The sequence below is a fragment of the Pinus tabuliformis genome, chromosome Q, assembly GCF_031772625.1.
Source record: "Pinus tabuliformis cultivar Carrire ecotype Pingquan chromosome Q, CPIR1, whole genome shotgun sequence".
Taxonomy (NCBI): Eukaryota; Viridiplantae; Streptophyta; class Pinopsida; order Pinales; family Pinaceae; genus Pinus; species Pinus tabuliformis.
In genome coordinates, this window is record NC_142296.1 from 349221981 (window position 1) to 349510338 (window position 288358).

Below are 288358 nucleotides of genomic sequence, written 5' to 3' on the forward strand. Positions count from 1 at the left end.
CAAATTATCCTTAGGTTGATTCAATAAATTTTACTATTTATCATTGATTAAGTTTCATTGTTGGGCTCACCACGAATGTCACTTGAATATCCTAAAATGCAAATCTAGCATGAGAAAATGAAAATATTTCTCTTTCAATGAAAGTCTAGCTAAGGAAGGGAAGAAACAATCAGTATGTAGCACAGAACATGCATAAAACAAGATGCAAGATGCAATTTCCTTTTTCAATGCAACTTTTCCTATATCAATGCACATACAAACCCCTAAATTCCAATGCAATTTTTTTTAATTTCAACACACTTAATTTTAGAAATGAAGAAAACTAATATGTGAATGTTTAATCATTGATTCAAATGCACTTTTCAGAATGAAGACTGAAACAACAATTCTTCCAAGGGACTAATGAGAAAACAAAATTAGTTTTCAAGCAACCAAATGATAAGAATAAAGAAAAATTAAAACCAATTCTTACCAAAGGCATTCAAACACAAATTCAAACCAAATGGAGGATTTAGAGAGACTACAAGACACACAAGGCTTAGGGAAGGTTAGCTGGAAGTAGGCTGATCAAAGAGAGACTCTGAAACAAGGGTAAATTTTGTGCAAAACAGGGGCCAAACATGGTGCAAAAGTGGCACTAGTGCTTCGCAATGTAGGTATAGAGTGGGCCTAGGTGAGTTGCAATGCTCTGTCCAAGGAAATGGGGGGTGCGTTTGTCCAGGAATAAAGGCTTTTGGCACAAAAATTGCAAAAGAGACTCAATAAAATGTTTTCCTAGGTCTATTCTTGGTTGGGTAAAGCAACAAAGGTATATCAAGGAGGTAATCAAACACAAAGGACAAAGGAACCACCAAGGGAATACGCAGATCTCCAGTATGGTCACCAAATTGTTATACATGATTTATGATTGCAGACAAAAGTATCTCCCCTAGGTTTGGTGGCTAACCTAGAACAACAGAGAGAAGCCTACCTGGAATTCGTCGTGGGTTTCACTTCTTTCTTAGCTTGAATGCTCCAATTTCAGCTCCAATTTCCAAAATTAGAACCTGCACAATTAGATAACACAAGCCAATAAATTATGAGATCTATGTAGTATCATCGATATACTCTATTCAATAGATCAACATGGTATTGAAATATATGAAATAACAACATCACATATAGGAAAACAGAGAATTCATTGCATTAATATAAATAGAAGGAGTTTACAACTATAAATAGGTGTTCATCTTGTAGAAGAGCTCCTCGAAGGCTGCCTTGTCCTTTCCTTGTCACAATGTGCACCTCCAATCACCATAAATGTATGAAATGAAACCTCTAACCACAACAACGTAAGGGTAATATCATTCTCCAAAAGCTAACCCCTTGCAGATGGAAGGTTGTAAATATATAGAGGAGTGGGGTAAGTTGGGAGTTCTTATCCAATTACCAATCTAAGGTTTTAGATCGACCTTTGATGTGATGATGGGGATCAAAGGATAAGGGATGGAAACTCAAAAGTAGGGTAGGATAGGATCCAGATGTTTTATCTGAGGTAAATGGTTGTAGCAAATTCTAGAAGCTTCTGGAATAGGAGGCTTCTGAAAATTCTCTCTTTTTCCTGAATTTCTAGAACCAACACAGGTGCAAATGGGAGCAACCTATAGGTGATCAATGTAGGCCACAGTGGAGTAATTTGGTTTTCAACACTGGAATAGATGATGTAGTTCAAGGTAGAAACTCTGGGAAATGAAAGGTACATGCTTAGGGCTTTGTGCAATGATGATGACAAGGGGAAATAAGATGTTGATTGATCCCATTAGGGGGAATATTGGTTGGATGGGACAAAATGGCCTATAACAGTAACCCTACGAGATGAAGTGCCAAAACTATGGGCCCCGTTGGAGTAATGGGGTAATTTCGTACATCAATTTTTTGGGGTCGTACTTTTGGCATACGATCTCCATTTGACACACACGATACCTCGTTAGAAATATCTATCCAAAAAAATGTCATTTATGACCTCAAAATGACTTTGGAAGTTCATGACCCAAAAAAATTGCCAAAAATAGTAAACTATGGTATAATCAAGGAAACTGAAAAATTGAAAGAAACAATGGTGGGGGTCCAAGTGGAATAGGTAGGTCGCCACCAATATCCACATGGATCAATCCTCCCCCCTTAACAAGAAATGGTCCCCATTGTGTTGATATGGGGAAACTTCTCCTGAACTTGGTCCCTGGTAAGCCATTTTCCTTGGTGCAAGAGTTGGCTAGCCTTGATAACCCGATATAGTTGGATCTTCTATTGGCGAGTGTTCTTGATATTTGTGTCCATGACACTATTAGTTGTGGCCAATTCGATGTGACTTGGGTTGAGCTCTCTTGGTATCAATTGCTCAACATTGTCTGATGTATCTAGGAATGGGGGAAAGTATGGCCGTAACCGGTCCACATTGAATATTGGGTGCAGGCCAAGGAATGGTGGAATGCTGATCTTGAAAGAATTTTCCCCTATAGCCTTAGTGATGGTTTAAGGACCATATCATATTGGGCGAAGCTTGCAGTAGCCCCAACGAGGCGCTCCTTCTTCAATTGTAACCAAACTTTGTCTCCCACATGAAAATTATGTGGCACTCGATGTTGGTCACGACATTGTTTATACTTAGCATTTTCTCTGTCTAATATGTCATGGACCTGTTGGAGGATGTCATGAATGCACTCAATGAAGCTTTTAGCTATGTCAGCTTCGGACTAGACATGAGGTGAATCTTCTTGAGTAGCTGCAAGTGGTATGGTATCATCAATGGGACATAATGGCTAGAATCCTAGTCCAACCTGAAAGGGGTTGTGGCCAGTTAAGGTTTGGAGAGATCTATTGTAGCCGTGCTAGACATAGGGGAGGATTTTATCCCATGTGCATGGATTCTTTGAGTTTTACATGCACATGATATGCATGATCATCCTGTTGACGACCTCTGTCTGGCCATTAGTTTGAGCTTGGTATCTAATGGTGACAAGAGGCTTGACCATCATGCACTTAGGAACCTACCATCCCGATCTGAGATAACGGATTGTGGGATCCCAAAGTGTACCCACACTCATTCAAAGAAGAGTTTGGAAGTAGCTTCTACTATGATACTCTTCTTGTAGGCCACCAGAATGGCCATCTTAGAGAATTTGTCGATGACCACAAAAACATAGTCATTTCCATGCTTGGTAGAAGAAAGGCCCAACATGTAATCCATGGAGATGGATTCTCAGGGCCGACTAGGAGTAGGAAAAAGAGTATACAAGCCTTGCTTCTTGATTGCAGTTTTGGTAATGGCATAAGCAGTGCAGGATATGATGTACTTCCCAACATCCTATCAAAGGTTTGGCCAATAAAAATGCTTTTGCAGCATTGCCACTGTCTTTTTTATCCCAAATATCCAACAACTCGATGGTGGCATGCCTCCTAAATCATCCTAGCATGCTCGCTTGAAGGAAGACAAAGGTGTCCGAAGTTGCATAATAGTGTGTCCTAGAGGTGAAAGTATAGAACTTGCTTACCTTGCGGGATCATATGATATGTGGTGCCAAATTGCGGATCACTCATGTAAACATGTGGCCATTCCAAAGTCTTGTTTCCATAAGAGTCGAGAACAGTGGTTAGCATCATGACTAGTGGTCAGTGGAGGCAGTCTACAACATTATTGGTGCTTCCCTTCTTGTACTTAATGTTCAAATGGAACTGTTGTAGGTATGTGGACCATTTCTAATGGCAATAGTTTTGAAACTTTCCTTGTGTTTGTATGAACTGCAGGGGTCAGTGGTCTATGTGGATGACTTTTTCCTTCCTTAGAATTTAATGCTTTCATTTTATATTTCATATTTATGCAATTGTAATCTTGTTTCAAATGGTTTTCTGGATGCATCGCATAATTTTAGTTAGATAATCAACATTTTGAACCCCAACTATGGTTCATCTTCAGGATAATATGAAATGAGAAAAACTGATCAAACCAAGGTATAATATAAATAGGAATGATAAGGTGGAAAAATGTCTGACACTATATATAAAATGTGTGTTATATTAAATTATCAATGATCATATGATTATGTGTATTAATATGGATTAACTATTATCAAAAAATCATATAATTATGTGTATTAATATAGATTGAATATTTTATTGATATAAGTATTGATATCTATTGGTAAATAATATTGTTTATGAACGTGTTTAAAAATATGGTAAGTTTATATTTAAATACTAATAAAAAACATAATTAATGTATGTGTTAAGTTAATAATAATGAGAGTTTTTTGAATTATAAAGAATAGTATTAAATAATAAGTCAGGGTGAGGCTTTTTTAATTATTGGGAGAATTAGGATGAGGGGGTTGGGTAGATAATGTTTTAGATCTCAATGTAGGAATCTTATTTTTACTAACACTCCATCCTTCATCCCTATTGAGGTTTTTGGAATGTTTACTAATTTCTATGGCCTCTCTAATTTTTCTATGGAAGTAGTGATCAATTTTGGCAAGGATGCTAGTTTTTTCGATACAAATTTGATGTTTGGTTTGATTGGAGTGTTTTGCAAGAGCATAGTTTTTTGAATGATTATTTTTAATGTCAGAAGAATGTTCTTGGATTCTAGTTTTGATAGATCAACCATTTTCTCCAATGTAAGGAGTCCCACAAGAAAATGGAATTAAATAAACACCTTTTAGACATTTAGGGTCAATGGGATCTTTAGCAAATTCGAGACAAATTTGGATGGTATTTAAAGGTTTGAAGGTGGTTAGGAAATTGTTTCTCTTTAGCATGTGGGCAATCTTGCCCACATACTAAAGAGAAACAATATCCTAACCACCTTAAAATCTTTAAATACCATTCAAATTTATCTCAAGTATGTTAAAGATCCCATTGACCCTAAATGTCAGAAAGGCATTTATTTAATTCCATGTTCTTGTGGGGTTCCTTATGTTGAAGAATTTGGTTGATCTACCAAAACTAGAATCCAAGAAAATTCTTTCGACATTAAAAATAATTGTTCAAAAAACTTTGCTCTTGCTAAACACTCCAATAAAACCAAACATCAAATTTGTATCGAAAAAACTAGCATGCTTACCAAAATTGACCACTTCTTCCACACAAAATTTAGAGAGGCCATAGAAATTAGTAAACATACAAAAACCTCAATAGGGATAAATATGGAGTATTAGTAAAAAATGGATTCCTACATTGACATCTAAAACATTATCTGCCCAACCCACTCACCTTAATTCTCCCAATAATTAAAAAAACCTCACCCTGACTTATTATTTAATACTATACTTTATAATTCAAAAACTCTCATTATTCTTAAGTTAACAATCATACATTAATTAATTTTTTATTAATATTTAACTAATAAGTTACCATATTTTTAAACACATCCATAACCATTATTATTTACCAATAAATATCAATATTTTTATCAATAAAATATTCAATCGATATTAAACACATAATTATATGATTTTTTGATAATATTTAATCCATATTAATACACATAATCATATGATCTTTGATAATTTAATATAACACACATTTTATATATTAATAAAATTCTCTTTTTAGGGTTTTTAGTGTCAGCCATTTTTCCACCTTATCATTCCTATTTATATTCTACCTTGGTTTGATCATTTTTCCACATTTCATATTATCCTGAAGATGAACCACAGTTGGGGGTTTGAAATGTCGATTATCTAACTAAAATTATGCGATGCATCTGGAAAACCATTTGAAACAATGCTTTCATTGTTGACATGCCTACACAATGGAATACATCTCTTTGTCATAGGTGGGATACTAATGGACTGTGTTTGAAAGTGTCTCAATGTGATATGCCACTGGATGCCCCTACTGAGTAAGAACTACACCAATAGCATAGTCAGAGGCATTTGTTTCAATCTCAAATGGTTACTGTAGGTATGGTAATGTGAGCACTGGTGCAGAGCAAAGGCAATGCTTCAACTTGAAAAATGCCTTATGTTGGGATTCATACCAAAAGAAATTTTCTTTCGCTCCACCCTTGGTAACTTGACTCAAAGGCTAAGTGATATGAGAGAACCCCAACACAAAACTATAGTAGAAATTGGCAAGACCCATAAAGATGCGGAGATCTGTTAGAGTGGTTGGGGCTGGCCAATCCTGAATAACTTGTATCTTGTCTAGGTCCACATGCACACCTCACTCATCAATGATGTACCCTAGATATTGAACTTAAGTCATACCAAAAGTGCATTTCTCCAAATTGGCACACAATTTTTGTTGTCGTAGGGTTTGGAAGACTTGTCAAATATGGTGGAGGTGCTCTTCCCAACTTCGGCTGAATATCAGGATGTCATCCAAATACATTACCACAAATGAGTTGGTGAAGGGCTGAAATATGTCGTCCATCAACCTCATGAAGGTTGCAGTGGAATTCGTCAACTCGAAAGGCATGACCAACCATTCAAAAAGGCCATCCTTGGATTTGAAGGAAATCTTCCACACATCGGAGGGTTCGATTGGTACCTAGTCATAACCATAATTCAATTCATTCTTGCTAAAATATTTGTCCCCTTTGAGCCGGTCGAGAAGGTGATCAATCTGTGGGATTAGATACCTATTCTAGACAATGATCTTATTCAGTGCCCGATAGTCAATACAGAGTCTCCAGGTCCCGCCTTCTTCTATAGCAACACAATTTGGCTCCCACAGGGTGATGAACATGGCTCAATGTGCCCTTTCTGCAACAACTCATGAATCTACCTCTTGATTTCATTGTTCACTAGAACATAGGGTCAATAGATTGGCCCATTGTGTAGCGGCCCGCTCGGGGTCAGATCGATGGAGCATTTGACTCAACAATGTATGGGTACCCCTGTGGGTGAGGTAAAGATGTACCTGTACTCCTCCACGACCTTTTCCATCTACTACCATTGTGTGAAGGATCCCTGCCTAGAGGCTGTGGATGTGGCCACAATATTCTTCTTTCCCTGAGGGTGAATCATATGGAATAAAAATTTCTCGGTCTAGGAAATGATCTTATTGCATTTCTTCACAGAGATAAAAGAGATGGCAGTGGGCAGTGATAACTTTGGTATATTGTATAACTTATTGCCAAAATAAATAATAACAGTGCGAGGCCTAGCCTCATAGAAAACATGACGCTTCCACAATTATGGTTGGCCTAATAATACATCACAAACTTCAAGAGGAGAAACATCACACAATACCTATCTATGAAGGGCTTAATGCTGTAGGGAATGCGGCATTGTTGGTTGATGCGAAGATCTCATCCTTGGTGAATCCACCCAATGGTGTATGGATGTGGGTGTGGTGTGGTCGATAAGGCCAACCTCTTCAATACCTCTACTAATATGTTTTTTTGGCTTCCACTGTCAACAATGAACTACAACGGAGAACCCTTCACCCACATATGTGAGTGGAAGAGCCGCTCCCCCTCCTGTGGATATTCAGGCTCAATCTTCAGGACCTTAGTAGTGGAAATGGTGACATTAGGTTCTGCATGAATAATCTGCTTACCTTTGTCATTCCCCTTGTCAGGTTTTGAATCATATTCAGAACATGCATTTGACTATGAAGCCTTGAACTCGGCCACCAATTACTGATTGGCTCGACACTCACTTGTGTTGTGTTTGGGGCTCTTACAGAACTCACACCACTTTCCTATTTCCTTCTTTATCTTTGTGGTGTTGTTATTTGCTTGTGGCTTCGACAAGTTTTTCTTGGTCACCCCGCCTTGGATTTGTCCTTTGTTCTGTAGTTTGGGGGCACCTTTCCCTTGCTTCAGATTCACAGATCCAAAGTCTTGTTTCTTCTGTTTAAATTTCTGATCGATCTTGACAACATATTAGTAGGTGGTGCCAAGCGAGGAGATGTCTAGGAACTCCATTTCATCTTGGATGAATTTGTGTAGACAAATTTAGTACTTGAGTACTAGATGCCGCTCAAAATCCTTAATACCCAGCTTCTTGCGAAGGGTGTGAAAAGTATTTCTTAACTTAGGCACGTATTGGTCTCTTCCTTGCCGCAACATGGTCCACTTTATGTACATATCTTCATAGCTACCGAAAGGGTAATACTGCTTGATGACGAAATATTTCCAAGTGGGTGTGGCTAAAAATAGTGAGGGTTCCCTCTCGTCCTTGTTCCACCAGATTAAAACATCTACCTATGATGTCTACATCTATCTGGCATTCAAATATGGGAATGTCAAAGTTTAACTGTACCTTGAAGGGAGTTGTGCCTCTAGTATGGTTTCCATATGAATATGTGTTGCCCGTGAGCATTAGCTGAAGGATCTAGGCAAAGTTGTCCAACATCATGTTCCTCTATCGCTCGAGGGCTTCTTCAAGCAATATTTTGAAGGGATCTCCGGCTCCCTCATCTTTATTTTGTTCCTCCATGGGAGGTCGTTGGGGTTTGTGAGGCTGGTCTTTCAAAGGTTCAACCAGTTCAAACCCTAACTCATTATACCTTGACCTCAATGGGAACATGAAAATAAAAATATAGAAAGAGCATATCACTTTGATACCATTGTTCCAAACTTATGTAGGAATGAAAAAAAATACAAATATAAACATAAACACAAAGATGAAACAAAAATAAAATTTCATTTCATTAATATCTCTACATCAATACTATTCCTATTCCAAAACCTGAAGCGTCACATTCAATTACAAAGGGCTTTGAAAAGTTTGTAGTTTCTAATACAGGTGCATTGGACATAATTTCATTTAAATCTTCAAAACCCTTTTCTGCCTTATCATCCCATTGAAATGAGTTCTTCTTTAGAAGGTTTGTTAAGGGTGTGGTTAAATGAGCATGGTTTCAAATAAACATTCGATAGTATCCAATGAACCCTAAAAATCCTCTCAATTTGGTGATGTTAGTAGGTTTGGGCCATTCTTTTATAGCCTTGATCTTATTAGGATCTACTTTTACTCCTTCCTTGGATATTATATGTATGAGGTACTCTACTTCTTCCTTTCCAAAGGTGCATTTGGACATCTTTGCATGAAAACGATGTTCTTCTAATATAGTGAGATTTGCTCCAGATGTTGTCGATGCTCCTTCTATTTTTTTCTATAGATTAGAATATCATCAAGGAACACTAACACAAAATTCCTTAAATATGGGTGAAATACCTCATTCATGGTACCAAGGAAGGTTGTTGGAGCATTAGTTAATCCAATGGACATTACCTTAAATTCATAATGACCTTCATGTGTTCGAAAGGCAATCTTCACTATGTCCTCTAGCCTTATTCTGATTTGGTAGTATCCGGATCTCAAGTCCAATTTTGAAAAATATTGGGCTCCATGAAGTTCATCTAACATTTCATCTATAAAGGGAATCAGAAACTTGTTCTTAATTTTTATCTTGTTTAGCCCTTGATAATCTATGCATAGTCTAAATGATCCATCCTTCTTTCAAGCTAGAACCACCTGAGCAACGTAAGGGCTTCTACTTTTTTTGATGATACTACACTTTAAAGGATTGTGGATTAATATTTCATTTTAAATTTTTTGATGATGTGGATACCTATATGGCGTGATGTTGACAAGGTTTGACCCTGATTTGACTTCGATTATGTGCTCAATTTCTCTTTAAGGAGGCATCATCATTAGAGGCTCTTGGAACACCTTTTTGTGTTTTTGAATCAATTCCTAAACTTTAGGTGGTTCTTCACTATTTAAATTCAAAGCCAACATTTTCATTTGATGACACTGCACTATATACACTCGTGCTACTTTTTGAATCAACTTCATCATCTGGTAGAATGATACAATTTTATTTTGACATGGTTGAAGACCATATAACTTATATTTATTCCCCTCCCATATAAAATTTATAAATTGTTTTTGATGGTTGGTGGAGTAAGTGCCTAGGGTTTGTAGCCATTTGATACCTAGGACCAAATCCACTCCTCCTAGTGGTATAGTGTAGAACGAAGATTCTAGATTGTAGTTCTGAATTTTCAATTTGAGCTTATGGCATTTCCCTACTTTTTCGATTTTCTTTCCATCTGTTATCATTACCTTCATATTAGGCATTGCATACGTGAATATGTTAAGCCTTTTTTCCATGTTTGAGTCCAAAAAATTGTGAGTGCTCCTTGTATCTATCAAAACCATTACATTTTTCTTTTTGATATTTCCTTTTAACTTTAAGGTTTGGGGCTGGGATATCCTTGTGATAGCTGATGATGATACTTGCATAATATTTTTCTTGTTTAATTATGGGGAAATTGTGGAGAATATTTAACATCTTCTATGTATTAATCTTCACTATTTGAATCATTAGCAGGTTCACATGTATACATGTAGTCAACCTCTTTTCCTTTAACACATTTATGTCCAGAATCCCATTTTTTGCCACAACATTTGCACTTACCCTCTTTCACTCTTTGCACTTACAAATTAATTTTTCCTCTCTCACGTAGATATGGTGGAACATGCTTTTTATTCTCCATGTTATAAGTTTGGGGAAACCTTTGTCTCAAATATACTCTTTCAAATTTTTGCAGTTGTATTCTTTCAAGCTTATTTTATACAACTTTTTCTTTTTTTCTTGCTTCTTCTATAGAGGTGATGTCATGAATCTTAAGCTTGTCATGGAGATATGGTTTAAGTTTAATGATGTATGATTGAATAAGGCATGTTTCTGATAACACACGTACTCGTGTAGCTAGAGTTCCCATTCTCTATTATATTCATCCACATATCCTTTTTGTTGTATCCTAGTGAGTGTCATGAAGAACTCTTCTTCTTTGAAACCTTGGAACCTATTAAAGAAGTAATTTCTAAATTTACTCCAACTAATAGCATGTGTCATTTTATTCCACCACATATACCCAATTATACGCTTCGCCTTCCAGTTTCATGGATGCATGCAAGATTCTTTCAATGTCATTGTTAATACTATAAATCCTGAAATATTCTTCTCCTTTATTGAACCATGCACCACTGCATTTTTTGTTATCATAAAATTTGGAAATATCAAGCCTTTCTCTTCACCGATGTGGAAATTAATGGAGCGAAGAAGGGGAATTGGGTCGAGATTTGCATATTTTGAAAATTTGTGTTACTATTTTGTGGATTAGGAATTGAAGATGTATGTGGATATTCATGGATACGAGGTGAGCATGATGAGATTGATGTATTTGAAGAGTCAGGGTGTTGAATTGATTCATTATACATGTGTTATTGATAAGTTGTAATATTCAACTTCTAATAGATAATGTTCAACACCACCATTGTTTTAGTATGATTTTGATCAACCTTATTTGAAAGGGTTGCATGTTCCTTTTTAAACTTGTCATAATTTTGCTGGAGCTGATTCTCTGTTCTCACCATTGTATCCTGGAGCTTCTTAATGTTTTTGCATTTTCCTTTGACCATATTCTCAAGTTGAATTAATTTTTTACTAAAGTCACTCATCGTCATTGATGCCATTGATCAAGTTTGTGGTGGTGTATATTTATCTAGCTTAACCTTCTTCCTTAACTTGAACCTATTTTTTTAAATTATATAATTATATTATATTATAATTATAATAATTATATAATCATATGATATGAAAGATATTATAAATTATGAAACTAAGCGACTGTGGGTGTGACATTCAGGGTGAGAAGAAAATGACAGGTTTGTTGATGAAGCAGTGGAGACCAAAAAACATGAGATGCTTGGTTGGCAGGTTGACTTGGTCAGATGGGTCTATTGAAGGGGAAGGTCAGGCCAACAGGATGGATCCAATGGGGAAGAACTGTTGACAGGTGTGAATATGCGGGTGATTCACAACACGAATGTGTCAGTTTGCTGCGAAATAAGAATCAAGAGTTGTTGTCAGCTTATGGGCACAGAGGTAATGTGGTGAAATATGAAATGACGAGATGCAAGGTACTGATAGGTATCAAGGGACACATGATAGAGCAGCGTTATGAGCACGGTAAACAACATACAATGAACAAGGACAAAGAATTGCTGATGAAGATATATGCTAGGGATTGTGATGGATGCAAAGGGATGAACCAATTGATTGATGAAGTACGCAACAAACACGAGGCTCTGATACCAAATGGAGTGAACAACTCTAAATGAGAATATATTTATGTAATTTTTTATTAGATGATAAACTAATTGATAATTATTATAGAGAGGGCCCTTGGATTGTATATGACCTTGGGTGCCTTTTCATGAAAGGGCATGATCTTATGATCGTGCCGTTTACCGAATTAAACTATAATTACAAATTACAATTTTTACATCACAAAAACTTATTGATAATATGTATAGTGACAAGAAACTCTTTTTCATTTACCATATAGTTTAATTCTATGGGGGTCAAGCTCTTATTGATGTAGTAAATGACATAAGGTCTCCATTATTTTACTCTTCCTAGTATAACTCCAACAACTTAGACAAGGTACAATCTTGTCCTTGCAAGATAGAAGCCTTAGACATACACGTTTTTAAACTTGTAAAAGCATTTTGATATTTAACAGTCGATATAAATTATGCATCCTTTACAAGTAATTCAGATAATGGAGATGAAAGCTTAGAAATTTTTTCAATGAAACATCAATAATAACCTGCATGTCCTGAGAATCTACTTACCTATTTTTGTGTTTTTGGAGGGGGATTTTCAATATTACCTCAACTTTCACTGAATAAAATCGTATCCCTATAGAAGAAATAAAATATCCAAGTATAACTCCTTCATTCATTAGCATATGGAATTTTCAGCGCTTAAGACAAGCCGAGCTTGCATAGATTGTTCTAATACTTTTCTAAGATTATGAAGAGCTCTATTGAAAATATCTCCATATGGTGTACCACCATCTATATAAATCTCTACACAATCATTATTAAAATATGATTCCTAGTATAAGTCACTAGAAAGTAGTAGGTGCATTACAAAGTCCAAAAGGAATGAATCGATATGCAAATATACCCCACAGGAAAGTAAAATTAGTATTTTCCTAGTCCTCAAGAGAAATTTAAATTTTATTTTATTCACTAAATCCATCAAGAACAAAAAAATTTCTTGCTTGATAGATTGTCGAGGACCAAGTTGATGAAAGGTAATGGGAAGTGGTCATTTTGGTGGCCTTATTTAACTCTCTATAGTCAACACACACTATCAATTTTCCATTCTTTTTGGGAAAAATGAATTAGGAGAAATGATTCGAATCAGATCCATAAATAACTGTCAAAGAACCATGACTATATCAGGTCGGGACAAACATCAACAAAATTCCAAAACAACGATAAAAAACACCCTGAACCAATGGCAATGGCATCCAACGTGGAATGATGAGGACCTCAGTCAAAGCGCATTGACCGAGGCCCATGGAGACTGTGTGGGAGGCCGAATTAGCCCCTGGGAGGCCTGGATCGGGAAACAGAGGTGGAATTTGATGCATGATTAGCGGTTAGTGCTAATCACGCATTGTTGGGTGAACAAGCTTCAAATGGAGTAGCCCTAAGCACTCGGTCGCGTGGGAAGCTGGAGAATTGTGGGACAAAAGGTGAAAGCGCTAAAGGACAAAGGCGGGACCTGCTCAGAAAAACCGGTAGTATTGATCGGGGTGCCCTCAAATTGTAAGCGATTTTGGATGGAAGCAGAGCGATCCCACTCAACGATCGACGCGTGGCAAGTGGAGGAGAGAGAAAATCGTTGTTGATCACGTGCTAACGGTTGAGCAAGTCAACTGCATGAAACGTGCGTATGGTGTTAGATCTAGAGGCCCCAGATATAATGGTTGAGATTGCGCTCGATGGACAAGCGGAATCGACGAGCGATTCAGTCACGTTTTAGAAGGATTTGAGGTTCGTTTGACTGCCACGGTGGAGGAAGACTCATTCCATGAATGTAATTGAAGAACTGAACTGACAAAGCAGGCTGGTGTGTTACAAGAGGACATGTGGCCACTCCCTGCGAGCTGATGAAGATGCCGAGCTAGGGAACTCCAAGCGCAGCTGCAGAAGGTGATTTGATGGAGGTGGAAGAGGAACTGAACAGACATGGGAACGGATGGCTTCAAAGCCATGAACAGAGACAGAATACATAGTCAGTCAGAGAGAATCTTGAGAGGAGGATGAGAGACAGAGAGACCAAAATCTCGAGAGGAGGACAGAACACAGAGAAGAAGTTAGTGAAGAAAAAGCATAAGTAGACAGAGGGTCGAGCTGACCAAAGGCAGCATCGAGCACCAGAGAGCTTGAGAGATTCAAGCCATCCTAGAGAGGATCTATCCAGACTGAGCACCACATTGGGCTCTCTCCATTATGGACCAAAAGGTCACAGAGCTGGTAGGTAAACAGAGTCTATGCACTCCAGTGGCTTGGGGAATCCGACAACCACCCTGTCAAGAAAATCTATTTCAGGTGACTCATATTGAGCTCTTGCATTGTAATTCTCTTCTTAAGACACAATAAAACAAGGCCACCATAGAAAGCTGGACCGGTGATGTAGCCCTGGAGAATAGGGTGAACTTATTAATTTCTTGTGTTCTTGTGTTGCTTACTATATTTCTCTGCCATCTTTCCATTTCAATTGTCTGTGTATTGGAAATCTGATCAATCCATTGCTTAAATAACATAGACACACACACCAGCACATGAGTCTGTAATACCTTTATTCAATAAATATTTAACTGAGGTCACTCATAGGGTGATTATCAGATCAAGTGGTATCAGAGCTTTAGGCTGTAAGGTTAGACAAGCTTGTGTTGGTTTAGCTGTTGAATGCTCACTAGATCAAAGCTCAAATTACGAGAAGGATATTTAGTGAAAACTAATCCTGAAATTGGGAGAGTCTATCCTCGGAAGACAATGTCAGAGGAAGGTTCTATGGGGCCAGACCCTCAATTCATAGAAAGTTTCCTAGCTATAAAGTCTATGGTAGAAGAAATGTATAGGGACTTTAGAAAGCATAAGGTTGAAGATTCATCAGGTTCTAAACAAGATAAAGAATAAGATGAGTCTCATTTCCATGACCACTCCAAAGGAAAAGGGAAAGAGGAAAGCTTCCTCACACCTCCTAATAGCCCTGTGCATAATAAGAAAGCATCTTTGATCAAGCTAGATGTTAAATTTGATTTTCCTATATATGATGGAGAGCTAAATGTTGAAAAGTTGGACAATTGGATTAGACAAATTGACATGTATTGCAGGGTACAGAACATAGAATTAGACAAGAGTAAGATTTAGCTGGCAAGATTACACCTAGGAGGCACTGTCTTGGTTTGGTGGGAAGGCAAAACCCAAGCTGATATGAAAAAACATGGTAAGACCATCTCTATCTGGAGTGAATTTGTTTCTGCAATCAAAAAGCAGTTCTATCCATTGGCCTACATGCAACAAGCCATGATGAGTTGGCAAACTCTTCGACAGTTGAAAGGGAAAAGTGTGCAAGGGTATACTCAAGAATTCATCAAGAAAGCATTGATGTTGGCTATCTCATTAGACTCACTAGAGACTCTTTTGAAGTACATTGGTGGTCTACATAGCTACATAAGGCATATCATCCTCATGTTTAATCCCACTAGCATAGATAACGTATTTGTACAAGCTACTCAACTAGAAGCTAGAGGAAAGAATGGAAATCCAAAAGTTGGGTGACCATCCCAACCCACTGTAAGCAAGAATAAGGAGAAAAGAAAGCAGAAGTGGAAAGAAAGGAAGGCTAACACTGCACAGAAAAGCAAAGCTTCATGCATTCACTGTAAACAGGATGGGCATGATTATGAGCATTGTTGGATTCTGCATCCAGAGCTGAGACCTAAGAAGTCCGAGGGCAAGAAGAAGAGGATTGGTGCAGCTATTTAGAAAGATTTGGGGTCAGACTCAGGAGATGAAACAACTATAGCAACCATAGGTATAAAAGGTTGTCTACTTTAGAGAATGCTGAAATCAAGAAGTAGGAGTAGGAGTTGCTAGAGAAGGGGTTCATCAAGACTAGCACATCACCATGTGGGTAACCAATCATTTTGGTGAGAAAGAAAGATGGCTCGTGGAGAATGTGCATTGATTACCGAGCACTGAATAAGATAACAATAAAAAATCATTATCCCCTTCCTCGCATAGATGATCTTTTAGATTAATTAAAGGAAGCTATTTATTTCACCAAGCTAGATTTGCACAGTGGATACCATCAGGTCAAGGTTTCAGAGCAAGATCCATGGAAGACTGCTTTCAAAACAAATCAAGGATTGTATGAATGGTTGGTTATGCCTTTTGGCTTGACCAATGCTCCTGCTACTTTCATGAGATTAATGAATGATGTACTCAGACCTTTTCTTGATGATTTTGTTATTTTGTACCTAGATGGCATTCTGATTTTTAGTAAAATGTGGGAAGAACATTTAAAGTGTGTTAAGAAGACATTAGATGTTTTGAAAAGAGAAAAACTTTATGTTAAACTCTCAAATGTGAATTTGTCAAAACATCTCTAAACTACTTGGGTCATATAGTAGGGGGAGGTGAATTGAAAATAAATCCCTCTAAAGTGGTAGTCATTGTAAACTGGCCTACACCCAAGTCTGCTACAGAAGTGAGAAGCTTCTTAGGAGCAAGACAATATTGGAGGAAGTTCATTTCTAAATTTTCCTCAATTGCAGCTCCCTTACATGCTTTAACAAGATTGAATAAGGTGCTTCAGTGGGGAGGCAAACATCAGAAAGCCTTCGATGCCTTGAAAGAAAATATTAGTACATCACTTGTACTAGCACTGCCAGATCTACAAAGAGCATTTGAGATCCAAATTGATGCCAGTGACTATGGCATGGGAGCAGTGTTGAAACAGCACGGTGAACCCATATGCTATCATTCTGAGATTTTTAATCCTGCAGTAGTTAACTATCCTACATATGATAAAGAATTGTATGCATTAGTTCAAAGTGTGAAAAACTGGAAACATTACTTAATGGGCAAAGAGACAATAATACATATTGATCATCAGCCACTTCAATATCTTCACTCCCAAACTAAGTTGCAGCAATCAAGACATTACAGATGGATGGGTTTTCTACAATAGTTTCATTTAGTCATCAGATATAAAAAGGGATACATAACAAGGTTGCAAACATGTTATCTAGACCCATTATAAATGAATCTACCATACTTAAGAATAATTCAGTGCTACATGAAAGCTACATTGAACAATATGCTCAGGATATGGACTTTAAAGATTTATATGCAACTTTGAGTCAAGGAAAAAGAGTAGAAGAATTTGACTATCATGTGAAGGACCGACTCTTATAACATTGTGAGAAACTCTGCATTCCACAAACTGAGAGGATAAAGATAATTAGGGAAGCACACACTTCTCTAATATCAGGTCACTTTGGGGTAAGTAAAACAGTTGCACAGCTGCAAACGTTCTGCTATTGGTTGAAAATGAATGAGAAAGTTTCTAGATATGTAAGAGGGTGTGCCATGTGTGCTAAAAGAAAGCCTAGCAATAGAAAACTAGGCTTGTACACTCCATTGCCAATTCCTTCTCACCCTTGCGAAAGTGTTTCCATGGATTTTGTTGGAGGACTGCCTAAATCTAGGAAAGGTCATCATTATCTATATGTTGTTGTGGATAGGTTCAGTAAATGTGTATTTTGATACCTTGTAATAAACATATTACAGCTGAATAGACTCCAAAACTATTCTTTGAACATGTATGGGTTCATTTTGGATTACCCACTTCCATTGTATCTGATTGAGACGCTCGATTTGTGGGGAAGTTTTGGTCCAGTCTGTGGGAACTGATGGACACCAAACTGAAGAAAAGCATAGCATTTCATCCACAAATAGATGGCCAGACAGAAGTAGTTAATAGGATAGTGATCCAGTTACTGAGAGGAAATTGCAGCAAACATCCTAAGCTTTGGGATGAACACTTGTGTTATGTGCAACATGCTTACAATAGATCAAAACATTCTTCTATATAGAGATCACCTTTTGAAACCTATTTTGGTTTCACACCAAGGTCTCCTTTGGATTTTTTCTTTGGTAAAGATACCATGGTTGATGGACACAACGATGTGGACAGGGCAACTAGGTTCATTGAACAGATCTAGGAGATCCACTAGGCAGTACAGGAACAACTGGAAAAGAGCCAAGCCAAATACAAGGCTATGCATGACAAGCATTGGATGGAGCATAGTTTTCAAGTTGGTGAACAAGTTTGGCTATATATCAGCAAGGACAGGATACAAGGTGAAGGTAAAAAGCTAAAGCCTATCAGGTATGGACCTTTTAGGATACTTGAGAATATTAGTGAAAATGATTTTCGCCTTGATTTACCAGCTTACATGCACATCTACTCAGTCGTAAATGCAGATTGATTGAGATTGTTTGAACCTTCAACGATTGAGGACCCTGAAGAGAAAAGTCAATAACCTTCTATTGATGACCTACTACCTGAATATCTTAATGAGTTGTAGGAAGACACAGTGTTGGATAGGAAGGTGAGGACAACGCGCAGGGAAGATGTTGAGTACCTCAGAGTTGGGCTGAAAGGTTCAAAGCCAAGTAGTGAAAAGTGGATTGAGATTAGAAAAGCTAGAAAACAATACCCTCACTTAGTCGATGCTTGAAAACAAACTTTTGGTGGTCCAAAAGCTTTTTCAGTGGGAAGGCCATGATCTGAATCAGATCCATAAAGAATTGTCAAAGAACCATGACAAACATCAACAAAATTCCAAAACAATAATAAAAAACACTCTGAACCAGTGGCAATTGCATCCAATGTGGAACGACGAGGACCTCGGTCAAAGCATGCTGACCGAGGCCCATGGAGACTGTGCAGGAGGCCAAATTAGCCCCTAGGAGGCCAAAATTGGGAAATAGAGGTGGAATTTGATGCGCAATTAGCGCTTAGCACTAATCACGCATTGCATAGTGAACAGGCTCGAAATGGAGTAGCCCCGAGCACTCGGTCGCGTGGGGAGCCAGAGAACCGCACGACAAAAGGCGAAAGTGCTAAAGGAAAAAGGCGGGACCCGCTCCGAAAAACCGGCAGTATTGATCGGGGCACTCTCAAACAGTAAGCGGTTTTGGACAGAAGCAGAGCAATCCCACTCAACGATTGACGCATGGAAAGTGGAGGAGAGAGAAAATCATTGTTGATCACACGCTAACAGTCGAGCAAGTCAACAATGCGAAATGTGCGTATGGTGTTGGATTTGGAGGCCCTAGATCTAATGGCTGAGATCGCGCCTGATGGAGAAGCGGAATCGATGAGGGATTTAGCTGCATTTTAGAAGGATTTGAGGTCCATTTGATTGCCACGGTGGAGGAAGACTCATTCCATGAATGTAACTGAAGAACTGAACCGATGAAGTAGGCTGGCGCATTACAGGAGGACATGTGGCCACTCCCTGTGAGCTGATGATGATGCCGAGCCAGGGAACTCCAAGCGCAACTGTAGAAGGTGATTAGACGGAGGTGGAAGAGGAACCGAATAGACATGGGAATAAATGGCTTCAAAGCCATGAATAGAGATAGAATACACAATCAGTAAGAGAGAATCCTGAGAGGAGGACAAGAGACAGAGAGACCAGAATCCCGAGAGAAGGACAGAACACAAAGAAGAAGATAGTGAAGCAAAGGCAGAAGCAGACAAAGGGCCGAGCTGACCAAAGGTAGTGTCAAGCACAAGAGAGCTTGAGAGATTCAAGCCATCCCAGAGAGGATCTCTCTGGACTGAGCACCACATTGGGCTCTCTCCGTTGTGGATTAGAAGGTCACAGAGTTGGTAGGCAAAGAGAGTCTATGCACTCCAATGGCTTGGGGAATCCAAGAACCACCCTGCCAAGCAAATCTCTTTTAGGTGATTCATATTGAGCTTTTGAATTGTAATTCTCTGCTTAAGACACAATAAAACAAGGCCACCACTGAAAGCTAGATCGGAGATGTAGCCCTAGAGAATAGGATGAACTCCTTATTAATTTCTTGTGTTCTTGTATTGTTTACTATATTTATCTGCTGTCTTTCCATTTCAATTGTTTGTGTATTGGCAATTTGATTGATTCGTTGCTTAAATAACATACACACACACAAACACCAGCACATGAGTCTGTAATACCTTTATTCAATAAATCTTTAACTGAGGTCACTCATAGGGTGATTATCAGATCAAGAAAACCACTGACTATTAGATATTGGATAGATGAAATTGTCATTTAAAAGTTTTTGGAGCTCTTCTTTGATGATGTCTTTCAGATTCGGGCTCATTCGACATTGCAGATGACGAATAAGATGGCAATTATACTTGATATAAATGTGATGGGTACACAAATAGGGATGAACTATTTTAATATTCATGTAATCCAGAGAAAAATCCTCTTATTGTTCATGCAACAACTGCGTCAATTGCTTTGATTCTGTAGGAGATAGATTTAAATTAATATTTAAGGTATTTCCGGGCTCACTTTCAACAAGAATGCTTCTATAATTTGGAGTAATTGGTATCTGTTCTGTAACAAGATCATCACTAGGATTGTCTTGACTAGGTTTAATCATTATAGTATTCATGAGTTAAAAGGATGGCTATGTAAGAGTGGAAGGGTACTAATAAAAATGTTCACAATATCATCATATGCTTTGCCCTTGAAGCAAAGAGCCTTACCAATTGTGAGAAGTGGCTATGCACCATCTTCTTCCTGCTCAAACACAATCCATAATGGAATTTCATAATAAATTCTTGGTTTGGTAAAGGGGATAAAGGATGAGATTATTCATGTTATTCCCATGTGATATCATCATAAATCCTAACCTACAATTGATAAATGCATTGATAGTGCCCAACTGGTGTCTACCTAGAATTAAGAGATGTCCTCCTAGGTTATTCTTGGGCCATAACACTAAAAATTCAATAAGGTATTCCGAAGAATCCATAGAAATGGTGACAACTTCTAGGATTCCTTCTAGTAAAATTTTAGATTGGTTAGTCAGTTCTAGCATGCTACGGGTTGGTATTAAATTGGTAAATTCAGGCAACTTAATGGTTTCTCTGGTCATCACATTTATTGCAGTGCCCAAATCAACCATTTGTATAGTGAGACTTCATGTCTAATACCAGCATTATGAGGCTCACAAAGTAATTCCACCTATCAATATACATTGTATGATCAAGTGCTAGATTCTAAAATGTTTAAGGGACTTATTTCATGCCCTAAACCATACCACTAAAACATACCATACATATTATGTATAAAGTCATTAAGGAGAAAAATTCTTAAAATAATTAAAAAATATTTCAAAGTGGAATTTTATTATCGAAATTTAGCTATATATTTACTAATATTATAAATTTAAACTTAAATATTATTAAGGAACCAAATCTTTTTACTCATATGTCACCATAATAATAATTTTTATTAATTTCATATGGATAATAATAATGAATCAACAAAAGTTTAAAAATGTATATGACATAGTTTTCACATAGTAACTTATAGAGACATGTCACTGTAACAATATAAAATATTGGCATCACATGAAAATGAGTCCAAAAGGGTTCACAAAGCATGTGAAGCTATATTAAGATATTTTATAGATCATAAGGTGGATATCAATTACAAAATAGAAAAAGTTAATGAGACGTGTGAAATTATTTTTTATCACTTATTAACCACAAGATAAAATAAATCACTAGGCCGGTTAATTAAAGGAGATTCCTAAATAGTGGTTGAAAACTACGACAAATCCAAAAAGATTGACATGACTAACAATAAACATTAAATAAATCACTAGGCTTGTTAATTAAAGGAGATTCCTAAATAGTGGTTGCAAACTATGACAAATCCAAAAAGATTGAGATGACTAACAATAAACATCAAATTGGTGATTGATTCAACCTATCTACTGTTTAAAAATATTAACCTAACATTCCTGTACATAATGATAATCCACATTCATTGATCAAGAAATAAATTTGTTGATGCTTTAGCAAACCAAGTAAATTTGGATTAAGGAACATCATTGCAAATATCAATCCTATCTAATTTTTTTTGTATCCCAAGAACTTGTAAAACATTGAGTGTACAAATCAATCCAATTTTTTTTTTCATCTTAAAAATATGTAAAATATTTGACTAATAAAGATTAAAAAAACATAATTAAACATACTATATTAAATAAACAATTATTCATATAAACAACTATTCATAGGTCATATTTGATATCTAATATTCTTTTTTGTTTTCCTAAGAAATTTATAATTTTTAAACTTATTCATAAATATAAATGGTTCCAAATACAATTACAAAGCAACAAGTTCAAAAGGAAAAACCACATTATTATTTTATAATTTTATAATTTTTTAATTAAAATATCTCAATTATATCTTTATTATTAATATAATTATAATTTTTCCATATTAATTATATAATTAAAGATAATGTTTTAATTACAAAGTAACATGTTAAAAAAAACCACATTATATTTATATAACTTTATTTTTTAATTAAAATATTTCAATTATATCTTTATTATTAATATATTTTCAAATTAATATTTTATTAATATAATTTTTTTTAATATCTATATATATATATTCAGTGAATGAAATTGGAAAACATTATAATACACACCAGTGCAGTGAAGGCTTTAGATGCATCCACTACACCCATCACCATATTAAGGTACGGTGTAGTAGCATAATATTTTATGAAATAAAATATTATAAAACTAATTTTGATTAAAATATCTAGAATTAAGTTAATTCCATTTTGAACTAATGTATATTGATTGAAATTTTAAATTTTTTAAATATATAGAAATATTAATTTTAAATTTTTTAAATACATAGAAATACTACAAATTTTTTTAATTGTATAATGTTTTTGTGGGGTAAAATTTTGAAAATTAATAAATTTAAATTTATTTTTCTTATTATTTTTTATATTTTTTATCAATTTATTTAATTTTGATTTTTTTATAATTTTTTAACGTTTGTAGAATTATTTTTTTAGTTAAAATTATTTTCTTATATTTTTTTAATCAATTTATTTAATTTTTAATTTTTATAATTATTTTAATGTTTGTAGAATGATTTTTTTAATTAAAAAAAGTTACAAGTCAATGATATATTTATGTGCTAAGTTTTGGTTTTATTTTATTACTTAAAGTGATTGGAAAATATAGTTAAAAAGCTAAATTAATATAACATGTCCTTAAAATGGAAAGTGAAATAACAAAAGATGCCTTTAAAATGGAAAGTGAATTAACATAACATGCCCTTAAAGTGGGATTTTAAAGGGACTGGGAGGATAGACATGTAAAATGAAATTGAAAAGAGCTTGTGTTATTTTTAGCGTCATAAAAGAAAGTATATAGTTGTAATCAAAGTAAAAGGTTATCATAAAACCGATGATATTATCTTCAATTGTTTTTGACAACTTTTACTTAGAAAGTGAAAATGTTTGAGGTTTTTAATCGTTAAAAAATAATATCACACTACAAAGTAATTGATCTAAATAGTCCAAAACAATAGCATAATGGGCTTTATGTGGCTAGTCAGTGCTTGTGTTGTGAAACTTATTGCCATCTCTTATACATGTATTGATAAGATCATGTGGGGCCTCTCTCCACTATAGGGTAGAAAGCAATAGTGCCAATGCTAATGAGATTTTCATCTAAAATAGCAATATTTTGGAGGCTATAGTTGTTTAATGCAAGGAAAGTCTATAGGGATAGGAACTCGCCATTGTTGAGAACTTGTTAACATGGATTTTAAATAAAGTGTTTGAGATTGAGGGGACTTGCAATGGGCATTGCCATGCCAACACAACACAGGAAGTAAGGATTATTAAAGTTTCTATATTCAAATTTTCTAAGGATAAAATGGTAATACACATTCTTCTGATATTCTTTTATCAACGGTCCATGCATATTAATGCCACTAGGTAGCTAATATTATTCATTTATTTTTCATGGTAAGTACTATACATATACAAGTGCCAATGTTACAACCATTTTGTAGGGATATGTCTAATGATAACATTGTTAACCATGCATAGATTAACTATAAAGAGAACTTATGGAATATAGATAAATTCCCTGGGACATGATAAGCCAAGAAAAGGGTAAGATGCCATAAATGACCTATAAAATTTGTAGGCATAATAATTAATCTCCCTATAGAGTTGTGTTGATGGTGCTGGAAACCACCAATATACAGGGGGTCTATATGATATGAAGTCCCAACTAAACCTCACACCGTTTGGAGTAAGAGTCATGTTGACAGTGTTAGAAATCTGTCAACCAAGGGGATCTCCCTGATATGAAGTCGCAATCAGACCTCACACCATTTGGTGTAGGAGTACCATGTAGTAAAAAGGCCCGGTTTCCAAATCCTTAAATATTTTCCTTGGCTCTAGCTATCAGCATAGGAGAGTGATGCAATGGTGTCTTCGAAAAGCAAGGGAGGTGTGCCTAGTGAGTGTGCAGTTGCAACTGTGTCAAGGTTCCTCTATTGCAAAGGGGGGAGAAAAGTCAGCCTCCAAGTGAGAGGCAATAGTACCACCCAGGAAGAGACACTAATGAACCAGAAGGCTCCATCTAACATCCAATGGGATAGTCCACAACAAATGTGACAATCGTTACAACCAACAAATAAGGAAATATATGACTAGTATCTTGAGGAATAGTCCACAAGGATGGGACAACAATAAAAACCATTACAACACATTCTCAATAAGATAAGCACTAAAATAGCCACAATAGTTCATATATCTTAGTACATGTGAAAGCAAACATGAAATACAAACATCCACAAAATAAGCTTACAAACATTCATAGTCCATGCATGAAGAACGTGCTGGCCTTAAAAGGCTTCTGTTATTAAGAAAAAGTTCCAAGACACATGTTTATATTGTACATCACTAGCCCCAATAGAGGGACATTGGAGCCACTCCTTGTTCCTCAAAGAACTAGCTAATCTCTCTAATTCCTTGCAGGAGGAGCCAAGGTGAAAAGTCCCTTCACTCATACAATAAGGGGGTATATATAACCAAGGGGTGATGCTTCCCCTTTGTGACTCTTTCACTACCCTCATGACTGTTCAACTTACATGACTCTCCATATTCATGTGTGTCCTTTGGACTTCCACTTTACAATACATTTGAATATAATATACATGGTCCACAATAGTGATGTGGCATATGACCACTCATGACATGACACTGTTGACATGGACTACTTGGTGATGTGGCAATAACAAGTCACTGTTGCTTCTGTGAATGATGTTTGCTTGAGAATACTCTTGTCTTCCACCTCCTCATGGCTTGGTGACAGGAATATTCAATGATCTCAAGTCTTGGGTTGTGGTCATGAGTTGGTGTCCTTTTTCCTTGATAGATCAACTTGCATGCTCAGCTACAAGAATGTCCTTTGCATGTCTTCCTCCTTCATCTCCTTCTTCATCATCCCGCCAGGTTCCTGTATCTGCAATTCACTCATGACGAGATGACATCAACCCAAAAACCTCCTAGCCTAAGATGGTGCATTATGGTCCAGGGACTGAGCCGGAACTGAGTTACAAGTTGGGAAGGGAGGCTCAATGATTGTGCATTACGCAGTCCCAATAGCCAGGGCTGAGGCTTGAGGTCTACAACTATGTAATTTGTAGTTCAGGCTGGGTTGAGAGGCTATCTTCTACATAGTTTTGGAGGTGAGTGAGTCTGGCTGAAGGAGGGGCAACTATGGAACATTTATGCGCAGTTATGGAGAGGAAGGCTAGCTGAATTCTATGCATTTTTGGGAGACAGTGGGTTGGGATGAGGGGAGGACCACTAAAGGAAACTTTTGTGTAGTTATGGAAATAGAGGGAGGTTGATCTCTGCACAATCTTGGGAAATAATGGGCCAGACTGAGGGAGTGACCACTATAAGAAGATTTTGCATAGTTTTGAGATTGAAGGGAGACTGCTCCCCTATAGGATTACATAGTTCGGGGACATAGGGAGGCAACTTGTTGCTTGTTCTTGTGCAATGCGCAGTTTGGAACAGGATGACTGAAGGGATTGTGCAATTCTATAAGGGAAGGCTGCGTCTTGGACTCAGGAATTGTGCAATGCCACAGTCCTGGGGTACAGTAACTATGCATTACACAGATCCAGGGGTCAAAGTCATAGCTTGCTGACTAGAACTGCGGAATGCTTAGTCCACGCAGGCTGGGTGAAACCAAGTTGAACGGTCGTGGAGCTTCTTCGGAAAAGGCTAAGTGTTGGACAAGTGAGACTAACAGGTGAAGTGATGAAGCTTCGATTATGTCCTAACAATTAGAATATGTGACAACTCAACAAAATTGATCACCCATGACACATGAACAACACTTTCACTTCTGTGTGACCGCTTCATGACCAGCTACGACAAGTCCGATAAACTATCCTTCATACTACACTAAGAGGTGGATTTCAAATTCATGAAAGATACCTACCCTCCAAAGGGTTGTGAATCAGATGGAGTTTTCATGCGGTCCTAATCTCTGATCTTCTATCATACCCCAGGGTTCCTTGGTCTTCTTATCTGATGATTATATTTTCCCCTCATCTCCTTAAGTGTCATCTAGCATGTCTTCCTTCTTTGTAACCTTCTTCATCATCTTACCATAGCATGGTAGAATTTTTGTATCTGCAATCCACTCATGACACGACGAAAACAGTATGATAAACCCTAATTCTAAGATGTTGGATGATAATCCATTGACTGAGTCGGAACTGGTAGTAGGTCAAGGGGGAAGGCTGAGTGACTAGGCTAGATTGAATGATAAGATTGCATAGTTCCCACTGAGGGAAAAAGTTGTGTTGTGCCGATTGAGGAAAAAATTTATGTAGTTCAAGAAGGCAGAGGAGGATGTGGGATGGGGCCATGGGAGGAAAAATTGTGCAGTTTTAGTAGGCAAAGGGGACTGAAGAACTGAAATTGTGCAATGTGTAGCTCAAGGAGGCTTGAAGGACAAAACTGCATAGTTTCTGGAGGCAGTGAGGTCTGGTTGAGGGAAAGGACACTGGGAGAAGTATCTGCACAGTTTTCAGTGCCAAGGGAGGCTGGGCTTCTATGCGTTACACAGTTCCAACATACAAGGGAAAATATTGATGGTTAAATATGCGAAGTGCATAGTTTAGGAAGGTTGGATGAAGCTAGGTTGCTAGGAATCCTTTGGAATTTGGATAAGTGTGGGATCAATGGAATTGATGTGAATAGTGATATAACTTGACTATGACCACACACTTGGACACTTGGTGACACAATGTAGATCATCGAGAACAAATGAAAACATATTTCCCTTAGTGGAACAATATTTGTGGAAACTTACAACAAGTTCAACATCGAAGATAAACTTTGTGATGATAATGACGACACTTGTGAAAATTTGGAAGTGGGTGTGAAATATGTCTATATGATGAGAAAAACTCATTTTTGCAAAGATTTCCCCTAGAAGAAAACCAAAACTCCCCTTTGCATGATAAGCGATAATTCTGATGCCCAAAGACGACACTTTCTATATAAAGTTAAAAGTGTCAACGACACTTGAGACCCAAGAATAAATATTGAAATCATCAACTAACCAATAAGTGACTAAGGAACAACATATCACAGTATCCAAATTAGGCTCCAAAAGATGAGTGTAGGCCAAAATTTTGGAGGGTGTTGCAGTCGCTACAACACTTGGTGACACATTGGTAGAATCCAACTTCTCTATTTTGGTTAATTCTTTCGTTTAGGGCCTTGGCTCTTCGGGGAGTATTGATTCATCGTGTAGATCACTTTGGCATTTTCCACTTACCCCATGACTAGACATGGTCCCCTCTATATCCTATCGGTCAAACACATCATAACATTCGTCACAATCACTATTTCGAGTTAGGAAGGGTAGTGTAGCTCGTGAGATTAATATTTTTAGAGTATAATTTTTCATCTCTAGTGTTGCTCTACTACTAGCAGGCATGGATAGTACCCCGACAGAGCCACGCAGAAACAAAAACATTGATTTGCTATGAGTGAGCTTGGAAGATAGCCCAACAGAGTTTCTTGCTTCACCTCTCTATGCAAGATTCCTTTCTCTTCTTTCACATTTATTTATTTATTTGAAGAGTATTGTGCATTGACACTTATTCATTTTGGCACGGAAGAGGGATCTTGACTTATTGAGACAAAAATAGGTTGCTCCTTCAGAGAATCATATAGATACATCTCATTTAGGTTTGCTTGTTTAGATTTTCCCCTTCTTCGTTTCTGCTAGTTTGATAAGCTTGAGAACATCAAAGGAAAAAAAACTGAGAATATGCATGAGGTTTCCAGACTAGACGTGGGTTCATGGTTGGACCAAAACTCTCCTTACAGATGGATCATATTTTCTTGAGGTTTAGGAAAATGTTGCAGTGTCACAAGACTCTTTAGACTTCAACCACATATTTACTAAGAAGCCAACATGGGTCCAAACACAACAATTTTTCACTTTAATGAAAACAAAAGGAGAAACTCAATAAGAAGGAAAACAAGACGAAATGAAAAACAACACACAACCAAAAGAGAAGAAATAAAATGGCTATAAAAGACATGATATAGAACTAGAATAAGAAAACCGAGACAGACTATAAGGAACGAGTGCAAGATGAGTGCAAGGAAGGGAAAACTAGGATGATGCTAATCCTACTCCTAACCTAACAGCAAGAAGGTTGGCATCATGTATAATGAAATTTCCAATGAAGCCACCATAGTTGTTCATGACCTACATTCACACAGATAGGAATAGTTAAAACATATATAAAGAAATGTGCGACATAAAATATAAGAACTTGAATAAATTGCACAAGAAAAGGAAGGTATTTCCTATGGGTAGAAAGATGTGTCATAACCACTAATTTCATCCAATTTGGATTGTTACCTTCCTGATGAATGTTGTCTTTCAACAAACCTTGGAGGCTTCTCACTGATGTGTCCCCATCTACAATGAACTCTTTAGCAAGTGCGAGGGAAGATTGAAACTTGTTGTTTGTGACAAAGCTTGCCAGGTAAGATTGTTCCAACCATTTAACGATTGGATTGCCCAATTTGTGACAACCCTCTTGAAATATTTGAAAAGATGAGTTTTCAATTAGAAGCATGGGATCATGATGGGAATCGTGTGAGGAAAAATAGATCTGATCATACTCAGTAGTCATGTAAAGACAACGAGGGCCCTCCATAACCATCAATGAAGGCTGAAGTGCCTTGCTTGCTTGAAAAAAATATGAATAGAGAGATGTTGAACAATGAATATCAAGGGGTGTGAAACAATTGTCATTAGATGTGCTGATGGAAAAATGACAAGCTGAATGATAGTCACCAAAGACATAAAGATGATTAGATGAGATGATTAAAGCATCATATTCCTGGTTTGTAATAAATGAAGAAAAATCAATTTGAACAGTTTCGTGAACATTTTGAATAATATAATCATGTTTTGTGCATGATGAATGTGACAATCCACTTCTTCATAACTGGTGATACACTGTGTTAGCATCATAATCATTGGGATAAGTGGGAAGGGATGTTAGTACAAGAAGCACATGATACCATTTAGGATGGAATGAACAGAAAGGAGATCGATTCACATAATAACTTGTGCATAAATTTGCACTTAAGAGAGCTTCAATCGCAATGAAGAACAATATTCACAATACGATATTCACAAGGAAGGCTAGGAGCTACTCATCATGAAATACATATGATAGATATGATTCCTTCGATCAAAGATGGTCTTTGGAATGATCAACTTCCACGAGAGGTACACATTCCAAACTCGAGTTTGTTGTAAGAGACTTGCATGAAGACGAATGAATTGAAAAGATTCTTGAGTCTAGTCAGAAGTGAAATCTTGAAAGTTTACAAGATTACATACAAAATACCAAACATCTTTGAGAAAGAGATTTACATTGAATGAAACTGTGCAAAAAGAAGGATTGTGTGAGAGAAACAAGATTGGACTTAGTTTGGGAGGCTTACCAGAGTCATGATATCCTGACATAACCATCAACAAAATTTGAAGTTCCTTGACTCCCTTGCAGGTCTCGGAATTTCCAAGGTATTTTAGAATCACAATTTGAAGCTTGAACGAGATCATGCATGGTTTGAGGATAGTTGTTGTTTCTGGTTTCAATACTTCTCACTAGATGAAAGCCATCTATTTCATAGGTTTCACTGGATTTTTCAACTTCAACAATCAGATTAATCAAATAGAAAGGATCTTCTGATAGCAAATTCAAAGATAAATGCATCAGGGAAATTTTGTGAGCAAGATGATTTGAAGAGTTGCCTTCATGCAAGAAAAGAGATGATGAGGGATGGTAAGGGTACTCTATGATTTGAATGTTTTCAATTTCATCATGGACAACCTCGCAGCCTTGTGTTAATCCAGGGAATAACTCATTGGATGAGGAAACCAAAGAGCATGGAGTATCTCTGTCGTAAGTAGATGCATTTCAAATGACAAGACACAAGGGATGGTGAGGTGAAGAGGAAGTTTCAATATGAACATATTCTTTGACTGAACCATATTCTAGATCTAAATTAAAATCTTCATGAGAAACTGCAAGATCATATAATATGCTTGGGAATTCGTCACGACATATGACAATAGAGTCATCATCATTGGAATGATCACTGCCCAAGGCTAGGGGTTGATTGAAAGAATTGATTGCATTTGATTCACTACCGAGATTGGCAGATTGACAACCATCCAAGAATGAATGCACAACATCTTGACATGAAGGATCTTGAAAAACATAAGAAATATTCAAAGTACCTTCACCTTCTTGCTCCTCTACCTGTGTAGAGTTTTTGCATTGTACCTTATCACAATTTGAATCAACAACGCGAAAATAAAGAGAGTGTGGAAGAATAGCTAGTGGAACATATTTCTCAAGAGAATCATGGTACGAAGAGTCATGGCATGTGGATGATAGAGGAGGATAGAAATGAAGATCATCTTGGAGACTAGAGTTGTGAATGTGTTGGCTTGAGGGGGCTTGGACCTAGGTGTTAGCTTGTGGGGACCTAACCTAGGTTCAGAGTGGATTAATCAAACAAATCTCTATACTACTGGCCCTTTTGGTAACAGTCCACAGAGCGCGAACTGAGGTGTCATCCAAAGTAGTATGGGAGGGTGCTAGAATGAGGTTTCTGCACCCTTAAGATGTCTGAGAGGTTCGATTGGTCCCACTATTTGTCCTTGCGTGCAGGTCACTTTGCGCACTTCCCTGTTCCTGACGCTATAATACACTGCCTTCGTGCAATACTAACGAGGGGCTGTGGAGCTTCCGAGCTGCTAAATCCATGCTCTACGCTATTACTCGAGATCTTACTTATCTTCCTATAACAGTTAATTACCTCCACGTACTTGGATGTCTTACGTTATAATTATTTATACCAAACATTCATATAAGTTCGTGCAGCAAATAAATAGTATACTTGCAAATTATAACCAATCACATATTAAAACAGAAAAATATGCACAAAAATATGGTAAACTTCTCTTTATTGATTCTTCCAATGGTTACAAACTTGACCTGCCTTGCGCATTCAGCTGCAGTGGTCTGTGCACCTAGCTGTGGACTACTAGGCCTTTGCCCACTCAGCTACAGAGCCTTCCCCTACTCTACGACCCAAAGACACACTTTACACTTTTACTCAATCACTTAAACTTCTCATGCTCTTATGCCTTTTTTTCCTTATTCTATACTTAGAGCCTCGCTCTATTTATACAATCCCATGGTCTGCGGACCATGGGTAGGTCTATCCAACTGACATTACATTACAAAAACTAGGGTGGACAACCCTGTGACTCTATTATGATTTCGTGCTTCGCGCCCACAATTCGCGGAGCTTTTACAAAAGGATTTGGTCAAAACTTGGGCTTTAAGCCCCAAAACATGCCTTGGGGGGATTCCATGCCCAAAAAGCCCCCAACAAAAACATCTTGACTCGCCCTCGAGTCACTTTGTCGGTGCGAAGATCTTTACGCAGAGTCCTTCCAACTCTGCTCGAACTGCTGCAAGGTTAGCATCGCACTGAGCTACTACCAGCTAGATCTGTTGCATGCATTGTTCTAAGGCCGTTGTGTTGGAAGTGCTTCTCTGCATTTCTGCCTATAGTCCTTGTATTTTTTACAATCTCGTGCCTTTTTCCAGATCCTTGGATCAAGAAAACTATGCTTTTGCTGGCTAATCAGATAGTCAGGCCATCCGTGTAGGGCTTTAATCGGCTGCCATTCACTTTGCCTGGGAAAGGCTCTCCATTTAGTTTGACTAGTTGTACTGCGCCTCCGTCTGTGACCTCCTTAACAACATATGGTCCCAGCCAATGCATTTTGAACTTTCCTGAGAATTTATCAAACTTACTGTCATACAGCAACACTAAATCATTTACCTTGAAGGTGCACAACTTAATATGGTGATCGTGCCAGGCCTTCTCACGCTGCTTTTGCACCTGCTGATGAAAGCCAGCCAGGAACTGTTCCTCCTCAAGTTCTTCCAACTACACGAGCCTTTCTTCCAGGGCTTCACGGTCCGTCATACTTGTGAGCACTACTATGTGCAGACTAGGTACAATATACTCCATTGGCATGACAACTTCCACGCCATAAACCAACCGAAAAGGTGTCTGTCCCATCAGTTTCTTGCACATTGTCCTATAAGCCCATAGTACTGCAGGTATGTGCAGGTCCCAATCACTCCGTTGGGCATTGCATACCTTGGTTAGTGCAGTCTCCAGTATTTATTTGAATGCTTCTATTGTTCCATTGGCTTGTGGGTGATATGGTGTGCTTTTCTGATGATACACCTGGAACTCTTCCTTTAGCGCACTGATGGTTTCATTCAAGAAATGTGTACTGCGATCACTCATTAAGATTTTTGGAGAGACAAATCAAGTCAACACATGTTCAAACAAAAACTTTGTAGCCGTGGCGACCATGTAGTCTTTGACCAGCTGCGCTTCCGCCTGATAAGTCAGGTACTCTGTCGCGATGATGATGTATTGCACACCCGTTTTTTCTTGAGGTTTGATAGGTCCTACAAAGTCAATTGCCCACTTTTCGAAAGGGATGTAGTGTCATTTGTGGATTCAAAGGCATCTCGTTCCTCCGTGATGGTTTACCCTTCTTTTGACATATATCACAACCTTATAGTGTGCTTTTGAATCTTGATGAAGGGTTGGCCACCACAACCCTGTGCGGAGAATATTTTGCACGGTCACTTGTCCTACATAGTGTCCTCCTATAGTGCCCCCATGGGCTTATGCGAGGATCTGACTTCGTTCAAATTTAGGTACTTACCTTCACAATATCTCATCATTGCCCATTTTGTATAGGTGCCCCATGATGATAGAAAAATAAGCCATGTGCACCTCCAGTTCCTTCTTCTGCTGGATGGAGTATTCCTTCGGCGCAGTTCCCATTGTCAGAAAGTGGATTATATCTTAAAAGTGTCCATCTGCTATACGCACAACAAAGAGCTATGCATCAGGTAATCCTTCCTCCAAACTAGTAGGTTCCTCTCCCATCTCAATACGTGACAAGTGATCCGGTCCTGCGTTCAGGCGTCCAAGCTTCACCATGACCTCAAAGTCATATTCTTGGAACAATAAGAGCCACTTGCATATGTGCCCACCCAACACAAGCTTATTGACCAAGTATTTTAGCGCAGAATGGTCTGTATACATCTTGAAATGTCCCCCTAGAAAATGGTGTCGATATTTTTGGAGTATGTACACCATAACCAACCCCTCACATTCGGTTGTGGAATAGTTATTTTGTACTTTAGACAACTTGCGACTCACGAACATGATAGGGTGATCCAAGCCCTCTCCACCCTCTTGTGTTAGTACTGCTCCCAGTGCTATACATGACGCGTCAACATGGACATGAAACTCCCCATTTTGGGAAGACCAGGATTGGGGCAAAGGCCAATTTCTCTTTTAATCCAAGCTCTTCATGCAATCATCATTCCAGTAGAATGTGACATCCTTTTTCAACAACTTCTCCATTGGCATGGTGATTTGGGCATAGCTTTTGATGAACTTCCTGTAGTACCCCGTATGTTGCAGGGTAGCGTGCAATTGTTTAACACTTCATGATGCTTCCAAATTTAGAATTAATACAATCTTCGCAGGGTCTACCATTAGTCCCTGTTTGCAGACCACATGTCCCAACAGGTTACCAAAGGGAATGAGGAACGTACACTTTTTGAGGTTCAATGCAATTTGGTGTGATTGGAAAGTATCCAGCATCAAGAGTAAACTCGCTACATGGTGCTTAACCAATCCAAATGCAGTCTAATCATCTAGATAAACATTCAGGAATTTTGGGATATATTCTTTGAATGCTACAACAGCTATGCGCGAAAAGATGGCAGGCACGTTCTTTAACCCAAACAGCATAATAGTGTATTGAAGGTAGCCCCACTCAGTCACGAAGGTAGTCTTGCTCTTGTCTTTTGGTGCGATTTTGATTTTGTGGTGCCTTAAGAACCCATCAGTAAAAGAACATGCTTCTTGCCCACCGAAATTTTCTAATACTTCATCTGTGAACGGAATCGGGAATGGGTCTTGCACATAGGCATCATTCAATTTCCTGAGGTCCACGAATATTCTTATCTCATCCTTTTGCTTCTTGTTCTACACTACCATAGGGATTACCCAGTCAGATTCTTCCACTAGCTCAATGATTCCAACTACGAGAATTTTGTCTAGTTCTACGTGGACCTTTTCCTTGTACTTCGGATTCAATTAGTAAGGCCTCTACTAAACTAGCTTTGTGTCGGGTTTTAGGGTGATCTTCATCATCCCTAAATCACCAATGATCCCCTTTAAGTCTGTGATCTTGGTCGGGAATAAGTCTTGGTACTCGCGGAGTAACTCAGTGACCTTATCCACCGTGGCGTCCTCCCGGTAGTCGCCGAGTGTTGCATACTTTGGTTCAACCTCCGTACCAATGTTTACTTGCTTGGTCTTTATCGATGAAATTATGTTAGGGTCTTCAATCAATGGACCTTGAACCTTGTGATAACCTTTAGTTTCTGGAATGTTAACTTTTCGTGGATCTTCATCGTCTTCTTCAATATTTACATTGTAACACTCTAGTGCGCAGCTCAGTTGGGTCACCCATTCAGGCTGAAGCACTTCCATTGGTTCCTAGGGTATTTTAAAGATAGCTGCCTTTACTGCTTGTAGTGCATCATCAACAGTATCCCACCAACGATCCTCAAACGTGAAGGTTAATAGGAATCCCTTGTGCAAGATATCCCATTCATTCATGCCATGGTAGAGCTTCGTCTCTATATACCAATTCATGGGTATAATATCTAGGGTATGACAGAATAGGTGCACCCACTCAGGTTGTGGCTCTTCCCCATAGACTTTTGTCCATTTTGCGAGGTGTGCATGTGGATCATCCTATCTATCATACTTGTCTTTTAACCACATCTTAGGCTTCCCAAACTACATACACATCATCCTTTTTCATTCGTGCCAGTCCTCAAAACTTCTTTGGTGTGTACCCCACCACCTTGTGGGTGTAATTCATAGTACCCATTTCAGAGCATCGAAGCATTGCTATTTCGGAACTTCTCCTTCAAATCTATTCAGGAAGTCATCCACCTCGCTTAACCCATCATACATAGGTATATCTCTTACCTTTGTTGTTACGTAGCACAGTGATCTCGTCATCATGTTATAGTCGAGTGTGGTTACCTCGTGTAACCGATTCTACCATCGTTCTACCTCCTCATTAGAATCTGATGTGCAGGAGCTTTCATGCTCCCATAAGATTCGGCCATCCGCGGTTGGATTTACCTAGTCTTGCTCCTACATGGTTATCTTGTAGATGCAGTCCATATTGTCATCACTATCGTAGCCACGCATTGGCTCCATGTAGCACGATCCTTCTGCAGGGTCTAAAGGTACCACTACGTGCAGATACTTTTTCTAAAAGATCATCTTGTGCTTCTTCATATTTATCACTATGTCAGTGGCCTAATATATTCCCAATAGTGCAGGGTAGGGATTGCCGACATCAACAATCTCTATCACTTTGAAATCTACTAATGCGCTTGCTCCTTTGATATCTACCATGATTCCCTACAATCTCCCAATAGGTAGGAACTTTTGTTTGTTTGCCATTCATAGCTGGATAGGAGACCATTGCATCGCAGGCCTGCCCATATGCTCCCATATCTACTTTGGCAGGACGTTTGCGTCCGATCCTAGATCCAGAATCACTTGGTCCATCTCATATTCCCCAATCTGCGTGGTCAATCTCATCTCCCTTCTTGTTCATGTCATGTGCTTCCCGAGCTTCCGTACTGTGCGCGGTTCTCCTGGTGCGGTCCTAGCACATTTAGTTATGAGTTCTTGTAGCCCTTTTATAGCGTTGTTTTCGTGCACCAACTTCATGCATGTCTCCAAGAATGTAGTGAGCATCGATGGGTCCATTTCTAGCTCCAGTTTGTCTTTACTTCCTGAAGTGGAGGCATCAGCGAAGCTCCTCTTAGCTTCCATGAAGGTGTCCTTAGCGCGCTCCAAATGGTTCCTTCGTTGGAGCCTTGCGAACCCAGGTACTTTCTTTAGGCTGCTTGCCTTTATCATCCCTTATCGTAATTCCATTTTGGAGCATGATATTTGCATTAGGGTCTTCCTTTCATGGCTCAGACCTCATCATTTGCAAGTTCTGAGTCAGGGGAGGTTGGAGTGCTCCTTTATCATGCAACCTCACTATCAGTGTGGGACAATCCTCCATCTCATGATCAAACAATGTACAATAAAAGCATGATGGTCTCATTGGATTCATACAATCATGAGCATAATGCCCTGGCCCTCTGGAATTGTAACATGTCAGTTGTCCGCAACCTCTTCCTGGCCCCCCTCCACCTCGGCCTTGTCCACACCCTTGAAATTCAGTGCACACCATTCCTGCGTTTTGATCGAGGGGTCGTGTTTTGGCCTGAACTTTGTAAGTAGGAGTTCAATCCATCATCAACTCATAAATTCTACAGGTGCACTCATCATGTCCCACTGACCTATAGAAATTACAGAACAACTGATGTGAATTCTATGTATACTTCTATAAAAGATGGAAGTTATCTATAACATGCTTTCCTCTTATCTGACAAATCACGTACCATAGTGCAGGCGCCGCACTCGGTCCTACTTGTGCCTTTGGTCTTAGTGGCCTTGGCCCTCCTCCTGTAAGGTAATTTGCGAACACTAGGTAGTGGTCCTTGTCATGCCCTTGGCCCTTGCATTTTCTGCACCACACCTCATTGCACATCTCTAAGCGGGTTGTCCTATCTTGTTTCAAACTCTGCATCTCAAGGCACAAGTTTTTCAACTACGCGTGAATCTGTTGAACTCCAAAGTTGGGATCTTGTATCAGGGTCTTGTGCAATCTCATCATGACCTCCAAGGCCTCGGCCTAAGTGATTAACCTTTGTTGCGACAGTATGTTCCATAGATGTGGCTTTAACGATGCTACAAACCATTTGCATTGTTGCTCATCTGTTAACGTCATGTTTGCTTCATGAATTGTGCACTTTAGTCTTTGATCCAACTCCCACGGGGTCTCACCTGGTAGCATTGTGATTTCCTTGAACCTAATGATCGACTGTGCCTTTGACTTTGGCCTGCTAAATTATTTGTTTAGCACATCTTGGATATCCACGATTCCTGCATTCGGATTTTCATTGGAATGCTTAATGTACCAGGTCAGTACATGATCCTGCAAAGCGTTGACCAACATTTCCTTCTTTATATTGTCATCCGTGACTCCCTGTGCTTTCCATACATCTTTTATCACGAACCAAAACTAGTTCGGATCTTCATTCCCTATTCCCTTGAACATTCATAGCTTTATCGCACTTTCCATACTACTTTGTGGTGGTGACGAAGGTGGTTAGGGTGAAGACGGGGGTGAAGATGGTGAAAATGGCAGTGGTGCGGGTGGGGGTGGTATGCATAGAATTCTCTGCCTTATAAGATTGATCGCACTTCTTGGTGAGACCATCACGATCTCTTCTTTGCCCCCTCGCGGAGGCGAAATCAAAGGGGCTAGTTTCTAGTTCTGTGCTACCTTCGTTTCTATAGATTCTCCCACTTTTTGTAGCCCCAAACATCAATTTATTCACATAACCCGTTTTCACATAGTAGCATTTTAATCCAAGTGTTCAAAGATTTAACGTACTTAACTTGCGGTACTTTGAGGATGCGTTGTTATGCTTCGCTATAACTGACTAAAGTATCTACCGTGAAATCAGTGATGAATCATCCTATGATTCAATCGAGCCAGTGATCGACAGTGAGCACGATCTTATCTTCCAATACTTCAAGTCTGCGCACCAATTCTAGAGTCCACACAATAGATCTGTCGAGTTTACACCTTCCTTGGCTATCTGCTAGCTTCACTATCCACTCGTATAACTTAGTGGGGAAGGATGCAAAGAAAATTTCGTGGATCTCTATATATAAGTAGCAGTCTAACCACTCTTCCTTTGATAGTTGCAGATTCATTTTTCCTGCACCGCCAATTTGTGAATCTTCCTATCCAACCAATCTTCAATTCCTTTCTTTGTTGGATTCTAGTGATATGACATCAAACATCTCTATGCAGATCCCGGTCCCGACAACGGAACCATTTTTTGGCTCGTGGGGGCCTGACCTAGGTTCAAAGTTAATAAGCCAAACAAATCCCTGTATTACTCGCCCTTTCAACAACATTTTGTGGAGCATGGATTGAGATCTCACTCAAAGTAGTATGGGAGGGTGCTAGAACTAGATTTCCGCACCCTTGAGATGTCTGAGAGGTTCGACTGGTCCCACTATTTGTCCCTACATGCAAGTCACTTCGTGCGCTTCCCTGTTCCTCACGCCCTGATACACTGCCTTCGGGAAACCCTAACTAGGGGTTGTGGAGCTTCCGCACTGCTAGAGCTGCACTCTGCGCTATTACTCAAGATCTTACTTATCTTCCTATACTAGTTAATTACCTCTGTGTACTTGGATGTCTTACGTTATAAATATTTATACCAAACATTCATATAAGTTCGCTTAGCAAATAAATAGTATACTTGCAAATTATACCCAATCATATATTAAAATAGGAAAAAATGCACACAAATATGGTAAAATTATCTTTATTGATTCTTCCAATGGTTATAGACTCGACCTGCCCTGTGCACTCAGCTGTAGGGGTCTGCGTACTCAACTGCAGACTACTAGGCCTCTGCGCACTTAGTTGCAGAGCCTTCCCCTACTCTATGACCCAAAGACACACTTTACACTTTTACTCAATCACTTAAACTTCTCATGCCCTTATGCCTTTTTTCCCTATTCTATACTTAGATCCTCATGCAGGCCATGGGTATGTCTATCCAACCGACATTACATTACAAAAACTAGGGCGGACAACCCTATGACTCTATTATGATTTTGCGCTCCACTCCCACAATTCGCAAAGCTTTTACAAAAGGATTTGGTCAAAACTTGGGCTTTAAGCCCCAAAAAATTCCTTGGGGGGATTCCATGCCAAAAGCTAGGTTCAGAGTTAGGTGTGCTAACCAACAAAACCATACACTATCGGCCCTTTCGGAAACAACCCACTTACCGTAGGCTACAGTCTCACCTAAGGTAGTATTCGGGGATGCTAGAACCAGGTTTCTACATCTAGAAGGCTATGTGATTTGGATTTAAGACATTTCTTCAATTTCAGGCCTGATCCGACCTTCACGAACCCTTATCCTTGAAATCCAAAACTTAAAGCGATTTTCAGTTAAATATAGTTATGAACTTCGCGTAAGCGTCTAGTCATGCATAAAATAACATATAATAGTAGATCCAAATCTTCGCAGAGAAACTAAGATAAAAATATAGATAATGGGCATTCAACTCAGCATAAATATATAAAACACATAAATATATAAATTGAAAACAAAATTGCTTCAAATACTATTTATTACTTCAGATCTTCAATATACAAACTTTCCAGATCTTGCGCACACAGCTACAAGGGACCACACACTCAATTGCAAACTTACCAAGGTCTCCGCTCACACAGCAGTAGAAGCATTCCCCTTCACTAAAAAATATAGAAAGATCTTACACTTACAAACTCAAAACATATCCAATCTGACTTACTTATCCTCTTAGACTTGGTAAGACACCCCTTTTATATACTTTCCCTATTACAATACCATATTACAATACCATGGTCTGCAAACCATGGGCGGAGCTCAAAACAATAAAAAATAAGGGACTTTGACCTTCCTAAAGCCCCTTTACTCCTAGTAACCTATGTTACTCCTGCTCCGCTCCTCAAAATGCGAAGACTTTACAATATGTTATCAAAACTTGACCCAGGTGACCCTGTCCCAATAGGCCCCCAACATAAAGATGTGACTTGTCCCCATGTCACTCTATTGGTTTATCCTTGACATGTGGTTTGAGGACGCTTAATTTGGACTTCAAGGCTTGAAGTTCTTCTATACTCTGCACGGTGGCCTACCAAACCTCTTCAATCAACTTCTCTGTAGTTGGCCCTGCGACTGCTAAAATCATCATCCTCTACGTTTGATGAAGGGATTTTAATTTGCTCTAGAAGTTATGTGATAGTTGGTTTGCTTTGTTGGCCCATGGCTATGTCCTTTCTAAAATGATAGAGGCCTTCTGATGCAGCTCATCAATATGAGTCTATATGAATTTTCCTTCTTGGAGTTAGGTGAACCTCTGCATAGGTGCTAAGGGTCGCTCTATCACCCTGATCTCATCAAATTGCAGTTGCTTTTCATGGATGTCAGCTTCACATTTTTGCACATGCAGGTCCTCTTGTAGTGATGCCCACATTTCCATCATACTTTCAAAAAATTGGCTGCAGTCATTAACTACAACGACAAGAATTTCCATATCAGCTTTGATAGCAGCCTTGCACTGCTCTCAGACTTTTGAATGGGTTGTAGGCTGCAATTCCATCTGAAGCTCAAAGATCTGCAATTGTAGCTCAAATCGCACCTTCCCCACCTCATCCTTATATTCTTTTACTGCAGTTTCCAACTTCTATAATTTTTCGGCTGAACTTGCCTTTGTTGGAATCTGGAGCTCTGGAAGCTCATTGCATACCTGCGTTATTGCTGCTTCCAACTGCTAGCTGCGCACAATGACCTCTTCTTGTTCCCTGAGTGCCTATTCATTTTCCTCGAACATTTGATGGTTTTTAGTCTTGACTTCAATAATAACTAGTAATGCATGTTGTTCCCATACCCTAAGCTCATCTGCTACTCCTTGATGAAACTCATGCAATTATAGAATGAGGAGTGCCACAAGGTTAAGGCTCAAGCTCTTCACATATAGTAGGTGTGCCCTGTCATTTGAAGTGTCAACATATAGTGATACCTTCTACAACTACCCTGTGTGGAGGTTTGTGGTAAGTTTTGTTGTTGAGACTATCACATTCACTTGCTTTAGGCTTGCTTGACCCACTCTTGCTTGTAGAACACTAGTCTATACTCGCAATTCCTTAAGGCCTTGTTGGACATTCATCAAGATGGATTGGTATTGCTCTTCGATGTGCCCACATATCTCTTCTGTTGCATATCAGATAGTATCCCCAATTTCTTCAAGATCCCCCTCCATGATGGCTAGTGGTGTTACGCTGGTGGACTTGTGTTGGGATGGGTTCCCTAGGGGTAGAATTGAATTAATTTAGTCATTCTTTGTAAAGAATATAAAGTCTCCACAAAATATGGATGTAGAGCACGTAGCTAGTCAAGAGTCATAAGGACCTTAGCCCCTTATTTGGGTGAGTGATAGGAGATTTTGAAGACTCGCCCATGAGCCGGGGGCCATGGTTTTGCATTAGAAAGATTATAAGTAGATGAGTCTTAGCGAATGATAAGAATGGATAGAGGAATGAAGGAATGATATTGTAAGGGTTTGATAGGTAGCAAGGTCTATTCCTGTCAGTAAGTAAAGGGAAGGCTCCGCAACTGAGTGTGCAGAGGCCTGGAAGAGTCCACAATTGAGTGTGTGGACCCCTGTAGCTAAGTGCACAAGGTAGTTGAAGTTTGTACTGGAAATATTCTGATTAATATAGACTTATTTTGGGTTGAAAATACTTGCATCTATCTGCTTAATTATTATGTCACTTTCACTGATGTTTCTGTAATTCAATGTTTTTTCTCCATGAGAATTAGGTTAATTGAACATGTTTATGGTTAACAAGATGATTGAATGATATTTGTGAAGATGTAAATCTGTTTTGGGTTTGTTTCGGATAAGGAAGATAGGTCTATGCGATGATATTTATAGATCTAAAAAGCCCTAGAAGACCTATTCATTTGCGTGAGAGTAGTAGAGATACCCTATTAGGGCCTGATTAACACAATTGGCTGATCCCGCAAAGAATTGAAGGTATTTGGGGCTTAATTAGGAGTTTAACTCTATCAGAAGGTTAGACCTACGTGGAAGCATTTCTAAGGCACTGAAAGACATCACACTAGTCTTTGGATGCACAAACTTGGTTCTTGCATCCCCCAATACTGCTTCGAGTGAGACTGCGACCTATGCTATGCAGGTTGCTACTGAAAGGGCCAGCAATGTAGGGTTTTGTTGGTTGGCGTATCTAACATCGAACCTAGTTTAGGATCCCCTAAGCCAATAGATTTCCCAATTTTTGTTTCTTCCATGCATCGCTAGCGCTCCTCTTCTATTGCTTATTGATAATGAACGGAGACTTGAAGTCCTCCGTGCCCACAAAAGGTTCCTCGCCGCCCTCTTCCTCCTCGACAGTTTTTGTGTCGACTGTTCACTCTGTCTTCAGCACAATGGGTTCCTCTAGGTCAATCATGACCTTCTTGGGATCCATTTTGGGATCCTTCTTGGGATATTTCTTCTTAGCTTGTGTTTCTGCAACGATTTTTCTTGTACCTACTACTGTCGTTGTCTCAGCCAGGGTGAGCCAATCGCTCGACCACTTGTTGATGATGGTCAAAATATGTTCTTATGCTACCAAATATGGAAGCACATGCCAATATTATATCAAATACTTCTTGGCATAGATATATACATTGTGAAAATTGGCCTTGAACTTCGTAACATCACGATACTAAGTAAATAGGGTAGGTCATAACTGCGACCATTGATTAATCACCATCTGCAACTCCATTTCAAACAAAAGCCAAATTTTTATTCTCTATGGACCTTGTAGGGTCTTTGGATGCCCACATCGAGGCATATCGAGAAATTTCACAGACATCTGGGTCCACCGTAGGGAAATTTGATTCCTCCAGTGCTCACCAAGCAATTAATGTAATCAGAAGCAGTAGACATGCATAATGGAAAAAATTTCCTTCCTCTCATGCTTCATGACAATCATTCATGAATTCCTGACATAGGTACCTTGCCTAGTTGAACTGGACCCCTTGGCTGCACTGCATAGCTAAGGAAACGACAAGGGATGACACTTCATCTTCGCAACACTTTCGCATAATATTCTCGGCCAAAATAGAGGAGACAAACTACACAACCTCATCATTGATAGAGCTAATAGCATAGCCCCGAGACTTCTTGATCAATCCAAAGTCACTCTTCATTTGATCTGCTAGCTTCTTCTCTTGGGACTTTCTTACAAAAGCATCATCCAGTTTTTCCCCCTGATAGGGTAGCATGGTAATTTGTTTGATCAGAATCTCATCAATAGGGATGGGTTCTCCTAGCCATATGCACCCATCATGGACCAATAGTAACAACTAGCACACACAAATAGTCTTGATGATACTATGCCCAAAATGTGAAACATACAAACATGTTCAACAAACCTGCTTGCTCAATCCCCAAACCCACTTCATAGGTTCAACTCTTGTGACACCTACTTCTTCATAATAGATGGATTTTAGGTATTGGCTGGGTTCAAACTGTGGATAGTTACTGCGATAATTCAAATCCCAATATTCCATCTTCAGTGATGGTACCCGGGCCAACAATTCACCCTCAATAGGTACGTCGTCAAGTAACAACGGAGTGAAAGCCTGATATTCAACAACATCTAGATTCTTTGTGACCTTGGATGTTGGCTTCCATGGTGGCATATATAGAGGCAACATGGAAATAGGTTCTACCTCTTCTACACTGATGTCTTTAAGGCCACCAGCCAACTCCTCTGCATCCAAGTCTTGCGGTTCCATTGGCTTCTTGTTCTTATCCATCTTACCCTTCTGTCTCTGCTCAGTTCAAACTTTCCATGCCGGTTGCCAAACCGGGGTATGCTGTGGCTTTTTCTGCTTCTTAGCTGCTACTGTTGAGGCAACAGGCTGTCGTCTAGGGGATCGCAGCACTATAGTATGGGAAGTCTATGTAGCAGTCATGATATATCCAAGGTCTCTCTAAAAGCATTCCCTTTCTGATTCTACCCAATTCCACTAAGACATCCAATAATTCTCGCGACTCACACTTAGGCGAAAAATCACAAGATAAGATCTCTGAAAGAAGAGTGTCTGAATGTGGAGTGGGGTGCCATATTTATATCCTCTTTTGAATTCAAAACACTCGAATCCCTATAGATTTCCCTCATTAATGTGTTTTTGGTGTCTCCTTTTAATGGAAAAAACGTTGTCAAATCAACTATAACTGCTTCAACGGTGACATTCTGGGTAGGCTGCGTGGGGCCCTTCCTTATGGCGTAAATACTTCATCACAAATTCCACCTATGCCATCTTCCTACATGTCACACAACCCTCCTTCTTCGATAGAATTTTTCCTTGGCAGAGTAGTTTATAGTCCTGTGCTCTCTTTCAACTCCTAGAAGCATTAAGATGTTCCTGTTGTCATGTAGTCATTGCACAAGGGTGAGATCATCCTTGTAAAGCTTCAAACTGCTCCCATTAATCTTGCAACGAAATACCCCCCCATTTAGCTTTGCGAGCTGAATTGTGCCACCATCTGAAATATCCTTAATCACATACAGTCCTAGCCAATGCATATGAAATTTCCCTGGAATTTTGGTAAACTTGTTGTTATACATCAAGTCCAAATCACCATTCTTGAAAGTATGCTACTTGATGTGAAAATCATGCCACTCCTTTTCTCTAGTTTTTTGCACCTGCTGGTGTGAGCCAGCCAAAAATCAGTCTTCCTCTAACGAAAGTAGCTGTGTTAGGTGTTCCTCCATTACATCGCGATCTACCATCTCAGTTACTGCTGCGATCCTGAGGTTGGGCACTATATACTCCATTTGTATCATTGATTCTTGTCCATAAACTAGTCGAAATGGTGTTTGCCCAGTCAATTTCTTATAGGTTGTCCTATATGCCCATAGAATTGCTGGTATGTGCACATCCCAATCATTCCTATTAACATTGCAGACCTTTGTGAGGGAATTCTCCAATATTTTTTTGAATGCTTCGATAGTTCCATTTGCCTGGGGATGATATAATGTACTCTTTTGATGGTACATCTAGAACTCTTATGTTAGAGCTTCAATTGTCTCATTCAAAAAGTGTGAACCTTGATCACTCATCAGAATTTTCAGGCACCCGAACCTTGATAGAATAAACTCAAATATAAACTTCGCAATAGTTTTCATGCTGCAATCCTTCACATAATGTGCCTCATCCTATCTGGTTAAGTACTCCGTCGTAGTGATAATATAAAATGCTCCTGTCTTCTTTCCTAGTGGCTGAATAGGTCCAACGAAGTCAATTGCCCATTTATAAAATGCTTGTAGCATGACTTGCAGATTTAATGGCATTTCATCCCTTCGTGATGGCCTCGTGGTCCTTTGAAACACATCACATGCACTGCAACATTCCTTAGAAACTTTATGTATTGTAGACCACCATAATCTTGCTCGTAAGATCTTTTGCGCAGTTGCCTTGTCTGCATAGTGTCCTCCAGTGACACCACCATGGGCTTTAGCTACAATAATGTGTCTTTCTTATTCAAGCACATATTGGCGTAGAACTTCATCTTTCCCCATATTGTATAATTGTCCTGTAATCATGGAAAAATCTGTAACCCGGAAAACTATTTCCTTCTTTTTCTATGTCATATAACCTTCAGGAGCTACGCCAATAGATAAAAATTGAATAATGTCTTCAAAATGCTCATCCGAAACTCTAACAACAAAGAGATATGCATCAGACAACCCTTCATCAATGTTAGTTGGCTCTTCTCCATTCTCGATCCGAGAGATGTGATTTGGTCTATCATTCAATCTCTCGGGCTTAAGTAGCACTTCAAAATCATACTCCTAGAAAAGGAGAAACCATATACAACTTCCCCCCGCAACATAGTCTTATTGACCAAGCACTTCAAAGCATAATGGTCCGTGTACATTTTAAAGTGTGCACCTAGAAGATAATGCCTGAATTTCTATAGTGCATAAATGATGGCTAATCCTTTGTGCTCTATGGTTGAATAGTTATTTTCTGCCTAGATAGTTTTCGACTGACAAAAGAAATCAGGTGATCAATATCTCCTACCCCTAGTGATCAATATGTTCAACCAGTTGTTTAGCCATGAATATCTCAAGTGGGAGATTCAACCTCTACTTCAGGGGACCATCCGTTCCCGCCCTATAGAGGTATTTCTACAAGGATTTTAGGAGTCCCAGGCTAGTGACATAGCACCACCAACCAACGAAGAGGAAGGAGTGCATATTTCTAGGCAACAAGGAAACACATAGAGGGAGATTGAGGCAAGCAGAGATCTAATTGCTTGTCTGGGAGTTGGGGAGATGAGGTAGCAGCATTAGACCAACATTCTTGTTGGGTTTTACAACCAGTTGAGCCAACATTCCAACAATTCGAACTGCTGGGCTAGGGGAGAGTGCAAAGGCCACACAATAGATTTTTGTGGTACTTGGGAGTAGCTGAGTTGGGAAAAGAGATCATCTAGGGAGTCAGGGATTAGATAGCACGGGTGAACTCAGCATTTTGGAGAATCTTTTAGGTGGATTTACAGGCAGTTTTCAGCAAGTCAAAATTGGTAGCTAGAGCCGAGGTGAGGCTCCAAAGGGATCGAAAATAAGAAGTCTAAACCAGCCAAAATCCTTTTTGGGTTTTTCTGGGTTTTTGGCAAGGATACCAACTATAAATTTTCATAATTTTCTGAGCATCAGAGGTGGGATTTTAAGCCGTATCTTTACAAGAGACAGTGTAGAATTACTCGGGATTGAATAATGCATTTGGGGGTCGATTTTGGGAAGTCCAAATCGGGCCAAACCATTTTTGGGCTTTGGCCAAGGAGTCCAAGGTTAAAAGCATATAAATTTCGGGGCAGTTTCAATGCACCTTCTAGCCATTCGAACTTCAGTAGAGCAACAGTTTCTGGGTAGTGCAGTGCAGATTGGTGCAAAATTTGGGAAACCTCCAGCTCAGCCATTTTCCTACCTGGTTTTGGTCCTGCTTGTCCTTTTAGACAAGCCCAGGTGCACCATTCAATCATCTATTATATTTAACTTGCAAAAATATAATAAAATGGCTTAGAAGTTCTCCATTTGCAGCTTTTATATGGGTGTTTATTGAATATTTCATTTTTGTAATTTGCTGCATGTATTATTTGCCTGTTATCACTTGTATTCCTATTAAGGATAATTACACACGTAGTTGCTTTACATTCCTAGGGGGATCCAAATTTATAATTACCACAATCTTAGCAGGGTCTACCATCAATCCCTGCTTACAATAAACATGTCCCAAAAGTATTCCATAAGGTACACAAAAATTGCATTTCTTCAAGTTCAAGGAGATCTGGTACTTTCTACATGTATCCAACATTAGGCGAAGACGAGAAACATGTTTCTTGAGTAGCCCAAACACTATCCATTCATCGAAGTAGACTTCCAAATATTTATGAATGAATTCCTTAAACGCTGCGAATACCACCCTTGAGAAGATTGCAGGAGCATTTTTTATTCCGAATGACATGACCGTATATTGGAAAGATCCCCATTCTATAACGAAGGTATTCTTGCTTCTATAACGGAGGTATTCTCCAACATTTTTGAGAAATTCATATGTAAACGGCGTAGGGAATGGATCATGTACACATGCATCATTTAAATTTTACAGATCTATGCAAATCCTGCTATCACCCTTCGTTTTCTTCTCGTGGAACACCATAGGATTGACCCATTCAAATTCTTCTACAGGCTCAATTATTCCTACAGCGAGCATCTTATCGAGTTCCTCTCTTACCTTTTCCTTGTATTTGGGGTTTAGCCGATATGGGCATTGTTTAACCAGCATTGCATTAGGTTTTAGATTGATCTTCATCATACCCAAATCTCCTACTACCCCTTTCAAATCAGAGAACTTACTTGGAAATAAATCTTGCTATTCATGTAATAATTCAATGACCTTATCCATCGTGTCTTCATCCTAATAGTCGCCAATGTTCACGAATTTTGGTTCTACTTCTGAGCCAATATTTACCTGTTTTGTGCACATCCGTTGCGATATATCAGGGATCTCCGCATTAGGTCTAGCAACTTCGCATTGTCCCTCTAACTCAGGGATATTAATATTCCGTGGATCCTCATCATCTTCTTGCATAGTAACATTGTAACATTCTAAATCATGTTGTAGCTAAGTACTCCAATCAGGCTCTATCTAAGTGATAGGCTCTATGGGTGCTTAGAAGATTGTTGCTTTAATCTCCTAAACTGCTTCATTAATGCATTCAAACCCATCTTCGAAACTAAATGTCAAAAAGAAAATTTCCTTCATTTCATCCCAATCAGCAGTCCCAAGGAAAAATACTTCTGAAATGGATTTGTTCCCATGCAATAACTATAAATTCTTGTCCGTTCTCACTTAGGCAGCATAGTTTGTAGGACCAATTGAATGGACTTCAATTGATGGTAGTAAGGGGAGACGTTCACTTGACTTTGAAGCGAAGAAACCACTTATATGATGGGAAGCAACCATGTCGCAACTCTGTCTCTAAATACCAATTCCTTGGGATAACATCCAATGTATGAATAAAGATATGCACCAACTCTGGTTGAGGTACCTCACCCCATGCCATAGTTCGTCGAGCCAGATGTTGATGTGGATCATCCTTCCCTATGTATTTTTCAGTGAGTCAGGTGTTTGCATAGCCAAATATTAATCACATCATTCTACGATACTCCCTCCAGTGAGAAATATTATCCTTGTGCATACCCCGCCATCTTGCAGGCATAGCTCTCAATACTAGATCTAAGGCCTGGAACCGATGTTCCTTTGGTACGTCCCTTTCAAAATGGTCAAGAAACATATTGACATAATCTAATCCATCATAATAGAGTAACTTACATACCTTAGTAGATATACATTGTAGAAAATTTGTAAGCCGCTTACATCGCAGCATAGAGACCTCGTGCAATCGATTCTGCTAGTTTTCTAGCTCTTCTTTTGAATCTGGCTAACAAGAACAGTCCTTCTCCTAGCTGATCCTTCCATCCGCAGTAGTATTGATCCAATATTCATCTTGTGCAGTTACCTTATATATGTGATTAATATCTTCATCTTCATACAAATCACGGTTTGGTTCTATGTATCGTGCACCTTCAACTCGATCCAATGGGACAATCACTTGAAGCTCATTTTTTTCAAATACCATGCTCCACTTCTTTAAATTAATGATTGCATTCATGTCAAAGGCCCAATCAATCCTGAGCAACATTGGGTATTGATAACTATCATCTACTATCTTATAAATTCAAAATCTTCCACTGCTCTTGCACCTTCAATATCTACAATTACCCCATGCATGTGACCCATTGGAATTATATTTTGCTGGTTCTTTATGCGTAGTTGAATTGGTGACCACAGTAACTTAGGCTTACCCTTATGTGCCCAAGTTTTCTTTGATAGTACGTTAACATCAGAGCCCAAGTCTAGGATTACCTAGTCCATTTCAAAATCTCCACTCTATGTTATAACCTGCATCTCCCTACCAGTTCTCTTCTTACTTTGGTTCACCTTATTTCCTGCGTGTTGTTCTGGTAACGATTTATCCTTGTTTAGTTATCTATCTGCTCCTGCAGTCCTTCTGTTTCCTTCTAGTCCTGTAATAACTTCATGTAGGTATGTAGAAACAATTTTAACACTGTGGGATCTGAATCTTGCATTGAAGTAACTTCTTAAGGTTTATCCTTTCGTGGGACTAACGACATATGATTCTAAGATGTAGAAGCACCTGGATCCATAAAAAAAATTCTTGCCTCCATGAAAGCCTCTTTTTCTCTATGTAGATCAAATCCAACATTCTTCTCACCAACTTTTCGAAACTATAGATCCGATTCTGGCTATTTTCCTTCGACCGTGTCTCCATGAGTGGCTATACCACTTCGCGTGACTATGTTGATACTGGGATCATCTTCGTGCATCTCATATATCATCATATGAATGTTCTACATCGATTGTTGGTTCTTCTTCTCCTGCATCTTCACTATTAACACCAGACAATCTTCTATAACATGATCAAATTGACAACAATACTGATAAGAAGGGTGCGTTGGATTCTAACAATCGCATCCAAAATGGTCTGGTTCTCCATAGTTGTAATAAATAATCTAGTCCCGACCTCTTCCAGCTCCTCCTCCTCATCCCCTTCTTCATCTTTGGAATCCTCTGCGAGCTATAGGTGAGCCTTGATCATTCTACGCATGGTTTTCATCTGGCATTCTATACAGTGGAGTCCTATCCATCATTAATTCATAGCTCCGACAATTCCTTTCATCGTGACCAACCGATTTACAAAAGTTACAAAAGAGTTTCTTTGGAGACTGTATAAACCTCTGCAATAGAGAGAAATTATCTGTCAAATGTTTTCATAACACTTGGAAAATGCTACACCAGGCACTTGTGCTGGTGCTTGATCTAGCAAATGATTATTGCTTTAGCAGGTTGGGACCTCCCACAGCTATATAATCCTAGAATACAGGGCACTGATATTTATGATGACCTTTGGCCTTGCACTTCGTGCAAAAAACTTCAGAATGGGTTTCCGATTTAACCTCCTTTTCCTTCTTCAAATCCTACAACTCCATAAGTAGGCTCTCTAACTACGATTGGATCTGTTGAACTCCTATATTCGTGTCTTGGATCGGTGAAGCTTATAGATTCATCATGATTTCCAACGTTTTGGCCTGAGACCCAATCTTTTGCTGAGATAATAGTAATCTTAAGTGAGGTAACAATGAAGCTATGTACCAGTCCCTATGTTGTTCATTCAAAATCTGAAGATTAGCTTGGCAGTAAGCATTTCAGTCACTGATCTATATCCCATGTAGATTCATGAACCCTCTACTTGATCACCATTATTTCGGTCACACATTAAGCTTGTGACTTAGTCTTCCTAAATTTTGCATTCAGTGCATCCTTTGTGTTAGCTAACGAAGCATCTAGATGAGTCGTGCTGTATCTGATGTACCACACAAGCAGTTTGTCTTATAGCGTTGTAACCAATTGTGCTTTATTCATGTCATCATCATTGATTTGCTGTGCTTTCCACACAACTTTTGCGACGAACTAGAGCTGATCGGGATCCTTTGTGTTGGAAATAATACTGAGAGGGGGGGTGAATCAGTATTATCAAGCAATTTACCAAATCTTCCTTATTTGATCTTTTGAATTATTCTTGCATATCAGTACCATAAATAATGAGCATGAATAAAGAAAATAGACAGTCACACCAAAGAACACAAGATGTAAGGTGGAAACCCAATGCGGGAGAAAACCACCTGCTGCAATATGTCTCTATCTTCTTTCAAGAAATTATTTTTACAATGATTTTGTACTGGTGCAGTCCTTTACCAGCACGTAGGCTGCAACCTGCAGAGAGCTACAACTCTCTCTCGTTTTCCAGTCTCTCCTGGAAGGGAGCTACAACCCCCTACTTCTTTTCATGAAGAATCAAATGATCAACAAGTATACAACAGATACAGTCCACTACAGATATCAGATCGGTAATTACAGAAATAACCCAGAACACCTTATGAACAGAAATATACAGTCAACAGATCATCTTAAGACAGGGACGCATATTTTCTTTCTGTGACCTGCGACTGGACGCAGTCTACCTTCCACTGTTCTGCGTGCCGACGCACTGTTCCTCTATGCTTTGCTGCAACCAGCGCACCCAGAAACACTATCGCGCCGCGTCTTTTTCTTCAGAGACGCACCCAATAACACAGTCGCGCCGCGTCCTTTGCCTCAGAGACGCACCGGAGCCTTTATTGTACTGCGTCCCGGCGCACTTTCCCTTTACTGAACTTGCGTCCCTTCAGATATAAAAGATATGAGGACTTCAGAACCAACCCAAACACTCAGATCCACAGATCTGATCATGCGCCATAGAGATCACAGTCCATTAGAAGATTCGCCTTCATAGATCTGGACTAGATCTCACCAAAAGATCTTCAACCAAGATGATGCTAAATCCAAATGAATTCCTCTGCTTTATATAGGCAAGCTTCTCCCCAAAACATGGAACAATACCACGAGCCGACACCATAGAAACACAAAACCGTCGGCTAGATACCACACAAGAAACCCCCACGTGCTTTTCTCTGCCTTGAAATGTGTACACTGGGCGGACGCACCTCCTGAACGGCTGGCCTGCGTCCCTGGACGCGGGTTCTGTATGGTATACCTGCGGGGACGCACTTGCTGAACATATTTCCTGCGTCCTTCTTGATTTATCACCTGAATGGGTTTGCCATCAAGGACAACACCTGAATCATAATGCCAACAATCTCCCCCTTTGGACTTGATGGCAACCACATAATCTTCAGATTCATTCTCCCCCTTTGACATCAAGGGCAAAGGGTATGCTCCCCCTATGCTCATGCATCTCCAGATCTGTAACCAGAAATCCATCATGAAGGAGATAGAGACATATTGCAGCTATTTCCAAGATCTCCTTCTCCATAATGCCAACAATGCATTATGTGCTCCCCCTGAGCCTATACCACCAATAGGAAGATGATCAACAGTAAGATGATGCATCAACAACCCCCAGCTTTTGCCTGAGGTATTCAAAAGTGTCCCTGGGCAACGGTTTGGTGAAAATATCAGCAACTTGTTCCTTAGAAGGAACATACTCCAACTTGACCTTCTGTTCAAGTACTTGTTCCCGGAGAAAATGGTACTTGATTGGTATGTGCTTGGTTTTTGAATGCATAACCGGATTCTTTGAGATGCTGATTGCACTTGTGTTGTCACATAAGATAGGAATAGGAGGTGTACAAGTGATGTGATAATCCTGCAAAGTCTGCATCATCCAAAGAAGTTGGGTGCAACAAGATGCAGCAGCAACATATTCCGCTTCAGCTGTAGACAAGGCAATTGAACTCTGTTTCTTGCTGAACCAAGATACCAGTCTGGAGCCCATAAAGAATGCACCGCCACTTGTGCTTTTCCTGTCATCCACGCTTCCGGCCCAATCTGCATCTGTGTAAGCATGAAGAGTGAGATCTGTATCTCTAGGATACCATAAGCCATAATTTTGAGTCCCTTGAAGATATTTGAAAATTCTCTTCACTGCTTGAAGATGAGTCTCCTTTGGATTTGCCTGAAATCTTCCAACTATTCCAACTACATGCATGATGTCTGGTCGGGTACCTGTCAAATATAGTAAACTTCCAATCATAGATCTGTAGGTTGGTTGATGTACTGCTGTAGATTCATCATTTGCACTGAGACTACATCCTGTGACCATGGGTGTACATACTGGTTTTGCATCTTCCATGCCATATTTCTTCAAAATCTGCTTGAGATACTTGGTTTGAGATAAAAAGATTCCTCCTTCCTTCTGTTGGATTTGCAAACCAAGGAAATATGTCAGTTCTCCTAGCAAGGACATTTCAAATTCTTTCTGCATGACTGAGGCAAAGCTTTGACTCATAGCCTCTTCATTGCTGCCAAAAATAATGTCATCTACATACACAACAAGTATTAGCAATTTGTCATTTTCAACTTTTATATACAGATTGCTATCTGCTGAACCTTTTAAGAAACCTTGTTGATGAAGATATTTGTCCAACCGGTAGTACCAAGCCCTTGGAGCTTGTTTGAGACCATAGAGAGCCTTTTTCAATCGGCATACAAGATTTGGATCATTTCCAAGAATGAACCCATCTGGCTGTTCAATGTACACTTCTTCTTCCAAGTCTCCATTCAAAAAGGCTGATTTCACATCCATTTGAAATACTTTGAAGTTCTGAAAACTTGAGAGAGCAAGGAACATTCGGATGGCCTCAAGTCTTGCAACAGGAGCAAAAATTTCTTCAAAGTCTATTCCTTCTTGCTGCGCATACCCTTTACAAACGAGTCTGGCTTTGTTTCTAATTACTTCTCCATTTTCATTCAATTTATTTTTGAAGACCCATTTTGTTCCAATAACATTCTTATCATTTGGTCTAGGAACCAGCTCCCAAGTGTTGTTCTTTTCGATTTTCTCAAGTTCTTCATCCATTGCTTTCACCCAACATTCATCTTTGCATGCCTCTTTCACATTTTGTGGTTCGGTGGAGGAAAGTAATGCCAAATAGCTTGAAGCTTCTGCAACTGTTCTTCTAGTTTGTATACCTGCTTCTTTTTGTCCCATGATCTGAGATTCTGGATGGTTCTTCTGAACATATCTGGATGGAGTCTTTTCTTCTATTCTTGTCCGTTCTTCTGCTTCTTCGTGAGATTCTTCTTGAGATTCTTCTTGAGGTTCTTCTTCTTCATCATTCTGTCTTTGAGGGTAGCTCTCATCTTCTTCGATGTCTTCACGATGTATTTGCCTAGGAATATATCCCTTTTCATCAACCACTACATCAATGCTGTCAACAATTCTGCCAAGTCTTTTATTGTAGCATTTGTATGCTTTGCTATGTGGAGAATAGCCAAGAAGAATGCCTTCATCTGCTCTAGGATCAAGTTTGCCAAGCTGCTCCTCAGTATTCTTGATATAGCATTTGCTCCCAAAGATTTTGAAGTGCTTTACCGAAGGAGTTTTACCACTCCAGAGCTCATGAGGGGTTTGAGTGCTGTTCACCCGGACATTTGTCTTGTTGAGAATAATAACCGCAGTATGTGCAGCCTCACCCCAGAAGGTTGCAGGGGTTCCTGATTCATCAAGCATAGCACGAGCCATTTGTTGGACTGTTCTGTTCATTCTTTCAACAACTCCATTTTGTTGAGGCGTTCTAGCTGTAGAGAATTCTCTCCTTATCCCATGTTCATCACACAAATCGAAAAATTCATTTGAAGTAAATTCCCCACCTCTGTCAGATCTGAGGCACTTAATTTTGTGACCTGATTCATTTTCAGCCAAGGCTTTGAAGGTTTTGAATTTTTCGAATGCTTCATCTTTGTGCTTCATAAGTCCTAACCAAACAAACCTGGAGAAATCGTCAATAAATAATATCAAGTATTCCTCTCCTCTAGGTGTTCTTTTCCTAAATGGCCCACATACATCTGTATGTACTAGCTCAAGAGGCATGCTAGCTGATCCTTCTTTCTCTGGAAAGTTAGTCCTGGTTTGTTTTCCAAACTGACATGATCTGCATATGGTGTTGTCAGGAATTTTGATATCTGGAAGATCGCGAACTGCCTGATATTTACATGCTTTCCTTATTTGTGAGAAGCTTAGATGTCCCAACCTTCGATGCCATAACCAGTGCTCTTCATCCTTGCTTAGATAGCATTGTTGTTGTCCTTCTTCAAATATGTACAGATTATTTGGAGTTCTTTTCCCTTTGAGAACTGTTTTACCTGTATCAAGATCACGAACAAGACATCCATTTGATCTGAATATAACCTCGGTTCTTTGATCACACATCTGGCTGACACTTAGAAGATTATGCTTCAATCCATCAACAAACAAAACATTTCCAGCCTTAACATCTTCTTTTAAAGGAGCAATACCTTTTCCTTTTATAGTTGCAGGAGTATCATTTCCAAAAGAGACTTTCTTTCCCTTTTCTAAATTAGAATAAGACTCAAGTTTTTCTTTATCACCTGTCATATGCTTCGAACATCCACTGTCAATGTACCATAGATTTTCTTGTCCTTCTGCATAAAATGCTATCCCACATCTTTCTGTTTGAGGTTCCTTTATTCTCCATGTTTTGGCGCCTGAGGCTTGTTCCTTTTTCTGCTCTTGTACCTTTCTTTCCGGAAACCTGCTTCTGCATTCAAAGTCTTTATGTCCAAAATTATTGCAAATAGAACATTCAACTTCATTTTCAAGAGCTGAAAAGTTGTTATAGTTCCTTTTTGTAATCCCTGTCATACTTCTTTGTTTTTGAGCTTCCCTAGTCATGATTGTTTTATACGCAACACATTGAGCTGCTTTGTGACCAAAGTTATGGCAAGAAAAGCATTGTCCATTGAAGAAGCTTCTGTGATTATTGGATCTACCAGCCAGCTGATTGTAATTTCGATTTTCATCTATTCTTGAACCAAATTGAGAAGATTTTACCTGTGGCTGGTTGTGGCTTTTGTTCACCCTTAAGCTGGATTGCCCCTGATAGTTTCTGTTTGACATTTGTCCCTGCTTTACCTAATGATCTTCCTTGTGTTCTTGCCCATTTCTTCTTGCTGCATCAAGATAACTTTTTGAAGTGGATGCTTGAGAAGTTTCTCCATTATAGCCCAAACCTGTCTTATTTAGTGGAGACCGCTGCACACTGATAATCTCATCCAAAGTTTCAGATCCTTTGACAAACTTGAGATTAATAGTTTTTGTTTTCTCAATTTCTTTTCTAAGACCAACAATTTCACCTTCTAATTTTTCAAGATGTTTTTCCTTTTCATCAATTTGGAATTGTAGAGTATCAATAATCATGTTCTTTTCTTCTATGCATCTCTTGAGTCTAGTAATTTCATCATAAAGGTTATCCACATCTACAGCATCCTCATAATCATCATCTTCAAATGCCATTAACAACCTATATTTATTACCTTGTTCATCTTCATCACTGTTTGATAAGCCATCACTATCTTCATGGGTGTAGTAGCTTTTCTTATTTGTGCTTTGTTTCTTATTCCATCTAACTGGTTCCTTTCCTTTATCCTTATAAGAGCATTTTGCAGCATAATGACCTACTCTTCCACAAGCAAAGCATTTGAATGGTAGCTTACCTCTGAACCTTCCAGAACCCCTTTGAAGATTTCTGACAAAATTTGATTCTTCTTCTTCTTCTTCTGGATCATGGCTTGCTTCATAGTAATCTTCTTTGCCTGATGCTTTAAAAGTAGCCTCCCTTCTGTCTGATGGTCCTCCCTTTCTCATTTCATAAGCAGTTAGAATTCCATGTAGCTGAGACATAGTGAGAACTTAGAGATTTTCCTTTTCTTCTATTGCAGATACTTTAGATTCAAACTTGGGGGATAATGATCTTAGAATCTTTTGAACTACTATAGTCTCTTTTATTTCTTCACCCAAATTTTTCATACAATTAAAAATCTCATCTACCCGAAGAAAATAATTAGCCACACTTTCATCATTATACATCTTGAGAGTCTCATATTGAATCCTGAGAGTTTGAAGTTTAGCTTCCTTTACCTGTTCATCTCCTTCATAGCTAGTGATCATTTTGTCCCATATCTCTTTTGCTGATTTGAAGTGCATGACCTTCATGAATTCTGTTTGGGATATACTTCCTAATAGGGTACTGACTGCTTTTGCATTTGTTTCATATGTCTTTTTCTCAGCTGGATCTGTAGGAGTAGCTGAAGGAAAAGCATAGCCTGTTTCTACAATGTTCCAAACTTCAGTACCAAGGGATTGAAGATATGCAGTAACTCTTACCTTCCAATAATTGAAGTTTGTCCCATCAAAAACTGGTGGCCTGATTGATGCTTCTCTCTCGTAGTTTCTCATGATGAACGATCTACCTTCAAGCGATCAAGCTTTTCTGAAGGACCTGCTCTGATACCAATTGTTGGAAATAATACTGAGAGGGGGGGTGAATCAGTATTATCAAGCAATTTACCAAATCTTCCTTATTTGATCTTTTGAATTATTCTTGCATATCAGTACCATAAATAATGAGCATGAATAAAGAAAATAGAAAGTCACACCAAAGAACACAAGATGTAAGGTGGAAACCCAATGCGGGAGAAAACCACCTGCTGCAATATGTCTCTATCTTCTTTCAAGAAATTATTTTTACAATGATTTTGTACTGGTGCAGTCCTTTACCAGCACGCAGGCTGCAACCTGCAGAGAGCTACAACTCTCTTTCGTTTTCCAGTCTCTCCTGGAAGGGAGCTACAACCCCCTACTTCTTTTCATGAAGAATCAAATGATCAACAAGTATACAACAGATACAGTCCACTACAGATATCAGATCAGTAATTACAGAAATAACCCAGAACACCTTATGAACAGAAATATACAGTCAACAGATCATCTTAAGACAGGGACGCATATTTTCTTTCTGTGACCTGCGACTGGACGCAGTCTACCTTCCATTGTTCTGCGTGCCGACGCACTGTTCCTCTATGCTTTGCTGCGACCGGCGCACCCAGAAACACTATCGCGCCGCGTCTTTTTCTTTAGAGACGCACCCAATAACACAGTCGCGCCGCGTCCTTTGCCTCAGAGACGCACCGGAGCCTTTACTGTACTGCGTCCCGGCGCACTTTCCCTTTACTGAACCTGCGTCCCTTCAGATATAAAAGATATGAGGACTTCAGAACCAACCCAAACACTCAGATCCACAGATCTGATCATGCGCCATAGAGATCACAGTCCATTAGAAGATTCACCTTCATAGATCTGGACTAGATCTCACCAAAAGATCTTCAACCAAGATGATGCTAAATCCAAATGAATTCCTCTGCTTTATATAGGCAAGCTTCTCCCCAAAACATGGAACAATACCACGAGCCGACACCATAGAAACACAAAACCGTCGGCTAGATACCACACAAGAAACCCCCACGTGCTTTTCTCTGCCTTGAAATGTGTGCACTGGGCGGACGCACCTCCTGAACGGCTGGCCTGCGTCCCTGGACGCGGGTTCTGTATGGTATACCTGCGGGGACGCACTTGCTGAACATATTTCCTGCGTCCTTCTTGATTTATCACCTGAATGGGTTTGCCATCAAGGACAACACCTGAATCATAATGCCAACACTTTGATCCCTGACCCCTGGACACAAGAATTTTCACTACATTCGCCAAACTGAATAGTGGAGTTGGAGGTGGGGTGGATGCCAGGGAAAATTTTAAGGATGGAAATTTATCTTAACGTTTAGAAACCCTGGTGAATCTCACTAGTTCATGATATGCCATTTATAAAATGTTTGGTGGCATTTTTATAAAAATATTTAAATTTATAATAATTTTATATAGTCTCTATATAAAATTTGAACAATTTTTAAGGTAAAATAATTTTAAACTATAAAATTTGGGCGAAACATTTTGTAGAAAAAATGGAAATTAATGAATCTCTTTTTTGGAAAAATCATGGAAAATCAGCCCACTTGCGAATATTAGCCCTTAAAATTTTCCCTAGTCAAGGCATAGGTGTATGAGCTAGAGGTGAAGGTGGAGGTGGAGTGGATGGATGGGGAATTCTTGAAGTACCCTGATCTACTGATTGTGTCGCACCTCTGGGAGTACTAGGGCGACTTCTTTCTTCTTCACTTTTAGACCCTCCCAATAAAGGACTATATTCACTTTCAATGAATTTGTCTAGATCTACTTTAAATCTCTTTCCACTTCTGTAGATCCATTTTGACCCCTCTTAAACATTAAGGTAAAGGCATAATCTCTTTTTCACACAAAAGCATTTTAATCTAGGTTTTTAGCGATTTTAGGTACTTACCTCTTGGACCTTTAAAGAATCAGAATTCACCTTTGCGATAAGACACATATGTATCTATTACAAATTCAGTGATGAAGCCATCCTAGATACTATCAATATAGTAATCAACAACCCTTGTAACCTTATAATTAGATCCTTCAACTTGTTTGACTAATTCTGGAGTCCACACAATAGGATGATTGTGCTTCCAAGTAGGTTCACTATCTGCTAATTTGGACAACCACTCGTGTAATTTGCAAGGGTATGTTTAAAGGAAAACTTCTTGTAATTCTATGTAGAGATACCTATGTAACCACTTTTCTTTTGACAAGTGAAAATTCCAATTCTCCTGAGCTAAAAACTTGTGCAACTTCTGATCTATCCACTTCTCTATTTATTTCTTAGTTGGTATCCACTTACGACCACATCACATATCCCTCAGATAGATCCCAGTCTAGACAACATAACCATTTTTTGGCTTGAGGGGGTTAGGACCAAGGTTATGAGTTAGCTCCGCTAACCAACAAAACCCTACACTACCAGCCCTTTTGGAAACAACCCACTTAGCCGAGGGTGCAGTCTCACCCGAGGTAGTATTGGGGGATGCTAGAACCAGGTTTTTGCATCCAGAAGGCTATGTGATATGGATTTAAGGTGTTTCTTTAGTTTTATGCCTAATCTGACCTTCACGAACCCTCATCCCTGAAATCCAAAACTTAAAGCAATTTTCAGTTAAACAGAGTTATCAACTTCGCGTAAGCGTCTAGTCATGCATAAAATAATGTATAATAGTAGATCCAGATCTTTGTGTAGCAATTAAGATAAAAATATAAATACATGGAATTCAGCTGAGCATAAATACAGAAAACACATAAATATATAATTTGGACACATAATTGCTTCAAGTACTCTTTATTACTTCATATCTTCAATATACAGACTTTCCAGATCCTGTACATAGAGATGTAGGGGCCCGTGCACTCAGTTGCGGACTTACCAAGGTCTCCGCGCACATAGTAGTAAGAGCCTTCCCCTTTGCTCAAAAATATAGAAAGATATTACACTTACAAACTCAAAACATATCCAATCTGAATAACTTATCCTCTTAGACTTGCTAAGACACTCGTTTTATATACTTTCCCTATTACAATACCATGGTCCACAAACCATGGGCGTAGCTCAAAAAAATAAAAGCTAAGGGTCCTTGACCTTTCTAAAGCCCCTTGGATCCTAGTGACTTGTGCTACTCATGCTCCACTACTCAAAATGTGGATACTTTACAATATCTTATCAAAAATTGACCCAGGGGAACCCATCCCAATAGAATGGTGACAACACCTTGCAAAATTGAGGAGTGAGTCTTCACCGTCGGCTTCATGAGACATTTTGAAATTTCCTCCATTGAATCTAAATAATGAAAGGTGGAAGAAGAATGAGAATATGGATTGGAGATTTGATTTGCATATTTCCCAGTTTTACAACCACTGCAAGGAGGCACCCACATCAGGACTAGAAAGGGAGGATGACAAAGAACAAAAGGGGCAGTAAGGGCTTCCTATGAAGTTTTAGGTATCTCATGATTCACAAGAGTTGGGGGAATAGGAGAATCAGGGGGTTCGGGTTCACCTTGTAATGAGATAAGAACCAAATGATCAAACTATTTTCACAAGAAATCCAAATTCATATGATTTTCATGAATCTCATAACAATTCTGAAGGAATCGATCAGAAAATCCTCAATTGATTCATTTGTCTTTATTCTTAAGATATTGATTCTTCCACAAACATTTTGGTAGTCATACTTATCGAAGGATTTATGATTCTCCTTGGAAAGCTGGTCGAATGAATGGATAGAAGCAATGGGTAATGTATGACACCATTAATTAAAACGACCTTCGAATGTGAGGGTGAGTAATCTAGCCATGACATCTTTGCAATATATTCCATTAGAAGGACAAAGACAGAAAACCTGAAACAAATGTTCATGAAAAGTTGATTCACCCTGACCATCGAACTTAAATTTAGATAGGTCATGAATACCTTCCTCAGGGATGGTACAATTAAGCTCTTTAGAAAAACATCATAGGATTATGATTTGGTGGAGATCCATTTTAAAGAAGAGTTTGAAACCAAACTCAATGGGCACAACCATTTGTCTGGCCCTCCTTCTAGCGCCATTTTGTTGATGATGATGGAAATCCATCAACATGGGGATCTCCCCAATATGAAGTCCCAATCATACCTCACACCATTTGGTGTAGGAGTCTCATTTAGTATAAAGGCTCGGTTGCCAAATCCTTAAAGATTTTCCTTGGATCTAGCTATCAACACATGAGAGTGATGAAATGGTGTCTTTGAAAAACAAGGGAGGTGTGCTTGGTGAGTGTGAAGTTGAAACTGTGTCAAGGTTCCTCTACTACAAAGGGGGGAGAAAAGTGAGCTTCTAATTAAGAGGTAATAATACCACCTAGGAAGAGACACACATGAACCAGAGGGCTCCATTTAGCATCCAACAAAACAGTACACAAAAGATGTGATGATCGTTACAACCACCAAACAAAGAAAAAAATGTCTAGTATCCTGCGGAATAATCCACAAGGATGGGACAACAATAACAACCATTACAACACATTCTCAATAAGATAAGCACTAAAATAACTGAAATAGTTCAACTATCTTAGTACATGTGAAAGAAAACATGAAATACAAACGTCCACATAATAGTCTTACAAACATTCATAGTCCATGCATGAAGAATGTGTTGGCCTTAAAAGGATTCTATTATTAAACAAAATTTCCAAGACACATGTTTACAATGTACATCACTAGCCCCAATAGTGGGACATTGGAGCCACTCCTTTCTCCTCAAATAACTAGTTGATCTCTCTAATGCCTTGCGGGAGGAGCCAAGGTGAAAAGTCCCTTTGCTCATACAATGAGGGGGTATATATAACCAAGGGTTGATGCTTCCCCTTTGTGACTCTTTGACTACCCTCATGACTGTTCAACTTCCTATGAATTTTCAACTTACATGAATCTCCATATTCATATGTGTCCTATGGAATTCCACTTTACAATACATTTGAATATAATATACATGGTCCACAATAATGATGTGGCATATGACCACTCATGACATGACACTGCTAACATGACTGCTTAGTGATGTGGTAATATTAAGTCATTGTTGCTGCTGTGAATAATGTTTGCTTGAGAATACTCTTATCTTCCACCTCCTCATGGATTGGTGATGGGAATCTTCAATGATCTCAAGTCTTGGGTTGTGGTTGTGAGTTGGTGTCATTTTTCCTTGATAGATCAACTTGCATGCTCAGCTACAAGAATCTCCTTTTCATGTCTTGCTGCTTCATCTCCTTCTTCATCATCCTGCGAGGTTCTTGTATCTGCAATTCACTCATGACGAGACGACATCAACTCAAAAGCCTCCTAGCCTAAGATGGTGAATTCTAGTCCAGGGACTAAGAAGGAACTGAGTTACAAGTTGGGAAGGGAGGCTCAGTGAATGTGCATTGCATAGTCCCAACAACTAGCGCTGAGGCTTGATACATGAAATTGCATAATGCGCAATTCAGGATGGGATAAGAGGCTGTCTTTTGTGCAATTTTGGAGATGAGTGAGTCCGGCTGAAGGACGGGCCACTCTGGAAGATTTTTGCATAGTTTTGGAGTGAAATATTGACTGAATTCTACACAATTTTGTTAAATATTGGGTCAGGATGAGGGGATGATGGCTAAAGGAAACTTCTGTGCAATTTTGGAAACGAAGGGAGGTTGACCTCTGCGTAATTCTGGGGAATAGTGGGCCAGACTAAGGGAGTGACCACTGTAAGAAGATTCTATGCAGTTTTGATATTGAAGGGAGGCTAGTCCCTTGAGGGATTACACAGCTCAGGGGCACATGGAGGCAACTTATTGCCATGCCTATGCAATGTGTAGTTTGGGATAGGTTTACTGAAAGGATTGTGTAATTTTGGAAGGGAGGGATGGGTCTTGGGCTTAGGAATTGTGCAATGCAGTAGTCTTGGGGGATAGTAAATGTGCATTACACAAATCCAAGGGTCAAAGTCATAGCCTGTTGATTGGAACTACATAATGCGCTGTCTAGGTAGGTTGGGTGAAACCAAGTTGAAGGGTTGGGGAGCTTCTCCAGAAAAGGCTAAGTAATGGACCAGTGATACTGACAAGTGATGTGATGATTTTTGGGAAAATCATCATAATTTTTTTAATTTCTTCAGTTTAAAAAGAATTCATGATTTTCATGCTCTTTTTAGCATCTCATCAATATAAACCATTTCATCACTATACTATAAAGTGTTAAAGTAACTTTCCTACCTTGCCCCATCAGATTTCTACAATTCTGATTCTCTTTTGCCTTGACCTAGTTCACTCTCTAACCTAATTCACTCATCCAGTGACTACCCCAATAAACATAAAATCAAAAAACAATCTGCACTTTATACCTAGCCTAAAACCCTCATCTATCCAACCCTCTTGGATGTGATCCTTTGGAGAGAGCCCTCTCTAGCTTGGTAGGACTAGCTACCAAGTCAAAAGGTTGGTCTATGGTTACCTCAGCTAGACTCTTCCTTGGCCTTGGAGATCTGGAGGAGTGATAACAGTAGCATCAGTTCAACTAATGGGTGCTTCATATATCCGTTGTGGAGGGAGAGAACCACATGAGGGGGCAATGGAACAAGTACATGTAGTTGCAGTAGGATAGGATGTGCTATGGGATCTTGAGGTAGGTTAGATCCTATTAGAGGTGGAGCACCACATGGAGTGATTGACACACAGGATTGATGTTATCATTATCAACCATATTCCAATGTGACTTCAATGACACACTATCAGGGTGCCTAGCCATATTGGTTGATTTTTGCACAAGATAGCTCATGCAGTGCCATTTTATCATGAACACCATTGATTTGTCTACTTAGATCTTTTCATGTAGTTTTTTATATGGGCGATGTAGCCATATGTGTCTCAGGGCACAAATTTTGTAAAACCAAATTTAATATATATCTATATCTATATCTATATCTATATATATATATATATATATATATATATATATATATATATATATATATATATATATATATATATATATATATATATATATATATATATATATATATATATATATATATATATATATATATATATATATATATATATAGACATACATACATACATATTTTCAGTGTTTCCTAGTTCCTATTGTGCTTTCAATATGATGTGATGTGAATTGAAAATTATTTACATTGGTTGCAAATGTCTATCTTAAATGTAATTAGCTAGAGAATCTGCTAATGTTTTGAGATATCTAGAAATATGTTCATATCGTATGAAATTGAAACATCTTTCCAGAAGATGTACTCTCAAAACCATGCAAAGGATGGTAGTATTTTTCACCGAATAAACATTAGCAAGTTGTAGTACTATGATAGGTGAGTCAAGCTTGATGACTATTCGGTGGATACCATGTAAAATAACATCAGATAGTAGCTCCACCATTGTGCTATACTCAACGATGTTGTTAGTAGCACGAACAGTGCAAATCCATTGCATACTCACTAGCTCGCCATTTGGAGCAAAGATAGCCCATGCTATGGAGGATAGGTTCCGAGTACTATGACTAGCACCATCGGTATAACCAATATATGGTTCGAGAGGAGTCGAAATCTAGAAACCAGACGTAAAAGGGATCAACAAAAACCTAAGGAAACTTTGAAAAGACACACTGAAAAAACACTCATCACACCTATAGACAGTATGTACATAGTGTAATACACATGGGATGAAGCATAGTATTTTTTGAGGTACAACCCATTCCGACGCTGTGCCAGTGGAACTCCATAAAAATCTCCAAACTCATAGGCCCCAACCACATGGGTTGGAACTTCCCTGAACCTAACTTATCGGCCTCTTGGTCATATAATAGAACCAAATCTCCTTCCGATAAAACACAAGGCTTGAAATTTTTATCATATTGCGCCTTGATGCATCTTTTATGGGATTCTTGACTAAAGTGGAATCATGTCAAGTCTCATCCAAACAAGTCAAATGTAAAAGAAACTCCTCTACGGAAGTGATAAGAAGAAGTTTGACAGCTAGTTTTAACAATGGAATTTCACATTCGATGGGGAGGATAGCTTTCAAACCATAGACCAACTAAAAGGGTGTGAATCTAGTAGCATTCCTAATCGAGGTTTGGTATGCCCACAAGGCAGTGTAAAGAAGCAAGTGGCAGTCTGATTTTTGGACTCCTACCATACATTGAAACATATTCTTAAGAACTTTGTTAATAGCCTCAAGCTGTCCATTAGCCCGAGGATAGTAGGGAGTGGAAATTTCATGTGAAAGTCCCAAATTAGTGGTTAGTTCAGTCATCATATGATTCTAGAAATGTTTGCTATGATATGTAACTATTGCTTCTGAAGCACGAAACTTACCACTAACATGATTAAATAAAAAGTATGTAGCTATTTCACTCTTGTTGTTAAATGTAGGCATTGCCTCGACCCACTTAATAAAGTAGTCACCAACGATAATGATACAACCATGCCCCCCGTCCGAGTGAGGGTTACATGTCATAAATTCGATGCCCCATTTCGCAAAGGGACCCATAGCTACAACGGGATGAATGGAGCGTGTAGTGCATGGACCTTCGCTCGTAGATATGGCACGCGTGACATTTCTGGATGGCGAGGATGTAGTCACAAAAGATAGTAGGCCAAACGCAACTAGCACGTAAGATCTTATGTGCGGTAGCCTAACCAGATAAATATCCACCACATTCCCCCAAGTGGAATTAATTGAGGAATTCCTTTGCATCCTCAACGGTGATTCACATCCAGACCACGACGGTAAAGGGTGTCACTGATAATAACATAATTTCGGGATTGGTATTGAGTACGTCGCTGCTTAGAGCGAGAGGTATTAGGTCAAAAACTCTGGGTTTGGATATAGATCAAAAAAATCTCCATACCATGAGTGAGATGATGATAATAGGAACAAGGAATCTTTAGGGATATAATCTCTAGATGTATATTCAAAAATAGGGGAAGGAGATCACACATTAGCTTGGTGAAAACTAAGGATTTCTTCAACTTAGATTTGATGAATTCATGGTCGAACTCGTAGAGAATAACAATACACTTAGAGTACTTTCCCCCAAACAATTAATGTGATAGTATATATGTCATAGGGTTGCAATCTGAAATGATCATATTTATCCTAAGAAATATGTAATGGAAAAACCTTTGCACAACTTGAACGATCGCCAAAGCTAACTGTTCTAAGTGAGTATATTTGATTTCAGTATTGTTAAGGTTACGACTTAGATAATAAATTGGATGTTTGGTCCCAATGTCATATTATTGGACTAATACCATTGTTATAGTAGAAATGGTAGCAGTGAGATACATGAAATAGTCATGCCAATAATCAGGGGGGTACAGAAGAGATGCCTGAACTAGTACATCTTTCAGGGCATCGAACACTTTCTAAGCAACGTCATCTGAATGGAAGGGAACCCCTTTTTTTAGTAAGTGAGTGAATCCGTTGGTCAATTCAGAGTAATTAGGAATGAACCTCCATAGGAAGTTATCTTTCCCTTCAATTCTTTGTATTTGAACAAGAGAAGAATGTGCATGCAAGTCAATGATTTCTTTCACTTTCAAGGGATCAATACGAATTCCTTGCTTTGAAATGAAAAAGCTGAGGATTCAATTAGAACTGACACAAAAAACACATTTGTATGAGTTAATTTGAATGTTATACATCAGAGGAAGATAGCTGTTAAATGCATCGGGTGATCATCCAAATATCTGGAATGAGCAGGGAGATCATCTAAATATGGTTTCACAATATGTTCAATATCATGAAAATTGTAATCCATAGCACGTTGAAATGTGGCCCCAACGTTCTTCAATCCGAATGGGAGATTTTGATAAGAAAAATTACCCCAGGGAAAAATAAATGTAGTATTAGGTTGGTCCGCCATGAGAATGTTAATTTAATTATAGCCCGAGAATCCATCCATGAATGAATAAATTTCGCAGCCAACGTAGTCATCAACAATCTAATCAATAAATGAGGTCAGATAGTTGTCCTTAGAACAACTATGATTCACATCCCGATAATCGATACATACTCAGATCATGCTCTCTTTCTTCATGACAGGGACAACATTTGATACCCAATCAATTAAAGGAATGGGGTATATGAAACCAACCCGTAAAATATTTTCAACTTCTGCCTTAACAGGGTATATGAAATCAACCCATAAAAGATTTTCAACTTTTGCCTTAATCTTGAAAGCCTTCTCAATGGGATGGACCAGATGAAGATGCTTCCAGATGGGTTTGGCATCAGGATATATTTTAATCTCGTGCACTATTATGTTTGGGTCAATACCTGAAATTTCTTCATAAGTCCAGGAAAAGATATCTCGAAACTCACAGAAAAGGGTTCTATAAATCTTGATCTCTGATGGAGAACAAGATGTTCCAATACATAGATTTTCAAAAATTCCTGGTTTAATCGAGATATTGAGAGGTATGGTCTCTTTGATATTTGAAAGGTTATTTTTAGAGTCGTTCTCATGAATAGAGACATAATTCATAAAGTGATTGACAAAATTAGGTAAATATACATCACTGAGATTATCCTCAATGCGATCTAGTAAGGAGGAATGGTGATGATGTTCATCCCATGACCCGTGATCTAGAATCATGATCTCTATGATGCTCTCATCAGTAGGGAATACTTGAGAGAAAGGATCAGAAGGCATGCCATAATCTAGTGATCGATTTACCTAATTAATATAAGAAAATGTATAAGATGCACAAGTCAAGTAGATGGCTTCATAATTATTCTCAATGGGGCTAAGTGATATTCAGTCGCTAAAAATTGGGATGTTAGTTTCATCCGAAACAATCCAAGGATCAGCCAAGATAATAGAGGATGATATCATGTTGATATAAGCAACCGAAGGTGAGATGTCAGGAAGGTTAGGAGGAGGGAGAGAAAAGGTTTCCATAAGCAATGAATCCTTCAACAATCAAACTCTGACATGTTGGTAGGAGTGTAGTGTTTCCCCTACAATAAGGACACTTCCAGTAACATGAGAATCATAGGTGAAAAAGGTGAGTCGATCTATGGCTACAATCCTGCCTTTATGAGAAAGGTAATCATATGGAAGTAAGTTCAAATGATAACAACCATGGCATAAATCCATGTACCTCCAAATAGAATATTATAATTGAGTGGTCCACTATAACTTCAACTTCTATGGAAACAACTTTTCCCTCGAGTTCTACCTAAAGGGAATTTTAAATCCCACAAGGTTTGTATGTTCTTCCATCGAAGGCTTTCAATGTGGTGATCGATTGACTCAGTTGAGGTGAACCAATCACCTTACAGCAAGACATGGACATAATGCAGGTCGAGGCTCACTCTTCCACAATAGAACGATGAATTTTCTTACCATAGACGGTGACCTATATTAGAAAAGCTAACTTGGTTGGAAGCCAAGGGGTATAATTTTCATGAGAGAAAACAACTAGGTTGGAATCCGATGGATCCACACATCTGATAGCTGATAACAAGGCCTTCTTTTGGGCTGGGCAATTCTGCAATACTTCAAGAGTTGAAATAGATGATGGACACTAAGACAACTATTTAACTACGTTATAATTTTGGGTAGCTCTTGAATGAGGGTTGAAAGTAGATTTATGAATAACACCCTTTGGAAGCTTGATAGTCAATTCTGCAGGAATAAGAGGTGGAGTAGGATCAGATGAAGGTGATGTCGAATTGGCAAGTTGATCAAAATCCTGGACGTTCACTAGATTCACATTAACATCGTCCTTGTTCTGAGTGGCCACCATAAAATCAGATTTTAACTTCAAGGAGGAAAGCATCAAAACTTTCTTAGAGGAAGAAGTGTCCTGAACAACCATAGGTGCCTCTTGATTGGGAAATGGGTCATTCAACACACTAGGAGAAGTGGAAGATTTAAGAAACTGATTCACTTCAGCATGGTGCAGATAATCACATCTAAAGTGATCCTCGTTACAAATCAAGCATGGGTATCGAGGCTTGCGTTTATCATCAGAGCATTGATTTGTTTGTTTATCCTGTAGAGAGGGATATTTCTTTTTCTTACCTTTTCATTTCTTCTTACTTCCAGGTTATTGTTGAGACTTTCCCTTATTAGATGAGATGACATTTACCTCTGAAGCAGAAGCCACATGAGGATGAGATTGAGGATTTTGAGCATGTGTGGTAAGATAAATAATAAAAGGTTATCTCACCGTTTTCCAACTGGTAGAGCCAATCATGCCATTAGCAACATGATATTATTTACCAGGTGGAAGAGGAACAATATTCGAAGGTATCAAAGCATTTGTTATCTTATCTTAGAGCATGCCTGATTGGGCATAAACAAGGTCCAAATAATATGCATGAGAAATAACTTGCTCTTCTGTCACGATTCCACCTTTAGCTACATCTTTTGTTATAGGAGATAATAGAGATTTGACAAGCCATTTTGCTAACAATTGATTGGGAACATAAGTCTTGACCAACTGACGATGATGTCTCCACTCATGAATGTAATCTGAGATGTGAGTGGAATCTGATTGTTTGAAGTTGGGTCAAGCATTCCATTCCAGTTTCGTATTTGATGGGAAACAAGAAATGTGTGAGGAAGGTGGTGCCTAAAATGCTGAAATCATGAAAGGAATCTTTGGGTAATTAAATATACCATTTAGCTACGATACTTGTAAGTGTTTGTTAGAAAAGACAAAGTGAAATAGAATCATCGTTAAGGGAATATGAAGAACACCATATATGATACGTCATAACATGCATCAATGGGTCTTCTCTTGGATTCCCATTGAATTTTTGGATATAAGAAGACAATTTAGTGGGAATAATTGGCCACAATGGAGAATGAGTGATGGGGTCATTAGTTAGCTGAGTTAACTCTAGGAATTCAAGAGTAGCCACAAAAGGAAACTGTCGATTAAAGTTTGGAGGAGGATGACCTGGATATGAAGGAATAGCCTAAGAAATAGGTACTTGTATCCCTTGATAAGGAGGGTTATGAAAATAAGGAATTTAGGTACCACAAAAGGGAGGATCTCGATAACCAGTATACAAGTGAACTTGTTCACCAGCCCTAGGATGATGATAAAGCTGCTCGAATAGTTGGGTTTGGGTTTACTGACATTGAAAATGTGCTTGAGGAATACCTTGATACCATCCATACTATTTCCTGATGGGGGTTTTCATTGCCCAATGGTAAGGTGGGTTTGATTGGGATTGTGCCATGCTATGAATAATCTAACCTATCAAAACTTGACGAGTACCTTGTCCAAGCGGTTGAGAATGTAAGGTACCTTGTATAGGCTGGGTAAGAAGAAATTGGGAGGTGCCATATACAGAGGGAAAAGGTTGTGATGGAACAAGAGCCTGTAAAGGTTGGCTCACATGTATTTGAGCTTGATAGGGTGCTGATGGATGGATAGGAATTTGAGACAAATATGGTGCAGGTTGAGGATTCAACAATCAGTCCCAAAATGAACCAGGTTGGATGGGAAAAGAGGTTGCCAAAAACTGGCAGCCATTCCAGGATAAGGAGGACTGTAATAAGGATGAAAACCAATTTTAGGTATACCCAAAATAGGTTTTCCCCATGCCAAAGGAAGAGGGGATGATGGAGGAAACTGTGATCCAGATGGAGGGTACCCAACGTAAGAAGAGTTAGGAAATTGAAGGTATCCTTGTTCATTGACATAAGGGCCACCCTATCGCTCGATCGTGGGTGTGGATGGAGGAAGAGGAGAAGACTATGAGGGAATCATAAGAGAAGTACCAGATGTTATTTCCAAATTAGAGGACATGGGAGAGGTCCAAGGACTAGAAGATGCACCAGAAAAGGTACCAGATAAAGACTAATAACTAGGTGGGATGGATGGAACACCATACAAATGATTTTCTGGTGATGTCACAAACATAGATGAGGAAGAAACATTCAATGTCTTAACCATAGTGGTAGACACAACATGAGAGGTTGGATTAGTTCTAGTCATGGTGAAAAATCTAAGAGAAGATTGCTGCAAGAGATCCTTGGGTAAGTATGAAAAATTAGGTAAAGGAGTTTGTGACGGAGTCTGAAGAGAAGGAAAAGTATGAATTTGATAAAAATGGAGTCCTTCCCAATGAGTAGGAGTAGAAAAATGAAGTTCTTCCTATGGGATCCCTTCAATACTTGCAAGTCCGTGTGGAAGAGGTTCACCGTCAAGTCCAAGATATATAGGTTTTGTTTGAGACAAAGGAAGAGAGGAGGAAGGTAATGAAGTAACAGGTGAAGATAGTTGAGGCTTCTTAGGTTGAACAACCTCAAGAAACAACGTGTCTCACTCAGGAAGGTCAGGTTAAATGACCTCAAGAGATGAATTTTCGGGGACTTATGTTTCGATTTTGTCAGTGTCACCATCAAGAGTAGATATGATCTTGGGCTCAAAACTCACAATGATAGATTATTATGGTAGATCAATATCACAAGGATGGAAAAAATTAGTTCTTGAAGTTTCTAATTTGGTATTTTGTGTCTTCTTATGCATTTGAAGATGACCAAAAGTAGCCTATGGTGGAATAGGAGGCTTATTTTTCGTTCTATGAGAATGAAGGGGTGGGGGATTTTTTTCTTCCATGTTGGGTAATAAATTTTATTAACACAAAAAGAAATAAATAAAAAAGAGGGTAATCTAGGCATAAAGGATTACCAAGCAACCGTGAACTCCAATATACACCTTGGCGAAGCAAGGACTTAACGTACAAAAAACAATCTCCCCAAATGTTGTGTTTGGCATATCATGGTATAAATGGTGACATATTCAATTACCTATGGTTGGATAGCAACCTATAGGGGACTCCAAAAATATACTCGATGGTATGTGGGAGTGCAGTCTGTAGTAGTGATGTCTAATGTGTAACCATTTGATGAGAGTGTTCCCATATAATTTACGTGTGTGGAGCACCATCCAATATACCCAAAGGTAAGTGGAGAACAATCCTGTACACTCACATATGTGGAATGAGATTTCACCCCTGGGATGCAACACTGAAAGCCAACAAAAACTCCTACGTTTAACGATGCCGGAACACGTATCTAGCCTAGAACTCTAAATGTTTGTGTTAATGTTACAAATTCTCCTTAGGTTGATTCAATAAATTTTACTATTTATCTTTGATTAAGTTTCAGTGTCGGGCTCAGCACAAAAGTCACTTGAATATCCTAAAATGCAAATCTAGCATGAGAAAATGAAAATATTTCTCTTTCAATGAAAGTCTAGCTAAGGAAGGGAAGAAACAATCAGTATGCAACACACAACATGCATCAAACAAGATGCAAGATGCAATTTCCTTTTTCAATGCAACTGTTCCTATATCAATGCACATACAAACCCCTAAATACTAATGCAATTTTTTTCTTTTCAACACACTAAATTTTAGAAATGAAGAAAACTAATATGTTAATGTTTAATCATTGATTCAAATGCACTTTTTAGAATGAGGACTGAAACAACAATTCATCCAAGGGACCAATGAGCAAACAAAAATAGTTTTCAAGCAACCAAATGATAAGAATAAAGAAAAAATGAAACTAATTCTTAGCAAAGGAATCCAAACACAAATTAAAACCAAACGGAGGATTTAGAGAGACTACAAGACACACAAGGCTTAGGGAAGGTTAGTTGGAAGTAGGTTGATCAAAGAGAGACTCTGAAACAAGGGTAAATTTTGTGCAAAACAGGGGCCAAACATGGTGCAGAAGAGGCACCAATGCTTCACAATGTAGGTACAGAGTGGGCCCAGGTGAGCTACAATGCTCTGTCCAAAGAAATTGGGGTGCGTTTGTCCAGAAATAAAGGATTTTGACACAAAAATTGAAAAAGAGACTCAATAAAATGTTTTCCTAGGTCTATTCTTGGCTTGGTAAAGCAAAAAAGGTCTATCAAGGAGGTAATCAAACACAAAGGACAAAGGAACCACCAAGGGAATACGCCACTCTCCAGAATGTTCGCCAAATTGTTATACATGATTTATGATTGCAGACAAAAGTACCTCCCCTAGGTTTGGTGGCTAACCGAGAACAACAGAGAGAAGTCTACCTCAAATTCGTCATGGGTTTCACTTCTTTTTTAGCTTGAATGCTCCAATTCCAACTCCAATTTCCAAAATTAGAACCTGCACAATTAGATAACACAAGCCAATAAATTAGGAGATCTATGTAGTATCATCCATATACTCTATTCAATAGATCAACATGGTATTGAAATATATGAAATAACAACATCACATATAGGAAAACAGAGAATTCATTGTGTTAATATAAATAGAAGGAGTTTACAACCCTAAATAGGTCTTCATCTTGTAGAAGAGCTCCTCGAAGGCTACCTTGTCCTTTCTTTGTCACAATGTGCACCTCCAATCACCATAAATGTGTGAAATGAAACCTCTCACCACAACAACATAAGGGTAATATCATTCTCCAAAAGCTAACCCCTTACATATGGAAGGTTGTAAATATATATAGGAGTGGGGTAAGTTGGGAGTTCTTATCCAATTACCAATCTAAGGTTTTAGATCCACCTTTGATGTGATGATGGGGATCAAAGGATAAGGGATGGAAACTCAAAAGTAGGGTAGGATAGGATCCAAATGTTTTATCTGAGGTAAATGGTTGTAGAAAATTCTAGAAGCTTCTGGAATAGGAGGCTTATGAAAATTCTCTCTTTTTCCTGAATTTCTAGAACCAACACAGGTGCAAATGGGAGCAACCTATAGGTGATCAACGCAGGTCACAGTGGAGCAGTTTGGTTTTTGACACTAGCATAGATGATGCAGTTCAGGGCAGAAACTCTGGGAAATGAAAGGTACATGCTTAAGGCTTTGTGAAATGATGATGAAAAGGGGGAATAAGATGTTGATTGATGCCATTAGGGGGAATATTGGTCAGATGGGACAAAATGGCCTATAGCAGTAACCCTAGGATAGGAAGCGCCAAAACTATGGGCCCCGTTGGAGTAATGGGGTAATTTGATACATCAATTTCCCAGGGTCATTGTTACACAGTAATTTATCACTGCCTTCCTGTCAGTCACCCTGCTGTGTCCAGAAGTCACAATCACTAAGTGTTTGATCCCTGAACTGGCTTAAAAACCCATTTTTCCAAAGTTTTGTACATCAGCGCGTCTGTTCCTAAAATAACCGCGATGACAGGCGCCTTGTAGTGTATGTTGTGCGCTGCCAGCGCGGAAGAAAATCACTTTTCCGCGATGGCCTACAGCGCGCCTTTCCCGTGTGCTTCCGCGCTGACATGACTGTCTCAGTTATTGAGATGCGCCGACAGCGCGGCAGTATCCTCATAATCCGCGCTGATCCAGTTTGGGTGAATTTGTTCAAACAACCAGCCTTCCAGATCTCTCCAGGCTTGGTTGTTAGCTTTGTGAATATCGACTCCCTTCTATGGCATGTCTGTTCGACCCTTTGCAACTACTCCCCTTGAAGATAAGCTCATCCTTCCCCCTTTTTAGGAGACTCCTTCTCCTATATAAACTTCCACCATTACCATGAGCAGCTAGTTAGAAACTAGTGGGAACTAGCTAGACTTAGCTTGGATTGTACAGAGCTTGTAGTGCTCAGATTGCTGCTATAGGTTTGGTGTGTTAGGAGTGGAAGTGATTGATTGCTTGGGGAAGTTTGTTTGTGACATTTGTGTGAGAGAGAGAGAGTTGTTTGTCTTGGGAGAACCATCCTCAAAGGTGAATGCTTGAGATACATGCTGACTGATCCCTCCTGAGAAGTTTATCGACGTCAGAACATTTGGTTGTACTCTTCTCTATTCTGATTAATAATAGATGACTGCTATTATTGTTCCATTCTCGTTGGTTTATGCAATGGATAAATGTGAATTATGTCTTTTCTGACTGACATATAGTTACTTTTACTAGATTTCACGCTTGCGTTTGCCTTCTCTTCGTGTGTGCAGGTGTCCGTTCGCGGGAATCGCGGAGGACTGTGACCAGCTGAAGCGAAGGAGCGAAGGAGACATCTCTTCGTCCAACGACAGCGCAGGAATCCAAGTAGGTGCTCTTTACTTCTTGTTTAATTGTAACTAGGAACATGCGTGGCAGCATTGTGTGATTGTTGCTAGACCCCTATTGGGCTAGTAGGGATCGCCTCTATCCGTAGAGGGGATTTACCTCTCCAACAATTTGGCGACTCCGCTGGGGATCAGCCTTTTTGTCTCTTGAGTCCACTTTTTTGGTTGGCTTTGATTGATCTCTTTTCGAGTTTTTGGGATTGTCTTTTTGCTTATGAACTTTCTGGGCGTGTCTGGGAAGCATTTTTATCATTGAAAAGCTCCTGCCTTTGGTTTGGGAAGTTTTATTTCGGTTTTCCTTGTTTTTTGCTCTCAGCGCGTTTTATTTTGGAACAGTCGCGCTGACATCGCGACTCTGTTCTTTGGTTTTCTCTTCATCGCGCCTGTACGTCTAACAGCCGCGCTGACCTCGTTTTCAAGGGCAGCGCGCTTTATTCGTGTTCTTCTGCGCTGACATCGCGCCCACTCTTCTTTGTGATTTTGGTCATCGCGTCTGTGTGCCTTATATCCGCGCTGACCTCATTTCTTCTAGGGCAGCGCGCTTTTTCCCTGACTTTCCGCGCTGACGTCGCAAAGTTGCTGAAGGCCTCCCCCTGTCAGTGCCAAGTTGCTGAAGGCTACCCGCGCTGAGCCTGAAAAACTCATTTTTGTCCAAATTGACCTCCTAAACCTCTTGCGGTGACTTTCCCTTCTTCTCCCCACTTGTCTGATGACTTGTTTTTCACTCTCTGAACTTTGAACTGTTTGATTACGGAGCTCAACTCAATAGGGTTTCGTTTTGCTTGGTTTTGAGTTTGCAAACAACTTCCCTTCTAGCTGCTTGGTTCGTGTTTTCATCCTTACTTTTGCGATTGCTAGATTGTGTTTGGGTCTCTAATTGACTGGTTGCGACTCTGGTCCGTCGGATGTTTGCTTTTCTCTATTGATTTCGCACTCTGAACCCTAGGACATCTAGTGGCCGTGTGTGTGTCAAGCCTCCCGTGAGGATCCCTGTTTGCTTGATTGACCAGCTCGTTCTAGACTCGTTTTCGCATTTTTTCAGTGATTGTCAGAGTGTATTGGATTGTGCTTCCAAGTGGTCTTTTTCGCTTCCTCCTTGCTTACGATCCTTGCTTGTTTTGCAGAGCTTAGATCACATAGCTCGTACATTGCCTTGTTTCCTTTTGATTTCGAGACTTCGGTTGAGTGTTTTTGGGAACTTTGTGTGCTCTCATTAAGTAGTTTACTTGGTGTTCAGGTTCCTCCAAATTCCTTTAGGTGTTTTATGTCACTAAAAAGAAAACGAATTAGTAGCTTGCTTTAAAATTCGAAAAGGAAAGAACATTTCATTGATTTGCATTTTCAAAAGAGAAGTTTCCTTTCCTCGCTTTAGTTGCATTTAGCTGCTTGTTTGTTTGTATTCGTTTTGTTTAAAAAATTCTTTGCTCTCTCGTAGCTAGAATTCATCGAACGAAACGAAATTCTTTTGCATATAGATTGCATCTAAGTAATTGTGAGCGAACATACGATAGAGCTTGAAATCGAAACTTAATCTCAAGATCAACTATAAATGAACCAAATGAATCTAAAAACGCATTGGAACTAAACACAAATATTTAGGGGTCTAAGTTAGAGATGTGTTCCGGCGTCTTAAAACATAGTCACTGTTGTTTCACATTAGGTTGGGTGATTCCTCCTTCTGTGACTCGATAGTGGTCTAATACGGACTGCGCTCCCACGTACCGTCGAGTATATAGGGAGACCCCACTAGGCTTTTATCCTTTATCCATAGGAAGCCGAGTCGGCCGCCCTACAATTCGCAATGCAGTGAACACAGCATTCACGAAGATTGACCACCCGTACCCTAAAAAGTATTCTGTGGTTTTGCGAAAAGTTTGGCACACCCTCTACCTAGAATTCCAGAGTAGTCACTTTTGATCCTTTTCGGACTCCCTAAACGAAAAGGTGCCTGTGAGCGTTTTGTCACTTCGTGCTCATTAAAAATTCGAAGGAGACTGGAGTCATCTTTTTTCCTTTTCTCGACTCCTGAAACATGAAAAGGTCAAGTTTGGTTCTTGCGTCTTAAAAGTTTATTCGACCACGATAACATCACCTGGTTAGATCTTGTGTGCGTTAGCTTGAGTAGGTTTCGTTTTCGTTTGCTATGGCAACTTTTCCAGGATTCACTAACGCAGGTTCCCCCTCTGATGGGAACCCAGGACAATTCCCTCCTCTTGGGAATGTTGGTGCTCCGTATATGGCGACGTTGTCCCTACCAGGGTTAACTGTCGGGTTGCCTGTGTGGTTGTTTTCAACCTCTTTGGTCCCTACCGTATCGGCTGTTAGTCCATCAGTCCCTCCACCTGAACAACGTCATGTTGATCCTAAGGTGGATCTCTCCCCTTCGACGCCTACTTCTATGTCTTCCTCTTGTACTTCCCCTGGTGAAACTCTCGATGTGGGTAACCAGGTGGCTAAGAAGAAGAAGAAGAAGACCAAGAGGAAGAAGTCTCATCAGGGAGAGCCTACACACACAGTCCCCCTCTCAAGTCCAGCTATCCACTCCAGTACACCTGAAGTCGGGTCACCTTCTGCTCCTCCGCGGAAGGTTAAGTTTCCCTGTAGATTATGCAGGGAGGACCATCTGCTTCGTGATTGTCCTGGCATTCCCAGGGTATTAGAAGTTTGGTCTCACGATCCGGCCCGCCCTTCATCGTCCACTGACGATCATGGCAATGTTACCTCATCAGTTTGGAATGGTAAGGAGAAAGGGAAGCTTCGAACCCCCTGTCGACTTTGTGAAGGCAAACATCCCCTTCACCTTTGTCCACTCATGGATAAAGCCTCTGCTGTGTTGGAAAGTCTTGCTGCTCCTCCGAATCCATTCCCCACTGGTTATCAGCGTCTTTCTACAGCTGTAGATCGCGCCCCTGTTCACAAAGAGATCGCTTCAGATTCTCCTATTGTCCAGGCCCCTCTTCCCGAACCTGGCTGTTCCCAGCCTGTTCCAGACCCGGCGTTGGTCGGAAAGGGTGTTGACTCGAGTTCGACTCCTCTCAAGCACTCTGTTTCGGAAGAGCAAAATTCTCATGTTCTTCTCATCTCCTCAGATTCTCCTGAGCTTGATAAAGGTTCTCTTGAAACCTCTCCGGAGAATTTAGATTCGGTTCTTTCCGAGCAGGGGGGCAACCATATGGTTCCCCCACCAAGTAGTTCGGTTATTTCCTTCGATTGGAGTCATTTGACTACCCCTCCCCTTCCATCCCATGTGCCTTTCTGGGTCACCGCCTATGCCTCCCATATGGCGCTGCCTGGCACTGTGTTGGATGAAGGCGCATCGGTTAGTCTTATGCGCGTTACTACTTGGCGGGCTTTGGGTTCCCCATCGCTTGTACCTGTCGCACTGAATCTCACTGCTTTTGACGGAGGAATGAGTCAGCCACTAGGGATCCTCCCGAAGTTCCCTATTACTTTGGGAGGCAAGACTGTCTATATAGACATCTCTGTTACCCAAGGTTCTTTAGACTTCAGTCTTCTCCTTGGTCGTGATTATGTGTATGCCATGGGAGCCCTTGTTTCTTCACTTTTCCGTGTGGTTTGCTTTCCACACGATGGACGAATAGTGACGTTCGATCAATTATCGTTCGTTCGTCCACAAGCCCCTCCGGCGCACTCATCCTTCCCTCTTGGTTTTCATCCACAAGTTGCATCTGCCTCACCGCAAATCAACTACGTGGCCACCTACCCCGTGCCCTTACCCAGCGATGACACCATCGTGCATAGTGTCCTGGGGGCATTAGGTCCTGATTTCCAAGATGTCGGCCTTCCCTCCGGCGCCACTTTCTTGGGGGCCCCCACTTCCCGTTCATTATGATGAAGTCTGGATGGAGCATAGTTCTTTTCCGGTGTCAAGCTCCTTAAAAAATGAAACTGGGTCTGGTCGGAGCATAGTTCGCTTTCCTGTGTCAAGCTCCTTAAAAAATGCAACTAGGTGTTGGAGCATAGTTCTTTTCCGGTGTCAAGCTCCTTAAAAAATGAAACTAGGTCTGGTCCGAGGATAGTTCTGATCTTGTGTCGACCTCGTTAAAAAACGAAACAAGGAGTCGAGCATAGTTCCTGATCTTGTGTCAAGCTCGTTAAAAAATGAAACACGGGTTATGAGGATAGTTCTTTTACTGTGTCAACCTCATTAAAAAATGAAACACCTCCCTTTCCAGATCGAGTCTTTTGATTAAGATCTCGTAAAATACAAGTCGAGTCTTTCATAGATCTCGAGAGTGAACCTTCATTCCATCCACTTTGTCGAATGCAATGAAGCTTGGGGGGCATGTACCTTGATTTGCATTATTATGCTGGGGGCATGCAAACTTATAACAAGCATAGTTTTTCGTTTCAAGCTTGTGTAAACATGAAACCGAATCCAAGCAAAGTTCTCCACGGTTCAAGCTTGTGTAAAAATGAACCCATACCCGATTTACATCTTGTGATTGCCATTTTTATCCACTGAATTCTGCTAGATGAGCCTTGGTTGTTTCATTCCATTGCTACCATCTCTTTGGCCGATCATATGCTCTCACTTGGTTGTTTATCCTTTCCTGAGGAACCGCAGCGATGAGTGGTTTTATTAGCCAGCCTCTTGACCATTACATGTTTTGAGCAGTTCCACAATTGCCGGAACCAGTTGCTACCCTTTATACCACTCGTTCCTCTAGGACGAGTCACCTTTAAGCTCTTTTCTGACTCGTAAAATATGAAAAGAATGCAGAGTATTTTTCCCTTTTTGACTCGTTAAAGAGAATAAAAATGGAGGTCTGCTTTCAGCTCTTTTCTGACCGTTTAAAGATGGAAAGATTCCTGAGTTATCCCTCTTGACTCGTTAAAAGTAAAAAAGAGGCGGTCGTCTTTAAACCCTTTTCCGACCGTGTAAAAACGAAAATATTGTCGGACCCTTGTCGTTTCCAGTTCGTTAATGGTTACGAAACGACGTGATACCGATTACTTTTTACTTTTTCAGATCGTTATCACTACTCATGAAAAGTACTCCTCGATCGTAATGATCGGGCGGTTCTTTCGAGCATAGTTTTATACTTTTTCGGGCTCGAGAGACACAACTGTACGAAAAAGGACCCCCCTGGAGTCTCCTTTTCTGCATTCTTTTCAGACTCTCGAAACAAGAAAAGAAGCCGAGTTTTTCCTTTGTCAGGCTCGTTAAACACTCAATGACATCGGATATTGTCAACATGACACACATCAAGCATATGTTATCCCCGTCAAGCTTGTCATCCAAAAATAATCGGGGTACCTGCCTGTAAAGGTGGGGAAAATAGAACTTTGATTACAGTCGTCTCGGCAGTACATCACTCTTGAACATGGCACTCCGCTGTTTCGTGTCTGGGTGGGGTCATCTCATCTCGTTTTCACTAGCCTCCATGGGTTTGGGATATCCTATTTGACCTCTCATCTGTTCATTGCCGTCATCATCCTATCCGCTGCTCATTTGATGTCAAGTACTGCCAAATCCGTTACAGTGCCGTTATATGTTCAAGAGAAGTTGTCCTCTGCCCCAATGCAACCTCGTTCGCTATCTCGTCACAAATCATTATATCTCTGTCTCGTGTCGATGATGTGGGAATCATCATGGCCCACCTTCGATCAAGGTCACTTCTCGTCGACTTCAACTCATTATCCGAGAAAGTGACTTAGAGACTCCTTCCAGGTGCCTTGGAGCCTGCATGCCTCAATGGCAGGTTCTTCGTGTTCGACGCAAGGTTTACATCATTGACCTACGATCGAATGATTCCGTGGGTGTTCGACACCAACTCATTGATTCACACGCCACAGATTGTACCTATAGTACCTTGAGGGCCATTGTCATTATTGGTGGTACCTCTCGCGTCTGTTAACGGTTTTCATCATCGGCCGGTAATCAGACGATGTTCATGCATGTTCGACTCCAACCCATGTATTCACATGTTTGGACTTGTACTTTGTTCGGGTCGAGATGGAGCGTAAGACCCTGGATCCTTGCTCATTGTGGTCCAGGTTGCAATTTTGTGGGTAATCATTACATGACTCATTGATGGATGGCTGCGCCCATACCTGAGTCTTCATGGATGGCTGCGACCATACCTTGTCATTATTATGGTCTCTTTAGCTGGGTGGCTGCGTCCATACCATAGACGAGTCTCGCATGTCTTTTGGATGGCTGCGCCCATGCCTAGACTGCATGTATATGATTGTCAGAGATTTTTTCGGTACTTCCTAGTGGTGTTCCAGTTCGGCGTGTGTTGTAAAGCATTTCACCCCTCCCACTCTCTCGGTCTTCATGCTTTAGGGGGCATCTGTTACACAGTAATTTATCACTGCCTTCCTGTCAGTCACCCTGCTGTGTCCAGAAGTCACAATCACTAAGTGTTTGATCCCTGAACTGGCTTAAAAACCCATTTTTCCAAAGTTTTGTACATCAGCGCGTCTGTTCCTAAAATAACCGCGATGACAGGCGCCTTGTAGTGTATGTTGTGCGCTGCCAGCGCGGAAGAACATCACTTTTCCGCGATGGCCTACAGCGCGCCTTTCCCGTGTGCTTCTGCGCTGACATGACTGTCTCAGTTATTGAGATGCGCCGACAGCGCGGCAGTATCCTCATAATCCGCGCTGATCCAGTTTGGGTGAATTTGTTCAAACAACCAGCCTTCCAGATCTCTCCAGGCTTGGTTGTTAGCTTTGTGAATATCGACTCCCTTCTATGGCATGTCTGTTCGACCCTTTGCAACTACTCCCCTTGAAGATAAGCTCATCCTTCCCCCTTTTTAGGAGACTCCTTCTCCTATATAAACTTCCACCATTACCATGAGCAGCTAGTTAGAAACTAGTGGGAACTAGCTAGACTTAGCTTGGATTGTACAGAGCTTGTAGTGCTCAGATTGCTGCTATAGGTTTGGTGTGTTAGGAGTGGAAGTGATTGATTGCTTGGGGAAGTTTGTTTGTGACATTTGTGTGAGAGAGAGAGAGTTGTTTGTCTTGGGAGAACCATCCTCAAAGGTGAATGCTTGAGATACATGCTGACTGATCCCTCCTGAGAAGTTTATCGACGTCAGAACATTTGGTTGTACTCTTCTCTATTCTGATTAATAATAGATGACTGCTATTATTGTTCCATTCTCGTTTGTTTATGCAATGGATAAATGTGAATTATGTCTTTTCTGACTGACATATAGTTACTTTTACTAGATTTCACGCTTGCGTTTGCCTTCTCTTCGTGTGTGCAGGTGTCCGTTCGCGGGAATCGCGGAGGACTGTGACCAGCTGAAGCGAAGGAGCGAAGGAGACATCTCTTCGTCCAACGACAGCGCAGGAATCCAAGTAGGTGCTCTTTACTTCTTGTTTAATTGTAACTAGGAACATGCGTGGCAGCATTGTGTGATTGTTGCTAGACCCCTATTGGGCTAGTAGGGATCGCCTCTATCCGTAGAGGGGATTTACCTCTCCAACAGTCATATTTTTGGCATATTATCTCCGTTTGACACACACGATACCTCGTTAGAAATAAATATCCAAAAAAATGTCATTTATGGCCTCAAAACCATTTTGGAAGTTCATGACCCAAAAACCTACCAAAAATAGTAAACTATGCTACAATCAAGGAAACTGAAAAATTGAAAGAAACAATGGTGGGGGTCCAAGTGGAATAGGTAGGTCGCCACCAATATCCACATGGATCAATCCTCCCCCCTTAACAAGAAATTGTCCCCATTGCATTGATATGCGGAAACCTCTCCTAAACTTGGTCCCTGGTGAGCCACTTGCCTTGGTGCAAGAGTTGGCTAGCCTTGATAACCCGATATAGTTGGATCTTCTGCTGGCGAGTGTTCTTGATATTTGTGTCCATGATACTATCAGTTATGGCCAGTTTGATGAAACTTGGGTTGAGATCTCTTGGTGTCGACTGCTCAACATTGTCTGATGTATCCAAGAATGGGGGAAAGTATGGCTGTAACTGGTTCAAATTGAATACTGGGTGCAGGCCAAGGAATGGTGAAATTTTGATCTTGAAAGGTCCCCTATAGTCATAGTTATGTTTTAAGGCCCATATCATATTGGGCGAAGCTTACGGTAGGCCCCAATGAGGCGCTCCTTCTTCAATTGTAACCAAACTTTCTCCCACATGAAAATTATGTGGCACCCGATGTTGGTCATAGCATTGTTTGTACTTAGCATTTTCTCTCTCTAATATGTCATGGACCTATTGGAGGATGTCATGAATGCACTCGATGAAGCTTTTAGCTATGTCAGCTTTGGACTAGACATGAGGTGAATCTGGCTGAGTAGCTGCAAGTGGTATGGTATCATTAATGGGACATAATGGCTAGAATCCTAGTCCCACATGAAAGGGGTTGTGGCCAGTTGAGGTTTGGAGAGATCTGTTGTAGCTATGCTGGACATAGGGGAGGATTTTGTCCCATGTGCATGGATTCTTTGAGTTGTACATGCACATGATATGCATGATCATCTTGTTGATGACCTCTGATTGGCCATTAGTTTGGGGGTGCAAGGTCATGGACTTAGTGAGCTTGGTATCTAACGGCGACAAGAGGCTTGAACATCATGCACTTAGGAACCTATCATCCCGATCTGAGATAACGGATTGTGGGATCCCACAATGTACCCACACTCATTCAAAGAAGAGTTTGGAAGTAGCTTCTACTATGATACTCTTCTTGTAGGCCACCAGAATGGCCATCTTAGAGAATTTGTCGATGACCACAAAAACACAGTCATTTCCATGCTTGGTGGAAGAAAGGCTCGACATGTAATCCATGGAGATGGATTCTCAGGGCCGACTAGGAGTAGGAAAAAGAGTATACAAGCCTTGCTTCTTGATTGTAGTTTTGGTAATGGCACAAGCAGTGCAGGATATGATGTATTTCCCAACATCCTGTCAAAGGTTTAGCCAATAAAAATACTTTTGGAGCACTGTCACTATCTTTTTTATCCCAAATATCCAACGACTCGATTGTAGTGTGCCTCCCAAATCATCCTAGCACGCTTGCTTGAAGGAAGATAGAGGTGTCCCAGGTTGCATAATAGCATGTCCTAGAGGTGAAAGTATAGAACTTGCTTACCTTGCAGGAACATCTGATATGTGGTGCCAAATTGCGGATCACTCCTGTAAACATGTGGCCATTCCGAAGTCTCGTGTCCATAAGAGTCGAGAACAGTGGTTAGCATCATGAATAGTGGTCAGCTGAGGCAGTCTGTAGCATTATTTCTACTTTCCTTCTTGTACTTAATGTTCAAATGGAACTATTGTAGGTATGTGGACCATTTCTGATGGCGATCATTCTGAAACTTTCCTTGTGTTTGTATGAACTGCAAGGGTCGGTGGTCTATGTGGATGACTGTTTCCTTCCTTAGAATTTAATGCTTTCATTTTATATTTCATATTTATGCAATTGTAATCTTGTTTCAAATGGTTTTCTGGATGCATCACATAATTTTAGTTAGATAATCAACATTTCGAACCCCCAACTATGGTTAATCTTCAGGATAATATGAAATGTAAAAAACTGATCAAACCAAGGTATAATATAAATAGGAATTATAAGGTGGAAAAATTTCCGACACTATATATAAAATGTGTGTTATATTAAATTATCAAAGATCATATGATTATGTGTATTAGTAAGGATTAAATATTATCAAAAAATCATATAATTATGTGTATTAATATAGATTGAATATTTTATTGATATAATTATTGATATCTATTGGTAAATAATAATGTTTATGAACGTGTTTAAAAATATGGTAACTTGATAGTTAAATCTTAATAAAAAAATGTAATTAATGTATGTGTTCAGTTAATAATAATGAGAGTTTTTTGAATTGTAAAGAATAGTATTAAATAATAAGTCAGGGTGAGGCTTTTTTAATTATTGGGAGAATTAAGATGAGGGGGTTGGGCAGATAATGTTTTATTTCTCAATGTAGGAATCTAATTTTTACTAATACTCCATCCTTCATCCCTATTGAGGTTTTTGGAATGTTTACTAATTTCTATGGCCTCTCTAATTTTTCTATCGAAGTAGTGGTTAATTTTGGCAAGGATGCTAGTTTTTTCGATACAAATTTGATGTTTGGTTTTATTGGAGTGTTTCGCAAGAGCATAGTTTTTTGAATGATTATTTTTAATGTCAAAAGAATGTTCTTGGATTCCATTTTTGATAGATCAACTAGTTTCTCCAACGTAAGGAGCCCCACAAGAACATGGAATTAAATAAACACCTTTTAGAGATTTAGGGTCAATGGGATCTTTAACAAATTTGAGACAAATCTCGATGGTATTTAAAGGTTTGAAGGTGGTTAGGATATTGTTTCTCTTTAGTATGTGGGAAATCTTGTCCACATACTAAAGAGAAAAAATATCCTAACCACCTTCAAATCTTTAAATACCATTCAGAGTTGTCTCAAGTATGTTAAAGATCCCATTGACCCTAAATGTCAGAAAGGAATTTATTTAATTCCATGTTCTTGTGGGGTTCCTTAAGTTGAAGAAACTGGTTGATCTACCAAAACTAGAATCCAAGAAAATTCTTTTGACATTAAAAATAATCGTTCAAAAAACTCTGCTCTTGTGGAACACTCCAATAAAACCAAACATCAAATTTGCATTGAAAAAACTAGCATCCTTACCAAAATTGACCACTTCTTACACACAAAATTTAGAGAGTCCATAGAAATTAGTAAACATACGAAAACCTCAATAGGGATGAAGATTTAGTAAAAAATGGATTCCTACATTGACATCTAAAACATTATCTACCCAACCCCCTCACCTTAATTCTCCCAATAATTAAAAAAACCTCACCCTGACTTATTATTTAATACTATTCTTTATAATTCAAAAAACTCTCATTATTCTTAACTTAACAATCATACATTAATTAATTTTTTTATTAATATTTAACTAATAACTTACCATATTTTTAAACACATCCATAAACATTATTATTTACCAATAAATATCAATATTTTTATCAATAAAATATTAAATCGATATTAAATACATAATTATATGATTTTTTGATAATATTTAATCCATATTAATACACATAATCATATGATCTTTGATAATTTAATATAACACACATTTTATATATTAATAAAATTCTCTTTTTAGGGTTTTTAGTGTCAGTCATTTTTCCACCTTATCATTCCTATTTATATTCTACCTTGGTTTAATCATTTTTCCACATTTCATATTATCCTGAAGATGAACCACAGTTGGGGGTTTGAAACGTCGATTATCTAACTAAAATTATGTAATGGATCTAGAAAACCATTTGAATCAATGCTTTCATTGTTGATATGCCTGCACAATGGAATACATCTCTTTGTCATAAGTGGGATACTTCCGGACTGTGTTTGAAAGTGTCTCAATGTGATATGCCACTGGATGCCCCTACTAAGTAAGAACTACACCAATAGCATAGTCGAAGGCATTTGTCTCAATCTCAAATGGTTATTGTAGGTATGGTAATGTGAGCACTGGTGCAGAGCAAAGGTGATGCTTCAACTTGAAAAATGCCTTATGTTGGGATTCAGACCAAAATAAATTTTCTTTCACTCCACCCTTGGTAACTTGACTCAAAGGCTAAGTGATATGAGAGAACCCCAACATGAAACTACAGTAGAAATTGGCAAGACCCAGAAAGATGCAGAGCTCTGTTAGAGTGGTTGGGGCTAGCCAATCCCGAATAACTTGTATCTTGTCTAGGTCCACATGCACACCTCACTCATCAATGATGTACCCCAGATATTGAACTTAAGTCATACCAAAAGTGCATTTCTCCAAATTGGCACACAATTTTTGTTGTCGTAGGGTTTGGAGGACCTATCGAATATGGTGGAGGTGCTCTTCCCAACTCTAGCTGAATATCAGGATGTCATCCAAATACACTACCACAGATGAGTTGGTGAAGGGCTGAAATATGTCGTCCATCAACCTCATGAAGGTTGCGGTGGAATTCGTGAACTCGAAAGGCATGACCAACCATTTGAAAAGTCCCTCCTTGGATTTGAAGGAAATCTTCCACACATCGGAGGGTTCGATTAGTACCTAGTGATAACCATAATTCAGTTCATTCTTGCTAAAATATTTGTCCCCCTTGAGCTAGTTGAGAAGGTGATCAACCTGTGGGATTAGATACCTATTCCAGACAATGATCTTTTTTAGTGCCTGATAGTCAATACAGAGTCTCCAGGTCCCATCCTTCTTCTGTACCAACATAATTTGATTCCCACAGGGTGATGAATTTGGCGCGATGTGACCTTTCTGCAACAACTCATGAATCTACCTCTTGATTTCATTGTTCACTAGAACATAGGGTCGATAGATTGGCCTGTTGGGTAGAAGCCCACCCAGGGTCAGATCGATGGAGCGCTTGACTTAACAATGTAGGGGTACCCCTGTGGGTGAGGTAAAGATGTATCTATACTCCTCCAAGACCTTTTCCATCTACTACCATTGTTTCAAGGAGCCCTGCCTAGAGGCTGTGAATCTGGCCACAATATTCTTCTTTCCCTAAGGGTGAATCATATGGAATAAAAATTTCCCGGTCTAGGAAATGATCTTATTGCATTTTTTCATAGAGATCAAAGAGATGGTAGTAGGTAGTGCTAACTTTGGTATCTTGTATAACTTATTGCCAAAATAAATAATAACAGTGTGAGGCCTAGACTCATAGACAACATGACGCTTCCACAATTATGGTTGGCCTAATAATACATCACAAACTTCAAGAGGAGAAACATCACACAATACCTATCTATGAAGGGCTTAATGCTATAGGGAAGGTGAAACTTCTGGCTAACGCAAAGATCTCATCCTTGGTGAATTGACCCAATGGTGTATGGATGTGGGTGTGGTGTGGTCGATAGGCCCAACCTCTTCAATACCTCTACTAATATGTTTTTTTGGCTTCCACTGTCGACAATGAACTACAATGGAGAACCTTCACCCACATATGTGAGTGGAAGAGCCGCTCACCCTCCTATGGATATTCAGGCTCAATCTTTAGGACCTTAGTAGTGGAAATGGTGGCATTAGTCTTTGCATGAATAATTTGCTTACCTTTGTCATTCCCCTTGTCAGGTTTTGAATCATATTCAGAACATGCATTTGACTCTGAAGCCTTCAACTCAGCCACCAATTACTGATTGGTTCAACACTCACTTGTGTTCTGAGTGGGGCTCTTACGGAACTCACACCACTTTCCTGTGTCCTTCTTTGTCTTCGTGGTGTTGCTCTTTGCTTGCAGCATCGACAGGTTTTTCTGGGTCACCCCGCCTTGGATTTGTCCTTTGTTCTGCAGTTTGGTGGCACCTTTCCCTTGCTTCAGATTCACAGATCCAAATTCTCATTTCTTTTGTTTAAACTTCTGATTGATCTTGACAGCATATTAGTAGGTGGTGCCAAGTGAGGAGATGTCTAGGAACTCCATTTCATCCTGGATGTATTTGTGTAGACAAATTTAGTACTTGAGTACCAGATGCCACTCAAAATCCTTAATACCCAACTTCTTGCGAAGGGTGTGAAAAGTATTTCTTAACTTCGGCACGTATTGGTCTCTTCCTTGCTGTAGCATGGTCCAATTTATGTACTTATCTTCATAGCTACCGAAAGGGTAATACTACTCGATGATAAAATATTTCCAAGTGGGTGTAGCTAAAAATAGTGAGGGTTCGCTCTCGTCCTTATTCCATTAGATTAAAACATCTACTTATGATGTCTAATCTATCTGGCATTCAAATATGGGAATGTCAAAGTTTAATTGTACCTTGAAGGGAGTTGTGCCTCAAGTGTGGTTTCCATATGAATATGCGTCACTCTTGAGCATTCACTAAAGGATCTGGGCAAAGTTGTCCAACATCGTGTTCCTCTGTCGCTCGAGGGCTTCTTCAAGAAATATTTTGAAGGGATCTCCGACTCCCTCATATTTCTTTGTTCCGCCATGGGAGGTCGTCGGGGTTTAAGAGGTTGGTCTTTCAAAGGTTCAACCAGTTCAAGCCCTAACTCGTTATACCTTGACCTCAATGGGGAAACGCAAAGAAAAATAGAGAAAGAGCATATCAGTTTGATACCATTGTTCTAGACTTATGCAGGAATGTAACAAAATATAGATATAAACATAAACACAAAGATGAAAAAAAATAAAAATTCATTTCATTATATCTCTGCATCAATATTATTCCTATTCCAAAACCTGAAGCGTCACATTCAATTACAAAGGGATTTGAAAAGTCTGTAGTTGCTAATATAGGTGCATTGGACATAATTTCATTTAAATATTCAAAACACTATTCTGCCTTATCATCCCATTGAAATGAGTTCTTCTTTAGAAGGTTTGTTAAGGGTGTGGTTAAATGAGAATGATTTCAAATAAACCTTCGATGGTATCCAATCAACCCTAAGAATCCTCTCAATTTGGTGATGTTAGTAGGTTTGGGCCATTCTTTTATAGCCTTAATCTTATTAGGATCTACTTTTAATCCTTCCTTGGATATTATATATATGAGGTACTCTACTTCTTCCTTTCCAAAGGTGCATTTGGATATCTTTGCATGAAAATGATGTTCTTCCAATATAGTGAGATTTTCTCCAGATGTTGTTGATGCTCCTTCTATTTTTTTCTATAGATTAGAATATCATCAAAGAACACTAACACAAACTTCCTTAAATATGGATGAAATACCTCATTCATGGTACCATGGAAGGTTGCTGGAGCATTAGTTAAACCAAAGGACATTTCCTTACATTCATAATGACCTTCATGTGTTTGAAAGGCAATCTTCACTATGTCCTCTAGCCTTATTTTGATTTGGTAGTATCCGGATCTCAAGTCCAATTTTGAAAAATATTGGGCTCCATGAAGTTCATCTAACATTTCATCTATAAAGGGAATCAAAAACTTGTTCTTAATTTTTATCTTGTTTAGCCCTCGATAATCTATGCATAATCTAAATGATCCATCCTTCTTTCAAGCTAGAACCACCTGAGCAACATAAGGGCTTCTACTATGTTTGATGATACTACACTTTAAAGGATCATGGATTAATATTTCATTTTAAATTTTTTGATGATGTGGATACCTATATGGCGTGATGTTGACAAGGTTTGACCCTGATTTGACTTCGATTATGTTCTCAAATTCTCTTTAAGGAGGCATCATCATTAGAGGCTCTTGGAACACCTTTTTGTGTGTTTTGAATCAATTCCTAAACTTTAGGTGGTTCTTCACTAATTAAATTCAAAGCCAACATTTTAATTTGATGATACTTCACTATGTACACTCGTGCTACTTTTTGAATCAACTTCATCATCTAGTAGAATGATACAATTTTATTTTGATGTGGTTGAAGACCATATAACTTATATTTATTCCCCTCCCATATAAAATTTATAAATTGTTTTTGATGGTTGGTGGAGTAAGTGCCTAGGGTTTGTAGCCATTTGATACTTAGGACCAAATCCACTCCTCCTAGTGGTATAGTGTAGAACGAAGATTCTAGATCGTAGTTTTGAATTTGAAATTTGAGCTTATGGCATTTCCCTACTTTTTCGATTTTCTTTCCATATGTTATCATTACCTTCATATTAGGCATTAGATACGTGAATATGTTAAGCCTTTTTTCCATGTTTCAGTCCAAAAAATTGAGTGCTCCTTGTATCTATCAAAACCATTACATTTTTCTTTTTGATATTTCCTTTTAACTTTAAGGTTTGGGGCTAGGATATCCTTGTCATAGATGATAATGATACTTGCAGAATATTTTCCTTGTTTAATTCTGGGGAATTTGTGGAGAATATTTAACATCTTCTATGTATTATTCTTCACTATTTGAATCATTAGTGGATTCACATGTATACATGTAGTCAATCTCTTTTCCTTTAACACATTTATGTCGAGAATCCCATTTTTTTCTACACCGTTTGCACTTACCCTGTTTCATTCTTTGCACTTACAAATTAATTTTTCCTCCCTCATGTAGATATGGTGGACCATACTTTTTATTCTCCATGTTATAAGTTTGGGGAAACCTTCGTCTCAAATATACTCTTTCAAATTTTTCCAGTTGTACTCTTTCAAGCTTATTTTATACGACTTTTTCTTTTTGTCTTGCTTCTTCTATAGAGGTGATGTCATGAATCTTAAGCTCTTCATGGAGATATGGTTTAAGTTAGATGATGTATGATTGAATAAGGCATGTTTCTGATAACACATGTACTTGTGTAGCTAGAGTTTACCATTCTCTAGTATATTCATCCACATATCCTTTTTGTTGTATCTTGGTGAGTGTCATGAAGAACTCTTCTTCATTGACACCTTGGAACCTATTAAAGAAGTAATTTCTAAATTTACTCCAACTAATAGCTTTTGCCATGTTATTCCACCACATATACCCAATTATACGCTTCACCTTCCAGTTTCATGGATGCATGCAAGATTCTTTCAATGTCATTTTTAATACCATAAATCCTAAAATATTCTTCTCCTTTATTGAACCATGCACCACTGCATTTTTGTGTTATCATAAAATTTGGAAATATCAAGTTTTTCTCTTCACCGATGTGGAAATTAATGGAGCAAAGAAGGGGAATTGGGTCGAGATTTGCATATTTTTAAAATTTGTGTTACTATTTTGTGGATTAGGAATGGAAGATGTATGTGGATATTCATGGATACAAGGTGAGCATGATGAGATTGATGTATTTGAAGAATCAGGGTGTTGAATCGATTCATTATACATGTGTAGTTGATAAGTTGTAATATTCAACTTCCAATAAATAATGTTCAACACCACCATTGTTTTAGTATGATTTTGATTAACCTTATTTGAAAGGGTTGCATGTTCCTTTTTAAGCTTGTCATAATTTTTCTGGAGCTGTTCCTTTATTCTCACCATTGTATCTTGGAGCTTCTTAATGCTTTTGAATTTTCCTTTGACCATATTCTCAAGTTGAGTTAATTTTTTACTAAAGTCACTCATCGTCATTGATGCCATTGTTTGTGGTGGTGTATATTTATCTAGCTTAACCTTCTTCCTTAACTTGAACCTATTTTTTTTTTAATTATATAATTATATTATATTATAATTATAATAATTAGATAATTATATGATATAACAGATATTATAACTTATGAAACTAAGCGACTGTCAGTGTGACATTCAGGGTGAGAAGAAAATGATGGGTTTGTTGATGAAGCAGTGGAGACCAAAAAACATGAGGTGCTTGGTTGGCAAGTTGACTTGCTTAGATGGGTCTATTGAACGTCGGGCCAACGGGATGGATGCGATGGGGAAGAACTATTGATAGGTGTGAATATTCGGGCAATTCATGACACGAATGGATCAGTTTGCTGTGAAATAAGAATCAAGAGTTGTTGTCAGCATATGGGCACAAAGGTAATGTAGTGAAATATGAAATGACGAGATGCAAGGTACTGATGTGGGAAAAAAGGTATCAAGGGACACATGGCAGAGCAGAGTTATGAGCGTGGTAAACAACATACGATGAAAAAGGACAAAGAATTGGTGATGGAGAGATATGCTAGGGATTATGATGGATGCGAAGGGCCGAACTAGTTGATCGATGAAGTACGCAACAAACACGAGGCTCTGATACCAAATGGTGTGAACAACTCTAAATAAGAATATATTTATGTAATTTTTTATTAGATGATAAACTAATTGATGATTATTATAGAGAGGGCCCCTAGATCATATATGACCTTGGGTGCCTTTTCATGAAAGGGCATGATCTTATGATCGTGCTCTTTAGCGAATTAAACTATAATTACAAATTACAATTTTTACATCATAAAACCTTATTGATAATATGTATAGCAACAAGAAACTCTTTTTCATTTACCATATAGTTTAATTCTATGGGGGGCAAGATCTTATTGATGTAGTACATAAGGTCTCCATTATTTTATTCTTCCTAGTATAACTCCAACAAATTAGACAAGGCACAATCTTTTCCTTGCAAGATAGAAACCTTAGACATACATGTTTTTAAACTTGTAAAAGCATTTTTGATATTTAACAGTCGATATAAATCATGCATCCTTTACAAGTAATTCAGATAATGGAGATGAAATCTTAGAACTTTTTTCAATGAAACATCAATAATAACCTGCATGTCCTAAGAATCTACTTACCTATTTTTGTGTTTTTGGAGGGGGATTTTCAATATTACCTCAACTTTCACTGAATAAACTCGTATCCCTATAGAAGAAATAAAATATCCAAGTATAACTCAATTCATTAGCATACAGTGCTTAATACAAGGCGAGCTTGCATACATTGTTCTAATACTTTTCTAAGATTATGAAGAGCTCTATTGAAAATATCTCCATATGGTGTAACACCATCTATATAAATCTCTACACAATCATTAATAAAATCTGATTCCCAGTATACGTCACTAGAAAGTAGTAGGTGCATTACAAAGTGAAAAAGGAATGAATCAGTATGAAAATATACCCCACGGGAAAGTAAAATTAGTATTTTCCTAGTCCTCGAGAGAAATTTAAATTTGATTTTATTTACTAAATCCATCAAGGAACAAAATTTTTTATTGCTTCATAGATTGTCGAGGACCAAGTTGATGAAAGGTAATGGGAAGTGGTCATTTTGGTGGCCTTATTTAACTCTCTATAATCAACACACACTATCAATTTGCCATTATTTTTGGGAATAATGAATTAGGAGAACCCACTGACTATTAGATATTGGATAGATGAAATTGTCATTTAAAATTTTTTGGAGATCTTCTTTGATGATGTCTTTTAGATCTGGGCTCATTCAACATTGTAGATGACGAATAGGATGGCAATTATACTTGATATACATGTGATGGGTACACAAATAGGGATGAACTATTTTAATATTCGTGTAATCCAGAGAAAAATCCTCCTATTGTTCATGCAACAATTGTGTCAATTGCTTTGATTCTGAAGGAGATAGATTTAAATTAATATTTAAGGTATTTATGGGCTCACTTTCAACAAGAATGCTTCTATAATTTGGAGTAATTGGTATCAGTTCTATAACAAGATCATCACTAGGACTGTCCTAACTAGGTTTAATCATTATAGTATTCATGAGTTAAAAGGATGGTTGTGTAGGAGTGGAAGGGTACTAATAAAAATGTTGACAATATCATCATATGCTTTGTCCTTGAAGCAAAGAGCCTTACCAATTGTGAGAAGTGGTTATGCACCATCTTATTCTTGCTCAAACACAACCCATAAGGGAATTTCATAATCAATTCTTGGTTTAGTAGGGGGGATAAAGGATGAGATTATTCATGTTATTCCCATGAGATATCGTCATAAATCCTAACCTACAATTGATAAATGCATTGATAGTGCCCAACTAGTGTCTACCTAGAATTAAGAGATGTCCTCCTAGGTGATTCTTGGGCCATAACACTAAAAATTCAATAAGGTATTACAAAGAATCCATAGAAATGGTGACAAATTCTAGGATTCCTTCTAGTAAAATTTTAGATTGGTTAGTCAGTTCTAGAATACTATAGGTTGGTATTAAATTGGTAAATTCAAGCAACTTAATGGTTTCTTTGGTCATCACATTTATTGCAGTGCCCAAATCAACCATTTGTATAGTGAGACTCCATGTCTAATACCAACGTTATGAGGCTCACAAAGTAATTCCACCTATCAATATACATTGTATGATCAAGTGCTAGATTCTAAAATGTTTAAGGGACTTATTTCATGTCCTAAACCATACCACTAAAACATACCATACATATTATGTATAAAGTCATTAAGGAGAAAAATTCTTAAAATAATTAAAAAATATATCAAAGTGGAATTTTATTATCGACATTTAGCTATATATTTAGTGATATTATAATTTAAAATTAAATATTATTAATGAACCAAATCTTTTTACTCATATGTCACCATAATAATAATTTTTATTAATTTCAGATGGATAATAATAATGAATCAACAGAAGTTTAAAAATGCATATGACAATAGTTTTCATATAGTAACTTAAAGAGACATGTCACTGTAACAATATAAAATATTGGCATCACATGAAAATGAGTCCAAAAGGGTTCACAAAGCATGTGAAGCTATATTAATATATTTTGTAGATCATAATGTGGATATCAATTACAAATTAGAAAAAGTTAATGAGACGTGTGAAATTATTTTTTATCAGTTATTAACCACAAGATAAAATAAATCACTAGGCTAATTAATTAAAGGAGGTTCCTAAATAGTGGTTGCAAACTATGACAAATCCAAAAAGATTGACATGACTGACAATAAGCATTAAATAAATCACTAGGCTTGTTAATTAAAGGAGATTCCTAAATAGTGGTTGCAAACTACAACAAACCCTAAAAGATTGAGATGACTAACAATAAACATCAAATTGGTGATTGATTCAACCTCTCTACCATTTAAAAAGATTAACCTAACATTCCTATACATAATGATAATCCACATTCATTGATCAAGAAATAAATTTGTTGATGCTTTAGCAAACCAAGAAGTAAATTTGGATTAAGGAACATCATTGCAAATATCAATCCTATCTACTTTTTTTTGTATCCCAAGAAGAAGTAAATTTGGATTAAGGAACATCATTGCAAATATCAATCCTATCCACTATTTTTTGTATCCCAAGAAGAATTAAAATTGGATTAAGGAACATCATTGGAAATATCAATCCCATATACTTTTTTTTGTATCCCAAGAATGACATGTAAAACATTGAGTGTACAAATCAATCCAATTTTTTTTTTTTTCATCTTAAAAATATGTAAAATATTTGACTATTAAAAATAAAAAAAACATAATTAAACATACTATATCAAATAAACAATTATTCATATAAACAACTATTCATGGGTCATATTTGATATCTAATATTCTTTTTTGTTTTCCTAGAAAATGTATAGTTTTTAAACTTATTCATAAATATAAATGGTTTCAAATACAATTACACAGCAACAAGTTCAAAAGGAAAAACCACATGATTATTTTATAATTTTATAATTTTTTTAATTAAAATATTTCAATTTTATCTTTATTATTAATATAATTATAATTTTTCATATTAATTATATAATTAAAAATAATGTTTTAATTACAAAGTAACAGGTTAAAATAAGTCCACATTATAATTATATAACTTTATTTTTTAATTAAAATATTTCAATTATATCTTTATTATTAATATATTTTCAAATTAACGTATTTTATATATAAATATATATAATATAATTATATATTTAAAAATAATATTTTAATATATATATATATATATATATATATATAATCACTATATTTTTATTCAGGGAAAGAAATTGGAAAACATTATAATACACACTAGTGCAGTGAAGGCTTTAGATGCATCCACTACACCCATCACCATATCATAAAAGTATGATGTGAGTACGTGAGTAGCATCATATTTTATTATAATACAGTAGTACACTGAAGCTTTGGATGCATCCAATACACCCATCACCATATTAAGGTACGGTGTAGCAGCATAATATTTTATGAAATAAAATATTATAAAACTAATTTTGATTAAAATATCTAGAATTAAGAACTTAATTCTATTTTAAACTAATGTATATTTATTGAAATTTTAAATTTATTAAATATATAAAAATATTACAATTTCTTTTTAAGTGTACAATGTTTTTGTGGGGGTAAAATTTTGAAAATTGTTTTAATTTTATAATAATTAATTTCTTTTAATAAATTTAAATTTATTTTTCTTTATTATTTATTTTTATATTTTTTAATCAATTTATTTACTTTTGAGTTTTTATAATTTTTTTAATGTTTGTAGAATGATTTTTTTAATTAAAAACTATTTTCTTATTATTTTTTAAATAATTTTTTTTATCAATTTATTTAATTTTTGATTTTTTATAATTTTTTTAATGTTTGTAGAATGAATTTTTTTAATTAGAAAAAAGTTACAAAGTTAATGATATATTGGTATATTATGTGCTAAGCTTTGGTTTTATTTTATTACTTAAAGTGATTGGAAGATATAGTTAAAAAGCTAAATTAATATAACATATCCTTAATGGAAAGTGAATTAACATAACATGCTCTTAAAGTGGGATTTTAAAGGAACTGGGAGGATAGACATGTAAAATGGAATTGAAAAGAGCTTGTGTTATTTTTAGCGTCATAAAAGAAAGTACATAGTTGTAATCAAAGTAAAAGGTTATCATAAAACCAATGATATTATCTTCAATTACTTTTGACAACCTTTAGTTAGAAAGTGAAAATGTTTGAGGTTTTTAATCGTTAAAAACTAATGTCACACTACAAGATAATTGATCTAAATAGTCCAAAACAATAGCATAATGGGCTTTATGTGGCTAGTCAGTGCTCGTGTTGTGAAACTTATTGCCATCTCTTGTACATGTATTGATAAGATCATGTGGGGCCTCTCTCTACTATAGAGTAGAAAGCAATAGTGCCAACGTTAATGAGATTTTCATCTAAAATAGCAATATTTTGGAGGCTAGGGTTCTTTAATGCAAGGAAAGTCTATAGGGATAGGAACTCGCCTTTGTTAAGCGCTTGTTAACATGGATTTTAAATAAAGTGTTTGAGATTGAGGGGACATGCTATGGGCATTGCCATGCCAACACAACATAGGAAGTAAGGATTATTAAGGTTTCTATATTCAAATTTTCTAAGGATAAAATGGTAATACTCATTCTTCTTATATTCTTTTATCAACAGTCCATGCATATTAATGCCACTAGGTAGCTAATATTATTCATGTATTTTTCATGGTAAGTAGTATACATATACAGGTGCCAATGTTACAACCATTTTGTAGGGATATGTCTAATGATAACATTGTTAACCATGCATACATGAACTATAAAGAGAACTTATGGAATATAGATAACATCTCTAGGACATGATAAGCCAAGAAGAGGGTAAGATGCCATAAATGACCTATAAAATTTGTAGGCATAATAATTAAGTTCCCAATAGAGTTGTGTTGATGGTGCTGAAAACCACCAATATATAGGGGGTCTATATGATATGAAGTCCCAACTAAACCTCACACCATTTGGAGTAAGATTCATGTTGACAGTGCTGGAAATCTGTCAACAAAGGGGATCTCCCTGATATGAAGTCCCAATCAGACCTCACACCATTTGGTGTAGGACTACCATCCCGTAAAAAGGCCCGGTTTCCAAATCCTTAAATATTTTCCTTGGCTCTAGCTATCAGCATAGGAGAGTGATACAATGGTGTCTTCGAAAACTAAGGGAGGTGTGCCTGGTGAGTGTGTAGTTGCAACTGTGTCAAGGTTCCTCTATTGTAAAGGGGGGAGAAAAGTCAACCTCCAAGTGAGAGGCAATAGTACCACCCAAGAAGAGACACTAATGAACCAGAAGGCTCCATCTAACATCCAGTGGGATAGTCCACAACAAATGCGACAATCGTTACAACCAGCAAACAAGGAAATATATGACTAGTATCTCGAGGAATAGCCCACAAGGATGGGACAACAATAAAAGCCATTACAACACATTCTCAATAAGATAAGTATTAAAACAACCACAATAGTTCATATATCTTAGTACATGTGAAAGAAAACATGAAATACAAACATCCACAAAATACACTTACAAACATTCATAGTCCATGCATGAAGAACGTGCTGGCCTTAAAAGGCTTCTGTTATTAAGAAAAGGTTCCAAGACACATGTTTACATTGTACATCACTAGCCCCAATAGAGGGACATTGGAGCCACTCCTTGTTCATCAAAGAACTAGCTAATCTCTCTAATTCCTTGCAGGAGGAGCCAAGGTGAAAAGTCCCTTCACTCATACAATAAGGGGGTATATATAACCAAGGGGTGATGCTTCCCCTTTGTGACTCTTTGACTACCCTCATGACTGTTCAACTTCCTATGACTTTTCAACTTACATGATTCTCCATATGCATGTGTGTCCTTTGGACTTCCACCATACAATACATTTGAATATAATATACATGGTCCACAATAGTGATGTGGCATATGACCACTCATGACATGACATTGTTGACATGGACTACTTGGTGATGTGGCAATGACAAGTCACTGTTTCTATTGTGAATGATGTCTGCTTGAGAATACTCTTGTCTTCCACCTCCTAATGGTTTGGTGAAAGGAATATTCAATGATATCAAGTCTTGGGTTGTGGTCATGAGTTGGTGTCATTTTTCCTTGATAGATCAACTTGCATGCTCAGCTACAAGAATTTCCTTTTCATGTCTTCCTCCTTCATTTCCTTCTTCATCATCATGCCAGGTTCTTGTATCTACAATTCATTCATGATGAAACGACATCAACCCAAAAACCTCCTAGCCTAAGATGGTGAATTATGGTCTAGGGACTGAGTAGGAACTGAGTTAAAAGTTGGGAAGGGAGGCTCAACGATTGTGCATTACACAGTCCCAATAGCCAGGGCTGAGGCTTGAGGTCTACAACTATGTAATTTGTAGTTTAGGCTGGGGTGAGAGGCTGTCTTCTGCATAGTTTTGGAGGTGAGTGAGTCTGGCTGAAGGAGGGGCCACTATGGAACATTTATGCGCAGTTATGGAGAGGAAGGTTGGCTGAATTTTGTGCATTTTTGGGAGACAGTGGGTTGGGATGAGGGGAGGACCACTGAAGGAAAATTTTGTGTGGTTATAGAAACAGAGGGAGGTTGATCTCTGCACAATTCTAGGAAATAGTGGGCCAGACTGAGGGAGTGACCACTATAAGAAGATTCTGCATAGTTTTGAGACTGAAGGGAGACTGGTCCCCTGTAGGATTACATAGTTTAGGGGCACAGGGAGGCAACTTGTTTCTTGTTCTTGTGCAACATGCAGTTTGGAATAGGATGATTGAAAGGATTGTGCAATTCTGGAAGGGAAGGCTAGGTCTTGGACTCAGGAATTGTGCAATGCAGTAGTCCTGGGGTACAATAACTATGCATTGCACAGATCCGGGGGTCAAAGTCATAGCTTGCTAACTAGAACTATGGAATGCTTAGTCCGCGTAGGCTAGGTGAAACCAAGTTGAAGGGTCGCAGAGCTTCTTTGGAAAAGGCTAAGTGTTGGACAAGTGAGACTAACAGGTGAAGTGATGAAGCTTCAATTGTGTCCTAACAATTAGAATATGTGACGACTCAACAAAATTGATCACCCATGACACATTAACAACACTTTCACTTCTGTGTGACCGCTTCATGACCAACTACGAAAAGTGCCATACCTCAGGTGAACTTTATGATGATCATGGAGACACTTGTGTGATAGTGCTCAAAACTTTGTGAATGAATGTGATAGATCTTTCTATGGTTAGCAAAACTTGTAAACACAAAGATGGGCCCTTGAAATCACTAGAATGAGCTTATGCATAAAGTGTGACAGCTAGCATGCAAAAAGACAACATCTTGCCTATCTTGTGAAAGGGAGAAAAACACTTAGAGAAAACACATAGAATGACTTTTAATGTTTGCGACCATACATGTCATTGAAGACATATTGATATGACAGTGATAAACTATCCTTCATACTACACTAATAGGTGGATTTCAAATTCATGAAAGATGTACTTTGTTCTTTGTACCTACCCTCCAAAGGGTTGTGAATCAGATGGAGTTTTCATGCGGTCCTAATCTCTGATCTTCTATCATACCCCAAGGTTCCTTGGTATTCTTATCTAATGATTATATTTTCTCCTCATCTTCTTAAGTGTCATCTAGCATGTCTTCCTTCTTTGTAACCTTCTTCATCATCTTAGCATAGCATGGTAGAATTTTTGTATCTACAATCCACTCATGACATGACAACAATAGTCTGATAAACCCTAATTCTAAGATGTTGGATGATAATCCATTGACTGAGTCGGAACTAGTAGTAGGTCAAGGGGGAAGGTTGAGTGACTAGGCTGGATTGAGTGAAAAGATTGCGTAGTTCCCGCTCAGGGAAAAATTTGCGTATTTCAAGAAGGCAGAGGAGGCTATGGGATGGGGCCCTGGGAGGAAAACATGTGCAGTTTCAGGAGTCAAAGGGGATTGGAGAACTAAAACTATGCAATGCATAGCTCAGGGAGGCTTGAAGGACAAAACTGCATAGTTTCTGGAAGCAGTGAGGTTTGGTTGAGGGAAAGGACACTGGGAGAAGTATCTGCAGAGTTTTTAGTGCCAAGGGAGGTTGGGCTTCTATGCATTACATAGTTCCAACATACAAGGGAAAAGATTGATGGTTAAATATGTGAAGTGCGTAGTTTAGGAAGGTTGGATGAGGCTAGGTTGCTAGGAATCCTTCGGAATTTGGCTAAGTGTGGGATCAGTGGAATTGATGTGAACAGTGATATAACTTGACTATGACCACACACTTGGACACTTGGTGACACAACATAGATCATCGAGAACATATGAAAACATGATTCCCTTAGTGCAACAATATTTGTGGCAACTTATGACAAGTTCAACATCGAAGATAGACTTTGTGATGATAATGACGACACTTGTGAAAATTTGGAAGTGGGTGTGAAATATGTCTATATGATGAGAAAAACTTATTTTTGCAAATATTTCCCCTAGAAGAAAACCAAGAATCCCCTTTGCATGATAAGCGATATTTCCCATGCCCGAAGAGGACACTTTCTATATAAAGTTAAAAGTGTCAACGACACTTGAGACCCAAGAATAAACTTTGAAATCATCAGCTGACCAATAAGTGACTAAGGAATGAAATATCACATGATCCAAATTAGGCTCCAAAAGATGAGTGTAGGCCAAAATTTTGGAGGGTGTTGTAGCCACTACAACACTTGGTGACACACTGGTAGAATCCAACTTCTCTATTTTGGTTAACTCTTTCGTGTAGGGCCTTGGCTCTTTGGGGGGTATTGATTCATCGTGTAGATCACTTTGGCCTTTTCCACTTACCCCATGACTAGACATGGTCCCCTCTATACCTTATCGGTCAAACACAACATAAGATTCATCACAATCACAATATTTTGAGTTGGGAAGGGTAGTGTAGCTCGTGAGATTAATATTTTCAGAGTATATTTTTTCATCTCTAGTGTTGCTCTACTGCTAGCAGTCCTGGACAGTACCCCAATAGAGCCACGCAGAAACGTAAACATTGATTCACTGCCAGTGAGCCTGGAAAATACCCCAACAGAGTTTCTTGCTTCACCTCTCTATGCAGGATTCCTTTCTCTTCTTTCACATTTATTTATTTATTTGAAGAGTATTGTGCATTGACACTTATTCATTTTAGCGCGGAAGAGGGATCTCAACTTATTGAGACAAAAAGAGGTTGTTCCTTCATAGAATCATATAGAGACCTCTCATTCAGGTTTGCTTGTTCAGATTTCCCCTTCTTCGTTTCTACTAGTTTGATAAGCTTGAGAACATCAAAGAAAAAAATCGAGAATATTCATGAGGTTTCCGGACTAGACGTTGGTTCATGGTTGGACCAAAACTCTCCTTATAGATGGATCATATTTTCTGTCAAAACTTCATCGACCAAAAGAGAAAGCCAACACAAAGAAGATTGGCTGGAGGTTTAGCCAAATGTTGCAGTGTCACAAGACTCTTTAGACTTCAACCACATATGTACTAAGAAGCCAACATGGGTCCAAACACAACACTTTTTCACTTTAATGAAAACAAAAGGAGAAACTCAATAAGAAGGAAAACAAGACGAAATGAAAAACAACACACAACCAAAAGAGAAGAAATAAAATGGCTATAAAAAACATGATATAGAACTAGAATAAGAAAACCGAGATAGACTACAAGGAACAAGTGCAAGATGAGTGCAAGGAAGGGAAAACTAGGATGAAGCTAATCCTACTCCTAACCTAACAGCTAGAAGGTTGGCGTCACATATAATGAAATTTCCAATAAAGCCACCATAGTTGTTCATGACCTACGTTCACACAAATATGAATATTTAAAACATATATAAAGAAATGTGCGACAGAAAATATAAGAACTTGAATAAATTGCACAAGAAAAGGAAGGTATTTCCTGTGGGTAGAAAGATGTGTCATAACCACTGATTTCATCCAATTTGGATTCTTACCTTCTTGATGAATGTTGTCTTTCAACAAATCTTGGAGGCTTCCCACTAATGTGTCCCTATATACAATGAATTATTTAGCAAGTGCAAGGGAATATTGAAACTTGTTGTTCGTGACAGAGCTTGCTAGGTAAGATTGTTCCAACCAATTAATGATTGGATCGCACAATTTCTGACAACCCTCTTAAAATATTTGAAAAGATGAGTTTTCATTTAGAAGCATGGGATCATGATGGGAACGTGTGAGGAAAATAGATCTGATTATACTCAGCATTCATGTAAAGACAATGAGGGCCCTCTGTAACCATCAATGAAGGCTGAAGTGCCTTACCTTATTGAAAAAAATATGAATAGAGAGATGTTGAACAATGAATATCAAGGGGTGTGAAACAATTGTCATTAGTTGTGGTGATGGAAAAATGACAAGCTGAATTGTTATAGACATTTTTGGGCACTGCAACCCTAATCAGACATGTCCATAAACCAAGGACTCCTAAGTCCCTAAAAGTGTTGCTTCACACCCTAAAAGGACAAGGTCAGCTGATTACATCATCTCCCAAAAGTTCTCCACAAAAAACTGCTCAGAACTGGTCAAAGCTGGACCATACAGACTGCCTAGTGCAGAGGGTCCAATACATCTCATCTGCCCAGTGTAAAGGGTGCGATGCATACTGGAAATCCCTTCTGTGGGGTACGATGGGCAAGAGTAGACAAATGGCAGAGACAGTTTGCAAGGTGGATCGAAATCTTCTAGAAACTTCTCCTATGACACTTGCCTCTCTAAATTTGCCCAGGGATGAGTAAGAGATCATCAATCTCCAAGCGGAATCAAGAACTATCAGAGAGAGGACACTAATCAAAATCCTGGAAGCTAACTCACCCCCTGCGATCATCTATATATGGATCCCTCATCCCAGAGATCCAGAGGCTCGAATTTTGATCTTGTAAGGAAGTGCTGTTGGTTTCTTAGTGGAATATCATAGTGTTGGGTGATCTAAGCTTTTCATGAGGTGAAGAAGGGCTTTCATGCTGAGAGGATGATGCTGGGTCAGAATAATTGGTTGTAATCCTCTTTGCTATTCTTGATATTAATAAAACTATTCAAGTTTTCCTCCACATTCTTGTATGTTTGATGATATATGCATTTGTGTGGTCAATATATATCTGGTCCTATATTGTTTATGATTGTAGATCTCTGTTCTTCGATAGTATTGTGCTGCTTTGATCCCATAGGTGCTCTTTAAAGCTGGGTAGATGAAGGCAAAGTGGCAAGGATCTATCAGAAGGGAGAGGAACCAAGCAAGGAGCTAAGCGCAAGAATGAGGTTGGTGTCCTTTGTTCCCCTCTTATCTACTTCTCATAAAGGAAAGTGAAAGTAGTTTTAGTTTGTTTGTTTCTAAGATAGCTACCAGTCTTAGTGGGACTAGTAGCTCCGAGTGGACACTAGATTTCCCGATAAAAAAATGGCGACTCCGCTGGGGAGTGAATAGATTTTTTGCTTGTCTATATTTTCTTGTTTTATAAACTTACAGACAGAGCCTGAAGTTAAGCTAGCTAGCCTTCGAACTGCATTTGCTATGCAAGTGCAAAGTAGATCAATGCTACTTCAGCCTATCTCTGGGTTTTGTTTATAAATTGAACAATCGATTTGAAAACCTTCTGATTGCCCTAGTGGTGGCTCTAGTAACCTCATTAGATCAACCCCTGTGATTTATATTTACTGAACATCATTAGCTCAACCTAAATCCCTGAACTAAGTTGCAAACTGTGACTCGCAACCAAGTTGAAGTCTCGTCCCTGGACCATCACACTTTCTCCTCTTGGGAATCTCGATGCATCGCACCTCACATGTGCAATAGGTGCACTGCATCGTACTTTCCCTGTGTTGCAGGTGCACTCATCAAACAAGACCTCTTCTGCCCTCAGATTTTGGTTTCTGTGTTCATTCTCTTCAGCTTTATTCAGGAGTTTTGCTGTTTGTGATCAGTATACCACTGTAGAAACTCCCTTCTTTTGCATGATTATGCCTCCATAGTACAAATAACTGTGAATTTTTTTATGTATTGTGCACCATTTTCAGTTCTCTTTTACAAAGTAGTAGCGTAATCGAACTGTCATTTATTGATTTGAAAGTGTCGCAAGTGTTGTTTTAAGTCATAGAAAAGAATCTCATTGTTCTTGGTGGTCGATTATACAGTTACTCTTGTATGTGATTTGAATTAGTAGCTTTTCAAGTGTCGAAAGAAGTTTTCAATTCAAAATAGCAAAGTGTCATCATTATCTTCCTTTCGTTTTTGAAGAGAAATTTGTTAGTACTATCGCTTTGAAAAGATAATTCAGATTTGTAGTTAGCATTCTTCTTGTCATTCACACATTAAGAAAGATGAAAACAAATACATGCATGTGCATTTGCATTTAGACTGCTTGTTGGTTTGATTTAGGATAGTGCATCTAGTGTGTGCTCTCTGCTCTATGTTGAAAGAATATCATCTCTCTTTCTTTAGTAGCTATGATTTTCATTGCAAAAAGAAGATTAAACAATTGTTTATCATCTTAGATTACATTTTAGGAATTGTATATCTACATCACAGGGTGAACCTGAAAGGAAAATTTCTTAAGAAAGATCAACTGTAAAATAAATTCAATGAACATAAAAACGCTTTGGAACCTAACGCACAACATCTAGAAGTCTAGGCTAGAGACGTATTCCGGTGTCGTAAAGCCTGGTAACTGTCGCTTTCACTGTTGGTTGGGTGATTGCTCCTCTTTGAGACGACAAGTGCCAGTACGGACTTGTGCTCCCACATACCATCGAGAATATATTGGGAGACCACAATAGGCTATATCCTTTATCCATCGGAAGCCGTGTCTGCCGCCCTATCGATCGCAATGCACTGAACACAGCATTCGAGAAGATTGACTACTGTACCGAAAAAAAGTATTTTGCAGTTTTGTGATTGGTTTGGTAATTCCTCTGTCTAGATTTCTATAATAGTCTCTTTTGTTCCTTTTCAGACTCCTTAAAGGAAAGGGTCCATCTGAGCACTTTTCACTTTAGGCTCATTAAAAATTGAAGGCGACTAGAGTCATCTTTTGTTTTTTCTTGACTCTAAAAAATTGAAAAAACAAGTTGTGTCAAAGCGTCTAAAATTCATTTAATTCGGAAACATTTTCCCCTTTATTTTTAGTTGATCAAGTAATCCGCAATCATGGAGGAAATTCAATTGAAACCCCATTGTTCGCAGAGACTTATGAGTCAACCGTCTTTGTCTCCTGAATCAAAACTATTACGGACAAAGTGAACTTGTTTAACTGGTTCAAAGTCCCCTAGTCTGGTTGGAACAAGTGTTCTGACACCCTCAGAGACTCCAGTTACTCCAAACATTTATGGTATCCCTGCCTTTACAGAAGAAGTTCCGCAGCCACTAGAGGACACTAGAACTGATCCTAGTGTGAAGGTAAACACTTCTATTCCTGAACAGGCTCCATCTGCAGCTGATTCAGAAAGTGTTATTACCCGAACATCTATCGCTGCAAAACCTATATCTTCTTTGACACCGGAAATATTTTACGGACCTGATGGTCTACCTCTTCCACCTGGATTGATTGCTATAGAAGAGATTGTGGAGGATCCCTCATCTAACACTCCATCACAATTTGGAGCTGAGATCACCCTATATCCTTCTTCATCAGAAGTTAGTCTCCCGCCATCGGAAGTTCCTGAAGAATCTCTAAGGAATATTTTGGATAGACTAAATATGTCTGAACAACTGTCAACATCAGAACTGTGTCCATCCAAGAGCTGTTTTGACAGTATGGTCTGTTTCCGTTTGTTCATCCAGAATAATATATGGAACCTCTTATGTTGAGTCTCAATAAATTGATCCTTCGCAGTGTCAATTTGGGCAGTTTGGTCCTCAAAGGAAAATCATTCCCTTAAGCATTGGACTACCGCCATATGGGGGGCAATATGCCCTTTCATTGTCTCCTTCGGGAGAGCAAACATACTAGAGTTCACAACAGAATTCAGGTTATGCTGGAATTACATCCAGTGGTTGGATGCCAATACTGCCTCAACAACCAAGAGTTGTATACTCAATGCAACAAAGTCTGCCTATGTCAAATATCCCCACTACATCGTCTATTGTGATGGTGTCGCAAGTACAAGCGTTTCCTATTGTATGCCAACCTCATGTCTCTTAGGTCGCAATTCAACAACCCCTTGTCTCTATGACACCACCACAATCATCGATTAGTGGCTCCTTAATTGGAGTGACCCAGGCTCAAATGGGTACCATTACCCCTCATCTTGGTCAAACAGCTAGTATTGGACAACAGCAAATGGTTTCGCAACCATGGCTAGTGCAATATCAACAACTGCAATTCCAACAAGTTTACCAAGGATCTGAGCACCAAATATTTGCAAGTAATGGGCAGCCGTATATTCAAAACGATCATCATCAACCATTTCATAATAGTTATGCCCATCAACCTTACCAAAGTTATCAGCATCAAATGCATTATGCTGGTATGCAAAGACCCACTGCTCAGACAATCCCATCTTATCATGGGTATGCTTCACCGAACCTGAATCAACAGTTTCCCTTCATGGCAACTTTAGAGTTACCGGATCTAAATCGGCTAACAAAATATCCAATCGCTTACGCCCCTTGGTGGCCAACGATTCCTCATAAACTTCCATCAGATATTCCTAAATTTAATGGAAATCCGGGTGAAGACCCATCGAATCATGTGATGACCTTTCATCTTTGGTTTTCGTCTAACACTCTAAATGATGATTTGATTAGGCTTCACCTTTTTCAGTGAAAATTAACTGGTCCAGTAGCAAAATGGTATATCGAATTGCCTAGAGCTTTGTTTGATAACTTCAGCACCCTAGCCACAACCTTTTTAACCCATTTTCAGTTACCCATAAGGTACGAAACAGGAATAGAACTTCTTACCAATTTCAAGAAAACGACGGCCACTCACATATATGATCATATTCATGAATGGTGACATCATCGTAGAATGGTAAAAACATATGTTCCTGATTAGTTGTTGGCTGAATGGTTTATTAAGTCATTGTTACCTTCTATTACGGAGGATGTGGCAAAGGGAGGAGTCATCATTGAAGAGCAAGTCATTGCTCGTGCGCAATATTTATATTTGATCTATACGATAAAATCCCTGATGCTCCTAGACCGGAATTTTTTGTTCCTCCCTCTCCTAAACCAAACAAAGACTCTCATGCCAGGGACGGCATGATAGGAACAACCAGCACGAAAACCGTAAAGGCTAAGCCGAAGAAGGCTCGTATGGTTTTAGGTAAAAATGCAAATGAAGAACTTCTTGCCTTGGAAGTAAATGCCGTATCGATTGACAAAGGCAAAGAAACAAAGAAACCAGGAGGTAAGAAGAAAAAGAAAGGGAAGAGGAGTTGTCCCCTGAAAAATCTTCTGTAAACCCTTTTGGAGATAGGAAACCAAATCATCCATGCCTTATATCTGATGAGGATCATTGGACAAGAGAGTATCCATATAAAGTTGAGCTTAGAAAATTCTTCAAGAATTCAAAAACCTCGGCGGTATTGACTGATCCGTTTCCAAATCCAGGAAAAAATCTGGTTTCTCGTGACAGTGCTTCCCTGTCCCAAGTGCTAATGTTGTCGGTTTCAAAGCAGCAAAACGATGCTTTGATATCGACAAGGAATAAAGATTACGGGAATCCACAGCCGTCGGACAACAAGGCTAATGATCAACCTAGTAGTTCGACAACGACTTCGACCAAAGTTTTGCCACCCATCACTCCTGAGCTAACGATAAAACTGCCAAAGGGAGTAGTGCACAAATCGATGTTTAATCCTTGTGCTAGAGCAGCACAACATTATAATATAGTGGAGGATCTGGCCCAATCGTCGTCTACTATGTCGAAACTTGAGGTACTGCAAAATAGCCCCTCCCAAAAGCAGGCTCTATTATCAACAATAGGTGGGATTGACCTAGCAGATTCCAATCTTGTGACCTTTAATCATAAATGATATGACCCTTAGTTACCAGCTCAACCCGCTTTCCTTATTCAAGTGAAAGCCCTCAACAAAATTGTTCATCAAACAATTATTGATGAGGGGGCATCTACATGTATTATGTTAATGAGTTGCTGGAAAAATTTAGGCTCACCACCCTTGTCACAATTGTCAACGACGTTAAAAGAATTTGATGGACGATCATACACTCCATACGGGATTTTAAGTAACTTGCAAGTTGAACTAGGGGGCAAAACAGTAGAAATTGATGTTGAGTTTATCGATGGGAACCTCGATTATAACATCCTACTAGGAAGGCCCTGTATTTATGCTACGGTTGTAGTTGTGTCAACATACTTTAGAAAGATTGCATTTCCTTTTCAAGGAGGAATTACAATCGTTGATCAACAAACCTTCCTCCCCAATAGTTCACAAGTTACAGGAAGCATTCCAATGATCCATGGAAGCTCTCATTCGCTTCAAAATATTGGAGGAGGCCTACTAAAAGACCCTACATTGATGGGAAATTTTTCCCTACCTCCTCCAAACAATCTGGTGGAAGTGGCCATGGTGGGAACCTGCAATATGATATCTTCTAGATTCAGAAGATTCCTGGACATTTTGTCAACATGGATCATCGCCCTAATATAAATATTGTAGCAATCAATTTTCTTGGCCTGGGGGGCAAACTCAAGTCAACACTCATTGAGTGTTTGGATAAAGTGATCTAAGGAATATGGCACCTCTTTAGATCCTTGGTCGCATGTACACTCTATAGACAAAGGAATCATTCAGTCAATGATGATAGGAGAGGCACCATGGGAAGATCACCACCATCGTTCCCATCTTTTGAATTACCATGAAGATTATTCTAGCGAACTTAATCATCCTTTAGTTTTTGATTTTCTATCAAATACTATAAATACGGTGAATTCTGAGGACAGTTCCTATCTTGTGTCAACCTCATTAAAAAATGAAACAACTCCCTTTCCAAATCGAGTCTTTGATTACGATCTTGTAAAATCCAAGTTGAGTATTTCAAAGATCTCGAAGGTAAGCCTTCATTCCAACCACCATGTTGAGTGCAATGAAGCTTGGGGGGCATGCACCTTGATTTGCGTTATTATGTTGGGGGCATGCAAACTTATCATGAGCAGTGTTACCGCAAGGTTCAAGCTCGTTAAAAAATAAACCTGCCACGAGCAGTTTTTATGCGAAGTTCAAGCTCATTAAAAATTAAACCTTAGCAATGAGCAAATGTTTCCCCTAGAGTTTAAGCTCATTAAAAAATGAACCAATTTCTGGTAAATAACCATTGTGAATGCATTATCATCAGCTTTTTGAGCCTTGGTTGTGTTCTTACCATCACCTCCACTCTGTTTTAGCCGATCATTCACCTCCATTTGATTGTTTACCCCTTTTGAGGAATAGGTGCGAAGAGTGATCCTGTTAGCCATCCTTGTGACACTGTCATGATTAGACAAACCTTACCTGGAATCAGCTGCTACCTGAACTTATCACTCGTTCCTCAAAAGACGAGTCTCTTTTAATCTCTTTTCACCTGACTCGTAAAATATGAAAAGATTGTTGAGCAATTGGCCTCTCTAGCTCATTAAAGCTACCGGAAGTGCTATCCCTCCTCTAGATTTTAATCTTTTTGGACTTGAGGGATTATTACACAAAAAGATCGAGTGCTTGTTTTGTTCGGCTCGTTAAAATTACTGAAAATTCATCCCTTATTATTTTATACTTTTTCGGACTTAAGGGATTATATGACGAAAAATGATTATTGGAGTTTCCTTTACATCCCTCTCAGACTCTCTAAAATTGAAAAGGACTGAGTTATCTTTGTTGTTAAACTCATTAAAAACAAATAGCGAAAAACTTGTCCATATAGACAGGAACGAGTTTCATTGTCTCTAGGTTCGTTAAAACATAGTGACGAGTTTGCCCAAAGGGAAGATTATAGAACAAGCATATGTTATCCTCCTCAAGCTTGATAAAAATAAAGAGGTACTGGTCAGCAATGACTGGCGAAAAATTGGGAAGAAAACTTGAAGAAACTTTATTGGTAGCAAGTCACTCTTGAACATGACACTTTCACTCCACATTCGAGTCGGGTTGGGTTATTCCGTTCACCAGTCATATCACCATTGGTCCATCGCACATCCATATTTGGGGTTAACACTACCAATCCATGTCAGTGTCGCTGGTATGTTCAAGAGAAGTTGCTTAGAGAATTCACCTGTGTCTCATCTGCTGCAATACATTCATGCTCCATTCTTTCATGACCGCCACCCTGAACCCTGTATCATCAGATCGTTTTCACCTTCAAAAATCATTTACTCCGTTCCGTGTTGTAGATGTGGGATTCATTAAGGCCTTCCTACGACGGGTCACTTCTTGTTGACATCAGCTCATTATCCAAGAATTCGACTTAGGAACAACCCTTTCAGTACTTTGAAGCTTGCATGCCTCAATGGCAAGTTTCTCACTTCCGGTGACAGGTTTACATCAATGGCCTTTGACTGAAAGATTTTGCGTGGTGTTCAATGCCAAGTCCCTTTTCACACCACGCGAATTGTACTATAGTACCTTGAGGGTCATCATAATTATCGGTGATTCCTCTCGCGCTTGTTAACAACTTACATCATTGGCTAGTAATCAGGCGATGTCTTTCCATGTTCAACTCCAAAACATCTTTCACATGGATCGACTTGTACTTTGAGTGAAGATTGGACGAGTTTGAAGACCTCGGATCTAGTTTCATCCATCTGGTCTGCAATATATTCAGCAAAATAAATACATCAAATGTACATCATTGCTGCATAGATGATCACCCGAATCAAAGGATGATGGATCTACCAGAATCATCAGTCTGTTGCACAGACAGTTGTATGTCTTATGTACATGAAAATGAATTTATAAAGTTGAGCATGGGAATGCTCGCCTCAGCTAGATGATGAAAAATATTATGAAGATAATTTGTTGTATTGTATCTTATTACAGGTCGCTTTCCAGCTCAAAAAAACTTTGGATCCTCATGATAAAGCATTTCACCCGACATCAAAAGATTAATGACCTCATGCTTTAGGGGGCAACTATTATAGACATTTTTGGGCACTACATCCCCGATCATACATGTCCATAAACCAAGGGCTCGTGTGTCCCTAAAAGTGTTGCAACACACCCTAAAAGGACAAGGTCAGCTGATTACATCATTTCCTAGAAGTTCTCCACAGAAAATTGCTCAGAACTGGTTAAAGCTGGACCATATAGACTACCCAGTGCAGAGGGTGCGATGCATCTCACCTGCCCAGTGTAAAGGGTGTGATGCATACTGGAAAGCCCTTCTGTAGGGTGTGATGGGTGAGAGTAGACAAATGGTAGAGACAGTTTGCAAGGTGGATCGTCATGGAATCTTCCAGAAACTTCTCCTATGACACTTGCCTCTTTGAATTCTCCCGGGGATGAGTAAGAGATCATCAATCTCCAAGTGAAATCAAGAACTATCAGAGAGAGGACACTAATCAAAATCCCAGAAGCTGACTCACCCCTTACAATCATCTATATATGGATCCCTCATCCCAGAGATCCAGAGGCTGGAATTTTGTGTCTTGTAAGGAAGTGTTGTTGGTTTCTTGGTGGAATATCATAGTGTTGGGTGATATAAGCTTTTCATGAGGTGAGGAAGGGCTTTCATGCTGAGAGGATGATGCTGGGTCAGGACAATTGGTTGTAATCCTCTTTGTTATTCTTGATATTAATAAAGCTATTCAAGTTTTCCTCCACATTCTTGTATGTTTGATGATATATGCATTTGTGTGGTCAATATATATCTGGTCCTATATTTTTTATGATTGTAGATGTCTGTTCTTCGATAGTATTGTGCTACTTTGATCCCATAGCTGCTCTTTGAAGCTGGGTAGACGAAGGCAAAGCGGCAAGGATCTGTCAGAAGGGAGAGGAACCAAGCAAGGAACTAAGCGCAAGACTGAGGTTGGTGTCCTTTGTTCCCCTCTTATCTACTTCTCAGAAAGGAAAGCAAAAGTAGTTTTAGTTTGTTTGTTTCTAAGATAGCTACCAGTCCTAGTGGGACTAGCAGCTTTGAGTGGACACTAGATTTCCTGATAACATGAATGATAGTCACCAAAGACATAAAAATGATTATATGGGATGATTAAAGCATCATATTCTTGGTTTGTAATAAATGAAGAAAAATCAATTTGAATAGTTTCGTGAACATTTTGAATAATATAATCATGTTCTGTGCATGATGAATGTGACAATCCACTTCTTCATAACTGGTGATACACTGTGTTAGCATCATAATCATTGGGATAAGTGGGAAGGGATGTTAGTATAAGAAGCACATGACACCATTTGGGATGGAAAGAACAGAAAGGAGATTGATTCACACAATAACTTGTGCATACATTCATACTTAAGAGAGTTTCAAGTGCAATGAAGAACAATATTCATAATACGATATTCACAAGGAAAGCTAGGAGCTACTCATCATGAAATACATGTGATATATATGATTCCTTCGACCAAATATGGTCTTTGGAATGATCAACTTCCACAAGAGGTACACATTCCAAACTTGAGTTTGTTGTAAGAGACTTGCATGAAGACAAATGAATCGAAAATATTCTTGAGTTTGGTCAGAAGTGAAATCTTGAAAGTTTACAAGATTACATCTGAAATACCAAACATCTTTGAGAAAGAGATTTACATTGAATGAAACCGTGCAAAAAGAAGGATTGTGTGAGAGAAACAAGATTGGACTTAGTTCAGGAGGCTTACCAGAGTCACGATATCCTGACATAACCATCAACAAAATTTGAAGTGCCTCGACTCCCTGGCAGGTATCGAAACTTCCAAGGTATTTTAGAATCACAATTTGAAGCTTGAACGAGATCATGCATGGTTTGAGGATAGCTATTGTTTCTATTTTCAATACTTTTCACTAGATGAAAGCCATCTCTGTCACATGTTTCACTAGATTTTTCAACTTCAACGATCAGATTACTCAAATGGAAAGGCTCTTCTGATAGAAAATTCAAAGATAAATGCATTAGGGAAATTTTGTTAGAAAGATGATTTGAAGAGTTGTCTTCATGCAAGAAAAGAGATGATGATGGATGCTAAGGGTACTCTATGATTTGAATGTTTTCAATTTCATCATGGACAACCTCACAGCCTTGGGTTAATCGAGGGGATAACTCATTGGGTGAGGAAACTAAAGAGCATGGAGTATCTCTGTCGTAAGTAGATGCATTTCAAATGACAAGACACAAGGTATGGTGAGGTGAAGAGGAAGTTTAAATATGAACATATTCTTTGACCGAACCAGATTCTAGATCTAAATTAAAATCTTCATGAGAAACTGCAAGATCATATAATATGCTTGGGAATTCATCACGGCATACGAAAATAGAGTCATCATCATTGGAATGATCACTGCCCAAGGCTAGGGGTTGATTGAAAGAATTGATTGCATTTGATTCACTATCGAGATTGGCAAATTGAAAACCATCCAAGAATGGAAGCACATCATCTTGATATGAAGGATCTTGAAAAACATAAGAAATATTCAAAGTACCTTCACCTTCTTTCTCCTCTACCTGTGTAGAGTTTCTGCATTGTACCTAATGACAATTTGAATCAACAAAACGAAAATAAAGAGAGTGTGGAAGAATAGCTGGTGGAAAATATTTCTCAAGAGAATCATGGTATGAAGAGTCATGGCATGTGGATGATAGAGGATGACAGAAATCAAGATCATCTTGGAGACTAGTGTTGTGAATGTGTTGGCTTGAGGGGGCTTGGACCTAGGTGTTGGCTTTTGGGGACCTGACCTAGGTTCGGATTTAATTAGCCAAACAAATCCTTGTAATACTGGCCCTTCAGCAACAGTTCGCAAAGCGTGGACTGAGGTCTCATCCGAAGTAGTATGGGAGGGTGCTAGAATGAGGTTTTCGCACCCTTGAGATGTCTGAGAGGTTCAACTGGTCCCACTGATTGTCCCTGCGTGTAGGTCACTTCACGCACTTCCCTGTTCCTCATGCCCTGATACACTGTCTTCATGTAGCCCTAATGAGGGGCTATGGAGCTTCCGCGCTACTAGAGCTGTGCTCTGCGCTATTACCTGAGATCTTACTTATCTTCCTATACCAGTTAATTACCTCTGCATACTTAGATGTCTTACATTGTAATTATTTATACCAAACATTCATATAAGTTCGTGTAGAAAATAAAGAGAATACTTGCAAATTATACCCAATCATATATTAAAACTGGAAAAGATGCACAAAAATATGGTAAACTTCTCTTTATTGATTCTTCCAATGGTTACAGAGTTGACCCGCCCTGTGCACTCAGCTAATGTGGTATGCACACTCAGCTGTGGACTACTAGGCCTCTACCCACTCAGCTGCGGAGCATTCCCCTACTCTACGACCCAAAGACACACTTTAAAATTTTACTCAATCACTTAAACTTCTCATGCCCTTATGCCTTTGTGCCTTTTTTCCTTATTCTATACTTAGAGCCTCACTCTATTTATACAATCCCATGGTCTGTAGACCATGGGTAGGTTTATCCAGCCAACATTACATTACAAAAACTAGGGTAGACAACCCTATGAACCTATTATGATTTCGTGCTCCGCCCACAATTCGCAGAGCTTTTACAAAAGGATTTGGTCAAAACTTGGGCTTTAAGCACAAAAACATGCCTTGGGGGGATTCCATGCCCAATAGGCACCCAACAAAAAAATCATGACTCACCCTCGAGTCACTTTGTCGGTGCAAAGATCTTCACGCGGAGTCCTTCCAACTCTACTCAAACTGCTGCAAGGTCAACATCGCACTGAGCTACTGCCTGCTGGATCTGCTGCATGCATTGTTCCAAGACCACGGTGTCAGAAGTGCTTCTCTACATCTGTGCCTATATCCCCTGTATTTGTTTATAGTCTCGCACCTTCTTATGGATCCTTGGAGCAGGAAGACTATGCTTCTCCTGGCTAGTCAGAGAGTCGGGCCATCCGTGTAGGGCTTTAATCGACTGCCATTCACTTTGCCTAGGAAAGGCTATCTATTTAGTTTGACTAGCGTACCGCACCTCCATCTGTGAACTCCTTAACAACATATGGTCCCAGCCAATGCATTCTAAAATTTCCAGAGAATTTATCAAACTTACTGTCATACAGAAGCACTGAATCATTTACCTTGAAGGTGTTCAACTTAATATGGCGATTGTGCTAGGCCTTCTCATGCTGCTTTTGTACTTGCTGATGAAATCCAGCTAGGAAACGTTCCTCCTCAAGTTCTTCCAATTGTACGATCCTTTCTTCCAGGGCTTCACAGTTTGTCACACTTGTGAGCACTGGTATGCGCAGACTAGGTACAATATACTCCATTGGCATGATCGATTCCATGTCATAAACCAATCGGAAAGGTGTCTGTCCCATCAGTTTCTTGCACGTTGTCCTATAAGCCCATAGTACTGTAGGTACACGATTGTCCCAATCGCTCCATTGCGCATTGCATACCTTGGTTAGTGCAGTCTCTAGTATTTTGTTGAATGCTTCTATTGTTCCATTGGCTTGTGGGTGATATGGTGTGATTTTCTGATGATACACCTAGAACTCTTTTGTTAGCGCACTGATGGTTTCTTTCAGGAAATGTGTACCGCAATCACTCATTAAGATTTTTGGATAGCCAAATCGAGTCAACACGTGTTCAAAAAAAAAACTTTGTAGCCATGGAGACCATGTAGTCTTTGACAAGTTGCACTTCTACCCAACGAGTTAGGTACTCTGTCGCGGTGATAATGTATCGCACGCCCATTTTTTCCTAAGGTTTGATAGGTCCTACAAAGTCAATTGTCCACTTTTTGAAGGGATGCAATGTCATTTGTGGATTCAAAGGCATCTCGTTCCTCTACAATGGTTTACCCTTCCTTTGACATATATCACAGGCATTATAGTGCGCTTTTGAATCATGATGAAGGGTTGGCCACCACAACCCTGTGCGGAGAATCTTTTGCACGGTCACTCATCCTGCATAGTGTACTCCTGTATTGCCCCCATGGGCTTTTGCGAGGATTTGACTTCATTCAAATTCAGGTACGTACGTTCACAATATCTCATCATTTCCCATTTTGTATAGGTACCCCGCGATGATAGAAAAATAAGCCACGCACACCACCAGTTCCTTCTTTTGCTGGATGGAGTATTCCTTCAGCGCAGTTCCCATTTTCAAAAAGTGGATTATATCTTAAAAGTTTACATTTGCTACACGCATAACAAAGAGCTGCGCATCAGGTAATCCTTCCTCTAAACTAGTACGTTCCTCTCCTGTCTCAATACGTGAGAAGTGATTTGGTCCCGCGTTCCGGCATCCAAGCTTCACCACAACCTCAAAGTCATATTCTTGGAACAATAAGAGCCACCTGCATATGTGCCCCCCCAACACAGGCTTTTTGACCAAGTATTTTAGCACGGAATGGTCGGTATACATCTTGAAATGTCCCCCTAGCAAATAGTGTCGGTATTTTTGGAGTGCGTACACCATATCCAACCCCTCGTGTTCAGTTGTGGAATATTTCTTTGTACTTTAGACAACCTGTGACTTGCGAACGTGATAGGGTGATCCAAGCCCTCTCCACCCTCTTGTGTTAGCACCTCTCCCAGCGCTATACATGACACGTCAACATGGACATGAAACTCCCCATTTTGGGAAGACCAAGATTGGGGCGAAGGCCATTTTCTCTTTTAGTACATCTAAGCTCTTCATGCAATCATCATTCCAGAAAAAGGTGACATCCTTTTTCAACAACCTCTCCATTGGCATGGTGATCTAGGCATAGTTTTTGATGAACCTCCTATAGAACCCTACATGTCCCAGGTAGCACGCAACTGTTTAACACTTTGCGGTGCTTCCAAATTCAGAATTACTACAATCATCACGGGGTCTACCATTAGTCCCTATTTGCAGACCACATGTCCCAACAAGTTCCCAAAGGGAACGAGGAACGTACATTTTTTGAGCTTTAGTGCAATTTGGTGTCATCGACAAGTATCCGGCATCAAGAGTAAACTTTCTACATGGTGCTTAACCAATCCAAATACAGTCCAATCATCCAAATAGACCTTTAGGAATTTGTGGATATATTATTTGAATGCTGCAACAACTATGCGCGAAAAGATGGTAGGCACGTTCTTTAACCCAAATAGTATAACAGTGTATTGAAAGCAGCCCCACTCAGTCATGAAGGTGGCCTTGCTCCTATCTTTTGGCGCGATTTTGATCTGGTGGTACCCTAAGAACCCATCAGTAAAAGAATATGCTTCTTGCCCGCTGAAATTTTCTAATACTTCAGCTGTGAACAGAGTCGGGAATGGGTCTTACACAGAGGCATCATTCAATTTCTTGAGGTCCACGAATATTCTTATCTCGCCCTTCTACTTCTTCTTCTACACTACCATAGGGATTACCGAGTCAGATTCTTCCACCGGCTCAATGATTCTAGCTGCAAGCATTTTGTCTAGTTCTACGTGGACCTTTTCCTTGTACTTTAGATTCAAGCAGTAAGGCCTCTGCTTAATCGACTTCATGCCTAGTTTTAGGGTGATATTCATCATCCCTAAATCACCAACGATCCCCTTTAAGTCCGTGATCTTGGTCGGGAATAAGTCTTGGTACTCACGGAGTAACTCAGTGACCTTATCCACTGTGGCATCATCCCAGTAGTCGCTGAGTGTTGCATACTTTGGTTCAGCTTCTGTACCAATGTTTACTTGATTTGTCTTTACCAGTGTGATTATGTCATGGTCTTCAATCAATGGCCATTGAACCTTGCGATAGCCTTCAGTTTCTGGAATGTTAACTTTTTGCGGATCTTTGTCGTCTTCTTCAATATTTACATTATAACACTCCAGTGCGTAGCTCAGATGGGTTGCCCATTTAGGCTGAAGCACTTCCATTGGCTCCTAGGGTATTTTAAAGATAGCTGCTTGTAGTGCATCATCAACAGTACCCCACCAACGGTCCTCAAACATGAAAGTTAATAGGAATCCCTTACGTAAGATATCCCATTCATTCATGCCATGGTGGAGCTCCATCTCTATATACCAATTCATGGGTATAATATCTAAGGTATGATAGAACAGGTGCACCCACTTAGCTTGTGGTTCTTCCCCATAGACCTTTGTCCATTTTGTGAGGTGTGCACGTGGATCATCCGGTCCGTCATACTTGTCTTTTAACTGCATTTGAGGCTTCCCAAACCGCATGCACATCATCCTTCTGCATTCGCACTAGTTCCCAAAACTTCTTTGGTGCGTATCCCACCACCTTGCAGGCGTAACTCATAGTACCCATTTCAGAGCGTCGAAGCATTTCTGTTTTAGCACTTCTCCTTCAAATCTGTTCAGGAAGTCATCCACCTCGCTTAACCCATCATACATAGGCACATCTCTTACCTTTGTTGTTACACAGTGCAATGATCTCGTCATCATGTTACAGTTGAGTGTGGTTACCTCATGTAACAGATTCTGCCATCATTCTATCTCCTCGTCAGAATCTAATGTGCAGGAGCTTTTGCGCTCCCATGAGATTCGGCCATCCACAGTTGGATTTACCTAATCTTTCTCTTGCGTGGTTATCTTGTAGATGTATTCCAGATCATTGTCACTATTGTAGTCACGCATTGGCTCTGTGTAGCACGATCCTTCTACAGGGTCTAAAGCTACCACTACGTGCAGAGAAATTTTCTCAAAGATCGTCTTGCGCTTCTTCAGATTTATCACTATGTCAATGGCCCAATCTATTCCCAATAGCACAGGGTATGAATTGTTGATATAAACAATCTCTATCACTTCAAAATCTGCTAGTGCGCTTGCTCCTTCGATATCTACCATGATTCCCTGCAATCTCTCCATAGATAGGATCTTTTGCTAGTTTGCCATTTTCATTTGGATAGGAGACCATTGCAACGCAGGCCTGACCATGCGCTCCCATGTCTACTTTGGCAGGACGTTTGCGTCTGATCCTAGATCCAAAATCACTTGGTCCATCTCATATTACCCAATCTACGTGGTCAATCTCATCTCCCTTCCTGTTAACATCATGTGCTTCCCAAGCTTCCGGACTATGTGCAGTTCTCCTGGCGCAGTCCTACCACATCTAGTTATGAGTTTTTGTAGCCCATTTATGGCCTTGTTGTCATGCACCAGCTTCATGCATGTCTCCAAGAATGTAGTGAGCATCGATGGGTCCATTTCCAGCTCCATTTTGTATTTACTTCCTGAAGTGGATGCATTAGCGAAGCTCCTCTTAGCTTCCATGAAGGTCTCCTTAACGCGCTCCAAATCAAATTCTGGTTCCTTCGTTGGAGCCTTGTGAACCCATGTACTTTCTTTAGGCTACTTGCCTTTGTCATCCCCTGTCGTAATTTAACTTCAGAGCACGATATTTACATTAGGGTCTTCCTTACGCAGCTCAGACCTCATCATTTGCAAGTTCTAAGTCGGGGGAGGTTGGAGTGCTCCTTTATCATGCAACCTCGCTATTAGTGTAGGAAAATCCTCTCTCTCATGATCAAACAATGTACAATACAAGCATGATGGTTGCGTTGGATTCATACAATCGTGGGAATAATTCCCTAGCCCTCCAGAATTGTAACATATCAGCTGTTCGTGACCTCTTCCTGGCCCCCCTCCACCTCGGCCTCATCTGCGCCCTTGAAATTTGGTGTGTGCCATTCCGGTGTTTTGATCAAGGGGCCATTTTTTGGCCTGAACTCTGTAAGTAGGAGTTCAATCCATCATCAACTAATAACTTCTATAGGTGCACTCATCATGTCCCACTGACCTATAGAAATTACATAATGACTACTGTGAATTCTGTGTATACTTCTATAATAGATGGTAGTTATCTGTAGCATGATTTCCTCCTATCTGACAAATCGTGCACCAGAGTGCAGGCGCCACGCTCAGTCCTGCTTGTGCCTCCGGTCTTACTAGCATTGGCCCTCCTCCTACAAGGTAATTCACCAACACTGGGTAGTGGTCCTTGTTGTGCCCCTGGCCCTTGCATTTTACGCACCATACCTCATCGCACATCTCTAGGTGGGTTGTCCTATCTTGTTTCAAACTCTGCATCTCAAGGCACAAGTTTTTCAACTACGCGTGAATCTACTGAACTCCTAGGTTGGGATCTTGTATCGGGGTCTTGTGCAATCTCATCGCGACCTCCAAGGCCTCGGCCTGAGTGCTTAACCTCTGTTGTGATAGCACGTTCCATAGATGCAGTGTTAACGATGCTACAAACCATTTGCGTTGTTGCCCATCTGTTAATTTCATGTTCACTTCGTGAATTGTGCACTTTAGTCTTTGATCCAACTCCCACGGCATCTCACCTAGTAGCATTGTGATTTCCTTGAACCCAAAGATCGACTGTGCCTTTGACTTTTGCATGCTAAATTCTTTGTTTAGCGCATCTTGGATATCTGTGATACCTGCATTTGGATTGTCATTGGAATGCTTAATGTACCAGGTCAGCATACGATCCTGCAAAGCGCTGACCAATGTTTCCTTCTTTATATTGTCATCCGTGACTCCTTGTGCTTCCCATACATCTTTTATCACGAACCAAAACTGGTTCGGCTCTTCATTCCCTACTCCCTTGAACACAGGTAGCTTTATCGCACCTACCATACTGTTTCGCGGTGGTGGCAGAGGTGGTATGGGCGAAGATGGGGGTGAAGATGGTGAAAATGGTGGTGGTGTGGGTGGGGGTGGTATGCAAAAAATTCTCTACCTTATCAGATTGATCGCTCTTCTTGGTGAGACCATCGTGATCTCTTCTTCACCCCCTCACGGAGGTGAAATCAAAGGGGCTAGTTTCTAGTTTTGTGCTACCTTCGTTTCTGTAGATTCTCCCACTTCGCGTAGCCCAAAACATCAATTTATTCACATAACCCTTTTTTCACATAGTAGCATTCTAATCCAAGTGTTCAAAGATTTAACGTACTTACCTCATGGTACTTTGAGGAAGTGTTGTTCTGCTTTGCTATAACTGACTGATGTATCTACCGTAAATTTGGTGATGAATCCTCCTATGATTCGATCGAGCCAGTAATCAACAGCGAGCGCAATCTTATCTTCCGATACTTCTAGTCTGTGCACCAATTCTAGAGTCCACACAATAGGTCTGTCGAGTTTACACCTTCCTTGGCTATCTGCTAGCTTCACTATCCAATCATATAACTCAGTGGGGAAGGATGTGAAGAAAATTTCATGGATATCTGTATATAAGTAGCAGTCTAACCACTCTTCCTTTGATAGTTGCGGATTCCTATTTTCCTGTGCCGCGAATTCGTGAATCTTCCTATCCAACCAATCTTCAATTCCTTTCTTTGTTGGATTCCAGTGATATGACATCAGACATCTCTATGCAGATCTCGGTCCCTAAAATAGAACCATTTGTTGGCTCGTGGGGGCCTGACCTAGGTTTAGAGTTAATTAGGCAAACAAATCCCTGTACTACTGGCCCTTTCGGCAACAGTCCGCGGAGCGCGGACTGAGGTCTCACTCAAAGTAGTATGGGAGGGTGCTAGAACTAGGTTTCCACACCCTTGAGATGTCTAAGAGGTTCAACTAGTCCCACTATTTTTCCCTACGCGCAAGTCACTTCGCGCACTTCCTTGTTCCTCACACCCTGATACACTACCTTTGAGTAGCCCTAACTAGGGGCTGTGGAGCTTCCTCTTAGCGTAGGCTACAGTCTCACTTGAGGCAGTATTGGGGGATGCTAGAACCAGGTTTCTGCATCTAGAAGGCTATGTGATCTGGATTTAAGACATTTCTTCAGTTTTAGGCCTGATCCAACCTTCACAAACCCTTATCCTTGAAATTCCAAACTTAAAGTGATTTTCAGTTAAACATAGTTATGAACTTCGCGTAAGCGTCTAGTCATGCATAAAATAATGTATAATGGTAGATCCAAATCTTCGCAAAGAAACTAAGATAAAAATATAGATAATGGGCATTCAACTCAGCATAAATACAGAAAACACATAAATATATAAATTGAAAACAAAATTTCTTCAAATACTCTTTATTACTTTAGATATTCAATATACAAAATTTTCAGATCTTGCGTACATAGCTACAGGGGACCACGCACTCAACTGCACTCTTACCAAGGTCTCCGATTACACAACAGTAGAAGCATTCCCCTTCACTAAAAAATACAGAAAGATCTTACACTTACAAACTCAAAACATATCCAATATGACTTACTTATCCTCCTAGATATGGTAAGACACCCCTTTTATATACTTTCCCTATTACAATACCATATTACAATACCATGGTCTGCAAACCATGGGCAGAGCTCAAAACAATAAAAACTAAGGGACTTTGAACTTCCTAAAGCCCCTTGACTCCTAGTAACTTGTGTTACTCCTGCTCTGCTCCTCAAAATGTGAATACTTTACAATATCTTATCAAAACTTGACCCAGGTGACCTTGTCCCAATAGGCCCCCAACATAAAGATGTGACTTGTCCCCGTGTCACTCTGTCGGTTTATCCTCGACACGTTCTTTGAAGATGCTTAATTTGGACTTCAAGGCTTGAAGTTCTGCTATACTCTACGCAGTGGCCTGCCAAACCTCTTCAACCAACTTCTATGTAGTTGGCCCTGCGACTGCTAAACTCATCATCCTCTGCGTCTGCTAAAGGGCTTTTAATTTGCTCTGGAAGTTCTACGATAGTTGGCTTGCCTCGTTGGCCCATGGCTGTGTCCTTGCTAAAATGATAAAGGCCTTCTGATGTAGCTCATCAATATGAGTTTGTATGAATTTTCCTTCTTGGAGTCTGGTGAACCTCTGCATAGGTGCTAAGGTTCGCGCTGTCACCCTGATCTCATCAAACTGCAGTTGCTTTTCACGGATGTTAGCTTCATATTTTTTCACATGCAAGTCCTCTTGTATTGATGTCCACATTTCCATTGTACTTTCAAAAAATTGGCTGCCATCATTAACTACAGTGACAAGAATTTTCATATCAGCTTTGATAGCAGCCTTGCGCTACTCTCATACTTTTGGAGGCGTTGTAGGCTGCAACTTCATCTAAAGCTCAAAGATATACCATTGTAGCTCAAATCGCACCTTCCCCACCTCAGCCTTAGATTATTTTACTGCAGTTTCCAACTTCTATAATTTTTCAGCTAAAGCTACATTTGCTGGAATCTGGAGCTCTGGAAGCTCACTACATACCTATGTTATTGTTGCCTCCAACTGCTGGCTGTGCACAATGACCTCTTCTCGTTCCCTAAGCAACTTTTCCTTTTCCTCGAACATTTGCTGGTTTTTAGTCTTGAATTCACTAATAACTAGTAATTCATGTTGTTCCCATACCCTAAGCTCATCTACTACTCCTTGATGCAACTCATGCAATTATAGAATGAGGAGCGTTGCAAGGTTAAGGCTCAAGTTCTTCACATGCAGTAGGCATGCCTTGTCCTTTGAAGTGTCAACATGCAGTGATCCATTCTACAACTTCCCTGCGTGGAGGTTTGTGGTAAGTTTTGTTGTTGAGGCTGTCACATTCGCTTGCTTCAGGCTTGCTTGACCCATTCTTGCTTGTAGAACACTAGTCTGTACCTGCAATTCCTTAAGGCCTTGTTGGACATTTGTTAAGACAAATTGGTATTTCTCTTTCATGTGCCCACATATGTCTTCCATTGTAGATCAGATAGTATCCCCAATTTCATCAAGATCCCCCTCCGTGAGGGCCAGTGGTGTTACGATGGTGGACTTGTTGGGATGGGGTCCCTAGGGGTAGAATTGAATTAATTTAGTCATTCTTTGTAAAGAATTTTGTAAAGAATATGAAGCCTCCAAAAAATATGGATGCAGGGCGCATAGCTAGTCAAGAGTCACAAGGACCTTAGCACCTTATTTGGGTAAGTGATAGGAGATTTTGAAGACTCACCCATGAGCTATGGGCCATGGTATTGCAGAAAAATTATAAATAGATGAGTCTTAGCGAATGATAAGAATGGATAGAGGAATGAAGGAATGGTATTGTAAGGGTTTGATAGGCAGGAAGGTCTGTTCCTGTCAGTAAGTAAAGGGAAGGCTCCGCAGCTGAGTGTGCAGAGGCCTGGAAGAGTCCACAGTTGAGTACGTGGACCCCTGCAGCTAAGTGCACAAGGTAGTTGAAGTTTGTACTGGAAATATTCTAATTAATACAGACTTATTTTGGGTTGAAAATACTTGCATCTATCTACTTAATTATTATGTCACTTTCATTGATGTTTCTGTAATTCAATGTGCTTTCTCCATGAGAATTAGGTTAATTGAATATGTTTATGGTTAAGAAGATTATTGAATGATATTTGTGAAGATATAAATCTGTTTTGGGTTAGTTTCAGATAAGGAAGATAGGTCTATGTAACGATAGTTATAGATCTCAAAAGCCCTAGAAGACATGTTCAGTTGCGCGAGAGTAGTAGAGATACCTTGTTAGGGACTGATTAACACAATTGGCTGATCCCTCAAAGAATTGAAGGTATTTGGTGCCGAATTAGGAGTTTAACTCTATCGGAAGGTTAGACCTACGTGGAAGCATATCTAAGGCATTGAAAGACATCACACTAGTCATTGGATGCAGATACTTGGTTCTTGCATCCCCCAATACTGCTTCGGGTGAGAATGCGATCTAAACTACGCAGGTTGCTGCTGAAAGGGCCAGAAGTGTAGGATTTTTTTGGTTGGTGTATCTAACATCGAACCTAGTTCAAGACCCCCTAAGCCAACAAATTTCCCGATTATTGTTTCTTCCACACATCGCTAGCACTCTGCTTCTACTGCTTCTTGATAATGAATGGAGACTTGAAGTCCTCTGTGCCCACAAAAGGTTCTTCGCCACCCTCTTCCTCCTCGACAATTTTTTTGTCAATTGTGCGCTCTATCTTCAGCACAATGGGTTTGTCCAAGTCAATCATGACCTTCTTGGGATCCATTTTGGGATCCTTCTTGGGATATTTCTTCTTAGCTTGTGTTTCTACAATGATTTTTCTTGTACCTGCTACTGTCGTTGTCTCAGTCGGGGTGGGCCAATCGCTTGACCACTTGTTGATGATGGTCAAAATATGTTCTTATGCTACCAAATATGGAAGCACATGCAAATATTCTACCAAATCCTTCTTGGCACAGATATATCCATTGTGAAAATCGGCCTTGAACTTCATAACATCACGATACTAAGTAAATAGGGCAGGTGATAACCGCGACCATTGATTAATCACCATCCACAACTCCATTTCAAATATAAGCCAAATTTTTTCATTCTCCATGGACCTTGTAGGGTCTTTGGATGCCCACATTGAGGCATATCGAGAAACTTCATAGATATCTGGGTCCATCGCAAGGAACTTTGATTCCTTCGGTGCTCTCCAAGCGATTAATGCAATCATAAGCAATAGACATGCATAATGGAACAAATTTCCTTCCTCTCACACTTCGTGATAGTCATCCATGAATTCTTGACATAGGTACCTTTCCTAGTTAAGCTAGACCCCCTGGCTACACTGCACAGCTAAGGAAACAAAAGGGGCTGACACTTCATCTTCGCGACACTTTCACATAATCTTCCTAGCCAAAATAGAGGAGACAAACTACACAACCTCATCGTTGATAGAGCTAACAGTGTAGCCTCGAGAATTCTTGATCAACCCAAAGTCACTCTTCATTTGATCTGCTATTTTCTTCTCTTTGGACTTTCCTACAAAAGCGTCATTGAGTTTTCCCCCCTATAGCGCAGCGCAATAATTCGTTTGATCAGCATCTCATCAATAGGGATGGGTTCTCCTAGCCATATGCACCCATCATGGACCAACGCCAACAACTAGCACACACAAATAGTCTTGATGATACTATGCCCGAAATCTGAAACATACAAACATGTTCAACAAACCCGCTTGCTCAATCCCTGCAACCCACTTCATAGGTTCAACTCTTATGACACCTACTTCTTCATAATAGATGGATTTTAGGTATTGGCTGGGTTAAAATTGTGGATATTTACTGCGATCATTCAAGTCCCAATATTCCATCTTCAGAGATGATACCGGGGCCAACAATTCACCCTTAATAGGTACGTCTTCAAGTAACAATGGAGTGAAAACCTTATATTTAACAACATCTAGATTCTTCATGACCTTGGATGTTGGATTCCATGGTGGCATATATAGAGGAAACTTGGAAATAGGTTCTATCTCTTTTGCACTGATGTCTTTAAGGCCACCAGCCAACTCCTCTACATCCAAGTCTCGCGGTTCCATTGGCTTCTTGTTCTTATCCATTTTACCCTTCTGTCTCTGCTTGGTTCAAAATTTCCATGCTGATTGCTGAACCGGGGTATGTTGTGGATTTTTCTGTTTCTTAGCTGCTACTGCTAAGGCAACAGGATGTCGTCTAGGGGATCTTGACACTATAGTATGGGAAGTCTATGTAGCAGCCATGATATATCCAAGGCCTCTCTGAAAGCATTCCCTTTCTAATTCTACCCAATTCCACTAAGACATCCAACAATTCTCGTGACTCACACTTAGGCGAAAAATCACAAAATGAGATCTCTGAAAGAAAGTTGTTTGAATGTGGAGTGAGGTGCCATATTTATATCATTTTTTGAATTCAAACCACTCGAATCCCTTCATATTTCCCTCATTAATGTGTTTTTGGTGTCTTCTTTTAATGGAAAAAATGTTATCAAATCAACTATAGTTGCTTCAATGGTGACATTTTAGGTAGGCTGCGTGGGGCCCTTCCTTATGGTGTAAATACCTCATCGCAAATTCCACCTATGCCATCTTCCTAAATGTCATGCAACCCTCCTTCTTCGATAGAATTTTTCCTTGGCAAGGTAATTTATAGTCCTACGCTCTCTTTCAACTACCAGAAGCACTAAGATGTTCCTGTTGTCATGTAGTCATTGCACAGGGGTGAGATCATCCCTGTAAAGCTTCAAACTGCTCCCATTAATCTTGGGAGGAAATACCTCCCCATTTAGCTTTGCGAGCTGAATTGTGCCACCATCCAAAATATACTTAATCACTTATGGCCCTAGCCAATGCATATGAAATTTCCCTGGAATTTCGGTAAACTTGTTGGTATACATCAAGTCCAAATCACCATTCTTGAAAGTGTGCTTCTTGATGTGACAATCATGCCACTCCTTTTCTCTAGTTTTCTGCACCTACTGGTGAAAGCCAGAAAAAAAGCAGTCTTCCTCTAATGAAAGTAGTTGTGTTAGGTGTTCCTCCATTACATCATGATCTGCCATCTCGGTTACTGCTACGATCTTGAGGCTGGGCACTATATACTCCATCGGTATCACTGATTCTTGTCCATAAACTAGTCGAAATGGTGTTTTCCTAGTTAATTTCTTACATGTTGTCCTATATGCCCATAGAATCACTGGTATGTGCACATCCCAATCATTCCTATTAACATTTCAGACCTGTGTGAGGGAATTCTCCAATATTTTTTTGAATGCTTCGATAGTTCCATTTGCCTGGGGATGATACAATGTACTCTTCTGATGGTACATCTGGAACTCTTCTGTTAAAGATTCAATTGTCTCATTCAAAAGGTGTGAACCTTGATCACTCATCAGAATATTTGGGCACTCGAACCTTGACAGAATAAACTCAAATATAAACTTCGCAATAGTTTCCATGCTACAATCCTTCATAGAATGTGTCTCGGCCCATCTGGTTAAGTACTCCATCACAGTTATAATATAAAATGCTCTCGTCTTCTTTCCTAGTGGTTGAATAGGTCCAACGAAGTCAATTGCCCATTTATAAAATGCTTGTAGCATGACTTGCGGATTTAATGACAGTTCATCCCTTCGTGATGGCCTCGTGGTCCTTTGAAACACATCGCATGCACTACAATATTCCTTAGAATATTTATGTATCGTAGACCGCCATAATCTTGCTCATAAGATCTTTTGCCCAGTTTCCATGTCAGTATAGTGTCCTCTAATGACACCACCATGGGCTTTAGCTAGAATACTGTGTCTTTCTTATTCAAGCACATATTGACATAAAACTTCATCTGTCCCCATATTGTATAATTGTCCTGCAATCACGGAAAAATTTGCAACCCGGACAACTATTTCCTTCTTTTTCTATGTCGTATAACCTTTAGGAGCTATGCCAATAGATAAAAACTAAATAATGTCTTCAAAATTCTCATTCAGAACTCTGACAACAAAGAGCTATGCATCAGAAAACCTTTCATCAATATTAGTAGGCTCTTCTCCATTCTCGATCCGAGAGAGGTGATTTGGTCTAACATTCAATCTCTCGGGCTTAACTATCACTTCAAAATCATACTCCTAGAAAAGGAGAAACCATCTACAGATTCCCCCCCAACATAGTCTTATTGACCAAGTACTTCAAATCATAATGGTCCGTGTACATTTTAAAGTGTGCACCTAGAAGCTAATGCCTGAATTTCTCTAGTGCATAAACGATGGCCAATCCTTTGTGCTCTATGGTTGAATAGTTATTCTTTGCCTTAGATAGTTTGACTGACGAAGGAACTCAAGTGATCAATATCTCCTACCCCTGGTGATCAATATGTTCAATCGGTTGTTTAGCCACGAATATCTCAAGTGGAAGATTCAACATATACTTTGGGGGACCATCCATTCCTGCCCTAGAGAGGTATTTCTACAAGGATTTCAGGAGTTCCAGGGTAGTGACATAGCACCACCAACCAACGAAGAGGAAGGAGTGCATATTTCTAGGCAATAAGGAAACACGTAGAGGGAGATTGAGGCAAGCAGAGATTTGATTGCTTTTCTGGGAGTTGGATTGCTTTTCTGGGAGTTGGGGAGATGAGGTAGCAACATTATACCAACATTCTTGCTGGGTTTTACAACCGGCTAAGCCAACATTCCAACAATTCGAACTGCTAGGCTAGGGGAGAGTGCAAAGGCCACACAATAGATTTTTGTGGTACTTGGGAGTAGCTAAGTTGGGCAAAGAGATCATCCAGGGAGTCAGGGATTAGATAGCATGGGTGAACTCAGCATTTTGGAGAAGTTTTTAGGTGGATTTATAGCCAGTTTTCAGCAAGTCAAAATTGGTAGCTAGAGCTGAGGCGAGGCTCCAAGGGGGTTGAAAATAAGAAGTCTAAACGAGCCAAAATCCTTTCTAGGTTTTTCTAGGTTTTTGACAAGAATCCCAAATATAAAGTTTCATAATTTTCTGAGCATCAGAGGTGGGGTTTTAAGCCATATCTTTGCAGCAGACAGTGTAGAATTTCTCGGGATTGAATAATGCATTTGGGGGTCGATTTTGGGAATTCCAAATTGGGCCAAATCATTTATGGGATTTGGCCAAGGATTCCAAGGTTAAAAGCATATAAATTTCTGGGCAGTTTTAGTGCACCTTCTAGCCATTCGAACTTCAGTAGAGCAGCAGTTTCTGGGCAATGCAGTGCAGATTGGTGCAACAAATGGGCAACCTCTAGCTCAACCATTTTCCTACCTGGGGTTGGTCCTGCTTGTCCTTTTAGACAAGCCCAGGTGCACCATTCCATCATATATTATATTTGACTTGCAGAAATATAACAAAATGGCTTAGAAGTTCTCCATTTACAGCTTTTATATGGGTGTTTACTGAATATTTCATTTTTGTAATTTGATGCATGTATTATTTGCTTGTTATCACTTGTATTCTTATTAAGGATAATTACACACATAGTTGCTTTACGTTCCTAGGGGGATCCAAATTTATAATTACCACAATCTTAGCAGGGTCTACCATCAATCCCTGCTTACAAGAAACATGTCACAAAAGTAATCCATAAGGTACACAAAAATTGCATTTCTTCAAGTTCAAGGAGATCTGATACTTTCTACATGTATCCAACATTAAGCGAAGACTAGAAACATGTTTCTTAACTAGCTCAAACACTGTCTAATCATTGAAGTAGACTTCCAAAATTTTATGAATGAATTCCTTAAACACTGTGAATACCACCCTCAAGAAGATTGCAGGAGCATTTTTTATTCCGAATGACATGACCATATATTGGAAAGATCCCCTTTCTATAACGAAGGTAGTCCTGCTTCTATCTTCCGACACAATCTTAATTTGATGATATCTCGAAGATCCATATGTAAATGAATAAGCTTCCTGCTCGCCAACATTTTTGAGAAATTCATATGTAAACGACGTAGGGAATGGATCATGTACGCATGCATCATTTAACTTTTGCAGATCTATGCAAATCCTGATATCACCCTTTGTTTTCTTCTCATGGATCACCATAGGACTGACCCATTCAAATTCTTCTACAAGCTCAATTATTCCTGCTACGAGCATCTTATCGAGTTCCTATCTTACCTTTACCTTGTATTTGGGGTTTAGCCGATGTGGGCATTGTTTAACTGTCATCACATCAGGTTTTAGATTGATCTTCATCACACCAAAATCTCCTACTACCCCTTTCAAGTCAGAGAACTTACTTGGAAATAAATCTTGGTATTCATGTAATAATTCAGCGACCTTAACAACCATGTTTTCATCCCAATAGTCGCCAATGTTTATGAATTTTAGTTCTACTTCTGAGCCAATATTTACTTGTTTTGTGTGCATCAATTGTGATATATCAGGGATCTCCGCATTAGGTCCAGTAACTTCGCACTGTCCCTCTAACTCAGGGATATTAATATTCCGTGGATCCTTATCATCTTCTTCCGTAGTAACATTGTAACATTCTAAAGCATGTTGTAGCTAAGTACTTCAATCAGGCTCTATCTAAGTGATAGGCTCTATGGGTGTTTAGAAGATTGTTGCTTTAATCTCCTGAAGTGCTTCATTAATGCATTCAAATGCATCTTCAAAACTAAATGTTAGAAAGAAACTTTCCTTCATTTCATCCTAATTAGTAGTCTCGTGTCATAACTCCATCTCTAAATACCAATTCCTTGGGATAACATCCAATGTATGAATAAAGATATGCACCCACTCTGGTTGAGGTACCTCACCCCACGCCGTAGTCCATTGAGCCAGATGTTCATGTGGATCATCCTTCCCTATGTATTTTTCAGTGAGTCAGGTGTTTGCATAGCCAAATATTAATCGCATCATTCTACGACACTCCTTCTAGTAAGAAAAATTATCCTTGTGCATACCCCGCCATCTTGTAGGCATAGCTCTCAACGATAGATCTAAGGCCTGGAACCGATGTTCCTTTGGTACATCCCTTTCAAAATGGTCAAGAAACATATTGACATCATCTAAGCCATCATAATAGGGTAACTTACATACCTCAGTAGATATACATCGTAGCAAATTTGTAAGCCGCTTACATCACAGTGTAGAGACCTCATGCAATTGATTCTGCTATTTTTCTAGCTCTTTGTTTGAATCTAGCTGACAAGAACCATCCTTCTCCCAGCTAATCCTTCCATCTGCAATAGTATTGATCCAATATTCATCGTGTGCAATTACCTTATATATGTGATCAATATCTTCATCTTCATAGAAATCATAGTTTGGTTCTGTGTATCGCGCACCTTCAACTAGATCCAACGAGACAATCACTCGAAGCTCATTTTTTTCAAATACCACGCTCCGCTTCTTTAAATTAATGATTGCATTCATGTCAAAGGCCCAATCAATCCTGAGCAACATTGGATATGGATAACTATCATCTAATATCTTTATATATTCAAAATCTTCCACTGCTCTTTCACCTTCAATATCTATAATTACCCCATGCATGCGACCCATTGGAATTATATTTTGCTCGTTCTTTATGTGCAGTTGAAATGGTGACCATTGTAACTTAGGCTTACCCTTATGTTCCGAAGTTTTCTTTGGCAGTATGTTAGCATCGGAGCCCAAGTCTAGGATTACTTGGTCCATTTCAAAATCTCCACTTTGTGCTATCAACTGCATCTCCCTACTAGTTCTCTTCTTACTTTGGTTCACCTTATTTCCTACGCACTGTTCTGGTAACGACTTATCCTTTCTTGTGTACTTATCTATCTGCTCTTGTAGTCCTTCTATTTCCTTCTAGTCCTGTAATAACTTCATGTAGGTATGTAGAAACAATTTTAACACCGTAGGATCCGAATCTTCCGTCGAAGTAACTACTTCAGGTTTATCCTTTCATGGGACTAACGAGATAGGATTCTAAGACGTAGAAGCACCTGGATCCATAAAAACTTTTCTTGCCTCCATGAACGTCTCTTTTTCTCTATGTAGATCAAATCCAACATTCTTCTCACCGGCTTTTCGAAACCATAGATCCGATTCTGGTTGTTTTCCTTTGACCTTGTCTCCACCAGTGGCTACACTGCTTCGTGTGACTATGTTGATACTGGGATCATCTTCGCACGGCTCATATATCATCATAAGAATGTTTTGCATCGATTGTTGGTTCTTCTTCTCCTACATCTTCACTATTAATACTGGGAAATATTCTATAACATGATCAAATTGATGACAATACTGATAAGAAGGGTGCGTTGGATTCTGATAGTTACATGCAAAGTGGTATGGTTCTCCATAGTTGTAATAAATAATCTAGCCCCAACCTCTTCCAACTCCTCCTCCTCATCCCCTTCCTCATCCTTGGAATCCTCCGCGAGCTGTAGGTGAGCCTTGATCATTCTATGCATGGTTTTCATCCTACATTCTATATAATGGAGTCCTGTCCATCATTAATTCATAGCTCCGACAATTCCTTTCATCATGACCAACCGATTTACAAAAGTTACAAAAGAGTGACTTTGGAGACTATATAAACCTCTGCAATAGATAGAAATTATCTGTCAAGTGTTTTCCTGACACTTGGAAAATGCTACACCAGGAACTTGCACAAGTGTTTGATCTAGCAAAAGATTCTTGCTTTAGCAGGTTGGGACCTCCCGTAGCTATATAATCCTAGAATACAAGGCACTGATATTTATGATGACCTTCGGCCTTGCACTTCGTGCAGCAAACTTCAGAATGGGTTTCCGATTTAACCTCCTTTTCCTTCTTCAAATCCTACAACTCCATAAGTAGGCTCTCTAACTATGACTCGATCTGTTGAACTCCTATATTCGTGTCTTGGATCGGTGAAGCTTCTAGCTTCATCATGATTTCCAACGCTTTGGCCTGAGACCCAATCTTCTGCTAAGATAACGGTAATCTTAAGTGAGGTAACAATGAAGCTATGTACCAATCCCCATGTTGTTCATTCGAAATCTGAAGATTAGCTTGGCTCAGTAAGAATTTTAGTTGTTGATCTATATCCCACGTAGATTCATGAACCCTCTACTTGATCACCTTTATTTTAGTCACACATTGAGCTTATGACTTAGGCTTCCTAACTTTTGCATTCAGTTCATCCTTTGTGTTAGCTAATGAAGCAGCTAGATGAGTTGTACTGTATCTGATGTACCACATAGGCACTCTGTCTTATAGCATTGTAACCAGTTGCACTTTATTCATGTCATCATCATTGATTTGCTTTGCTTTCTGTTAGAGTCAGTCTGGTCAGCCCTCCATCAGATATCAAAGCTCTTTGTGCATTTCAATTTTAGGTGTCCCGCTCCATCCACTCAGCTGCATTTCGCTAAGGACATGCCATGATCTGACGAAGATAGTCATGCTGGTCATTTTTCCTCATCTCTGGCCCCTGCTGGTTCAGGTCTTGGTCCATAATCACTGAAATTCATGATGGTCAAGGTCTGGTCATATTACAGGACAAAGTCATTTTTATTATTGGGTCTAGGAAATCATCGATGTGGTCTTTGAAAAACATGTCAAGAACAAGCCATGTAGGCCAGAGGGAGACCTTATACAGCTACAGTTCAGAAAGCTTCATCATCACCTGAAGAGACATCGACTCTTCTTCAAAACTCTGTTTTGAAGAAAAGTCAAACAAGGTCAATTATCACAAAATTTTCAAAAAATGGACAGTTGACATTTTCAAATGCAATCGTGGATTTCAATGCCAGAGGCCCAGTCAGACAGTCACCACAAAGAAATGTCGAAAATTTCATCATGAGAGCCAAAATTTCAAAGAAAAAAGGAAAAGCAGAGTGTTTTAAAGTCAATAAAAAGTGCAAAACATAAACATTATAAAGTGGGTTTTCAAAGAGGAAAAAATTGAACCCAACTCTCTCAAAGCCTATATATATTTGTTTTGACCCAAAACTAAGTCATTGTGATAAGGAAAAGCTTGAGAGAGGCATTGGTGAAGAAAAGAGAGCTAAGTAGGAGGAATTCGAGTAAGGAGGCAGATTTCTAGGTCGTGCGGCGCATACACCAGGGCGTGCGATGCAAACGGAGGGTGCACTGGGCTTGGTGTGCGACGCACACAACCAGGGAGCTCAACAACACTTGCAAATTTGTTCTATATCCCGGTTGAAGGCTAGCAAACAAGAGGTAGGCTCGAATGAAACCCCTCCTCTGTAAATTTGGTCAATAGTTGGTGTTTCTAAGATGTCGAATGAGATCCAAAACATATTGGCCACCCATGTAAATAATCACCAAAGCAAAAAATGATAAACGGGGTTTGCAAATTCGAAGACACCACCAAGGTTGCTCCCATCCCCTTGTCCCCTCACCCCTCACCATTTGCCACCTCCATTCCACCTTGCCTCCTAAAGAAACTGCCCTAAAGCCCTCTCCCCTATTTTTCCAAGCAAATTAACGTCGTTTGACAGTGCGTGGCGCACACACAAGGTGGTGCAGTGCACTCAGGGTGCACAGTGCACTGGGAGCCCGGCAACAATGTTAACACCGCACTGGCGCGGCGCATACCCGGCGTACGGCGCACTGGGCAAAGCGCGCAGCGCACAGGCATGTGAGCCTAAAAAACCACTAAATCACCCAAAATTGTTGTGAGTGCCTATCAAAATTGAAATATGGGGCAAGTATCTTCACTCTTGGCATTAAAATTGATAAGAATACCATGATTTTGGTGAGTATAAATCCAATGCCAATTTTTTTTTTATGAGCAAAGGAATACACAAAGAAAATAAAAAAACTAGGGTTTTTATATAGTGACATTGTTGCTGAAGTATTCTTTTACCCCACCCCTATCAACTAATTTCCATGTAGCATTTTCCCCTTACCATCACCCTAGCTACATTGTAATCATATCTGTGCACCCCTTTTATCCCTATAGCCCAAAAAATCCCAAACCCTACCCCATCAAAACCATACCCCAAACACTCCCAAATCCCTGACAAATTTCTCCTTTAAACCCCTATTCCCCTTTTCATCATTCTCCTCCTAACACTCCCCTATTTTATTGTCCCCTTGGTGACATATTTTCAGAGCATTCATTAGTGTCATTGGATTCAAAGGGAAGCATTAAACTCAGGGTACAAGCAGCAGTGATGGCACCAGAAAATTCATCAGATTATGAGGGGGATACACACAGTGACACATCTTCAGGAGAGAGGGCCCATAGGAGACATCACTGGAGTGGCAGACATCTCAGAGATGAGCCAAAAACCCTCATAGAGCTACAGGAATGCCCACTTGCCATGTCTTGTTTCCAGCACTTGGCATGTTATGAATTTTGCCAAAGGGTGGCAAATGTCAGAGTACATCATGAGTTGGCCCGCCTTTTTGCACTTCATCTACAGGGAGGCAAATCTGTCCTGGTTGGGGTCACTTTCACCTTGACACTGGAGGCTATATCAGTGGCAACAGGGATACCTAATGTTGGGGAGCAGTGGCATAAGAAAAAGAAGGTGGAGAGGCATCACTATGAGCCCTACATCAAGAACAGCTGTTTGAGCCAGCTCACTAGGGTTTTTCCATTCAGATTCTTGAGGGATGAGTATGCCCAACTCATGAGATTGATCATGAAGTATTTCATTTGTGAGGGGAGATTTTCTCGCCTTTATGCCTATCACATCCGCTTGCTCATGCACTTCACTAGGGTGCGGATGATGAGCCTCCCATTTTTCATCTACAACAACATTGAGAAGATGAAAAACTTCATGCAGCCCAAGACCCCTCGACAACAGCTAAACAGTGTCTATCATTTTTCTCTCATCCGGATTTTAGTGGACCATCAGTTGGGATTGCAGGGTATTACTTGGGAGGACTTCATCTCCCGTGATTTCTTCAGCGCTCCACCGGTGATATCAAGGGAAGAACATGAGGTGGGAGGTCCTTCACATCAGTTTGAGCATGACACAGGAGGTCCTTCACATCAGTTTGAGCATGAGGCGGAGAGGCCTTCACATCAGTTTCAGAGTCATGAGATTGCCACCATGCCAGTATACATCACATACCAAAAGGGCAGTAGACCATTGTTCGCAGTAGCTAAGCGAGTGTTATCTCCACCCGGGGTGGAAGGGGCCTCGCTTCCGACATCAGCAACCTAGGAGCAGAGTAAGGGAAAGGATTCAGTGCAGGGGGAAGGGTCATTAGGTGAGCAAGAGACTATGTTTTTTCTCCTCTAGGATGATGAGACAGATGCAGAACCCACCAATGAGGAGCTTATAGAGATCATCAAGGAGCAGCAATCAGAGATTGAAGACTTGACCATTGATTTAGAAAGGGCCAAGTGGAACATGAACTACCTAGAGCAGAGAAACAAATAGCTTGAATACCAATAGACGATTAGGGAGCTGCAGAACATCCGTGAGCAACGCCAAGCTGCTCAAAGAAGAAGGGTTCCACTCACCTCTTTGGAGCAAGAAATCAATGAAGACCGGGAGTCCAACCTTGAGAGGGTCAACATGCATTTGGAGAGGCTGTTGGACAAAGAAAATAGGGAGAAAGACATGCTGAGGCACATGACTTATGACTACCAGGCCTGCAACATGAGTTCCAAGGAAAGAATCAGGAGCCTAAAGGCAAAATTAAGCAAAGCGAGAAAAGAGGCAAAAGAGGCAAAGGAGGCAAAGGAGCAAGATCGGCTTCGAATATTGGCTGAGGCTTCCTTGGCATAGCAAAGCACTTCATAGGGAACCTCTAGCCCAAACTTCAAAAAATTTGGACAAATTTTGGTCACAGGCAAAATTTTTGGGCACAAAACAGGAATTTCTCCCTGTGCACCGCGCCACTGGCACGACGCTAAAATTATAGCACTCTAAACAAGCAATGGCTTGCATATTTGGATTCAAAATCGAGAAATATGTCTACTGGTGTGTGGGAAAGAAATTTTTACAAGTTTTGGGTCTCCTAAAGGTCAAAAAACACCCAAAAATGGCCTCTCTGCCACTTTTTGGACACACAGAAAGCAGTCTTGGGAGAATGAATTTTTGGAGGGGAAAATGAGCTTCAAATTCAGAAATTCTAGTTGGGTTGGAAAGTAGACAGGACAGGCTTTCCAACAAGCCCACTTGGGGACATTTTGGACATCGAAAAGTGCCCCAAAACAAGCTCCAAAGTGGCATGATGCACAGGGAATTTAGCGTGGCACACAGGGGAAAAAACTGCCAAATTGCTCCCGTTTCGCAAAATTTCGGGTGGCGACTTCTCCAAGTGGGCCCGGTCCTCTACTCTTTAGTTTTTTGGTACCAAAGGCAGCTTTTAAAGAGTTTTATCTCCAAGTGGGCATCTATCCAAGTGGCAATAGAATGCAAAGGGTCACCCCAGCCAAATGTCATGCTTGAGAGCACTACACCTGTAGCTGATGGTTGGCTCTCCATCTCCTTTTCGAAATGATTTTAGTAATTTCCCAACCCGTGGGCATTCCATCTCTTCTCTACACTTTCTATATATTGTAAGCAAGTTATTTGCAAAGGGTTGGCTGGCTTGTAACTTCTGCGAGATTGTGGGAAAGAAACTCTGTTTCTGCACTGTGTATATTTTGACAGAGAGTTAATGAAAGGCAGCAGATTTGTTTCATGAGATTATTGTGGTTGTGAGTGTAGAAAATGTGTTCTTATGTTCCATACGTATCTTGTTATGTTTCATAATTCATTTCATGTTTCATTTCAGTGAAATTTTCTAAGTGAGATTAGGTAGAATTCAATTTATATTGCTCTGCCTGTGGGAAAATTTCATGTGCAGTGTTATTCTTCTGTTGAAACTGATTCATGCGACCATTCCCTTTTCACTATCTTTGGCAATCTTTCCATTCTGTGCACCTTAAGTTGAAATTGCTACGCTTCCCGCCTACCTCGCCTCACGGAATAATCTGTGCCTTCATTCTCAATTCTTTGTTCTTTGCTAAGTGCCAGTCCCATATACATCCCAGAAGCTCGGTCACTTTCAAAAATCTTTTCCAAAATCCTCTCTCACTTACTAGCCTAAGGTAAACATCGCATTGTAAGTCATCTTAGACCATTTTTCCTATCCATTCGCTGAGTGTGACTTGGAGAGAGCCCTCTCTTGCTCTGGTAGGGCTAGCTACCAGACTGAGCGTGGTTTGTGGTTACCCTAATTTTTTCCTTCCTTCAGCCTAAGGCAGATTTAGGTGATAACTTAGTGGCGAGTCTACTGGGGAATAAGTTGAAAATCAAATCCCATGTTTCACAAGAATTCTAGGCTTCCGGATGATGAGCTTAGGATTGGAAAGGCTGAGTAAGTTGGTTATGTCCCGTGATTTATCCCAATAGCACGCTGGCTTTGAGACGATATACCAGAGCGAATCCAGACCCAGACCCTCCTCATATTTACGAAAATCCCAATTTGATCCCAAGACTCCTTCGTCAAGAAAGCACCATAACCCCCATGTTCAAATCCCATTCATGTCCCGACATTTTTGAGTATCTTGAGGAGCTTGAGTTTGACGAATGATTTGAGATATCACTGTTTGAGTCTAAATCCGAAAGGGTTGTTGATTACACCGTCCCCAATCTGTAATTTCTTGTAGACCTTGAGACAGAAAGAGCTAATAGATTAATCGATAACTACATCGCCACATAGCCCCAAACTCCAAGTGCAAGCCCATTGCAAACGGTGCACACTCCTCCAACGCCTCCAAAGCCAAATCCGCCAAGAATGATGGCTACCCATTTCGCACCCCTTGTTCTGCCCCAAGTCCTAGATGACATGTCAAATGATTATCAAAGTAAAATCCCATTTTTTGATGGCACTCCTAACAGTATTACAGCTCAACAACATGTGGATAAAATGGCAGATTTCTATGAACTTCATGAGATCGATGCAGAGAACGTGGAAATGAGGCTCTTTGTACAAACATTTGCAGGTGATGTGAGGAAATGGTTCATAGGTTTGACGGCTGCAAGAATCACCACCTTGGCTGAGCTACAAAGGCAATTTTTGAACAGGTGGGAACTAAAAAAGAATCCCCTTCAAATTCAGGCCGAATATGAACAAATCAAGCGGAATGTCGGTGAGTCAGTCCAAGATTATTGTGTTAGATTTAATGCAGTCTACAACGACATCCCAGACCATCTAAAGTCACCTGTGGAACTAGCAATGATGAAGTTTCCAGATGGTTTTGATGCTGACATGGCGTACCAATTAAGAGAGAGAGAACCAGCTACAATGGAAGATATGCAGAAAATTGCAGTCAGCGTTGAGGCTAACCTGCTGTCCAAAAGAGTAAGACCGAGAGCAGAGAAGAAAACCACGGTGAAGGAAGAATCTTATTCAATGGATCAGCTACTCAAGAAGGTAGAATATATGCTTGAAAGGGTAAAACTTGACAAGCTAGAGCCACAAGTTAGGAATCCTAACTTCCGTGGCCAACAGCAGCCACAATATAGGATAAGACAAAGAGATCAACGGACTCAAGAGCAGACAGAACAACAGCCGGTACAAACACCTTTGCAGCAGAATTTTGTGCATGGACCAGAGTCAGATGAGGACAGGAATGTAATAGGTGAGGAAAACCATCTCTTTACTCCAGATGAGCTGCCTACTTACATCACCGAAGAAGAAGAATGTGCAGTAAATTCAGCTACTCACCAAGACACTGATTTTATTCTAGCTAACGAAACCGTGTTGGAGGAAGAGTCAGAAGAATATCAAAGGGGGTATATGAATGCTTTGTCCACACAGCAACAACGATATTCCCTTAGAAACAGAGATGTACCGGTCAAACCAAATCAGAAAAAGAAGGAGGATGAAACGACAAAGAATGATCCATCAGCTACGCAAAGAAAGGGAAAGGAGGTGGTTGTTCCGGAGAGCAGCAAATCAAAGTTAGTAGAACAATCACAGCAACTAGCCACCTCAAAAGAGAAGGAAAGGAAAGAGATCCCAGTCAAAGAGGTAGAAAGAACTCCCGATTTTAGCCTAGAGAATGAGATTTCTAAGCTAAAGGTATCCATCCCTTTGACTAAAATCATGAAGAACAGCAGTTACAGAGGACAGATTTCTAAGATGTTAAATTTAGACCCAATGTCCGACATGGTAAACGTGGAAGATGATCAGCCTGAAATGATTTTTGGGCGAGCGACGAATGGTGAGTCTCCTGAGAGCGAGGTGCCACCCTTCTATATTAGTTTATGATTGCATGACTTTGTGCTACACAATGCCATGTTCGATTCCAGAGCCTCTCACAATCTCATGCCCAAGGCTATCATGGATAAGCTTGGTTTGGAGATCACCCGTCAATATCATGATCTCTATTCATTTGACTCCAGCAGAGTAAGGTGCATAGGGATCATCAAAGACTTAGTTGTGAGTTTGGATCAACTTCCTATGAAAAATGTTCTAATGGGCATAGTGTTAGCAGACATTCCTCCAAGGTTTGGCATGCTTCTTTCCAGGTCTTAGGTAGCAAAATTGAAAGGGACACTACAGCTGGATTTCTCCTATGCAATAATCCCAATGTTTGGACAAATGAGGAAATTATATCGGGAACAAAAGATGAAATATATGATCACAAGCATGGAGAAACCAATAAATCATCTTATAAACTATGTACATACAGATTTAGAGTCTTTTGTTTTGTTTTAGATAGTTTAAATGATATAGATAGTTAGATAGTAGAAGCATACAACATTCCAGAGATAACAGAAAATTTTAGAGAGATTTTGAAGAAAGAAGGACAAGAAAAGCAACAAAAGATTGGGCAATCAGCTGAAAACGATGGACAACAAGCAAACAATGGACAAAAAAAGATTTTCAGCACTTGCAAGAAGAAGAAGAAGGCTTATGGACCATGCATTTTGATGGAACAGTAGGAAATGATGGAGCTGTTATTGGTATTTGGGTACGCAGTCCTTTCTCCGCCCCAAACAAAGTACCTAGCAGCGTGAGAGTTTGCTCCTACAAGCTAGCCTTCGAATGTTCTAATAATGAAGCCGAATATGAAGCTCTAATTGCTGGCCTGAGGATTCTTAGAAAGCTGAATGCAAAGAGGATTTTAGTATATGGCAACTCCAAGTTGGTGATAAAACAGGTTAGAGGTGAGTATCAAGCAAATCATCCTAGGATGTGGGCCTATCGTAATGCAGTTTTGGACATCTTGAAGCTATTTTCCGAATACACCTTGACATGTGTGCCACGAATACAAAATAGTATTGCTGATGCTCTTGCCAAGGCAGCGAGTAGCTTGAAGATCCCCATGAACTCCAGCAACAAATTTGAAATCCATGTCAAGCATTGTCCAACCATTCCAAACAATCAGTGACATTGGCAAGTGTTCCAAGATGATGAGGAGATTAAGGAAAACGATGAGAACAAAGGGAATGGTATAGAAGAAGTACAAGTCAATCAAATGGACGTATTGTAGCTGAAGAATAACATCATTCCTAAAGGCTTGATACCCCTAGAGGAATTTTTCGATCAGGATGATGTAGCCCGCAAGCCAACATTATAGCCCACGGAGAAAGGTGTAGAAGAAGTCAACATCGGTACAGCAGCAAATCCAAAATTGGTAAAATTGTCCAAGACACTACCGCCAAAGATCAGGGACAAATATACCAGTTTGATGGCTTCATTTGCAGATGTATTTGCTTGGGATTATTCTGATTTAAAGACCTATGATACGAACATCATTCAGCATATAATACCTATCAAGCCCAATCAGAAACCATTTAGACAAAAGCTGAGAAGGATCAATCCAAAGTTGTTTCCATCCATCGAAAAAGAGGTAAATAGGTTGTACAAGTCAGGTATCATTATGCCTATCAGATTTTCAGATTGGATATCTAACTTAGTGCCTGTATGAAAGAAGACCGGTGAGATCTGCCTATGCATTGATTTCAGAAATCTAAACAAGGTCTCGTTGAAGGACAACTATCCACTGCCCAAGATGGACCATATACTTCAGCGAGTAGTGGGGGCATCTCGTATGTCGTTGCTTGATGGTTATTCCGAATATAACCAAATTTCAGTCCATGAAGATGATAGGGATAAGACAACATTCACAACTCCATGGGGAACATTTCACTATGCCAAAATGCCATTCGGTTTAAAGAATGCAGGTGCCACATTTCAACGTGCAATGGACTTGGCGTTTGCAAATGAGAAGGATGTTTTTTTGGTGGTGTACTTGGATGACTTGACGGAGTTTTCAAAATCTGATGAAGAGCACATGCATCACCTAAAAATTGTCTTTCAAAAATGCAGGAAATATGGTTTATCGCTAAATCCTAAGAAGAGATTGTTCACCATGGAGGAAGGCAAATTACTTGGGCATATCATTTCAAAGGATGGCATCCACATAGACCCTGCATCTGTGTAATCAATCCAACAAATTGATCTGCCTAGGAACAAGAAGGAGATACAATCATTCAACAGTAAGATGAATTTTCTGCGTCGTTTTGTACCTAACCTTGCAGAACACTTGAAAGAAATGACCAATATGCTTAAGAAGGACAGCCAGGTGAAATAGACGGATGAGGCTGTAAAATCTTTCAACTTGGTCAAATTGTCCCTCTCTTCAGCTCCAGTTCTAGTCAGCCCAGATTACACTCAAGATTTCATATTGTTTTCATTTGCTTCTGAGCACACTATGGCAGCGGTACTATTGCAGAAGAGGGATGATCATGAAAGACCTATTGCATTCTTCAGTAGGCCTATAAGGGATGTAGCTTTGAAATACAACATCATTGAGAAGCAAGCCCTAGCATTGGTGAAGGCACTGAAAGACTTCAGGGTGTATATCCTACATTCTCACATTCTGGCCTATGTTCCTAATACTACTGTGAAAGATGTTTTAGTGTAGACATATACAAAAGGGAGAAGAGGCAAATGGATCGCAGCCTTGCTAGAATACGATGTGGAGATAAAGCCAACAAAGCTGGTCAAAGGACAGGGGTTGGCGAAGCTAATGGCTGAATCAAATTTGCATGCATTGGACATAAATCTGATCACTGCCATGTTCGATGAGAATGATGAAGGAACGTCAGTTCAAATATCTGAAATGTTTGCTTTGTCCCCATGGTATGCTAATATAATATATGTGCTGAAAAATCTATCACCACCGCCCGGCATGGCTAGAAACAAAGCGAGAACACTTAAATTGAGGGCTGCCAAGTTTTGTATCTTGAATTATGCACTGTATTGGAAAGATCCCGGTGGCATTTTACTAAATTGTCTGGTGGAAGAGGAGGCAAAGAAAGTCATGGAGGACTTCCATGGAGGAGAGTGTGGTGGACATCGTTTTTGGAAGTCAACAGCGAAAAAATCCTGAGAGCGGGGTACTACTAGCCTACTTTGTTTACTGATGTGCATAAGATGGTAAAGTGCTGTCTAAGTGTCAAATTTTCGAAGGAAAACAGAAGCTATAGCCTTTGCCACTCAAGCCTAACGAAGTGAGTGCTCCATTCCAGCAGTGGGGGTTGGATTTCATTGGGGAAATTCATCCCGCATCTTCCAGACAACATAGGTGGGTCCTTACAGCGACGGACTACTTCACAAAATGGATTGAGGCAACCCCTAGCATACAAGCAACGGACACGGTAATTATTTCATTCCTCGAAAATAACATCTTGTCTCGCTTTCGTTGTCCAAACAAAATAATCACTGACAGTGCAGCAGCTTTTAAATCGAAAAGGATGGTAGAATTTTGTCACAAATATCACATAATTTTGGGTCATTCAACTGCCTATCATCTGCAAGGCAATGGATTGGTGGAATCTTCGAATAAATATTTGGTCAATATCATCAAGAAGCTGTTGGAAATAAATAAGAAGAGCTGGAACAAGAGGCTGGTCCATGCACTTTGGGCAGATCGAATCAGTCAGAAAAAGTCTATTGGTATGTCACCGTTTGAGTTGGTTTATTGAGTGGACATAGTATTTCATGCTTCTCTTGCTGCCCCGGTGGTCAAACCTCTTCAGGAGGCCGGCACTGAGGAAGATCCCATGCAGAGAAGGCTGAATCAAATGATCCACTTGCAGCAAACAAGAGAGGAAGTTTTCAAAAACACATCCAAGTTAGAGGAGAGGATAAAGAAAATTTATGACAGAAAAGCTAAAGCAGATAAATTTCAGCTGGATGATGTGGTGCTGAAGTGGGATGCAAGGAATGAAGAGAAAGGCAAGCACGGAAAGTTCGAAAATCTGTGGAAAGGTCCTTTCAAGATCGCAGCATACAGGGGTCAAAATGCCTTTCTGCTAAAGGAAATGAACGAGGAAGACTGTCCTGGAGGGCCGATCAATGGTCGGTTGCTTAAGCGGTATCATTGTTGATCTATTAACACTGCTTTCATTGTCATTGTAAATACCATTTTTATTTCAGTTTGGTTTCAGTATGTAAAGTCAGTTTTTGAGTTATTCCAATTGTCAAGTTTGAGTCAATTTCTTGGTTATTCCAGTTTTATAAATAAGTCAGAGTCTGTGCTGTTTATCAAAATGGTGACTCCATAGCCCAATGGAAAAAAAGGCACTATCTAGCTCCTCCAGAGATCTGTTGTTCTTAGCACCTCCAAGGAGCTACCATCCCCCATTGGAGCCAATGTTAGAGTCGGTCTGGTCAGCCCTCCATCAGAGATCAAAGCTCTTTGTGCATTTCAATTTTAGGTGTCTCGCTCCATCCACTCAGCTGCATTTCGCTAGGGACATGCCATGATCTGATGAAGATAGTCATGCTGGTCATTTTCCCTCATCTCTAGCCCATGCTGGTTCAGGTCTTGGTCCATAATCACTGAAATTCATGATGGTCAAGGTCTGGTCATATTACAGGACAAAGTCATTTTTATTGTTGGGTCTAGGAAATCATCGATGTGGTCTTTGAAAAACATGTCAAGAACAAGCCATGCAGGCCAGAGGGAGACCTTATATAGCTACAGTTCAGAAAGCTTCATCATCACCTGAAGAGACATCGACTCTTCTTCAAAACTCTGTTTTGAAGAAAAGTCAAACAAGGTCAACTATGACAAAATTTTCCAAAAATCGACAGTTGACATTTTTAGATGCAGTCGTGGATTTCAAAGCCAGAGGCCCAGTCACATAGTCACTGCAAAGAAATGCTGAAAATTTCATCATGAGAGCCAAAATTTCAAAGAAAAAAGGAAAAGAAGAGTGTTTTAAAGTCAATAAAAAGTGCAAAACATAAACATTATAAAGTGGGTTTTCAAAGAGGAAAAAATTGAACCCAACTCTCTCAAAGCCTATATATATTTTTTTTGACCCAAAACTAAGTCATTGTGATAAGGAAAAGCTTGAGAGAGGCATTGGTGAAGAAAAGAGAGCTAAGTAGGAGGAATTCGAGTAAGGAGGGCAGATTTCTAGGTGGCGCGGCGCATACACCAGGGCGCGCGACACACACGGAGGGCGCGATGCACTGGCAGCCAACCCACAATGAAAAATCAACAAGGGCGCGACTCACTCAGGGCACGCAACACACTAGGTTTGGCGCGCGACACACACAGCCAAGGAGCTCAAAAACACTTGCAAAGTTGTTCTATATCCCGGTTGAAGGCTAGCAAACAAGAGGTAGGCTCGAATGAAACCCCTCCTCTGTAAATTTGGTCAATGGTTGGTGTTTCTAAGATGTCGAATGAGATCCAAAACATATTGGCCACCCATGTAAATAATCACCAAAGCAAAAAATGATAAACGAGGTTTACAAATTCGAAGACACCACCAAGGTTTCTCCCATCCCCTCGTCCCCTCACCCCTCGCCATTTGCCACCTCCATTCCACCTTGCCTCCTAAAGAAACCACCCTAAAGCCCTCTCCCCTATTTTTCCAAGCAAATTAACGTTGTTTGATAGTGCACGGCGCACACAAAAGGTGGCGTGTGCACTCAGGGCACGCGGCGCACTGGGAGCTTGGCCACAGTGTTAACACTGCACTGGCACGGTGCATACCCGGCGCGCGGCACACTGGGAAAAGCACGCGGCGCACTGGCCTGTGAGCCTAAAAAACCACTAAATCACCCAAAATTGTTGTGAGTGCCTATCAAACTTGAAAGATGGGGCAAGTACCTTCACTCTTGGCATTAAAATTGATAAGAATACCATGATTTTGGTGAGTATAAATCCAATGCCAAATTTTTTTTTATGAGCAAAGGAATACACAAAGAAAATAAAAAAACTAGGGTTTTGCTACAGTGACATTGTTGCTGAAGTATTCTTTTACCCCACCCCTATCAACTAATTTCCCTGTAGCATTTTCCCCTTACCATCACCCTAGCTACATTGTAATCATATCTGTGCACCCCTTTTATCCCTATAGCCCAAAAAATCCCAAACCCTACCCCATCAAAACCATACCCCAAACACTCCCAAATCCCTGACAAATTTCTCATTTAAACCCCTATTCCACTTTTCATCATTCCCCTCCTAACACTCCCCTGTTTTATTGTCCCCTTGGTGACAGATTTTCAGAGCATTCATCAGTGTCATTGGATTCAAAGAGAATCATTAAACTCAGGGTACAAGCAACAGTGATGGCATCAGAAAATTCATCAGATTATGAGGGGGATACACACAGTGACACATCTTCAGGAGAGAGGGCCCATAGGATACATCACCGGAGTGGAAGACATCTCAAAGACGAGCCAAACACCCTCACAGAGCTATAGGCATGCCCACTTGCCATGTCTTGTTTCCAGCACTTGGCATGTTATGAATTTTGCCAAAGGGTGGCAAATGTCAGAGTACATCATGAGTTGGCCCGCCTTTTTGCACTTCATCTACAGGGAGGCCAATCTGTCCTGGCTGGGGTCACTTTCACCTTGACACCGGAGGCTATATCAGTGGCAACAGGGATACCTAACATTGGGGAGTAGTGGCATAAGAAAACAAAGGTGGAGAGGCATCACTATGAGCCCTACATCAAGAACAGCTGTTTGAGCTAGCTCACTAGGGTTTTTCCATTCAGATTCTTGAGGGATGAGTATGCCCAACTCATGAGATTGATCATGAAGTATTTCAGTTGCGAGGGGAGATTTTCTCGCCTTTATGCCTATCACATCCGCTTGCTTATGCACTTCACCAGGGTGCGGATGATGAGCCTCCCATTTTTCATCTACAACAACATTGAGAAGATGAAAAACTTCATGCAGCGCAAGACCCCATGACAACAGCTAAACAATGTCTATCATTTTGCTCTCATTCGGATTTTAGTGGACCATCAGTTGGGATTGCAGGGTATTGCTTGGGAGGACTTCATCTCCCGTGATTTCTTCAGCGCTCCACCGGTGATATCAGAGGCAGAACATGAGGTGGGAGGTCCTTCACATCAGTTTGAGCATGACACAGGAGGTCCTTCACATCAGTTTGAGCGTGAGGTGGAGAGTCCTTCACATCAGTTTGAGAGTCATGAGATTGCCACCATGCCAGTATACATCACATACCAGAAGGGCAGTAGACCATTGTTCACAGCAGCTAAGCAAGTGTTATCTCCACCCGGGGTGGAAGGGGCCTCGCTTCCGACATCAGCACCCCAGGAGCAGAGTAAGGGCAAGGATTCAATGCAGGAGGAAGGGCCATCAGGTGAGCAAGAGACTGAGTTTGTTCTCCTCCAGGATGATGAGACAGATGCAGAACCCACCAATGAGGAGCTTATAGAGATCATCAAGGAGAAACAATCAGAGATTGAAGACTTGACCATTGATTTAGAAAGGGCCAAGAGGAACATGAACTACCTGGAGCAGAGAAACAAATAGCTTGAAGACCAATAGACGATCAGGGAGCTGCAGAACATCCGTGAACAGTGCCAAGCTGCTCAAAGAAGAAGGGTTCCACTCACCTCTTTGGAGCAAGAAATCAATGAAGACTGGGAGTCCAACCTTGAGAGGGTCAACATGCATTTGGAGAGGCTGTTGGACAAAGAAAATAGGGAGAAATACATGCTAAGGTGCATGAATTATCATTACTAGGCCCGCAACATGAGTTCCAATGCAAGAATCAGGAGCCTAAAGGCAAAATTAAGCAAAGCGAGAAAAGAGGCAAAAGAGGCAAAGGAGGCAAAGGAGCAAGATCGGCTTCGAATCTTTGCTGAGCAAAGTAAAGCCACTAGCGCGATGCTAAAATTCTAGCACTCTAATAGAGGAAAGGCTTGGATATTTGGATTTAGCATCGAAAAATACATCTACTGGTGTCCGGGCAAGAAATTTTGACAAGTTTTGGGTCTCCTCAAGGTCAAAACACACCCAAAAATGGCCTCTCTGCCACTTTTTGGACACACAGAAAGCAGTCTTGGGAGAATGAAGTTTTGGAGGGGAAAATGAGCTTCAAATTCAGAAATTCCTGTTGGGTTGGAAAGTAGACAGGACAGGCTTTCAAAAAATCCCACTTGGGCACATTTTGGACACCTGAAAGTGCCCCAAAACAGTCTCCAAAGTGGCACAATGCACAGGGAATTTGGTGCGGCGCACAGGGGAAAAAACTGCCAAATTGCTCCCGTTTCACAAAATTTCGGGTGGCGACTTCTCCAAGTGGGCCCGGTCCTATACTCTTCAGTTTTTTGGAACCAAAGGCAGCTTTTAAAGAGTTTTATCTCCAAGTGGGAATCTATCCAAGTGGCAAAAGAATGCAAAGGGTCACCCCAACCAAATGTCATGCTTGAGAGCACTGCACCGGTAGCTGATGGTAGGGGTGATTTTAGGGGCGAATGTTCGCCCTTTGGTGAAATTAAGGGGTTTTAAATTTTTAGTGGGCGAATATTTTGTATCATAGTACATTTTTACAAATCACCTAAAATAGCCCACCTTATTTTAAGGGAGAGGGCAAAAAAGGTAAATTTAGCCCTTGAAATTAGGAGTTACAACCTTCCATTCGCCCATTTTCAAGAATAGGTTTTATTTAAGTGAATCCATTCGCCCATTTTCAAGAATAGGTTTTATTTAAGTGAATCCTATGGGCCAAAGGCCCAAATACCATATTTATAAAAGAGTTATGGTAAATTAATAAAAATATAAATAAATGAGAGGTATGGTAAATAAATAAAGCATTTTTTATATTTACTCCATAAGTCACCTTATATACATGCAAGGGTGTAAACAAATAAAAATATAAGTAAAGTGGAGGTATGGTAAATAAATAAAAATATAAATAAACTAGACGCATGGTAAATAAATAAAACCTCTTTTTATATTTAGTCCATAACCCTCGTTCTATTTATGAAGGCTCAAGAAAGAGGTTTTATTTAAGTGAATCCTATGGGCCAAATACCATATTTGTAAAAGAGGTATGGTAAATTAATAAAAATATAAATAAGCGAGAGGTATGGTAAACAAATAAAACATTTTTTTATATTTACTCCATAAGTCACCTTGTATTTATGAATGGTATGGTAAATTAATAAAAATATAAATAAATGAGAGGTATGGTAAACAAATAAAACATTTTTTTATATTTACTCCATAAGTCACCTTATATTTATACTATGGGACAAATACCATGGACTAGATTGTTATTAATGCCATGCAAAAAAACATTATTAACCCTAATATTAGTATTAATAAAAATAAAAATGGCACATGGTATTGACCCATGGTATTCACTTGGAATGTAGCCTATTTAAATGGGGGAATTAAACCAGCATAGATCCATCTTTACTCTGGATCTACTAACCCCCGAGAGGTATCAAATATCGTGATATGCAAACTAGCATAGAGTGAAAAAATATTTGATCCAATCAAGAGTAAAAATGGATGTTGTAATTTAATGTATGTTAAACATTTTAGCTTGGTTAAAATAAAAATCAACTATTAATTTTATTAATTTTTATAAATTACTAATACTAATTTTTAAGCTCCAGGTTTATGATAACCCATGGTATTGACCCATGGTATTCATGTGAGCATAGACTATTTAAAAGGGAAATTCTATCTTAGATCCATCTTAATTCTGGCTCTACCAAGTGCTCAGAGGGATAAATAGGTTTCATCCCCCTAACAGTGGTAGATGTGGAGTTAAGATGGATATAGGTTGGTTTTTATGATAATGAAGATATTAAATAGACTTAGGAAATTATATTGTAAAAACATCTTAAGGTGAATGGTTAAAGCATAGACATTGGACAAGTATATTTGTATACTTCTGTTTTAAACTGAAACAAATCCAGGGCTAAAAGGAATGGATTGATTGCACTAGTCATCCTTCTATAACTTTCCAACATATGCTGGAGTAAACAGATTGTAATTTGGGTAATTTTTCTAATTGGAAATGGGAACATACTTGTGTATTCGCAGGGTGGTTACGAGGTACCTAGAAGTGGAGTAAATAGATTGTAATTTGGGTAATTTTTCTAATTGCAAACAGGAACATACTTGTGTATTCACAGGGTGGTTACGAGGTCCCTAGAAGTGATGAATTTGAATTTTTCTTGGTTTTATATATAGTATTAGGTTTTTTCTCATGCTTTCTGTGAATGGCACAGGTGAATTTTATCCTACACCCACTAGGTTATCGATATGTAATTTCGGTAATTTTGATTTCAAAAGATATTTTAAAGAAATGCAATGATTTCATTTGTGTATTCAATAAACACAAGATTTTATAATTGAGTAAAATATTCGCCATGCCTGGTGAGAGATTCACCAAAAAATTATATATACATATCATATTATTGATAAAATCGCCTTCCATTTTTCCTATATACCATGGAGATTCGCCCATTTATTATACATGTAAATTTAGGGGGGGTTCTTAAAATTTTCCTTGGCTGATGGTTGGCTCTCCATCTCCTTTTCGAAATGATTTGAGTAACTTCCAACCCGTGGGCATTCCATCTCTTCTTTACACTTTCTATATATTGTAAGCAAGTTATAAGCAAAGGGTTGGCTAGCTTGTAACTTCTGCGAGATTGTGGGAAAGAAACTCTGTTTCTGCACTGTGTATATTTTGACAGAGAGTTAATGAAAGGTAGCGACTTTGTTTCATGAGATTCTTGTGGTTTTGAGTGTAGCAAATGTGTTCTTATGTTCCATACGTATCTTGTTATGTTTCATAATTCATTTCATGTTTCATTTCAGTGAAATTTTCTAAGTGATATTAGGTAGAATTCAATTTATATTGCTCTGCTTGTGGTAAAATTTCATGTGCAGTGTTATTCTTCTGTTGAAAAGGATTCATGCGACCATGCCCTTTTCACTATCTTCGGTGATATTTCCATTTTGTGTCACCTTAAGTTGAAATTTTTGTGCTTCCCACCTACCTTGCCTCACGGAATAATCTGTGCCTTCATTCTCAATTCTCTATTCTTTGCTAAGTGACAGTCCCATATACATCCCAGAAGCTCGGTCACTTTCAAAAATCTTTTCCAAAATCCTCTTTCACTTACTAGCATAAGGTAAACATTGCATTTTAAGTCATCTCAGACCATTTTTCCTATCCATTCGCTGAGTGTGACTCGGAGAGAGCCCTCTCCTGCTCTAGTAGGGCTAGCTACCAGACTGAGCATGGTTTGTGGTTACCCTAATTTTTGCCTTCCTTCAGCCTAAGGCAGATTAGGTGATAACACTTTCCACACAACTTCTATGATGAACTAGAACTGATCAGGATCCTTTGATACCTGACCCCTAGACACAAGAATTTTCACTATATTTGCCAAACTAAATAGTGGAGTTAGAGGTAGGAGTGGATGCCAAGGAAAATTTTAAGGATGGAAATTTATCTTAACGTTTTGAAACCCTGGTGAATCTCACTCGTTCATGATATGCCATCTATAAAATGTTTGGTGGTATTTCTATAAAAATATTTAAAATTATAATAATTTTATATAGTCTCTATATAAAATTTTAGTAATTTTTAAGGTAAAATAATTTTAAACTATAAAATTTGGGCGAAACATTTTGTAGGAAAAATGGAAATTAACGAATCTTTTTTTTTGGAAAAATCATGGAAAATCAACCCACTTGTGAATATTAGCCCCTAAAATTTTCCCTAGTCAAGGCATAGGTGTATGAGCCAGAGGTGAAGGTGGAGGTGGAGTGGATGGATGGGGAATTCCTGAAGTACCCTGATCTACTGATTGTGTTGCACCTCTCGGCGTACTAGGGCGACTTCTTTCTTCTTCACTTTTAGACCCTCCCAATAAAGGACTATATTCACTTTCAACGAATTTTTCTAGATCTACTTTAAATCTCTTTCTACTTTCGTAGATCCACTCTGACCCCTCTTAAACATTAAGGTAAAGGCATAATCTCTTTTTCACACAAAAGCATTTTAATCTAGGTTTTTAGCAATTTCAGGTACTTACCTCTCGGACCTTTGAAGAATCGAAATTCAGCTTTGCTATAAGACACATATGAATCTATTACAAATTCAGTGATGAAACCACCCTAGATGCTATCAATATAGTAATCAAAAACCCTTGTAGCCTTATAATTATATCCTTCAACTTGTTTGACTAATTCTGGAGTCCACACAATAGGATCATTTTGCTTCTAAGTAGGTTCGCTATCCGCTAATTTGGACAACCACTCGTGTAATTTGCAAGGGTACGTTGAAAAGAAAACTTCATGTACTTCTATGTAGAGATACCTATGTAACTACTTTTCTTTTGACAAGTGTAGATTGTGATTCTCTTGAGCTAAAAACTTGTGCAACTTCTGATCTATCCACTTCTCAATTTATTTCTTAGTTGGTATCCACTTACGCCACATCACACATCCCTCAAATAGATCCTAGTCTAGACAAAATAACCATTTGTGGGCTTGAGGGGGCTTGGATCCAAGTTCAGAGTTAGCTGCGCTAACCAGCAAAACCCTACTCTACAAACCCTTTTGGCAACAACTGCTTAGCGAAGGGTGCAGTCTCACCTGAGGCAGTATTGGGGGATGCTAGAACTAGATTTATGCATCCAGAAGGCTATGTGATGTGGAGTTAAGGTGTTTCTTTAGTTTTAGACCTGATCTGACCTTCACGAACCCTCATCCTTGAAATCCCAAACTTAAAGAAATTTTCAGTTAAACAGAGTTATGAACTTCGTGTAAGCATTTATTCATGCATAAAATAACATATAATAGTAGATCCAGATCTTTGTGGAGAAATTAAGATGAAAATAGAAATACATGAAATTCAGCTGAGTGTAAATATAGAAAACACATAAATATATAATTTGGACACATAATTACTTCAACTACTCTTTATTACTTCATATCTTCAATATACAGACTTTCCAGATCCTACACACATAGATGTAGGAGCCCCTGCACTCAGCTGCGGACTTACCAAGGTCTCCATGCAAACAGCAACAAGAGCCTTCCCCTTTGCTCAAAAATACAGAAAGATCTTATGCTTACAAACTCAAAACATATCCAATCTGAATTACTTATCCTCTTAGACTTGCTAAGACACCCCTTTTATATACTTTCCCTATTACAATGCCATGGTCTGCAAACCATGGGCGTAACTCAAAAAGAAAAGAAAAGAAGGGGCTTTGACCTTTCTAAAGCCCCTTGACTCCTAGTGATTTATGCTACTCGTGCTAAACTCCTCAAAATGTGGAGACTTTACAATATCTTATCAAATATTGACCCAGGGAACCCCATCCCAACACAACAGTGACAACATCTTGCAAAATGGAGGAGTGAGTCTTCACCGTAGGCTTCATGAGCCATTTTGAAATTTCCTCCATTGAATCTAAATCATGAAAAGTGGAAGAAGAATGGGAATATGGATTGGAGATTTGATTTGCATATTTTCCAGTTTTACAACCACTGCAAGGAGGCACCCACATCAAGACTAGAAAGGGAGGAGGACAAAGAACAAAAGGGGTAGTAAGCTCCTCCTCTGAAGTTTTAGGTATCTCATGATTCGCAAGAGTTGGGGGAATAGTAGAATCAAGGGGTTCGGGTTCACCATGTAATGAGATAAGAACCAAATGATCAAACTATTTTGACAAGAAATCCCAATTCATATGATTTTCATGAAACTCATTAAAATTGTGAAGGAATTGATCAGAAAAATCCTCAATTGGTTCATTTGGCTTTATTCTTAAGATATTGATTCTTCCACAAACATGTTGGTAGTCATACTTATCGAAGGATTTATGAATCTCCTTGGAAAGCTGGTCGAATGAATGGATAGAAGCAATGGGTAATGTATGACACCATCAATTAACACAACCTTCAAATGTGAGTGTGAGTAATCTAGCCATGACATCTTTGCAATATATTCCATTAGAAGGACAAAGACGAACAACCTGAAAAAATGTTCATGAAAAGTTGATTCACCCTCACCATCGAACTTAAATTCAAATAGGTTATGAATAACTTCCTCAAGGATGGTACAATTAAGCTCTTTAGAAAAACATCATGGGATTATGATTTGGTGGAGATCCATTTTAAAGAAGAGTTTGAAACTAGACTCAATGGGCACAACCATTTGTCTGGCCCATCTTCTAGTGCCATTTTGTTGACGGTGCCGGAAATCCATCAACATGGGGATCTCCCCAATATGAAGTCCCAATCATACCTCACACCGTTTGGTGTAGGAGTCTCATCTGGTATAAAGGCTCGGTTTCGAAATCATTAAAGATTTTCCTTGGATCTCGCTATCAACACATGAGAGTGATGCAATGGTGTCTTCGAAAAACAAGGGAGGTGTGCTTGGTGAGTGTGAAGTTGAAACTACGTCAAGGTTCCTCTACTGCAAAGGGGGGAGAAAAGTGAGCCTCTAATGGAGAGGTAATAATACCACCCAGGAAGAGACGCACATGAACCAGAAGGCCCCATCTAACATCCAACAGAATAGTACACAAAAGATGCGATGATCGTTACAACCAACAAACAAAGAAAAATATGTCTAGTATCCTACGGAATAATCCACAAGGATGGGACAACAATAACAACCATTACAAGACATTCTCAATAAGATAAGCATTAAAATAACTGAAATAGTTCAACTATCTTAGTACATGTGAAAGAAAACATGAAATACAAATGTCCACATAATAGTCTTACAAACATTCATAGTCCATGCATGAAGAATGTGTTGGCCTTAAAAGGATTCTATTATTAAGAAAAATTTCCAAGACACATGTTTACAATGTACATCACTAGCCCCAATAGTGGGACATTGGAGCCACTCATTTCTCCTCAAAGAACTAGTTGATCTCTCTAATGCCTTGTGGGAGGAGCCAAGGTGAAAAGTCCCTTTGCTCATACAATGAGGGGGTATATGTAACCAAGGGTTGATGCTTCCCATTTGTGACTCTTTGACTACCCTCATGACTGTTCAACTTCCTATGCCATTTTGACTTACATGACTCTCCATATTCATGTGTGTCCTGGAATTCCACTTTACAATACATTTGAATATAATATACATGGTCCACAATAGTGATGTGGCATATGACCACTCATGACATGACACTACTAACATGGACTGCTTAGTGATGTGGCAATGTCAAGTCATTGTTGCTGCTGTGAATAATGTCTGCTTAAGAATACTCTTATCTTCCACCTCCTCATGGATTGGTGACAGGAATCTTCAATGATCTCAAGCCTTGGGTTATGGTTGCGAGTTGGTGTCCTTTTGCCTTGATAGATCAACTTGCATGCTGAGCTACAAGAATGTCCTTTTCATGTATTGCTCCTTCATCTCCTTCTTCATCTCCTTCTTCATCATCCTGCTAGGTTCCTATATATGCAATTCACTCATGAGGAGATGACATCAACTTGAAAGCCTCCTAGCTTAATATGGTGCATTCTGATCCAGGGATTGAGAAGGAACCAAGTTACAAGTTGGGAAGGGAGGCTCAGTGAATGCACATTGCGTAGTCCCAACAACTAGGGTTGAGGCTTGATACATGAAATTGCACAATGCGCAATTCAGGTTGGGATGAGAGGTTGTCTTTTGTGCAATTTTGGTGATGAGTGAGTCTGGCTGGAGGGGCCACTCTGGAAGATTTCTGCATAGTTTTGGAGTGAAATATTGACTGAATTCTACATAGTTTTGTTAAATATTGGGTCAAGATGAGGGGAGGACGACCGAAGGAAACTTCTACACAATTTTGGCAATGAAGGGAGGTTGACCTCTGTGCAATTCTGGGAAATAGTGGGTTGGACTAAGGGAGTGACCACTGTAAGAAGATTCTGTGCAGTTCTAAGACTGAATGGAGGCTAGTCCCCTGTGGGATTACACAGCTCAGGGGCACAGGGAAGCAACTTATTTCTCATGCCTGCACAATGCGTAGTTTGGGACAAGTTTACTGAAAGGATTGCGTAATTCTGGAAGGGAGGGATGGGTCTTGGGCTCAGGAATTGCGCAATGCAGTAGTCTCGGGGGATAGTAAATGTGCATTACAAAAATCTAGGGGTCAAAGTCACAGCCTACTGATTGGAACTGTGCAATGCACAGTCCAGGTAGGCTGGGTGAAACCAAGTTGAAGGGTCAGGGAGCTTCTCCAGAAAAGGCTAAGTGATGGACCAGTGAGAGTGGTAAGTGAAGTGATGAAGCTTTTACTATGTCCTAACACTTAGCATATGTGACGAATCAACAACATTGATCACCCATGACACATGAAAAACAATTTCACTTGTATGTGATCGCTTCATGACCAACTGTGACAAGTGCGATACCTCGAATAGGCTTTATGACGACCCTTATGTGAAAGTGCACAAATATTTGTGAATGAGTGTGACATGTTTATATAGTTAGGAGAAATCATAAACACAAATATGGGCCCTTGAAGCCACTAGAATGATCTTATGAATAAAGTGTGACATCAACATGCGAAAATATGACATCTTTCCTATCTTGCGAAAGGGAGAAAAACAATTAGAGACAACACATGGAATGAATTTTAGCGTTGATGAGCCCCAAAAATGGATAATTATATGGGCTCATTCAACCTCCTAATTCGACTTAATCCACCATTCTCATTAGTTTATTGCATGTTTTTTATTATATTTATGCTAATAGAGTGAATTGGGTTAGTCATTATGCCAACAAGTCTAATGGGTGCTTTGTGCATATTTTTAGTCAATTTTGAGACAAAATCAAAGGTTTTAATGAGCACTTGGCAGCCAAATTCGTGGAAGAACAAGGGAGAGGATTTTTAGGAAGGTGTCCCCTTCATTTATGGGCCCTTACCTCGAATTCTCCACCATCAGCTCAGAGTTCAAGGGCCACCAAATCGATTATCACAAGGGCAGCCGAGCAAGTGCTAGTAAAAGTGTTGTTAACTACAAGTTTTGGCAGCCGAGTTCCTAAAGTTTAGGAGGGCTGTTGGGGTCCTCAATTTGTATAAATAAGAGGGCTTAGGGCCTCATTTCAGTTAGTCACTTTGTAGGCAGAAGTTAGCTAGTTTGTAGTTCGATTTTAGTCATTTTTTAGGCAGTAAGTTAGCTCTGCATTTCAGCACATTTTCAAGTTTTCCTTGTGGACAATTTTTGGAATGTAACTATTCTTTTGATCAATAAAGATGAATCCAGCTTTTCACCAGCTCTAAATCTCTCTTAGGAGGCTATAGCTCTTGGGGTTGGGCTCATCTCAAGTGCCTAGTACCTCCTTTGTTTACCTTTATGTGTTTTTGCTACATTCTTAGAGTAAAATTTGCTATTTAGATTTAAATCTTGCTTTGTTATTTAGATTTCTTTTGATGATTAAAAAGGATTTTATGTTCAAATTGAGTTGATAGGTTATTAACAAGGAAGAGATTCAGAAAAAGGCCATCAAGCACCTCTGATTTCACCTCTCCCTCAGTGGGATCAGGAGCTGGGATCAAGGTGACCTTGCTGCAAAAAAAAACACAGTCTTTGCTTCGCCATGCAATCATTAGTGTTTGATTTTTATTTGCATAAGTTGGTTACATGTTCAGAGTCTTGATTGCTTAGTTTGCATATCATTCACATTATTTCGTTGCAAATAAACTGTTGTTATTTAGGTCAAATTAGGTCAAGATAGCTAGATCTTGGGTTTGCATAGTCTTTGTTTGGTCAGTTTTAGAAAATTGTGTGCAGATCACCTGTATTACCTCTCTATCTAATTTTCCTCCATCAGATAATCTTCTCCAACCCTTAATCCATGATTCCTTCCCTTCATCTGCCATAATTTTCCCACCTTGCCCTAATTTCTACATTCTTGTGCATCATCGCTTCCTCCATCCTCAAACCAAATCCAGTCACTCCTTAGCCTCCTGCGCGAGGTCCTAAACCCCTTAACATCATTATCCAACCTCCATTTCCACTTTCCCACCATTTTTCCTCCATCAACCCTACAAAATCCACTTTTCGGAACATCTTGTAGAAAATTGCAGAACATCCTGTAGAACCCCTGTAGACTTCCTGTAGAAGCTCACGAATGAGGTTTCTTGATGGAAAAACTCTGTGAAACTCTCTATAAGGGTGTTAGGGACCCCTTAGGCCCTCTCTGAACCTTCCCAACCTCCTCCAAGCATTTCCTTTTTCCAATCCACCTCTACACAGCCAACAACAGTTAAAAGCACATGCATGATAATTCTAACAACTTATTCAAAAATACAAAAAGATGTTCTTTTCATATGTTACTATAGAAGTAGCTTAGACACATGCATTTTACCTTCCTAGAAGTCAATGGCATCTCTTTCAGTAGCTTGCATCCTCTTTCTTGCATCAGTAGGGCTAGCTGGTAAAATTAGGGTTTGCGTTTCCTTTCAGCTTTCCAGTTCTTTCTGCAAGTAGATTAGCCCCCTTTGAGTTAGCTTTCATCCATCAGTTAAAAAGCTTCTTCTAAGAGCTCATAGAAGTTGGCTCAAGCTCCTAGCGGACTTGTGCCAGCTAACCAAGTGACAGCTGTGGCAAGAGCTAGTACTTATGCATACAACACCATCGCTTCCAAGTTTGTTACGAACTACCGGGTTGATAAAATTAAAGAAGGGAGTCTCAAGAGTTGCAGCATTATTGTTGCAATACTGGGGCTCACCAAGCGTTTGAGTCCATACATGTCATTGAAGATATAATGATATGACAGTGATAAATTGTCCTTCATACTACACTAAGAGGCGCATTTAAACTTCATGAATGATTTTCTTTGTTCTTCGTACCTACCCTGCAAAGGGTTGTGAATCATATGGAGTCTTCATGTGGTCATGGTCTCTAATCTTATATCATACCTAAGAGTTCCTTAGTATTCTTATCTAATGATTATATTTTCTCCTCATCTCCTTAAGTGTCATCTAGCATGTCTTCCTTCTTCATCTCCTTCTTCATCATATTTCCATAGCATGGTAGAATTTTTGTATTTGCAATCCACTCATGAAAAGATGACATCAATCTGATAAACCCCTAGTCTAAGATGTTGCATGATAATCCATTGACTGATCCATAATTTGTAGTAGGTCAAGGGGGAAGCCTTAGTGATTGGGCTAGACTGAGGGATAAGATTGTGCAGTGCCTATTGAGGGAAAAATTTTCTCAGTGCCCACTAAGGGAAAAATTTGTGAAGTTCAAGAAAGCAGTGGAGGCTACGGGATGGGTCCCTCATAGGACAAACTATGTAGTTTTAGGAAGCAAGGGGGAATGGGAAATTGAGACTGTTCAATGCGCAACTCAGGGAGGCTTGAAGGACCAAACTGAGCAGTTTCTGGAGGTAGTGATGTCCGGATGAGGGAAAGGACACTCGGAAAAGCATATGCACAATTTTGGGTGCGAAGGGAGGTTGGGCTTCTACGTTTTGCCTATCTATGTCTGCTAGTGGATCCCTGGCTGCTTAGCTTGGATCTGGTCTGCCAACTTGAACTCCACGGAGGAAACATAGCCCTCGACCCTCTCCTCGAAACTAGACCTCGAAACAACCGTGGCCCTACACTTCCACCTCGATCCTCAACCCTTGACCTATAACTTGACATCACTACGCTACAGAACTTTCCTACCTCAACTTGATGGGCCATGCATTATATATGAGGCATCCGTGAGGATAGATCAGGCGCTAGTTCCAAAAGACAGGGGAAAATATTAAGGGTGAAAGATGTGAAGTGCAAAGTTTAGGAAGGCTGGATGAGGCTAGGTTGCTAGGAATCCTTCAAAACTTGGCTAAGTGTGGGATCAAAGGAACCGATGTGAACAATGATAGAACTTGACTATGACCACATACTTGGATAGTTGGTGACACATCATAGATTATCTAGAACATAAGAAAACATAATTGTCTTAGTGAAATAATATTTGTGACAACTTGTGACAAGTGTGGAATTGAAGATAGACTTTGTGATGATAATGATGACACTTGTGAAAATTTGGAAGTGAGTGCGAAACATGTCTATATGATGACAACAACTCATTTTCACAAAGATTTCCCCTTGAAGCAAACCAAAAATCCCCTTTGCATGTTAAGCGATAATTCCCTTTCCCGAAGACAACACTTGCTATAAAAATATAAAAGTGTGAAAAACCCTTGAGACCCAAGAAGGAAGCTTCAAATCATCAGCTGACCAATAAGTGACCAAGGAACAACCGATCACAAGATCCATAGTAGGCTCCAAAATTTGAGTGTAGGCCAAAATTTTGGAGGGTGTTGCAACTACTACAACAAGTCCCATTCGAGAAATAAGCCCGACTTCCATAATATTAATGATTTTCTTTGGCTGCAATAAACAACATAAGAGAGTAGTGACATATACTTTCGAGGTAAGAAAGTAAGTTATCTTTGTGAAGTACTCAATCATAATCTGTATAAAGGTTCTTTCATGGATGGAAAAATTAAAGTGAGTCTTTAGAAGAAATATAATGGTACTATCCTACTAAAGACGCACATATGTCTAAAAGAACCATTAATTATCTTGTGAAATAGTTCACAAAGAAACAACAATCATGAAAACAATAAACACACAATTCAAAGATGTATACTAAAGACAATGAAATAGTTCATTTTCCTTAGCATGTATAAACACAAATATACATCACAAACAATGAGACAATAGTCTTACAACATTCATGATATATGCATGAAAGTGCGCTGGCTCTAATAGTTGCAAATCATTAATTGAAATTTCCAAGATAAATGATTACAATGATACATCACTAGATCCAAGAGTGGAATGTTAAGCCACCACTTGCTACTCAAAAGGATGATCTTCTATCTTATGCCTAGCTTGAGAAACCAAGGTTAAAAGTCATTTTCTTGAGCTTTGAGGGCTTATTTATAACAAATGAGGTGACCTTTCACCTCCCATGTGACTCTTGACTTCCCTCGTGACTCTTGAGCTCCCATGTGACTTTTGAGCTTCTATGTGACCTTGGAGATCCTACATGACTCTAAGACTTCCTTGTGACTTTCCACATTCCTTGTGTGACCCTTGAGCATCCACATATTTACATTTTCTCATTTTTTAGAAATAAAAAATTACATTCCACAAAATGTGGCAAAATACATGGACCATAAGACTTTTGTGGTGACACTTTGAGAAGCCATAATTTGGCGACTGTGACATAAGACTTCATTGTAGTGTATTAATGCCAAGTTTTTCTCTTTGCTGTTATGTCTTCTTGTTCTTTATGATAGATCTATTTGTACTTCATCTTCATCCTCCAGAAGGGCATGGTTATAGTTTTAGAGTCTTCCATGTCATATTGGTCTTCATCCATCTATCATAGTTCGAAGTTCCTTTTTCTCTATGTTTGATGGTCCCTATGTGTCTCACTTTCACAAGTATCTTATTGAAATTTCACCTTGATTACCTCCTTGAGCATCATCTTTCCATGTCAGGATGATAACACCTACAAACATAGTTCACTCATGACAGGACAACATTAGTCCCAAAATCTCCTAGTCTATGTTCTTTTCTCATGAAAATACTAACTGTGGTGGGACAATGCATAAGGGTTGAGAGAGAGGCCTTATTGGGTGCAATGTATAGGATCAAGAGGCAAGGAGTGAAGGACTAGGAACTAGGATTTTGTAGTTCACAATGACTAGGAAGGAAGAGGCAAGCTTGTACACATTGCGTAGGTCTTGGAGGCAGAGAAGGTAGGCTTGCTCACTGAGGCTTGTGCACAGTGCTTGAGGAGGAGGGTCTAGGTGTTGCACAATTGAGCACTATAAGGGATGAAGGATGATGCTAATTCTCAGTGAAAGTACACAATGCACACATGGGGGCTTCATTGAAGGATAAATACCACACCAAGTGCATTCATATTGGGGGATATATATTAAAAAATTTAACATAATATATCGAGCATATAATAGAGGTTAAAGGGTTTTTATATTGGCAGGTACAAAAAATGGGGCTCAAAGTTAATGAATAAATATAAAGGGGTATACAAAATGTTAATGAAAAAATGGATACCTACAATATATACTGAAGTGGGGTGTTTTTAAATTGGGAAGGTGTATTAGGTTCATATTGGTAGGGGGTTAAATAATATAATTTTTATAGGTATTTCCAATATTTAGTCAAATTAGGGGTATTTTTTAGTATTCCATAAATTCATGTGATATTTCATAGGTTCATAGATTGAATCCCCCATTAGTGCATAGTGGAGGGAAGCTTGGTGAAGAAATTTCACAGAAGGAAAGTTCAGGAGACAAGGGTGGCAAGCTTGGGCACTGTAACTACACAATGCATAGTGGCTGAGAAGGAGGCTCTAGGGATCATGAAATTGAGCATTGCAAGGGTCTAGAAGTGGCCCTAATATCCACTAAGAATGCACAATGCATAATCCAAGGTAGGGAAGGTCCAAGCTTAATCAATGAGGAGATGTAGGAAACAAGGTTGATTGGCTATGCTCTGAGGTTGCTCAATGCACAATGAAGGAGGCTTTCCTCCAGGTGGGTGCAGTGCACAACTCCAGGAGGTAAGGGTCTTATCACTGAGGCTTAGAGGTGCCTAGTGCACTAATCACTTGACTAGAAGTTGATTGTGCTCATGAGTTGTGTAAGAAGTGAGGACAAATAAAGACTCCAAAATTGACTAAGTGTGAGATCAATGAGACAAGAGAGTAAAAGCATATAACAATTCTTGAACATGATCAAACACACACATACACCCATGCACATAACAATAAAACACATGTTACCCAAAACCAACTAGAATATAGTGAAATGATAGTAAAGTGACACTTTTCTCCAAATGTGACACTTGTCTCCAAGTGTGACAGTTAAGATATATCTTTATGACACAAGTGTTTATTGTAACCAAGAGGCGCGCTATGCCATGAGAATGTGTCCAACGCATGTTCTAATAACAAATAGGATTAATTAATGAAAAAGAGGGTATTGGAGCTACCTCTCAAAGGTGTGCTAGATCCGCCTCTAACAAAATATGACACTTTGGGCTTCTTTAGAAAAGGGATTTGAACACTTAGAAAAACTTATAAAACAAGCATAAAAAAACTTCAACGATTCAAAATGACAGTTCACATGATCAATGGCAGGCTCCAGAATTTGAATGTAGACAAAATTTGGAGGGTGTTATAGCAACAACAACAAGTTGTAAACACTTAATCCTACCATGGTTACCATAATTTATATAAAGTTCAAGGAAAAATAGTAATAACAATATTTCTCTCCTTGGAAGGAAGAAAGCTTGTAAACATTTCATTTGTGGAATGTGAGGACATACAACTTAGAACTATAATTATACCATTCCAAGACACCCCATCTATATCCTTTGTGGATCAAGATATGATAGGAAGAGTGATTATTCAAGAATAATAAAGAAGTTCACAATGCATTATGAACTAAGAAAGTTGTGTGTGAAGAAGCCACAACAGAAAGAAGCACTCATGACCACAAGAATCAATTCAAGAGGCTATGGAAGAAAAAAAGACTCTATCCATGAATATTTGATGAGTGATACAAATTTGGATTATAAGCTCTAGAGTATCATGTCCATAAATTAGCTAACTCTATTGAATGTTTCCTATAATATCATGGCCAAGCCATTAGCTATGAGATTGTCTGATGTGGACAAGAAAGTCATTCCTTCATAATAGACAAGATTTGTGTAGGGGTAATTTATTTTGGATACAATGTTATTCTCGGGAGGCCATGGATCGAGATAGAAAATCAAGAATATGGTTCCTCTTTTTGTAAATTGACTATAAAAAAGCATATGACCATATTGACTAGACATTTGTCACAGACAATTTGACTTTCCTTGCATAAAACAACTTCAATGACTCAAAACAACAGTTCACATGATCAATGGGAGGCTCCAAAATTTGAATGTACACAAAATTTGGAGGGTGTTGTAGAAACGACAACAAGTTTTAAACACTTAAGCCTACCATGGTTACCATAATTTATATATATTTCAAGGAAAAATAGTAATAAAAATATTTATCTCCTTGGAAGGAAGAAAACATGTAAACATTTCATCTGTGAAATGTGAGGACATAAAACTTAGAACTATAACTATACCATTTCAGGACACCTCATCTATATCCTTTGTGGACTAAGAGATGATAGGAAGAGTGATTATCTAAGAATCATAAAAAAGTTCACAATGCATTATGAGCTAATAAAGCTGTGTGTGAAGAAGCCACAACATAAAGAAGCACTCATGACCACAAGAATAAATTCAAGAGGCTATGGAAGATAAAAAGACTCTATCCATGAAGATTTGATAGCTGATACAAATTTGGCTTATAATCTCTAGAGTATCATGGAAAGCAATTATCTAACTCTATTGAGTGTTTCCTATAACATCATGGCCAAGCCATTAGCTATGAGATTGTCTAAAGTGGACAAGAAAGTCATTCCTTCATAATAGACAAGATTTGTGTAGGGGTAATTTATTTTGGATACAATGTTATCCTTAGGAGGCTATCGAGTGGGATAGAAAATCAAGTATATAGTTCCTCTTCTTTTAAAATGACTATGACAAAGCGTATGACCATATTGACTAGACATTTATAACATGCAAGTTGATTTTCCTCGCCTTTGGCTTATGATGTGTTAGTATGATTAATACTCTATTCTCATGTGCTTTGACCTTTGTTTTGGTGAATAATGCTTTTTCTCCTTACATCCACCTTCAAAGGTCTATCAAATGAGAGTCTCCATTACCTCCTTATCTTGATGGATTTCCTATTTATGGGATTTGTTATTTTTGGGGGGAAGCTCACTTGTTGAGTCATCTTCGAGGTAATTACTGACTAGGAGTCTATTTCAACTACCAAGGACTATTTAGAAGTGATCTATGAGGAGTTAGGATCTATTTTTAGTGATCATAAGACTAGCTTCTAGTTGGTGGTTCTTGATGATACACTTACTTTTCTAACTGATTAGAAATTTGTGTGACTTGATGTCATTGTGAGACATCTTGGTATTCCCTTTGGTGTTGGTCTCTCTCTAATGGCTATGTGGAATTGGTTCATTGAGTGATTATATTGTAAAATTATTTTCTAGCAATATAAGGATATTTTTTTTCAAGTAAGATAATGATGGTGAGAAGGATCCTTTAGGGTTCCAACATTTATTATGTGTTTTGTTGGCTCCTAAGTAGATCTCAATTTTATTTTTTTATTATTAGATTTTGTATTTTTATTTGTGGGCCAAGTATGGTGGGCCTCAAGGTCCTCCCATGGTGCCTTAGAATGTCTACATCGTTCCTAAGGATGAGGGAGGATTTGGTATGGTGGATGTTGAGATGCAATGAAGAATTTTGGATACTAAGTGGGTGGCTAGATGTCTAGAGGGTACATCTCCTTAGAAAGATTTGATGCATCATAGATTGTTTTCGGCTCAACCTAGTGGAAAAATCATTAGATAAATTTTGAGGTAAAAAATGGGCCTCAAAACAAAAATGTACAACCAAAATAAAATTTATAAGAACCGATAGGATTTATGATGATGATTTCAACCATGGGGGATGATTCACTATTTTTTAGAGTAAAAAGTAAAAATATTAAAAAATAATAAAAATAAAAAACTAAATTTTCAACTCGTATTCTCAACTTATCTCCCTATGGTTTTACTCATATTTCAATTAGGAGCACTTTTTGGATGCATAGTTTAATTCCTCATTCAAGGAGTACACATGTTTCATACTTTCAATGGACCCTGTTACATGAAAAAAAGGGAAATACATGAAAGACATGATTGCAATCACGTATTTTCATGTATTTCTCATTTTTCATGTAGAAGGGACCATCAAAAGAATGCAACATAGGTACTCCTCGGATGAGGAATTAAATTATGCATCGAAAAAATTCTCCTTCTCAATATTTAAGTAAAATCATAGGGAGATAAGTTGAAAATACGAGCTGGAAAAGTAGTTTATTCTTTTTTCCCTCTAAAATTTGATGATGTAATCTGATCTTATTTTATTATTTCCACTATTATTTTATAATATTCCTTAGGAGGCTCATTTTATACCTCAAAATTTCTCTAATGTAGGGGTTTCTTGATTTATGTGGCACTTTATTGTCTCCTCTTAATCTCTAGATTATATGAACTTTGACTTTTAGGACTCTTTTTGAAGCTTAAAGGAGTATGTATATCCGAAAGGTTGATTAGTTGACTATAGTGGAAATTTGAAGAGGTCAACAATTTCAGAACCTAGAAGAATGGAGAAAAGCTACAGTGAGGGAAAAATAATAACATGGGTTTGGATGTTCACTTAGTAGGCCATGTGTCTGAATTGTGTACATGGCACTATGTTGTAGTGACACATGGGAAAAGGACCATAAGGTGTTTCCCATATGTGAATGGTATAATACTATAATGGCACTAAGAAGGGTAAACCTTCTTGTTAGTGTCAATCTCTTCACACTGCCATCAGTGATCAAAATCTGCTCTTTTGCATTTCATAGTAGGAGTCCCATACTAATGAGTTTGCATTCCATTAGGTCATGGATTTATTGATGGTAGGGTTTACTTTAGTTTTTCCCGTAAAAATTTGTACTTGTTGATCTTCTTTCATATATTTCAGTCATGGTTCATGTTCATTCTGCAGTTTATTTCATTAAATCTTAGGGTTTGGTTTCATTAGGTCTTAGGGTCCCACCATGGTCAAATCTAGTTATTGCATGCCAATAATGATCAACAAGGACATGATGAGGCTAATAATCATTGGTAAATTCATAATTTATCATCTTGAAAGCCGAATGTAGTTCTCACCTCAAAACTTGTTTTGAGGTGAAAATAGAGTATTATTGTTTTTATCTTCATTTATGATGTAATTTTATCTTCTCATATGTAATATTTGTTCCTCGCTGATTCTCAGCAACTTGTGATGTTTCCGAGTACCTGCTACTGCCAAAAAGTCAAGTCATCTTGAGCATCAATCCACCTGCAAGAGCAAAAGAAAACAAGCATGGAAAACAGAGTATTAAAAAGACAAATAGACATTATAAAAGTAGGTTTTTCAAAAGTAAAAATCAGAAGGTGATCATATATAAACTCATTTTCTTCCTTTTTCATGCCATTGTGTCATTTTTGAAAATAAAAGAGCCAAGGAGAGAGGAAAAAATGATTTCTAAGCATCCTTGAGCAAAATAGAGGAAAGTGTTGTGCTTTTGGAGGTTTTGGCCCAGCGCTGCGCTCCTCGCATTTTTGCACAGTGTAAATTAACATGGGCGCTGCGCTCTTGGACCGGCGCTGCGCTTCTATAGGGTGGCACTGTGCTTTGACCAGCAAAGCCCAAAAACGCTCCAAGCCTCCAAATTTCACCAAATTTCCTCTAAATTTCCTCTTGGCAAGTAAGTACTATCATCTCTCTTGTTGTTTAGGGTGCTCATGTGAAAATTTTCTTGGTCTTTCATCCTTAAAATTAAAACCCTAATTTCTATTATAAAACCCTAGTTTTCCTACCATTCACTTCATAAGCTAAAACCCTTATTCCCACTATTTCTTTCACACTCTATCACTCACTTATCACTTCCCAAAACCCCCTCCCTCATACATTTTTCCCACACCTTCATTTGCACCCATTCCTCCAAGCCATTGCCCATAGCACCATCCATACATTATCACACTGTGCAAACTAAGGGAAACATGGACAGAGACAGTGACTTTGAATATGAGGAGGAGACATTCAGTGATAGTTTTGTGGAGAGGCACAGGCAACAGAGGAAGCCTCATAAAGGAGGAAAAATCATCAGAGAAGAGCCCACCAGTCTAAGAGAATTACAGGCTTGCCCACTTGCAGTTTCTTGTTTCAGACACCAAGCATGTTTTGAATTTTGTGAACTAATGGAAAGAGTTCAGTTTCACCATGAGTTGGCTAGACTTTTTGTGGCTCATTTACATTACAATGAGGTGACACTTGCCGAGGTAACCTTCACAATATCACTAGCTGTCATTTCAGAGGCCACTATAATTCCTAATGTTGGTGAGAAATGGTACAAGGGTCAAGACCTTGATGAGGATTATTATGAGACTTACATCAAGCCTCAATATAGAAACTAGGTGAAGAGGCCTTTCCCCTTTAAATTTTTGGAGAACAGGTATGTTCCTTTGATGAGGATTATCATCAAGTATTTCACTTGTGAAGGCAGATTCTACTGGTTGTATGCTTACCATATCAGACTCCTCATGCATTTCACCAGGGTAAAAATGATGAATCTCCCATATTTCTTGTTTAGAAATATTGATAAAATAGCTTACATTGTGCAGAACAAACCATACCCTTAGGAGTTGAACAACATCTATCATTACTCTTTGATCAAAATCATTGTTCTTCACTATCTCAATCTTATTAACATTCCTTGGGAGACTTTCATTGCTCATGAGATGTTCAAAGGTCCACAGATACCTTCATAAGTGCATCAAGAAGAAGGTGGGCCTTCTAGCCATGTGGAAACCAGGAAATATGTCAAGGAAACCAAACCTGCTGAGGTGCCAGTGTACTTAACATATCAGAGAGGCACGAGGAGACTTTTTGCAGCTCCTAGAAAAGTGTTTGCTCCACAAGGTGTGGAAGGGGCCTTGCCTTCATCATCAGTCCATAGGCAAATGTTATCTCCACAAGGTGTGGAAGGGGCTTTTCCTTCTACATCAACAAAACAGGTACAGGTTGAGCAGTTGAGCAAAGGCAAGGAAAAAGTGAAAGAGGAAGATCTTGGTGATGAGGAGGAAAGAGATTTTGACCTGATTGAGCATGAGGAGCCATAGCAGCACTTTACTCATCATGGAGTTGGCATCATTGACTTGGAAGCTCAGGATGAAAAAACCATCAAAGACATCATAATTCAAGAAAGGGAAGCTCAAATACAAGCTTTGGAAAACAACTTATAAAGAGCCAAGTTCATCATCAAATATTTAGAACAGGAAAACAAACAATTGAGTGACAAGAAAGTCCTCATGGACCTGCAAATGATCAAAGAAAATGGGCAAATGGCTAAAGAGGCTCATGTCACATTTATTCCTATTGAGAAAGAGATTGAAAATGATAGGGAAACTTGGCTTGAGAGGGTAAACATGCATCTTTAAGGACTAATTGAGAAGGACAATAGGGATAAGAAAATGCTCAGACACATGGCCTACCATTACATGACCCGTAGCAAAATTTGTAATATGAGGATTAGGAAGTTAAAGGCTAGGCTAAAGAGAGCTTTGGAAAGCAAAAAGGAGAAAGATAAGTTGAAGATGTTGGTTGAAGCCTCCCTAGCCCATCAAAGCAACTGATGGTGGTGTTCCATGCCAAATTTGGGAAAATTTTTAGAAGTTTTTGCAATTTTGAAATTTATAACACAAAAATTTTGCCCAGAAGCACAGCACCACTGGTGCTGTGCTTTTTCCTGGAGCATTAGATGGAGAAAAGGTTGGATTTTTTGGATTTAGGATGATGAGGACATGCACCTTGGAAATTTTCAGAATTTTTGGAGCAAATCTGGGTCACCAAAAGGTCCAAAAACTACCAAAAATTGACCTCTCTACCTCTTTTTGGACACACAAAAGCAGTCTTGGGAGAGTCAAGTTTTAAGGGGGGGAATTACCTCCACATTCAAAAATTCTAGATGTTCCAGAAACTAGACTTGAAGACCTTTCCAATGAGCTATCATGGGCTCAATTTAGCTAAGGGAAAGGCCTCCAAAATCAGGTGGAAAGTTGCATTGCACTTAGGACCAATGGCGTTGCGCTTTTGACCATTTTGCTCAGGAAATCAAAATTCACCTGTTTTGACTATGAATTTGATTTTTCTCTCCTCATAGATGATTTCACTAATGTAATTTATGACATGGAATGTAAATGTAACTGTAAAATAGTGTTAGAGGGTATATTCATTAGTTAGAGGTGGTTTTGAGGCAAATGAATCAGTTTCCCTACTTTTAGAGGCAAGTTGTTTGACTGCCTATATTCCTGGTCCTTGTTTGGAAATGGTTGAAACAAATCCTCTTGTCATGGTTTCAACTCCTAATGGTTAGGATGAGGGATTGCAATGTCTATATTATGTATTTTCTTTCTCATTTGCAAGGGTTGGATTCAGCTAGATGCTCATGTATTGAACACTTATCATTTTGTAGCAGTTTTGGCAGGAAACTAATAAAGTTGCAACTATTTTTATGGGATTCCTTTGGTATGGCCTTTAGCATGTGTTTTTTCTTCTGTTAATTTTTTCTCATGTTATTTATTTATGCCTCTTGCATTCAATCTCTTATGATTGGTTGTTTTCAAGTCAGATAGGTGGAATACATTAGGTTTTAATGCTCTGCCTTGGGAAAACACTAGTAGTTTATGTTTTCATCTATTTAGGAAGGATTCTTGACTTGCTCAAGCCCTTCTTAGCTCCTCACTAGTCTAGCCTTTCACCTCATCAAGCTTTAAGGTGATGAAGATCATACCGACCTTGCCCCATAGAATCCCATGCAATTTTACTTTAGTTTCCTAGACCCAAAATTGCCCAGCTCCTCCTGATCTGGCAAAAACACCAACAAATTCAATCAAAATCCTGTAGCTACTATACCTAGCATAAAATATTATTCTTGATTTATTCATGTTGACTGAGATTCATAAGGAGAGATCCCTCTCTTGGCTTGGTAGCGCTAGCTACCAGGTTCAGCTTGGTTTATGGTTACCCTAGAATTGCCTCCCTTTAGCCTGAGGTCAATCTAGGCTCTAACATAGTGGTGACCATACTGGGGAAGAAAGATTAATCACCCTGGTAATATCTTTCAATCAAATTCTTGAACTTCGGATGATGAGTTTTAGAATTTGCTAGGCTGAAACAGAAAGTTGTGAAGAAAAATAAAAATTCCGAAATCTAAACACACTGGCTTCGAGAAGGTACATGAGGTCCAATCCTGATCTGAATCCTCCTCCTGTATTTGAAAATCCTAATCTCATTCTGTGAATACTCAGACAAGAAATTTCACTAAGTCCTAGACCTATTTTCAGATCCCATTCTTGTCCCAATCAATGGTTGTTTATTGAAGATCTCCCTTTTGATGAGTATTTTGATCTTTCTTTGTTTGAAACCAAATCTAAAACTACACTTGATAATACAGTTCTAAATCTAGAATTTGTTGCAAATCTTGAGAAGGAAAGGGCAAACAGATAAATTGACGAACATATCTTAAATTCTCTTCAATCATCCATCATAGCTACCAATATCCCTGAGCTTTTAGAATCGGTATCCGCTACTCTCGGTACATTAGTATTCCCATAAAGTTCCAAAGTTCATTCTCAACCTCAGTTTATACCTACTCTTCCCTTTCAACCTATCATATCTGATAAAAAACCTACCACCCCTACTCCTCCATTAAATCCTCCATCAACTCCTCCATCAACCACTCCATTGAACCCAAGTAGTCCAACCATTGTTTCAAATCCACCTCAAGTCATGGCTGCCCGATATGCACCCCTTGTTTTGCCTTAAAATTTGGATGATATGCCTGCTGATTACCAAAGTAAATTACCTCTTTTTGATGCCACTCAAAACATTACAGCGTAGAAACATGTTGATAGAATGAATGACTTCTTTGACCTTCATGAGCTAGATGCAGAAAATGTGACTATAAGATTATTTGTGCAAAGTTTTTGAGACGAGGTTCGAAAATGGTTCCGAGATTTACCAGCGACCTCTATCAACACTTTGCTAGTTCTGCATAGACAATTCCTAGATCGGTCGGAGGTAAAGAAGAACCCACTCCAAATTTTATCTGAGTATGAAAATATCAAAAGGAATGCAGGTGAAAGTGTGCAAGATTACTATGTAAGGTTCAATGCAGTTTATAATGCTATTTCGGTTGACATTAAACCACCGATGGGGTTAGAATTGCTCAAATTTCTAGAAAGTTTTGATGCTAATATGGCATATCAGTTACAAGAAATAGATCCTACCAAACTGGAGGATATGCAGAAGAACGCTATAAGTGTAGAAGCGAATTTGCTGGCCAAAAGAGCGAGAATGAAATCTGAAAAGAAGGTGACTATAAAGGAAGAAACATCTACCTTAGATGTTAAGGCGGATAATTTGCTCCGAAAGATTGAGAAAATGTTTGACCGGTTCATAATTGCAGATAAACCTAAAACACCAATCAAGAATCCAAACTTCAAAGGACAGTAGCAGCCTCAGTTCAGGATTAAAAGAAGGGAGCAAAAGGCACAATATCAGTCAGCACAATAGCAGCAGGTCAGAACTCCTTTGCAGCAAAACTATGTGCATGGAATAGAGGATGAAGATGATGATGATCCGGTGTTTGAGGAAAATCATTTCTTCACTGCTTTGCCCATTTTTCTGACGAAAGATGAAGAATATTCAGAGGTTCTAGATACCAAAGGGTTGAAGATTACATACTAGCAGATGAGGTAGTTTTGGAGGATGAATCAAATGATTATCAGCGAGGATATATGAATGCATTTATAGCACAGTAGAAACAATATTCATTGAGAAGCGGGGATGTACCAGTCAGTCCAATTCAAAAGAGAAAGGAAGCACAATCCAAAAATGACTCCACAAACATCTAGAAGAAAGGGTAAGAGCCTGCTCATCCAACTTCCAGCAAAGGACCATCAGCAAATAGCATGGCAAATGAGAAGATCCTGTCAAAGAGGTAGAGAATGTTTCAGCTTTTAGTTTAGAAAATGAAATTGCTAAATTAAAAGTTTCAATTCCTTTGACTGAGTTGATTAATAACAACAACTATAAACACCAGGTGTCTAAAATTTTTCATATAGATCCTTTATCTGATATGGTCAATGTAGAAGATGATCACCCTGAGCTCATTTTTGGCCCTGTCTTAGAAGGTCAATCTGAGGATAGTGAAGTTCCTCTATTTTATATAAGCCTTAGACTACATGAGTATGTTCTCCATAATGCCATGTTCGACTTTGGAGCTTCCCATAATCTAATGCCAAATGCCATTATGGAGAAACTGGGCCTTGACATTACTCTAAAATATCATGACGTGTACTCTTTTGATTCCGGTAGGGTCTGTTGTATTGGTCTTGTCAAAGACTTGGTGGTATCTTTAGACCAAATTCCAGCGAAGAATGTTTTGATGGATGTGGTTGTTGCTGACATTCCACCACAATTTGGTATGCTTTTGTCCAGATCGTGGGGTGAAAAACTTAAAGGAAATTTACAACTTGATTTCTCTTATGCTACCATTCCCATGTTTGGCCAATTGAGAAAACTATACAGGGAGAAGAAAATGAAATACATGATTACTAGCAAAGAGAAACCACTCAATCATCCAATTAATGTTGTACATATAGATTTTGAATAATTTGTACTATATTCAGATAGTGGTTTGAATGATTTTGATAGTCAGTTAGTTGAAGTAGAAGATGTTCCAAAGATTTCAGAAAATTTTAGAGTAGCCCTTGATCAAGAAAGACAGAAAATAGCAAGTTCTTATGAGTAGTCCACGTACCGGTAGCAGCAAAAAGATAGTGAACAACAGAAAAATGAAGAAATCAGTCAAAGTAAGAAAGAGAAGGAAACAAAATTTCAGCATCTAGAAGAAGAGGCAGGTCTTTGGAGCATGGATTTTGACGGAGCTGTGGGTAAGGATGGTGCTAGCATAGGAATTTGGATTCGGAGCCCTGCTTTCTAGCCTGACAAGGTTCCTAGTAATGTTAGAGTATGTTCTTACAAATTGGCTTTTGATTGCTCTAACAATGAAGTGGAGTATGAAGCTTTGATTGCAGGTCTGAATCTTGAAGAAGTTAAATGCAAAGAGGATTTTGGTCTATGGAGATTCAGAACTGGTAATCAAATAGGTAAAGGGAGAGTATCAAGCAAAGCACCTGCAGATGAGAGCCTACAGAAATGTAGTCCTAGACATCTTGCGAATGTTTCCTGATTATACTTTGACAGCTGTACCCCGGACTCAGAATATTATTGCAGATTCACTCACCACTACTGCAAGTAATTTGAAGATCCCAATGAACTCCAGCAACAAGTTTGAAATTCATGTCAAACACTAGCCTGCTGTTCTGGAAAATTTAAGGTATTGGCAAGTGTTTTGGGATGATAATGAAATCAACACTTTTTTGCAGAATGAAGGAAATTACAAGGATGCTTCCATAGATGATGACTATGATACTGATGAACCAGAGATTGAGGTGAACCAAATGGAGATATTGCAGCTGAACGACAACATTATTCCTAGGGGTGATTTTAGGGGCGAATGTTCGCCCTTTGGTGAAATTAAGGGGTTTTAAATTTTTAGTAGGCAATTATTTTGTATCATAGTACACTTTTACAAATCACCTCAAATAGCCCACCTTCTTTTAAGGGAGAGGGTAAAAAAGGTAAATTTAGCCCTTGAAATTAGGAGTTACAACCTTCCATTCGCCCATTTTCAAGAATAGGTTTTATTTAAGTGAATCCATTCGCCCATTTTCAAGAATAGATTTTATTTAAGCGAATCCTATGGGCCAAAGGCCCAAATACCATATTTATAAAAGAGGTATGGTAAATTAATAAAAATATAAATAAATGAGAAGTATGGTAAATAAATAAATAAAAATTTATATTTACTCCATAAATCACCTTATATATATGCAAGGGTGTAAACAAATAAAAATATAAGTAAAGTGGAGGTATGGTAAATAAATAAAATGTTTTTTTATACTTACTCAAAAGGTATGGTAAATAAATAAAAATATAAATAAACTAGATGCATGGTAAATAAATAAAACCTCCTTTTATATTTAGTCCATAACCCTCGTTCTATTTATGAAGGCTCAAGAAAGAGGTTTTATTTAAGTGAATCCTATGGGCCAAATACCATATTTGTAAAAGAGGTATGGTAAATTAATAAAAATATAAATAAACGAGAGGTATGGTAAACAAATAAAACATTTTTTTATATTTACTCCATAAGTCACCTTATATTTACGAACACTCAAAAAATGCATTATATTTAGGTGAAACCTATGGGCAAAATACTATGGGACAAATACCATGGACTAGATTGTTATTAATACCATGCAAAAAAACATTATTAACCCTAATATTAGTATTAATAAAAATAAAAATGGCACATGGTATTGACCCATGGTATTCGCCAAAATGGCACATGGTATTGACCCATGGTATTCACCTGGAATGTAGCCTATTTAAATGGGGGAATTAAACCAACATAGAACCATCTTTACTCTAGATCTACTAACCCTTGAAAGGTATCAAATATCGGTAATTTTGATTTCAAAAGATATTTTAAAGAAACGCAATGATTTCATTTGTGTATTCAATAAACACAAGATTTTATAACTGAGTAAAATATTCGCCATGCCTGGTGAGAGATTCGCCAAAAAATTATATATACATATCATATTATTGATAAAATCGCCTTCCATTTTTCCTATATACCATGGAGATTCGCCCATTTATTATACACATAAATTTAGGGGGGCTTCTTAAAATTTTCCCTGATTATTCCTAAAGGTCTCATACCTTTAGAAGAACTTTTTGATAAAGATGATGTGGCTAGAAAGCCGAGCTTGGTGCCTATAGATAAAGGTTTTGAGGATGTCAATCTTGGAACAACAGATAAGCCCAAGTTTATGAAATTATCCAAAGCATTGTCTCCCAAGGTAAAGACTAGATATGTTAGATTGTTATCTAAAATTTTTGATGTGTTTGCCTGGGATTATTCAGATCTAAAGATGTAGGACAAAATCCAGCACACTATTCCCATCAAGCCAAATCAGAAACCATTCAGATAGAAGCTGAGAAGGATTAACCCAAAGTTGCTGCCTTCCATTGAAAAAGAGGTAAATGGATTATTAAAAGCTGGTATAATTGTCCCAATTAGATTTTATGATTGGATTTCGAACATGGTTCCAGTATGAAAGAAGACCGGAGAAATCATATTTTGTATCGATTTCTAGAACCTTAACAAGGTATCTTTGAAGGACAATTACCCACTTCCGAAGATGGATCATATCCTACAGAGAGTGGTTGGAGCATCATGCATGTCACTACTCGATGGATATTCAGGTTATAATTAGATTTTGGTGCATGAAAATGATCAAGACAAAACTACATTTACCACACCTTGGGGAATTTTTCATTATTCTAAATGCCATTCGGTTTGAAGAATGCTGGAGCCACATTTCAGCGTGCAATGGACATCACTTTTGCCAATGAAAAGGATGTATTTTTGGTTGTATATTTAGATGATTTGATAGTGTTTTCAGGTTCTGATGATGAGCATCTTCACCATTTAAAGATTGTGTTTTAGAGATGTAGGAAGTTCGGGATATCTCTTAATCCCAAGAAAAGTCTCTTCGCCATGGATGAAGGAAAGTTGCTTGGTCACATTATCTCAAAAGAAGGCATTTGCGTTGATCCTTCAAGGGTGGAGGCAATTCAGCAAATAGATTTTCCCCAGAACAAGAAGGAGATACAAGCTTTTGATGGTAAGATGAATTTCTTACACAGATTTGAACCCAATCTAGCTGAGCATTTAAGAGAAATAACTAACATTTGAAGAAGGACATCATGGTAAAATGGACAGAGGATGCCATGAAGTCATTTAATCTAGTAAAGTATGCTTTATCTACAGCCCCTGTCCTAATTAGACCTGATTATACTCAAGATTTCATCATATTTTCATTTGCATCCGAGCATACCATGGCTGAAGTATTGATGCAAAAGAGAGATCAGTTGGATAAGCCCATTGCATTTTTCAGCAGGAAAATATAATTGAAAAACAAGATCTTGCTCTTGTCAAAGCTTTGAAGGATTTCAGAGTGTATATTCTGTAATCACACATCATAGCATACGTTCCCAATGCAGTAGTAAAGGATGTGCTAATGCAAACTGATCCGGAAGGAAGGCAAGGAAAGTGGATTGTAGCGATGCTGGAATACAATCTAGAGATTAAACCCACAAAGCTGATCAAAGGACAAGGCTTGGTGAGGTTAATTGCTTAATCAAATTTTCATGCTTTAGATATCAATCTCTTCGCAGCCATGTCAGAAGATGAAGAATAAGGCTCTCTGATTCAAGTGTTTGAAATGTTTCTTCAGTCACCATGGTATTTAGACATATTTTATGTACTTCAGCACCTTTCGCCACCCCCGGGAATGACAAAGAACAAAGGTAGATCACTCAAACTCAAAGCTGCTAAATTCTGCATTCTAAATAATGCTCTTTATTGGAAAGATCCGGGAGGTGTGTTACTTAACTGTTTGGTAGAAGATGAAGCTCAGTAGGTGATGTGTGACTTTCATAAAGGTGATTGTGGTGGTCACTTGTTCTAGAAGACAACAGAAAACAAAGTGTTGAGAGCAGGTTACTACTGGCCGACTCTATTTTCAGATGTTTACAAAACATCCATGAGCTCTCATGAATTTTAGGTCTTTCAAGGGAAAAGAACATTGCTACCTCTTCCTCTGAAACCTGTTGAAGTCAATGCACCATTTCAGTAGTGGGGACTTGATTTCATCAGGAAATCCATCCAACATCGTCGGCACAACACAAATGGATCCTAACAGCAACCGACTACTTTACCAAGTGGATTGAAGCAATTCCGACCAGATAAGCCATAGATACGGTAATCATCCAATTTCTAGAATCAAATATTTTATCTCGTTTTGGTTGTCCTAGTAAAATCATCACAGATAATGCAGTTACATTCAAATCAAAGAGGATGATCAAATTTTGCAGCAAGTATAACATTACTTTGGGTCATTCTACAGCATATTACCCGTAGGGAAATGGTTTGGCTGAATCATCAAATAAGTCTTTGGTGAAAATCATTAAGAAGATGTTGGAAACAAATAAGAAAAGTTGGCACAGGAATTTGGTTAATGCCTTGTGGGATGATAGAGTGAGCCACAAGAAATCCATAGGTATGTCTCCACTTGAATTAGTTTATGGCATTGACACAGTTTTTCCAACATCTCTTGCAGTTTCGGTTATGAGACTATTACAAGAGGTTGGTAGTGAAGAAGATAATTATTAGCACAGAATCAATCAGATGATTCATCTATAGCAAACAAGGGATGAATTTTTCCAAAACACTTTCAGATTGTAGGAAAAGATCAAGAAAATCTATGATCGGAAAACCAAAGCAGACAAATTCTAGCTAGAGGATGTAGTGTTGCGGTGGGATGCTCGGAATGAGGACAAAGGAAAGCACAGTAAGTTTGAAAACTTATGGAAAGGACCCTATAATATTGTAGCATACAGAGGACAAAATTCCTTTTTTCTCAAGGAGATGGATGGTCAGGATTGTCCAAGAGGGCCAGTAAATGGTAGGCTCCTAAAGCACTACTACTTCTGAGGTGATTTCTGAAATCATGATATGGTCATTGTACATACCATTTTCCATTTCATTGCAAGATTTCACAGTACACAGTCATTTCAGCTTGGGGCCCGAGGTGAAGGCTATAAAGTTTGGATGATATGTGTAAATTTTGCTGGTTCTAGTTGAGTTTCTAGTCACAATTTCAATCTTGAGTTAGTTTTAGTTTGCATAGTGTCAGCTTTCAATTTTTTGAAGTGTTTGACTCCTTTGCCCAATGGATAAGGCTACTAGGTCTACGATGTTCTTGGCACCTCCAAGGAGCTACCATCCCCATTGGAGCCAATGTTAGTGTCAGTGTCTTCACACTGCCATCAGTGATCAAAATCTTCTCTTTTGCATTTCATAGTAGGAGTCCCATACTGATGAGTTTGCATTCCATTAGGTCATGGATTCACTGATGGTAGGGTTTACTTCAGTTTTTCCCTAAAAATCTATACTTGCTGATATTCTTTCATATATTTCAGTCATGGTTCATGTTCACTCTGTAGTTTATTTCATTAAGTCTTAGGGTTTGGTCTTATTAGGCCTTAGGGTCCCACTATGGTCAAATCTAGTTATTGCATGCCAATAATGATCAGCAAGGACATGAGGAGGCCAATAACGATTGGTAAAGTCATAATTTATCAGCTTGAGAGCCGAATGTAGTTCTCACCTCAAATCTTGTTTTGAGGTGAAAATATAGTATTATTGTTTTTATCTTCATTTATGACGTAATTTTATCTTCTCATATGTAATATTTGTTCCCCGCTGCTTCTCAACGTCTTGTGATGTTTCCGAGTACTTGCTACTACCAAAAAATAAAGTCATCTTGAGCATCAATCCACCTGCAAGAGCAAAAGAAAACAAGCATGGAAAACAGAGTATTAAAAAGACAAATAGACATTACAAAAGTGGGTTTTTCAAAAGAAAAAATCAAAAGGTGATCATATATAAACTCATTTTCTTCCTTTTTCATGCCATTGTGTCATTTTTGAAAATCAAAGAGCCAAGGAGAGAGGAAAAAATGATTTCTAAGCATCCTTGAGCAAAACAGAGGAAAGCATTGCACTTCTGGAGGTTTTGGCCCGGTGTTGCACTCCTGAGTGGTGGTGCTGTGCTCTTGGCCTTTTCACACAGTGTAAATTAACATGGGCACTGCGCTCATGGACCAGTGCTACGCTTCTATAGGGTAGCACTATGCTTTGACCAGCAAAGCCCAAAAATGCTCCAAGCCTCCAAATTTCGCCAAATTTCCTCTAAATTTCCTCTTGGCAAGTAAGTATTGTCATCTCTCTTGTTGTTTAGGGTGCTCATGTGAAAATTTTCTTTTTCTTTCATCCTTAAAATTAAAGCCCTAATTTCTATTATAAAACCCTAGTTTTCCTACCATTCACTTCATAAGCTAAAACCCTTATTCCCACTATTGCTTTCACACTCTATCACTCACTTATCACTTCCCAAAACTCCCTCCCTCATACATTTTTCCCACACCTTCATTTGCACCCATTCCTCCAAGCCATTGCCCATAGTACCATCCATACATTATCACACTGTGAAAACTAATGGAAACATGAACATAGACAGTGATTTGAATATGAGGAGGAGACATTTAGTGATAGTTCTATGGAGAGGCACAGGCAATAGAGGAAGCCTCATAAAAGAGGAAAAATCATCAGAGAAGAGCCCACTAGTCTAAGAGAATTACAGGCTTTCCCACTTGCAGTTTCTTGTTTCAGACACCAAGCATGTTTTGAATTCTGTGAACTAGTGGAAAGAGTTTAGTTTCACCATGAGTTGGCTAGACCTTTTGTGGCTCATTTACATAACAATGAGGTGACACTTGCCGGAGTAACCTTCACAATATCACCAACTGTCATTTCAGAGGCCACTAGAATTCCTAATGTTGGTGAGAAATGGTACAAGGGTCAAGACCTTGATGAGGATTATTATGAGCCTTAAATCAAGCCTCAATACAAAAACTAGGTGAAGAGGCTTTTCCCTTTTAAATTTTTGGAGAAAAGGTATGTTCCTTTGATGAGGATTGTCATCAAGTATTTCACTTGTGAAGGCAGATTCTCCCAGTTGTATGCTTACCATATCAGACTCCTCATGCATTTCACCATGGTAAAAATGATAAATCTCCTATATTTCTTGTTTAGAAATATTAATAAAATAACTTACATTGTGTAGAAGAAACCATACCCTTAGCAGTTGAATAGAATCTATCATTACTCTTTGATCAAAATCATTGTTCTTCACTATCTCAGTCTTCTTAACATTCCTTGGGAGACTTTCATTTCTCATGAGATGTTCAAAGGTCCACAAATCCCTTCATCAGTGCATCAAGAAGAAGTTGGGCCTTCTAGCCATGTGGAAACTAGGAAATATGTCAAGGAAACCAAACCTGCTGAAGTGTGAGTGTACTTAACATATCAGAGAGGCACAGGAGACATTTTGCAGCTACTAGGAAAGTGTTTTCTCCACAAGGTGTGGAAGGGGCCTTGCCTTCGTCATCAATCCATAGGAAAATGTTATCTCCACAAGGTGTGGAAGGGGTTTTGCATTCTACATCAACAAAATAGGTACAGGTTGAGTAGTTGAGCAAAGGCAAGGAAAAAGCACAAGAGGAAGATCTTGGTGATGAGGAGGAAAGAGATTTTGACTTGATTGAGAATGAGGAGCCACAACAGTACTTTACTCACCATAGAGTTGGCATCATTGACTTGGAAGTTCAAGATGAAAAAGTCATCAAAGACATCATCATTCAAGAAAGGGAAGCTCAAATACAAGCTTTGGTGGACAACTTATGAAGAGCCAAGTTCATCATCAAATGTTTAGAACAGGAAAAAGAAACAATTGAGTGACAGGCAAGTCCTCATGGAGCTGCAAATGATCAAAGCAAACAGGAAAATGGCTAAAGAGGCTCATGTCACATTTATTCCTATTGAGAAATAGATTGAAAATGATAGGGAAGCATGGCTTGAGAGGGTCAACATACATTTTGAAGGACTAATTGAGAAGGCCAACAGGGATAAGAAAATGCTCGGACACATGACCTACCACTACGTGACCCGCAACAAAATTTGTAATATGAGGATTAGGAAGTTAAAGGCTAGGATAAAGAGAGCTTTGGAAAGAAAAAAGGAGCAAGATAAGTTGAGGAAGTTCGCTGAAGGCTCCCTAGCCCATCAAAGCAACTTTTGGTGGCATTCTATGCCAAATTTGGGCAAATTTTTAGAAGTTTTGCAATTTTGAAATTTTGAAATTTATAACACAAAAATTTTGTTGAGAAGCGTAGCACCATCGGTGCTATGCTTTTTCCTGGAGCATCAAATGGAGAAAAGGTTCAAATTTTTGGATTCAAAATGATGAGTACATGCACCCTAGAAAATTTCAAAATTTTTGGAGCAAATTTGGGTCACCAAAAGGTCCAAAAACTACCAAAAAGTGACCACTCTGTCTCTTTTTGGACACGCAGAAGCAGTCTTGGAAGATTCAAGTTTTGAGGGGGCAAATTACCTCCAAATTAAAAAATTCTAGGTGTTCTAGAAACTAGCCTTGAAGACATTTCAAATGAGCTATCATGGGCTCAATTTTGGCTAAGGAGAAGGCCTCCAAAATCAAGTGGAAAGTGGCATTGTGCTTAAGACCAAGTGGCTGTGCTTTTGACCATTTTGCTCAAAAAATCAAAATTCAACTGTTTTGACTATGAATTTGATTTCTCTCTCCTCATGGATGATTTCACTGATGTAATTGATGACATGGCATGTAAATTTAATGGTAAAATAGTGTTAGAGGGTATATTCATTAGTTAGAAGTGGCCTTGAGGAAAATGAATCAGTTTCCCTACTTTTAGAGGCAAGTTGTTTGACTGCCTATATTCCTAGTCCTTGTTTGGAAATGGTTGAAACAGCTCCTCTTCTCATGGTTTCAACCACTGATGGTTAGGATGAGGGATTTCAATGTCTATATTATGTATTTTTTTTCTCATTTGCAAGGGTTTGATTCAGCTGGATGCTCATGTATTGAACACTTATCATTTTGTAGCAGTTTTGGCAGGAAGCTAATAAAGTTGCAGCTATTTTTATGGGATTCCTATTGTATGGCATTTAGCATCTGTTTCTTATTTTTTTAATTTGTTCTCATGTTATTTATATATGTCTCTTTCATGTAATCTCTTCTAATTGGTTGTTTTCAAGTCAGATAGGTGGAATACATTTGGTTTTAATGCTCTGCCTTGGGAAAATACTAGTAGTTTATGTTTTCATATGTTTAGGAAGGATTCTTGACTTGCTCAAGCCCTTCTTAGCTCCTCACCAGTCTAGACTTTGACCCCATCAAGCTTTAAGGTGCTGAAGATCATACCTACCTTGCCCCATAGAATCCCCTGCAATTTTACCTTAGTTTCCCAGACCCAAAATTGCCCAGCTCCTCCCGATCTGGCAAAAACACCAAAAAATTCAATCAAAACCCTTCAGCTACTATACCTAGCATAAAATCTTGTTCCTAATCCAGTCATCTTGACTGAGATTCATAAGGAGAGAGCCCTCTCCTAGCTTGGTAAGGCTAGCTACCAGGTTAAGCTTGGTTTTTGGTTACCCTAGAATTGCCTCCCTTTAGCCTGAGGTCAATCTAGGCTCTAACACTTCTAATGACCGTAACTTTGTGTCCAAAGCTCAAAATTGGATGATATTTTTATCATTAGAAAGCTCCTAATGAATAAAATGAAATTTTGATCTAAAAAAAGAAGTCCAAGGTGATTGAAGGAAGATGAATATTCATAACCATATCCCCTTAAGGTAAATTAAAAGGTTGGGAATTAAGTAGAGTAAACTGACCATAACAAAGAAATTGTGTATCAAGTTGTGTATATTATCATTTTTTTTTTGATATCTAGATAAATCGGCAATGGCGGTGGTATCGTACTCACGTTACACGCGGTCTAATCCCACTGGCTTCCACTATAACAGCTAGGAGGAACTGCCCAGCCCGCGAGGAATGACCCCTCAGGATAAGATGAGACTTGAACCCATGACTTGCACAGTGGCACGAACGACTTAGCAAACCGTTCGTTAACCACGAGACCAAACCCCTGCGGGCCAAGTTGTGTATATTATCATTCTTTATATTAAATTTGATTTTATTATATACTTTTGTTTTAGTAAATGGGGTGTTACAATGGTGGTTTTTGTTTTTTTGTTGCTATCAGGTGGCAAAAGTTTGATCTTTTGAACTTTCAACCAAGGATATTAAGTAGGAAGAAGATCTTATTCGAGATAGATTGGACGTGTGCTAGTTCTTGTCCTTGGAAGGATTGTTGCTCAATGTCTTGAGAACTTGCATTGCACTTATATATTAGGTCACTTTTTTGGAGATAACTGGGCTCATTCCATAAGAATATTTGAACAAGATGAACAATGATAGTCACGTTCCTTACAGTAAGATTGGGAGTGGAGTTTCAAACATCCTTTGAATCACTATGAGTCTACTATAAGTTACTCCAACTTTCATTAGAGGCATGTGCTAGGTGCAATCCTTAATGTTCATTTTTTTCATTAGATGCTTAGAATCATTAGATTCGTAGGTTAGATATTCTTTCTTCTATATAGATTTCCTATAAAGTCCATGTGTTTTCTTCATTAGTGAGTTATTACATTTTCCTCTCTAAGGCTCATTTGGCGAAGTGTGGCTTATTTGAAGGAATATGCCTTTCATTTCCAGAGGAAAAGAATATGAAGCACGCTTGTTCCCTTTTCCAAGGTTGTGTTAGCAACAAGTTTAGTTGTAGCTAGAAATAATTATTCAAAGGAATTTGAATTGGAGGACAACATTATTGGGCTATTCTAAATCAATGATTTGTGATTTTCTAGCTTTTATTTAGCATTGTGTGAGAACTTCATCATTTTTGTTCTCTAGAAACTTCACTACAAAATGTGTGTTTGAAAATGAGGCTAGTTCTTTGGTTGCTTTCTATCAATTATGAAAATGAGAGGCATGTGTGAAACTAATGGAAAAAGGTTCATTGTTGATTAATATTCCAAATTGTTAGACTATGTATCTTACCTTGATTTCAGAGTTGTTTTAGTTGATTTAAGGAAGATAATATAAATTTCAATGTATATAGCCTTCCATATTTTATCATGCTACTGATGGGTGCGCATGTGCAATATGTATCTATCTTTCTAGTAAAACAAATCTTGAATGAATTATATTTCATTAAGAAAGAAAACACTTGTGCCACTTGTCCTCTTATCCTTTGTAATTGCCTTCTTAAAATATCCTTAAAACATGCAGAGTGTAATTCTATATGCAAGGAATTTTCCACCATGTGCATTTATTAATAGTGTTCTTCCCTAATAACCAAAAAAATCAAGCAACCAAGGGCCATTCCTAAAAAATTATTAGTAACAATACAATGAGGGTTTTAAGGCAATAGATTTTAAACCACCATAACTCCGTCAATACTTATCAAAATTTATATTATGACCACAACTATGAAATATCATAAACCTTCTTGATCCAAAATTGGTCCTCTAAGTATTTTTTTTTTTTTTTTTTGTAATAACAAAATTTGATTTTGAAAAGTTATGTGAATAGTCCAAAACTCCTTTTCCCTTGGAAGGTGAAATGAACAATTGTGATGGTTGGCCCTCCAAGGAAACCAATTAAATATGAAGGTGGTGGAGAGGAAGGGCATACATTCAATGAAGGAGAGATCTTGAGAGGAAATTAAGGAGAAATGTAGTAGTATAGAATGAGGGACTCACGAAAGAAGATGCCTATAAAAAGTTCAAAGGATATATTTGAGCCAGAGCACTCTCTAAAGTGTGCCAATGAATAATAATGCATCATAATCTACAGCAGTCTCTAAAATGTGCCAATGAATAATAATGCATCATAATATAGAGTAGTCTCTAAATGTGCCAATGAATAATAATGCATAATAATTTTACTTGAGACTGCAAAGCTCAACATTGTAACCATTTCCTAGGCAAGAATTAAATCATCATAAGGTCTACTTTTTCCATTTGAGTTTCCAAAGAAACAATCTTTGTGTTACACTGTGTTTAGATTGTTGTGTTATTGAATACTCCTTTTTGAATTTTATTCATACATTAAGTAAACTTTAAGCACTTGAAATTATTCTTGGTGGTAGAAATATTGAGTGTACTTGCATCACCACTTCAATTCATTTCAACTCCAATGTCAAAGAAATTAGGCATTGGATTTCTTTGTATAAACCACAATGTTTCACCACAATATTTTATTTGTTAGTATAACACTCATTTCTTAGTCATTGTAGTAATCACATACTACACCACTATTATATATTAATTTAATGTCATAGTATAAAATTAATGCCAATACAACATTATCAAGCATGCATTAGCATTGTTGGAATGTTTAGTTATAGTGCTAATTCAAATAGTTTTCATTTGCTCAATTTTTTGAATGGTCCAAGTTGTTATGTGCTCGCTGTTGGCAATAATACTGAGAGGGGGGGTGAATCAGTATTATCTAGTTCTTTTTAATAAATCTTCCTTATTTATACTTTGAATTATTCTTGTATGTCAGTACCATAAAACAATGAGCATGAACAAGAAAAATAGATAGTCACACCAAAGAACACCAGATGTAAGGTGGAAACCCAATGTGGGTGAAAATCACCTGCTGCAATATGTCTCTATCTTCTTTCAATTAGAAATTCCTTTTACAATGATTTTGTACTAGTGCAGTCCTTTACTAGTACGCAGGCTGCAACCTGCAGAGAGCTGCAACTCTCTCTCGTTTTCCAGTCTCTCCTGGAAGGGAGCTACAACCCCCTACTTCTTTTCTTTCAACAAACACTTTTCATAATTTTTCAAACTGGATCCATGAACATCAAATGATCATCGAGTACAAGTAAATCACCCAGTCAACTGCAGTAACCAGATCAATAGTAACAGTAAACTAAACCTAGAACACCTTATCAACAGAGAAAAGTCAGCCAAATAAATGCCTTAAGACAGGTACGCAATTTTTCTTTATCTGGCATGCGTTGCTACGCACTTCGCCTTCTGCACCTCTGCATATCCCCGCAGAGACCCTTGAGCTGCACTGCGTACCCACGCACTGTTCCTTTAAACGCACTGTGTACCTTCACTGTGCCCACGCACCCACTGCTTCTATCGTGCCGCGTACTACTACTGTGGCCACGCACTCTGAGATGCTATTGCGCCGCGTATCTACGCACCTGCGGCTTCTGTAGCACCTCATACTTTCACTGTGCCTATGCACCTGAACCTCTGTCGCGCTGCGTACCCACGCACTGCGCCTTCTTCTGCTCTGCGTACCCATGCACTGCGCCTTCTTCTTCTCTGCGTACCCACGCACTTGCACTGTTAATCACCTGCGTACCTCTGATTTAGGGCCAAATTGGCAGTCCCCCAGTGTGCCACCGATAGTCAGATGCCCAGATCTGATCATGCGCCCGAGAGATCACACTTCATAGATTCACTTTCAACTTCACTTTTATATAGATCATGCTTTTAAACCGATAACCCAATATTTCAGATCTTAAGATATTCAATTTGCAAAAGATGCCTTAGCCAAGAGATCTCCTTCCCTATTTATAGTCAAGCCCTTATTCACACCATGGGACAAAACCATTAATAACCAATACAAGGGATCCAAACCAGGGCAAAATTAGATCCTATACCATGGGCCAAAACCATAGAATCAAGAATGGCAGGCTAAATACCACAGGCCAAACATAAGAAACCCCACGTGAGCGCGCTTCTCTGCCTTGAAGTAAGTGAACTGGGGGTCCGCACCTTCTGAATGGGTGACCTGCGTGTATGGCCGTAGCTCCTGCACGGCGTACCTGCGGGTATGCAAGCTTTTCACTAAGCACATGCATACCTCTTAATTTTTATCATTTTGAGAGCCTGATCAGAGTTTTGCCACTTGAGGGTGTTTCCATCAAGTACAACATCTGTAACATAGAGCCATACCAGAATCATGATGCCAAGAATCTCCCCCTTTGGACTTGATGGCAACCTCAAGATCCTCAACGTCATTCTCCCCCTTTGACATCAAGGGCAAAGGGTTATGCTCCCCCTGAGAACATGCTCCCCCTGACTGTAAACCAGATCTGCAAAGAAGAACCATAATCCACTAAACACCATAAATGACCATGAAAGAGATAGAGGCATATTGCAGCAATATTCAGACCAGCATCCATGATCTCCTTCTGTACTTCCTCCATAATGCCAACAATGCATTATATGCTCCCCCTAAACCTGTGCCATTCGATCTTCGACCAATCCGCAACCCAGCACATGTACGCATATACCCCAGATGAGCCTTGCATAAAACCAACAATCGGAAGAGATTCAACAATATGATGATGCATCAACAACCCCCAGCTTTTGCCTGAGGTATTCAAAAGTCTCCCTGGGCAATGGTTTGGTGAGTATATCAGCAACTCGTTCCTTAGAAGGAACATATTCCAACTTGACCTTTTGTTCAAGCACTTGTTCCCGGAGAAAGTGATACTTGATTGGTATGTGCTTGGTCTTTGAATGCATGACTGGGTTCTTTGAAATTCTGATTGCATTTGTATTATCACATAAGATGGAGATGGGTGGAATACAAGTGATTTGAAAATCTTGCAAGGTCTGCATCATCCAAAGGAGTTGAGTGCAGCAAGATGCAGCAGCAACATATTCCGCTTCAGCTGTAGACAAGGCAATCGAACTCTATTTCTTGATGAACCAAGATACTAATCTGGAACCCATAAAGAATGCACCACCACTTGTGCTCTTCCTGTCATCCATGCTTGCGGCCCAATCTGCATCTGTATAAGCATGAAGTGTGAGATCTGTATCTCTAGGATACCATAAGCCATAGTTTTGAGTTCCTTGAAGATATTTGAAGATTCTCTTTACTACCTGAAGATGAGTTTCCTTTGGATTTGCCTGAAATCTTCCAACTATTCCTACTGCATGCATTATGTCTGGTCGGGTACCTGTCAAATAAAGTAGACTTCCAATCATAGATCTGTAGGTTGGTTGATGCACTGCTGCTGATTCATCATTTACACTGAGGCTACATCCTGTGACCATGGGTGTACATACTGGTTTTGCATCTTCCATGCCATATTTCTTCAAAATCTGCTTGAGATACTTGGTTTGAGACAAAAAGATCCCTCCTTCTTTTTGCTGGATTTGCAAACCAAGAAAATATGTCAGTTCTCCCAGCAAGGACATTTCGAATTCTTTCTGCATTACCAAGGCAAAGCTTTGAATCATAGCTTCTTCATTGCTGCCAAAGATAATGTCATCTACATACACAACAAGTATTAGCAATTTTTCGTTTTCAACTTTTATATAAAGATTGCTATCTGCTGATCCTTTTGAAAAACCTTGTTGATGAAGATATTTGTCCAAACGATAGTACCAAGCACTTGGAGCTTGTTTGAGACCATAGAGAGCCTTTTTCAATTTGCATACAAGATTTGGATCATTTCCAAGAATGAAACCATCTGGCTGCTCAATGTATACTTCTTCTTCCAAGTCTCCATTCAGAAAGGCTGATTTCACGTCCATTTGAAATACTTTGAAGTTTTGAAAGCTTGAGAGAGCAAGGAACATTCGGATGGCCTCAAGTCTTGCAACAGGAGCAAAAGTTTCTTCAAAATCTATTCCTTCTTGCTGTGCATACCCTTTACAAAAAAGTTTGGCCTTGTTTCTAATTACTTCTCCATTTTCATTCAATTTATTTTTGAAGACCCATTTTGTCCCTATAACATTCTTATCCTTTGGTCTAGGAACCAACTCCCAAGTTTTGTTCTTTTCTATCTTCTCAAGTTCTTCATCCATTTCTTTGACCCAACATTCATCTTTGCATGCCTCTTTCACATTTTGTGGTTCAGTGGAAGAGAGTAATGCCAAATAGCTTGAAGCTTCTGCAATTGTTCTTCTTGTTTGTACACCTGCTTCTTTTTGCCCCAAAATATGAGATTCTGGATGATTCTTCTGAACATATCTAGATGGAGTCTTCTCTTCTATCCTTATCTGCTCCTCTGGTTCTTCTTGAGGTTCTTCTTCTTCATCATTCTGTCTTTGAGGGTAGTCTTCATCTTCTTCGATATCTTCATGATTTACTTGCCTAGGAATGTATCCCTTCTCATCAACCACTACATCAATGCTGTCAACAATTCTTCCAAGTCTTTTATTGTAGCACTTGTATGCTTTGCTGTGTGGAGAATAACCAAGAAGAATGCTTTCATCTGCTCTAGGTTCAACTTTGCCAAGTTGCTCATCAATATTCTTAATATAGCATTTGCTCCCAAAGATTTTGAAGTGATTTACCGAAGGAGTCTCACCATACTAGAGCTCATGAGGAGTTTGAGTGCTGTTCACCCAGACATTTGTTTTGTTGAGAATAACAACCGCAGCATATGCAGCTTCACCCCAGAAAGTTGCGGGAGTTCCAGACTCATCAAGCATAGCACGAGCCATTTGTTGGACTATTATGTTCATTCTTTCCACTACTCCATTTTGTTGAGGAGTTCTAGCTGTAGAGAATTCTCTTCTTATCCCATGTTCTTCACAGAAATCGAAAAATTCATTTGAGGTAAACTCCCCACCTCTGTCAGATCTGAGGCACTTAATTTTGTATCCTGATTCATTTTCAACCAAGGCTTTAAAGGATTTGAATTTTTCGAATGCTTCATCTTTGTGCTTCATAAGGCCTAACCAAACAAACATGGAGAAATCGTCAATGAATAATATCAAGTATTCTTCTCCTCGAGGTGTCCTTTTCCTGAATGGTCCACATACATCTATATGTACAAGCTCAAGAGGAAAGCTAGCTGATCCTTCCTTCTCTGGAAAGTTAGTTCTGGTTTGTTTTCCAAACTGACATGATTTGCATATGGTGTTGTCTGGAATTTTGATATCTGGAAGACCGCGAACTGCCTGATATTTGCATGCTTTCCTTATTTGTGAAAAGCTTAGATGCCCCAACCTCCGGTGCCATAACCAGTGTTCATCATCCTTGCTTAGATAGCATTGTTGTTGTCCTTCTTCAAATATGTATAGATTATTTGGAGTTCTTTCACCTTTGATCACCGTTTTACCTGTATCAAGATCACGAACAAGACATCCATTTGATCTAAATATCACCTCGGTTCCTTGATCACACATCTGGCTGACACTCAGAAGATTATGCTTCAATCCATCAACATACAAAACATTTCTAGCTTTGACCTTTTCTTTTAACTGAGCAGTGCCTTTTCCTTTTATAGCTGCAGGAGTATCATTTCCAAAAGAAACTTTCTTTCCCTTTTCTAAAGCAGAATATGATTCAAGTTTTTCTTTATCACCTGTCATATGCTTCGAACATCCACTGTCAATGTACCATAGATTTTCCTGTCCCTCTGCATAAAATGCTATCCCACATCTTTCTGTTTGTGGTTCCTTTATTCTCCATGTTTTGGTGCTTGAGGCTTGTTCCTTTGTCTGCTGAAACCTGCTCCTGCATTCAGAATCTTCATGACCAATGTTATTGCAAATAGAACATTCAACTTCATTTTCAAGAGCCGAAAAGTTGTTATAGGTCCTTTCTGTAATCCCGGTCATACTTCTTTGTTTTTGAGCTTCTCTAGTCATGATTTTTTTATATGCAACACATTGAGCTACTTTGTGACCAAAGTTATGGCAAGAGAAGCATTGTCCATTGAAGAAACTTCTGCGGTTATTAAATCTTCTGGCCAAATGATTGTAATTTCTATTGTCATCCATTCTTGAAGCAAATTGAGAGGATTTTACCTGTGCCTGGTTGTAGCTTTTGTTCATCCTTAGGACGGATTGCCCCTGGTTTACCTGATAGTCTTTGTTTGATGTAATTTGTCCCTACTTTACCTGGTGATCTTCATTGTGCTTTTGCTCATTCCTTCTTGCTGCATCAAGATAACTCTTTGAGGTGGATGGTTGAGAAGTTTCTCCATTATAGCCCAGACCTGTCTTGTTTAGAGGAGAACGTTGTACATTGATGATCTCATCCAGAGTTTCAGATCCTTTGACAAACTTAATATTAATAGCCTTTGTTTTCTCAATCTCTTTTCTAAGACCAACAATTTCACCTTCTAACTTTTCAAGATATTTTTCTTTTTCATCAATTTGAGATTGTAGGGTATCAATGATCATATTCTTTTCTTCTATACATGTCTTGAGTCTAGAAATTTCTTCATAAAAGCTATCCACATCTATAGCATCCATGTAATAATCATCTTCAAATGCCATTAAAAGTTTATAGTCATTACCTCGTTCATCTTCATCACTATTTGATAGACCATCACTATCTTCATGAGTGTAGTAGCTTTTCTTATTTGCATTCTGTTTCTTGTTCCATCTAGCAGGTTCCTTTCCTTTCTCAATCTTATCCTTATGCAGACATTTTGTAGCATAATGACCTACTCTTCCACAAGCAAAACATTTAAAAGGTAACTTACCTCTGAACCTTCCAGTACCCCGTTGAAGATTTCTAACAAAATTTGATTCTTCTTCTTCTTCTGGCACGTGACTTGCTTCATAGTAGTCTCCTTTGCCTAAAGCCTTGAAAGCAGCTTCTCTCCTGTCTGATGGACCTCCCTTTCTCATTTCATAAGCAGTTAGAATCCCCTGTAGCTGAGACATAGTAAGAATTCATAGATTTTCCTTTTCTTCTATTGCAGACACTTTAGATTCAAACTTGGGGGACAATGATCTTAAAACTTTTTCAACCACAATAGCCTCTTTTATTTCTTCACCCAAGTTTTTCATGCAATTAAAAATCTCGTCTACCCGAAGAAAATAGCTAGCCACACTTTCATCATTATACATTCTGAGATTCTCATACTGAATCCTGAGGGTTTGAAGTTTAGCACGCTTCACCTGTTCATCTCCTTCGTAGCTCAAGACAATCTTGTCCCATATTTCCTTTGCGGATTTATATTGCATAACCTTTACGAATTCTGTTTGAGATAAGCATCCTAGCAGAGTATTGACTGCTTTAGCATTTGTTTCATATTTCTTCTTCTCGGCCGAATCTGTAGGAGTAGCTGAAGGAAAAGTGTAGCCTGTATCTATGATATCCCAAACTTCTGTACCAAGAGATTGAAGATAGGCAGTAACTCTTACCTTCCAATAATTGAAGTTTGTCCCATCAAAAATTGGTGGCCTGATTGATGCTTCCCTCTCGTAATTGCTCATGATGAATGATCTTCCTTCAAGCGATCAAGCTTCTTTGAAGGACCTACTCTGATACCAATTGTTGGAAATAATACTGAGAGGGGGGGTGAATCAGTATTATCTAGTTCTTTTTAATAAATCTTCCTTATTTATACTTTGAATTATTCTTGTATGTCAGTACCATAAAACAATGAGCATGAACGAGAAAAATAGATAGTCACACCAAAGAACACCAGATGTAAGGTGGAAACCCAATGTGGGTGAAAACCACCTGCTGCAATATGTCTCTATCTTCTTTCAATTAGAAATTCCTTTTACAGTGATTTTGTACTGGTGCAGTCCTTTACCAGTACGCAGGCTACAACTCGCAGAGAGCTGCAACTCTCTCTCGTTTTCCAGTCTCTCCTGGAAGGGAGCTACAACCCCCTACTTCTTTTCTTTCAAGGACCACTTTTCATAAATTTTCAAACTGGATCCATGAACATCAAATGATCATCGAGTACAAGTAAATCACCCAGTCAACTGTAGTAACCAGATCAATAGTAACAGTAAACTAAACCCAGAACACCTTATCAACAGAGAAAAGTCAGTCAAATAAATGCCTTAAGACAGGTACGCAATTTTTCTTTATCTGGCATGCGTTGCTACGCACTTCGCCTTCTGCACCTCTGCGTATCCCCGCAGAGACCCTTCAACTGCACTTCGTACCCACGCACTGTTCCTTTAAACGTGCCGCGTACCTTCACTGTGCCCACGCACCCACTGCTTCTATCACGCCGCGTACTACTACTGTGGCCACGCACTCTGAGATGCTATCGCGCCGCGTATCTACGCACTTGCGGCTTCTGTAGCGCCGCGTATCTACGCACTTGCGGCTTCTGTAGCGCCGCATACTTTCACTGTGCCTACGCACCTGAACCTCTGTCGTGCTGCGTACCCACGCACTGCGCCTTCTTCTGCTCTACGTACCCATGCACTGCGCCTTCTTCTGCGCTACGTACCCACACACTTGCACTGTTAATCACCTGTGTACCTCTGATTTAGGGCCGAATTGGCAGTCCCCCAGTGTGCCACTGATAGTCAGATGCCCAGATCTGATCATGTGCCCAAGAGATCACACTTCATAGATTCACTTTCAACTTCACTTTTATATAGATCAAGCTTTTAAACCGATAACCCAATATTTCAGATCTTAAGATATTCAATTTGCAAAAGATGCCTTAGCCAAGAGATCTCCTTCCCTATTTATAGTCAAGCCCTTATTCACACCATGGGACAAAACCATTAATAACCAATACAAGGGATCCAAACCGGGGCAAAATTAGATCCTATACCACGGGCCAAAACCATAGAATCAAGAATGGCGGGCTAAATACCACGGGCCAAACATAAGAAACCCCACGTGAGCGCGCTTCTCTGCCTTGAAGTAAGTGAACTGGGGGTCCGCACCTTCTGAACGGGTGACCTGCGTGTATGGCCGCAGCTCCTGCACGGCGTACCTGCGGGTACGCACGCTTTTCACTGAGCACATGCGTACCTCTTAATTTTTATCATTTTGAGAGCCTGATCAGAGTTTTTCCACTTGAGGGTGTTGCCATCAAGTACAACATCTGTAACATAGAGCCATACCAGAATCATAATGCCAACACTCGCTATGACCATTCAATTCAAGCCTGAGTATGTTTCAATATCCCATAGCCATATATTTGTTCTAATTGAGAAAATAATAACACCATTACACATTATGTTGATTGGTATTGCTGTTGGGCATTCATCCTCATAACGCACAACAATTGTTTACTATATTATAATGTTATTTGATTCGTTCAATTGCCCCTTTATTGATAATACGAAAGTGATGTGGTTCTTGTAATTGATATAATTAAGGTTGGAAAGTACAGTAAAAATTCAACTACCATAATAAATTTACTCATGAGCCTTTATGTTGGGTTTCAACTATTGGTATCCACATATTTTTTTTGGGCTGGTAATTAAGACAGGTCTAGGAGAATTTGTAATTAACAGTAGAAACTTCATAGATATGAACAAAATGCAAAATGTTCTATAATTGAAATTGGCTTTGGATTTTCCACAATAAGTAGACTAGGTCTTGAAGCCAAAGTAGAATAGAGATTTTCCATGCTTGTTATTGATAAACAATAAAGAAGTTTCATTTCAATATTAATAGAGTAAGAACAAATAATTTCATAATTTTAATTCCATATAAGATATGTGTTGGTGAAATAGATGAGCCATGAGGATATATTTACATATCATATCATATCAAAGCATGTTTATTAGAGACCATAAAGTAGCTACCATGGGAAAAAAATTTAAGAGGGAGAATTTGGAAACATTAGGAGACTTCAATAGGTAGATCCAAGAGGAAAGTTGGCATTATAATATAGAAAAAATAAGATAGAAAATGAACTTTCTAAATGTTAGGATTCCTTCACCATTGTGATAGCTAAATGAGACAATAATAGATTGCAACTCTTACAATTAGGGGAGAAATTCACTCAATTACAATATTAGAAAGAGAAGTGGTTCAATGAATGACTGGTAAGCTATAAATAGATTTGAAAACAAAGGAATAGGAACTTAAGATGCTACAATAAACTATCCAAGAGACCATGAAAGCCCATTTCATTGTTGTTTTGGAATCTAATGCCATAAGGAGTCAAGCATGGAAGACACACCTTCCAAGATCCTTCCTCAAGAGAAATTTTCTATTTCAAAAATCAAACTACAGGAATTGGTTTTAAGATATTGAGTCAAATGGGATATAGGGGCCAAATCAACAAACAAAAATAAAAATGAAAAAGGTGAAAGGTAAAAGAAAAATCAAAATTTAAAATATAAACTCCAACAAGATTACCTATACAAATGTATCAACAAAAGAGATAAAAGAAAATAAGCATATGTATGTGCCTTCCTATGTTGAGATTATTATTATCTCTTTTTTTTTTTTTAATCTTGCAGAGTTATAAGAAATGAGGTTCTCAAAGTGTAGAGGGTGAATAGTAGTGATGATAGATAATATGCTAAATGAGAAGTTTCTGTCTGCTGCAAATTTTCTTGTTTAAAAGTAAAATCCTGCAAAGAGCATCTGAACCATTTTCTAATAAAAGTAATGCTTAAATAAATAGACTAGAGGCCCAAAAACTCCCTAGTTTATCTGATTTGATGAGCATAATTACTGCTTCTCTTAAGAATCTTAGAACAAACTGAAGAAAAAAGAATGAACTTCAAAATTGATCTGGTAGAGCTGCGAAAGGTTCATGAAGACCTATAAAAACAGAGTTCAAGATCAACAAAAACTAAAAAACTGGAAACCAAGAACAAATAAATGAAAATAAATGAAAGTGCACACATGAAACTTACCATTGGAGAATTGCATTTAATATTACCTGATAAGTATCATTTTCTTCAACAAAAGATAACTTCTTCCTCTAATTAGAATTAAAAACGTTAAGAAGTTTTATTGATCGAAAATCATTATTTATTAAATTTAATCTAAAGCAAGCAATAGAGTAGAATAATGCAATGCTTTATGTCCAAGGGATCTGAAAATAAAACAGATCCACAGAAATGAAAATGAAAGGATGGTTCTTTATGGATTGCAACGATGATTTTTCTCATAATATTATAAGTTTCATATTGACTCCATGATTTTCATAATTTGTTTCAGAATCAAGTCCAAATCTAAGACAATGCAATGTAAATGGAGAGGTCTTGAATTTCATATATTAAATATAGAGTGATATATCAGAACTCAAATACAAGATAAATAAAAAATTATTTAAATATGTTCTAAATTTTCTATCAATTTCTATATTACCATAATGGTTGCTTAAGAGTGCCTTAAATTCTTTTACATAGGATAATGCCTCATTGGATGTTTCGCATCACAAGTTTCTTTGCCATGTATAACTTTCAAGCTACGAGATTCACCTTTGCCAATATGCGATTGAATTTTATACAATAGTTAAAATACAATGGAAGAGAATCATATATCAGAGTTTATCACATCGGAGGATCTTAAGGAAAGGCTTCATTTGAGTTTCGCGATGCATTATAAGTGTTGCGATAGAAAGGTTGTTATATCAGCATATGTGATGGGAAACTATGATGGAGCGACTGTGATATCGGAGAGTAATCATATCGGAATATCAGAGTTGTTAATAAAAGGAAACACCGATATTATTCTTGTGATAGCAGGAATGCAATAGATGACGTGACTCATTGGTGGGACTCACTTTGGGTTTTATAAGAGATTGACGATTGAAAGATTTGAGTATGGGATGTAACATCATTGATACATCGATGTGTGATGAAGAACAAATCTGATAGTTTTATTATATGGATTTAATTTCATATCGGATCTGGGACATCGGAACTTTAAAACATATGCCCCAACCAAAATTACGATATGAACGAATGTGATGTCTTTTTAAAATTGAATTTAAATGTCGTATCGGGCCCAGGGGTTGTATGGATGATCCAGGTGGATCTCTAGACACCAGGGGCATGAAAAGGGATCAAAATTCAAAGTGGCATAAAGTTGATTAACTTGGCATCAAATCGAAGTGCTCATCGCTCTGATTATAACGGTGTGAAAGACACTCCAATCTGAGTCTGTATGAAGAAGATAGAAGCAATCGAAGTTGTAGGTTGACTTACCCATGTGGCAGGCTTAAGGAGGGTGCAATTTGAGAAGAACCCAACACCAGAATCTAGCTAGTTTTTTGGGTGAATTTGTGGGTCCATTAATTTGTCTCATAATGCCTAAGGTTCTGGAAAAACCCAAAAAGGACCGATGGTTATAATTAATATATATATATATATATATATATATATATTAAATGGGGTGGGCGGCCATGACCTCGCCGCCCCAAGAACCACTAAACCAAAAATATATATTTTTAGTGGGGTGGGAAATGACCCTACCACACTGGAGCCACACAACAAACCAATGTGCGGTGGGTGGCCATGACCACATCAACTTGGGAGCCCACAACAACATATAGTTAAACATAGTGGGGGCGCAAGTTGTCAACCCCGTTGCCCCTCCCCCTCACCCCTATTACGAACTGCCGGTGGGGGGAAAAGGGTACGGGCCACCAAAACAGTGGACCCGCTGCCCCAACAGTTAAAACAAATTTTTATGGTGTTAAAATGGGGAGGGGTGGGATTTGATCCCCCGACCCCTCCTCAACTATTTTCTAATGTTAACCAATGTGCCCAACCATTTTCTTGGTTGATCTGCCCTCCAAACATTAAATGAACCTATTTGCTCAGTGTGATGGGAGGGAGAGCACACATGTAGTTTGAGGCAGATCAATTGTAGGTGGTAGAACCATGAGCATTGCAAAGAGGGGGTCAGAACCATGATCTGAGCAATTTCTCGAGGGGGCCAGATTTTCACTTTGTCATATTTCAACAAATTTTATATGGTTTCAACATTTCTTGACACCATGAACTCAACAGTGTTATCCATTTCTCCAACAAAGCTCTCCATTCTTTTGCCATTTTCCAGAATGGAAGTATAAGACCCCTTTTTGTAAATGATGATTGTACTCTTATTTCTCATGCCACTTAATGAATGAAGGCCTCCCCATTGATTGAGTAGGGCCTGGAGACGTAGTCCAAATCGGATGAACTCCATTATCAAGTCTCCTGTCTTCTTTCATGCTTTTATGTGTTTCTCCTCTTCTCTCATGTGCACATTAAATTTCTATGGTTAAGCTGCAATTTATGCATGTAATTCTTTAATACATCTATAAGCAAAAGATCTTGGATCAATGGACGTCACAATATTGGCAAAGTCATTTTATCGAAGAATGAGTGGGAAGGGAATATTGGGGGTCTTGTATCAGAGGTCTCTTATCGAGAATTACTAAGAGCTACTTCAGATCAAATGTTGTAATATAGAGGTTTTGCGATATGGATGATGTGATATCAGGTGGAAAGGTTCATTAGAGATCAGAGGGGATGGGAATATTGGGGGATCAGAGATATCTGGAATATGCTCACTTGAGAACCTTCGATATGAAAACTACGATATATGACATGGCATTTTGTGGGGCCGACAAATTCTTAAAGTATTCAATTCAAAATGAAGGCCCGTTTTATTTCGTTTTTTAAACAAAAAACCCCTTTTAATAGTTATCAGAAATATTGGATCAGGGAATAATTTTATCGGAGCTCTCAAATGATGAGAATTATGATATTAGAATGCTTCGATATGAATCTTTTGATACTATTTTAAAGGTCTATTGGGGTTTTAATGAATGAAAGCAAAATTAAGCAATACTCAAATTCTAATGAACAACAAATAATACTTCCTTAAACATGTTGCAGATTTGAAAAAGGGTTGGCTACTTGCTTATCTCAGGTCTCCACAATCAAGTTGATGAAGGTTTGCAAAAGAAACAGAAAAAGAAATAAGAAAGAAACTATGAAAAATAAACTCAAAAGACAAATGAAGATGAACTTGTAAAATGCATACCTGGAAGAATAATAACTGTAATTTTACCTTATGAATCTTCAAGTTCTCTCATGCATTTCTCAAAATTTTGTTCAAGGTCGTCTTCTTATTCAATTCAAAATGATTAAGTAATGAAATTTTAGATTGCATCCACCTCAAATTTAGATTGGAATACAAGAGTGGTGTACACGAGCTCTTTTTTAGAAATACTTAAGAATCATAAATTGTTAAGCTGTAGCAAATTATTGGAATTTCTTCATGTATCATCAATGTAATGAACATTTGCAAAACAAGACAATTAAAGGCTTCACAAATATGTATGATATGATTTGTTGGGCATGGAATCCCCGCAAGGCATGTTTTGGGGCTTAAAGCCCAAGTTTTGACTGAATCTTCTTGTAAAAGCTCCATGAATTGTGGGTGTGGGGCACGAAATTATAATAGAGTCACAGGGTTGTCCACCCTATTTTTTGTAATGTAATGTTGGCTGGATAGACCTACCCATGGTCTGCGAACCATGAGATTGTATAAATAGAGCGAGGCACTAAGTTTATAAGAGAACTAATATAAGATAGAATAGAAGAAGATGAGAAGTCTAAGTGATTGAGTCGAAGCGTAAAGTGTGTCTATGGGTCATAGAGTAGGAGAAGGCTCTGCAGCTAAGTGTGCAGAGGCCTAGTAGTCTGTAACTGAGTGCATGGACCCCTGCAGCTAAGTGCACAGGGCAGGTCGAGTCTGTAACCATTGGGAGAATCAATAAAGAGAATTTTTACTATATTTCTGTGTATATTTTCCTAGTTTAATGCATGATTGAATGTAATTTGCAAGTATACTGTTTATTTACTACGCAAACCTATATGAGCATTTTGTATAACTAATTATAACATAAGACATTCAAGTAGGTGAAGATAGTTAACTAATACTAGAAGATAAGTAAGATCTCGGGTAATAGCGCAGAGCACGGCATGGGAGCTCCACAGCCCCTGGTTAGGGCTATGCGAAGGCAGTGTATTAGGCCATGAGGAACGTGAAAGTGTGCGAAGCAACCCACACACAGGAACAAATAGTGGACCAGTTGAACCTCTCAGACATCTCAAGGGTGCAGAAACCTAGTTCTAGCACCCTCCCATACTACTTCGGGTGAGACCTCAATCCACTTTCCATGGACTATTACTGAAAGGGCTGGTAGTATAGGGATTTGTTTGGCTAATTAACTCCAAACCTGGGTCAGGCCCAACAAGCCAACAAATGGTTTTGTTGCTGGGACCAGGATCTGCATAGAGATGTCTCATGTCATATCACTGGAATCCAACAAAGAAAGGAATAGAATATTGGTTGGACAGAAAGATTCATGAATTCGCGGCGCAAGAAAACAGGAATCCATGACTATCAAAGGAAGAGTGGTTAGAATGCTACTTATATACAGAGATCCATGAAATTTTCTTTGCATCCTTTCCCACTGAGTTGTATGAGTGGATCGTGAAGCTAGCAGATAGCCAAAGAAGGTGTAAACTTGACAAACCTATTGTGTGGACTCTAGAATTGGTGCGCAAACTAGAAGCATTGAAAGATAAGATCACATGCACTGTCAATCACTGGCTCGATCAAATCATAGGAGGATTCATCACCAAATTTGCGGTAGATACTTCAGTCAGCTATAGCGAGGCATAATGACACTTCCTCGAGGGACTGCAAGGTAAGTACGTTAAATATTTGAACACTTGGATTAAAATGCTACTGTGTGAAAAGAAGGTTATGCGAATAAATTGATGTTTGGGGCCATGCGAAGTGGTAGAATCTACAGAAACGAAGGTAGCACAGAACTAGAAACTAGTCCCTTGATTTCACCTCCAAGAGGGGGTGAAGGAGAGCTTGCGAAGGTCTCGCCAAGAAGTGCAATCAATATGACAAGGCATAGAATTCCGCGCATACCACCCCCAACCACACCACCACTAGTTTCACCATCATCACCCTCGTCTTTGCCCATACCACCTTTGCCACTACCCCGAAGCAATATGGCAAGCACGATAAAGCTACTAGTGTTCAAGGGAGTAGGGAATGAAGATCCGGACCAGTTTTGGTTCATGACAAAAGTTGTATGGGAAGCACAGGGTGTCACAAATGACAATATAAAGAAGGCAACATTGGTCGACACTCTGCAGGATCACGCGCTAACCTAGTACATTAAGCATTCCAATGACAATCCAAATATGGGGATCGCAGATATCCAAGTTGTGCTAAACAAAGAATTTAGCAGGCCAAAGTCAAAGGCACAGTCGATCATTGGATTCAAGGAAATCACAATGCTACCAGGCGAGACCCCATGGGAATTGAATCAAAGACTGAAGTGCACAATTTGTGAAGCGAACATGACATTAACAGATGGGAAACAACACGAATGGTTTGTAGCATCATTAACGTCGCATATACAGAATGTGATGTTGCAACAAAGGCTAACCACTCAGGCTGAGGCTTTGGAGGTCATGATGAGATTGCACGAGACTTTGATACAAGATCCTAACCTGGGAGTTCAATAGATTCATGTGCAGTAGAAAAAGTTGTGCATGGAGATGTAGAGTTTGAAATATATTAGGAGATGCGTGATGAGGTATGGTGCATAAAGTGTAAGGGCGAGGGGAACGAAAAGGACCACTGCCTGGTGTTCACGAATTACCTTGCGGGGGGAGGGCCAATACCAATAAAACCGAAGGCACAAGCAAGACCAAGCGCGATGCTTGCATTGTGGTGTGCGATTTTTCAGGTAGGAGGAAAGCACAAATAAATTCCATATATTACAGAAGTATACACAGAATTCATAGTAGTTGTTTTGTAATTTCTGTAGGTCGATAGGACATGATGAATGCACTTGTAGAATTTATGAACTGATGATGGATCAAGCTCCTACCTACAGAGTTCAGGTCGAAACATGGGCCCTCAATCAAAACATAGGAATGGCATGCACCGGATTTTAGGGGTGTGGACGAGGTCGAGGTGGAGGGGGGCCAGGAAGAGGTCCCGAACAGCTGATATGTTACAATTGTAGAGGGCCAGGGCATTATGCCTGTGACTGTATGAATCCAACGTGACCATCATGCTTGTATTGTACGTTGTTTGATCATGAGACGGAGGATTGTCCCACATTGATAGCAAGGTTGCACGATAAAGGAGCACTCCAACCTCCCTCGACTCAGAACTTGAAAATGATGAGGTCTAAGTTGCACGAGGAAGACCCTAATGTAAATATCGTGATTCAGAGTAGAATTACAATAGGAGATGACAAAGGCAAGAAACCAGAAGAAAGTACCTGGGTTCATAAGGCTCCAACGAAGGAACCAGAATATGATTTGGAGTGCTCTAAGGAGACCTTCATGGAAGCTAAGAGGAGCTTTGCTAATGCCTCCACTTCAGGAAGTAAAGACAGGCTGGAGCCGGAAATGGACCCATCGATTCTCACTACGTTCTTGGAGACATGCATGATTCTACTACATGACAACAAGGCTATAAAAGGGCTGTAAGAACTCATAACTAGATGTGCTGGGACCACGCCAGGAGAATCGCACGTAGTTTGGAAGCTTAGGAAGCACACGATGTGAACAGGAAGGGAAATGAGATTGACCACACAGATTGGGAATATAAGATGGACTAAGTGATTCTGGATCTAGGGTTGGACGTAAACGTCCTACCAAAATAGACATGGGAGCGCATGGGAAAGCCTGTGTTGCAATGGTCTCCTATCCAACTGTGAATGGCGAACCAGCAAAAGATCCTACCTATGGGGAGATTGCAGGGAATCATGGTAGATATTGAAGGAGAAAGCACGCTAGTATATTTCAAAGTAATAGAGATTATTGATGACAATAATCCCTACCCTGTGCTATTGGGAATAGATTGGGCCACTGACATGAATGGAGTGATAAATCTAAAGAAGCACAATATGATCTTTGAGAAAAAGTCTCTATGTGTAGTGGTGCCTTTAAACCCTGCAGAAGGATCACGCTACACGGAGCCTATGTGTGACTATGACAGTGACAATGATCTAGATTGCATGTACAAGATAACCGCGTGGGAGCAATACTGGGTAAATCCAACCACGGATGGCCGAATCTCATGGGAGCGTGAAAGCTCTTGTACATCAGATATTGATGAGGAGATAAAACGATGGAAGAACCAGTTACATGAGGTAACCACACTCAACCATAACATGATGACAAGGTCATTACGTTGCGTAGCAACAAAGGTAAGAGATCTGCCTACGTATGACAGGTTAAGCAAAGTGGACGACTTCCTAAACAAATTTGAAAGAGAAGTATCGAAACACTAGTCTTTCGACACTTTGAAATGGGTACTGTGAGCTACGCCCACAAGATGGTGGGGGACACACTAGAGAAGTTTTTAGGACTGGCACGAATGTAGAAGGATGATGAACATGTGGTTTGGGAAGCCTCCAATGTGATTAACAGAAAAAATTGTTGGACGAACCGGCCTGCACACCCACCTATCCAGGTGGATACAGGCATATGGTACGAAACCTACACGAATGCACATTGTCATCATGGTAGGAGACACTATCAGTAAGTAGGTGCAGGTAAGGAAATGGCGTGAACAACCCCTCTGGTTGGGACCACGAAGTATGGAAAGACCAAGTGCGCAGAATAATATCCACGCTGAATCTTTTAACAAAGTATGAAAAGCGCTGAACAAGGTCTACAATGTGAAGTAGACTGACTGGGAGCTATGTGTACCAGTGGTTCTATGGGCTTATAGGACCACGTGCAAGAACCTGACCGCATAGGCACTACCAAGGCTGTAGTATGAAGCAACCGCTATAAGCCCTATAGTACTTGGAGAGCTTAGACCACGCATGATAGCACTGATAGACATGACGATTCGTGGAACCTTGGAAGAAAAAATCCAATAGGGAAATTTTAGACTCCAAGAACTTGAAGAAGAAAGGGTACGATTAAGGAAGAAAAGCGCTCTAGTGGACACGAAAGTCAAGAAGCTGGAGGACGAGATAAAGGAAGATTTTCTTGGCAAAAAGACCACGGTGATAAAGCAAGATGAGTACGATCATGTTGACAGGTTTAAGACCTATCGCCATGAATTGATCAATCTAATGCCTTGGCTTGGACAACACATTGCTAAGCGAATTGACCAGGGTAGTGTGTTGTAGATGGTAAAGTGCGTGATGCCGACCGTAACAATAAAAGGTGGGTATTTTCCAGGAAGCATGATGGATGACAGGATCAAACTTTACATGAGTGGGTGACCACCTGACTAGCCAAAGGAAGTACAGTCTTAATGCTCCAGGTAGTTGAAAGGAAGCATGGGACTTTAAACTATTCTGCATAGGACCTACGCGATGTTGGAGCTGCACGCAGAAGCAAAGAGTCACAAGGTCCACGCCCATGCATGGGGGGCTGTGCTACCATGTGGGTTGGACAAAAAGTGACCATTGAAGTTACTATTCATGATGGGATGCTTGACTTAAGACCAAATGGAGCGGGCGGTAGGCATTTAAGACATGATTTATGGGCAAGATTTGAGAAAATATTCTACCAATGGAGCATTAATGAACCAGATTTGGGGAGAACAATTGAATTCAAATTCAGAAAGCGCTATAAATTACAAGGGGTTGCCTAGCAAACAAGACTTGGTCATTTGCGAATTGAGCTATTGAGCAGAGCCCTGATTGTTGTGTGTCGAGCGTTGATTGAGCCCTTGAGTTCATGAGTGATAGATTTCTGGATGGACACGATGGAAATAATTGAGGAAGTTATGGAGATAAAAGAAATGACCAACGAAGAGGCCGCATAGGCCCTTACTATGGGGGTTGCTCCGGAAGGTGCTGGTATTGTGGCAGAAATCTAGAAATCACCGTGCACACCAAGACCCAAGAAGGACAAACAAGTGATGGTTACCATACATGTGTCCATGCGAAACCTGCTGTGCACCAAGCTGTCAATGGAGGAGAAGGGGAAAGCCATCGCCATAGAGACCGATGAAGAAGAAGAGGACCTGGAGGACCTAATCATCATAGAAGACGAGGACAAAGGCATGGAGGAGGAAACTGAGCCTGTGAACCCCCCGACAAAGCTGCCCGCCTATGTCCCCCCATGGAAAGGGAAGGCTAAAGTTCCCAAGGACCTTGACGAGACCAAGAGTTTGCTCCAGACCCTGCCCCTCCCAGACAACATTATTTTTGTGGGCATGCACCTGGGATGGGTGTCGAGCTTAAAATTCGAAGATTGGGACCTCATTGACCATGAGAAGTTCCCTCACCTTGAGACCTCGAACCTCATGAAGCCCAACCAGAACAGTGTGATGGGGGTTACAAAATTATAGCCATGAAAGTGGTTGTGCAGAGTGGAAAAGGCCAGGCTACTTAACCTGCTCTGGGTGCTACATTTCCACTGCACCCCAATAACCATTTTCATCATTAGGCAATTGCTCTGCCTAGTGCATGATGGGTGTTTGTGGCTGGAGGAGCCCATCCCCATCATGAAATACTTGATTCACCACATTTCCCAGCTTCCATGCAAAGGATAGGACCCCGCGGACATCTCGGAAGGGAAGAGAAGTGACTTGGCCATCACAGAGGCCATGAAGAAAAAGTACAAGTTGGCAAAGAAGAAAAGGGGCTACGTCATATCTAGAATCAATGACAAAGTAGTGAAAGTGGCAACCCAAATACTAGCCAGTAAGGTTATGCGCAAGTCTTGCGCAGACGAGGTACTCGCACTGGTGGTCGCATCGGTTGAGCAATGCACGGAGAGGGTCCAGTTTAACTGGTTCGAGTTCCTATACAAGGAGCTTTTGGAGAATTTCCACGAAGCTCAGGAGCAGGGCAAAACATTCCACTATGCATGGCTTCTACTATCCATAGTGCTCGTGGCAAGGGAATTATAGGAGGATAGTCAATTCCCCGCAATTGACAAGGATCTATCGGAGGCCACAAAGTACACTTCACTCTGGGCCACAAAGGATGCCACTAGGATCCGCGATAGTAAAATATTCTGGGTGTTCATGGAGACGAACCACAAGTTGTGGTTGTCGCCCACTGTCTATAATAGCCTTCAGAATTTTGTGAAATTTAAAGCGAACATCCATAGCATTTACATCAGAGCACACAAGGACCCAACCAAAAAATGGAGGAAGCTACCCTTTGTAGCCACAGACGATGTCATCTTTAACATCCTGGAGACATGGTTACCAAAGTGACGCGCTCCAGACATCACGGAGATAGAGAAGTCGGCGACACAGAGGAAGAAAGACGAGGCCAAGCTGTGCATCACACAGTTGGTAGAAAAGAGAAGGAAGGAAGCAATGGCAGCAGAAGTGCGGGCAACGTGGGATGCTACACAGACAGTAATTGAGTAGGAAAAGGTCGCAGTAGTAGTAGCACAGGAGGCAGCCATGAAGGCGCGTGAGGGCCAAATGTCGCCTTCACACGGACAGGAAGCAGAGGAAGAAGAGGGAGGCGCGGACCCACAAACCGCGTCAACACAATTGAAGTACCAACACCCAATGGATCACACATGGTCACGCAAGAAGGTCAAGGCATCAAAGTTGTCTATTGACCCGATCACCCTAACCGAGGGTGATCTGCACAACATCGGCAAGACAGTGCATGATGTCACCTCCAAGGTCCTCCAAAATTTCATGCAGGAGAACTAGATTGTGTTGGGGGCCCTCAGAGCACAGTTGCAAGAGTTGCAAGTCCACCCTCCTTAGGCTGGTACCCTTTCGACCAACCTTGAAGTTGAAACAATGGCAGCAAAACAGATATTGTGCGCTCGGGTGACAAATACCATAGTGGAGTCAGAATGGGCACTCGTGACAACAAATGAGGCCGACAAGCCTACGGTTAGCATGCTGAAGGGTCTTGGTATCAATATGGTTGCACTCTCACAAGAGGCCTTATATGTTTTGTAGGATGGGATAGCTGCAACTGCGAGCTAGGGAGAGTCGTGCACTGCAAATCCTTAGCGAGCAGAAAATCAATATGGAACAATTGAGCTTGCAGCGCGACGAAATGGTGTCATAGAATCGACAGCTAGTACAGGTAATAGACAAAGCTTGCCAAAGCATCATGGAGCTGGCCATCCCAGCAGACATACTAGCAGAGGTGCGCATCCACATGTTAGCAGCAGGGGTATGTGAGGCGAGGGAGGAAATGACAAAGGTTCAGATGGAGCTGAACCTTCAGATTGTCGAGCTGCAGTTAAAGGTGTAACCATCTAGCCCTCCAGAAGTCAGAGAGCAGCACGCTAGTGCTATCATAGTGGGACTAGACGAGATTGGCAGTGTAGTGCGAGACTGCACTGGCATGTTGGAAGAATCATTTGAGGTCCTCACAAATCTCTAGGATGACCCCAACATTCAATGCTTAGAGACAGAGGTGTGAGAACTCCAAAAGCAGTATGACAACATCAAAGGAACTATGCAGACAGTGGCCCTCACTCAGAGGCTCGTGCGGATGCAACAGGCCGAAGTGATGAAAGAACAGGTGGACATGACACGACACAAGGAAGTAGTCCTGAAGGCATGCGTTCAACCTTGGATCGAGGAGGACTTCATCATCACAATAGAAATTAAAGGCAATCTTGCACACATGTAGGGGATACATGCACTGATGCAAAGAAACACTTCTTGCATAGTGGTCTTAGAACAATGCATGCAACAGAACTAGCAAGCAACAGCTCAGTGCGCTGCCAACCTTGCCACAGTTTGAGTAGAGTTGGAAGGACTCCGTGCAAAGATGTCCGCACCGACAAAGTGACTCAAGGGTGAGTCACTATGTTTGTGTTGGGGGCGTGTTAGGCATGTAATCTGCCCAAGGCATGTTTTGGGGCTTAAAGCCCAAGTTTTGACTGAATCTTCTTGTAAAAGCTCCGCGAATTGTGGGCACGGGTCACAAAATTATAATAGAGTCACAGGGTTGTCCATCCTAGTTTTTGTAATGTAATGTCGGTTGGATAGACCTACCTATTGTCCGCGGACCATGGGATTGTATAAATAGAGTGAGGCTCTAAGTGTATAAGAGAACTAATAGAAGATAGAATAGAAGAAGATGAGAAGTCTAAGTGATTGAGTCAAAGTGTAATGTATGTTTGTGGGTCATAGAGTAGGAGAAGGCTCTGTAGCTGAGTGTACAGAGGCCTAGTAGTCTACAATTGAGTGTGTGGACCCCTGTAACTAAGTGCGTAGGGTAGGTTGAGTCTGTAACTATTGGGAGAATCAATAAAGAGAAGTTTTACTATATTTCTGTGTATCTTTTCCTGGTTTAATGCATGATTGGATATAATTTGCAAGTATATTGTTTATTTACTGCGCGAACCTATATGAACATTTTGTATAACTAATTATAACTTAAGACATTCAAGTAGGTGAAGGTAATTAACTAGTACTGGAAGATAAGTAAGATCTCGAGTAATAGCGCAAAGCGTGGCGCGGGAGCTCCACAGCCCCTGGTTAGGGCTGCACGAAGGCAGTGTATCAGGCCATGAGGAACGGGAAAGTGCGCAAAGAAACCTGTGCATAGGAAAAAATAGTGGACCAGTCGAACCTCTCAGACATATCAAGGGTGCAGAAACTTGGTTCTAGCACCCTCCCATACTACTTGGGTGAGACCTCAGTGTGCGCTCCACGGACTATTGCTGAAAGGGCCAATAGTACAGGGATTTGTTTGGATAATTAACTCTGAACCTGGGTCAGGCCACAACAAGCCAACATGATTATTTAAGAGATTATAAAATGTTCTAAGCTACTTCTCCAAAAAATGAAAGGGGATGCCCAGATTAAGTCAGATTCATTACTTTCTTATTAAAAATCTAAAATAATGAAATAAGTGTGAACATAAAAGAAACCAAATCTAAATTAATCTATTCCTATTTCTAACTTAATGAAGGAAACATGACTAGGTATAATCATACTTCCAATGAAAGCATTCTCTCATTTTACCTCGTACATGTATGTACAGGTAAAAAATTAGTAACAAAAATACAAATATAATTAAACTAAGAAAACTAAATCTGGAAGCAGAATGTACATTTATTGCTAATATATTTACAGAAAGAAAATTATTTACAATTACCTTCTTTTTAAATGTCCTTTCTAGTTGAATTTCAATTGGATCACAGAAATCTGGATGAGTTTCCATGAATGATTGGAAGAGGTTCAAAAGAGGGGATGACAAGCCAGAATGTGGATAAGAAATTTTAGATTCAATGGCCTGCATAAATTTGTTAGTGTTATGAGCAAGTGTTAAATTATTAACAATATTTCATGAGGGAAAATTTTCCAAATGTCTTTCAAATGGGTCAATGAAAAATGGATAAAAATTTATTAGATACAATGGAAGATTATTAATTGAATTAGATTGTTGGTCATATTGTGAAAATACACTCTCTTGTTGGCACTGCTTTTGAGAAGAAAGAAGTAATTGATAAGAAATGAACATCAGTTGGAATTGAAAGAGAAATAAGTCTTGATGTGCGCAATTATATTTTGAATCTTCACTTTCCCATTCAAGGAACACGTCAATTGAATGTTCAATACTGGGTTGCTCAATATGTTAGCACAAAGTATCTAAAAATCGAAAATTGAAAACAGAAAACAAATATGAAATTAAACAAAATAAATGAAGGAACAACAGTAAAATTAAATCATAATTGATACAACTAATGTTACAACACATTTGGGACTGATTTGAAACAATTTCCTCTTCACAAGAATTGGCCAGAATAATGGAATTCGAATGATTGCAGATATCAACTTGTGAATTAGAAATATAATTATGACTATGAATAGGAATGAGAGCTTGATCATCATATAAATCATAGATTGGAATGGTTTCTTGAATGCTAAAATCATGAATATGATTGATTATTTGAAAATGAGAACTATTTGAAACAATTACTGAGTTAGAGTGTTCTTCATTTTCACGTATGATTTGACTTTGATCATGAGGATTCAATTTTTCCCTGGGGAAAAATCACAATTTTCTATTTTAAAGGAAATTACATGTCGTAGATGCTTGAGTGGAATATGCATATGTTGGGCCCATGGCCATCAAAAAATAGTTTTGTACAAAAAAACCTTATAGGGCGGACTGTAAACAGTTCTGTAATAATATATACAAATAAGACTTTATCATGTACTTAGACAAAAATATACTGCAAAATTAGGCCCTGTTGGCCCTTAGGTAGCGTTGATCTATGTGCAGCCAATGGATGAGGATTCAATCGAGAAGAAGACAAATAAACATCCTCAATTTTGGAGTAATTATCATGAATTATTTCATGACATTCATTAGACTTCCCTTCGATCTCATCTGATATATCAAAATAATAAGGAATATTAATGCCAAAAGAATGATCAATGTTTGATTTTCTATCTTGATAAAATCTAATTGGAAATTCATTTATATCAGCCTCTTTATTTTCTGGAATAACATTATTGTAAAGAGGGGATAAATTTCTATCAACAAAAATATCAGGATAGAGGTGAAAATGAGAATCAGAAGCAATGAAATTAAAAATGTATTTTTTTGAGAACTCTTGTATATTTTCTTCATTGCAAATTTCAGATTTATGATCATTCACTTCTCTATTAATTCTTTCTTGAAGAATGTTTCTTTTCTTCCCTGAATTTTCCTTTTGATCAACATGATTAAATTCAAAAATTTGTACAATAGATTGCATATTATTGGAAACTTTAATTGCTACTTGTACTTGCTGATTTATGCTCTGATTTTTTGAATTATAATGATTTTCTAGTTTCAAGACAATGGTTTCTCCAAGATTATTGCTAGTATCTTCTTGCAGATGATTAGCGAAATTTTACAAGCTTTTAAATACTAGTTCATTAACATGATTATCACTAATACCAAGAGGTATCTACTAAATTTAAGAATTTATCATACATGGTTGATGTCAGTTCATTATGATTGGTATGCACCTCTATGTTGGAATCTTCAATTATGTTAATAAAATTAGAAGAGGATTGATCAAAGCTTGTAATAATTACACATGGATTATAAATGGGAGGAAGAGACTAAATATATTGAAACCAATCTAATAATTCATTTTATGAAGGTTTTTCTTTAATTTTAAATATCAAGCAATTTAAACGAAATTGAATGGAAAAATCAATACAAGATTCATTTTCGAATCTTCGTAAAAATTTAAAATCGTCGCATACCTATTCGTAGTAATAGGTGTCAAATTTATAAAGGAAAATTGTAATAAATTAATCCCATATGTGAATTGAGATAACTGGAAGTGATTGACACTAGCTTATGGCTTTTGCCAAGAATGTAAGAGTAAAAATTCTGCATAAAATGCCTTCATCAATATTATTAAAAGTAGTATTTGAAAATTTTTGAATGAATTTTAAAACGTGATTAAATGCATAAGTATTCCTCTTACAATTAAAATTTACCTGAGACAAGAGTCTTACTGCTTTTAGTGGAGTATTGGCATATACACGTCCAGAAATACAACTCCAAATTGGAAGTTTGTGAAGAGCCATTGTAAAAATACAAAAAAAAAACTCCAAAGGACAACAAGTCTTCGGGCCCTCTTTCTAGCTCCAAAATTGTTGAAGGCTCGAAATTCTTTGCCTATAACAATATAAGGGAGACCACCCGGTCTAGACCTTAAAGCAGTTCCTTTTCCATTGAGATGATGGTTCCAACTGGTTTAACTAGGTCCAATTACCTTCTCTCTATCTCCAATGGCTTAAAATCTGACTTTCATCTACCAATAGAGAAGAGACATCAGATCAACCCTCTTGCTGATCAGGCAAGAAAGTGATCTTTAAGCTGATCTGGGGCTCAGCCAAGCCATAACTAAATTTTCCTCTTTGGGAAGATGACTTCTAGAAATATATAATTAAATCTAAATGCTAAATAATCCTAAAATGCAAACAAAAGGAAAATATCCTAAGCCTATCTCGATTAGGAAGATGTAGATCTAACCCAACCGAGAGCAAAATATTTAAATGATTTTGGGATTTAAATATGTCTGGCTTAAAATGAATATCAAGCTAATGAAGTAGTTCAATTAACTAATATTATGAATACCAAAACACATTCTGTTCAGAGATTTATTAATAGAAATAATTAGTCAACAATATTTAGGAAGTAGTTCATAAAATGATGATGACTATTAAATAAATAATTTGAATGATTAAACAATAATATAAGGAAATAGTTCACAAAATATTACTATTTTTTAAATTATAATTAAAAGAATGATTCTGAGTAAAATGGTACTTAGAAATTGTAGTTCAACACATAATAACAGATATAAATAACAACAGATTATTGAGACAAATTACTCATACCGACAATAATGCACAAATATGAATTAAGATGACACATTTTGCTATTATAAAATGAAACGAGTGGGTGGAATGATTCGAGTGCTTTCAACAATAGCAACAATGGTTCGAGTCCCGTGGGGGTTGAACCAGATGGCACATTACTAGAAGTCGCGTAGCAGATCGGGCACGCCTTAGGCAGCTTGCAGAATGATGTTTTGTTGCTTGGTGTCACGAGTGGACACAACAGAGATGCCAAGCACGACTTTGCTCTACCAAAGAGGTACATGAAGCCGCTTGTGGGATCCATCCAAATCTATGTGAAGAACGTCTTTCTCTGCTACAAGAATTCCATGATATGGCTGCCTCAGGTGGAGGCTACTGCGTTTGATCACTTTCCCATGCTCCTCGTTGCCGCATGCAAAGCTCACAAAAATGGAACTCCAAGAAAGAAAAAAATGGAATACAGAGCTAGGGTTTCTCTGAGTGGCAATGGGATTTGCGGTGCGGCAACCATATAATATTCCTTGGATATATTGATGGCCTGTAGGGCTATGGATCCATTGGGGTGATGGTGGCTAATGTTCCATGGAAGGGGATTAATGGAGGAACCGGCTCATCAGGAACACACAGTGCTGTTTTGCAACATATACTATTGTTATTTCTTTGAGCCCATAGATGGCAAACCCTTCTGGACGAAATGGCTGCTAAGGATGTACTAGAAGGTTGTTTGGTCTGTGGGGACTGTGTTTCCCTTCAGGCACAAAGCATTTGATTCCAGTCGGATTGGTAAATTGATCCCCTGTTGTGGCTGACCGCTGACTAAGGGCTAGGTTATGGGGTGCGAAGCAACTGAGGGAGCATTTTGGCAGATGCATCACTGGGCATGAGGTGCCATGGTGGAGGATGGACCATCTGACGATTATTTCCATGAACCCTTTGCAACTGTTGGCTACCAAAATTGCTCAACATTTTTGCGATTCATGAACAAGTGCATGGACGTGCGTCGATGAGTCCCCTGTATGGACTGTTTGTAGAGACACAAATCTACACCCTCCTACATTCTCTATGGACTACTGTGTTGTTTGACATATCTCCATTTATGTGGTTTGCTAAACATAAAAATGAGCCTGGCTGATGGCTTCTGTGTGGGTGTTAAAGACAATCTCCCTAATCTACCTGCAAGTTATTCTGTATCTTGATCAATTTCCCTTTCTTCAGTTCTGGGCGCATCAGTCATTAAACTGATATTTCATTTCTTTTAAAAAAACACCACGGTCATGTTTTATTATCAAACAGTGGCTTTCGGGAATTCTTAAAAGAAATATCCCTTTTTGTGGACTTACGCATACAACAAATATATATTCACGTTATATATTCCTCTTGCATCGGCGACGTTTATGGACAAAATTTTACCATGGGCAAAGGCTTGTGTATATGTATCGTATCGGTGATAGTTATGTATCGCCGCCCTCTATGCTAGTTTCGCCGATATATATATAAGTCACAATCGCCAAAGCGATGGTCTTCTTCCCTTCGAATCAGCGGATCCGATGCACTAATACACGACCTTTAATAATTCGGTGGTTCCGCTTTTCGGCAGTTGACTCACTTAACAACTCTTCTACCTCCGAGATAATGGACCTAGCGATACATATATGTTGCAATTTATATTAATTCGGCTCCAAATTAGGAACTCGACCCTTTGTCACGCTATGGCTCCTTTCGGACCAGAAGGCTTTGTAAATCAGGCATTCAACTAACAGTTCCAACGAACCTCTTGATGCCGATATGGTCTCGGATCAACGTGGGTAAGAAATTACAGTTATAAGATTTCAAATATACTACGACCACTTAATGAAATTAGGCAAGAGTTCTTGCTATAAGCAGAGACATATGCGCTATTATAAAATCGAGCATGTATAAACCATAAGATGAAGAGGGAAACGATTCAATGATTAACATACAACATTTGCAGTGTGAGGAAATAGGAACCTTTCAACACCGTTGCACTATCCAATAATCGACAAGTACATATTACTCTACACATGCATATCACAGAGTCGTTTAATAAGAGACACCAAGAGAACAAATTTTTCCAAAATAATACTATGGCGCTCACTCCTCTCTTTTCTCTCCCTCGAGAGCTTTGCTGCCTCTTTATTTATAACTAAGGATAGGCCCTCTCGGTCCTTACCCGATACAAAGAAAAGCATGCTTTACAGGATGATTTAAAGCTTGAAAAGCTCTGTTACAAATAGCATGATTTATTGCAAGAATTTATTCTATTTTTAACTAAGAAAGCATAGAAATTGCAGGCTAAAGGACCCCACTCCCTTGCCTGTAATTTTTTTTGGATTTTTGGAATAATTTGGAAGATTTTTCCCCTCTGAGTCACATGCTCCCGCATCAGACTCCTGAGGACAAAATTATTCATGGGCTCCTGTCCATGAGCTCATCTACAGATTTGCCCAATTTCTGTAGAATGCCTTCTGTAACCCAAGTAGCTTCAGTGATCGGCTGTCCCTTCCATTTCACCAGATACTGGAAATATTCTCGTCCCCTTATCTTTTTATACACTTTCTTATCCAGAATTCTTTCTGGCTGTAGATCCTTGGCTGTGGGTAATTGTTTTACCCAGTCAATCTCTGGAGTCTCTTGATCCTGTGATGTATCATCCGCAGCTTCATTCTCATACTTGTACAAATCTGCAACATTAAAAATTGGTGATATTCCCACACCAGGTGGTAATTCAATTTCATAAGCATTTGCAGAGAATTTCCTCAGTATCCTGCATGGTCCAATTTTCTTGGATTTTAACTTATTATACTTTCCCTTTGGAAATCTCTCCTTTCTGAGGTGTGCTAAAACCAAGTCTCCAACTTCAAAGTTCATTTCTCTTCTCCTCGTGTCTGCTCTGGTTTTATATTGAATGTTGCTGTCTTGTAGTTGTTGTTTCACCTGTTCATGTATCGCCTGCATTCTGGAAGCAAAGTCTTCACCTTCTGCACTTCTCATTTCTTCTTTTCCCAAATTCCTTAATTCAGATACTCCCCTTGGGTGCATTCCATAAACAATATGGAATGGGCTCTGTCCTGTGCTCCTGTTTGGTGAGTCATTATATGCATATTCAACTTGTGGTAACACTTGATCCCATTGCTTTGGATGTTTTGCAGTAAAGCTCCTCAAAAGATTGCCTAAACTTCTATTCACAACTTCAGTCTGTCCATCAGTTTGTGGATGATAGGCAGAACTGAAACTTAATTTAGTTCCCAGCTTCTTCCATAGTGTTCTCCAGAAATGTCCAGCGAACTTTGAATCCCTATCTGAAACAATACTTTTGGGCAATCCATGTAATCTTACAATTTATTTAAAAAACAAGTTAGCAATATGAGAAGCATCACTAGTTTTATAACATGAAATAAAGTGTGCCATTTTTGAAAATCTATCCACTACCACAAAAATTGAATCATAGCCTCTTTGAGTCTTTGGCAATCCTAGCACAAAATCCATACTTACCATATCCCAAGGCCTATTTGGAATTGGCAATGGAATATACAACCCTGTGTTCTGGCTCCTTCCTTTTGCATACTGGCAGACTTTACAATTTCTTACATATTTCTCTACTTCAGATTTCATTTTCTGCCAGAAGTAAAATATGTTGAGCTGTTCAAAGGTCTTCTCTCTACCAAAATGTCTTGCAAGTCCTCCACTATGCTTCTCTTTGATTAAATTCTCTCATTGAACAGTTGGGTATGCACAGCTAATTTTTCTTAAATAACAGTCCATCTTGTATAAAATAATCCAACCACTTGCTCCTGTTCGCCAAAACAGGATTCTTACAAGCTTCAAATGCCTCCTTAAAATCTGAATCGGTCTCATATAATTCCTTAAGAAAATCAAAACCCAACACTTGGATTTGACTTTCTTGGAGCAATACACTTCTCCTACTTAAGGCATCTGCGACTTTGTTTGACTGTCCAGTTATATGCTTCAACACAAAATGAAAGCCTTGAAGATATTCTACCCATTTAGCATGTCTCTGGCTGAGTTTGGGCTGCTGCATTATAAACTGCAATGCATGGTTATCTGAATAAAGAATAAATTCTTTCGACATTAAATAATGCCTCCACTTCTTTAGTGCCTACACAACTGCATAAAACTCCTTATCATAAGAAGAATACTTCCTTTTTGCATCATTTAGCTTTTCACTGAAATAAGCTATTGGTCTATCTTCTTGGCTTAAAACTCCTCCAATTGCTTCTGCGCTGGCATCACACTTAACTTGAAAAGTTTTGTTAAAATCAGGAAGAACCAAAACAGGTTTTTCAATTATTTTCTTCTTTAACAGCTGAAAATTTCTCTCTGCTTCAGCAGTCCACATAAATGGCTGTTTATCTTTCTTTATGGTCTCAATAATAGGTGCGTTAATCTTACTAAAATTCTTAATGAATTTTCTGTAAAAACTAGCAAGACCATGAAAACTCCTTACCTCAAAAATACTCTTAGGTGAAGGCCACTCCACAATTGGTTTGATCTTTTCTAGATCCATCTTCAATCCTTCAGCTGAGATAACAAATCTCAAGTACACCAGCTCCTCTTTCATAAATAAACACTTCTTCAGATTCAACAATAATTTTTCTTGCTGCAGCTTCTGTAGAACATAATTTAAATGCCTCAAGTGTTCCTCCTTGGATCTGCTATAAACTAATATGTCGTCCAGATATACTATTACAAATTTACCAATGAATTCTTTAAGAACTTCATTCATAAGCCTCATGAATGTACTTGGTGCATTGGACAACCCAAAAGGCATCACTCTCCATTCATATAATCCTTCATTGGTCTTAAAAGCGGTTTTCCATTCATCCCCTTCTCTTATCCTTATCTGATGATAGCCACTTTTAAGATCTAACTTTGAAAAAAAAATTGCGCCAGACAAGCAATCCATTAAATCTTCAATTTTGGGTAATGGGAATCTGTACCTGATTGTAATCTTATTAATGGCTCTTGAATCTGTACACATTCTCCAGCCTCCATCTTTCTTCAGGCTCAGCACTGTTGGCACTACACAAGGACTCAGGCTTTCTTTGATCAACCCCTTGTCAAGCAATTCTTGCACATGTTTCTTAACTTCTTCATTTTCTGCAGGAGTCATTCTATATGCTGCTTTGTTAGGTAGGCTTGCTCCAGGAATCAATTCTATATGATGACTGATTTTTTGAATTGGTGGTAATTCATTAGGCAAATCATCAACAATAATATCATAATAATTCTCCAGCATTTCTTGAATTTCAATGGGTAATTCAGAAATTTTAGTAGAAGTCAATATTACCTTGGTCTTACAAATTACAGCAAAATTTACCTCATTCTCTTCAATCTGCTTCAAGTATTCCTTCCCTCCAAGTAACAGAGTTTTTGGATCAGTCTTCTGTCCCGGTACATCTTCTTCTTGCAGAGGCAACAATGTATGATTAACACCATCTTTTCCAAACTTGTAGGTGTTTCTCTTCCCGTCATGTATGGCTCCTCTGTCATATTGCCAAGGCCTTCCAAGCAATATGTGACACACGTCCATAGGCATCACATCACAAACAATTTTATCCTTGTACTTGCCCACTTGAAATTCCACTTCACATTGTTCACTTACCAACAGTTGATGTCCCTTTTGTAACCATGACACCTTATAAGGTGTTGGATGCTTCATTGTCTTCAGCTTCAATTTCTCCACTACTTCTATAGAGACCAAATTATCAGTGCTGCCACTATCAATGATCATCTAGCAACATTTCCCTTGGACTTTCCACACTGTCCTGAATAAAGTTTTCCTTTGTGGCGGTTCAGAAGCCACCTCCTTCACTGGCTTGAGTAAGACTTTATTAACCACCAGAGATTCTCCTCTTTCTGGTGTATTTTCTTCTTCTGCTACCGCTGCTGCTGGTGCTTCTTCTTCAGCTGGAGCAACAATTGCATTCCTCTACTTTATGTTTGCATTCTCTGGGCACTCAAAAGCTCTATGTCCCAGCTTGTTACATCTGTAACATCTTATTTCTCTGCCTCTTCCTTTGCCTCCTCTTCCTCTGGAAAAACTCCCTCTGCCTCTTACATCACCTTCTCTGGGTGCATGTTGGGTTGAGCTACTGCTAGCTCCATCTCTTGGTGCTGTAGATCTTCCTCTACCACCTTGACTTCCTTTTCCTCTGAAAGTCCCTCTCCCTTTGGCAGACTACTTCCTTATGAGTTTTTCCTCAGCTTTCAGTGCTATCTGATAAGCTTCCTCTACTGTTTTAGGAGACGACAGACTTATCTCATCCTGAATGTCCATCCTGAGGCCATTCATATATCTAGCTACCTTCTCATTTGTGTCTTGGGCTTCTCCAGCTCTTATGCTCACTTTATAAAACTCTTCTGTATATTCTTTTACTGTTAAAGCTCTCTGTCTAAGATTTTGCAATTGTCTAAACAATGTTTGCTGATAATTACTTGGCAAGAACTTACCTCTTAACTTTGCGACCATTCGGCTCCAGTTCTTGATTGGCTGCTTACCAAGTCTCTTCCTTTCCGCCTGCACACCATCCCACCAGAGTGTTGCGTGGCCTTTTAACTTGGTGATAGCAAACTTTACTTTCTTCTCATCCCCTGTTTCCTCGTAATCGAAGAATTTCTCCATGCTATTAATCCAGTCGATCAATTCTTCTGGATTCAGTCTTCCTTGATATATCGGTACTAATTGGTTCCATGGCCTGGCTGTGGATTTCAACACTGACTGAAAGAATCTCATCTCAGGAGTAACTTGTACAACTTCCTCCTCTTCAGTAGCTTCAACTTCGGGCTCACTGACATCTCCATCGTCTATATTTCTATCCGAAGTTAATGCATCCACTCTAGCTTGCAGCTCTTCTACTGTTTCCATTAGTTCAGCATTTGTAGTAGGTCGTCCTCTTCCACCACATCCTCGTCCTCTTCCAACTCTGAAAGCCATCCTTCTTCTGCTCCTGAGATTCAATTCAATGTCAGTTGTTGGCTTTGATACCACTAATGATGGCTTGTGTGCGAGCGTTAAAGACAATCTCCCTAATCTACCTGCAAGTTCTTCTATATCTTGATCAATTTCCCTTTCTTCAGTTCTGGGCGCATCAGTCATTAAACTGATATTTCATTTCTTTTAAAAAAACACCACGTCATGTTTTATTATCAAACAGTGGCTTTCGAGAATTCTTAAAAGAAATATCCCTTTTTGTGGACTTACGCATACAACAAATATATATTCACGTTATATATTCCTCTTGCATCGGCGACGTTTATGGACAGAATTTTACCATGGGCAAAGGCTTGTGTATATGTATCGCATCGGTGATAGTTATGTATCGCCGCCCTCTATGCTAGTTTCGTTGATATATATATATATAAGTCGCAATCGCCAAAGCGATGGTCTTCTTCCTTTCAAATCAGCGGATCCGATGCACTAATACACAACCTTTAATAATTTGGTGGTTCCGCTTTTCGACAGTCGACTCACTTAACAACTCTTCTACCTCCAAGATAACGGACCTAGCGATACATATATGTTGTAATTTATATTAATTCGGCTCCAAATTCGGAACTCGACCCTTTGTCACGCTATGGCTCCTTTCGGACCAGAAGGCTTTGTAAATCAGGCATTCAACTAACAGTTCCAATGAACCTCTTGATGCCGATATGGTCTCGGATCAACGTGGGTAAGAAATTACAGTTATAAGATTTCAAATATACTACGGCCACTTAATGAAATTATGCAAGAGTTCTTGCTATAAGCAGAGACATATGCGCTATTATAAAATCGAGCCTATATAAACCATAAGATGAAAAGGGAAACGATTCAATGATTAACATACAACATTTGTAGTGTGAGGAAATAGGAACCTTTCAACACCGTCGCACTATCCAATAATCGACAAGTACATATTACTCTAAACATGCATATCACAGAGTCGTTTAATAAGAGACACCGAGAGAACAAATTTTTCCAAAATAATACTATGGTGCTCGCTCCTCTCTTTTCTCTCCCTCGAGAGCTTTGCTACCTCTTTATTTATAATTAAGGATAGGCCCTCTCGGTCCTTACCCGATACAAAGAAAAGCATGCTTTACGGGATGATTTAAAGCTTGAAAAGCTCTGTTACAAATAGCATGATTTATTGCAAGAATTTATTCTATTTTTAACTAAGAAAGCATAGAAATTGCAGGCTAAAGGACCCCACTCCCTTGCCTATAATTTTTTTTGGATTTTTGGAATAATTTGGAAGATTTTTCCCCTCTGAGTCACATGCTCCCGCGTCACTGGCTACCAGAAACTGGACAATACGTACCTGAAGGAGTTCATAGAGAACCCATTGCAAGGCACCGCATCTGACCCTGTACAGCCTAGGAACCTCCAATTGGAAGTAAAACCCCTGGTAAACTCTCAGTGATATCAAATTTTTATTAAAACCCCTTTGGGGATATCTATCTTGGTTTGGGTTCTTGCAACAGACTCTGTTTTACATTTGAAGAGTTGCATTTTCCACCACATTGGATATCTCGTCAGATCTCAACCTCTGATATATGGGGGCAAAGCTCTCTAGGATACCAGACCTCTCATGGAATACAATATTATGTCTATGTCTACAATAACACTGAATATGAGGATGAGAGGTGGCGTAACAACAACCTACAATAAAACAAAACAAACAAGAGGCAGCATAGACAACAATTCAACAAAAAATATAGAAACACAACAGAAGCACAAAAATGCAAGGCTTTCTTACAAGAACATCCTCCAAGGGAAAAACACTCCTACAGTAACACCAAAGCAAGCTAGAACTGAACCCAGTCCATATATTGTGGAGCAACTGAATTATATCCTAGAATTAAGCATAGATATACCAGAAATAAACGAACATTGTAATATTTTGGAAAAACAAGATATTATCTGTAGATTCAACTGTTTTTGGACAACACTTCTTGAGCTCTTCCAATGAATTTTCACAAACTGGACTACTCACTGTGAAATTCACCTCTATTCCAAGGGTTTTTTTATTGTAAATTTCCCTTCAACAGAGGCCAGAGACATTATTCTACAGGAGGGACCATGGTTTCGGGGCTCCACAGGCCTCTTCGTTACACCATGGTTTTCAGAATTTGATGCAAATACTATGGTTGTATCCAGGATTCCTGTATGGGTCCATTTACACAATCTCCCATTACATCTTTGGAACCAACAAGTCCTTTCAGATATTGGAAACACCATTGGGAGATACATTAAAACACTCGCAAATACTGGAGGAAAGAATTCTCAGTTTTAGACGAATTTGTGTGGAAGTAGATCTCAGCAAAGGCCTGCCAGACCGAATACAATTGAAACACAAATAGAGGTGCTAGACACATATACTAGAGTATGAAAATACAACATTTAGATGCAAAATCTACCGGCAAACAGGACACCTACAAAATATGTGCCCTGAAGCCAAAAAAGATACCCGAAGAAAGAAAAAACAGAGAAGCAATTCAAGGGATGGCAATTTACCCCACCACTGTCAGATGAGGAGGAGGAAGCTGATGTGGAACATCCCATATCCAATGAGAAAAACTAGATGGAAAAAGAACTAGAAGTATAGGTAACAAATCCACAAGATCTGATGGACTCACAACTAGAAAAGATACCAGATACAATGGATACCAGTGGATCTAAGAGACTACATACATCAGAGAATTCTAATTATGATAAGGACAACCCTCAACCTGAGGCTGACACTTCACTTGCACTTGTATCATCGATACCGACTCAAGGGGAGTGGCGCAAGGTTGAGAAGAAAAAAGGGAGAAAAGCATGACCTTTCTCCCAATTTGTATAATATTTTTTTTGCTTTCTATGAATATCTGATCAGCAGTTTTTGACTTGATGATGAATGCGTCTCGCATCTGCAACATGTAATTTTTTTTTCATTAATAAAATTACGATTTTTCTTCCAGAAAAAATAGTATTTTAAATACTAATTTACTAAAACTTTTTCTATGGCTCTGATCTCCAACAGTCCTTTACAATGCTGGAATTTTGTTGTTAAAACAAGAGCTACAATAGTGCAAGCTCTGCGCTCCCTACATAGTTCATAATGCAAAAGAAAAATATCAATAATCCCCAGATCTGAGTTTGATCCTCTCTCTACCTATAGCTTGAAATCCATATTATAGTAGTGCTTTTAGAATTACAAAGTTGCAGAAGAGAGAAGCCCCCTCATACATTCTACAATCTATTATTTATAATATTTACAAAAAGAATTCTCTGGCAGAAAGTTGTTGAAGAGTAGTTATGCTCAATCAATTTTCATTGGCCCAAAATCTTATTCTTCTATTGCTGGAGCATTCTCATTGATTGAGATCTTCTTCTTTTCATCTCTTCAACTGTTTTCTTGCAAAAACAAATCTAAACTAAACTAAAATGCAAAAATAAAATCAAAATACCAAATATGGAATTAAAACGTATCTAATTAAATTTAATTAAATAAATAGTTTAAAAAAAATTAGAGCTTTCTATTGATGCCTGGGAGGATTTAATTGGTCAGGAAGAACATAGATGAATGGATTTGCACTCAGTAGAGGCTGTGGGCAAATAAGAATGCAGAAAATAAAAAGGAGAAAATTGATTTTGTTTAAAAATTAAAAGCTTGATATTTTGCTAAATTTTATTCCAGTTAAATGATTAAATCTGGTTTTTCAATCCCTTCAGAAATAATCTTCATGATTTTATCTATCCAATGAGCTATCCTAGGCCTCATTTGACCAAGTAAAACTCAATTTATGACCCTCCAAAGTTAATGAGTCAAGATTGCCAGAATTCTGGAAATTCTGTTCGCTAGACTAAAAAATAAATTTTTTAAATTAAATTATAATTCTAAATTAGATTACAATATTTAATTTATTAATAGTAATTAATTTCAATTACATTATTAATCTAAATTAATTACAAATTAATCATTAACATAATAAAATTAATTAAAAACAAAATTTAATTATTAATTAAAATATTATTATATTATATTAAAATTAAAATTTAATATTATAATTATAATATAAACTTATAATAAAATTATATTAAAATAATAACCAAAATAAATATCAGGATACAACTCACCTCATATATTAATTAACACATATACGTGGGAGATGAGGGCTAATGGAGTTATAAGGGGAGGTGAGTTATGGAGGGATAAGGAGGATGAGTGGAGAGTGAGGTGGAGGGTGAGGTGAGGATGACGTGAGTAGAAGTTATAAGGAGGTAAATTGAAAACCATATATTAAACAAAAAACCCCATCGCATAATTTCAAATCGGCGATCGAAGTTTCAAGGTTTTATAAAAATTTGCATACAATCAAAATTGTCGATACGTCGATATGCGATATTAGAATATCGACGATTTTTAAAAATAAAAAATTTTAAATCGACGATTTTGAAAGGAAGGAGGTGATGTGGAGTGGGGCCCACATGGAATTAATAATCCTACAAAATGAACTACAACCACTTTGCAATTTTGAGATTTCAGGTTTGGCAATTTGTTTTAGAATAAGAAATTGGAGTAAATCACTGAGATCCCAAAATGTGTTTTTAAGCGTTCTATAATTTGGTTGCGTCATTTTGTAGGACTATTAGTTAAAATGAAAAATTAGTAAATAATAACTGAGATTTAATATTTACAGTGAATGACTATTTTAATTGTAAAATTTGAAATATCATACATTTTTTAACCCTAGCGAAAAAAATGATCAAACTTCAAAGGAGTGCTATTTACAAACCAGTTAACCAAATGAGGTGAAACACCAGTTAACCAAATAAGGCAAAAAAAATATAAATGGAAAGCTAGTGAAAAGTTGAATTCAATGAAACAATCAAAATATAAATTTTTCGAAAATAAAAAAAAAAATGAAAAATTGTAAGACAATTATGTCAAATGAAAATCATAAAAGGGTTTTGCCAAAAATTAATGGAAAGGGTCCTCATTATTTAAAGTAACTGAGTCAAAAATAGGGGGTGTTAGATTTTCTCTTCAACAATTCCACATAAAAAATTTGAGCAATATGAGTTTCTAAATTTAAGTGCTCAAAGAATACTAGAGTAAAAATTCATGAATCCAAATTTTGGGAAAATCTATTTTAATATTATCTCATATGAGAAATAGAAGAAGGTATAGATAGGAGTTTTTGATAAAGAATATATCCATTGTTATGAATGGTCTCTGACATTGCTTCACTGCCAGCGAGCCTGAACAGTACCCCGATGAGGTTGTCTTTTATACCATACAAGCCTAGTCCCGTTTCCAGCGAGTGTTCGTAGCCCTGACCAGTGTACTTGTATTTCCCATGCTTCCTGTTTTAATGACTCTTTTGATAAGCACATTTGCAAGGTTTTAGTTTATGATGTATTTGAGTGAAAGAGGTAGAATGGTAATAGAGACTTATGTTTAATGGACATAATACTTTCATAATGTTGACTCCATGTTCTCTCCCCACGACTATCAATCAGAAGATTTTATAAAGTGGAGGGTGTTGTACCTCTGAGATAATAGTGGTCAGCTATCAATGCCAGAGAATCTAAGATAATCGTTTTTGGGGTTTTTGTTTTAGTTTGGATGGCCAATGAATGAAATAGATATAACACTGTAATGCCTAACCTTTTGAATAATATTAATCCCAAAGTAGAGGGCTGCTATAAAACTTCATACAGTGATAAAGCTTGAATAGTGGTGTTCAGAAACAAAAAATAATATGATTATTATAAGTTTAAGACATAAAATTAGATAATCATAAGTATGAAAACCTCTGACTGATATTTAGAAGGTTCAATAGAATATGCTTATGCTTACAACAACATGCTAATGATTTATTGATTCAGAGGGAATTAATTAAATAGACAATTCATTAATTTTCTCTTTAATGATTATCACTTCAGAAGCTTATAGGAATAGATTGAGACACAATTATTCTTACCTAGGTATCTCTGTAAGACATAAGAATATGAAGAAAAACATAATGTGGAATACTGGAAAAACTTACAGGAAACACAAACTGTGTAAAATTGAATTTAGAATCCTTTGCTTTGTATTAAAGGTCCAGAAAAGCAAGTACATCAAATATTTACAAATGCTTCTTCAAGGGTGAACTCTTTTTCAATGGTCAACCTGGTTCAATGGTGAATAATGAACCCTTAATAACTCGAGAAGAGAGTTATTTATACAATAGTAGAACTAAGAAAATATCCTAAAGTATTTAAGGATTTATTCTAGAAAGAGGAAATATCTTCATGCAAGAAGATAGAGACAGCTATTGAACTGTTGCTTGCTATCCCTATTATTTAGGTTCTGCTGGCTTTGGTCCTTGATATTTTTCCTTTTAAGTTGCATGTCTGTTTGGTCTTCATGATGGATGTCATATTTACTTATGACCTTTTATCTGATACACTTTCACCATTTTTTCTTTCATATTTATTTCTTTATCTACCTCCTCAGTTTTAACTTTTACTGTGTAAATTGTCTGTTTTAACATTTATTGTTTAAAATTTTCCTTCTACTTTGTTTTTGGTTTAAAACTGGTTTCTATTTGTACAAGAAAATCATTTGAATTCATTTCTCAAGAATCTGGAACAAACAGGTTTTTAACTGGTATAAAAACTATTTATCCAGTCTCCTGGTCTTCTGCTAATCACCTGCAAAATACAACAATTGTTAAGAAAAACACATGTTGACAGGGAGGGCCACAATGGTTTCATTTGAGTTGAAAGGTATGTGGATGGAGTTCAGAGTGTTTTCGGAACGATAGTGGTTAAATCAGTTGTAGAGGCTTAGGGTGGCACAGGAGGGTTATACATGTTTTATTGTGTAATCGGACAAAAAGAGCAAAAGTGAGGATTTTGGCGTTTAAACAAGAAACTTTTTGAATTTTGTGCGGAAGGGTTAAGTGAACAATGGATAGTTTTATTGTACACAGAGAGCGGTTTCGAAGGCTCATTGCATCGGTTTTGGCTGTCGGGTGGTTTTTCTCCGAGGGCATTCGAGTTAACATGAAGCTGCCACGTAACCGTAAGGGTCCCGAGCAAAACTACGAATCTCTCGTGCTCTCTGGCGGGTAAAGTTAGGAGACGGGAGTGCGTGATATTACTATGGGTCATTGAATCTAGGAGCGGATGATCTGATGACTATCGCGCAGTCGAGATGCACAGAGGGAACAGATGCTGAGATTAGCGGGCCTGGGGAATAATTACAAGTGATTTGTAATTATTTTAATGAATAAAGTGCGGGTTAAACATATCGCGATGGGTTAATGAAGTGGGACTGGGGTTTTAACTACGGCAGAGTTTATTTAACCACACTAAGGGTGGTGGGTTAAAAGAGTTTTTATATCGGGAAATGGTAATTTGTTGAGGTTTGTTAAATAATGCGACATTTTAATAAAACTTAGGTTAAAAGGGGTTTTATGGGTTTTAAAGAATTTACAAGGGGAAAATGATATTCTCAAATTGAAATGGGTTTCACACTAGAGAAAATGAGTTTTTAGGTAAGGGAATGAGGTTGGAGGGTAAATTGCTAGGAAAATGTGTGAAACCAAGGGAACGGGTGAAAACGAAGGGAAAAGGGTATTCTAACAAGAAATGAGGGATGATGTAGTGGGGGATGAAATGAAATGAGGGGAAGTTAACCAAATCAACTTGTGAACATCTTTTCACTTTCATAACTACTCTTGCACACTGAAACACATGATCAAGCATGGTAAATGTACTTTTGCAACTTTTCTTCTACCTACCCTTTACTTACCCTAACATTTTCTCTTCACTTAATTGGGTGCATTAGGCTAGAAGACCATTTTCTTTCCTTTTTCTTTTGAAAAACAAACTATATAATTCTAACCTTATAACATCCAAGGGCTCATATTAAAATGATGAGCTCCGTATTATTCTCTACCTAACTACTAATCTGCGAAGATTAAACAGCTTGGCTAGATCTTTATTCTCTAACTATAAACATGAAATTTAAAGCATGAACTAGTCAAGATTAAACTATTTGACTGTCATGGGTTGTGGCATTTATGTCAAGCTGCACACAACCATTATTTTGCATAATAAAGTAAAAGTAGTGGCACTTGGACTTCCACACTTTCAAAGTTTATTGCTTTTCGCTTTTCTCTCTAACCTAACATTTTATTTTTGCCTTCATTTTTTAGGGCATCTATTCTAACATTTTCTTTGATATGGACATGTTATCAAAATATTTCCTAACATTTTTATTTAGTATTCTTTTTGTCCATATTCTAGCTTAACATTTTTTTGAAAAATATTTTTGATTTTTGACTAATTGATTCTAACTTAACAAAACCAAAAAATGCTACAACATTGGCTCCAAGCGCGGACCTCTTTCTCATGTAGAATGCAAAGAGCCTGCAGATCCATGTACCTTCTCCTCGGGCTATGGAGTCTTTTGCTGTAAAAAATCACACTGACAGCTTGGAAAGTAAAAGAAACTGGAGCTTTTACAATGGTAGTAATGAAAACTACTTCAACTTCTCAATACTTAATGTTATTTTTGAGAAATCTTCCATTTACAAGATAAGTGGAATATAGCCCTTCAATATTTTGTAGCACAAAAGTGTTGTTTCCCTTTACTTCAGCAATTGCTAAAGGTCCAAACCACAGGGTTTCAAACTTGCCATGTTTTCCTTTTTCTTCTCTCCTGGAATCCCATCTTAGAACTAGGTCACCTTCCTTGAAGTCCCTTTCCCTAGCTCTTCTATCAAACAAGCTCTTCATCTTATTCTGATAATTTTCAATTTGTATTGAACTTCATCTCTGCTTTTATTTAGTCCAATAATCTGATTTATTCTCCTTGAAAAATCATCAAGTTCATCTGTTTAATCCTGCAAGAATTTTAAAACAGGGAAGGCCAAATTGGTAGGGAAGAATGCATCTTTCCCATAAACTAACTGAAAACGAGATTTTCTAGTAGATTTCTTTGGAGTAATTCTTTTTTCCCATACTGCATAAATTAAATGAGAGTCCCAGCTCTTTTTATGATCTGGTAGAGTCCTTTTTGTTACCTTTACCAGAATTTATTGGAGGATTCTGCAAGGCCATTACCTTGTGGGTGATATGGGGCTGAATGGTGTAATAGAATCTAATATTTCTGGTGAAACTCAATCATTTTAACACTAGAAAAAGCTGTTGCATTATTAGTGACAATTTGAGTTGGGCAACCAAATCTAGATAAGATGTTCTATTCAATAAATTTGATTACTACTGAATTAGTAGCATTTCTCACTGGAATTGGTTCCACCCATTTAGTGAAGTAGTTTGTTGCAGTGAGGATCCATCTATGTTGATTACTTGAAGTGGGATGAATCTCTCCAATAAAATCTAATCCCAATTGACTAAAAGGTTCTGAGACTATTGATGTAACCAGTGGAAGAGCTACTAATTTTTTCTTACCAGCAAACCTTCGACAAGGGACACATACTTTCACCTTTTCTCCTACTTGCGAAAACAATGTTGGCCAATAAAATCCTCCCCTTAATATCTTATATGTTGTTTCTCTCCAAGCATAATGTCCTCCACAAAATCCTGTATGAAACTGGTCAATGATTCCTTCAGTTTCTGATTCTGTTAAACATAATAACAAAATATTTAGTGGGTCTTTCTAGTACAAATTTGAATTTATGATACAGTACTTGACTGCTTTCGGTTTGAGATTTTTACATTAGATTTTGGAGAATGATGCTAGACATTCAAAATGGATCAAGAAATTTACAATGTCTTGGTACCAATTTGACAATAAAAAATTTTCATCAATGTGTAAAGGGCTGATCTGATCTGAAGGTAAAGGTTCTTGTGGATTCTTTTCTTCAGGATGAAGGGAAGGTTCTTGTGGATTCTCCCCTTCTGCAAGGACAAAAGGTTCTTGTGTATTCTTCTTATTTGAAGTTTGAGAAGGTTCTTGTGGATTCTTCCCTTGTATCTCTAAAACAGAATTGATTCCAAGCACTTTACAGTTGGATTCAGCTAGAAGCTTAGCTAATCCTTGGCCTTTTACTAGCTTTGTAGTTTTGATAGTTAGATCAAACTCCAGTATTTGAGTGATCCATCTACCTCTCTTTCCATCAGTGTCTGGTTGGGTTAAATCAATTTTCAAAACATTGTTAGGAACATAAGCAGTAATAGGAGAATGTAGGACATACATCCTGAATGATTTCAGGGCTTGAATAAAGGCATAGGCTTGCTTCTCAATTATTTCATACTTAAGCTTGACATCTCTCATAACCTTACTGAAAAAGGCTATGGGTTGGTCATGGGAATCTTCATTCTTTTATAGTAGAACAACAACAAGGGTTGTTTTTGAGGCAAAGAAAAAGATACTGAATGGTTTAGTGTAATCAGGGCTAGCCAAGGTGGGAGATTCAGAGATAGCTTTGTTGATCTGATCAAAGGCATGCCTAGAAGAGACAATCCATTTAACTTCATGATTCTTTCAAACCATGTCAACTATATCTTTTACAATCTCAGCATAATTTGGGATGAATCTCCTTAAAAAATTAATCTTGCCTAGAAAATCTTGAATCTCCTTCTTGTTTCTAGGTAAGGTCAATGTTTCAATGGCAGACACACGCTTGGGATCAATCACTACTCCTTTTTCTAAAATTATATGGCCCAACAGTTTTCCTTCTTTGATAGCAAACATAGACTTTTTAGGATTCAGTGATATTCCGAATTTTCTACACCTGTCAAAAACCTTCATCAAGTGCTTTAGATGTTTCTGATCAGATTTAGAAAAAATAGTTATGTCATCAAGATAAATGACGAAAAATATATTTACCTAACCCAGAAAAGCTACATCCATAGCTCTCTAAAATGTTGCTCCAGAATTTGTTAAGCCAATTGGCATTCTAGCATACATGAATGTACCCCAGGGTGTAGTAAAGGTTGTCTTCTCTCTGTCTGCTAAATCAAAATTTACCTGATTATAGCCTAAAGAACCATCAAACATAGAAAGTCTTTGTGCTCCTGAAACCATTTGAAGTAACTGAGCCATTTTGGGCAAAGGATAGTTATCTTTTAATGATGTCTTGTTTAAATTTCTAACATCCACACAAAGTCTAATTTCTCCATTCTTCTTTCTAACAGGGGCTAAGTTTGCAACCCAATTAGAATATCTAAGAGGGAGGATGATTTGGGTATCTAGCATTTTCTTAATTTCCTTCTCTACAGTTGGTAGAAGAGTTGGATTGATCCTCCTATGTTTTTGTTGATAAGAAATTGCTTCTATATTTAAAGGAATCTTATGTTGTGTTAATGAAGTATCATAGGTTTTTAGATTAGCATAGGTCCATGCAAAAACATCCTTATAAGTTTGAAGTAACTTAAGATATTGAGCTTTGATCTCAGGATATAGAGATGCACAGATTTTGATGTTTTTAATATCATCATCTGTTCCAATATTAATTTCTTCTATGTCATCTTATGAAGATATGGACTGAGGATTTCTGAGGACATCATTTTGATCAAACAATTTTTCTAAAGGAATAATGCCTTTCAGAATAAAATTGTTAGACAATTGAATAATGTCATGATTAGCAATTTTTGAATTGAATTTTGAAGTATCATTTCCATTTGTATTTAATCTATTTCTATTCTATCTTCATTAATTTGTAGAACTGAAAAGTTATCTATAACCTGCAAAAAAGATTTCAAAAGTTCATCATCTTTAAATATCTGCTAGTGTTTTAGATTGTTGGGATGGATGGTTTGTACTTGACTTGTATTTGATAGAATACATTGGTATGATTAGGAATTTTAAATGAATTAGCAGAAACAGCTAAGGCATCTGAATGAATATTCTGATCTCTTGGAATAAAAGTAAAATTAAAAGCATCAGAGAAGTTTTCAACTGAATCCCAAACTTCATTTCGATAAGACCTAAGTCTAGGATGCTTAGTCTGGCAAATATTTCTCACTTGCTTGACAGTAAGTTCTAAATCAATAAAAACACTTAAGTTTTGAACCTTTAAGATTTGGGCTAATTGTAGTCCCAAAAGGAAAGCTTCATATTCAGCCACATTATTTGTAACTTCGAAGTCCAGTTTATATGATTGGGTGATATTTTATTTTTCTAGTGAAATTAAAACTACCCCAACTCCTGGCCCATTTTTTGTACAAGAACCATCAAAGAATAGTTTCCATACATCAGTTTGGTTTGGTTCAGGACTTTCAATTACATCTTCTATTTTAACTTGAGTTTCATGAATCTAGCTTGAAGAGAGTTGAAAGCAACGAAAATCTTGATCAATTACATAAATGGGATGGTTCCTTGGCTGGTCTATTTTGCAAACAGTGTGCAAAAATCTTACTTATCTATATAACCTTAGTTGTTCTCCCCCATAAACTGGAATAGTGGCATAAAACATATCCATCTGAAGAGTTCCCCCTAATTTGGCACAACAAGACCTAGAAAGGAGCATTCCAAATTTGGGAGGGATATCTGTGACAACTATATCAAGCACTACAATTTTCACAGGAATTTTGGCAAGGGTGATTACTAAATCCTTAATCAATCCTAAGCAGGGCACCCTTTTAGAATCAAAGGTGTACAAGTCATGATAGGATCTAGTTATGTCAAGTTTCAAATGGTCCATGATAGTTTTTGGCATGAGGTTATGTGATGCTCCAGAATCAAGCATACAATTATATAACATGGAATCATTTGTCTTAAGAGTTACATAGAAAGGAGACACTATTTCATCTATCATATCTGAGTTAGGACCAAAGACAACTGCTGGTTTTTCATCTTGTAGACTAATAATATCACTTTCAGCATCAACTGAGGTGTTTTGTATCCATTTGGAGACTTGATTTTTATACCCAGGGTTTTTGGAAAGTTCTGAAAGTGGAATTGATATTTTAACTTTTTCTAACTCATTTTCAACATTAAATGTAGTCAAAGCATTTCTATAATTTTGAGAAGTATCAGTTGACTGATTTAATGGTCGCATAATAGTTGTTTGAGTTTCAAAATCTTTGGTATGAAGTTCAATTATTGGAGTCTCCTTAGGAGGTATTCTAGGGTCGGGTCTAGGCCTAAGATCATATCTCTTGTTCAAATCTGCAATTAAAAATCCAGAGAAGGCATGGTATTTAGAAACCTGTGAGGATTCTTGATCTTCTTGAACCTGATTTTGCTGTGAGAGAGGAATCATAACTGTTTGATTAGAAAAAGTGTCTATGTTATTGATATCTTTAGTAATAGTCATAGTATTTTCATCAGGTTGCTCGTCATCTATCAGTAAAGGAGTGGGAACCTACTGATCATTGCTAGGTCTATGAAGAATTTGTAATTGTGGATTCCTTCTATTCTGACCTTGATTTTGATTTTAGGGTCTAGTAATTGTTTGTTGAGCTGTCCTAGGTTGAGTCTCAATCGTGGAAATTCTATTAGATAGATTTCTAAGAAGAGAAGTTATTTCATCTATTTTAGAACCTTTAGTTTTAGTCTTAGAAGAACTAGAGGAACTAGAGGCTTCTTGAATAGATTTGAGTTTTCTTTGGGCCTTTTCCTCTTTAGCTTTCAAGGAAGTCAAGGAATCCCTATTTGCTTCCACTTCTATAGCATTTGTTTGCATATCTTCAAGAGTTCTTGAAGTTCTCTCTCTTAGCATTACAACAAAATCATCGTTAAAGGCTTTAGAAAACCTAGAATTAGCTACTGCTACAGGGGGTTTACAATCAGGGGGCATATTATGATAAAGTTTATTGAACATTTTGATAAAATCTGATATAGGTTCACCAAAGTTTCTTTTAAGTTATTCAAACTCAGTCAGAAAGTAAAGAGGATCTTTCTTTACACCCCATTGGTTTTTAAAAACATTTGTAAGCTCTTCCTAATTTCTAATGGAATTTACAGGTAACTGCCTAAACCAAATTCTTACATTCCCTTCAAGTGACTATACAAACAATCTCATATAAACATTTTCTTGTTCAATATTCATGTTGTCTGCAAAGTCTAGAAAAGCTTGAAGATGGTCCTCAATTGTGGGACCAATTTCTACATTATACCTGGGAAGGTATTTTAAGTATCCAGCTGGGAATGCATCGAGGTTAGCAGGTAAGACTAAAGCTACATATCTAGCCTGTACAATAGGTTGGAATGCCATAGTAGAAGGTGGTGTATGAGGTTTTTGTGTGGATGAAGAAGAAGAACATGAAGGAAAGGAAGATGAAAACGAGGAAGAAGAAGGTGATTGAGGGGGTGTGTGACTATGTGGAGGTGAATAAGGACGGGATCTTCTGAATAACTTTAAAGGAGTCTTAAGAACTAACTTTGGGACCTATGAAGGGATACCCTCTTTTGGTTTAAAGAGGGGATTTGAATATGCAGTGATGGTCTCTTCAGTTTGTTTAGAAGTAGAAGATTCAAGTCATTTAGAAGTGGAAGGAAAAGAATAAGTGGTAGGGGATATGATATCTGTGGGTTTGTATTCAGGTAAATGAAAACCCAAGCTAGGCTTAGTTTTAAGAGATCCTGGTGGTAATGGGGGTTCTAGATTATTTTCAAAAGAATGAATGAGGAAAGATGAATCTAAATCAACTTCCCTATCTAATAGTTCAGAAACCCTAGGAGGTATTTGTGTCAAATTAGGATCAGACAGAATATTACTAAAAGGATCAAATGATACTAACTCTTCAGACTTCAACGCAGAAGAGGAAGAAGAAGATGGTTGATGTCTCCTTTTAGAACTAACTTTTCTTAGAAGTTTTTTAGGATCTGACAGAGGATTAACTAAGTCAGATTCTAAATGAGATCTGGTATGCTTAAAAGGTGCCAGTTTGGGCTAGTGGAGTTGCTAGGTGAAATATTTTAACCTTTCTAGACCTTTAATCACCTTAAAGGAATAGAATGAATATCGTTGTCCCAGGAAAAATTAATGGAATTCGAATCCCTGGCAAGGATGCCAGACTGATGTTGTACCTTTGAGATAATAGTGGTCAGCTATCAATGCTAGAGCATCTAAGATAATTGTTTTGGGTTTTTTTTTTAGTTTGGAAGACTAATGAATGAAACAGATATAACACTTTAATGCCTAACCTTTTGAATAATATTAATCCCAAAGTAGAGGGCTGCTATAAAACTTCACACATCGTTAAAGCTTGAATAGTGGTGAGAAGAAACAAAAAATAATATGATTATTATAATTTTTAGATAGAAAATTAGAAAATCATAAGTATGAAAACCTCTGACCAATGTTCAAAAGTTTCAAGATAATATGCTTATGCTTACAATAGATGTTGATGATTTATTGATTCAGAGGGAATTAATTAAATAGACAGTTCATTAATCCATTCTCTTTAATGATTATCACTTCAGAAGCTTATAGGAATAGATTGAGACACAATTATTCCTACCTAGGTATCTCTGTAAGACATATGAATATGAAGAAAAAAATAATGTGTAATGATGGAAAAACTTACAGGAAACACAAACTGTGTAAAACTGAATTCGAAATCCTTTTCTTTGTATTAAGGGTATAGAAAAGCTAGTACATCAAATGTTTACAAATGTTTCTTCAAGGGTGAACTCTCTTTCAATGGTCAACCTGGTTCAATGGTGAACAATGAAACCTTAATAACTCGAGAAGAGAGTTATTTATACAATAGTAGAACTAAGAAAATATCCTAAACTGTTTAAGGATTTATTCTAGGAAAAGGAAATATCTTCATGTAAGAAGATAAAGACAATTATTGAACTGCTGCTTGCTGTCCCTTTTATTTAGGTTCTGTTGGCTTTGGTCTTTGATATTTTGCCCTTTAAGCTACTTGTATGTTTGGTCTTCACATTTGATGTCATATTTACTTATGAACTTTCATCTTATACACTTTCACCATTTTGCCTTTCATCTGTATTTCTTTATTTGCCTCCTCTATTTTAACTTTTACTGTGTAAATTGTCTGTTATAACATTTATTGTGTAAAAGTTTCCTTCTACTCTATTTTTGGTTTAAACATGGTTTCTGTTTGTACAGGAAAATCATTTGAATTCATTTCTCAAGAATCTGGAACAAAAATGTTTTTAATTGGCATAAAAACCATTTATCCAGTCTCTTGTTCTTCTGCTAATCAACTACAAAATACAATAATTGTTAAAAAAAACACAGGTTGACAGGGAGGGCCATAATGGCTTCATTTGAGTTGAAAAGTCTATGGATGGAGTCTGGAGCATTTTCAGGAGGTAAACAATGGTTAAATTGGTTGTAGAGGCTTAGGGTGGCGCAGGAGGGTTATACAGGTTTTACTGTGTAAACGGATGAAAAGAGCGAAAGTGAGGGTTTCGACGTTTAAATAGTGAGCTTTTTGAATTTGGCGCGGAAGGGTTAAGTGAACAGTGGACGGTTTTATTGTACGTGGGGAGTGGTTTCAAAGGCTCATCACACCGCTTTTGTCATGGGTTGGTTTTTCTCTGAGGGCACGCGAGTTAACATGAAGCTTCCACGTAGCTGTAAGGGGCTCGAGCAAAACCACGAATCTCACGTGCTCTCGAGCGGGTAAAGTTAGGAGATCGGGAGCGTGCGATATTACTGTGGGTCATTGGATCTGGGAGCGGATGATTTGATGGCTATCACATGGTCAAGGTGCACGGAGGGAACAGGCGCTGAGATTAGCGGGCCCGGGGAATAACTACAAGTGATTTGTAATTATTTTAATGAATAAAGTGCGGGTTAAACATATCGCGATGGGTTAATGGAGTAGGACCGGGGTTTTAACTGTGGCTAGGTTTTTTTAACCACACCAAGGGTGGTGGGTTAAAAGAGTTTTTATATCGAGAAATGGTAATTTGTGGAGGTTTGTTAAATAATGTGAGGTTTTAATAAAACTTAGGTTAAAAGGGGTTTTATGGGTTTTAGGGAATCTACAAGGGGGAAATTATTTTTTCAAAGGAAAATGGGTTTCACACTAGGGAAAAAGAGTTTCTAGGTAAGGGAATGAGTTTGGGGGATAATTGCTAGGAAAATGTGTGAAACCAAGTGAAAGGGTGAAAATGAGGGATGATGAGGAAATTAGTAAGTATGTAACGGGGGGTGAAATGAAATGAGGGGATGTTAACCAAATCAACTTGTGAACATCTTTTAACTTTCATAACTACTCCTACACACTGAAACACGTGATCAAGCATGATAAATGTACTTCTCCAACCTTGTTTCTACCTACCCTTTACTTACCCTAACATTTTCTCTTCACTTAATTGGATGCATTTAGGCTATCAGACCCTTTTCTTTCCTTTTTCTTTTGAAAAGCAAACTATCTAATTCTAACCTTATAACATCCAAGGGCTTAGATTAAGCTTATAAGCTCCTTATTATTCTCTACCTAACTACTGATCTGCCAAGATTAAACAGTTTGGCTAGATCTTTATTCTCTAACTATAAACATAAAATTTAAAGCATGAACTAGTCAAGATTAAACTATTTGAATGTCATGGGTTGTGGCATTTATGACAAGCTGCACACAATCATTATTTTGCATAATAAAGTAAAAGTAGTGGCACTTGGACTTGCACACTTTCAGAGTTTATTGCTTTTTGCTTTTATCTCTAACCTAACATTTTATTTTTGCCTTCATTTTTTAGGGCATCTATTCTAACATTTTTTTTGATATGGACATGTAATAAAAATATTTCCTAACATTTTCATTTAATATTCTTTTTGTCCATATCCTAGCTTAACATTTGTTTGAAAAATATTTTCATTTTTTGATTAATTGATTCTAACTTAAAAAAATCAAAAAATGCTACAACAGGGGGGTGGAAGGGATCCATTGTGTTAAAATCAAATCATTTCTTTCCTTGAAAAGGTAAACTATATCACTTATAAAGGATTTGTGTTTCTCCACAAAAAATATTTAAAGTAAGAGGGATTTATGGTTCCATAAGGATATGCCTTTAATGATAAATGAAATTCATTGAAATAGATAGAGTTAAAAGATTTCCCATGTATACCAACCATTGTTGGGTGAGAAGAAAACTTTCCATATAAATCTCAACGGAGTCACCAAAATCAAATCAAAACTAAAAGAAAAAGGAAAAGAACTCAAAAAAAAATCAACGAACTTTGAAAATTGTAAAAATGACGAAAGTAAAAGTTGAAAGAAAAATCTAAATTTAGAGAACCAACCCCAACAAGATCAATTATAAATACATCCAACAAAAGATTAAAATAAGATAATCATGTGAACGTTCCTTCTTATGTTGAGAGTTAGATAAATTTTATCTTGTAAAGTTATAAGCGTTTAGGCTTCTAATAACTGTGACGATAAAATCTAGCCCAAATGAAAAATTTCTGTCCACTGTAAATTTTCTTGTTTCAAAGAAAAAACTTGCAAAAAAACATCTTAACCATTTTCTAATAAAAATAATAGTTAAAGAAACTGACTAAAGGTTTAGAAACTTCCCAGTTTAGTTGACTTGATAAGGATCATTACTGCTTCTTTTTAAAAACATGAAAGTGAATCAGAAAAAGAGCTTCAAATCTGATTTGGTTAAGGTGTGAGAAGTTTTATGAGGAGCTGCAAAACAAAGTTTTATATCAGCAAAAACAAAACTAAAAGTAAAAGTAAAGAAATGAAAATGAATGAAAGTGGGCATATGAAACTTACCATTGGATAATTTCATTTAATCTTACCTAAGAGATATCATTTTCTCCAATACAAGGTAACTTCTTCTTTTAATTAAAATTAAAAGCATGAAGAAGTTGAATTGACTGAAATCTTATTGACCCAAAATCATCATTTATTGAATCTAACTAAAGCAAGCAGTAAACTAGAAGGAAACAATGTTTCATGTTCAAGGAATCAGAAATAAACCAAATCCATAGAAATGAAAATGAAATGATGCTTCTTTATGAATTGCAACGAGGATTGTTCTCATAATATTACAAGTTTCATATCTACTCCATGATTTTCATAAATTGTCCAGAATCAAGACCAAATCCAAAACAATGTAATACAGAGTGTAGATGGAGGGGTCTTGAATTTTGTATGCTAAATATAGAGTGATATATCAAAACTCAAATATAAGAGAAATCAAGAATGATTTAACCATGTTTCAACATATTTTACCTATCCCAAATTTCGTATTAATTATGCATTACCATGATGGTTACCCAAGAGTGCCTTAAAAGGAAAAATGAAGTTGTTTACTAAAAGATAATTGGGATAATAAAATGCATCTAAATAATGAATCAAAGGAAAAAAACGTAAACAAACCATAGGTGATGAAATTTCTCGTTAGCGAGATAGATTGCCGAAAAGAGTAAAAGAGACCCATGTGCATACACCATGAAGAATGTATATCCCTATAGTCACAAAATCATCCTGATGAATAAATACTTGGATTTGATGAGATTATGATTAAAATACATCCAAGTTCTCGACCACAAAGATAATCAAAGAAAAATTCAAGTGAACATAGTGAAAGATTAGAATGAATTGATCAGAGACCTATGAATATTCTTAACCTGATATTATGAAGGTTTGAGTTTCTACGAGAATCAAAGTGAAAGTTAAGAGCTCAAGTTTTACAAAAAATTCAATGGAAAAAACTCTGATAAATAAAAATCTTTCTTCATAATGTTTTCAATGACATTTGTTTTCAGAATTTTAGTTGAATTTCTCCTCTGATAGAAGAAGTATCAGTGTTTAGAATATTAAAGGGAAGCAATATCTTGGAAAAATGAGAAAGCAGGCAACCAAGATTCCAAAACTTACCAATTAGAGGCCCTAAATGATTTTCGAAGAAAGGAATAACACTAAAGGGAAAACAATATGAATGAGCACTATGCAATGATTCAACTCAAATAAAAAATTGTGAGATTCAGAACAAGCATAGATAAAATCACGAATAAGATCATTCGCTGCAACATTTTATACGAAAATTTCCTTCGTTTGTAGAAAATCAGAGCAATAATGAGTGTAAGAATTTCATTCCTGCAACACTAATGAGAGGCAGAATATGATTATTGACTCATATTGCTAAGTAAAAACATAAATTCCTGAGTTTCTTACACATGAGCATGATCGGAGAAAAATATCGGAGAAATCTTATGGCTGTATTTTTAAAACACGCGATATACTTACCTTCCGATAGGCCTTGATTATGTAATGGCTAAATATATAAGCAGGAAGGGATATTAGAGGTCTTGTATCAAATATTTGATATCGAGGGTGTGAAAGGGTAACAACCGATTGGAAGTCACGATATGAAAGTTCCAATATGGGAAGTTTATCGGTGAACGGAGGTTTGAGAATATCAGATATTGACGATCAGAGTATCAGAGATGCATGGATATCGTAGTATTGAAAAAGTCATCTATCGGATGATAACTAGGAAGGGATATCGGAGATCAGTGGATCAGGATATTAGAGATCGGTGAAATGAGTTAACATTGAAAACTCTTATATTTGGAAGATCTGATAATGCTATGTGGCAAACCTGTGGGGTCAACCCTTTTATTATTATATTTACAAAGAAGTGCTTAGCTTAACTTCACCTTTTTAATAAAAACCCCTTTAATAGTTATATTAATTATCAGAAGTATTCGATTGGAGAAAGATGTTATCAGAACTTTCGTATGAAGAGAGTTACGATATTGTAATAATCCGATATGAATTTTCCGATAATGTATTAAAGGTCTATCAGGGTTTTAATAAAGATAAGAAAAGTTAAAGAATCCTAAAATTTTAACAAAATAACAAATAATTCCCTAAACATGTTGTAGATTTAAAAATGGTTCGTTGCTTGCTTATCTCAAGTCTCCAAAATCAAGCGAATGAAGACCTATAAAAGAAACAAAACAAAAATAAGAAATAAACTAAAGAAAAGATAAACTAACAACGGATGAAGATAAAGTTGTAAAATGTATACCTGGAAGAATATTGAATGTAAATTTTACTTCATGAATCTTCAAATTCCCCCATGTTCAACATCATTTACTTATTTAGTAAAAATTGGCAAGTAATGAGATTTTCGATTACATCCACTTCAAATTTATGTTAGAGGGCGAGAGTGGTGAATCAAAACAATTCCTTGAAAACTTATTCATGGATGGTTTTAACACAAAAACATTTTTTAAGCCATATGATGAAGTTTTACAAAAGTAATGCAATTAAGTGCATTACAAGTGTATACGATTCGACTATGATATGTTTTAATCCACTTTGCCAGGAAAAAATAGGGGAATGCCAATGAATAGTTTGGACTCATTACTTGTTTATTAAAAAATTGTAATAATAGAATAAATGCAAACATAAAAAAGGAACTATTACTAACTGAACAAAAAGAATCATGACTAGGTATAGACATACTTCCAATTAACCATTCTCTCATTTTAACTGCTGCATCTATGTATAGATCAAACTTCAGTAACAAAAAGCCAAATATAATTAAACTAAGAGAACTAAATCTGAATGCAAAATGTACATATATTGCTAGTATACTTACACAAAGGAGCTTATTTATAATAACTTTCCCTTGAAATGTCCCTTCCAGCTGAATTTCATTTGGATCATAGAAATCTGGATGGATTTCCATTAATTATTGGAAGAGATTCAAAAGAGAGAATAACATGCCAGATTGTGGAAATGAACTTTTAGATACAATGGCCTACAAAAATTTGTCAGTCTTATGTGCATATGTTAAATTATTAATAATCTTCTGTGTAGGAAAACTTTCCAAATGTATTTTAAATGGGTCTATGAAATATGGATAGAAATTTGATAGATTTGATGGAAGATTATTAATTAAATTAGATTGCTGGTCATATTGGACTAATTTATTCCCAAGTGTTGTTTCATATTGAGAATGCATATTAGAAAGAAAAGTAAGTTGATAAGATACAACCATCAAATAGAATTGAAAGATCAAAATCTCTTGATGGTTATAATTTATATTTTGTGATTCTTCTTCACATTCTAGCAATGCATATTGTGAATTTTCAACACTTAGATGTTTGATATGCCAACAAAAGATATCTAAAAACTGAAAAATGTTAACAAAAAACAAATTTGAACACAATGAAAATAGATGAATTACAACTAATAAAATCAAATTGTAATTTACAACATTGTTACAATTAATGTTACAACACAATTGAAATTGATTTAAAACAATTTCCCCGTCACAAGCATTAGCCAAAAAGTAAGAAGAATCATTGGCATTGACTTGTGGAAGAGGAAACGATTTTGAACCACAAACAAGTGTAAGGTCTTTATGGTCATATGAATTATAAATTGGAAAAGACTCTTGAATGTCGAAATCATGAAGATCATTTTTTACTTGAGAATGAGAATTAGTTGGAACAACTTTTGAGTTAGATTATTCTTCTTTTCCACATATGATTGATCTTTGATCATGGGAATTTAATTGAGCAGAAGATGTTTCAACTTTCTCAATGTCAGAATTATTATCATAAATAACTTCATGAAATTTATTGAAATTTTCTTCATTCCCATCAGACAAATAAAACGGAGAAGGAAAATTAAGCCCAGGTTCATCAATGTTGGAAGAATGATCAATAAATAATTCTTTATGCCGATAAAAACTAATAGAGAATTCATTTTAATCAGTCTCACTGCTTTCTAGAACAATATTGATGCAATGAGAAGGTAAATTACTATCAACAAAAATATTGGGATAAAGGGAAAAATGTGAATCTAAAGAAATGAATCTACAATATTCTCTGTTTATATTTTCTTCATTACTAATTTTAGATATTTTATCATTCAATTGATTAACTATGGTTTCTTAAAGAATATTATTTGGCTTCCCTATATTTTACATTTGGTCATCGTGAAAGAATTCAGGAATTTGTATAGGAGGTTGCATATTATTGGAAGTTTGAATTTCTACTTGTACTTGCTGATCTATAATATAATTTTCTAAATTTAATGCACAATGATTTTCATATTTCAAGGCATCTTTTTCTCCAAGATTGTTGCTAGTATCTTCTTGCATTTGAATAGTAAAATTTTCCAAGCTTTGTGATTGAGATTCAGTGACATGTGAAGGTGCATCCTGATCATTATTATAAATGTAGGAAGTGTGCACTAAATGAAGAAATTCATCATACATAGTAGAGGCCACATCATCATCATTAGTTTGCACCTCCATATTGAAAATTTCCATTATGTTAATAAAATTTGAAGATGATTGATCAAAACTTGTAATAATGCCAAATGGAGTGTGAATGGGAGGAAGAGAGTAAATATATTCAAACCAATCTAATAATTCATCTTTTGAAGGTTTATTTTCAATTTTAAATCTCAAAGAATTTAAACCATGGTAAAATCAATAAAAGACTCATTTTCAAACTTTCGTATACCTTCAATTTCGTCACATACCTGTTCATAGTTATAATCGTCAAATTTACAAAGGAAAATTGTGATAAATTGATCCCAATTGTGATAGAGGCATCTGGAAGAGATTGACACAAACTTCTGGCTTTTCCCAAGAATGTAAGAGTTAAAATCCTACATAAAATACGTTCACCAATTCCTTCAAAATCAAAATTTGTAAGTTTTTGAATAAATTGAAAGACAAGATCAAAAGCAGAAACATTCCTCTTACTATTAAACTTTACTTGAGACAAGAGTCTTACTACTTCTAGTGGAGCATTTCCAAGATGCACGTCCACAAATACAACTCCAAAGTGGAAGTTTAAGAGGAGCCATCATGATTAAAATAAAATTTAAAATACAAAAAACTCCAATAGGCAACAAGTCTTCAGGCCCTCCTTTTAGCGCCAAAAATGTTGAAGGATCAAAATTCTCTGCCTACAACATTATAAGGGAGACCACCCGGTCTAGACCTTAAAGCATCTCCTTTTCCAATTGGAATGGTGGTTCCGACTGGTTAAACTAGGCAAGAAAGTTATCCTTAAGATGATATGGGGCTCAACCAAGCCACAACTAAAGTTTGCCTCTTTGAGAAGAGAACTTCTAGAAATATAAAATTAAATCTAAATGCAAAATTAACCTAAAAAACATAGTTACCGATCAAAAAAGAAAATGAACTGGTACCCATTTTTTTGAGGTAGCAAAAAATCACCTGATTTTGAAAAGTGGTGATGCGAGAATACACTTTTCTTTTTTGAGCATATTTTTAGCACTTTAAATTTTCTTATGTATCAAGTATGAACATTTTTTTTAAAACATTAGTGATTTTCATCTTGATTTTGAAAAGTGTTGATGCAGCATCAACACATTTTTTTAAAGAGTTTATTTTTGACACTTTAATTTTTTTTTTTTTTATGTATCAAGTATGAACACCTTTTTTAAATGTTAGTGATTTTCATCTTGATTTTGAAAAGGGTTGATGCATCATCAGCAATAGCGATTCTTTTTTACACTTTAAATTTTCTAATGTATTAAGTGTGGATATTTTTTTTAAATGTTTGTGATTTTCATGTTGGTAATAAAACATAAAAATAAAAATAAAAAAACATGACAAAAAAACTCAAATAATAAAAAAATATATAAAAAGCTAAAAAACACCCATAAAAATGTAAAAATAAAACAAAATTAAATTGTAAAAATAATAAAAATTAGAAATTAAAAAATAAATAAAAATATTAAAAAATAAATAAAAAAGGGAAAATATTTCAAAAAAACATAAAATTTAAAGAAAAATTTTGAATATTACAAAAAAACATCCATAATGATTTTTTTAAGTTGGAAAAAAATAAAATACAACCACATAACAATAATAATAAAAAATACCTAAACAAAATAATAATAAAAAAACAATTAAATTAAATTATATATATATATATATATATAGAATTTAATTAAAAAAACTAAAAATAAATCATAAAAATTATAAAATTAAAATAAAAAGAAATTAAAACAAAAAAAAGAAAAAAAAATTGAAAAATTAAAAATACAAAATATATATATATATATATATATATATTAAAAAAAAAAAAAACCAATTCAAAACCAAACAATTAAAAAAAAAAAAATTAAGCAAAAAAATTTAAAAATAAGAATTTAAAACAAAACAAAAAAAAACAAAAATTAAAAAACAGAAGTTATAATATATATATATATATATATATATATATATATATATATATATATATATATATGAACCAATAAAAAAAAAAAAAAATTTGGCCACCCATCGACGAGGTTGGCCGCAAGTGCGGGCGGGGAGGCAGCTGCACATAACCCACCTTCACACCCACGCCCGCGGCCAACCCCACCAGGGGGCTGGAAAGCCGATTCTGGGAATCAGTTTGCTAGCCCCCGGCAGGGTTGGCTGTGCAGCCGTGGCCTGAGGCCAACCCAGCGATGGGTGGCCAGATATTTTTAATTTTTTTATTATTAATTTTTAATTTAGTTATTTCGATTATTTATTTTGATTGTTTTGATTTTATATTTTTAATGTTTTTTTTTAATTATTTTAATTGTTTTGTTTTGATTTTTATTTTGATTTTTTTTAATTGTTCTTTATTTATTTTTTATTTTTTATTCAATTTATGTTTTTAGTTATGTATTTTTTTATTTATTTAAAAAAATGTTTTTTATTTATTTACCTTTTTTTATTTAAAAAAATGTTTTTATTTTTATTTTGTTAATTTAATTATTTTTTATTAGATTATGTTTATTTTTTGTTTTTTAAACTTATTTTATGGTATTTTTAATTTTTATTTTTTTGCTTAATTTTTTATATTTATATGTTAATTTTATGTTATTTTTTACATATTTTTAGGTTTTGTTATCATCTTCTTTCTTTTTTTTATTGTTGATTTTTTTGTCATGTTTTAATTTTTTTATGCTTTATTTATAGTTATTATTTTAAAAAAAGTTATGTTTTTTTTTTGTTTTTTGTTTTTCTACATTTGAATTTTTGGTGTTTTTGAATTATTTTTTGTGCTTTCTAAACTGTTTTTAATTTGTTATAATATTTTTTTTTCAATATTTAAAATTTGCTTTCTTTTTGTTTTTTTTCCTCATTTTTTTAGTTTTATCAATATTAAAAAGAAAAGTTCTTTTTTTATTTTTTTTTGTGTTTTTTTATTGTATTTATTTTTTTTCAATATCTGAATTTTTGTTTTTTTTTTTTTTTTTCTTTATACATTTGTTTATTTATTTTTATTTTTATTTTTTTTTATAGGGTCTGTGTCCATGCTCGTCTAACAACCCGATCCCATTATAGGCAATTTGATAGTTGCTTTTAAAATTTTCATTATAATGAATCGATTATGCCCTCACAATGTATCAATTTCATGGTTGATCTTTAAGTTTTCATTACAACGGGTCAAGTTCACCTACACCACGTGTCGATTTGATGGTTGATTTATAATTTTTTGTTGCAATGTATCAAGTTGTTTTAGGCTAAGATTTTAAAATCGCTACATATTTAGCATTTAAAAAATAAATTACTCTTGGGTGTTTACTTTTAAAAATTTTTGCCATAATGTTTTTTCATAATGTCATGCTTGAAATATTTTGAAAATTCAAATTTTTTTTGTAGTCGTAATCTTTGGTTTTTAATTGCACAGTTGAAAAATTGTCAAGATTTTAATGTTTTTCTAAGTCATGATATTTTATCTTTAATGCTATGGTCTAAAACGACTACAATTTTAAGGTTTTCTAAAGTCAAGATATTTTATCTTTAACAACATGGATGGAAATAGTTGGAATTATTAGGATTCGAGACATGCTATTTTATCTTTAACATCATGTCTGAGAATTGTTGGAATTTTATAGTTTTTCAAAGTCTAGATATTTTATTCTTAACTCCATTGCTAAAAAATGTCAAAATTGTAACCCAATTTTTTTTTGTTATTCCAAAATAAATAAAAAATAAAAAAATTTAAGGGTGTTTTTTCATCCATTTAAAAAAACAAAATGATTTTTACTTCCATTTAAAAAAAATGTTGAAAATTTACCCTAAAAATAAGCATTTTTCCGGCATAAAAATTTTCATTTTTGTGTTGTTCTTTTATGTTTTTTGGGGGGTTTTTGGCTCGAGTACCCATTTTGAGGTAACAGTTCACATTTCACCAGTAACTATGTTAAAAGGAAAGAAAAAAGAAAAATATCTTAATCTTATATCAATTAGGCAAATATAGATTTAACTCAATTGAGAGAAAAATATTTAAATGATTGGGATTCAAGTATGTCTAACTTATAATGAATATCAAGCTAATGAAGTATTTCAATTAATTAACATTATGAATGGATGCTTAGAGACTTCTTAACTGAGATAATCAATCAACAACATTTAGGAAGTAGTTCACAAAATGTTAATGATTATCAAATGAGTAACTCGAATGATTAAAAAATAATACAAGGAAATGGCTCACAAAATATTACTGTTTGTTGAATCAAAATTAAAAGACGGATTTCTAAGAAAATAGTTATTCAGAAATCAGAATTCAACCCACAAGATCAGAGATAAATAATAACATACTATTGAGGCAAATTACTCACATTGACAATAGTGCACAAATATGAATAAAATGACACATTTCTCCCATCATAAAATGAAACCAATATTTAAAACAATAATATTATAAATACCAATTTATTGAATCTCTTTCTCTGGCTTTGGTCTCCAACAGTCATTTGCAGTGCTTTGAACTTCTGTTGTTAAAACAAGAGCTACAATAGTGCAAGCTCAACTCTCCATACATAATTCAGAATGAGAAAGAAAAATCTTCAATAATCCCCTAGATATGAGATTTTCTCTCCTCTCACCGACAACTCTAAATCTTTATTACAAAAGTGCTATTTAAGAATTCTAGAATTGCGGATAAGAGAAACCCCTAATACATTCTACAATCTATTATTTATAATTTTACAAAAATAATTCTCAATAGGAAATTTGTTGAAAAGTAGCTATGTTCAATCAATTTTCATTAGCCCAAAATCATATTCTTCTATTGCTGGAGCATTCTCAATGATTGAAATTTTCTTCTCCCCGTCTCTTCAAAAATTAATATAAAATTAATTAAAATAAAAATATCAAATCTGGAATAAAAAACATATCTAATAAAATCTTAATTACAAAATGAAATAAAAATAAATCTGAACTTTATATTGATGTCTATGAAGATATAATTGGTTAAGGTGAACATAGATGCATGGATTTGTACTCAGTAGAAGCTGTGGGCAAATGAAATGCAGAAAATTAAACTCAGAAAATTAGTTTTGTTTAAAAATTTGGAGCTTGATCTTCTGCTGGATTTTCAACCAATTAAATGATAAAATATGGTAATGAAACCACTTTAGAAATATTCTCCATGATTTTATCTATCGAATGAGCCGTCTTGGGCCTCATTTGGCAAGTAAAACTCAACTTATGAGCTTCTAAGGTTGAAGAGCCAAAATTGCGAGAATTATGAAAACTCTATTGCCTGTGCTAAAAATGGAATTTTTAAATTAAATTTTAATCTTAAATTAAAATACAGTTATTTATTAATTAATGCTAATTTAATTGTAATTAGAAACTTAAATTAATTAATAAGAAATTAATTATAAACATGATTAAATTAATAATAAAAAATATGATTTAAAAACTAATTAAAATATAGATATATCATATTAATATTATAATTTAATTATATTAAAATTATAATAATTAAATTATAATCATAATACAACATATTATAATAAAATATAATACAGTACATTTTAAACTTCATAACCAAATTATTTTAAATCCAAACTTAATACCAAAACAAAGTTACGTGCCATGAGTACGAACATTAATGCAGGAGGGAGAGACATGGGTGAGGTGGAGTAATAAGGGATGAGACTGAGGTAAAGATGACATAGGCGGGAGGATGGGAGTCATAAGGTGAGAGAAACAAAACCCTTATGTTAAACGAAAATAGGCACCATATAAAACTTCAAATCGACCATTGGAAATTGCAAAATTTAAAATGATCCCGCAAAGAAAACACTGATACACTGATGTGCGATATTGCGACATTGGAAGTTTTATATCGGGATTTAAAATTGGTATTTTTAAATTAGGATTTTGGAAAGAAGAAGGTGATGTGAAGTGGGGCCCACATGGATTTAAAAATTCTACAAAATGAACTACAACCACTTTACAATATTGAGATTTCAGTTTGGGAATTTGTTTTAAAAAAAGAAATTGGAATAAATTCCTCGAGATCTCGAAAACACATTTTTAACCGTTCTACAATTTGGATGGGTCATTTTGTAGGATCGTTAGTGAAAAATTGAAAAAAATAGTAAAAATTAACTAGCGATTAATATTTACAATGAATTACCATTTTAATTGTAAAAATTAAAATATTATACATTTTGTATGTTTTTTAACTCAACTGACAAAATGATCAAACTTCAAAGGAATTTCATTTACAAAATGGATAACCAAATGAGGTGAAACGAGTATTGATGGAAAGCTTGCTAAAAGGTGAATTGAATAAAACAATCAAAATAGAAATCTGATGAAAATGAAAAAATGGAAAAATTTTAAGACAATTAAGTAAATGAGAATCATAAAAAGTGTTCTAGCCAAAAACTAATGGAAAGGGTCCCCATTCTTTGAAGTAAATAATTAAAAAAGGGGGGTGTTGGTTTCCCTACATCAATGACAACACACTGGGAAGAACCAGTTATCTCTGTTTAAAGATAACGAACTTTAAGTTACCCAAAGGTTAAAAATAATGGAGTTCATGAAACCATCTAACAGTAAAACATTTCCATGGGTTCCACATAAATAATTTAAGCATTATTAGTTTGTAAAGATAAGTACTCAAAGAAGACTTGTGTAAAATTCATGAATCCGAATATTGGGAAATTTTATTTTAATATTACCTCATATGAGAAATAGAAGAAGGTACAGATAAGATTTTTTGATAAATCATATATCCATTGTTATTAACGGTTTCTCACATCATTTCGTTTCCAGCGAGCCTGAACAATACCCTGACGAAGTTGTCTTTTATGTCATACAAGCCTAGTCTCGTTGCCAGCGAGCGTCCATAGCCCCAACGGGTTTACTTGTATTTCTCATGCTTCCTCTTTTAATCACCATTTTGATAAGCACATTTACAAGATTTTTGTTTATGATGTACTTCAGTGAAAGAGGTGGAATGGTAATAGATACTTATGTTTAATGGACATAATACTTTCATAATGTTGACTCCAAGTTCTTTCCAAGTTAATGGACACAATCAGAGGTTTTTATAAAGTAGAGGGGGTGAGGGTGGTGGAAGGAATCCATTGTGTTAAAATCAAATCATTTATTTCTTTGAAAAGGTAAACTATATCACTTAAAAAGGATATGTGTTGCTCCATGAAAAAGATTTAAAGTAAGAGGGATTTATGATTCCATAAGGATATGCCTTTAATGATAAATGAAATTCATTGAAATAGATAGAGTTAAAAGATTTCCCATGTATGCCAACTACTATTGGGTGAGAAAAAATATTTCCATATAAATCTTAGTAGAGTCACCAAAATCAAATCAAAACTGAAAGCAAAATGAAAAGAATTCCAAAAATAAATCAACAAGCTTTGAAAATTGTAAAAATGACAAAAGTAAAATTTGAAAGAAAAATCTAAATTTAGAGAACCAACCCCAACAAGATCAACTATACAAATGTCTCAACAAAAGAGTAAAAGAAGATAATCATGTGAACGTTCCTTCTTGTGTTGATATTTAGATAAATTTTATCTTGTAGATTTATAAGAGTTTAGGGTTCTAATAGCAATGATGATAAAATTCAGCTCAAATGAAAAATTTCTGTCCACGAAAAATTTTCTTGTTTCAAAGCAAAAACCTACAAAAAGCATCTTAACCATTTTCTAATAAAAGAAATGCTTAAATAAACAGACTAAAGGTTTAGAAATTTCCCATTTTAGTTGATTCAATAAAGATCATTACTACTTCTTTTTAAAAACTTGAAAGCAAACCAGAAAAATGAGAATGAGATTCAAATCTAATCTGGTTGAGGCATGAGAAGTTTTTTGAGGAGCTTCAAAATAGAGTTTTATATCAGCAAAAACGAAATTGAAACTAAAAGTAAAGAAATGAAAATGAATGAAAGTGGGCATATGAAACTTACCATTGGAGAATTTCATTTAATCTTACTTGAGATATATAAGTTTCTCCAATACAAGGTAACTTCTTCTTTTAATTAAAATTAAAAGCATAAATAAGTTGAATTGACTGAAATCTTATTGACCCAAAATCATCATTTATTGAATCTAACTAAGGCAAGCAATAAACTAGAAGGAAACCCCCAGATGTGGGTGTATAGATAGTTGGTTAATGTGATAAGACAGGGGTACGGTGAGGTGGGATGACACCTGCCTATCCTATACCACATGGATTATCGACCGATGCAGAATAAACAAGGGAAATTGGGGATCATTGGGTGCATTTATCTCACTTCATGTGGCTTTGATCTGCCCAGCCTGTCCTCTGATTTCTCCATCGCCTCCGCATGATCTGGTCTAAGCTGGGCCTCGGCTCTCTTCAATGCAACAGTTATGGCAGGTGCAATCCAAGGCAGGGCAGAGAGCGTTAAATATAGGCTCAGCTTTGGGATTGTTTTGAAGCCTCTGGTGCTTTGCTGGTCTGGTAAAGGTTTGTTATGGTCTGCTGCTTTGTTATGCTCTGTCGCTCTGTTATGCTCGGCCAATTCTGCGAAGCTGCCTCCGTCAACTCCCAGGTTTCTTTTGGAGGCCTCCAGCCTGAGTTTGGATGCTCATTTGAATAGCCCGAGCTCTGAGGAGGTGGTTGAGCGGTCTTGTTTTCATAGTGTTGCTGCGGTCTTCGTTATGCCCCGTCTTCGCCATAGAATGAGGAGCCGCAGGGGTACTCCTAGGCGTGTGCCCTCCCGCCCATCCTCCAATTCTCCCTCCATCTCCAGTGATCTCTCAGCTGGCCATTATCCTTGCACACGCAGTGGGAGAGGGCATCTCCATCTCCCCAGCCATTACCCTCTTGACTCCTCGTCGTCTCCCTCTTTTGGCTCAACAATTTTCACCTTCAATTGTTCCTTGAATCATCCAAGAATCATTGCTCACGTCTCGGTGTTTTTTCATGAAGAAGGCCAGGAGGTAGGAGAGTCCAGCTCTCTTTAGGAGGGCCTTGCCTCTGTCTCTACGCAGATTCCTTTCTCTTTGCAGGTTCCAAAGGAACCAACTCACAATGCCTTGGACGTAGTGATGGAAACGACAGCTCCTGGTCCTTCTGAACCTGACGCTGCTCGTGCAAGTTCTCTGAATGAGTTCAATTGGTGCAGAATTGTGGAGGAGCCTCCAGATGCGTAATTCTTTCTTTGTTACCTCTGTTACTTGTCACGCGGCCCATAATAGCAAGAAAATTTTGGTTCATGATGCTAAGTGGGTTCACTTCTGCAAGATATGGTTCAATTTTCATGCTTCTTTGAATTTTTGCAAGCTCAGTAAGAGGGTCAATACTTGTTCCCCTACGTGAGATTTGAAAACCAGCTCTTGGCTAAATTCACTATCATGGGCAGTGTTTCTGATACTCTCTGCCACTCCTACAGGGCAGTTGTTTTTTACTATGGTCTAGATGTAATTTTACCTCTTTAATGTTAATAGAGTAATCTTCTTTAGAAAAAAATAAATAAACTAAAAGGTAACAATGTTTCATGTTCAACGAATTAGAAATAAACCAAATCCACAGAAATGAAAATGAAAGGATGTTTCTTTATGAATTACAGCGAGGATTGTTCTCATAATATTACAAGTTTCATATCTACTGCATGATTTTCATATATTGTCCAAAATCAAGACCAAACCAAAAACAATGTAATATAGAGTTTAGATGGAGGGTTCTTGAATTTTGCATGCTAAATATAGAGTGATATATCAAAACTCAAATATAAGAGAAATCAAGAATGATTTAACTATGTTTCAACATCTTTTACCTGTCCCAAATTTCTTATCAATTGTTGCATTACCATGATGGTTACTCAAGAGTGTCTTAAAAAGAAAAATGAAGTTTCTTACTAAAATATGATTGGGATAATAAAATGCGCATCTAAATAATGAATGAAAGACAAAAACGCAAACAAACCATAGGGGATGAAATTTCTCGTTAGCAAAGCAGATTGTCAAAAAGAGTAAAAGAGGCCCATGTGCATACACCATGAAGAATGTTTATTCTTATAGTCAAAAATCATCCTGATGAATAAATACTTGGATTTTATGAGATTATGATTAAAATACCTCCAAGATCTCGACCAAAAAAATAACCAAAGAAAAACTCATGTGAACATAGTGAAAGATCACAATGAATTGATCAAAGACCTATGAAGATTCTTAACCCGATATTTTGAAAGTTTGAGTTTCTGCGAGAATCAAAGTGAAAGGTAAGAGCTCAAGTTTCCAAAAATTTCAATGGACAAAACTCCGATAAATAAAAATCTTGCTTCATAATGTTTTCGACGACATTTGTTTTCGGAATTTTAATTAAATTTCTCCTCCGATAGAAGAATTCCCGGTATTTAGAATATTAAAGGGAAGCAAGATCTTGGAAAAATGAAAAAGCAGAGGATCGAGATTCCAAAATTTACCAATTAGAGGCCCTGAATCCTTTCGGAAGAAAGGAATATCACTAAAGGGAAAACAATATGAATGAGAATGATGCAATGATTCAACTCAAATTGCAATTGTGAGATTTAGAACAAGCATAGATAAAATCACGAATAAGATCATTCGCTGCAACGTTTTATACGAAAATTTTTGCAGTTTTTAGAAAATAGGAGCAATAACGAGTGTAAGAATTTCATTTCAGTTGCACTGATGAGAGACAAAATATGATTATTGACTCATATTTCTAATTAAAAACATAAATTCCCAAGTTTCTGCACACATGAGCAGCATCAGAGAAAAATATTGGAGAAATCTTATGGTTTTATTTTTAAAACACGTGATATAATTACCTTCTGATAGGCCTTGTTGATGTAATGACTATAAATATAAGCAAGAAGGGATATTGTAGTTCCTATATCAGAGATTTGATATCGAGGGTGTGAAAGGGTAACAACCGATTGGAAGTCGTGATATGAAAGTTCTGATATGGGAAGTTTATCGGGGATCGGAGGTTCGGGAATATCATAGATTTACGATTGGAGTATCATAGATGTATGGATATCATGGTATCGATGAAGTCATATATCAGATGATAAGTGGGAAGGGATATCGGAGATCGGCAGATTGGGATATCGAAGATTAGCGAAATGAGTTTAACATTGAAAACTTCGATATTTGGAAGCTCTGATAATGCTACGTGGCAAACCTGTGGGGTCAGGCCTTTTATTATTATATTCACAAAGAAGCACTTAGCTTAACTTCACCTTTTTAATAAAAATCCCTTTAATAGTTATATTAATTATTATAAGTATTTGATCTGAGAAATATGTTATCAGAACTCTCATATGAGGAGAGTTGCGATATTGTAATAATCTGATATGAATTTTATGATAATGCATTAAAGGTCTATCAGGGTTTAACGAATATAAGAAAAATTAAAGAATCCTCAAATTTTGACGAAATAACAGATACTTCCCTAAACATGTTGCATATTTAAAAATGGTTGGTTGCTTGCTTATCTCAATTTTCCAAAATCAAGCGAATGAAGACCTGTAAAAAAAACAAAACAAAAATGAGAAATAAACCAAAGAAAAGAGAAACTAACAACATATGGAGATGAAATTGTAAAATGCATACCTTGAAGAATATTGATTGTAAATTTTACATCATGAATCTTCAAATTCCCCCATGTTCAACATCATCTACTTATTTAGTAAAAATTGGAAAGTAATGAGCTTTTCAATTGCATCCACTTCAAATTTACGTTAGAGGGCAAGAGTGGTGAATCAAAACAATTCCTTGAAAACTTCTTCATGGATGATTTTATCACATAAATATTTTTTAAACCATATGATGAAGTTTTACAAAAGTAATGCAATCAAGTGCATCACAATTGTATATGATTCGAATATGATATGTTTTAATCCACTTTGCCAGGAAATGATAGGGGAATTCCAAGGAAAAGTTTGGAGTCAATACTTGTTTATTAAAAATTAGCAGTAATAGAATAAGTGCAAACAAAAAAGGAACTAATCTAAATTAATCTATTCCTATTGCTAGCTGAATGAAAGGAAGAATGACTAGGTATAGTCATACTTCCAATGCAACCATTCTCTCATTTTAACTGTTGCATGTATGTATAGATCAAACATCAGTAACAAAAAGACAAATATAATTAAACTAAGAGAAATAAATATGAATGCAGAATGTATATCTATTTTTTACATACTTATAGAAAGAAGCTTATTTATAATAACCTTTCTTTGAAATGTCCCTTCTAGCTGAATTTCAATTCGATCATAGAAGTCTGGATGGATTTCCATTAATGATTGGAAGATATTCAAAAGAGAGGATAACGAGCAAGATTGTGGAAATGAACTTTTAGATACAATGGTCTGCAAATTTTTTTCAGCCTTATGTGTATATGTTAAATTATTAATAATCTTCCGTGTAGGAAAACTTTCCAATTGTATTTCAAATGGGTCTATGAAATATGGATAAAAATTTGATAGATTTGATGGAAGATTATTAATTAAATTAGATTGCTAGTCATATTGGACTAATCTATTCCCAAGTGTTGTTTCATATTGAGAATGCATACTAGAAAGAAAATTAAGTTGATAAGATACAACCATCAAATAGAATTGAAAGATCAAAAAATATTTATGGTTATAATTTAGATTTTGTGATTCTTTTTCACATTCTAGCAATACATATTGCGAATTTTCAGCACTTAGTTGTTTGATATGCGAGCAAAAGACATCTACTGAAAAATATTAACAAAAACAAATCTGAACACAATGAAAATATATGAAGTACAACTAATAAAATCAAATCATAATTTACAATATTATTACAATTAATGTTACAACATGATTGGAATTGATTTAAAACAATTTCCCCCTCACAAGCATTAGCTAAAAAATAAGAAGAATCATTGGCATTAAATTGTAGAAAAGGAAATGATTCTGAACCACGAACAAGTGTAAGGTCTTGATGATCGTATGAATTATAAATAAAAAAATATTCTCGAATGTCAAAATCATGAAGATCATCTTTTATTTGAGAATGAGAATTAGTTGGAATAACTTCTGAGTTATAATGTTCTTCTTTCCCACATATGATTGATCTTTGATCATGGGAATTTAATTGAGTAGAAGATGTTTCAACTTTATCAATGTCAGAATTATTATCATAAATAACTTCATGAAATTTATTGAAATTTTCTTCATTCCCATCAGACAAATAAAAAGGAGAAGAGAAATTAAGCTCAGGTTCATCAATGTTGGAAGATTGATAAAAAAAATAATTCTTTATCTCGATAAAAATTAATAGGGAATTCATTTGAATTTGCCTCACCACTTTCTAGAACAGTATTCATGCAATGAGAAGGTAAATTACTATCAACAAAAAATATAGGGATAAAGGGAAAAATGTGAATACGAAGAAATGAATCTACAATGTTCTTTGTTTGTATTTTCTTCATTACTAATTTCAGATCTTTTATCATTCAATTTATTAACTGTTCTTTCCTGAAGAATATTGTTTGGCTACCTTGAATTTGACATTTTATCATCATGAAAGAATTCATAAATTTGTACAAAAGGTTACATATTATTGGAATTTTGAATTTCTTCTTGTACTTGCTGATCTATAATTTGATTTTCTAAATTTAATGCACAATGATTTTTAGATTTCAAGGTAGCTTTTAATTTAAGATTGTTGCTAGTATCATCTTGCATTTGAATAGTAAAATTTTCCAAGCTTTGTGATTGAGATTCAATGACATGTGAAGGTGCATCCTGAACATTATGAATACTATAGGAAGTGTGCACTAATGAAGGAATTGATCGTATATAGTAGAGGCCACTTCATCATCATTAGTTTGCACCTCCATATTGGAATTCTCAATTATGTTAATAGGTTGTAATAATCCCATATGGATTGTGAATGGGAGGAAGAGTAAATATATTCAAACCAATCTAATAATTTTTTCTAAGATTTATCTTCAATTTTAAATCTCAAATAATTTAAACGAAATCTAATGGCAAAATCAATAAAATACTCATTTTAGAACTTTTGTATACCTTCAATTTCGTCACATACCCATTCATAGTTATAACCGTCAAATTTACAGAGGAAAATTGTGATAAATTGATCCCAATTGCGAATAGAGGCAACTGGAAGAGATTGACACAAGTTTCTAGCTTTTCCCAAGAATGTAAGAGTAAAATTTCTACATAAAATACCTTCATAAATTCCTTGAAAATTAGAATTTGTAAATTTTTGAATAAATTGAAAGGCATGATCAAAAGTAGAAACATTTATCTTACCATTAAAATTTATTTGAGACAAGAGTCTTGATACTTTTGGTGGAGTATTGGTAGATGCACGTCCAGAAATACAACTCAAAATTGGAAGTTTAAGAGAAGCCATCATGATTAAAATAAAATTTAAAATACAAAAAACTTCAATTGACAATATGTCTTCAAGCCCTCCTTCTAGCACCAAAAATGTTGAAGGCTCGAAATTATCTACCTACAACATTATAAGGGAGACCACCCGGTCCGAACCTTAAAGCAACTCATTTTTGGTTTGGAATGGTGGTTCTGATTGGTTAAATTAGGTTAAATTACCTTAAATCTATCACTACCGGCTTAAAGTATGACCTTTACCTACCAATAGAGAAGAGACATTAGATCAACCTTTTCGCTGATCAGGGAAGAAAGTGATCTTTAAGCTGATTTGGGGCTCAACAAAGCCATAACTAAAGTTTGCCTCTTTGGGAAGATGACTTCTATAAATATAGAATTAAATATGAATGCAAAAAATTATCCTAAAATGCAAGAAAAATGAAAAATATCTTAATCTTATCTCAATCAGTAAGATATAGATCTAACCCAATCGAGAGAAAAATATTTAAATGATTGGGATTTAAATATGTCTAGCTTATAATGAATATCAAGCTAACGAAGTAGTTTAATTAACTGACATTATGAATGCTAAAACACATTCTGTTCAGAGACCTCTTAACTGAGATAATCAGTCAACAACATTTAGGAAGTAGTTCACAAAATGTTGATGATTATCAAACCAGTAACTCGAATGATTAAACAATAATATAATGGAGTAGTTCACAAAATATTATTGTTTGTTAAATCCAAATTAAAAGATAGATTGCTGAGTAAATAGTTACTCAGAAATCATAATTCAACCCACAAGGGCAGAGATAAATAATAACATATTATTGAGGTAAATTACTCACATTAACAACAGTGCAAAATATGAATAAAATGACACATTTCTGCCATCATAAAATCAAACCAATATTTATAACAATAGTATTATAAATACCAATTTATTGAATCTGTTTATCTAGCTTTGGTCTCTAACAGTCCTTTATAATGCTTTGAATTTTTGCTGTTAAAACAAGAGCTGCAATAGTGCAACCTCAGCTCTCGATAGATAATTCAGAATACAAAAAAAAAAAATCAAAAATAATCCCCTAGACCTGAAATTTTCTCTCCTTTCACCTACAACTCTAAATCCTCATTACAATAGTGATTTTTAAGAATTCTAGAATTGTAGAGAAGAGAAGCCCCTAATACATTCTACAATCTACTATTTATAATTTTACAAAAAGAATTCTCAATAGGAAAGATGTTGAAGAGTAGTTATGTTCAATCAATTTTCATTAGCCCAAAATCTTATTCTTATATTGCTGGAGAATTCTCATTGATTGAAATTTTCTTCTACTCATGTTTTCAACTTTTCTCCTCCAAAAAATCAATAAAAAATTATTTAAAATGCAAATTAAAATCAAAATATCAAATCTGAAATATAAAACGCATCCAATCAAAACTTAATTACATAATTAAATAAAAAGAAATATGAGATTTATATTGATGCCCGTGAATATATAATTGGGTAAGGTGAACATAAACAAATGAATTTGCACTCAATAGAAGCTGTGGGCAAATGAAAATGCAGAAAATTAAACTCAGAAAATTAGTTTTTCTTAAAAATTCAGAGCTTGATCTTTTGTTGAATTTTAGACCCATTAGATGATCAAATCTAGTTATGAAACCACTTTAGAAATATTATCTATGATTTTATCTATCGAACGAGACTTCCTGTGCCTCATTTCGTAAAGTAAAACTAAACTTATGAGCTTCTAAAGTTGAGGAGTGAAAAGTGGTGAAATTTTAAAAAATCTGTTACGTGGACTGAAAATGGAATTTTTAAATTAAATTCTAATCCTAAATTAAATTACAATTATTTATTAGTTAATGCTAATTTAATTGCAAATAGAAACTTAAATTAATTAATAAGAAATTAATTATAAACATAATTAAATTAATAATAAAAAATATGATTTAAAAATGAATTAAAATATAAATATATTATATTAATATTATAATTTAATTATATTAAAATTATAATCTTAATATAACATATTATAATAAAATATAATACAATATATTTTAAACTTCATAACCAAATTATTTCAAATCCAAACTTAATACCAAAACAAAGTTACGTGCCATGAGTGTGAACGTTAATGGAGGAGGGAGGAGAGATATGGGTGAGGTGGAGTGATAAGGGATGAGGGTGAGGTAAGGATGACATAGGCAGGAGGATAGGAGTCATAAGGTGAGTGAAACAAAAAACTTATGTTAAATGAAAATAGACACCTATAAAACTTCAAATCGACCAGCCTAAATCACAAAATTTAAAATGATCTCGCAAATAAAACACCGATACGTAGATGTGAGATATTGCGGTATCGCAAGTTTTATATCAAGATTTTAAAATATGCATTTTAAAATTAGGATTTTGGAAGGAAGGAGGTGATATGAAGTTGGGCCCACATGGATTTAAAAATTCTACAAAATGAACTACAACCACTTTGCAATTTTGAGATTTCAGGTTTGGCAATTTGTTTTAAAATAAGAAATTGGAATAAATTACCTAAGATCTAGAAAACACATTTTTAAATCATTCTACAATTTGGCTCAGTCATTTTGTAGGACCATTAGTGAAAAAATGAAAATAATAGTAAAAATTAACTAGGGATTAATATTTACAATAAATTATCATTTTAATTGCAAAAAATAGAATATTATACATTTTGTACCTTTTTTAACCGAGGCGACAAAAAACTTCAAACAAGTGTCATTTACAAACTAGATAACCAAATGAGGTGAAACAAGTATCGATGGAACATTTTCTAAAAGGTTAATTGAATGAAACAATCAAAATAGAAATGTGACAAAAATGAAAAAATGGCAAAATTGTAGGAAAATTAAGTAAATGAGAATCATAAAAGGTGTTCTAGCCAAAAACTAATGGAAAGAGTCCTCATTATTTGAAGTAAATAATTAAAAAATGGGTGGTGTTGGGTTTCCCTACAATAAAGCCCTAATATGAAGGCCTAGGATTTTTTGGACATGAAGAAAAAAACAATATTAGCTAAAAAAATGGTTTTCGAGACAAGGGGAGCTAAGAAAGAAGCCATTCCCATGGATAAAAGGGAAGTTATAAAAGGCTTGACTTGCAAGCCATTAAAAAACATTGTAGAGGCTTGAAAGAGGATAAAGAAGGCATGATTCTACCACCCATATTTTCTCCAACACTCATGGGACTTAGCAACCAAGATGAAAATATTTATCACAAAAAAAAATAGTATGGAATGGTATCTTTGGCTTGTTTCTATTGCAAGAAAATACATCATAAGTATAGAACTTGTTGGACTTCTAAAAGGCCAAGCAACATGTCACTCCTAAATTTCATTTCATTTGTACATCATTGTAACATTCTCATCTTGATCCCTGAAGTAATTTGTAATTAACTATGTTAATGATATTGTATTTCCTATGTGTGCATGGATGTGTTTCTATTGCAATAAATATGAATTTTTTGAATCCATGAACAATTTATAAGTAATCTAAATTACTGATTAATGAATATGTTGACATGTTCAACTAGGAACATATGAGCACTGGCACACACTATGATACCACGAGTGGAGAAACAATGAGGGGGTTGTAGGAACTTGTCTTGCGAAATCCTTGCCATGAAATTTAGATTCAAATATGACCATTTTCCTTATTTTCCAAGAACACATTGATTGTCAATGATAAGGTAGTCATAATGGCCCCCTTCATAATTGTGGAAATTGGAGTGGAAACTAAAATTTTTCTTTTGAATTCATTTAAAAAAATGGGCTAAATACATTCCTTTGATTTTGAAATTGATCCTTGGATTTCTAAGAAGACTGAGATAAATGTGGGTTTGTACAATAATATAATGAACTAAATATGGATAATTTTGGAAGGGGGTAGAGACCCCTGAATGCAAAAGGATGAGAAACAATTTTTTATAGAGGAATTTATCCATATGCAGAGAGACAACGAACATGTGAGTGATGGAGCAACAAATTCACAAGTAGAATGTTGCTAATCCTTAGTGAAAATATTTTTGAAATGTTTTGAGAGAATACACTATGTTTAGGCTCTCTAAAAATGAATTTTATATGCCAAAGACTAGCAATGGAGTTGTGGAACTTAGTTGAAGAGAGGTAGTTAAAAATTGATGCATGATGGGTGAGCATGATAATCTATACACAAGGAAATCATCGAGGGAATATAGAGTAATGAAGGGATTTTTGTATTTCTGTGCTAGCTAGCTCTTTGATTTTTTCATGGTAGTGAAGGAGAGGTGCCTTCACCCATCCCATTTAGCAATAAGTTATTAGTTTTTCACCTTATTGCATCCATTAGGTATGTGTTATATTATTTGAAAAACTAGCCCCATGCATGATTCACATGCACTAGGAGTAACAAGGGGGTCATGGGGGCATGAAACCACCTCTATTCAAGGAATTTTAGGAGGTTGACAACCCCTAGAAAAAAACAAATGGTAATTTTTTCATTTGTTTTTAGTAGTTTTTTGTACACGGTTTTCACTTTTGGTCGTTTTGTGGTATATGGTGGTTCAACCCATGGTTTTCTAATTATAGTTAAGGAATCAAGGTTGTAATCTAATATAAGTCAATAGATTAGGGGTTTTGGATGCAACAAGATCCTATACATTGCATTGTAAACAATAAAGCTTGTGATTATAAAAATTAGAGATGTGGCTATAAATAATTTTTTGGTTTTCTTGGTTTGGATTTCGAGGGTAAAAATATATGTAATATGTGATTGCCTGTATTTTACTTTTATGTTTACTAAGAATCTATGTATTCATTACATTACATAAGAGGTTTAAAACTTATAGTATCAGGTCCTAGCTAGTGGGTGGCCAACTATAAAAGGTTGATGTGTAGTTGAGCCTAGGGTTGGGTGGAAAAGATTTCTTCCTAGATCAATTACTAGCAACAAATGATTTTTCGATAAGTATATTTATGATTTAATTGGTAATGTAATTATTCATTCATTAACATGAAAACGATGAATGCAATTGCATGAATAAATGTGGTTTCTTGTAAAGAAGTAAAATTGTTTATTGAATTTATGTGGTTGTATGCGTGATTTTTTCAATGAGGATAGAGGATGTTTATATTCCTTGACCACCTATTTTCCTTAAATATAATTTTGTAACAAGAATTTTGAATGAAAATTTAAGGCTATAAGGACATAGGAAAATTGACTCTCAACCTCTTGAGCAATCTTGATGGCTAGCTACTAATGGAAAACTAGTAGTGGATCTTTAATATGAGAGATGGGCTTCCACTAGGCATGCACAAGAATTTTGGTGTAACATCCTACTGTTATACCACTACTCTTGTAATGATAATTATAACTTACACACTAGCATAGAGAACCATGACTAACTAAACCACTACTTAAGAACTTGATAATTATTATTTAGAAAATAATTAATTAATTAGCACAACTAAAGAAGGGATAGCCTTATAGATCCTTGGTCTAAGGGAAGATTTCCTTCTTGTTTATTTTGAAATCCATACCCTACCAAATTTAATGCCTGAAGGCATTTTCTTGTTCATTTGGTTTTAAAATCCATGACTTAAACCAACTGACTTAAATGATGAACTTGCTTGCAAATTCAAGAAGTCTAACAATTTTAATGTGATGTGATTAGGGTTGAACTAAGTTGGTAGCGTCATTGATAGCCATTAAGGGATTGGATTGAGGCAGTGGAAGGATAGGTGGTTCTAATTCCCCTCTCCTTCTCGTAGATGGAAGAGACATCTACTTCAAGAAATAATGCAGAAGAGCCAAACTACACTCTCGAGAACACTTGGAAGAGCTAAGATACAATCTAGGAAAACATGCAGAGAATAGAGGTCATTCCTCTCTCTCCTGTCTCTTAGATCACATCAAGAAGCATAATAAACTATATATATGCACTCATAAAAAAGGGTATAAGAGGTATCTTTGGTGCTCTTAGCCTCACTCTCTCTTTCTTGTGTTGGCTTACCTACTTTTCATTATGACTCTTGTGCTTTGTCCTGTGATGACCATGTTATCACTCTCTTTGGTCTTTGTGTGTGGCCACTGTCACCCTCCTAAAGAACAAAAATATTCTTGAATGGTTATGGATAGAGTGGAATCCATAGAGTATAACGTGACTGATTAAGCAACATTGGAGCTAACTATGAGATTTTGCCCTGTAATATTGAGCTAGAGCTTTGTGGCTTTAGGTGTTTATTAACAACATAAACTTTGAAATGGGAACTAATACTGTTACCCGTTTTGTAGAGATAGCAAAAAAGTGACCCGATTTTGAAAGGGGTGATGCAGAACACACATGCTTTTTTTAGAGCATAGTTTTTGGCACTATAAATTTTTTTATGTACATTGTGTTTTAGAATGGTAGTGATTTTGATGTTGATTTTAAAAAGTGGTAATTCTACACCATGCCCTTTTTTTAAGAGTTTTTTTTTTTTTTTTTACTTTTAATTTTGTAATGTATGAAATGTAAATAATTATTTTGTAAATTTAATAACTTTGGAAGTGGTCTTTTTCTTCATATTTTCTTGTTTTTATTTTTATTTTTATTTTTTTTGTAGTGAGGTTTTTATTGTTTTGCATATTTAAAGAAGGTCGATATTTTGCATTTTTGATATTCTACATATTTATACATCGTTAATTAAATTTTCAATCCACATGAAATAATTGTCTCTAAAAAACATATATAAAAATATATATAAAAAAGACAAAAATGAAAAATAAAAAAATGTTTAAAACAAATTATCTCATCAACCATAAAAGAATTCGGGAAAAAAATTAAAAACAAGCTAGTTAAAAAAAAATAATAAAAAAAAAATTTAAAAACTAGTAAAATTAATATTAAAAAAACAAAAATTAACTCAAATTATAAAAAAAACAACCAAAACAATATGAAAATTATTATAAAAAAGCCAAAAAAATTTTAACATTAATTTTCTTTTTAAAACAATTTTTTTTTTCTTATTTAAAAGAAAAAAATATCATTAAAATTTAAAAATTTAAAAAAATTATTTAAAAAAATATTTAAAAATTTAAATTTCTTTTTTGGATTTTTAAATTTATTTTTTTTAAATAATTATTATATTAATTTTTTTTAATTATAAATTTTAAAATATATAATTATTATTTAACAAAAAACTAATATGTTTAAAACTTTTTAATTTAAAATCTTAAAATATATAGTTATTATTTAAAAAAAATTATATGTATGAAAATTTTTAATTTTAAAATTTATATTTATTATTTAAAAAAAATAAAAAAAATGTGTTTTTCGCACCCCGGTCGTTCGTGGTGGCGCGGCCCTGGGCGGAGGGCCGTGCCACTACGAGCAGCTGGGGGCGGGAAAAACACAATTTTTTTTAAATTTTTTTTAAATAATAAATATAAATTTAAAAATTAAAAATTAAAAATTTTCATATATATATTTTTTTAGTTAATAATTATATATTTTAAGATTTTAAATTAAAAATTTTTAAATGTATAAACCTTTTTTAAATAATAATTATATATTTTAAACTTTATAATATAAAAAAAATGTTTTAAAAAAAAATTAATATAATAATTATTTAAAAAAAAAACGGAAAAAAATTGTTTGTAAAAAAATCTATAAAAAAAATTTAAATTTTTAAATTTTTTTTTCAAATAATTTTTTAAAATTTTTAAATTAAAAATTAAAAATTTTAATTTGTTTTAATAAAAATTTAAAATTTTTTAATGATTTTTTTTTTAATAAGAAAATAAATTGTTTTAAAAAAACGTTAATAATAATCATTTTATTTTAATAAAAAAAATTGTTTAAAGAAAAAATTGAATGTTAAATTCTTTTTGGTTTTTTATATTTTAATTTTTTTGGTTTTTTATTTTATTTTTATTATTTGATTTAATGTTTGTTTTTTTTAATATTAACTTTAGTATTTTGTTATTTTTATTTATTTTCCTAGTTTTTGCTAATGTTTTTTTTTCAATTTCTCTATTTTTCACTTACTTAAATTTATATTTATATTTTTTTTTTTAATTTTTTTTCTACAAATTCTTTTATGGTTTATGACATAATTTTTTTTAACATTTTTTATTTTTCATTTTTGTCTTTTTTATATATATATATTTATATTTGTTTTTTAAGTAATCAACATTTTAATCTTAATTTTAGTAGTTTTTATTTTTATTTTTTGTTAATTTTCTATTTTTTTTTTTTTTTTAATCTAGTTTGTTTAATTTTAATTTTAAATTTTTAAATTTTTTCCTAATATTTATTTATTTATTTATTTATTTACCTACTTAATTTTTAGTTTATTTTAAATGTTATTTTTTCTTTTCCATATTTTTGTTGTTGTTTTTTTTTCTTTTTGCCAATTTTTTTTTCCATTTTTTAAAAATATTTTTTTACCATTTATTTGTTTATAATGTTTATTTTTTATTTGTTTTTTAATTCTTATCATTATTTTTTTTTTTTAATATTTTTACTTTTGATTTTATTTTTATTTTTTATATTTGATTTTTTTTTTTTTTAGTATATATTTTAATTTATGTTTTGTTATTTTTTGAACTTTTTTTTTTGTGTTTTTTCATTGTTTTAATTTTTTTTTTTTCATTATTTCTTTTAAATTTTAATGTTTTTCGTGGTCATGATAAAATATTTTAAGCCATTATTTCGAAATGTTGAAATTTTACTTTTGAAAAAGAAAAAAGTATTTTCCCAACGTTAACGCTTTTCATTTTGAGGGTGTTTTTTGGACAATTTTTGCGCAAAAAATTGGTTTTCACCGCCATTTTTAAAACATGTTGAAAATTTAGCCAAGAAAAAAAAGGTGTTATTTCAGCATCAACACTTTTCATATTTAACACTATTTTTGATGTTTTTTCGAAGCTTTTTTGCCAGAGTTCCCGTTTTGAGTTTATAGTTCCCGTTTCAAAGTTTACATTTTTTATTCCTATGATTATGTTTAAGAACACTGAAATCCTTGTGTAAGCCTATGTTTCCTGTGTAAAGTTTAGTTATTGGATTCAACAACTTAGTGCTTGTCGTTTGGCTGATGAACCACCAAGTTATTTCCAAATGGTTTCTTGAACCACCACATGTTTGTATTTAGACTGATGAACCACTTAATGCTAGCTACGTGCTTCTAATTGGATGATGAACCACCCTTATGAGTGGATCCAAACAATTGAACTACTAGGTGCTTGTGATTAGGCTAATGAATCACTTAGTGCTTGCTAAGTTCTTGTTAAAAGGATGATGAACCAACCTCATAGTGGATTCAATCCTTGAAACTAAGTGTTATACTACCTTTGATGGTTAGCATTTGATGATAAACCACTTGGTGCTTTCCATTTAGCCAATGAACCATTAAGTTCCCATGGAAGGGTTGATTAAAACCATTGGGCGCTTATAATTAGGTTGATAAACCACTTGGTGCTCACTAAGTGTTTGCTAACTAGCTAATGAACCACCCTTATAGTGCAAAAATGCATGGAGTTGAACATTATACTACCTCTGATGTTTATTATTTTGCTACTGAACTAATGGATGCTTGCATTTAGGTTGATGAACCACTTAGTTCTTATTAAGTGCTCGCTAACTAGATGATGAACCACTTTTGTAGTGGATTCAACTCCTTGGATTTGAGTGATATACCCCCTTGGACTTTGCGTGAAGCCCTATCTAATAAAAATCAGGGAGTAAGCTCGTCACTAGGGTGGTTACTACCATAGAGTAGTTGATGAACCACTTGGGTAATGAAATCCATCTCCTAAGTGTTTGATGAAATGATTGGTGTGAAATATCCCCTGTGCAAACATCTCCTTAGGCTATAGATATGGCTTGGGGATGGTTAGTTGTAAGAAATATTGCAGTGTAGTTGCCCTATCAATGGGTGGAGAGTGGAAATCCCTCCTTCAATTCTCAACTAAGTTAGCTCACTGAGATAAGTATAATGGTTTAAGAATATTTGATTTTGAGTTATGGAAATGCTTGTTATGTTATTAGTTGATGTGTAGTTTTGTATGCCTCATGAAGGATTACCTGCGTTCATGGTTGACAACAACTTATTATGTCTTTGGTTATATGGAATGTTTTGTATGGTTAATTTTTATTTCAAACTTAAGATTTGCAAAATATTTGTATATATTATGATTTTAATGAATGTTTGGTTAATGCTAAGGACACTTAGTTCATGAATTAATTGGTCAATCTATGAATTGTACACACTTATGTTATTATTGTGATTGAGAATTGTAATCAATGTAATACCTTGAGGTACAACGTTTAATACACAACTTGCAACTCTATTATGTAATAATGCACACATTTAAGCTTCCTTCAGGATGATTGAAGGCATCCTATAGTCAACTAATCCCACATAAGTAGCTGAGTTAGATAAATGGGCATAATTCATTTTAGAATGTATTAAAATTGGGGAGTTGGATTGTGGAGCCATGTATTTATTCTACTCTAGATCTGGTGTAAATTTGGTCTTGTTGGTATCCCTCATCTCCTTCTGGACATGGATAAATATCTTTGAAGATTTTTCTCAGACCCTGGGATTTATCTTAAGGAAAATTGGCATTCTGGGCATATGGCCATAGTCTTAATAAATCATGGTAAAACCCCTTTATTTCTCTCCTTTCCCTACCTTTGTGATTTTGTAAAACATTTGGTGATTTGGGGAGTCTAGAGGTCAGCAGAGCTCAACATCATGTAGAGGCCTAGATATTATTTAGGTTTTGATACCTCCTCTAAGAACAAACTACATTCAGACATATGGGTAGATAAAGAATAATATCTTTATGGATGGCCCAAATCTCATTCGACTGAATTTACCTAAGCAACATAGTCCACGGGCCCACATCTAGTGATTCGATTATCCAAGGTTTGGTGGAGGTTCTAATGTTTGTGACCTACCAGTTTGGGATGACACTAGATTACTTTGCCAAGGGACCCACATTCGAGATCCAAACATCTAGGGTATGGTGGGGGCTCTATTGTTTGTGGTGTGGCTTGATGGTTGGATCTTATCCTTGTATGTTGGAATAGATCTAGTAGTATTGGATCCATGAGTGGTAAGAAATGAATCCCTTGTTGAGGCTTATATGAACATCCGCCAAACTTGTTGTTGAGAAGAAGCGGATATAGAAATTCAAGGGACAAGAGTTTAGCAAAGTTGGCACAATGCTATCAATTGGGATTAACCATTATTTGGATATCAAATCAATATGTTGCAAACGCATAAGGGAAGGACCATTGTGCCATGTACTTGAGATGATGTGGTGATGGCCACTTGGAAGTCTCATAGATACATAAGATGAAGTGGACCCCTTAGGGTGACATGTCAGTGCCACAGGGGTTTGACAATGGCCATGTGGATGCCACATAGGAACCCATGATGATGTGGACCCATGTTGAAATGACATGGCAGTGGAATGTGGATTCCACATGGTAATACTATGATGAGATGGAAATATTGCATTATGTTGATTCACGTTTCCTGTTGGAAATGTATTCACTACTGGGAAGGTGAATTAGTAGTGAATGTGTATATTAACTTTAAAATTCATTTTCAATTATTTCAATACAATCTTCATTATCCCATTTGTAGATTAAATGATATAGAAAAACATATGAGAACCATGAGAAATAACCAAAGAATCATGCACAAGAGAACACAATATTTTTCTGGTGGAAAACCCTTCTCTAGGAAAAAAACCACCCTGCTATTGTTGCATTGTTCAAATAATTATATTCAGCATCAAGAAATTCAATTAAATATAATATATATAATTTGCTAATATTAGAGAGAACTGTGATCCTCATCTATGACTCTACAAACACCCATCTAATCAACAAGCCTTTCCTAACACCCACTAGAATTATGAAGAAATTTGTTCTCCAAATTGTCTTCACTGGAGCAACCACCCCCAATATTCTATGTGATCCTTGTTTCACAATATTTAAGACTATATTCAATTTGAATCACTCAAATAAAACAACACAACAACCTCTAACAATATAGGCTCAAATCAATATAGCAAACTCATTGAAAACCAATATGAACAACCCACTGAATCACTACAACCATCCAATCAACAATACATGCAACAAACATAAAAGATAATCCATAAGAACATGATAAGAAACTATGAATGAAATGATCTACAATCCTTCCTACTCTATTACCATACTACTGCATAAGATCTATGCTAAAACAAAGTTCTGCTATCATCTTCTACTATTGTGACTTACTGAAGATATTCTAGATAAATCACTGCATAAATTGTACACACAACTCTTCACTCACTCGCACTCTCAAATATCACACAGCCATCACACTTTCTTCACTAGTGAACCAACCAAATAGACTCATGATCTCCATATATTTGTAATTTTTTGAAATGATTAAAAAAATTAATTCCAATCTTGTAGTGGATCTATGTTCATATGCTGGAAATGGTTTGGTTCATTGCTTCTTGAGTCAATCAAGCCACTAAATTCATTTACTAATGAATATTCTCTTTTAACCATATTCTAGTAGCACAAAAGCCTTTTTCCGGCCTTTACATGACGAGTCTCAAACAATACAAGACGAAAGAACAAATAAACAATCGGTGAGCATGAGGAAAGTAGAGAAATTTTTTCTCTGAGTCTTGGTTGCATGCATAGGCCCGAGCCAAATCGACTAAAACTTGCAGTCGTTCTCATGGGTCTTGTCTCTAAGCAACTGGAGTTTTCCATTTTCTCCCATGACCCATCCTCCATGCGACTGGGGCAGAGGATTACGAAAACTCGTCCCAAATCAGCTCAGAATTTGATAAAACTTGGTCCACTGCTAAATCACTTTTTGTAAGACCTCAGGGACCCACTGTAGCCACTGAAACACTCCAAAAATCCACTGTAGAAACTCCATCATCATTCAAGTCAAACTAGGTTGACTTGAATGCCACCCATCAACTACTCCAACACTCAAGCCATCAAACTTCAACACAACTACTCCAACATCTACAACCATCAATGGCAAACCCTACAACTGATCATCCAAGTTGAAACCCATCTCTACATACACCTAATACCATAAACATGATTTGACAATCTCTGGTACTATCAACTAGGTGTAGTATCTCCATAACCTACCAAGGCAACAATCTACATTGACATCTACAACCATCAAGATAAGGTCTGCAACCAAAGCATATGTCAAGTAAAATCTCACTAGCATAAGCCCAGTACCTATACCAAGACCCCATGTAACAACTCATCCATACCCATACACATCAGAGACCATGACCCAATGAACCATGTGCATAAACAATCAATGCCAACCAACACCAATGCATCCTCAAACACCAATTCTACTAGGTTGACATCAATGGAAACTAAACAAATGAGCCATAATGCCAATAATCTCCCCCTTTGGCATTGATGGAAACCCCAACTAAAAGAACCAACTGGTCTCTAAAAAAATCCTAATTCACTCCCCCTTTGACATCAATGGAAAAGGGTTGAGCTCATCCAAGTAAGCATAGATGAAAGGACACTACTCCCCCTGGACACTAACTGTGTCTCAATAAGAAACAACAACTATAACCATCAACATAGTGTGGAAAAAGACATACCATGATTAATAAATATAACAACACATCATATACATTATCAATTTCAAATCATAGTGCATAAACAAACAACAACACTCCTCATGGCATCATGACAATAAAAAATAGTAATAATAGCTCTCTGTCTCTCTCTCTCTCTTGAAGTAGCAACAACAAACTCTCCATGAACACCACTCTCAACTAGGAAAAACAACACTCAACTCAATAGCAACATGAGAAACAAAAACAAATACCATGAGTAACAACACTCTCTCTATCAACAACAAAGTATAATCATCAACAACATCAATGTAATATGAGCAACAACACATCATAAGCAGTAACAGTAGAAACATCACTAAGCTTAGCAACACTAACTACATCAACCTTATTCTCATCGAAACTAATAGCAACATAGTGTGGTAGTAACAATAACAAATGATATCTCATCAGTAGTACAATACTAGATATGCTCTTCCTGAGCATCATCATCTTGTAACCAATGCCTTCTAGTTGAAGGCTACACCTCAAGGACCAAGGGACTGACTATACAATATGAATGATATACAATACATCATTGAAATAACACTCATCAACTCATATGAATGGCTGCCCTCATCAATGAATACTAGACATCAAGACTCTCTCTCCAACATGACCATGACCAATGATATACAATACAATGTAGTACATGGTTGTATAATGAGATACAAGGCTATAAAATGACTATGACATGATGTACAATAGCCCAAAGATGGTTGTAACAAACCATAATGACACCAACTTGTCATGACTCATAACCTTCCTATCACCAACTCATGACAATATAAACTCAATGACATGAACACTTGATTACATGGCTTCATAAACAAGATACATGATTGAAGCTGATGAAGTACAATATGAAGCATGTGGTTGTTACATAATGACCAAAACTCATGCCTCTCCCCAAGACATACTCAAATAAGCTCCTTGACCAATACTACAAACATTTTGGCCAATCAACAAGATGATGAATGGTCAACAATATATAAATATCATCAGGCATACAATCATCCAAGTGTGTAAGATAGAGCTATCATCTAGAAAAAAAATGAAGTGATAGCAAGAGTAACTGATCATCATGAGATATGAAATAGTGAGTAATAATAGAATATAATCATGACATCAACTGAGCAGCATAAACCTCCAATCTGTAAGAACAACATATGTTAGGGTCCAACCCTAACCCCTTTATTTATGTAATAGGGTCGAGTCATAGCTATAGTTAGTTAAATAGTCAATAAAGCCCGTATTAATAATTGTAAGTGGTTGATCCGCATTTAAGAAAGGGACCACAATTTGTTGCAAACGGGCCACGGTATTAGATAGATGGTATTGAGAGAACCATGGTAATGACCCATGGTATTGTATGTATGAATATTATATAAAGGATAGAGACTCCCCATTGAGGAATATCGAGTGTTATTTTGTAATTGAGATAGAGGTTGCCCCCTCGAAGAGGCAAGTGAACATTGCTTTCATCTCTGAATAAAAAATACTTGTTGTTTTTCTCATTTTGTTCTATTTTCTAGGTTGTATTTCTTCACATATTTGGTATTCTGGAAAATCTCGTAGGTCAAGAGCATAACAAGTGGTATCAGAGCACTTTCTAGGGCCGGCGATACCTCCATTTTTGGTAGATCTTTTTTTTTTACTAGAGACATGTTCCGACGTCTTTAAACCACGGGATCTATCATTGAGTGCATAAACCTGTGGATTTGGGGAGGCATGCATGCAGGAAATACAAGAGGTGGTCATGCTTGTTGGACTCCCTTGTAACCCATGTGGGTACCCCTTCAAGTAGTAGCACATTAGACAGAACCGCGCACAGAATGCCTTCCACATACCCTCTAGGTATATCAGAAGCCCCCTAGGCTCACCTAAAACCTCGGCTTAGATAAAACATCGGCCATCTTGCTACTAGAGTACACCGAGAACAGCACTTGGGGAGATTACTCGCGTGTATGATAGGGTAGTGAGTAGTATGATTAAGGGTATGGTTGATCCTCCTTAGTTAGTGCCCTGAAAGATTAGGCCAAGTACTATTGTTGGACCCTTATGTATATTGCGATTTATAGCACCTGACACTCCTTTGAGAACAGAGTTCGCTCGACTCTCTGAAGATCGTCCATTATCTTATTTTCCAGATTAGATCTACCAGTTGAGGTTCTGTTGTCGCTACAACAATCAGATCCACCAGTTGAGGTTCTATCACCACAGTACCATCCATATCTAGGAGTTGGGGTTTTGTCACCGCCACAGTCCAACTCACATTCAGTAGTTGGAGATTTCACAGGCAGATCAGACCATTTGCGCAGTGAGGCTTGTGGCTCCTATAGCTTGGAGAGATTCTTAGAGGACATTGGGTAGGATCACGTTTTCTCGAATTTGGCCACTGTAGTATTGATAAGCGGGGAGTAAAACTCCATTTGGAGTAAAAAAAAAAAGAAAGTCTGAGGCCTTCCTAGGACACTTACAAGAGACTTAGCCCACAATAATTAGGACAACGAGCTGATGATAGTAGTATCATTCACTTGTCAGCTTCAATTTTCGAGTGGTCCCAAATTTTGTCAAAGTGACAACAAGTGACCAAGATCTGTGTATGTTAGCAACTAGAGCTAAATTCATGGCCAACGAGAAGATCGAGCACCTTGAAGAAAAGTTGGATTCTTTCCAGAGCCTAGCAGACCGGATGAAGGAATTATTGGCACAATTCAAAGTGAGCATGTTGGGGTTTCATTCGGTAGCACATGGTATTAATGAAGACCTTGAAGGAGAATCTAGCCATCATCTTCACTTCCATGTAAATCACCAACAATCCCACCCTCGCTCACCCAAGTTGGACATGTATAAATTGGATGGCTCGAATCTGACAATATGGGTAGCACAAATGGAACAATATTTCCTTCTAAATGATATCCGAGATGATCAAAAATAAACTACATGTGGGATCCCTTTACTTGGACCAAGAGAGATGGCAATGGTGGCAATGGCATCAGAAATTGTATCCTGGGAACATAACTTAGCAAGTGTTCTCAAAATATCTTTGTGACCGCTTTGACAAAGACTCGAATTTTTTGGGTCGTCTTACTAAGATCCGATAGACAAACATAGTAAAAGAATACATTGCACCCTTTGAGACATTGGCCATCTGCACAGAAGGTCTAGGTGATGAATTCTACTTGGAATTTTTTATAAGTGGTCTCAAAGAAGCCATCCAAGCACATGTTTGGATGTACCACCCACCTACGTGGATATATTCTTGCAACAAGGCTATCGAGTTGGAACGTACTTTAGCTTCCCAATATCCTCGTCCAAATTTCATAGCCAAGGGACGCCCCACCCAAGCTCAGGGCCCTACCCAAACACTTAAGGTTCAAAAGGTGTCTCCAACAGAAATGGTTGAAAGAAGAAAACAAGGATTGTGCTACTACTGTGATGACAAATACTCCCCCGAGCATAAATGCAAGGAACCCAAATTCTTTCAAATTGATGTTACTGATCACAGCTCATCTGAGGAAGCCCCGCCCCTTGAGGGACCAGAGGACGAAGTTGAGGAAACCTAGCAGGACAATGAACTCCTAGCTATGTCAGAGGAACTAGTTATCTCACTACATGCTTTGGCGGCCATTTTTGTGCCCCAAACTCTCAAAATCAGAGGCTTTATTAAACATCTCCCTGTAGTAGTATTGATTGATAGTAGTAGAAATCATAACTTTATCCATCAGCGAGTCACTGAAGCTATTCATTGTTTTGTCAGGGCAGTCTCTAATTTCTAGGTCCAGATTGTTGATGGGGGGACAATGAAATGTGAAGGCCGCTGTGAAAATATCAAACTTCAAATGGGAGACTACCACCTGAAGACCCACATGTTTGAAATTAACGAGGGTGGTTGTGACACTGTCTTTGATGTTGAATGGATTCACACACTAGGCCCAATTACCATGGATTTCTAGGAGTTATAATGAGATTTAAGCAAAATGACCACATGCATACCCTCCGTGGACTCCAGGCAGGTGCTCCTTCTATCATCAGCTCGCATCACATGGAAAGGTTGTTGAAAAAGGGCCATCATGGAGTTATCACCTAGTTTAATGCTATCCAGGCCATCGAGCCCACTACTCTTCATATTCATCCTGACATGTAGCATGTCTTCAATTGGCACCAGTAGGTTTTTGACAAACCTAAAGAGCTTCCACCCCCTAGAGGGGAACATGATCATAGCATCACTTTGGTCCCAGGAGCACAGCCGTCGAATGTGCGGCCATATCGATATCATTTCACCCAAAAGAATGAAATTGAAAAAATCATCAAGGAACTCCTTGAAGTCGGTGTCATTCGTCCTAGCATCAGTCCTTATTCATCACTAGTGGTCATGGTGCTCAAGAAAGATGGGGAATGGTGCATGTGTCCAGACTTCAGGGCCCTCAACAAGCTCATGGTGAAAGACAAATTCCCTATCTCGGTTGTTGATGATCTGCTGGATGAACTACATGGTGCTCAATTCTTTACTAAGCTAGATCTTCACTCTGGCTATCACCAAATATGCATGAAAGAAGTAGACATTCCCAAGATTTCTTTCCAAACTCATGAAGGCCATTATGAATTCTTAGTCATGCCATTTGGTCTCTTTAATGCCCCATCCACTTTTCAAAGCCTCATGAATCACCTGTTGAAACCATATCTCCGAAAATTTATCCTCATTTTCTTTGATGACATTCTCATCTACAACATAACCTGAAAAAAACATCTTTAGCATGTAGACCCGCTCTTGCAAGTGCTTTGGAATCATAAATTATTTGTCAAATTTTTCAAGTGCTCTTTTTTCATGGAATAAGGTGAGTATTTGGGCCACATTGTGGGTCGTGAAGGTGTCTAGGTGGATCCCGAAAAGATACAAGCAATGCAAGATTGGGCCCAACCAAAAACCTTGAAGAGTTTGAGGGGACTCTTGGGCCTCACCGGCTATTATCGCAAATTTGTCCACAATTATGGTTGCATTGCTAGACCCTTCAATAACCTTCTCAAGAAAAATTCATTCCTCTGGATTCATGCAGCACAACAAGAATTTATGGCTTTCAAATAGGCCATGTGTTCCACTCCTGTATTGGCACTACCCAACTTCACCAAATCTTTTGTGATTGAATGTGATGCTTCAGGTACTGGTATTGGTGTTATCTTAATGCAAGAAGGTTGACCCTTGGCTTTCACTAGCCAATAACTGAGTGGGAAACATTTGGGACAATCTACCTATGAGAAGGAGATGATGGCCATCTTACATGCAGTAGATACCTAGCGACCATACTTATTAGGGTGGCATTTCCAAATCTACATAGACCATCAAAGCCTCAAATATTTTTTGGAGAAACATCTATCCTCTCCCCAACAAAATAAATAGCTGGCCAAAATGTTGGGATATGATTATGACATAATTTACAAGAAAGGGCATGACAATGTAGTAGCGGATGATTTATCACGACAATTTGAGGATGAAAGTACCTTTGCTATCAATCTCTCTTCCCATACTAGACTGGATTGAAGAAGCCTGCAAGGAATGGTTTTCACATCCCTCTCTCTCCGAACTCATTAATAACTTGAGAGAAGATCCTAATTCCTCAGTTGGCTACTTTTAGAAGGATGATATTCTTCAATACAAGGATAGGGTAGTTATAACGTCGACATCCACCCTCAAAACACACATTTTAGCAGAGTTGCACTCATCTCCCACTACAGGCCATGCAGGCTTTCAGAAGACTTATGCTCACACTCGTCGTTCTTTCTTTTGGACATGCATGAAAACTGACATTCTTACTTTTGTATCTGAATGTGATGTCTGTCAATGCCACAAAGGAGAAACAATCAAGTCACTAGGTACCTTACAACCATTGCCCATCCCTACCTTAATCTGGACGGATGTTTCTATGGATTTCATTACTAGTCTTCCGAAGTCAGGCAACAAATCAGTCGTCATGGTGGTTATTAACAGACTTTCTAAATATGCTAATTTTTGCACTCTACTCCACCCATTTACCCCACTTTGGTGACTCAAGCTTTCATCGACCAGATCTTCAAACTGCATGGCATGACCACTTCCATTGTGTCTGATTGTGACTTGACTTTCACCAGTAACTTTTGGCAAGAAATTTTCAAGCTACAAGGCACCCAACTCCAGCTAAGTACTTCCTATCATCCCCAAACTAATGGTCAAACTGAAGCAGTCAATAAATGTTTGGAGACATACGTAAGGTGCTTCACCTCAGAAAAGAAACATCAATGCGTATAGTGGCTACCTCTAGCTGAATGGTGGTATAATACTAACTATCATGTAGCCACCAAGATGACTCCATATGAAGCAGTGTATGGTCAACTCCCACCTTCACCTAATTCTTATATCCTTGGATGCTCTAAGGTGCAAGCAGTGGATCAAATCCTCCAGAATTGTGCAGCCATGTTAGCCCATCTCAAAGATAATCTCCATAAAGCTCAAAATCAAATGAAGCAACAGGCAGACCAACATCGTTTAGAGTGCATATTTGAATAAGGGGATAAGGTATTCTTATGATTGCAACCATATAAGCAAACACTGCTCAAATAAAAGGGCTTCCAAAAATTAGCTCCAAAATTCTATGGACCTTATCAAATACTTCAGCTCATTGGAGTAGTAGCCTACAAGTTAGCTTTGCCACCAGCTTCAAAAATCCATCCAGTCTTCATGTATCATGCCTCAAGAACGTGGTGGGGAACAATTGAAGAATTCAAACTAGTCTACCTGAATTGGATGAAGGAGGTTCACTCTAGCTCCAACCTGAACAGGTCCTTGATATGCAAGAACAACATATGCATGGCTGCATGATCAAGGAAGTCCTCGTCAAGTGGAAAGACACCTTTCTATAAGATGCGACCTGGGAACCAGCCACTATTCTTCAGCAGTTTCCGTAGCGTCAGCCTCGAGGGCAAGGCTGCTTTTTATGGGGGATTGCATGTTAGGGTCCAACACTAACCCTTTTATTTATGTAATAGGGTCGAGTCATAGTTTTAGTTATTTAAAGAGCTAATAAAGCCCAGATTAATAATTGTAAGTGGTTGACCTGCATTTAAGAAAGGGACCATACTTAGTTGCAAATGGGCCATGGTATTAGATAGATGGTATTGAGAGAACCATGGTAATGACCCATGGCATTGTATGTATGAATCCTATATAAAGGATAGAGACTCCCCATTGAGGAATATCGTGTCTTATTTTGTAATCGAGCTCTACTCTGCTAGAGGTTGCCCCCTCGAAGAGGAAAGTGAACATTGCTTTCATCTCTAAATAATAAAATACTTGTTGTTTTTCTCATTTTGTTCTATGTTCTGGGTTGTATTTCTTTGCATATTTGGTATTCTGGAATTTCTTGTAGGTCAAGAGCATAACAACATAAGCATAGCTCATTAACTTACAACAACAATATATGACCATCATCTCACATCATCCATGATGCACCAACCAACACATCTATATGATAGCAACAATAGGCATGTAAAAAATATTTGCATCATTTGTAGCAGAAGGTAATCATCCACTCAAAGCAGCAGGATTCAAATCAACACATCTCATCATAAGATAAGTCTCAAACTATTATGGCACCAAACCATGGACCCATGAAGAAATAATAAATCTGATTTGCAAAACCTCCAACTAGTACCAACATATCTTGTCACTGGTAACCATAAAACCATAAATGCATAATTCCAACAATTAAGAAATAGATAATAATCTCTAATAATCTTCAACATGGAGAAATAATGAACCATAAGGAGATATACTAAATGCAACATATGCCAAGTAACCACCAATATCCTCAATAGTGGCAATGAACATGGGTGAGAGATCATGCAACGTGGTGACTAATAAATCAATATATGATGGTAACAATGTCACATCACATGTACCAAAAACCAACAACAATAGAAATCCATAGGCACGCATATGGAGCATAAAGATCACCAACATAGTTGAATCAAAATTATCTCATTTTCAAATGTGTTGTGGCTTCTAACCACTGGAACTAATGCATGAATTCTCAAAGAGGCCATCAATTTGAAAATCATAACCTACATGCAACTCATATAAGACATATAAACTCAAGGTAGTTCTTCTCAGCCTCTAATAACTCCTACAATGGACAATGTCATGAGAATCATAGAAACATCCTCCAAACAATCACATGGACCAAGATGTCATCAATAAACCTCTAGAAAATGAAATCATGTGAGATACTCCCATGCACATGTGCCATGTCTACAACAAACAATTGTCAGTGCTACAAAATCATGAAAATTAATTCTCTTTCAAACTTTCAATATTGAAAAACTTTTAATGATCCACATGCAATCCATAATGCAACCATATGATCCCCTTGAGACCACACAAGCCTCGGTTTTGTTGGCATTATGATTCTGGTATGGCTCTATGTTACAGATGTTGTACTTGATGGCAACAACCTCAAGTGGCAATGCTCTGATCAGGCTCTCAAAATGTTGAAAATCAAGAAGTACGCAGAAGAACAGTTCAGCAGATGCGTACACACAGGTACAGTGTGAAGGGACCATGGCTAGACATGCAGGTCACCCGTTCAGAAAGTGCGTACCCCCAGTTTCACTTACTTCAAGGCAGAGAAGCGCGCTCACATGGGGTTTCCTATGTTTGGCTCGTGGTATTTATCCCGCCGCTCTTGATTCTATGGTTTTGGCCCGTGGTATTGATTTATATTATTATTATTATTGAGCCCCATGTTTTTGGGCCCCTGGTATTGGTTATCTATGGTATTGATCCATGATTTTAGGAGGAGCTTGCCTATATAAAGCAAAGGAGATCACTTGGCTATGTATCTTTTGTAAATTGAATATCTTAAGATCTGAAATATTGGGTTATTGCTTAAAAGCTTGATCTATATGAAAGTGAAGTTGAAAGCGAATCTGAGAAGGGTGATCTCTCGAGCGCATGATCAGATCTGGACATCTGACTAACTGTGGCACACTGGTGAACTGCCATTTCGACCCTAATCAGAAGTACGCAGGTGATTAATGGTGCAAGTGTGTGGGTACGCAGAGGCGAAACAGGAGAGCTGCGTGGGTACACAGAGTAGAAGAAGGAGAACTGCGTGGGTACGCAGCGCGACAGAAGTTTAGGTGCGTACTCACAGTAAAGGTACGCGGCACGTTAGTGTCTCTGCGTGCGTACCTGCTGTAATGGTACGCAGCGCGATAGTGTCTCTGGGTGCGTACTTACTGTAACAGTATGCGGCGCGATAGTGTCTCTGGGTGCGAACCTACTGTAACAGTACGCAGCGCGATTGAAGAAGCAGTGTGTGGATACGCGGTGCAGCAGAAGGCTCTCTGCGGGTATACGCAGGGAAGCAGAAGGTGAAGTGCGTAGCGATGCAGGCCAGAGAAAGAAAAACTGTGTATCTGTCTTAAGATCTTCTGTTGACAGATTTTTTTCTGTTGATAAGGTGTTCTGGGTTTAGTTCTGTTACTGTTGATCTGGTTACTGGAGTTGACTGTGTAATTTACATGTACTTGATGATCATTTGATGTTTATGGATTCAGTTTGAAAATTTATGAAAAGAAGTAGGGGGTTGTAGCTCCCTTCCAGGAGAGACTGGAAAATGAGAGAGAGAGTTGTAGCTCTCTGCAGGTTGCAGCCTGCGTGCTGGTAAAGGACTGCACCAGTACAAAACCATTGTAAAAGGAGTTTCTAATTTGAAAGAAGATAGAGACATATTGCAGCAGGTGTTTTTCACCCACATTGGGTTTCCTCCTTACATCTTGTGTTCTTTGGTGTGACTATCTGTCTTTCTTGTTCATGCTCATTATTTTATGGTACTGATATGCAAAAATTATTCAAAGTATAAAGAAGGAAGATTTGTTAAAAGAACTTGATAATACTGATTCACCCCCCCTCAGTATTATTTCTAACAATTGGTATCAGAGCAGGTCCTTCGGAGAAGCTTGATCGCTTGAAGGAAGATCATTCATCATGAGCAACTACGAGAGGGAAGCATCAATCAGGCCACCAATTTTTGATGGGAAAAACTTCAATTATTGGAAGGTAAGAGTTACTGCCTATCTTCAATCTCTTGGTACAGAAGTTTGGGATATCATAGATACAGGCTATACTTTTCCTTCAGCTACTCCTACAGATGCGGCCGAAAAGAAGAAATATGAAACAAATGCTAAAGCAGTCAATACTTTACTGGGATGCTTATCTCAAACAGAATTCGTAAAGGTTATGCAATATAAATCCGCAAAAGAAATATGGGACAAGATTGTCTTGAGCTACGAAGGAGATGAACAGGTAAAACGTGCTAAACTTCAAACTCTCAGGATTCAGTATGAGAATCTCAGGATGTATAATGATGAAAGTGTGGCTAACTATTTTCTTCGGGTAGATGAGATTGTTAATTGCATGAAAAACTTCGGTGAAGAAATAAAAGAGGCTATTGTGGTTGAAAAAGTTCTAAGATCATTGTCCCCCAAATTTGAATCTAAAGTGTCTGCAATAGAAGAAAAGGAAAATCTACGAATTCTTACCATGTCTCAGCTACACGGAATTCTAACTGCTTATGAAATGAGAAAGGGAGTTCCATCAGACAGAAGAGAAGCTGCTTTCAAGGCTTCAGGAAAAGGAGATTATTATGAAGCAAGTCACGTGCCAGAAGAAGAAGAAGAAGAATCAAATTTTGTCAGAAATATTCAAAGGGGTTCTGGAAGGTTCAGAGGTAAGTTACCTTTTAAATGATTTGCTTGTGGAAGAGTAGGTCATTATGCTGTAAAATGCCCTTATAAGGATAAAGGAAAGGAACCTGCTAGATGGAACAAGAAACAGAGTGCAAATAAGAAAAGCTACTACACTCATGAAGATAGTGATGGTTTAACAAATAGTGATGAAGATGAATGAGGTAATGACTATAAACTGTTAATGGCATTTGAAGATGATGATTATATGGATGCTATAGATGTGGATAGCCTTTATGAAGAAATTACTAAACTCAAGAGATGTATAGAAGAAAAGAATATGATCATTGATACTCTACAATTTCAAATTGATGAAAAGGAAAAACATCTTGAAAAATTAGAAGGTGAAATTGTTGGTCTTAGAAAAGAGATTGAGAAAACAAAAGCTATTAATCTTAAGTTTGTCAAAGGATCTGAAACTTTGGATGAGATTATCAATGTACAGCATTCTCCTCTAAACAAGACAGGTCTGAGCTATAATGGAGAATCTTCTCAAGCATCCACCTCAAAAAGTTATCTTGATGCAGTAAGAAGGAATGAGCAAAAGCACAATGGAGACCATCAGGTAAAGCAGGGATGAATTGCAAACACAGACTATCAAGGGCAATCCGTCTTAAGGGTGAACAAAAGCTACAACCAGCCACAGGTAAAATCTTCTCAATTTGGTTCAAGAATGGATGACAATAGAAATTACAATCATTTGGCCGGTAGATTTGATAACCGCAGAAGTTTCTTCAATGACCAATGTTTCTCTTGCCATAACTTTGGTCACAAAGTAGCTCAATGTGTTGCATATAAAACAATCATGACTAGAGAAGCTCAAAAACAAAGAAGTATGACCGGGATTACAAAAAGGACCTAAAACAACTTTTCGGCTCTTGAAAATGAAGTTGAATGTTCTATTTGCAATAAATTTGGTCATAAAGATTCTGAATGCAGGAGCAGGTTTCAGCAGACAAAGGAGCAAGCCTCAAGCACCAAAACATGGAGAATAAAGGAACCACAAACAGAAAGATGTGGGATAGCATTTTATGCAGAAGGACAGGAAAATCTATGGTACATTGACAGTGGATGTTCGAAGCATATGACAGGTGATAAAGAAAAACTTGAGTCATATTCTGCACTAGAAAAAGGAAAGAAAGTTTCTTTTGGAAATGATACTCCCGCAACTATAAAAGGAAAAGGCATTGCTCAGTTAAAAGAAAAGGTCAAGGCTGGAAATGTTTTATATGTTGATAGATTGAAGAATAATCTTCTAAGTGTCAACCAGATGTGTGATCAAAGAATCGAGGTGATATTCAAATCAAATGGATGTCTTGTTCGTGATCTTGATACAGGTAAAACAGTGATCAAAGGTAAAAGAACTCCAAATAATCTATACATATTTGAAGAAGGACAACAACAATGCTATCTGAGCAAGGATGATGAGCACTGGTTATGGCATCGGAGGTTGGGGCATCTAATCTTTTCACAAATAAGGAAAGCATGCAAATATCAGGCAGTTCGCGATCTTCCAGATATCAAAATTCCAGACAACACCATATGCAAATCATGTCAGTTTGGAAAGCAAACCAGAACTAACTTTCCAGAGAAGGAAGGATCAGCTAGCATGCCTCTTGAGCTAGTACATATAGATACATGTGGTCCATTCAGGAAAAGAACACCTCGAGGAGAAGAATACTTGATATTATTCATTGACGATTTCTCCAGGTTTGTCTGGTTAGGACTTATGAAGCACAAAGATGAAGCATTCGAAAAATTCAAATCCTTCAAAGCCTTGGTTGAAAACGAATCAGGACACAAAATTAAGTGCCTCAGATCCGACAGAGGTGGGGAGTTTACCTCAAATGAATTTTTTGATTTCTGTGAAGAACATGGGATAAGAAGAGAATTCTCTACACTTAGAACTCCTTAGCAAAATGGAGTTGTAGAAAGAATGAACAGAACAATCCAACAAATGGCTCGTGCTATGCTTGATGAGTCAAGAACTCCCGCAACCTTCTGGGGTGAAGCTGCACATGCTGCGGTTGTTATTCTCAACAAAACAAATGTCCAGGTGAACGACACTCAAACCCCTCATGAGCTCTGGTGTGGTGAGACTCCTTCGGTAAAGCATTTCAAAATCTTTGGGAGCAAATGTTATATTAAGAATATTGATGAGCAACTTGGAAAACTTTAACCTAGAGCAGATGAAGGCATTCTTCTTGGTTATTCTCCACATAGAAAAGCATACAAGTGCTACAATAAAAGACTTGACAGAATTGTTGACAGCATTGATGTAGTGGTTGATGAGAAGGGATACATTCCTAAGCAAGTACATCATGAAGACATCGAAGAAGATGAAGACTACCCTCAAAGACAGAATGATGAAGAAGAAGAACCTCAAGAAGAACCAGAGGAGCAGACAAGAATAGAAGAGAAGACACCATCCATATATGTTCAGAAGAATCATCCAGAATCTCAGATTGTGGGGTAGAAAGAAGCAGGTGTACAAACAAGAAGAACAATTGCAGAAGCTTCAAGCTATTTGGCATTACTCTCTTCCACTGAACCACAAAATGTGAAAGAGGCATGCAAAGATGAATGTTGGGTCAAAGAAATGGATGAAGAACTTGAGCAGATCGAAAAGAATAACACTTGGGAGTTGGTTCCTAGACCAAAAGATAAGAATGTTATAGGGACAAAATGGGTCTTCAAAAATAAACTGAATGAAAATGGAGAAGTAGTTAGAAACAAGGCCAGACTTGTTTGTAAAGGGTATGCGCAGCAAGAAGGAATAGATTTTGAAGAAACCTTTGCTCCTGTTGCAAGACTTGAGGCCATTCGAATGTTCCTTGCTCTCTCAAGCTTTCAAAACTTTAAAGTATTTCAAATGGACGTGAAATCAGCCTTTCTGAATGGAGACTTGGAAGAAGAAGTATACATTGAGTAGCCAGATGGGTTCATTCTTGGAAATGATCCAAATCTTGTATGCAGATTGAAAAAGGCTCTCTATGGTCTCAAACAAGCTCCCAGGGCTTGGTACTATCGTTTGGACAAATATCTTCATCAACAAGGTTTTTCAAAAGGATCAGCAGATAGCAATCTTTATATAAAAGTTGAAAATGACAAATTGCTAATACTTGTTGTGTATGTAGATGACATTATCTTTGGTAGCAATGAAGAAGCCTTGAGTCAAAGCTTTGCCTTGGTGATGCAGAAAGAATTTGAAATGTCCTTGCTGGGAGAACTGACATATTTTCTTGGTTTGCAAATCCAACAAAAAGAAAGAGGGATCTTTTTGTCTCAAACCAAGTATCCCAAACAGATTTTGAAGAAATATGGCATGGAAGATGCAAAACCAGTATGTACACCCATGGTCACAGGATGTAGCCTCAGTGAAAACGACGAATCTGCAGCAGTGCATCAACCAACCTACAGATCTATGATTGGAAGTTTACTGTATCTGACAGGTACCTGACCGGACATCATGCATGCAGTTGGAATAGTTGGAAGATTTCAGGCAAATCCGAAGGAGACTCATCTTCAGGCAGTGAAGAGAATTTTCAAATATATTCAAGGGACTCAAAATTATGGCTTATGGTATCCTAGAGATACAGATCTCACACTTCATGCTTATATAGATGCAGATTGGGTAGGAAGCGTGGACGATAGAAAGAGCACAAGTGGTGGTGCGTTCTTTATGGGCTCCAGATTGGTATCTTGGTTCAGCAAGAAACAGAGTTCGATTGCCTTGTCTACAGCTGAAGCAGAATATGTTGCTGCTGCATCTTGCTGCACTCAACTCCTTTGGATGATGCAGACCTTGCAGGACTTTCAAATCACTTGTACACCACCTATCTCCATCTTATGTGATAACACAAGTGCAATCAGCATTTCAAATAACCCAGTCATGCATTCAAAGACCAAGCACATACCAATCAAATATCATTTTCTCCGAGAACAAGTGCTTGAACAGAAGGTCAAGTTGGAGTATGTTCCTTCTAAGGAACAAGTTTCTGATATACTCACCAAACCATTGCCCAGGGAGACTTTTGAATACCTCAGGCAAAAGTTGGGGGTTGTTGATGCATCATCTTGTTGAATCTCTTCTGATGGTTACATGTGATGGGTTGCGGATTGGTTGAAGA